The 260,948-nt window shown below is 41.0% G+C and overlaps 11 protein-coding genes and 1 long non-coding RNA gene across 24 annotated transcripts; 4 read left to right on the top strand and 8 right to left on the bottom strand.

Moving 5' to 3' along the window:
• The first annotated feature begins 245 nt into the window (after positions 1–245).
• slc29a3 (solute carrier family 29 member 3) lies at positions 246–11,361 on the top strand. Of its 4 annotated transcripts, XM_082556609.1 has the most exons (8): positions 2,882–2,977; positions 3,203–3,289; positions 4,130–4,272; positions 4,357–4,769; positions 5,224–5,306; positions 6,780–7,006; positions 9,760–9,922; positions 10,261–11,361. In XM_082556609.1, exons 4-8 carry the CDS (start codon positions 4,440–4,442, stop codon positions 10,865–10,867), a joined length of 1,410 nt encoding a protein of 469 aa, XP_082412735.1. In that variant the 5' UTR covers positions 2,882–2,977; positions 3,203–3,289; positions 4,130–4,272; positions 4,357–4,439; the 3' UTR covers positions 10,868–11,361. The 4 variants fall into 4 exon arrangements, with proteins under 4 accessions (XP_082412736.1, XP_082412735.1, XP_082412734.1 ...); XM_082556610.1 differs by lacking the exons at positions 2,882–2,977; positions 3,203–3,289 and adding an exon at positions 246–350; XM_082556608.1 differs by lacking the exon at positions 2,882–2,977 and having other exon boundaries at positions 3,186–3,289.
• Positions 11,362–12,010: 649 nt separating this feature from the next.
• On the bottom strand, positions 12,011–20,278 carry psap (prosaposin). Its single transcript, XM_082556605.1, has 14 exons — positions 20,145–20,278; positions 17,247–17,380; positions 16,987–17,061; positions 16,733–16,858; positions 15,859–16,074; positions 15,303–15,446; positions 15,159–15,215; positions 14,183–14,350; positions 13,949–14,041; positions 13,646–13,829; positions 13,299–13,462; positions 13,131–13,211; positions 12,784–12,891; positions 12,011–12,638 (listed from the first exon to the last, which is right to left on the bottom strand). The coding sequence occupies exons 1-14, from the start codon at positions 20,176–20,178 to the stop codon at positions 12,603–12,605; spliced, it is 1,620 nt and encodes a 539-aa protein (XP_082412731.1). The 5' UTR covers positions 20,179–20,278; the 3' UTR covers positions 12,011–12,602.
• Positions 20,279–23,098: 2,820 nt separating this feature from the next.
• Positions 23,099–28,766, bottom strand: mrps6 (mitochondrial ribosomal protein S6). The gene is made up of 2 exons (XM_082556616.1): positions 28,285–28,766; positions 23,099–23,219 (listed from the first exon to the last, which is right to left on the bottom strand). The coding sequence occupies exon 1, from the start codon at positions 28,621–28,623 to the stop codon at positions 28,291–28,293; it is 333 nt and encodes a 110-aa protein (XP_082412742.1). The 5' UTR covers positions 28,624–28,766; the 3' UTR covers positions 23,099–23,219; positions 28,285–28,290.
• A 364-nt stretch (positions 28,767–29,130) lies between these two features.
• Positions 29,131–36,512, top strand: nolc1 (nucleolar and coiled-body phosphoprotein 1). Its single transcript, XM_082556604.1, has 14 exons — positions 29,131–29,256; positions 29,549–29,604; positions 30,192–30,343; positions 30,454–30,563; positions 30,664–30,778; positions 30,867–30,994; positions 31,118–31,235; positions 31,633–31,764; positions 31,850–31,939; positions 32,034–32,288; positions 32,412–33,569; positions 35,136–35,263; positions 35,337–35,420; positions 35,535–36,512. The coding sequence occupies exons 1-14, from the start codon at positions 29,146–29,148 to the stop codon at positions 35,691–35,693; spliced, it is 2,796 nt and encodes a 931-aa protein (XP_082412730.1). The 5' UTR covers positions 29,131–29,145; the 3' UTR covers positions 35,694–36,512.
• Positions 36,513–39,466: 2,954 nt separating this feature from the next.
• On the bottom strand, positions 39,467–76,838 carry micu1 (mitochondrial calcium uptake 1). The gene is made up of 12 exons (XM_082556606.1): positions 76,710–76,838; positions 70,152–70,316; positions 68,895–69,090; positions 66,973–67,135; positions 61,951–61,994; positions 51,585–51,699; positions 49,966–50,048; positions 49,366–49,566; positions 47,280–47,417; positions 45,797–45,905; positions 40,517–40,606; positions 39,467–40,321 (listed from the first exon to the last, which is right to left on the bottom strand). Coding segments are annotated over exons 1-12 (1,467 nt in total). The 5' UTR covers positions 76,712–76,838; the 3' UTR covers positions 39,467–40,160.
• Positions 76,839–81,436: 4,598 nt separating this feature from the next.
• On the top strand, positions 81,437–144,173 carry mcu (mitochondrial calcium uniporter). Of its 4 annotated transcripts, none has more exons than XM_082556613.1 (9): positions 81,437–81,621; positions 112,874–112,984; positions 136,172–136,235; positions 138,989–139,159; positions 139,266–139,370; positions 139,641–139,801; positions 140,130–140,333; positions 141,202–141,318; positions 141,525–144,173. In XM_082556613.1, the coding sequence occupies exons 1-9, from the start codon at positions 81,505–81,507 to the stop codon at positions 141,603–141,605; spliced, it is 1,131 nt and encodes a 376-aa protein (XP_082412739.1). In that variant the 5' UTR covers positions 81,437–81,504; the 3' UTR covers positions 141,606–144,173. The 4 variants fall into 4 exon arrangements, with proteins under 4 accessions (XP_082412739.1, XP_082412740.1, XP_082412738.1 ...); XM_082556612.1 differs by having other exon boundaries at positions 81,439–81,621; positions 112,871–112,984; XM_082556615.1 differs by lacking the exon at positions 81,437–81,621 and adding an exon at positions 96,120–96,293 and having other exon boundaries at positions 112,871–112,984.
• On the bottom strand, positions 144,008–145,338 carry LOC309720060. Its single transcript, XR_014280404.1, has 2 exons — positions 144,354–145,338; positions 144,008–144,303 (listed from the first exon to the last, which is right to left on the bottom strand). It is a non-coding gene; the product is annotated as an uncharacterized lncRNA (long non-coding RNA).
• Positions 145,339–147,093: 1,755 nt separating this feature from the next.
• On the top strand, positions 147,094–153,806 carry oit3 (oncoprotein induced transcript 3). Its single transcript, XM_082556624.1, has 10 exons — positions 147,094–147,228; positions 147,363–147,434; positions 148,813–149,187; positions 149,276–149,386; positions 150,399–150,521; positions 150,626–150,748; positions 151,843–152,003; positions 152,161–152,573; positions 153,302–153,401; positions 153,572–153,806. Exons 1-10 carry the CDS (start codon positions 147,183–147,185, stop codon positions 153,722–153,724), a joined length of 1,677 nt encoding a protein of 558 aa, XP_082412750.1. The 5' UTR covers positions 147,094–147,182; the 3' UTR covers positions 153,725–153,806.
• Positions 153,807–154,585: 779 nt separating this feature from the next.
• pla2g12b (phospholipase A2, group XIIB) lies at positions 154,586–159,955 on the bottom strand. Of its 3 annotated transcripts, XM_082556745.1 has the most exons (5): positions 159,912–159,955; positions 157,777–158,337; positions 155,905–155,993; positions 155,619–155,784; positions 154,586–155,509 (listed from the first exon to the last, which is right to left on the bottom strand). In XM_082556745.1, exons 1-5 carry the CDS (start codon positions 159,949–159,951, stop codon positions 155,391–155,393), a joined length of 975 nt encoding a protein of 324 aa, XP_082412871.1. In that variant the 5' UTR covers positions 159,952–159,955; the 3' UTR covers positions 154,586–155,390. The 3 variants fall into 3 exon arrangements, with proteins under 3 accessions (XP_082412871.1, XP_082412872.1, XP_082412870.1); XM_082556746.1 differs by lacking the exon at positions 159,912–159,955 and having other exon boundaries at positions 155,917–155,993; positions 157,777–159,134; XM_082556744.1 differs by lacking the exon at positions 159,912–159,955 and having other exon boundaries at positions 157,777–159,134.
• LOC309720143 (uncharacterized protein C6orf118-like) lies at positions 159,276–165,018 on the bottom strand. Of its 2 annotated transcripts, none has more exons than XM_082556743.1 (10): positions 164,931–164,996; positions 163,983–164,612; positions 163,663–163,785; positions 163,164–163,223; positions 162,201–162,307; positions 162,054–162,115; positions 160,484–160,668; positions 160,313–160,366; positions 160,128–160,189; positions 159,276–160,041 (listed from the first exon to the last, which is right to left on the bottom strand). In XM_082556743.1, the coding sequence occupies exons 2-10, from the start codon at positions 164,595–164,597 to the stop codon at positions 159,999–160,001; spliced, it is 1,311 nt and encodes a 436-aa protein (XP_082412869.1). In that variant the 5' UTR covers positions 164,598–164,612; positions 164,931–164,996; the 3' UTR covers positions 159,276–159,998. The 2 variants fall into 2 exon arrangements, with proteins under 2 accessions (XP_082412869.1, XP_082412868.1); XM_082556742.1 differs by having other exon boundaries at positions 159,281–160,041; positions 163,983–164,599; positions 164,931–165,018.
• Positions 165,019–166,627: 1,609 nt separating this feature from the next.
• pde10a (phosphodiesterase 10A) lies at positions 166,628–232,712 on the bottom strand. 3 transcript variants are annotated; one of them, XM_082556617.1, is made up of 23 exons: positions 232,230–232,712; positions 231,951–232,127; positions 201,350–201,481; positions 182,687–182,715; positions 181,581–181,701; positions 180,324–180,373; positions 180,077–180,217; positions 179,007–179,162; positions 177,987–178,037; positions 177,460–177,518; positions 177,165–177,216; positions 176,486–176,628; positions 175,627–175,719; positions 175,194–175,380; positions 174,210–174,352; positions 173,831–173,914; positions 173,558–173,708; positions 173,300–173,455; positions 171,997–172,169; positions 171,731–171,842; positions 171,444–171,524; positions 169,990–170,078; positions 166,628–168,940 (listed from the first exon to the last, which is right to left on the bottom strand). In XM_082556617.1, exons 1-23 carry the CDS (start codon positions 232,249–232,251, stop codon positions 168,841–168,843), a joined length of 2,502 nt encoding a protein of 833 aa, XP_082412743.1. In that variant the 5' UTR covers positions 232,252–232,712; the 3' UTR covers positions 166,628–168,840. The 3 variants fall into 3 exon arrangements, with proteins under 3 accessions (XP_082412743.1, XP_082412744.1, XP_082412745.1); XM_082556618.1 differs by having other exon boundaries at positions 231,951–232,075; positions 232,230–232,289; XM_082556619.1 differs by lacking the exons at positions 231,951–232,127; positions 232,230–232,712 and adding an exon at positions 214,562–214,846.
• A 13,630-nt stretch (positions 232,713–246,342) lies between these two features.
• Positions 246,343–250,759, bottom strand: tbxtb (T-box transcription factor Tb; the record flags this gene model as incomplete). Of its 2 annotated transcripts, XM_082556626.1 has the most annotated exons (9): positions 250,706–250,759; positions 249,218–249,741; positions 248,869–249,133; positions 248,631–248,765; positions 248,244–248,305; positions 248,082–248,143; positions 247,815–247,991; positions 247,361–247,493; positions 246,343–246,613 (listed from the first exon to the last, which is right to left on the bottom strand). In XM_082556626.1, exons 2-9 carry the CDS (start codon positions 249,421–249,423, stop codon positions 246,343–246,345), a joined length of 1,311 nt encoding a protein of 436 aa, XP_082412752.1. In that variant the 5' UTR covers positions 249,424–249,741; positions 250,706–250,759. The 2 variants fall into 2 exon arrangements, with proteins under 2 accessions (XP_082412752.1, XP_082412751.1); XM_082556625.1 differs by lacking the exon at positions 250,706–250,759 and having other exon boundaries at positions 249,218–249,896.
• Positions 250,760–260,948: the final 10,189 nt, after the last annotated feature.

Below are 260,948 nucleotides of genomic sequence, written 5' to 3' on the forward strand. Positions count from 1 at the left end.
TGTCTGCAAAGAAAACTGTTTTTGGGTCACTTGTTAAAATATTTTTTGGTCTATATTAGTAAACAGTGTTGGGACTAACGCGTTATTAAGTAACGCGTTACAGTAACTACGTTATTATTGTGGTAACGAGCACGGTAACTAGTTATTATGCCAAAATCAGGAACGCGTTACTCGTTACTGGGATTTAGATTGGCTCGTTACTCGTTACTTCATGTGGTGGCTATCGCGGAGCTTCCACAGATTCAGTAACATTAGAAAGTGGTGGAGGCAGCAGGTGGATGAAGGAAAAGGGACGCAGAAGGAAAAGAGACCCGAGGCGGCCGCCGGTCCAAGTGTGAACTGAACTTCAGGTAAGAAGTTATGACCTGCAGTCTCTCTGGGTCAGATATAAACCAAGTTTAGGTGGAGTTTATTTTCGTTGTGCTGACTTTTTCCGTACTGCGTGCTAGCTAGCATGACGGAGTTTCTATACAGCTGGATGGTGCTATGAAGTTAATGATGTTGAACTTTATTTTGTTCATAAGTTATTAGAGTTGCCAACCATCCCGTCTGGTATTCAGAGAAAATATTACGCGTTTCTTATTGAGGTGAAAAGGAACAGTTTGTCCCGTAATTCAGCTACAATGGAAAAGGCACAAAGCTGGAGTTATTCTGTCTTTGCTGCACAGCTGCCTCTTCTTCTCTCATTCTCCCCCTCCCTCTCCCGTTTCTACTTCAATCATGAAAACTGATCAATGATCAGCTGATCGGCTCTCTTGTTTGTTTATCGCTCACTTTGCGCCGAAAGAGGAAACCAGCGGATGTCGCGCTAAACAACAGCAGCACTTTTAAGCTTGATCAGCTGTTGTTAGAATTTATTTAATATTAATTTCTAGTATCAGCTGATGTTTGCTGGAGCCACAGCTGCAAAAAAGATGCTGGTCATGATATGGTTTGGTTATCTGGTGAGAGGGAAACATGAAGATGAAACCAGGAGATGTCCTTACTGAATCATCAGAGCTGAACAGGTGATGGAGAAACAGGTTTACCTTTTAGGTGACATGAATGAGTTGAAGTTATGAACTGTTTCTGAGAGACAAATAACACCAGGATCCTTTTCTACGTAGCTGACAGCTGGTAACTGTGCAGGGGTGGGTCTAGCAAAGTGTTGCCAGGGGGCCAGGTAGGGCATTAACAGGGAGAGGGGGGCACAAAGAAATACTTTTCTTTCTTATTCTCATTTAAAATGTCTAGCTTTTAAAAAATAATAATCTGAATCTTACAACAAACGATTGATAGATTGATGCATATATACCATCAAAACAGTGTACATCACTGTCACAACAGTGTTTATTTTCATTCAAAGGCTTTATGATTTTTCCTATAATGGTGGGCCGGTCTCTAGTCAAAATGCCCGGGACAATTTTCTGTCCCAGTCCAGCCCTGTATGCAGCTCATCTGCAGTCTGGTGTTACCTACATCTTCCTATTCAGAAGGCAGAATTTCCGAGTTCTGAGTACAATCAAAGCACCACGACTGCAGTTTTTGTGTTGATGTAAAAGGCGCACATGACACTGTGACGTAGGCTAGAATCATGGCAGCAGTCAATGACGGTCCAGGCGTGGGATTTCTCTAGTGGAAATATGCACATTATCTTTTCCTTTCTATTGGTAGGTGGCACAGTGCACTTGTGGCAAGTAAGCAAGCTAGAAGACTGGCAAAGTTATGGAAGCAATACATTAACAAGAGAATTATGAGTAAAACCAAAGTTACTTTCCCTTGTAACTAGTTACTTTGAAAGTAACGAGTAACTTGAAGTAACTGAGTTACTTTTGAGAGAAGTAACTAGTAATGTAACTAAGTTACTATTTTAAAGTAACTTACCCAACACTGTTAGTAACACACGGCAATGCACGCTCCATATAGAGATGGCTCTACATAGTAAACTCTTCTCTTTTTGCACAATTCAAACATTTTTCACATAGAAATTGTTGCACTTTGTAAAAAACAAAATGAAACCTATTAACAGCAAGGATCACGTAACAGCAGTGTTCACTGTGTCTGAAAATTTGTGAACATGAGACATTTGTTTTCAGTATTTCATTACTTAAACCCGCGCTTTTCATTTAAAAAGGCTGTAGCGGAAAGTGTTTGTCTCTATAGTGACAAGACTTCCGGTTTTTCCTTCCCCACAACCCATTTTAAGATAAGATAAGATAAGATAAGATAAGATAAGATAAGATAAGATAAGATAAGATAAGATAAGATAACCTTTATTAGTCCCATGCTTGGGAAATTTGTTTTGCTACAGCAGTGGACAGTGCAAAGTTGCAAAGAAAAATTAGAGAAAATCACTGGAATAAGATATCAATAAGATACTGTACACAATAGGGTAGAATAAAATAAAATAAAATACTATATACAATAGAATAGAATAGAATAAAATACAAATGCTATATACAATATGAGTATAATACAACGATGCCAGAAAGAGTATTGCACTTAGTGTTATTGCACATGTGTGGATGTGTGTGTTTGATCAGTTGAAGGCTTTGTTGTGGAGTCTGACAGCAGTAGGGAGGAAAGACCTGGGAAAGCTCCAATGCCAGGCTGGTAGGCAAACTGAAGTGGATTCAGTGATGAGCTCACCAGGCGCCGAAGCTGAGTCAGGACCAGCCGCTCCAGGGTCTTCATCAGGTGGGATGTCAGGTCCTTAGGGCGTGAAGTCTTTGCCTTTTCGTTTTGTACATAACTGTTTTGGGGGCAAATAAAATGCAAATAGGGATTAAAACCGCAGAATTAATGATTACCGGTGCTGGAAATACTAGCGCTTGATGCAGTGTTTTGATTTTGTTGCCACTGGTACCCACAAAGCAATGCGCGAAAGTCACGTGGTCTGTCTGAGGTCCTTGGGGCGTGAAGTCTTTGGCACTGGTACAACACAGGAGGTTTTCCAGAGATGTGGGACTCTCCCCAGCCTCAGCCTCAGGTTGAAGAGGTGCTCCATCACCCCACACAGTCGGTCTGCGCAGGAAATCCTTTTCAAACATATTTTGAAATGCCTCCGAGTTTTATACACATAAGCGTAACTCGGCGATATTTTATTTTGCCACTTTGTAAAATAATATGGTTTGAATCAGCTAGTGATTGTTTTAAATATTTACGGCTTTAACTTTGAAGATTTTTTTTTTTTTACCGGAAATGATGTTGTTGTTGTTGTCAGCCCTGGTCAGCTGACCAGAGTTTTTGAGGCGGTCCATTAAGCGCCAAGGAAAGGCAGAAGCAACAGCGAAGGAGTCCACAGAGAAAGGTACATTTAAAATATTTTTACTTGAGCTACAGTTTGTATGGGTCGAGAAGGTTGCTCACGTTTCTTTTTGCACTTAGCTAGCATCTATTGTTAGGTCACGTGTAGGTGTTAACGAATAAAAGACAGCTTTTCGCCATTAACGACCCTTAAAATGAAGAGTGCCAACAAAAGAGCTGAATAATTTTACAATGAACACCGGGAGTCGCAAAAACTGCTGCTAGCAGGATACTTTGTTAAAAGAAGCGGCTCTTTAGTCTGTTTTTACTTACTGTTGCTTTTTCGTGGGTAAGCATCACGTGAATATTTGTTCCTCATCAGCACATCACGATTTTAAGATGCAAAGTCAGCTGTGTGCTTCACGTCAGTCGCCTTTAATGACCCGCTTTTTGACGTGATAAAGCCGTGCTAGTTTGAACCTGCTTTGTTTCGTTTGTCTGTTCCTGCCTGCGGTGTTCAAACACTTCAGGCAGCTTCTGTTCTGGTCTCATGAGCGGTCCTGCTTGCATCACTTGCCGCTTATTTTTAGCGTCTTTCATGTGATACTTTACTTTTAAAAAAGAGTAGAGACGCTTTATAAAATTGCCGAAAGCCAGTATTATGGTTCAACAAGAACATGCCCTAATATGATAATTGACATAAATGCTGACTTTTCCTTCTGATGGAGCATTTAGTTGTGGGTTCAAATCCGTAGTTGCAGTGGCCCATTAAGAAATGGCATTGGTCTCCTTTGACAGTCCACAGCAGGTCACGATTGTCTATTTACTGTGAATGTTTACTGACCATACTGTGGTGACAAACACAGGATACTTATATTTTTTTTATTTCTTACATGTTATAAAGAAACAGATGTGGAAGATGCAAGACTGAATGAAATTGATCATGTCAGGTGGCTGATTCACCGGAATTTCTGTCAGCGTCAGTGACCTCTCCAGACTATGGGCTCCGAGCAAACTTTTCCCATCTGTGGACAAGTTCTAAGAAAAGTAAGCGTTATAATAACAATATAATGTCAGTTCCTCAGTGAATTTGTTTTGTTCTCATATTTTTCTTCTTCTCCTCCTCCACAGCTTTCTGTTTAAAACTTCCTGCATTGGTGCTCTTCACTTTTGCAACCTTCGCTTTGTGAGTGTCCGGCACGCAGTCTGTGGAAATGGACGGTACAGGGCCTGTGCACCCCAGTCTTAACTCATCATATCTTCCTAATGCACTTGGTAACCATGATGAATCTGATGAGGAAGACGAAGAGAGCGAAGACCATAGCCTCTCTGCGTCTCTTCTCCCCCAAAATTCCCCACCACCTTTGGCTGTGCGCTATAGTCCAGAGGACTCGTACTATTTGGTGTACATCATTTTCTTTCTGATGGGCATTGGATCCCTGCTGCCTTGGAACTTTTTCATAACAGCTAAACACTACTGGCTCTATAAACTTAGCAACGACACTCATCACAGCGGCAACGAGGAGCAGCATTCAGACCTCAGTGTGAGTGCTTAACAAAGCGTGATATGCATGTTTTTCACAGGAAGAAACACATCTGGGCAATTCTGCATGCTTGTGACATGAAGCTGTTGCAACCCCGTCTGAGATCATATGACTTGCTGTCTTTTTGCATCTGATTGAATACCATTGCAGCCTGCTCCCAGGCATTGTGGAATTTGTTCATTTGTTCTCACTCATGGTGACACTTGTATGCATTAATGTGTAAGAAAAACATAAAGCAAACTGCCATTAAGTCTTGATTAATTTTTGATTTTGCAAGATAAACTCTTGCTTATACTTGGAGGAAATGGCTATTACAGATTTATTTATTCGTTTCACCCTCCCCTTTCACTTCCTTTTTCTTTTGTGTGTCAGATGCCACATGCATCCATAACTCTCTGCTTTTATTCAAGTGAATACTGATTAAAAATGTTTTCTTTTATCTCTCTGTTCACAGGATTACTTTGAAAGTTATCTGTCCATAGCCTCCACTGTGCCCTCTGTGTTGTGTCTGATCCTCAACTACGTTTTTGTTAACAGGTTAGCTCCCCATACACACACACACACACACACACACACAGAGGTCAGTCCTCTCTGAGAGTTTTCTGTCTTTCACAGTTCAGCCTTGCTGTTCGGTTACTGGATGATTGGACGGTACAATGTCACATTTGTCCTGTCTAGGTTCTTAAAGGACAGGGCAGCGGTGATCTAATTTATGTTGGAACATTTGATCTAGTGTGTCTCTTCACCCTCTCTCTGGATTTTTGTTCAGCTGTGTTTATTATTGGGGTGGATAATTAAAGGCTAGCTGTGTCACATTAGGCCAGACTGCGTGTGTGCGTAATAGTTTATAACATGTTTAAACAACACAACAAAAGGAAAAAAAAAGAAAAAAGTAAATCCATTGTGAATGGTCAAATGAGGATACATGTGACTTTTGCATCACTTTCAGCCTCTACACACATTTCTCAGGGAGATGGGTCACTTGACCAGAGGGTTTTACCATGGTAGCCTTGTGGATGGGTTCTGATGAATGGGGCCTTTTTGAGAGAACCTCAAATTTGGGGTGAAATCTGGTCAAGTGAAGTTGCCTTTCTCCCTTGTTGTCTTTGTTGTTTACTTCCAACTCTGATGGTTTCTCCTGCTCATGAACTTGAAAACAGTTACAGTGCTGTGGAAAAGCATTTTTCCCTTCCTGATTTCTTGGGGGTTTTTGGTAGTTTTTTTTTTTTTTTTTTTTTTTTGTTTTTGGCATATTCATCACATTTACATGTTTCAGATCATCAATATTAGTTTTTACATTCTCATTTCATTTCAACCCCTACACAGTTTCTCAGGGCGATGCATCTCTTGACCAAGGAGGAAACCACTGCTGGCCAAAAACAACACGAAGGCCCGTCTCACATTTTGCCAAAAAACATCTTGAAATCTTTTGTGAACTAACTAGACAAAAGTTGAACTTTTTGGAAGGTTTCAGTCCCGCTACATCTGACATTAAACTAACACAGCATTTCATGAAAATAACAACATATCAACAGTCAAACAGTGTAGTGTGATGGTCTCTGGTTGCTTTAGGACCTGGACAGTTTGTTGTAATTGTTGAGACCATGAATTTTTCTCTCCACCTGTAACTGGAAAATGTCCGGTAACTAGTTCAGTCCTGAAGCTCAGGCTCACTTGAGTTATGTAGCAGGACATTGATCCGAAGCACACTAGCAATTAAGTTTGTTTTTTTTGTTTATGTTATTTTCCTTTAATTAATATAATAATCATTTACAAACTGTATTATGGATCTTCTTTGATTATCTTTGGACTAATATTAAAATTTTGTTGATCTGAAACATATAAGTGTCATATATGCCCCAAAGAGCTAAAAGATTGGGCTGTTAGAGCGCTGTATGAAGGAAAATGTAAAAGCTGATTTGACATCCATGTTTATTTTTGTAAACCCAATTATGTTAACAGAGCTCAAAGATCTTTCTGCCTAATCCCAGTATGTGTTTGTGTGCATAGGGTGTCTTCAAGAATCCGAATCCTATCATCGCTGTTTGTGATCCTGTTTGTGTTCGCGGTGACCACAGCGCTGGTGAAGGTGGACACGTCAAACTACAGGATGGGATTCTTAGTCGTCACTCTGGTCAGTGTGGCCGTAGTCAGCGGAGCCTCCAACATCTTCTATGGTAGCATTTTCGGGATCAGTGGCCACTTTCCCATGAGGATCTCTCAGGCCCTCATATCAGGTAGAGATCTTATTCAAGTCAAGTTAGAGATGTCTTTTGTTGACACTGGTGTCTTTTATTAAAGTGCATGCTCACAAATATTTTCTCATGTTTTCAAATCCTGATTATGTGCTGCTTCATGAAGATGATTTCACTGTATGTAGTAACTTCTTACGTCACATTGTACGAGTATAGTTTCAGTTTTCAGTTTTATTTGTCATATGCAAGTTAGCACAGGGTCAACACTGCAATGAAATGTGTTTGACGAGCAGCAGTCACTCAGCAGCATGGTACAGTAGAAGAAAATATAATAAAATAAATAGAAAAATAGTAAAGAGCAAAATATTAGAGAGATGTGGTAAAAGAGGAAAGATGACTAAATATATATGTATCTATAAATATAAATTAATGTATACTAGTGAATCTTGAAAAGAAATATGACGGGAGGGCAGATGGGATATTGAACAGGAATGAGCAGCAGAAAATTACAGTATTGCACTTTTTAAATATAAATATCAATAACAATAAAGTGGCGTGACCAGTGCAGATTAAACAGAGTACTTGTGAAGCTGCAGGGTAGCTTCTGAGTGCGTCCTGTGGACTGTGTTGTGTGTGTTTAAGTGTTGTGGTTGAGATGTCGTATGGCTTGGTGGTAAAAACTGTTTTTAAGTCTTGTAGTCCGAGCCGACAGACTCCTGTAACGTCTGCCAGATGGTAACAAGGAGAACAGCTGATGTGCTGGGTGGCTGTGGTCCTTGATGATGTTGTGTGCTTGACGGAGGCATCGCTGGAGATAAATGTCCTGAATGGCAGGAAGCCTCGTGCCAGTGATGTGCTCTGCTGCCTTCACCACCCTCTGTACTGATTTACGGCTGCTGGCAGAGCAGCTTCCGTACCAAACTGTGATGCAGCTCGTCAGCAAGCTCTTGATTGCACACCTGTAAAAATTTGAGGTAATGTTGGCATTCATGCTAAACTTCCTCAGCCTCCTCAGGAAGTAAAGCCGCTGGCGAGCTTTCCTGACAGCAGTGTCTGTGTGAAGGGTCCAGGAGAAGTCCTCGGTGATGTTGACTCCAAGGAATTTGAAGCTGCTGACCCTTTCGACCTTGACACCGTTGATGTGGATGGGCTGGTGTTTCCTGACTGGCCGTTTCCGGTAGTCCACTATCATTTATCTAGTTTTGCTGATGTTGAGAGTCAGGTTATTTTCCAGACACCACTCGTACAGTGCCATCACCTCCTCTCTATAGGCCGTCTCGTCGTTGTCTGTGATGAGGCCTATGATGGTTGTGTCATCCGCAAACTTGATGATGATGTTGGACTCGTGTTTAGCAACACAGCCGTGTGTGAACAGGGAATATAGGAGGGGGCTAAGCACACAACCCTGTGGCGTACCTGTGTTCAGGATGAGTGATGAGGAGGTGTGCTTACCAACTCTCACCACCTGGGGCCTGTTTGTGAGGAAGTTTAGAATCCATCTGCAGGTTGGTGTTCCCAGCCCAAGGTCGACGAGCTTCGTGGCAAGTTTTGAGGGGATGATGGTGTTAAATGCCGAGCTGTAGTCGATGAAGAGCATCCTTGCATATGTATTCCCTTTTTCCAGGTGAGTGAGGGTGGTGTGCGTTGCCAGGGCGATGGCATCCTCTGTGGCTCTGTTTGTCCGATAGGCAAACTGAAGAGGGTCCAGTGTGTCAGGAAGGGAGGAGCAGATGTGACCTTTGACCAGCCGCTCCAGGCACTTCATGATGACTGATGTCAGTGCAACAGGACGGTAGTCATTCAGACAGGAGACCACTGTCCTCCTGAGGGTAGAGGATCTGCTCTCTGTTGTCTGCGTCAAAACGAGCATAGAAGTTGTTAAGCTCGTCTGCGAGAGATGCAGTGGGCTGAACACTGCCTGTGTTGTCCTTCTTGTAGTCAGTGATGCAGCGCAGTCCATTCCACAGTCGCCTGGTGTCAAAGCTGTGGTAGCTGGACTCCATTTTTGTTCCTGTAGTCCTTTCTGGCCTTTTTTATGGACTTTCGGAGGTCGTACATGGCTGCTTTATATGCATCAGCATCCCCGGAGTTAAAGGCAGAGGTCTGCACTTTTAGCTTGGCGCGAACGTCTTTATTTACCCAGGGTTTCTGATTTGGATATATGCAGACAGTGGTTTTTGTGATGGTATCATCCATGCACTTTCCAATATATCCAATGACCGAGTCTGTGAGTTCATTGATGTTGCCATCAGCTGCATCCACAAATATCTGCCAGTCAGTTGTCTCAAAGCAGTCCTGCAGGACCTCCTCAGCCTCACTGTCCCATTTGTAAATAACCCTGGAAGCTGTTTTTTCCTGTTTCAGTCTTTGTCTGTATGCAGGCAGCAGCAGAATGGAACAATGGTCTGCCTTACCAAAAGCTGGGCGGGGAAGGGGTTTGTAGCACTCTTTGAATGGAGTGTAACAATGGTCCAATGTTTGATCACCTCTTGTGGGGAAGGAGATGTGCTGATAGTATTTGGGGAGAACCTTCTTCATGTTGGCTCTGTTGAAGTCTCCCAGAACCCTTATAGTAAAGATGGCCCCAATTTTTGACTCCCTTTTTATTATATAACACACTGAATTAAGAATTTGGGATGCTGGATCACTGCCTCTCTTTCTCATTTCCTTTCAGCCTGCTTTCTAATAAAGCTTATAACATTTAAAAAGAAAACAAACAATCAATTTAAAGAGGCAACAATGCAAGACTTTTATCTACTGCACAATACTTAAACCAAGCTCCTTTTCTGCTTCAGGTCAGGCTATGGGAGGTACACTGAGTGCTTTAGCCTCAATAGCGGACCTAGCCATAGCTAAAGATGTGACAAACAGCGCTCTGGTCTATTTCCTCACGGCGGATGTCTTCATTCTGCTTTGCATCATCACATATTTGCTGTTGCCCAGGCTGGCATATTCAAGGTCAGTAGTTCTGGTTTCCATGTGGTTAAATACACCACCAACCACATCTGTATTTTGAATGTACAAATGTGCTCTTGTGTAGTTTATATCATTATTTGTGATTTCACCTGAACCAGTGTTCGTGTCATACACAGGGTGGGTTTAAAAACCCCTCAAAACCATTATAATAAATTAAGATCTGGAATGGGTTCTAAATTAACCTGTGCCAGTCATTTTCTGCATATTGTATATTTAGTTAATGCATTAAATGCATGTGAAATAAATGTATTTAATGATGAAGCAACTATAAATCAATAATAATAATGAACCTGTTCCAATTCACCATTTTTATTCTTTAGACACTACATGGCATGCAGTAGTCCAGGTGGGATGAGCGAGGATGAAGGTGCTGGAAACAAAACCCCACCTTTGCGACCCATCCTTAAGAAGATTTGGCTGCTCGGACTGAGTGTCTTCTATGTCTTTTCTGTCTCCATCATGGTATTCCCTGCTGTATCCTCAGGAATACAGTCTGTTAACAAGGATAGTGGCAGCCCCTGGACAACCACTTACTTTGTGCCTCTTAGCTGTTTCCTCCTGTACAACGTAGCAGATTTATGTGGCAGGATGGCCACAGCCTGGCTGCAGGTCCCTGGTCCCACAAGTAAAGTCCTGCCTGTGCTGGTGCTGTGTCGCTCCGTTATGGTACCACTCCTCATGCTCTGTAACTACCAGCCAAGGGATCACCTCCTTACAGTAGTGTTCAATCATGATGCGTATCCGGTGCTCTTTAACTGCCTGCTGGGTCTCTCTAATGGCTACTTAGGCACACTGCCAATGATCTACGGCCCAAAGGTGGTACATCGAGAGCTGGCAGAGGCCACAGGAGTGATCATGTCTTTCTTTCTCGCTCTGGGACTGGCTGTTGGATCTGCATTGTCTGTGCTCATCGTGCACTATATCTGATCAGGCTGGTACACAGTAACCTGGTCATGTTCAGGTGAATCAGAACTGCAGCATGCACCAGTAAAGTCAGGTATCTGCTCAGGGGGAGTTGCCAATAAGCTTTTCACTTGACCAACATGCCTTAATTTCTTTATACCTCGCATTAATATGTTTACATTTATGAAGTGATTTGTAATCACTGCTGTCTATAAGAAACAGATTTTAAAATTTTTAAAAATCAGATGACAATTTTGGGGTACTCGGTAAATTGTAAAAATGATATTTACTTTTTTTTTTTTTTTTTTTAAATAAGGCTTTGGGTGAAAATACTTGGTTAAAGGATTTCGAACATGTGGCTTGATCCTGTCTACCTGCTATGAACCTCGACACATCTTGATGAACAGTTTAAAAAAACAAATCTACATGCTGTGGTTTGCCTTACTTCTCAATGCGTTTTGCTGTACTACATTACTACTGGCTGTATTGATGGACAACAAATAAAACTCTGGAAGAGGTTTTGTGTGAGGATCATTAGTTTTTAATACAAGTACACCATTGTCTTGTCAGAGACAGTTCCATACTTTCCTCGCAGCTTCTTTAATCTGAGTCTCTAGCATTTTCTTCAGGTTGCAGCAGACAGCACACAAAGCTTTAGAGCAGAGCTGATCGAGTGCAGCAGCAAAGAATAGGCCCAGCAAAGACTCAAACACCCACTGGATGGTGTGTATATTGGACTTTATTTGTATTGCTATGACGTTTTACACATTTTCCTACTAATAAATACTATTTTTTATCATGTAGAAAAACAGACTGAAATTGGACTCTTAAAGATATCGCAGCAATTAAATGTGTGAGCATCTTTTTACAGGTTCAGTCCACACAACACCATCTAATAATCAGAAGGTTGGTGTTTTCATCCGTAGCTGCTCCAGTCTGCATGCCAAATTTCCTTGGGCAAGATACTAAATGTCACTTTGATGGGTGGATCCACTGGAGTGTGAACATTAGAAAGCATTAAAAGTAAAGGACTTGTATAAATGAGGAATGCTGTGTGAAGATTTGGGTGCTAAGGCTGAGTAGAAAAGCGTTATACAAGAACCAGTCCTTTCACCATAGTAAGTTTGAGGGAAATTCCAGTCACAATACAAGGAAAAAACCAAACAATAGATTGGGAATCGCTTTATTTGTTAAAAAGTTTGCACTGTAACAATTACCTCAGCGTTTCAAGCAGACATTTAATTCTGAGAAGTTTAGTGCATTAGAAGCACACAGATTTACAAACAGTTAAAGAGTGAACTCAAATTACACTCTGATTAACCTCCTGTGTTAGCTCATAAAAACAAATCTCTACAAAATATGTTTCAGAGAAATTTATTACTGCAGATTTACAGATCAACTAATGAACTGAATCATTTGTATTTGCAAAGAGTACTACCATAGAGAAGAAAGCAAATGTGAAAATTGTGTTCTTATTTTCACCTCTCCCAGTAAAAGAAAAACCAAGTGCAACTCAAACGATGCCAATTTTGAAAAGCAGACAGTGAAGCAATTGTGTGCCACTATACATGTAATTACTCCCCCCTGCCCAATAATCCAATACTTTGTTGGAGGGGGAAAAGAAGAAAACACTAGTCCCTTTCCACCATAACATCATTTAAAATATCAAAGTTAATTTAAACACAAAAATGAACAGTGGGATGCAGCACTAGAGTATTTCTGTTTAATTCCCTACAGGTCAGTTTGTATGGGTCGTCCTCTATACCCACACATGGCGTTGGCAATGAGCCACGGCCTGAAAGACAAAAACAAGTGGTTGTAGAGACGTATTAGAGTAAGGTTGAGCTTAAACAGTTTACAATCAGTTCCAGTGGCATTTTGACACCAAATGGTTAATAAGATACCCAAAAATATGTTCAATCAAATTTCAAACTACTCACATTGCACTGTTGTGCGGTCTCCATGTTCTTGCACCAGAATGAAGGTCCCCAGCTGCACCGCTCTGTCCCCAGCAGTCTGTGTGCAGCACCAGGGCAAGCTCCCAATTTCTAGAACACACGCAAAAAAAACCTCAGACGTTAAAAACTAAGCTGCAGGTATGCAGTTTAAGCCATAACAATCTCATTTACTGCTAATGACCAAAAATGTATACATTTCAGCATTCGATGTAAGCTGTATGGTTTTTGGAGTTAAAAACATTCCTATTTCAGTGTTTAATCATTTAAAGTCCAGTGAAACATACTACCAGTTAACTTTATTATCATTTTGAAATAAGTAATCCTTTTACCATGCACACAAAGTCTGGGTCAAGCATCTCGAGCAGCAACTGGACAAGAATTGGCTCATACTGTTGGACCAACTGGTCACACTGTTGACAAACCACAGTTAAAATGTAAGGGTGTCACATGAGGACAGGTAAAAGAGTTCCACAAGATTAATTAGCACATCTACTCACCTCAGTCTTGTAAGAGTCAGGCAGAAAGTTGCATACTTTTCTCACAGCTTCCTCAATCTCAGCCTCTGTTGCATTCTTCTCCAGGATGCCGTCGATGTAACTGACTACAGCTTTACACACCTCACAGTAGCCTCCGACCTTAAAGCGGGGCTTGTCAAGTGCAACTGTGAAACAGTTTTAGGAGTGATTATCCATCCATGTATTTAAATGCTTAAATGTTTAGCCCTGCAACAGCCTGGCAATCTGTCCAGCGATGCCTCTTGCCTTAGGGTAGCTAGGATAGGCTCCAGCTAGCTAAAGCACAATGTACATCTGCATAGAGCGTGCTCTGAAGACTAAGAACTTACCAACATATGCACGTCCTTGACCATTGCAAAGTCCCAGCACTGTGCAGACAGTTTTGGGATCAGCCTCCTGCACAAGCAGATCAATGATAGCCTGACCATATGTCTCAATCAGATCCTTGCACTGGGAACTCAAAGAGGAGGGCAGGATTGAGCACACTTGCTCCACAGCGTGAATAATCTCCTCCTGCACAGGACAGACAGGTTAGTCGGTCAGCAGAGCAAACCACACCAGTATTATGTTGGCAGCAGTTTGTAGCTTATTTTTATGATCATACTGGACATATTAAGTGTTACACAGCCCACCTCTGTAGAATGTTGCTGCACCATGCTCTCCAACTGTTTCATCACATACTCGCAGATGGTACAGGTTGGGGAATCACGGACACGGACCATGGGCTGGAAACAGGGTATGGCTCATTAGCATGTGCAATACACTGCTATACGACCAGTCTTTAATTATCTTTTTTTTTAAAAATAAAATAAATATCAAATACAAAAATCACGATTAACCACTGTACACTATCCAACATACTATACCTTGCCAGACGTTTCTGCAGCAGAGTCTACCTTAGTGGCAGGGAAAAGCTTGGCGGCAGGGAAAAGCTTGGCGGCGGGCACAGTCTTAGCGGCCTGAAGTGTCATCATGGGAATGGATTTCTTCGTTCCAGCACAAAAGCCAGCAAAGGCACAGATTTCTCTGGGTTGCTGAGGAAGGAAGCAACACAATTACTCAGGATTAAAAGCCAAAGTTTTTGTTTTGGTAAGTAATTTAAAGTAAAGTTTCATGCTTATAGCATAAAAATTCCACATTGCCACCCATGCAATATGCAGGAGTTTTTATGCACATACACCTACTACATCTTTGTTTTACCAGCACACACACTGCAATACACACACACACTCATGGTGGCACAAACTGTCATTTCAGGTGCAGCATGAAGAACCAGGAAAGACCGGTGCACCTCATAGCTGACTTGATTCTTTAAACTAACATAACCTAGGCACATATCACAAGAACCAAGTAAAGTGCATGCTCTGACTGTGGCCCTACTCCATAGTGTTCAAACAGGCACCAAAGTGTCAGGTCATTAACCAAACAAGCCCAGTGTTCAAAAAAAAAGTATAATTAGACCATCATTCGCACGTGTCTCAAGAGCTAAGGGTTAAAAGGCTACAGGCTGAACACAGAATGACCTACCTGTTCCTGGGGAGCAGCATACAAAACCCAGAGTAGGAGAAAACAGAGCAAAAAGACATGAATGGAGAGGAGAAAAGTAACAAAGGAACACAGGCGAAAACAAACAAAGTAAGAAGATAAAATTTGAAAGGAGAACAAGCAAACATGACCAAGTTTAAGTCAGCAGGCCAGGTGGTGCTGTTCTACAAAAATGTATTGCTGCATTTGCTTCTAAGCTTAAGTACTACAATGAAATAACTATTAAAGCCACATTGTAGCTTCAAAAAGTCAAACAGAAGGTTAAAGCACATCATCAAAAGGAACCAGAAGACTCACCATAGACATGAGCTGCTGAACAACCAGGGTTCCATACTGGCTAACATATTGCTTACACTGCAAAGACAGAAGTATAGGTATTAGAAAAGCTTTGTTTTTCTCCCTCCTGGGTGTGGTGAAGAAACCCACACATGGGATATTTACCTGGTCAGCCAAGCCTGGCCCCAGCATATCACACTGCTTCTCAATATTCTCAATGAGAGAGTCGATAAATGAAGAATTGGCTTTGGCCTCTGCCTGAGCATCAGTCAGCAGTTTGATGCAGTCCTCGCACACCGTATCACTTTCCTACAAAGAAGACAGGCAAGTTTCAGTGCCAAATAAAGAGTACACTTAACAGCAGGTAAATGGCCTGCATTTGTATAGCGCTTTTCTAGTCCATAGGACCCCAAAGCGCTTTACACTACATTCAGTCATTCACCCATTCACACACACATTCACACACTGGCGATGGCAAGCTACATTGTAGCCACAGCTGCCCTGGGGCGCACTGACAGAGGCGAGGCTGCCGGACACAGGCGCCACCAGGCCCTCTGACCACCACCAGTAGGCAAACATGGGGTTAGTATCTTGCCCAAGGATATTTGACATGCAGCCAGGATGCAGCCTGGGATCGAACCACCGACCTTATGATTAGTGGCTGACCTGCTCTGCCACCTGAGCTACAGCCACCCTGTTGTTGAGGACATTTCAAGCTTACCTGCTTTGGAGACTCTTGTTTGGAAGCCTCCTCTTTGTGGTTCTCCAGAGGATAAAGGAGCCCGGGCACATTGAAGAGGAAGGGAGACACTTGCTGGGAAAGGTCAACTTGAGGTATTTCATTGGACAAGAGCTGCTGCTGGGCCTGAACCTTAGCCAGGGCTGCCTGCTGTGACTGACAGAGTCCCATGGCTGCGCACACCACGCCAGGATCATCCTAATAAACACAACTTCATATTACTTTCAATACCTTCCCCATTTTAAACTCCCTTTGACCAAAACACTTTGCTTCCACACACATTAGCCTAAAGAGAAGTGAAATCCTTTAATTCGACTGTGCTTAAAAAATAAAAAATAAAAAAAAATAAAAAAAGCCTGCATTTCCTGTGCGAACAAACTGGTTTAGTAAATACTAAATGGATTCTCCTTTCTCTCCCCCCCCCCCAAGAATGCTGTAGCAGGTGTGCGTTAAGACAACTATACTAAATGCTCCTAGTCATGGGTTTAGTATTGCACAATGACTACTCTGTTCCCATTTTGAGTTAAAACTCATTTCCCCATCAATAGCCCTTTTTAAGCTGGGTGCACTCTGGTCACACAACCACTTGTGTTTCCCTTTAGAAAGAAAGAACTAACAGATGGGGTATTTACTTACAGTCCTAATAAGAGCAGAATGATAAATGCACAGACAAAGCAAACGATGTTTAAAAGAATCTATGGGTTATATTTGAAAGCATTCAATATGGTTCAAAATGTAAACCTTATGACAGTATAACTCTAAGGCAAACTCAATAATGAATGTTTTTTTTGTCCAAATGCTAATGGCCGCCTATATTTAAAGTGAAAGCTTGCACAAACAGATTCAAGAAGCTCACCAGTTCTCCCTCGATGATTCCCATGAGAATGGGGAAGTAGTCATCCACCCTCTCTTTGCACTCTTTACTCAAATCTTGATCAGGGATGAGTTGGCAGGCCTTCTCCAGGTACCCTAGGACCTCAGCCTGCAGTCACAGAAATATGCAAATACCAATGTTTAAATCTTAGTGTGGTTGCAGGAAACTCTTATTTAAAAAAAAAAAACAAAAAAAACAAAAAAAAAAAACCCAAGTTGTGGATCTTTTGGCCTTACCTCAGTGGCATTCTCCTTCAGTACTTGCCCAACCACAGTCAGAACCTCTTTACACAGCTCACATGGCACAGATTTCTGAAACCAGAGTATTGAGTGTGTAAATAAAAAGCTGCTAAAAATGTTTTAAGTAAACCAAAGATCCCAATACAAAAAAAATTAATTCATGTTTGCCTAACTACACATTTCAATGTAGGAGAAAGCAGAACAGAACAGTTTGCCATTTGGGGAATTAAAAAAATATATATACACAGGTCACTCACCATCTGGGGCTTGTTCCACACATTCTGCTGGCAGTGAGTCACAGCTCCACACAGAGATGCAGTTTTCACATTGTTACACCAGTAGGGGGGGCCACGAGCACACTGCTCAGTGCCCAGCAGAGGAGTTGCCACCGCTGTGAAGAGGACAACGAGTCATGCTTTGACAGACAATTTATACTTTTGTGTTAAATCATCACCTCAAACCAAGGAATACTGATGATAGTAGCAACATGAGTGCTCACGAATGTAAGCAAATTCCTGGACGGAGATAACTTTAGCTATCAGAATGGACGTGAGGGAATGTACAAAGAAGTGGAAGAACTTGAGGGACAAATATATTTGCCTCTGTGGTGAAAGGATAAAAATAGGACTACAATAAAGAGTGGGGACTCTGGGGCAAAAAAAAAAAAAAAAAAAAAAAATATTATAATATAAATATATATTTGGTGTCAGCCATGACACCAAATATAAGATTAGGACAACCTCTGACAGGCAACAGTGTCAGACACCACTTACATAGGTTACATCTTAAACCTTTACAGAGATTCACTGCAGAAATCTAAAGCAGCAGTTACAGAGAGATCAAAAAGCAATCTCATAACAAAATCATATTCCTCGGCAAGTTCACCACTGCTTTATATGACAGCAATGGAAACCGATACATTTGTTTTTCAGGGTTGTCATTTTCTTCTTTTAGGTTATACTTCAACTATGTTTAAAGTTTTAAAATAGGCTAAACTAGCTCGATTAGACCAAAAATACAAAGTATGACTTTATCAAGCAGGACTTCATACCACAGAAAGGAAATTCAAGGCCAACTTCCTCAACTGAAAGTATGATTTCAATAAGACACTGCCCTGCAGGTTGAATTTTAAACAACTCTGTAAAGATGACTGACAAAAGGTCAGCTGTTAACCATGTCGGCTGAGTTCTAAGAGGTTTTTCAGAAAGTAGTGAGGGGTTTTTTGTTGTCGTTTTTTGTCGTGCGTTTCTATGTTTTGTCTGTGTTTCAGCACCCTTATCTCTCCATACTAATGAGGCTCACTTAAAACCAAGATAATTTACAAATCACTGAGGACTGTGGGTACCCAGCTATACTTTGCTAAGGTTTATGACCATTAATGGGGGGGGGGGGGGGGGGGGGGGGGGGGGGCTAAAACCCTATTAGCATGTCTATCTCTGGCATGACCACATCAGGGGAATTTAATTGCTCACTCATGCATCACAATTGCAGAAGTAGGAATCGGGGAGGTGGGTGAGGGGTTGTGTGTATAGCTCAATGCAAAAAAGAAGCCTTTACTGTTCTTCATGTTTGCTGAAGTGAAAAAGTGATGCAGGAAGGCATGTTTTGCATGCAGTGTTTCCTGTTTTGCCCATTAATGGTTTTGAAATGAAGATCCAAACTATCTGCATGTCACAAAACCTACATTTGAAAAATTGTGACAAACTAAAAGTAAGCTTACACTCACTGATTATTGGATTTCAAGGCCAGTGAGCAGACTTGAGTGATAACGGCCAAGAATGAGCAACGAAGGACAGGCTGAACCAGCAAACCTTCAATCACCAGCTACAGTGTATGCAGGGTCACATGCTTTTTATACAAAATGACAAGCTGTTCTGACGCAGACAACAATAGAAACTGCCTGTTCTGCATTTTATGGCAAGAAAAAGTTTTACAGTAAGTCAACAAATTCTGTGTGACCTAAAAGCCTACATTTGGGTTTCTATAAAGTCAAGAAAAGAAAGAAAGAAAGAAAACAACAGAAAAACACTTGAGGTGAGTAATCACGATCACATGACCCAGTAAAGCACAACAGGCTTTAAGCAGGATTCAGATTGGATTTTGCAATATCAGCATGTAACCTGTGGTATAAACCTGTTTAATGAGACAGGCTACACTGTTTTTGTGATCCAAACCACCAACTATCAGCAGAAAGTACACGACACATGTTAAACAATATGACTAAGCCCAAAACATGCGGGAGCAGGAATGCCAATGCAGGAATGTGGATGTAAAACACTGAAGTTAGGTTTCACCCAGAAATTCAGGTGAAACTAAGCAGTAACTAAAGCAAAGAAGTCTGTGTGTGAATAAAACAGCCCTGCCAATGGTCAGTAAGGAAACCAGGCTTCTGTCATGATAGTCCATAGTCCAAATGGCACATTTGGTTTCATTGCAGAAATAAACGGTTGGTATTGGTGACACAGTTTTATCACAATATAAGGATAAACCCATGAACACGACTCAAAGTGAAGCACAAGTATAGGTCCCGTTCCAAAATCCCCTAAAAGAAACAAAGACTGAAAAGAAAGTTTCAAATTCAACATTTCGGTGTGGGTGAAACGAAAGTGTTGCTTTAGTAGATCAAACGTAAACTTCCCCTTCAACATTACCAGTAGTCAACAAAGCACCAGATACTGTACATAGCCTGGGCTAAACAGGGGTCTACAACAGTTAACTGACTGATCGGTTTTCTATTGTAGTGTTCTACCATATTTATACACGTAAACGCTATTTTTAGGTAACTGATGTAGCAACGTTAGTTAGCTGAAATAGCTAGTTAGCATTAGCTGAAAAGCTTGAGTTAGCACAGCTAAGGCCAACGGTAAAACAATAAACTTCAAAGTCACGCGGTTAAAGATTCACTTGACATCGCTTTAAATATGTCTATAAAACTTGTAGAATATTATTTATATATTATATACTGAAAACAAAATCCCAGGTTACTTTATTAACAAATAAATAAAAAATAATTCCCGGTATACGCTTCCGCCTATTGATGTTAAAACGCACATAGTTACACAACCAAAATCTGTCGAAATCAGGTCACCTATAGTGTTAAAAAAAAAACGCGCACACACACACACACATTATTTGTCTACTTCTGTTAATACTACCTGAGGACACCAAAAGAAGAGTTAGGAGCAGCATGACTGCGCTGTTTTCCGAGCCCTGTGTTTGTGTTGGTTGTCGGGGAGGATTGACTGGAGAAGGGCGAGCACTGCAATGCAGAGCGCGAGGGTGTTGATGCCTTTATGGTTCACGGTCAGCTGATCGAAACATGTGACTCTCAGCCTACCGTCATAGTACCTCGAAACGCCGATTGGGGGGTTGTTTTGTTTTGTTGTTGTTTTTAATTCAAACACACTTGTGAGCAACCAGAACTTTTGACTAAACAGATTTTTAAGTAGTTGTAATATTTGTACAGATATCTAGGGGAAATGCATAGTTTCTACAGTGAGGGCTCCGTGGTGGGCCAAGAAAGTAGTCAACAATTTTTAGTTAATAAAGAATTTGAAGTTGAAAGTTAATCAAATAAATACATTTAGTTTTGATTGTTGAAATGTGGACAGAATATCGAGTAATCAAAATGTATGCATTTAAATTCTACATATAAATTCCCCTCTTACCCCTATGGGCGGGCCTATCGTTCAAGCTTTGGTCCTCTAGCAAAGGTCTGGGAGCTTGAGGGTCTTGCGCTCTTCTGGACGGAGATCTTGGATGTTGTTCCTGGAATCTGCTGGAGCCACTCGCCTAGCTTGCGTGTCACTGCACCGAGCACTCCGATGCTGTCATTAGGTAAAACTACATCTATCACTGTAGCCATCTTCTTCTGCTTGTCTAACACTACAATGTCTGGTTGGTTAGCCATCACCAGTTTGTATCTGGAAGTCCCACAGCATCTTGGCTTGGTCATTCTCAACCACCCTAGTGGGTGTGTCCCATCTTGACCTCAGCACTTCCACGCCATACTCGCCACAGATGTTCCTGTATACAATGGTTATGGTGTTCCATGTATGCCCAGCCTGCTAGCATCTTACAGTCTATAATTATGTGCTATTACTTTTTTGTTTATTATATTTATATTATACAGTTGGATGCAAAAGTTTGGGCAACCTTGTTAATAGTCATTAATTTGCTGTATAAATCGTTGGTTGTTACAATAAAAATGTCAGTTAAATATATCATATAGGAGACACACACAGTGATATCTTATTAGTGAAATGACGTTTATTGGATTTATAGAAAGTGTGAAATAATTGTTTAAACAAAATCAGGCAGGTGCATAAATTTGGGCACTGTTGTCATTTTATTGATTCCAAAACCTTTAGAACTAATCATTGGAACTCAAATTGCCTTGGTAAGCTCAGTGACCCCTGACCTAAATACACAGGTGAATCCAATAATGAGAACGAGTATTTAAGGAGGTCAATTTTAAGTTTCCCTCCTCTTTTAATTTTCTCTGAAGAGTAGCAACATGGGGGTCTCAAAACAACTCTCAAATGACCTGAAGACAAAGCTTGTTCACCATCATGGTTCAGGGTAAGGATACAGAAAGCTGTCTCAGAGATTTAAGCTGTCTGTTTCAACAGTTTGGAACATATTGAGAAAATGGAAGACCACAGGCTCAGTTCAAGTTAAGGCTCGAAGTGGCAGACCAAGAAAAATCTCGGATAGACAGAAGCAACGAATGGTGAGAACAGTCAGTCAACCCACAGACCAGCACCAAAGACCTACAACAGCATCTTGCAGCAGATGGAGTCACTGTGCATCATTTAACCATTCGGCGTACTTTACACAAGAAGATGCTGTATGCTAGTGTGATGCAGAGGAAGCCTTTTCTCTGCCCACAGCACAAACAGAGCCGCTTGAGGTTTGCTAAAGCAAATTTGAACAAGCCAGCTTCATTCTGGAATAAGGTGCTGTGGACTGATGAAAGTAAAATTGAGTTATTTGGGCATAACAAGGGGCGTTATGCATGGAGGAAAAAGAACTCAGCATTCAAAGTAAAACACCTGCTACCTACAGTAAAATACGGTGGTGGTTCCATCATGCTGTGGGGCTGTGTGGCCAGTGCAGAAACTGGGAATCTTGTCAAAGTTGAGAGACGCATGGATTCCACTCAGTATCAGCAGATTCTAGAGACCAATGTCCAGGAATCAGTGACAAAGCTGAAGCTGCGCCGGGGCTGGATCTTTCAACAAGACAACGACCCGAAACTCTTCTCAAAATCTACTAAGGCATTCATGCAGAGGAACAAGTACAATGTTCTAGAATGGCCATTTCAGTCCCCAGACCTGAATATTATTGAAAATCTGTGGTGTGAGTTAAAAAGAGCTGTCCATGTTCGAAAGCCATCGGACCTGAATTAACTAGCAATGTTTTATAAAGAGGAATGGTTCAAAATACCTTCTACCACAACCCAGACTCTCATTGGAACCTACAGGAAGCGTTTAGAGGTTGTAATTTCTGCAAAAGGCGAATCTACTAAATATTGATTTCATTTCTTCTTTTTGTGGTTCCCAAATTTATGTACCTGCCTGATTTTGTTTAAACAATTATTGCACACTCTCTGTAAGTCCAATAAACTTCATTTCACTTCTCAAATATCACTGTGTGTCTCTTATATGATATATTTAACTGACATTTTCTTTTATTGCAACAACCAACGATTTATACAGGAAAATAATGACCATTAAGAAGGTTGCCCAAACTTTTGCATCCACTGTATATACATAAAGACATCAGTTAAGTTGGCTGGCTCTTTTGTTAGTAACCTGGTTAATTCAATGTTGTCTTACACAAAATAAATACCATGATTGTGTACTTATACTTTAATTGAGATTTAGGCAACAAATACTGCTCAAAGAACCAAGAAAGTCCAGAGAGAAAACGGAAGCAACAACAAGCGGCTTTTTCCCCAGAGACAGTTGATCAAGTTTTAATGGCTTAAAAAAACCCTGCATAAACCACACCTACAATAAAAGAACTGAAACTTCCATCACATGACTAACCATCATGTGAAGCAGTGTCTCAAATGCTTGACAAAAAAGGAAAAGTGCAAAATGGATAGAAAAAATTATTTTATTATCACATATGATATTACATCCAAGTCGATGCATGCAGCTAATGAAATAGGTGAAAGAAGGAAGTGTCACATGAGTCATCTTCTGCATGTGATCTGTTGGAACCTGCGAAAGACAGAACAAACATTATGTAGGGCTAAACGTTACAGCAGAGTCAGCATGAACCTGAGATAACACACTTAAAAATGTGCAGTGAGAGAATACTGAGCATACTAATCGATGACTGACTTTGTGTTTGTCTACTGCGTGTAGACGTGTTCAGAAATATTGTCACTGATCAATAAAAGCTGCTCATGGAATTCTTTAAGTTTCATGTGATCTTGTATAGATTTCTATTTCTGTGGCTTCTGTTAGTGCAGTTAAAGTTCACTCATGTGAGCCTGCGGTGAAGGTTTTTTTCCATGAGATTTCTGTTTTACTGTCCGTTTCTCAATCAACAAGTCAGTTCGTTTAACATCAGTAGTATTTCATTGAGAAATACTAAGAAATACTTTAGTCTTGAGCTATCAGAAATATTCAGAAGAGAAAAAAGGCAAGTCTTTTGACAGTTGAGCAGCATGCAATATTTGTCAAAAGAACCAAACCTTTTTAAGTGTATTTGCGTGCCACATAAAAGTCAGATTTTAAACTTCTTTTAACAATGTTAAAATCAAAACAATATTAACAAATGCAGTAATTCGTCCATCTGTCCAACCATTTTCTTTCACTTATCCACTTATGTATCTTCTTGGAAGGTGTTCTGACAGTATTGCGTCTCCTGGATGAGGTAGATTTGGTGTGTGTGTTTAAGTGTGGTAGTGTAGCAGTGAGTGTGTGTCTGTAAAAAAGCATGTGATGGCTGCAAAGAAGAAAAGCGAGCTAATCGGGATTCTCTGAACTGAGGTTTGGCCTGTTATTTGATGCGACGTTTCCTGCGGCATAACACAGAAGTTCTGATAGCGTGGACGTAAATAATTAATGTTAATTACTAATGTTAGAATAATTCAGGGGCCAGTCGAACAGCACTGGGTAAGTGGTTCAAGTTTTATTGGCCCAATAAGACTGCTTTATATTTTAAAACATTAATAGAATGTAATTAGTAGACTTGAAATAAGCCTTGAAATAAATAGGGTGTAGTACACCCCATGCCCCCCCTTTAGACTCACCCCTGCTTACTGTTGGCATCAGTGTGACAGAAAGGATGGCTGTAGTCAACCTCCATTAGGCTGTCTTATTTAAACATTGTATGAGACTAAGTTAAAAGTTCGGTTGCATAAATATAATTTTATTGTAATTTCTATAGCTTTATTGTAGATGTGTTGCTGTGTTAAGCAAACTGCGGTGGGTGGGAGCAGCTAGAAAGTTCACTTTTCTTCCTGTTTGCACTTGTTGATCAATGGTTTTGATGAAGGACAGTTTTTCCCAGTAAAGGCCTTTGTGGTGATTACACGAACAAGCACTGCTATTTTGAACGTTCGAAACATGTTTTCGTTCACGCCACCTGATTGCACCATCTCTGCAACAGCTCCGCCCCGTGGCTTTTCTGTCTTATTTAAAAAGATATTTTTAATTGTCATTCTTTTTATTCACACATGTGATCCTAGATATGTTTCTAATGCAGGTCTGTTTTTAAATCACAAATGTGGGAGAAACAGCTCTTCTTACATGGATTAAATGAAACATTGGAGAAAATAATTTCTCCTGGGGAAGATTTTTAATGGAATTATCCAAGTTACAGCCCTAGTCAATATTAACGTGTTGTGACAGGAGCAATTTTTCACCTTTGTTAACTGAAGGGAAGTGCTCACCTTTAATGACAACTAAGAGCTAATCAGCACAGGAAGTGTACTTATTTCTTCCTAAATGTATCAGAGAACCCAAACAATAGTGTCTTTTGTTCTCTACAGTTTAAACAAAAGCACTCTGAAATAAAAACAACACCGGCCTCTGATAAGCAACCACTAGGGCTGTTCGATATAACGATATATATCGATGACGATATAAAAACATCTTCATTTTACGCCATTGTTTGTTTCGTGGTGTCGCAAAATAAACTGTTTGCGGCAATATTTTTTCATCGTTCTGATGGTCACTGTAGTGGCTATATTAATTTCTTAAAGTTCTCTCTTTCTCTTATATTTAATATAACCACACTACTGACGGACAAGCGCCTGTTTTTATGCGTTGTCGCTACAACAGCGACAGTAACACCTTCGCGTGTCCGCTTGTTTATGTTCCACATAAACCTTTCACAATAAAGCTCAAGATCCTGTTGAGACTTTTCAAAAATAAACCGAATCACGTGAAAGAGCAGATTATTTACGGATGAGAATTAAAAAAGAGCCGCCAGGTGCTAAAAAAATAAACCTTAGACTCAAACGTTAGAACAGGCTTTTCCCCGCAGCACGCCGTGTAATAAATACTAAGAAAACAGCGGCTGTTACAACTTCTCTCTAAAAATGTATCGTTTCATGCATCTGTTAAAACACTCGACTCCGGGTAAAGGACGCGCAGCTGGAAACACTTCGCAAGTCGAGCTGCCCGAGATTCACAGAATTTACAGAAAATGTTACATTTTTGTGATTTACATCGGGATATGAGATTCTGGTCATATCGCACAGCCCTAGCAACCACCACTGTCGATCAACACAAATACTGATGCATAGTATTGTGGTTATATTAGAGCACCACAACGACTGTATTAAAAGGTCAGTTCAGACTTAACAGTAAAATCCCCTACTCCCAGTTCCTGTTGATTATAGCATTTTAACTAATAGTTTAATTAATCACTTCATGGCGAAAGAATACAGACACTTATTAGTAGAGGCTGAAAGATTTATCAGTCAACTGTAATTATCAGGCATTATTGTCCTATCACACATATTTCTGTTGGAATATATGTAGTGAAGCTATTATAATATCATTGTGTATGCGTACACGTCTAGTTAAATCCATTTCAGACAAACAGATGGAGGGAGGAGAAGGGGGGGTGCTTATCTGTTTTCAAGAGGCACGAGGGAGCTCAATATTTTTACTTTAATGGTTTTGTGGAAAGAATCAATCATTTAAATCCTGATTAAATTGCTTCAACAATGACACCTGCAGGCAAGGCGAGAGATGACAGGGCTGTATCTGTAGGTAGGGGGTAGATGAGGAGGACAGTACAAACTCAGGGTAGGACCTCTTATTAGAGCTTAATACACATCTATGTTTGTCTGGAGGATCTCATGTGGATCTGCTGTTGTTGCAGACATGCAAAATGATCCTCCCTTACAAATCAGCAAGCAAACAAAGTAAATACAGACACTGTGTTTGTGCAAACTAATCTTATATGAACCAAATGTATGAACTTGTAGTCAAGTAATACACTCACATATTACAGGGATGGTGACTAATGAACTGATCATTTATTTAGAGGATTATCTTTGTGTTTGGCTACTTCATGTGTGATGGTCATGTCCACAAACACACAACTGAAATACTTTTGTAATATTCATTCACATTTTTACACTCCTGTCTCATTTTCACAATAAGTTAGTTTGCAGTCACTAAAGCTATAAAGCAAACAACTGGTTTAATGAATTTGGTTAATTTGTTTTAATACATTATCACACTATATCATATTCCTTTCTGGTATGAGCAAGCGAGGAGGCTGAGGGTGGAGCTGGTTTAGGTACAGAGTTTACAACCAAATGGACTTAACCATCTGTTGTAACCACATGGGGGAGTTTGTTTTTTCTAATTATTGTCCCTGTGCAGCAATGATGCACAGAAAAGAAGGTCAGACACCAACTAGGGAGAATCAGAGGGACAAACGGAACAATACTGTCATCCCTTATGTAGCAGGTTTATCAGAGAAACTCAGGAGTCTTCTCCAAGCACGAGATCCCAGTGCACTTCAGACCCAGCCACGCACTCAGACAAAAACTGGTTCATCTCAAAGACAAAACTACCAAACAGAAACTTAACAACGTGGTGTATGCTGTACAGTGCAGCGAGGAATGCTTTGGACAGAGAAGACAGATGGTTTGAAAGAGGAGTGAAAGAAGCCATCTATGTCCACTGTGAACATGAGCAGGGCTTACAAAACTAACTGTCTGCCATCTATAATCCAGTTTTGAGGTTGGTATGTCTGTGAAGGTTCTCAGTCATCCAGGTTATCGTAGTCTAAGGAGCTTGGATAGAACAGCGTCTGGACTTCTTAAAGTTGCTTGAAAACGTTTCACCTCTCATTCAAGAAGCTTTTTCACTTCTAATGTCAAATGGTGGAAAGTCCCATATTTAAGTCCTATGGGAGTGTCCCCCTAAGAGTGACATGGATCCCCTAATGTCCACTGTGAATGACCCTCTTTGAACAGAGCCCATGGCTTACAACACCAACTGTCTGCCATCCAGTTTTGAGATCCCTTTCCAGACGCCTTAAAGCCCACTCACATCCTGGGCCTTTTGACCTCAGAAAATCACATGATAGGGTGAAGCCTTGGCTGATTGTTACCTACACCCGTTTTCACACCTTGGCTCATGCGATTAGGTAGAGGATCATTAGGGGTTCCATGACACTCTTGGGGACACTCCCATAGGGCTTAAAATCCAAGACTCTCCACCAATTGCACTTAGAACTGAAGAAGCTTCTCAGATGAAGGGCGAAACATCTTCAAGAAAACTTAAAGAAGTCCAGACGGATGACTGAGAACCTTCACGGACACATTGTCTGTTTTTTTTCTTTTCTTATGTGTTTAAAATGCTTTAAATCAGTTACTAGAGGTTGTATTCGGTTGCTTGTTCCCTGATATCCAGGATCACAGAAGTGACTTTCCCCCGCAAATAAACAGCGGTATTCCTTTCTGTCTGGGCTATTTAAAGGTCGAATTAATCATCAGTGCTAAAACACTTTATTACATGCATGAGGTTTGTTCTCATCCACTGTGTGTGTGTGTGTGTGTGTGTGTGTGTGTGTAAGCGATTTTCTTCAATAAACCGCTGATAAGTTTTCACTACTGTAACTACTCAACTGTGCTTCTGATTGCCATTTCTCTAATGGAGTTAAGTGGCTGATAAAGCAGAGTATTTCATATTTTACTACAGCCCAAAAATACACGCATGTAACAGACAGCTGTGGTGATAAAACAGCACTTTGTTTCACTCTGAGCACCAGTGATTTTAAACACCTCCGCCATTCATTAAGCCTTACATTTAATCACTTCTGGGGTCCGCAGCAGTTACTGTTGGGGACCTGGGCGTCTTTCTTCAGCACAGTGGGCCTCACAACGTCCACATCACGGTGCAGGTGATCCAGTACGCCAGCGAGCATGCTGGGAGCTGCGTAGAAATCCACCAGAAAGTAAGTCCCTCGGCTGTGCCTCTGGTTGTGTTTGGTCATTCTGTAGGGCAGCTGTCTTTCTCCCAAGTTCTCCAGGTCTCTCACCAAGGCGCCCCGCTCCATTAACGTCTCCACCGTCCTTCGCAGAGCTGCCGCCGTCTCCGGCCGCTGCATCTGTTTCAGGATCAGGGCCAGCTCGTACCGAGGCATGGCTGCAGCGAAGTAATACCCGACTCACACGTTTAATTCAGCTAGAACTGGGCTATCATTGCCACACTGCTCAGTTGAAAGGCGACATGTTATGACACGAGGGGCAGACACGAAAGGTCTTTAGTGATGACGCATAAAGCGTGCGCCTTCGTGGCCAACAAAGCCTACTAAATATAAAAAATAGGAGTCATTTATTTTTTTTAAATATGGCGTTAAATCTATAAATAAGTGTATTTCAATAATAAAAAAATTGCGTCTTATTTAGCATACCCACATATTTTACTCGTATTGTTTTAGGAAATTAGTCACGTGAGAGCAACCCGAAATATTTGTAAAGTTTTCTAAAGGATTTTTAAAATCACAATTAGTCAGTGGAATTGTGTTTTATTTAGTTTTCTGACATTTGGAAATCTCTAGAAACTGGTATTTATTTTTTTACTGAAGCGTGGATACGTCGACACCAAGCGTCTGCTCACAAGTGCCTGATTCCGTCACTTCCTTTTCCAGAAGAACGTGTTGAAGATGGCGGCGGAGAAGTCGGTACCGAGTGATCTTTTCAAATGCGTGTACTCGTTTCTGGTGGAGAACAAGTTCACCAAAGCGGCTCAGGAGTTCTTGAAAAAGACTAAAGTGGTGAGTAGCCTACGCTGTGTGGCGGTGTTTGACGGACACGTCCTGTCGTCGGGTATTAGACGTTAGGTCCAGGCGGCACGAGGGGTAAATACGTGCAGGTTACCGAGCCGGTGAAGTTAGCACGTGTATCAGCTGCAACCTGCCTTTGGGCTAATTAACGGTCTCAGTGCGTTAAAGTGTAAATACTGCAGCGTGTTTATACTTTTTAAATTATGATTTGTGGAGTTTTAGTCACAAATTCAAAGTGCTGCAAGGGAATTATTAACTTACTACTTCACGTGTTTCTCTACAGGCTCCGCAAGATCAGAATGAGGAGAGACTCGTCAATATCTACAACTTCTGGGTGAAGTGAGTTGCTTATTAATATTTATTTATTTTTATCCGAGAGGGGTTTTTCAAATAAAAATATGAAACGCATGACCAAGCTGACTTTGTGTCGATAAGTATGTTCCTTTAAAAATGTATTGGTACAATAGAAATTCCACTGCTGCTCTCCTAGTGTCCAAGGGTCTGTTGAGTTGAGGATTATCAGAGAAAAATCTAATACAATATAAACACAACCCTTTTGTTGTTTTACAAATTTGAAGCGCTTTTTGTTTAGACAAATGGGAAATGAAATGGTTCTTATATAGCACTGTACTACTCTACTTGAATGTTCAAAGCATTTTATTCAACATGCCAAAGAATAGTTTACCATGCAGAGTGGAGGGATTCAACCAGTCTCTCACTAACTCAGTGTTCAGTTTTTTGCCCAAGGACACTTTGGTATGCAGGCTAACGAATAAAGCATTATTATTTGCATATCTTTCTACTCTGGGAAAGGGAGTGCCTTTTATCCCGTTGAAGTTTTCTTTTTAACATTAATATAGGGTGGTGTTGCATACTGTGTATTAATATAATTATGGGCTGTATCATTGAAACTCTATTTTAAATAGATCTCCCGAAGCCAAAAAACGAAAGGTGCCTCCGAACTGGACGGGACCGTCAGCCAAGAAGGCAAAACCCAGCACTGAGAGCTCCAGCAGTGAAGAGTCAAGCAGTGAGGATGAAGAGGCTGGCGCAAAACAAACTAAAGTAGCTCCTGCAGGTATAACCTTCATATTTGATATGGATAACTGAAAGGGTTGGCTGAATTCTGCTAGTAATGTGCATTCTGAAACGCTGTGATATTACATTTTTCCTCATTCTACATTTTAGCAGCCAAAAAGGGGCCTGCTAAAGCAGCAGCTACTAAAGCTGCATCCAGCAGCAGTGAAGACTCTAGTGACTCTGAGGAGGACAAAGCTCCTGCAAAGCCTGCTGCAAAGGTAGAAGGAAGCATCAGAATCAGACATTCTCATGATAGCCTGTTATTGCTACATTACCTTGCCCGTTATCCTTTTATTAAAATGTAGTGTCTGTTTGTAGGCACCTGTGAAACAACCTCCTGCTGCTGCAGGTAGCACAAGGAAAAAGGATAGCAGCTCCAGCAGTGAAGAGTCTGACTCTGAGGAAGAACAAACCGCCAAAGCTCCTGCACAAAGTAAGTCTATATTGAGTAATTTGTTTAAGTTAAGATTGGGGAAAAATCTTGGGTTATTTAATTTACTGTATGCGTTTCTGAATAACAGAACCCAAGGCTGGTGCAGTCACAACACCCAAAGCAGCTGTTGCTGCCAAAGGTGCAGCTCAAAAGAAGAAGGAGAGCAGCAGCAGCGAAGACAGCTCCTCAGATTCTGAAGATGAGAAGCCAGCCAAGGTACACAAGGCCTTCTTTATGTTGTTATGTGTTGTTGATTGTCTCACACTCAGCCAAGTGTGGTGTGTAGCGGATAAATGCATGCAGCAGATATTAACAGCATATTTCCATGTGTTCTGTCAGGCTCCAGTCAAACCAGCTCCAGTCAAACCAGCCCCAGTAAATAAAGCTGGTGCTGAGTCAAGTAGTGAAGACTCTTCATCAGAGGATGAGGCTCCTCCCAGCAAAAAACCCAAAGCAGGTGTGTTTTCATGCTTTCTTACAACTATACAAGCTACACAGTAACAAAAGTCTGGTTTGGAAAGATGTGAGGCACACTTGCATCAGCGGCAAACCTGAGAAGTGAATCCCAATCAAGTCTTTTTAGCCTATTACTGATGTGCGTAAGTTCGACAGCTATATGAAAAAATAAGTGAGATTGAGTTCACATTAATTACAACAGTCCAGTTTTGTCCATATCATGATCATAACACCAGTCTGCTCTGACTGAATTATACCCAGAGCTGTTCACTTGGTCATCTCTGGAATGATCTGTGATTATCAGAATCAGATTACTTTATTGATCCCTAAGGGAAATTATTTATTAAAATATGTTTGTATTTGTTTTTGATGCTGACGATCTACATTTGTCTTTCTAGGAGCATACAGTGCTGTACCACCTCCTGCTTCAATCCACAAAGCTCCTGCTGCACCAGTAGCAAGCAAGGCCAAGGACAGCGACTCTTCAGACAGCAGTGATGACAGCAGTGATAACGACAAAAAGGTGGCAGGTAAGTGGGTTCCTTTTTATTTTTTCCCCACCTTGACTTCTTGGTGTTTATTGTTAAATGTCTAACAGCATTTTAACTTGCACAGCAAAACCAGCCCCCGTAAAGTCACCTGCAGCCAAACCTGGAGCGTCCAAACCTGCTGCAAAGAAGCAGGAGTCCAGCTCAGAGAGCTCTGGTATGGATCACAAACGTCACTCGCCCATTTCCCATCTTAAAATGATGATCAGTTTGTGACAGTGAATGTTTGTAAATGTCTCTCATCTTTCTAGATTCCAGCTCAGAAGAGGAGACGGCCAAGAAGCCTGCAGGTAAAGGAGCCCCAGTCAAAACTTCTCCAGCTAAAGAGGTGAAGAAACCTGCAACAAAGGTGACTCCTGCTAAAGCGGCTCCAGCTAAGTCCGCTAAAGATGAATCCTCCGAGGAGGACTCCAGTTCAGAGGAGGAGGAGGCAGCAAAGAAACCCCCAACCAAAGCTGCACCTGCCAAGACTACGCCAGCTCAGAAAGACGAGTCCTCGAGCTCAGGTAGGAGATGCACATTTTGGGTATTTGAGCTTCAGAAGTTGTTAAATATGACCTAATATAATTTCTGTTATTAACCCTATATTGTTTGCAAACCTTCATGACAACATTGATCTTGCTTTCCAGATTCAGATAGCAGCTCTGAAGATGAGGCCCCAGCAAAGCCTCCCACAAAAACCGCAACCCCATCCGCAGCTTCTGGAGCTTCTAAACCCCAAGCCAAGGCAGCAGAGACCAGCTCTGACTCGGAGGACTCCTCTGAGGATGAGGAAGAGCCAGTGAAAGCCAAGCCTGCTAAAACGGCTACACCAACTTCAAAGCCTGCAGCAAAGCCCCCTGCAGCAAAGCCCCCTGCAGCAAAGCCCCCTGCAGCAAAGCCCCCTGCAGCAGCAGAGAGCAGTTCAGAGTCTGACTCTTCGTCTGAAGATGAAGAAGAGCCTGCTAAGACTAAACCAGCAGCAGCTAAGCCAGCTTCAAAGAGTTCCACCCCTGCAGCTAAGCCTGCTGCTGCAGCAGAAAGCAGCTCTGACTCCGACTCCTCATCAGAAGATGAAGAACCGGCCAAGGCCAAGCCAACAGCAGCTAAGCCTGCAACACCAGCTTCAAAGAAGGCTACTCCGGTAGCAAAGGCTACTCCTGCAGCAGAGAGCAGCTCCGACTCCTCCTCTGAAGATGAAGAGCAGCCAGCCAAGGCTAAACCTGCAGCAGCTAAAGCTGCTACTTCAGCCTCAAAGCATGCTAAATCTGCAGGAAAGGCCGCTAAACCTGCAGGAAAGCCTGCCCCGAAAGAGAGTAGCTCAGAGTCCTCTTCTGAGGATGATGAAGAGCCAGCTAAGACCAAGCCAGCAGCAGCTAAGCCTCCTACGCCCGCTTCAAAGCCTGCTACTCCTGCAGCTAAGACTGCTGCTGCAGAAGAAAGCAGCTCTGACAGCTCAGACTCAGAGGATGAGGCAGCTAAGAAACAAGCTCCAGTTGCTTCCAAGAAGCCCGCCCCTGCAGCTGAGAGAACAACAAAGGCAGCGCCTGCAGTCAAAAAGGCAAAAAAAGCAGAGGAGAGCAGCTCTGATTCCTCAGATAGCTCTGATTCAGAGACGGAGACCCCCGTGACTAAGTCTACAGTTGCCAACGGCAAGGCAGCAACTCCCAAGACGGCAGCAGCATCAGCGAAGGTTGCAGCAAAGCCAGCAGAGTCATCATCCAGTGACAGCAGCTCTGAGGAGAGTTCATCAGATGAGGCTAAAGTGCCACGTAAAGCAGCCACTGCACCCAACACCCCAAAAAACAGTAAGTCTCAAACATCTGGTCATTAAATGGGGAAAAAAAAAAACTATCACTTAACTGTCGGTCCTTAAGTGTTTAATATTTATAGAAGTGTAGTGTTTACTAGAGCAGGGCGATATGGCCAAAAATATTTATCACGATATATATTTGAAAATTTGCGATAACGATATAACCGACGATATAATTGATGCGAGACAAAATACAACTCCACAACATTACTAGCGCAAAAAGACAACCTTCCATTTATTTTCACTTAAACAAGAAGCTGGTTTTTATGTACATTAAAGCTTTATAAAAATGCAACAGTGCAAATGCAAATTCCTTGCTGAAAGTTTAACCAAAAGGCATTTCCAGTACAAATGGGCTGACATATACTGAGCATAACCATGTATAATATCCACTGAAGTTAAAAAGAGGTGCTTTGCAACATTAAACTGCAGTGTGCAGTACGTATGTTTCGGACCATAAGGTGCACGGGATTATAAGGCACATTAAGCGAAACAAAGCAGTCAGATAAATCAAACTTTATTAAACTCATTCTTCTTGCTTCCTTAATGTTGAATTCTCTGGCAGCTGCTCTATTCCCATGTTGTTGCAGTATATTAATGACTAACCTCGTATTGTGGATGGATTATCTCAGTTGTTCTCCTGACTGAAGTTTGGTCCGTTTACAGCATCCTGCCATGTGATTGCATTTGTCTCTAACCATGAGGAACCTTCCCCTTAACTTTTATAAGTGGAAAAAAGTTAGCGTTCATCCTCCAGCTTCACTGTTTATGTTATGCTAACATAGCTGTGTCGCTAGCGATCACGTAGCACATCATTATATACCAGCTAGCCCAACTTCAGTAACCCTACAAACGTCACTGCTGTTTAGTTTCCTGTCTTCATTTATGTTGGAAGTGATAGCAGAGCTGTACGTTTGATTTTTTTTTTTTCAGAAATCTCTCAGTCAGAACATGCAATATCATGCTTAGGTAACTAGCGAGACTAGCGAGCTAACTTCCGCTAGCTTCCTGCTAACTTCTAACTCTGTTAAATGTAATAACTTTTGTTTTCATGGATGCCTGGAAGTTAAACTTTATAGTTACACCTCGTAAAGCAGCAATGCTGATCGTTTTATTAAAGATGAAAGAATTTAGACAGGTTTTAACTCTCAGTGATGCTGCAGTGTTGTTTGACCTGAAGCATCACTTAGAGTTTAGGACCCAGATTACTCCCAGATTTAAGAGCATCTTAGTCCGACAAATACGACAATAACAACGGCCGCTTGCATGTTCTGCAAAAAAATGTGCTTTGTTGTGTATCTGACGGACAAACACCAAACCAGTTCCACATCACTGAAGTTGCACCATTTTTACAAACCAATTCTGGTTCATCTGTTTCACTCAACAATCGGCCATGTGCGTATGAAAACAAAGGCACTGCGCATGCGCGTTTTACTCCCATTCTATCGCGATATTTCATTTTCCTATCATTGCCTAACATTATACCGGTATTACCGTGAACGGTATAATATGGCCCAGCCCTAGTGTTTACTAAGTATGAGCCCCTTTTCATCTGATACAGGTACTAATGGAAAAAGAAAAAAGGATGAAGAATCATCAGAAAGCGAAGAGGAAGAAACGGATTTAAAAACACCAAAAAATAAGAAGGCCACAACCACACCACAGACTTTCCCTAAAGCCAATAAGAAGGTAAGACCTGCACAAAGCTAGAATTGAATTAAAGTGAACTGAAATAAGCTGACTGAAACATTTTGTTTTCCAGTCTACCAACGTACCCTTCCGTAGAATAAAAGACGACGAAGTAAATGTGGACCCGCGCCTTGCAGACAATTCGTTTGATGCAAAGGTGAATTATTTAATCATAATAATCATTTTTACAGGATTACTGAGCATTATAGTTGTTGAGGTGGCAGATAAACAAACTTTTTTTTTTTTCTCTCTTTATAATGTTCTATTTCAGATGGGAGCCAATGGAGACTGGGGCCAGAAAGCTAACGATGTGCTCAAGTTCACAAAAGGTAAATCATTCCGCCACGAAAAGACAAAGAAGAAAAGAGGAAGCTACCGTGGGGGAGCCATCTCCACTTCAGTCAACTCCATTAAGTTTGACAGCGACTGAGAAAGTCCACAACCTCCCATTTCAACTGTACTGTACCGGACAGATCAGGAATACAAGTTGTCTGCTCAAACCACCCTCCTGTAAACAGTCTCTCCAGCAGTAGCAGCAGCACACTAACAGAAGATGGTCCATCACACTGAACTGGCCCTTTGATTCGACTTTGCTTTAGTCTGTAATGGAGTTTACATTTAGCAGAGCTGTGGCAGCAGGGAAATGTGCTCCCAACTGTGACATCACTTATAGCCACTAGGTGGCTGCAGCCACTGGCTAATGGAGAAAATGTTTGGCTCTTTCTGCTTGTTTTCACAACCTCCTTTCTTCTTAAATGGTGAATGTTTGTAACATTAAGCAATCTTCTTGTCTAGGTATGATCGAAATTAATCCATCTATACATGTTCTTCATTTTCAAATTTGTTTTTTGTTTAATAGACTACATGGATTCTTGATGTTTGTCCCTTTTTCTTTTTTTCTTCTTCTTTGTCCACATTTAAATGTGAAGAGGTTTGGGGCTTTTTCTTAACATCACAAGAAAACCTATCAAGTAGAAATTTTATACTGTATTTATTATGTTTTATTCCACTTCAATCTTTAAGGGCCTCTCAAGGTCTTTTCTCTGTTCAAGGATTTTTTTTCTTTGGATCCGTTCCCTTTGTTAGGAAGTCCTTTCAGTCCCTCCCTGTACTGTTCAGTGGTATTAAGTATGTAATTCGAACATAGCCATGCTCGTTTCAGTTATTTGATTATCATATGAGATCCTGTGTACCGCTGTCATTTTTTTTTTCTTTTACACCTCAATCTGTAAATAAAGACTAAACAATATACTGGTGATGATTTCATGGACAGTTCACTCACTGTTTGCTCAGCTGACAGTTTTACATGTGCACAATTGGAGAGGAACTCCAATTTTTAGTATCTGCACATACCAAGTTGTTGCGTGTGTGCTGATATTGTTGTTGGCAAATTAACGGTCTAGAAAGTACATATTTTTAAACTTTGTTAACCCTTTAAACCCTGAACTGTGGAATAACAGCCAGAAAAAAATATTTTCTTTTTAAATTGAGTGCTTATTAAACCTTAATGAAATAAATTAATTTGCATGTGTTTACATTTGTATCATATTTGCTACATCAGGCTTTATTTTTTGCAACTTATTCTTTAGAAATCTACTTTGCAATTGCCACTAGGTGGCAGTGGAGTAGCACTGCCCTCAGCATGACGTTTAGTCAACGTATGTAAACTGTCACCCGATTCCTCGGGGCAGTTTGTGTCCAGACAGCTCATTTCCTGTTTGTTTTTTTCATCTGTTGAACACAGATGCATAAGTCTGTCATCTCAAATGAACTGAGGCCTGTTAGATCAGCATGTGCGGCTAAAGGGATATTCCAGCAATTTAGCACCACTCTGAAAACAGAGATAAAGACTCAGTTCTACACACTATGTACTGTCCATGCTTAGATTTCAGGTTTTATACCAGATGATCAGGGATTTTTTTTCTCAATTTAAAAAAAACAACCAGTGGAGATGTTGGGGTTTTTTTTGTGTGTTTATTTTTCTTTTCTTTCTTTTTTAAGCACTTATCTAGATTGTAGGCAAGGGTGGGGACAAGCCTATCCCAGCTGTCATAAAGTGAAAAGGTGCGCTACACCCAGGACAGGTCACCAGTGTCACAGTGCTTTGGGAGGAAACCAGAACAGGCACAAACTCCACACAGAGAAGCTTGAAACTACCAGGTTTCAACCAGAAAATTCCTTGCTGTGAGGCTAACCACTGCTCCACTACACCACCTAAATTTTCCCTGATAGGGTAGCATGAATAAGTTCAGTATTACTGTACTTCATCTGGGTTGGTATGCATGAAAAATTCTCAACTGAAATGTTTATCAATATATTGTTACAATGTAATCACATTTTCCTGTTAAAGAAACTCAGACATGACCTCACCTGCACACAAGCAGGTTTCCCTCTGGGACATTAAACTATACATTTATCTGTATTTTACAGTGAACTTTACATGAACAGCTGGGTGGCCGTGGCAGTAAAAACTTGTTCTTGACAGCAGTGGCTGTAAAAAATGTCTGGTTTGTATCAGAAAATGACTGAATATTTAATCTTTCCCCGTAAAACTCTACAAACAGCCTTTGGTGAAAAGTGGATTCATCGCAGTGGATTGGATTGGCAGATATTACTGTAGTCAGTGACTGTTTAAATTATTTTTACATTTTATCCTCTTAACTCCTTATGCTCAAGTGGGAAAAGTGATTGCGAGACTAAATAATTTGCAGCCGACTAGCTGATCTCTTATTCTTATTGCAGAGTATATTTTTTCATTAACTCATAATAATATCTGGCAGATAGGAAACCGCATATGACCAAATAAATAATATACTCTCTGGTTTCAGTGCAAAAAGCTTCAGGCTTAGACTGAATGAACAGCGCACACCCCGTGCATAAAGCTCATATGTACGCACAAGGAGGAAATACTACATGAACTCAATGCACAAAAAGAGCTGTTGACTTATGATTGAGGTCTGTAGTCACTCCAAATATAGCCTCCTTTGCAAGCCTGGCAACTGCTAACCACTGAGCAATGCTCCAGCGCTCATCAAGCAGAGAAATCTGACAGAGCGTGCTTGCTCGAGGTTTTACATGGATGAACTGTTGAGAAGTGGTTACTGTAGAACGGTTACTGGGCAGTTTTTGAGCACGGATGTAGCTGCTGTTGCACTTGGAGGCTCTGTGCAGCAGCAGTGGGTCAGGAGGTCCTTCAGGGAGTTTTAGAAAGTAAAAGGAAATAGTGTTTTGCTTTGCAGGTTTTAAAGCTCATCATTTGTTGATTTGGGATAAGTGCTTTGAAATTGAATAATTAGGAAAAGGCAGGCCGGCCACAGCTTTTAAAATGTCTTATTTAGAATTTCAACATTTCTTCGGACTGTTGGGCAAACATGATCTTCAGCTGTATGGGGAAGGAATTACCACAGGCCTTCTTATGGGGAAGGAAGTGCTGCAGAGCAAAACAGCACAGAAGACAGAATCTGTACATTTCTTTTTGGGTCTACTTTGCAAGCCCAGCAAATCAATAAATAATTTGATTAAATGAAAAAAAAAAAAAAGTTTCACAAAGCTGGATATGAGACTCTCCTAGTTAATGTTAAAAGCTGGCATAATGGAGATGCATGACTTTCACTGGACAGCCATTCTATGATTAAAGCAGAATGTAAGTGATGCAATGTTAAAAGAAAAATAATTTTCCACTTCTGAGCTATTGAAATGCCAGACAGAAACTCTGAAAAGACCATTGGTGAGGAATACTGATGAGAGGTCCACGTACCTGATCTCCTGCCTAGCAATCACTCCCGAGCACCACTTCCGTCTGTCAGTCGTATTACGTGCGGCAGAGCGAGCCAGCTCGTTCGGGTAAATTGCAGCAGTGTGTGTGCACGAAGGGCTGCAGGACAATCTTTTAATGGGCAGCGGAGGCTGAGGACTGCCCATTTCAATTAGACAAAAATGCTGACTACTCTTGCGCATAGACACACACAGACACACAATAATTTTCTCCGTCTGGAATGAAGTCAAAGCCAGGGGTTACAATCAGCCATGCGTTTTTGCTTGAAAAATCATTACACTTGACAAATGACTTCCCAGGTGCTCCAACAAATAGTCGTGCTAATCCCCCCCACTGTGCTGTCAAAGAGGGAAAATGGGAACGTGGCAGGACAACAACTTACAAGTCAAGCAGAACTCTGTTATAAAAAATAAAAAGCTTCATCACCATTACATTATTGTAGCATCTTTAATAGAGTTCTTCTTTTAACATCTGTCGTATATAAAGTGTTTCCATGGGGAATAATAATGCTAAGAACACAGGGTAAGACGGCATACTTAATCTTTTATGGGACATTATAGGAATAAAGATGCAGACTGAGTGAAGAGGTGCTAACGACATTACAGACTTCTGCTTTGTCCCACCAAAGAAATATCCAGGCTATGTTAACAGCGTAGAACAGATATACTGCAGCCTTTATAGAGCTGAAGGTCAAACTAGATTGATTCATCTTTTAGTCTTGCCCTTTTGCTGTAAAATGCATTAAATACAGAAGAGCAAAGTGGTGTTTTTAGCATTTGACAAACAGATGCACCGTTCTGCATTCCTTTATAAAACATGAAAAAAAAAATCAAACATACAAACTTTGTATATTTTCAAACATACAAATACCCATGATGCCTCAGGCAGGCACACTAGAGAAGCCTTTCAGGACACAGTGCACTGCGTCAGGATGCTTCAGCCACAATACTGATAGCTGGAACTACAGCAACATACGTTAATGATTGATGATGAGCTGCAGTCTTAATTGTCTATTAAACTTCTTAAAACCCGTCCAAGCAAGACTGCCTTTGATGATATTGGTAATGTTGCCCTATACACCTGCTGTCTTCCGCTCTCAATTGCAACTGGTCTCCTGTGACATTATGTCTTCGGTGTGGCAAAATCCCAGGCGGTATCCTGGGCACACTTCCACATGGCACGCACAAGCCGAGTGAAGCCCATGTCTTTGGGTTTCTCCAGCCCACGCATGAGCCGCTGCTTCATGATGGCTATGAACTCCTTATTACTAAGCTCCCCATTCCCTAAGGAAGACAGACAGAGAAGGAGAGAAGGGGGAGAGGGGTGATGGACAGGGGAGCGGGATGATGAAATAATAAAGGAAGAGTAAGTAAGACGAAGGAGCTGACTTCCATTTATTGATGATTTCTACCTCCGGAGGCTTTGTGTTTCATAAATATTTAGAGCAGAGAGATATGATGAGACTGTCAGCTACTTACCATCACAATCAAAGAGCGCGAACACCACGTCGCAGACGTGATCCGACAGCTCCACTTTTGCTACGGTGCGTGCCACCTGCTTCATGGTGACTGAGAGACAGAGGGAGGAAAGATACACAGATAAAAAGATTCACTGTGAGAGCAACACAGGCACAGACTCACACATGTCAGCACATCAGCGGTGCAAGTGGAGAACAGTGTGTGCAAATCAGACTGCTCGGATCAACAAAAAGGGTTTCAATTCGCTGGGGAGGCTATCGGATGGACACATGAGAGAAAGAAGGGGCTGAGAGGAGAAGAAAGAGCGGACCGCTACAGGAAATCCAGCTGGGAATGGAACTGGACTGAGGAAAATATGGAGGATGTAAGTTTAATCAGGATTTACCAATAGTCACAAATGGAGGAGGGCAGGTATGAAAGACGAGTGGGGGTGAACAAATAAAACGTGACAAAAATTTCCCTGCAAATGGTGAGAGAAAAAGATGAGCCAGCACGCCATCAAGAACCTCATTACTGGCCTTCTTTTATATATTCAACAAAGCCATTGTGCAGATCCAGATCACACACCCACACATGAGAAACTGTTCTGAAAGGGTGTGAAATCAGTGGACTTGAGTGCAAGATGAAAGCAAAGGAAAAGAGAGTAACAAAGACATTAAAAAGCTCAGCTGAGACACGAGCTGCTTCGGGCTCGAAGAGGAGAAAAACGGTTTCAGTTCATGGACGGCAGCAGGGAGCAGAGAGTTCGCAGACATGTGTCTGCCAGCTCGCTGTGAACCCACAGCATCCTCCCAAAGCCGCTTTACGCAAAGTCAAAAACACACTGATACACATACGCGGTTTGTTACTGTGCAGAAATGCCACTGAAACCAAATGCCTGAAAAAGCACCTCGGGGTAGACCCTTCGCTCCCTTAACACAGCAGCTGCTTCATAAATGAATCAGAACAAATGGATGCACAGACCGAAAACATATGGAGGTCTATTGATGGACTGAATCACTGCAACAAATGAAGGAAACAGACTCCTCAAACAACTGCCACAGGTCTCATCTGCCGCTTTTGTTCTCACATTAAAAAGATTTTCATTGTCAGCTTCTGACAAATGAATTGAGTAGTAATGAAAGTGCTGAGCCACATAAAGACAGTACGAGTGATTTAATTAATTTAAACTTTGTAATTAGTTTTCACCAGTAAGCACTGAAAATAAATTCTTCAGCACTGAGAACAGCATAACCACAGTGAACTCTGTGGGCGATTTTTAAAGTCTTAATATGTGAGATCTTTCAGGGTTTTTTCCTAACTAAACCCCTTTGTGACGCTTTTTATGTGGATGAGTTAACCAACTTTTCAAAGTGAAGAACTACTACTGTGCGGTGTGCAATACACTGCAGGTGTTCATGGTATAATGGGGGGGAAAAAAGGCCAGTTAGTAACTGGAGTTTGGCTCCACTGTAAAAAGTTACACCAATCGCTCTTCAAAAATATTTACCGAAGTTTTATGTCTGTTTGTGCCCCCACTGTCACGGTCCGCAGTGGCTGACCGTGTGGAGAGTGTTTGGAGGACCCAGGTGCGGACACAGATAAGCAGACCAAATTAACTTTAAACAAAAAGCGAGCCTTTATTTGAGGCTGGAGTACATGAACTAAACTAAACGAGAACTGAACAGGGACCTAAACTGGGAAGAAACTACTAACAGTGAGACTATGAACAAGATTGTGCCAGAACATGAGGGAACTGTGAAATATAAGAATAAGCATCATGAGCCATGACCTGCACAGAGACTTGAAACCTGACATGACATAAGGCGTGGAACACAGACGACGCGACACAGACTGAATGAAACACAGAGACTAAATACACACAAGGGATGATCAAGGGAAGTGGAAACACATGAGGGGGAACAGCTGATACACATGAACTTAATGACAGGACAGGGAAAGTGAAACTACATACACTGACATTAGACGGACTTTCAAAGTAAAACAGGAAACATGGGGATTAGACGCGACCTGAACTGAACATAACCACACAGACAGGACGCATGCCAGGTAGGTGCACAGACAAGGGAGACTGAATACAGGAGGAGATGACATAAACACCTAAGAAACAAAGGACTAAACAGCAACCTTGAAATTAACTAGATGAACTAAACTAGGGCACAAATGAATACCAAAATATATAAAAACTCAAACACTGGGTCACAGACCCAGCCCATGACACCCATTTCTCAATGCAGGAACTCCAGCAACACTTAAGGAAAGAGGAACAACTTTACTGACTGACCAACGGGTTTCGGCTTGTGGATGACCCTGATGAAGGCCACAAGCCGCAGTCAGTAAAGTTGTTCCTCTTTCCTTAAGTGTTGCTGGAGTTCCTGCATTGTGAATTGTTTCATCCTCTCCATGCACCTTGAAAGTAGGTGAAGTTGTGCCAAAAAAGTTTGCTGTGATTTGTGCCCCCACTTCTGATGAACTATGATCTTAGGGATTACAGTGCTAATAGCCCTATAACAGTCTCCACCCTAATGCCTAAGCTCTCTACAGACTTAATTGTTGTTGCGTGTAAAGTGACTGAGGCTGCAAGGCCTCAAAAAGTACATTAGTATTTGTATCAAGTACTGAAAGAAAGATCATAGTTTACCCATGCTACACTTTAAAATACTGACACACAGAACCCTGAATGATCTCCCCCAGTGAATCTCAAACACCTCAGAGTACAATATTATCCAGAAATAGCACTTACCTTTTAAACCGCACTCTAATTTGTGAATCCCAGAGCCTTCAGCTATCAGGGTTGCACCTTGGATTCAGAAAGTAGACACCCTCTCTACTTTTAAGAAAGACCCCAACTTTCCTTTTTCATATACAGTGGGGCAAAAAAGTATTTAGTCAGCCACCGATTGTGCAAGTTCCCCCACTTAAAATGATGACAGAGGTCAGTAATTTGCACCAGAGGTACACTTCAACTGTGAGACACAGAATGTGAAAAAAAAAATCCATGAATTCACATGGTAGGATTTGTAAAGAATTTATTCGTAAATTAGGGTGGAAAATAAGTATTTGGTCACCTCAAACAAGGAAAATCTCTGGCTCTCACAGACCTGTAACGTCTTCTGTAAGAAGCTTTTCTGTCCCCCACTCGTTACCTGTATGAATGGAACCTGTTTGAACTCATCATCTGTATAAAAGACACCTGTCCACAGCCTCAAACAGTCAGACTCCAAACTCCGCCATGGCCAAGACCAAAGAGCTTTTGAAGGACACCAGGAAAAGTATTGTAGACCTGCACCAGACTGGGAAGAGTGAATCTACAATAGGCAAGCAGCTTGGTGTGAAAAAATCAACTGTGGGAGCAATCATCAGAAAATGGAAGACATACAAGACCACTGATAATCTCCCTCGATCTGGGGCTCCACGCAAGATCTCATCCCGTGGGGTCAAAATGATCATGAGAACGGTGAGCAAAGATCCCAGAACCACACGGGGGGACCTGGTGAATGACCTGCAGAGAGCTGGGACCAAAGTAACAAAGGTCACCATCAGTAACACACTACAACGGCAGGGAATCAAATCCCGCAGTGCCAGACGTGTTCCGCTGCTGAAGCCAGTGCATGTCCAGGCCCGTCTGAAGTTTGCCAGAGAGCACATGGATGATACAGCAGAGGATTGGGAGAATGTCATGTGGTCAGATGAAACCAAAGTAGAACTTTTTGGTATAAACTCAACTCGTCGTGTTTGGAGGAAGAAGAATACTGAGTTGCATCCCAAGAACACCATACCTACTGTGAAGCATGGGGGTGGAAACATCATGCTATGGGGCCGTTTTTCTGCCAAGGGGACAGGACGACTGATCCGTGTTAAGGACAGAATGAATGGGGCCATGTATCGTGAGATTTTGAGCCAAAACCTCCTTCCATCAGTGAGAACTTTGAAGATGAAACGAGGCTGGGTCTTCCAACATGACAATGATCCAAAACACACCGCCCGGGCAACAAAGGAATGGCTCCGTAAGAAGCATTTGAAAGTCCTGGAGTGGCCTAGCCAGTCTCCAGACCTCAACCCCATAGAAAATCTGTGGCGGGAGTTGAAAGTCCGTGTTGCTCGGCGACAGCCCCAAAACATCACTGCTCTCGAGAAGATCTGCATGGAGGAATGGGCCAAAATACCAGCTACTGTGTGTGCAAACCTGGTAAAGACCTATAGTAAACGTTTGACCTCTGTTATTGCCAACAAAGGTTATGTTACAAAGTATTGAGTTGTATTTTTGTTATTGACCAAATACTTATTTTCCACCCTAATTTACAAATAAATTCTTTACAAATCCTACCATGTGGATTCATGGATTTTTTTTTTTCACATTCTGTGTCTCACAGTTGAAGTGTACCTCTGGTGCAAATTACTGACCTCTGTCATCATTTTAAGTGGGGGAACTTGCACAATCGGTGGCTGACTAAATACTTTTTTGCCCCACTGTAAATTATAGTTCAGGCTAGTTCGGGTGCCCCTAGAACCAGATGTTCACAGAGGGCCAGTGTGCTCCCTGATGCACTGAGCCCATCTAATCTTTTCTCTTTCACACTCTATATCCCTGTGATTTTGTGCCACATCATTATTCCTTTCACATCTTACGTAGTTTATGCTCTTCCTTCTTTCTCCATGCAACTTTGTGCAGGTATCTTTGGAGCAGCAGGTTTCTTTATGAGTGACTGGCCCCACCAGCCGGTTGAGTGTTTACTGTTCTACTGTAAGCTCTTTTCTCTTTGCTCATCCAAGCCAGTGATGGCTGCAGAGCCTCCCCAGGCCTGTTTGTCCCAGAGGTTATCGTCCAGTTTTTTGTATTCAACTGCTGTTGCACACCACCCTGCAGTAACGGACTTATGGAGAAAGAAACCATTTAATGGTGGGTTAACTCAACCCTAATCATCCATTCACTTGCCCGGTGATAATGCTGGCATGTTTTAGGGGACATCAGCAGCCTGTAGTAGGAGCACAAAGCGATCTGTCATGTGTGCATAAGCAGTTTTTGTGTTTGAATTTGCACAATTCTTCAGGCCCAGGGGAAGAAGTGGTGGATAAATGGATGGACTGATAAAAAGATGACAAATAGCTGAGCTTGGTTTGGGAGAAAAGCCAGGAAAAAAAAGATGTGGGAAGCAGATCTGGCTGTCAGAGTGTTAACAGCCATGAGATGCAGACGATGAAACGGAGAACAGTTAAGTCTAAAGGGGGATAATTAGGGAAGGGAGAGAATGTCAAAGTAAAGGGTGACTGTGGGTGTACCTTTATCTATGGAGGCTCCAGCCATATGGTAGAAACTCAGAGCTGTGTCCACGTCATTTACGTTCTTCAAGAAAGTAAAGAAGTTCTCCACCTCCTCAAATGTGATGCCCTGTGCGACAAAGAAAAATGGACAAATTTGTTACAAATCCTTCCTGCATTTGTATTTGGGCTATTAGAGCATTCCAAACCTGCGAAAAACAGCCAACTATTGTTAAGACAAGAGCTGCCACTGTAGAATACCACATTTGGAGGACCTTAGGAGTGTGACACAAATGACAAGAGGAAGTCTGCATAAGCTTTTGACACACATGGTTAAACATTGTGCCACAGACCAACAAGGGGACAGACAGCCTAAAGCAAACATGCGCACATACACATATAAACAGACACATAGTCACACAGCTGCTGCACTGCTGATGAGCTTATTTGCAAAGAAAAGTGAACAGCTGGTCTTGGGCTGTAAATAATACTTGAGTCATTTACATTACAGGTTCTGCCAATACTGACAGACTGACAGCAGGATTGAGGAAGACAGGGTAAACAGTAAAAGAAGTGAAGACAGACAGGGAGCGATGCTTGCTGCTGTTTAATTCCTTAGGGAGACAACTCTGGCAGCAGCATCTTTTCCCTCATGACTTGGAGGAACAGTCACTTCCCTGCTTTCTGTTCCTTTTCTCTCCTAATCGCTGTATTTAACCATCAGACGTGCCTTATCGTAGCTAAGTCTGACATCTGTGGTGCTTTAATGTATAACAAACAGCTCTGTGACAGTCCACATCGTTACATTCCAAAAAATTGAAATGGGACATATTTCGCTGCAACACCCCTGGGAATACGATATGCATGGGTGTAACTTCAGTCAGTTGACTGATGGGGCTCGTTACCGTGAAACCGATCCAGCATAAAAACGGGGTTCATGCAAAGAACTTGAAGTAGGAAGGAGATATAAGCATGTACTAAATTTAGAAATTATGATTTTTACATTACCACGAATGTCTGTGGAGAATTTTTATGCTTAAAGCAATGTGGCTGTAAAGCAATAGTCTTGTCTTTTTTTTTTCTTTCAAAGACTACTCAACTGAGGATAATGTCTAAAAAAAAAAAACACAGTGCAATTTTGTGAAGACTCTGAGACGACCAGAGAGGAATGAAGAGAGCTAACTGCACCAATATGAGGTCATCCCAAAATAGAGCTAGAGGTGGCTGGAGAGACTGAGTTGGTAAGGTGGATAAGATCAGACACTGTATGTGCTGCCCACTCCCAGTGATGTATTACCTCTCATCCAGACTCTCACAAAGACTCTCAATGCCCCTGCACAGTCTCTTTTTCCCTTACGCATGCACCGTCTGTCATACATCCTCCCATGTAGGCTAATTAATTAAAACACTCAGAACACCTCATCAAGCGCTGCATCTTACCTCTGGAGTGGCTAAGACTTTCAGAGCTACATTTAAGGATGGACGAAAGGACATATTTATTTACCTGTGCATCCTTAAACATTTTCTTCAACCCCTTCTGCATCTGCTTGAGTTTACGAGACTGGACGCCGCTGTAGGCCAGCAGCATACCCCCGAACTGCCTCTCAGTGATTCTGCCGTCCACAGGATCGTTCCTCTCAAACTAGGGAGGGAAAAAGAGAGAAAAACAGATCAAGTGCTATGTGGAGGAAACAACATTTTTAGTAAGGGAGCGCACAGGGAGATGGGAAACAGTAAATACTGATGTCAGGCTTCAAGCTGAGTCACGTCTGGAGCTGGCATTGGTGACATTAAATGTGCATGTGCATTTTTGCAATGTTTCACTGCAACAACAGCATGCCTCTGCTGTGTCAGGTCAACACACTTGATTTATGACTGAGGATGTTTGACATTTCTCTCTTAACTTGTTAACCTCTAGAAATGTTGCATTTCTGGCAGGCAGGATGTGACTAAGCCCCCCACATTATAATAATGAGAATGGCACGTATTCTTTGACCTGTAAGTTTGTAAGCATAAGAGTTACAACTATAAAGAGTCGTCATGCATCACTTTGAAGCTGACAGTTGGTCCCTAGCAGACATTCCAGGCTCCAGTTTCCTAGGTAACCCTGTAATGTAACCTGATGATTACAGTATAGCATAAAGTCAGTTAAACCTCAGGGATATCAGTCTGTTCATTTAGGAAGCATAAACCATTGTGAAACCATTTCATGTGCTTTGATATAAAGGAAAGAAACAAAAGATGCATTGGAGAAGCAACACAACAACACCACCTGCGAAACCATCCTCATCATTTTTGTTTTTACTTTGTGTGTAAAACCACCTGTCACTACCTCCTTCCTTCCCCCCTCACAGAAACATTTTTTTATTTAATTGTTAGGGTAATTTGGGACTACATATAATAGTAAGATTTGTTTCCTCAGCATGAAAATCCTTCCAGACTGATTTGTTTTTTCTAGTTTTTCCATTTGCTATTGTCCTTGTCACTACTTGTAGCAAAAGATGTTACCTGCAGCCATTTCAGGTTGCACATGTAGTCCAGCGCCTCCAGTATGGCAGAACAATATGATCAGTGTCTGTAAGGTTTGTTGTTTCCCTAGCACAATTTAAATTGTGTGAAGGAGATACTAGGAGATAGGCTGTGACCTGCGGCGTGCTGGACAGGGGAGTAAAAGGGGATCAACCTTAGCAGCAGGACTAGTATCTGCTCTTTTGTGAAAGGAGGACCAACATGACCACTGTTAAGAGTTGTACAATGTAGCTACAAACTGGTCACTGTGCTCATAGGCCAGAGCTGTTGGGTTTGCCTGGCAGCACCAGAACGGGCTTGTCCGCCACTGGTGCGCCGTTCTCTACAGAGATGGAGAGCACCTTCACACTGAACATAAGAGCAACATCAAAAAGTCTCGAGACACTGTTGAAAACGCTATGAAATGCTAGCCACTTCAATCGCTTTTCTTAAATTCAAGAAGAGTTAAAACTCAGGAACCACTCATTTCATGTTGGCTGCAGTTATTTAATCTGCTTTCACATGAAGTTGCTGAATGTTAAAATAAATTCAAACTTATCTGTTGTGTTATGATTTCCCCGAATGACTACTGAGGTATCATTAAGGCCTGACACATAATGCTTCCTTTTCTTGCAGATGCTCAGATCTGAGTCCTGTTCTCTGAGCCTCTGATAATGCCACTCATTATGGTTTGGAGCATCATTTAGGCACTAGGCATGGTAAACACCAGCTCAACCATATGCTCAGCAGCACTGATCAGCTGTTGCTACTGACTTCCTCATCGTTTTTGTTTTTAATTTATGTGTAAAACCACCTGTCACTAGCTCCTTCCTTCTCCCCTGATAGAAACTTTTTTTTTTTTTTATTTAACTGGACTCTGGAACTACATGTAATACAGACAGTGAGATTGTTTTTGGCTCTGTGAAAAAGCTATTCATTTTCCTCTGCAGCTCCTAATAAGTACAGAGACTTAATATGCATTTAAATTCAAATGGACTGTAACTGTACACAAACTGCAGTAAACCAGTAGATGGAAAATTGAAGTTGAATCATCTCCTCATTAATTTTTCCATTTTTGTTACCTCTAGTTTGAGCACGTCGTGCTGCAGTTTCCTTTGAAACTCCAGGAAACTGCCAATGGTGAGTTTGCCCTTCAGATCCCCTCCAAAGAAGTATGTGGTGAGAGCAGAGCTGCAGCCACCTGTCTTCAGGGTATTTCCTGTGGTAGAGCGATCGCGGTGTCGCATACCCATGCTGGTCTGGGAACGAATGATGCTCTGGACCTACACATACAGAGAGCCAAGTGTCAACCAGAGTGTCCGTGCAGACTAAGTTTTAGAGGTAGTTATAAACTACATATATATTCACTACAATATATACTATATAGACTGTATAAGACAAACTGAGCTGCATATATGTTGATGTTAGCACAGACTGCTGAGCACAGCATCTATCTGTCTCTTTGAGAAAGGGTCACACTGGTGGACAGCAGTGTGGGAGCCTACCTTCATTGCTAGTCAGTGTGTGTCACTGTAAAACAATCAAAGCTACTCTGGTTATTCAATCTCAATATAAATATGTGGGCTAGCTCTTTCAAGCTTCTGTCACGTTTAATATGTTGATTTTGCGCAGGTTTGCGTGCATCTGCTGCACGTAGGACATCCTGCTGATGTCAGTCTAACCTGTTCAAACTCCTCCAGGTCCACCTCTCCATCGCCGTTCAGATCAAACATCTTGAAAGCGATCTCAAAGTTCCTCTGGGGAGCTGGACACAAGAGCAACACACAAAGCCACATGAAGAGATACTCTCAATTACACACAGTATATTACAAATATTACACAAAACACATAATTGTACAATATATTCAGTCTTCTCCTCATTCAAGGTGGCGCAAAGTTCTCACACAGGGAAATCAACCCTCTAACTACACAGCAAAAATTGGCCCCGCCTTCCACCAACACTGAAGCTGCTAAAAAAAACACTGCACACTCTGTTATTTTCTTTTGCTTTAATACATTAGTAACTTAAACTTTACTGTCTACTTTTGGAACCTGATCTAAACTGTAATATTTTGTGAGACTATGTATATAAGATCTATATACCCTGATGTGACAAAATGTTACGAACACGCTCACTTAATATGCTGTTGGTCCTGACGAGACAGCTTAAAGCCATCGAGGCACGGACTTAAAACGAACTCTGAAGGTGCCTGTTGGTAGCTTGTGCCAGGCCCTATTAGCAACCCCGTTAGTCGAATGATGTGTTTCAAACCCCATCCCTCATTAACTGTTTGACCTGCTGCAGAGCAGCACGAGCAGGGATTCACCACTGCTGACCCCACAAGACTGCTAGTTTTAGACATGCTCTTTATCAACTGGCTTCTGTCTGTCCATCCACCAGCACAGGAAAAAAAACAAATACATAAAAATCACCGTTACCAGATGTGACAATCAAAATTTATGTGTTCATCTGTGAGTGGTCATATTTGGACCGATCCATGTATTTCATACACCAAAACAATAACATGCAATATAAAATATTATACAGTCTCTCCTTAATTTTTAATTCTTTTCATGGCTTCACATTGTTATTGTACAGTTAACTACTATGAATATTTATTGCTTCAAATATTCTTCAGTGCCTTTTATGGAAGATTAATCTTTATTAAAAAGGCACTATGAGGTGTAAATCTAAATCTGGTAGGCAAAATACATCTACTTTGCTGTTTTTTGTGGCTGTGTTAAACAGATTGAAACCAACCATAATGCATCCTGCTTCGTCTGCTTTAAAAAAAGGCTTGTCCTTGAAAACTTCCCTTAAGGTTTTCTCCCTATGAACGGATTATAATAAAAGGTCTAGCAGAGTTGGGGATAAAAGTTTACTAGCCTTTGGAGAGGAACGAGTTGAGCTTCATTTTCATTTTATTACCAAACACTACGGCCCGTTGGGAGTGGAGGCATTAATGTGCGATTTATTTCCTGTATGAACCACCAATACTAGATCAAGGTAAGACTGATTCTGTGTAAGCAGACTTGGTCAGCTCACATTAACATTTAAAATCCACGTCTTATACATGTCCTGTCCTCCCTAATAACGTCGTATCAAAAGACATCCATTCTTTTACTTTCTGTCCTAACTGACAAGTAGAAATGTAGAGAGCAGAGAAGACATAAAAGAGACTCTCATGAGATCTGATCTGTGAACTATGCAGACGATTTAAAAGATGTTATACTTAATGAGACAGGTCATGTGAACCACTTCAATTCTAGGAAGTCTTGCACATTTCAACAATGTACTTACTTGACAGCACAGTGGTGAGAAAGATGTAGTCAGAGAAGGAGATAAGGCCACATTCCCCCAGTGTGTAAAATATGCTGTCCTCATCTGCAAACTTCTCCCTCTCCTGGGCAATCTTCTGCTCATCCAGGTCAGGACACACACACACACACACACACACACACACACACACACACACACACACACACACACACACACAAAAAGGTAAAAGCTATATTAAAAAACCTTCCACATGATCCAGCACTAGCCTTACAGCCTCTATAGCTGTGCAGTTGTGTGTGTGCAAGCAAGTACGTGTGTGTACGTGTGTGTAGGACCAAGGCTCAATTAAAGACTTGCTCAAACACAAAAATCTAAACACATTCTGGTCTTTCACACACATACACACACAATAAAAAGTTCACTTCATATAGCTGGGTTATCACATGAACAGTCATGCAAGTGCTGCATACACATGAAGCCAAACAGGTGAGGATGATGATGGTTAGTCAGCAGTCAGCTCGAGTATAAAACATTGTCCACCAGAGACCGTACTCACAGTGAGAAACTGACACAAAGAGAGGGAAAACATCACGAGAGACTGCAGCACAAACGCACACACCATTTGTTAAACATAGCTGTAATGTAACCCAGAGCATTAATCATTAAAAACAGGGCGAATTAAACTCTCTCTCACACACACAAACACACAGTTAACGACATGTTTTCCATGTGTATATCCACAGCACTGCATGAAAGTGCGACTTAATCACATGCACACTACACACTCAGTGACAGACTTGAAAGACAGTGTCCCACTAGTAGGGCTCTCCACCAAACAGACGGACAGAGCATGCCTAGAGAAGGAAGAAGGGGTGGAGGAGGGAGCTCGGCAACGCTGAGCCCGTGTGGAGTTACCTCCGTCTGTAAAGGGGTCCATTTCAGAGGAGTATGAGGAGGGAGGAAAAACAACTGTTAGAAAAACAAAATCATGGCCTCTGCTGTTTTTTTGCTTTGTTTATAGCAGGGCTTTAATGGCAAAGACACAGATTTGCATTCATATAGCTGCACACACACACACACACACTGAAACAATCTTGCTCAAAACAAGATAATTGGTCGATGCCACTCAAAGTTAAGAATTCAATTATGCTTTGCAATCTTCACGGTGTGCAACTACAATTAGTGTACAATGAATAATCACACTAGGACTATGATTTGCTGTGCTACATATTATCACATTTTGTGTACACAGAGCATATCTAAACTGAAGTGAATCAAAGTCATGTTGCAGTATAATCACAAACGCAGGCTGAGTACACTACAAATCAAAGCTAATCTCATGTTATCACTTGCAAGGGTCACAGACATATACTAACTACATGAACCAAAACATGTATAAATATAAACATTTGGTGGCACCCCCTTCATATCAAATCTTTCAAATCATTACCCCTTTGACCGACTCCCTTCTCATTGCATACAAACAAAAGACAATTAGTATGAGGGCATAAAGTTTATCTCTATCTCCAGTTCATGTCTATCCTCAGTTTTAAAAGTCAGAGATACAAAGACAACAACAGTTTCTACTAGTACTTAAGATATATTCATTCTCCAAGGAGAAGGGAGTGAGGGAGAAAGGGGAAATCAGAGGGAGAGAAATTTATTTTTTAATCATACAGGTTTACAAGAAGTGACAGAATAAGAAAGACAGCAAAGGGCAATGTTTTAATTCCAGGTGCTTTGCAAGCTTTTCTGGTGTAACTGTGTGTATAAATGCAAGAAGGAAGAAGAAGAAGAAGAAGAAGAAAGAGCAAAACAAGATAAAGTGAGAGGTGCGAGAGTGAAAGAGGTTGGTACTGTCCCCTAAGTTGGGTACAATAACACATGGAACAAGTCCTCTGGGTCCAAGGTGAGAAGCAGCTGTAATGCCAGTCTACAAAACAGAAAAGACAAACACTTCTGCACGAGTGTGTATGCCAGTAGGCACAATGGGACAGCTACAAGGCCGTACACCAAGACTCATAAAAACACTGGGCCTCATTATAAAGATCAGAGCAGAGGCACCAAGCACATTAGGGGTAGTATCACATTTTTCACTCGTCTGAGTCAAGGATAACAGCATCCTCACAGAAAAGCCTGGAGTGAAACAAATCCAATTACAATCCAGCTTCCCACAAACTGAGATGCTATTTAAAATTAATCAAAAAGACAATGCTAAATTAGCAAACTAATTTTTTACGCTATTTAATATAAAACAGTATAAAGATGACATATTCAAATAAGAAATTCTACGGTTTGTTTTTTCAAATTTTTTTTCGATTTGCTGTTATCGTCTACAAATCTGATGAAACTACTTGATGAAGATGATTTGGTATAAAAAGAGCCTCCCTGCGGTGGTTGGGGATTCATAAGTCTGTAACAGACTAATGAAGAAAAATATTGTTTTTTATTGTAAGATTGTGACTAATTTAGGCATTTTTGACATACACTTCATTAAATCATTAAAGGATTCAGAGAATTATACATAAAGTCCAATTCAGAGAGTCAGTACTGAATGGACATGTGCAAAAAAAGAAGGCATGCCACTGTAGTTTCAAGCTTTATCTACAACTGTCCTACACAAAACACACAAAAAATATAACTATACAGCCAGAATCCTCTACAGAAATCATGGAGCCACGTATAACAGGGTAAAGAGGAGAGGACCATCATCTCACACTTCAAATGACCCAAACTTATGAAATCCCACATTAAGCAAAACATGTTTTCCTTTTACAGTAATACAGTAATTCCCTCAGATCCCAAATGCTTACAGCGTTTGGGATCTCTCTTTGTTTGTTTTTTTCTATTCGCTCTATGCTATAACAATGTGCACGCTGTTAAGAAGAAGAGGAGGTATGGCACTGTGAATATCAACCTATGCTCCATGTTTCATACTCCCCATCCTGTGGCTCTGTTGTAAGGATCATGCCTGGACTTACACTTTATCCTCCATCTTTCTGTCACTAGTGCAAGCCTCGGCTTCCGACTTGAGACACACAATACTGGGTTCTCCAGCAAAAAGCCAGTGAACAGTACAGAAATGCACACAGAGTACAACATCAGATAAAAGGCAGAAAGTCTTATCTACAAAATGCAGCTACTAGGTTACTTGATTCCTTAGACAGACTTCGTCTCTGTGTCTAATTAGTTAGTAATTCATTAGTTTTGATAGCTCAACAGGGAGGACATTATGCCTATAAAACACCAACTACATTTAAATCAGTATTTAACACTGGTAGATTTTTCCCAAAGCACTTAAATGACTGTAAACGTGATTGCTGCAGCAATCAAGTAAATTAAAACCTATCTCTTAATCAGTACCAACTTCATATCTGTCTGTATACATGTGAGTGTGGCTGCTTTTCAGACTTCTGGCTTGAGCCTGGACATGTCTACATACTTGTCCTTGTGTTTCAGCTAGAGATGACAATCCGACTAGCCTGTTAGGTGAGGCAGAAACACAGGACTGACAGAGCTGCTGTCTGGGCGTCACTGGTAGCAAGGAGAAATGGACAAACAGAGTTAAAGGTCTGGTCAGGGCTAATCTCTCTAGTGCACTAGAGCTAAGGAATAGCCCATGGCTACTCTGACCAAATTTAAACTAGCTTTAAGAAAACTAAGCATGAGACCCGTACAACCAGGCACAGCTGAAGGGATGCATGCAGAAGGCCAAATTATTCATTCATTATTCATTTCACGCAAATACTAAGGAAACATTTTCTAAACACTTAAAAGTGATATACTTAAAAACTTGCCATAGAAACATTTTAGATCCTAATTTCTTTGATAAAACCAAAACAGCTTGCAGCAATGCAGTCTTATATCGACACCCTATATCAATCATCAAATGACAGATGCTTCAATGCATTACCTTCATTATTTAGTGTTTTGTTACTTTTACAAATAACAAACTGTATATAACATGATTATCTGGACAGTAATTTCATTTTCACAGTTTTGCATGTGTACACGACTATAAAAAATTAGAGATCAGCAATCAAGATGTCAAAAGGTGAAAAAAAAGGGGGAAGAAAAGCTCATTATGAAACTAAAAGTCACTTCACCCTATCTTGTGTCAGTGACAGAGAAAATACAAAAAAAAGGGGGGCATGCTCCAAATACTTAAGGATGTGACAATGAACACATCTGTGCTAATGAGACTGATCAAATCTCCTGACATCCAGTGTCATAACAAAAGCAAACAGACAACTGCTGAAGCAACTGACTGATATGAGACACAATTCACATAATTCTGTAATCCGCTTGTACACACATTTGGATACCAAAAATACATAATTTGTCATCCATGTATTTTCTGCTCTTTCACTCTTTTTCCTCCATGACTGCCATAATAAAAACACAAATTTATGAGTCTAGGGTTTGATGAAAGGCTCAGGCAGCAACAGGGAGAATTTGCTCTCATTCTGCTGTTTATGTGTTTATTGAGTGACGCCTGTCCTCAAGTGACCTCGCATCTGAATGCAAAGGTGAGTTTCAAAATAACGTGGTTTACTGGAGCGTGTTGATGAACTGGCTGGGAAAAAAAAGAAAGAAAGAAAAAAAGGTCAGTGACATGTAAAGCCTGACCGACAGTGCAGAAAGAGTGAAAGACGGGAGGAGTGTGACAAAAGATGCATTAAAAATGAATCAGGACCGTTGTGTCCTTTGCACCGCAGTATGTGATGTGGTAGCTCTGAGGTTACTGTCGCTTTTGTGGGTACAATAAATGATTTGAGTATCAGGGAAAACTGAATTCAGGATGACCTGCTTGAGGGTAAAAGTCAATCCAGGTCTCAGCTTGATATTTCTGAATGGTCTGACAGCCTACAAGCCCACTTGCACTGCATCTTCAACACAGCATGGCGCCCCATTCACAAACTACGCACCCCAACAAACACAAAGACGATGTGATTTTTCATCTTTTACTGAGCTGCAGACGATAATTTCTCCCTGTATATGATCGCATCATTGGACCAAAACACTGCATTCTGTAGGTGGGTCGGCAGGTGTGTGGGAGGAGAGAAAATTAATGCATTAGCCACCTCTGGTCTCAGGGGTAACCACAAAGCAGGTTTGCCATTAATAACTTATGCAGTGAGCACATTCAGTATAATGCTTCCTGATGTGGAACGCTCAATAAACAAATTTTGTTCGTTGAGGACTGGCAGCTGTCTTATAAACGACAGGTTGAACTGAATTAAAGGACCAGCTTTTGAGACAAACCAACCTCTAACTGAGTGGAAGAGAGAGAAATAGAGAAGGATCAGGAGTATTCAGTGTATTTTTGTGTATGATCTTTCAGTGTCAACAAAACAGAGAACAAAGAAAGCATGTAGAAAATTACACACAGCGGAAGAATACACACACACACACACACACACACACACACACACACACACATATATATATATATATATATATAAATAACAGCACCATTAGGATTTTATATATATATATAAAAAGTGGTCTGTATCAGTCCAAGCAGCAGGCCCTGGGAGCGTCCTGTGAGATCAGAAAGGGTAAACATGACAACAGTTGGTGTGACAAGTGGCGTGTTTTCCATTGGAGCAGCACTCCCTCTGAGTGACAGGTTTCGACTCTCCGTCGGTGGAGGTCATCCGGAAGACAGCGTTGCTTTACAAACACAGTGAGCCAGAACATGTAGGAACAGTTTGCATACATTTAAATGTACAAACCAAGTCCTGCCTCCAGTAACTCTAAACCATGCTCTACAGAGATCATGCAGCACTGACACCCGGACAGTCCAGAGGATGGATTTGTGCAGACTATCAAGCATACCAATTCAGCCTTGACATCAGCTAACAGAGCCTTTATGGCTTTTTTCTGGGCCCAAAACCACCCTGTGATGACATCATGCACAGAGAGGGGGCGCCGCCACCAGCTACTTTCTCTGTGAGACACAGGCATCAGAGCAGTGCATGCTGGGAAACAGCTCAAGTGCCAAAGCATTTGGAAAGCTACAGCTGTTATTAGAAGAAATGAAAGATGAGAAGAGAGAGGTGTGCGTGTAAAGCAAGACAGTGAGAGTGCAGGGGAACAGCACCATTAGCATGTCTTACTGACCAGTACTCTTAACAAAGAAATCATTTCAGCGAGCCTTTTTATTCTACCTTTGCAAAACTTAAAACAACTATTTATGTATGAAAGTAGGTGGACTTTACTTTGGGGTCCGATTAGTATATATAAATGATATAGGATTGCTGCAGTCTTTAATAATCGCTGTCAAGGCAAACTATAGCCTGCACTTTCAATAATTCAGCAGGGAAGGCATGGTATATAGCTGCCTCTAACAAAGCTTTACAAAGGGCACTGGGAAGGTCTCCAACACAACGTCCAATAACAATGTGGAGTTGGAGTTTGCATATTTGATACAGGATCACAGACAATGGGGCGTGTGTGCCTACTTCACATTATTGCACCACCAGTCATGATATGGTGAACAGGCTGTAACTTGCCCTTTGCTATGACTAGCTTATCTTCATGCAGTGCTGACTGACAGAAGCATTCAACCTGCTTAAAGACCAAATCTCTTTGACATTTAAACAATACTACAAGTATTAGGTATCTTACTGCAGCGGATCAAATAAAGAGACATGGCAGGGGTGGAGAAAGCTATAACAACCAAGTAAGTTATTTGCCAAGATAAATCTCAAAGTGCATAAGGCAGATAAGCATTTATATTACCAAGCTTTTTGGAGTCTGTTTAAAGGTGGTTAACAATTAAACAGACCAATTTCCTGATTACTAAAGCAGCTACTTGTGCAGGTTACTGTCCAGCTGCACTGTCTTTAAAGCGGTTACCAGCCAATCAGTAACAAGTACTTTGCATGGCCATATTCTGCTTACTATAAAAAAATAAAGCACTAAAGTACTACAGTACTGCTTTATTCTACTTCCATCCCACCTGCAGCAGCTTGAAGCTATGAGGGAAAAACCAGTATGGAATTTTAGGAATTGTTATTGGCAATCTAGTTAAGATGTAAATATTAAAAAGCACACTTTGGCTGCTGTCCTAGTCAAAGTGCATGTAAGTCGTGGTAAACACTGGAGAATAAAAGTGTCTGAATAGCCGTTCCCCTGAACTAACAATGGTGAACACCTATGCCCTCCATATTACTGCAGAGAAAGAGCCAGTAGTCAAAAGAAAGTAGAGAAATCAGAGGGAGAGGAGGAAAGAGTATAAAGGAGATAGAGGGAGTAGCAAGTGGCTACAGAGTGCATTTTTTCATTCAGGTGCACACATGCTGCTCGGCACACACCCCATACCTGCCAGAAGTCCTGCAGAGAGGGAGGGGCAGAATGAGAAGGAGGGAGCGAGACAGAGGAGATGAAGAGGAGGTGAAGGGGGAAGGGGAGTTGGTTGGTGGAGAGTGGGGATCAGCAGATGTAATGATTGGGAAAATGAGGCAGAGAAAAAAAGAGGGGATGTTGGGAGACGGGGAGTTGACAATGATGGTTATTCAAGAGGAAGAGAAGAGAGAACATGGGGGGAGGGGTGTTATTTGTTACATGAATGAGAGAGAATGGTTGATAAGAGCATGAGAGAATAATCAACAGTTAACAACGTCAGGTCACATCAACATTGGATTACTGCAGCTGAAAAGCATACCAACATGATGAGGACAGAAAGAATAACCAGAGCGAGGCAGGGAAATAACAGCAGAAGGAGAGGTGCGCTTAAACGATTTGTCGAGCAAAGACAAGCAGTTAAAGATTTTTAAAACAATCGCGATACTGCACACATGGATGGAAAACAACACAATGAGCAGGTTGAGTCAATATGAACCACAACTGGTAAACAACCATACAAGTTTGTCTTACATAAAGACTGAACCTGGAACAAATTTAGTGTCAGCGGGAGATGGTGGACAGAAGGACGTACACCTACACATATTCCCACTTAACTATGCCCAAACATTGCAGTTGGCTTAGCTATTTTTAAATAAAACCATGGGAAGTGAGATACAGAGGCCTTTAGGAGACCTTTCATGGCATTCTCACACATGGTGTGGGCTTTAGCTTTGGTTTAGCTGAAATGCTCCCTTCGTACTTAACTATATTTCCATTCACTTCATGATTTAAACAGATATTGCACCATTACACTTCTCTGGGCATTTCATGTAGGTCTTACTCATTGTACTTTTCAGGTTTGTGTTAACCTAAATAGTAAAATGGAAAAAGTAATAGTTTACTCCTCTAAATTGCTAGAGGTGAGAAGAAGGTGTGTCTCTCTGGGCAAATGAGGAGTTAAGAAGATGGGAATCTCTCGGGCCACTCTAGCCATGGCAGTAAAATTGCCAGGGAAAATCCAAAGCTAAACATGCCTGGCAAATGCAAGAAACATGAGGACTGAAGCATCGGATCATTTACATAAACAGACAAGGGCCAGACAGGACGAGTGCTCCACTTTAATTTTGGTCTGCCACACAATTTCATAAGCCCCTTTGATTACTATATATCCCATACTTTTAACAGATTTTTAAAATATGGGTGAGTAAAAGTACTCTAGGTCTCACAAAACATAAGGTAAGGTAAAGCAAAAGAGCAGGAGCAGAGAAAGGAGTACAGGAAGAAACCTATGACAAAAAAGTAGACTGCAATCCCTCGCTACCTGTTCATCTGACTTCAATATGGAGATCAGGCAGAGACTCGTAGCAACCTGAGGCCTGATGAATTTTGTAATGAGGTTAGAAGCTACAATCGCCACACTGATGATTAGCTAATATTAAATGAACGCTTAGCTGTTGGGTGTTGAGAGGTGCTGTCCGAAATCTATGGAAGGGCAGTAATGGTCACTAATCAATATCAATAAATGTACTTATGCAATATGATCTTGGTGATTTATATTCATGGAAATGTCAGCATTTAGAGCACTGGCACTAGCTCCCTGAAGTCAATCAGTGTCCATAAGGGGCCAGCCTATAATGCTTGCATGCTGCCATTGTCTTTGAAGAGGTCATTATACAGTGGGCGGGCCTTCTTTGTGCATGTCCCTATTATAGTTACTCTTAAGTGCTTTGTTAAAGGCACCTTCACACTAAATGGCTTTTCTGGCCTTTAATCCTTTTTCTGAATTTTAGAGCTCAAACAATAGTCAGAAAACAACACATTCGGGTTGGAAGCAGACAGCAAACGCAGGACCAAAAGCAAAGACACGAGCAAAGAAGTATATAAGATACTGTTCCTCTTCAATATTTAAGATGGCGGAGGCAAAAACATTTTTTGACTGTTATTCTAATCTAATATTTTGTTTTGACAAAACTGACTTACACACAACAGCTTAACAACAGAAACAAGGAAAATACAAAAAAATACAAGTTAAACATGTTATTCAGACAGCAGCATTAGATATTTGCTACTAATTTCTGGATTGTTTGCTGGATGTAATGATGTTTTCTATTTCTTTGCTTTCTCTTTGCCACTTTTGAAATGCTGCAATCCAACTTCCTGCGATAAGTATTTAATGTTTGTTCAACACAGTTATAGATTCCTTTCATGCAAAGCTCTCCAGCATTACCAATTCATCCAGAAAAATGAACAAATGTAGTTCTGTCTCTATGCAAGATTTAATTCACAGTTTTCACACAAAGTTGCTAATATTTTACGAGTTAACCTGTGATTTGGCTCTAGTTATTTTTCTTTCAGAGGGGATAATACTGACTTTTATACTCACTTAATTTCAGTAAGACCAAACCTTATAAAACCTCACTCATAATTCCCTCTCTCTGTTTGCATATTTTTTTAAGTCATGAACAGATAAAAACCTTACTATAATCTGATGATTAAAAGGCTAATTATCAAGTGCAGACTTCATTTGCTTCATCTTTTCTGCATGAAGATACAATTCTAAATATTTTTAAATACATTTTTAAAAAAGGCATTTTTCTAAATGTCGACTTCACTTTGGTCTATTTCTGCTCAAGAAAAAAAAACACATCTTTTTTAGATTTGTGGATTATTCAGAGTAACTAGGCTGCTGATTAAGTTTTCAATGTTTTCAGTCTTTTAAAGCTAAAAACTAAAACAATCAACAATTTGTGTGACTGAAAAAATTCTTTTTCTTTTTTTTTATTTGTTTTTTATTTGATGAACTGATTCTTAAATCTGGGTAATAAACCCCTCTGTTGGACTAGTAAGATGTAACAAGCTTTGCAATAGGAAAGATATAAACCTTCTTCTCTTGGTTTACATTACACTCACAAAAATCCCACAACAGCTACTCTAAGCTGAATTTAAGAATTAAAAATTAAGCTATGACACAATTAAACTCCTGGTGACCTGCATGATGACCAAATAGACCAAGACCTAGACACCTGTTCCTTACCTTGCCATCATACCGCTTCACGATGAACTGGTCGAGGCCTAGATCTATGAAAAAAAGAGAGAGATACAAGGAGATTATAGATTTGGGCAGAAAAATTCTAACAAACGAAGACAGACTTATTAAGAGCATGAACCAGAGCAATTACATTTACTTGGTGTCACTGTTGAACCTCTGGTAACAAAAGACATGTGCTGGAGAATAATAATAGTCATTAACAAACCCATTTGCATTTTGCCAAACAATGATCAGCATTCAGCGTTTGCTGGCCTGATCATCAGTTACGACTCAGTTCTCAAACAAGGATTCATTTTATAGATCCAGATGAGCAACACAAACCAAGATCCACACCATGCAGGAATTGTATTTACACACAGATTATCTTGACACGAGTACTTTCAGGCATTTGGTTTAATTAGAAATCAGTGTTATTTCATGCCAACACAACAAACAATCACTTCGGTTACACACATACACATATTGGATCAGGTGAAAATCAGTCTCGATGCTTATTATTATGGTTCTGTTGCTTCTCCCTGAAAGGAGGACAGAAAATGTGATTTTTACTAAACTATTAATTATCCCTGAAAAATAAGTTCTTCGTTTTGCATAAAAGAGAGCCGCACCTTTTAATAAAGCTAAATCTAACTAACTTTGGTGTGAGGCGGCAATTTTCATCCATTATATGATAATTCATGCAGAACCTGCAGTCCTTTTAAATTCCAAAAGTCACACTCAAGCTTCTTTGGATCACACAGAGAGTAAGTTCAGACTGACCTCATTAAATCTAACTCTAACACAATAAAAAGACTTAAAAGTCTGTTTCATCTAAATTACAGGAAACCACAAATTAGTTCACTGGAGTATGAAAAAGCTACTTTTTTTCAGTAGTTGGTTCCCATGGAGAAGAATATAATATAAAATAATGTGGGCTGTGAGGATGTATAGACATTGATAAGCTTGATATTTAAAAACTCATTCTTTTTAATCTATATTGAGTATTACTCAGAAAGAGCAGACAGCTGTTGCACATCATCTACAACTTACATGCATCACTGCTATTAGAATTCAGCAGTTTTAATGGTGGAGGAAATTTGAAGCTCGTTGTGTAATATCAATATATTGTAAATAATCTAGCTTGAATAAAATGACAGTTTCCTATCCACCTTTGCACTGCATGTATGCACTGATACAATATTAGAACACTACAAGCATACACATGCTTGTAGTGTTCTAGTATTGTATCAGTATCATAAATCCCTCTGCTCATGAACATCGTGTAGTGAAAATGTGGCAAACTTGGACGGATCATATAGACGTAACAGAAAAGAGGGTGAAACCATGCTGCTGTTGGTTGCTTGTCTAATGGGGTCAGTTCTGGAAAAGCGGTGAGCAAAAGTAAAACACTTGAATTCCTCAATTTAAAACAAGCAAACTGTTTTGTCATAAGATGACAGACTAACTAAAGCAAATTGCTGCGAAAATCTCAGCCTCACCTTTAACCCCTAAAGTTCTTGACCTTCCAGAAAGTACGAACCCTGGAAGTTAAGAAATAGTAACAAGTTTTTAAGTTGTACTAGACTTAGGTCCAAAAGGGTCCCAGAAAAATTTCTGCAGGGGGGGAAACTTATGAACAAAATCCTTTCTTTTGGCTTTGTTATCTGCTTGTCCATCAGAGCACAGTTTATCATTATTTTAATGCCAGTTTAGCAAAAGACAGTAACCTTAAATAAATGAATAGCTTTAAAATTGACACATGAGCGAAAGGTGAATCTAAGAATAAAAGGTTTGGGGACCAAGCTAAGCCAAGTCTTAAACATTATTAACAGATGGAATAGCTGAGAATCAACACAAATGTGAGACATCCAGACTAATCCTTATTGAGTGTTAAGCACGCTTGAGTCCTTTACTGTGAATGAAACGTTCTTTAACAATAAACCAAGAATACGACTGTGAATCTAACTGAATTTTGGAGTTGAATAGTAATGACAGATAGAGACGAAGGAGGTGATAAAACAAATCTATGCCAAGTTAAGCTTCCTAACTTCACAACTCTCCCATGGCTGTAGATCAAATATCTCTCACTGGCTCCATATTCGACGCCTGAGATCTGCTCTTGTTTGAACTTGTTAATTGATACACCAACTGCTGTGTCGTGACTTCTAAACACAGCATGACGGGACTACCCACCCCCTCCCTTCTTGTACTAGTATCCTTATAGCACGAACTTTCACAAGTCCAGAGCCATGTGTGTTGAGTGTCCCTGAACGGAGCACAGGGGAGGGGGGATGTGTTGGGTAAGGCGCTGCCATTTAAGTGACATGATCTCAGCATTTCTTAATGGAAACATCTTACCCTGTTTATTAATGACCATAAACAACCTGCATAGAAGTTGTGTAACTATATATCTCAGATCTCCAGGTTGTATTTGGGGCTACACTTCTACTGCAGGAGAGGAATCAGACTTGACATTTACTTATATCCACTGTGACAGACCAAAGAAGCTAAAGAGGGAGTACAATCATATGAAAGAGGAGGGTATGTCAGTGGGTGAAAGTATTGCCCTTTTCACACATGGGACACGTAACATTTCCAGCTCCATCAATCTGTTAAAGCAAGCAAATTTTGCCATTTACATCACTGTCATGCTAATGTTTCTCCTGAAATACCCAAAACGCTGATGGGACAAGCCATCACGAACATGATATGATCTACACAGGCCAGATTTGGCAGAACATCAAGTGAAATATAATACATGTGGTTAGAGTTTTGCCCACCAGGCATATATATTTTAGTAGCTACTTTGATCATTAGAGATGCATGTATGTATGTATGCAGATATCAAGGGAATGCATCCATAAACATATGAGCAAAAAAATGGGAAAATTATTAACCTCTAGCTTACAACCAACAACTCATCTGTCTGGAGTGAACTATACCATGTCATGTGCTCTTAGCTCCTAAATGATCCTTTCTCTGTGCTCTTGATAACTTCCTGTTATTACTGAAGCTACAGATGTTGCCATGTGAGTAAATATGTGGAATTAACTTGTTTTGGAAAAGCTTTTATCTTACTAGTATCTGATACTAGCAAGTATCTGCTCTGAGGCATTGACATTTCCATTTTGGCTTTAGCCACATTGGTGTTTTTGAGCCAAAGTTAACACACTACCCTGTCATCTAAATGTGGTTAATTCATCAGCTAATGATAGCAAGCTTTGCTAGCATTAGCATTTGGCTTTAGTCGTAATCCTTTAACCAAAACTATTTTAAGTTTTAGTCATAATTTAGGAATCTAAATTCTTATAATTTTAATCAATTTTTTAGTTAACTAAACATCTAAAGTTGATACACTTGACTATAATATGCATTGATGCATTGAGAGCATCCTCACTGGATGCATCACCACCTGGAACGGCAGCAGCACCGCTTACAACCGCAAAGCTCTCCAGAGAGTAGTGCGGTGTTCTGAACGGATAATTGGAGGTGAGCTTCCCTCCCTCCAAGACATCTACAGGAAGCGGTGCCTGAGGAAAGCGGGGAGGATCATCAAGGACTCCAGTCACCCCAGCCATAAACTGTTCAGACTACTTCCATCAGGAAGGAGGTTCTGCAGCATCCGGTCCCGTACCAGCAGACTGAGAGACAGCTTTTTCCACCAGGCCATCAGACTGCTGAACACTTCATAGACACCTCAGCTTCACTACTGGAACTTCAACATTATGCACTCCATACTGTACATTAATGCCACTGTTTTGCACATGTCCAACTACCAACCTCTGTATATTTTATATATTTTATTTTATTGTTTACTCTATTTAATTTGTAAAATATGTATACATACCCACACCCACACACACACGTAGAGAAACATATTTAGTATACACATCCAGTAATGCATATACTCTTATATATTGTACATATATTTATTACTTTCAGATTTAGCCATTCTTATATTTTGCTTGTTTTACGTTATTGTATTTTTGCACAACTCTGTTACTTGTGAAGCTCGCACACAAGAATTCCACTCGCATGTACTGTACCAGAGTACCTGCACATGTGATGTAACAATAAAAGTGATTTGATTTGATTTGATTTGACACGTCTTACTCATCTTACTCTCAAGCATTGAGATGTTGTCGTATTTTCATGGGAGCTAGCTGTGCTATCATTCAAAGCTTTCAACAGTCCTAAAAGGTTGTTACAAAGAGATAAATCAGTTGGAGAGACCAAACCCTTGTTGCACAACAATGTAAACAAAATTATTTCTGCTGTATAGTATACAGTTCAACATGGGAGTCTAAACAGGACTCCCATTTAGAACCAGCTTCAAGTGGCCACTTGAGAAACTGCAGTTTTTAGCACTTTTGCGCTGACTTCATTTTTTTAAAACTGGAGGCTGCCTTTGGTTACACGAAACCAATTTCAGCTTTCATTTATGTTTTTCAAAACAATGGACTGAAATCATTACTGGATCAATTTGATCTATTCCAGCCTCTGACTTGTTATAAAGAAGATAAGTAAATATTTATTTTAGAGTCATTTCAATCTGTAATAGATGTGAAATTGTAAAGTGAATGCAGGAATACTAAACATAATTTTGTAGAGGTCTGGCAACGAAAGGCCGGTAAACAGTGTCTTTACTCCTCTGATGTTTTAAACCAATGTCAGTGCTGGAATGTGTTTAGAAAAACTCCCATAAAAAAGCAGCTTGGAAACTTCGGTGAAATTAGTTAGAGCATCTCACACTGAGATGTTACTGCCATTTAAGGCATTCTCCAAAACAATCCTGCATTCTATTCAGCTGAACTAAATAAAATGAACTCCACAGTCTTCATCTTGTTTATACCATACCTATATCTGGTAATGTGAAGGCATGCATGCTGAAAGTGTTAGATAAATGTGTTACAGAAAACATGCTCACTCTCACATTAAGTCAGTGTGCAGATGCCATTAATGGAAAGAAGAGCATGCACAGAAAGAGCTAAAAGAATATAAGCAAAAGTGGTGAAATTAAGAACTTACTCTCAGGCTGCTTCTCATTAGGTGTGATGGAGCGTATGAAGTCCTGAGGCGTCATGTAAACCTCAGCATCTCCATGCTCATTGATGACCTTCAGAGTGGCAAAGTAGCGGAAAATCTTGTCTGGAGTTGAGTAGGCTCGTATCCTGTTCTCATACTCCATCACCTGCCAACCAGCCAGAAAGCAAAATTAATATCACAAGATTCCCACTTTAGGCAAAAGCTTTAATGTAATATACATAAAAATCAACAAGATCAAATCAAAGAACCAGCAATATTTCAACCATGTGTGTAGACAGAAAATAACGTGAGTTAAGTGAGAGTAGATTGAGTGAAGGGGAGCCCAGAGCAGCAGGAAACCAATTTGTCATCCTTGATCGGGAGGTATATTAACCTCCTGACTCAACTGCCACAAATTCAAATCAGGAACACAGAGTGTTTTCCTATTCGGGGTCAGTCTGCCTGCTAGGTTAATATGAAGGGAGAGTTACCAAAACTACATAAATCTGTAGACAACACAAATAACAGCTACAGACCATCAGCATGGCGTGACACATTAGCCCCTGTCAACTGTTATTTGCTGCAATGCCATCCACTTTTCAGGAGAAAGTTTCAAACAGATGTGGAGTAGCTGGGAAACATACAGGGCAGTGTGTGTTTAGAATCTGTGTTGGGCTGGAACCCAAACAGGTGGTTATTTTGTGTGACATTGATTGATTGCATTCACTACAGAAACTTCTTTTGGCAAAAGAAAAAACATTTCAGAGCTTCAACTTTTTGTTATCAAACTCAGTTTTATGATAAATATCTGTGGGGAACAGTCACACAGTCACACTACATTCACTTCAATTTCATATTTATGATTACATGTGTCAGTGTCGGTACTCTCACTTTAGGAGACCTTAATAGTCTTTGGGGAAATCACCATGAGCATGTCTCCAGCAGAGGCAACCAACTGTGTATGGATGAAGGTCTATTAGACAGTTGTGTGGAAATGGCAGAGAACTGAGTGACTGACAGAAAGACTGGGTTGCACTCTTCTTTCTCTCTAGCTTTCATCTGATTGTGTTTACAGATTATGGATCTCAGCATTTTCAACACTGATGAAGACATGAGCTGTCTTTCAATTTAAATAAAAAATTCAAAAACCCAAACAAAACCAGGAAGGTAAAATTCAAGTCACACGAGGAACTTATTATTTTGTGTTTCGCATTTTCACTCAGTGTTGTGAAACATCTAAGACAGCGGTAGCACTCAGTTTAAAAAAGTGACACCACTGAATTTCAAACACAAACATTGGAGTAAAAATGTCTTCCTGCTGCATGATTTTGCATTATTATTATTTTTATTATTATTATTATTAAGCATCTCCTGATCTGATCACCTAATGAATAAAACACAAAGAAAGCCAAAATCTGTGGATATGCTCAACATACACTTAAAATTCCAACACTGGACCACTTCAAAGACAGTCAGCCCTTAGACATCTATTTGCTTTTTACAGACTGTGGCTGCTCCTCAGAGTGACTGCGCAATTTTTACATCATTCAAAAAAAAAAAAAAGGCTTGAATTGTTTAAAAGTTCTTCCTCCTTTTTTTTGTTTTTATCCTCACATCCTCCAACAAGCAGTGCAACAAACACTGCGTATTTGGCATCAAATCAAAGATCCTTTGTTCTTTATCTCCACATCCTTTGTCATCTTCTGCCTAATTAACAGCAATAAAATCATAGGAGTGGGACATTCCTGTTCTTTATGCATGCTGATTACCCCATTACATTTCTTAGTCTCAGCAAATATTCTGTCAAAATATACTAGCTCTGGCATACTGGAAATTGCTTGCTGGGGGTTTCAAAACACCATTGTGGAGATGAATTAAATAGGAAGACTGACTGCATGGCTGAATGGTTATTGTTTATTGATCACCTTGCGGTCACGGAATCCAGAGCGTTGCTTCTTTTTTTTCCCCTCTCCACCTTCGTCTTTTTCATCCTCATCTCCACTGCTGGCCTCCACCGATTTCTCTGACTCCGTTTCGGAGTCTGGGTGTCTCCCAAAATCCGGTTCCTCTCCACTTACTTGCTCAGAGTGTCGAACAGAAGACCCAGCATCTGCATATGCTCTGGTTTTGTAAATAAATTTAACAAAAAGAGAGATCAGATTACAAAACAGATCAATACCTGGGGGACAGATCGATGTTATCTGAATAGATGAATAGATAGTTCAGCAATATGTCTTTGTGCTTTGCTCTAGTACCAAGTAGATCTCGGGAGGTATGTAGCAGACTGTGTTTTGCAGCTAGGTGTGTACTGTCGCTATGATGCTAAACAGATTGAAAAACAGAGAGGCAAAAGGGCCAGGAGATTATGTGCTCTGCTGTGTTTTGCTCATCGGTGCAGTGCGGGGAGGTTTTACTATGGCAGACTCCCACGTTACCATTTTTCTGACTAAACTGAAATTGGAATAATAATAATAAATAGCTGGGACTGTCTGGAGCAGGCTGAATAATTCAGTTTAATGACACGCGTTGAAAATGAAGCCCAGGGTGAAGGCCTGGAACAGTCTCGTTCCATCAGTCTCAAATGCCCTGAGTCGCCATCCATCACTCTGCCTCCTGCAGCACAGTCAGTGTGTCCCCATAGAGCTCTAACCTCAACACCTTCTCCAGCACATTGTCTTAACTAAACAACAGGCTTTAAGGCAATGGATAGCCATAAAAACACAACAAGCAGGAGAATGAAATGTAACATGTGCTCTAAAGTCTAGCTGCTTTTGAGTACTGAGCCAAAAGCAATTCCTAATTTGCTCAATGAACCTCAAGTCCTGTTCACTGAATGCTGTCCCATAGAACAGTGCTGAAGTTTAAACACATGATGGAAAACCCACTTCAAAAAATGGCGTGTCATTCAAGTGACAAAAAATCAATAAAAATTAAACTCAACAAACATGTTTAAATTGAATTCCCAGTCATGCCACATTGTATTAAGCAACACTAGACAGGCCTTCAGCCGAGAAGCAATCTGCACCTTGAGCAGGCTGCTTGTAAATCACTGAGTTGTTTACACATCAGCTTGCTTCAAATTGCTTCTTAAGGAACAAATGCAGTATTTTTTTAAGACCACTATTATTTTAAGAGCAATAAAATGAGGCACAAGGGTGTAAAAAAACAAAACAAAAAACTACCTCTTCCACAGCAGTCCAGCACTAGCAGACACACCGGTTACCCCAGCTAGGGCTGCCAGCATCAGCCTTCTCCGGCCAGACTCTCGCACTGCCCCGCTGTGATAACGCCGGGACAGCTGCGCGAGCCCCACTGAAACTGCGGACAATGCCCGCAAGTGGAACATCCTGCAGAGGGACGAGAGTAAAGGTGAGACAAAGACAGATGACACTCTTGCAGTATCGGTATGTACAATGACAGAAAAAAGCAACACACACCTATTAAATTGTGTTTCTGTTTTGTATTCTACTACTGTATGCCAAAACTGAATAAATAAAAACTATGAAATAATTTCATGTTAAGTATGTGAATACAAAGGATATGAAAATTCTGAGCTGAGTACATAGTTTCATAACTTTTATCTGTCTTAGAAATCACCAGTTAAAGCTACCTCAGATTAGAGCCCACATCAGTGCTTTGCAGAGTTTAAGTCACAGACAGATCTCAACCGTGGTAAAGAAAGTTTAGAAGCCTCGTAAGGAAATCAAAGAAGACCAAATTCATCTTGTCTTGTTAACGTCTGAAGAGGAGCAATGAAAGCATCCTGACTGGAAACATCACAATCTGGTATGAGATGTGCACAGCAGAGACTGGATGGGTGCTGTGGGCGAATTAAACCCCCCTCAAGAGTATCCCAACCACCCATCTACACATCATAAGTGGTATTAGGGAGTTGAGCCCAATATCCACCTTGCTATCACCTGGCAAGCAAAACGGGAGTATCTGCTGCTGTAATATCAGCAGTTTCTTTCCTCATGCTGTGAACTTACTGCATACTTTAGTGCAGTTTTTTATTCAGTTTATTCAGTCATTCTTTTACATTTTTGTTAGCACCATAGCAGATTACATGTAGACTATATGTGCCATCATTTGATCATCTTGCACAATTATAATAAATGTTGAAACAACTTTCTGATAAGTCCGTGTGAATCAGCCCTTCATAGTCAATCTGCTGCAAAGATTATTAACCAAACAAACCTGGTCAAAGACCACACAGGTGAAGGTCTGCCCTCTGTGCTTCCTGCTCAGCACCTATTAACACCCATCCCTGTATATTTAGTGACTAATTTAAGCATTTTTTTTTTTGTTTTAAAGTTATTACTTTGTAAACTCTTTGATTAAACGTATTGGACAATTGAATCATTATATATGTGTGCACACCTATATTTCATTAACTCCCTTAGTTAGGATAATAAAAACAGAAACCTGTACTTTGGCCTTAAGATTTGTAGCCACAGTTGTAGTATTTTTATTTGCTTTGATTTTGATTCCAACAAACAGCATGTCAGGCAGTCGGATTTCCACTGTGAAGTAAGGATGCCTGATTATAGCAGAAATCAAAACTAGGATTATTTAGCTGAGATTTAACACATTTACTTAAAAAAAACATACATAAAAAAAAAATGATTAGTGGATTAGAATGGCAGTGTGCTATCCCTTTAAACTGGCTGTAGGTGGGGATGTAAGAGTGATTGGTTGTTTGCTTTTTCTACGCACTTTGTCCGCTGATATGGACTCCAATCCCAGCCAATCCTGATCAGATACGAATGTAAGATAACAAAGGAACAGACAGATAGATGGATGAACTACACATGTGGATTCATACCACAAGATCCTCTAAACACTGTAAAGCTAGCACATAGCTACCACAGTACTAAACACCTACCTTGTCCAATTATAAACCATGGAAGTCATAGGTAAGGATTTGCAGATTTTAACCCCCCCAAAAAAGTAATTAACAGTCACCTCAAGAGACAAAGCTTAGAACAATGGGAGTTCACCATTGGGATCTGCCTTCACATGGCACTGTAGACAAAATGGTTCCCTAAAAAGTCAATGTAGAAGGTCCTGGTTTTCCCACATACCTCAATTAATAAACAACGGAAAATCAGGGATAAAACTAATTGCCACCAGTGCACCTAAGCTCCAGAACTTCATTTTCAGCTATACTGTTGCTTAATTCTTCAGTGTCACGGAAAGATGATTAACAATTAGGAAAGGGGCTACTGGTGTGTATCTGTAGCTCCCATGTGTGCACTTTTCAAACTACATGATGGAGGAGTTAACCCCACTGAGGCTCAAAGCTACCACCTGTCAATATCCTATTAACAATTCAGGCACCAACTGTCAAGCAGACTCAGCAGAAAGAACAGTGAAACATGGCATATGCTAATTGGAGTGTTCAGTAGCCCATGACAATAAGGACTACAGGGAACAGTGAGCATGCATCCACACTATTATACTTTTTGGGACTGGGGGAAAGCCTAATGGTAAAGGAACGACACCAAAACTTTATAGAAACAGACCAAAACTCACATGATGCAACAAGAAAGCCCAAAAATGCAAGTCGTTGGTGTTGCAGAAATCTTTAGTATTAATAAACTTCTTTATATTTTAATGCCTTTCCAAAATTCACCAAGGTACATGTACAGTAAACAAAGATTTTCAAAATGCAAACTAACTAACATATTTATGACACTGGTATATCCCCACAGTTGTGTGAGAGCCAGTGAGTGTCTGCACATATGCCCACACATTCATCCCCTGAATGTCTTTCCAGCAGTTTGAAATTAGTTGGCTCCCAGAACAGCAGCTGACCAAATGTTATTTGCAACTCTGTGTTATCTAACTCATAATTACTGAGTTCACTGATGAGTGCTTTCATTTTCACTAGAATGCACTCATTTTGTCTGAGTTTTTGAATCCAGCACATTTTCATCGCAGCACTTTGCTTTCACACCTCCCCAAAAACTTCGATGCCTAGTTCAACTGGAGCTAAGACGATAGAAAGCGGTTTAAAAACTTGAATGAAGGTCTCCAAAGGTGAACTGTTAAATGCAAAGTTTGCTGAGGCGTGAGTGCTGCTGGTTTGGAAATCCAAACCAGACAGCCACCTATTCCCCGCAACCTCCACTACATTTTGATATTACGATATTTACGATATTTACGATATTTAAATTAAAATAAAGCCATTGTTCAAAATAAAGTTTTTAAAATATAATGCACCAGTTTTTGCATAGAAATGATATGATATCAATATTAACCAACCGTTTGCCATTTTATGCAAATATAATTACCTACATTTTCACAAAGAAGTTAGATAACAGGTCCTAAGTACAGTCAGTTAGATTTCTTTGGCATTAACTAATACTCTGTAGCTAGCACAGCAGCTCAATGGCTACATCATTTTGCTAGAATAACAGATTTAGGTTTGGAAACCTTTTACAGCACTTAAAGTAACAAAACTACATGTTATCAACTTCAGCAATGTTATCTATAATTCAGCTGTCTTCGGCAGCCTGTCTCTCCCAAACAACATCTCCAGCCCTACACAAAGCCAAGTGGAAAGCTAGTAATTTGTTTATTAGTCTAAAACCAAAGATGAACAGATGCTGAGTGATCTCAAACATATGTAAGTCTCATAGCAGGTTAGTGAGTCCTGGCTATAGCACTATTTGCTCTGCTGCTGAGTTACAGCTACACCACCAAACAAAGAGTATGGGCTTTTACTCTCACTGTTTTTGCCTTTTCACAGCAGAGGCAGCAACACAGTTATTGACACTCTGAAATGCTCCTCTGTACAGAGTAACAGAACAAAACAAAGACTAAGAAAAAGTGAGATGGCAGGGAAACCACCCCAGGGGTGGTGTTGCAGCAATGTGATGTCTGGACACTGCTCCTGACTGTAACAACTATGGCAGCTACGGTGATTACTGTACTGCAGCTGAAAGAATTTGTAATGATTTTAGCTCTCAGCAGTACCTTGGGTTTTATTTGATTTTGGGAAGTAAGGCAGTAAGGTGCATTACTTAACTTTACTACACTGCAAAATATGGAGCAATGACACTTTATGTACTACAAAACTGAAGAACTAATGTCATATTTTTTGTATATTTTTTCAAATTCTGACTTGACACAATCTCGTGAATCCTTTCCTCCAACCGCCAGACAAGAAGACAAGCACACACATGCGCCAGATTCAATTTAAAAAGAAAAAGAAAAAGGGATGAACATAAAATATGGATTTAAATTTCTTGATCTTTTTGATTCCTAGCTACTAGTTGAGGGTCACTCATTTAAACTAGTTAATAATGTTTGCTTAAATCTTTGAAATACATCTACCAAGTGAAATTAAACATTTTCAAAGGGGAAGTTATACACGCTCTGTGTAATCTCTAAATGGGAAGCCTAAAGCTTGTTCAGATAATAACTTTGTGAAAGGACACTGGAAACTAACTTGCATAAAAGCCAGTGAGCCACACTACAACAAAAACCTGCCCATTCGTTATGTCTAACTATGTAAAGAAATGAAGCAGTCAGTCCAAAATTTGCTTCTCATTCATATCTATGTGGCATATATACATTTATTCGGTTTCTACTCTGCTCTATTTTACCGTGTGCACGTTCTGTATAATGAAAAACATACATCTTTCATCTGAACAAAACAGCAAAGCTGTAAAAGAGAGAATATCATAAGGAAAACAGCATTTCATCATCCTTTCAGTCTGATCACAAACCAACAAAGAGTCCTTCAATGTACTCTTTTGAAAACCTTACATTAAAAAAGTTTTAAAAGCGTGCATATTTTGATTACAAACTAAAGGTAATTGTAAGCTGTTAGAGTTCCTGATATATATTTTTAATTAGGTTATAATGGAGTAACATCTGATAAATTTTTTTCTTTCTTTGCACCTGTACTTAACCATGCAGGAATGCTTTGTCTTGGCACGTTTTTGGAGAAATTTGAGTGCGAGACTTCATTCCTTTGGCATGCTCAAACTTTGAGTGCTGTTTTTGATTGCAATGCTTGTCTCCTCATCAACTCCATCAACGCAAGCTAAATCTGGAACACAGCAGCCACAACAAAGGGGGTGGCTGTGTTAAAGTTAAATGCTCATTATTATCAAAGTACATGTAAAAATATCCTAAACCTTGCAGAGCATGACTTAGCTACTTATTAAACTCCATCCTGTTATTACAGCTTTATAAATCCAGTGCCGCCCTCACGATATCAGGCAACTTTTTTCATGTATTTATGAGTGTTTAAAAATGATTAATTTACATCATATTTCAAGAATTCAGTCTAATTTTTTGAATCCAGCACATTTTTAATTAGAGAGTTTTGCTTTTACACTTTCCCAGAAGCTCAATGCTAAGTTCAGCTGAAGCTACAATGATAGAAAACTATCATCGTAAGTCTAGTTACAAGGCACACTGGACCTGGACTTGAAGAAGGAGCAGGTAAATCAATGTCCTCAACAATTATTCTTCACTACCTAAAAGCAAACCTTTTGTGTGTGTGTGTGTGTGTGTGTGTGTGTGTGTGTGTGTGTGTGTTTGGGGGGGGGGGGGGGGTGTAATCTAAATAGCCTATGGCATTAAAAATTACATTTTATGATCTCAGGTGAGACCACAGATTCATTCCAGTTAAACAACAGCAAATATAGCAGTTCTTTTTGCTGCTTGGGGATCTTTTTTTCCCACCCTAGGGGTACACATACACAGAGAGATGGGGTTATTTTCAGAAGTATCAAGAGCATTCAGAATTTTAAAAAGAACAGTTTGGATATATGGACCAGTACCTCATTAAAAAGAAATAACTAAAGCTTTCAGAAACTGCATATCGTTGTCAAGTGTATCTGGGTCAGGACTTTCTCACCTTTGTTACAATACACTGGCTGCCTGGTAGCTGATTTTAAACTTACAGAAATTACTTCTAAAGCCTTACATGGCCTCTTACATACATGCATTATACATTTACTCATACTTGTGCTCCTCAATTCAATCCAAGCTTTTAAAAATCATATACATAACATAAAAGACAAACATGCAGACCTGAATTTTTAATGGGTGTTTTGCGACACCCAACCCAAAAAAGCTATGTATTGTTCCCAAATAAATTAGGAAATGTTTTCTTTGGGTAAGAGCTAGCATTGCACTATCCTTTGAAGCATAATCATTTTAGTCTCTGGGTGTTTCGTGTAAACATGCAATAATAATAATCTTAGACAAACAACTGAAAGATACACCTTCCTGTGTTTGTGTTCAATATGACATGGCCCACTGTTAACACAACACCAAAAACACACACAAAAACAGCTAGCTGTCAACAACTGGCTCAAAAACACTGGTTAAGGTGATGTTAGTGTTGCGTTTGGCATGTTGAAACGGAAACACGAACAGCTAGAGCTGTTCATTTGATAGTGATCCCAGTGTTTTGTTTTTAGCCGCAAGTTAACTTCGTTGACAACAGCATGACGGGCTACAAGGTTAGCAGCTACCCGTCTAACCAATAATAAACTAAATGCTTCTATCGTCAGTCACTTGTTAATGTCAATATTTAGCTGGTTAGTTCGGCAGTCAAGTAATTGTTTCGTGGGGTAACTCACGCTGGCGAGCTAGCTAGTTAACGTTAGATTTAATGGCAAGTGCTAGCTCTACTAGCAGCTATTTCATCGTTTTGTTACACACTGCGTCATTACGGAGCTTTCTTATAGCTCATAGGAGGCACGGTTACTTACATAAGCAGCGATAAAAACACCACTCAGTCCAAAGTAATAACGTCTTCACCGATTCAGAGTACGTCTTTGCTCAGTGTGTCTGCAGTGATGGAGTACTGCGCTAATAGTTCCGTGTTTCAGAGAGGGTGGGACAACATCTCCGTACCAGCCCCATGCATTTCACACAGGCACCCTCCCATCATCCCTCCGTCCAGGTTTAGGCGGAATTACAGTGTAAGTAAAGGAAAATCAAAAGTCTTGTGGGGACTTTAAGTTGTCTAATCGAATAGGTACATTATGGTCAGCACAGCACAACTGTTTTACTTTTTTTTTTTTATAGGGCTTACAGAGAAGGGTCCAAAAAGAGAAAATATTCAGAGAGTGGCAGTTCTCTTTGTGAACAGACAGACTGCTTCAAGGGAAGGCAATGCACTCAACTCACTCAAATAACCACTCTTTACAAGGAAGGCATGCAGAAGAGCATCTGTGAACACACAACACACTGCTACAGCTGCATAGGACCTCACCAAGTGGGACTCTTATTAGCTCAGAACAGGAAAGAGGCTGCAATTGACACAAACTCACCAAAACTGGACAATAGAAGACTGGGGAAACATCGCCTGGTCGGACAAGTCTCGGTGTCTGTTCTAACAGTTGGCTGGTAGGTTCAGAATTTAGTGTAAAGACCATGAAGGCGTGGATCCATCCTGCCTCACAGCAGTAGTTTAGGCTGCTGCTGCTGGTGGTGTAATGTTGTGAGGGATTGTTTTTTTAACCAACTGAGCCTCATTTAAACACCACAGCATAGCATACCATCCTTTTATGACCACAATGTACCAATCTTCTGATGAGTACATTTAGCAAGATAACGCACCATGTTGTACAGCTGAAATAATCTCGAACTGGTTTCTTGAGCATGACAATGAGTGCACTTTACTCCACAGTAATAAGATCTTAATGCAATAGAGCATCTCTGGAATGCAGAAGAACAGGAGGGTCGCTTCATGGGTTTGCAGCCCAAAAATCTGAATCAACTGTGTGATGCTGTCATTCCAGTACCTTATTGAATCAATACCATGAAGAATTCTGAGGGGAAAAGGGCTCCTACCCAGTACAAGTAAGGTGTACCTACTAATGTTAGGCCTAAATACAGATTCAACAATTCTATTTCAGGTTTAAAATTTTAGAATAAAATAAATTTCATTTGGTATTATGTAACAATATTAAACTGAACTGAAAGAGAGTGTCTGATTTCAGTCATATGTCTTTATAGAGTTCCAGATTAAATAACGAGCCTCTCCACAGTGTGCCAGTTATAATTGTTGCCTTGAAGAGCCAACATATCTGGTGGTTTGCATGCAAAATGTGAAAGGAAAAACTGGAGAGCGGCTGAGCTTGCCTTGGGACGTTTCATGACTGCAGGCTTTTGTCACATCCACTAACAATGTCACCCAAATTTCACAATGATGCACAACCTAGGCCTTTAGAAATGCCAGAAATGTCAGAAGAGTTCTAATAATATTAATTATTCTCATTAGTCAGACTTAGATTGATAACATTTATCCCTTAGCTACTAAGTGAAATGAATGAACACGCAAGATATATCTGAAATTGAACACACAAGCCTTAAAGACGTTATATGTCCACCTAACAGCCTCAGGTCATACAATCTTTGCATTACATGCAGTAGGATGCAATACTTATGCAACCAGGTGTCATGGCTTAAACTATAAATTTATAATAACTCAGTGAAATGCTTCATTGAGTCAGCTCTCTATGATTGTTTGTGTCTCTGTCTGTGTGTGTTGTCTCAAACAGGTGATACAAACTTGAAGTGATTATCAACAGTATAATAATATCACATGCTCACACACCGCAACTAATATTGCTGCCTTCCTCCTTTGCAAATTGTCACCCATTCCCCTTCCTTTTATCTTTTCATAAAATCTTTGTTAGAACAAATTGTATCTGTGCTGTCTTTTAGTCTACAGTTGTTTGTTTTTTCTTAAATAAGGGACACTGTTTAAATATGCCTGCAGCTCCTCAGCATAGAGTTCATTAGGACTCACAATGTATCACCAGAATGCCACAATAGAAACCTGTCAAATACTGAAATTTCAAATTGGATGTTATTAGTTTTACTACAATAACCTCAGCGTCACCTAGAACTCCACAGCAGTGCTCTTATTCATATTGACTCCTTTATTGACCCATAAACATGTATAACATGAAAGTTGGTTTATAACATTTTGTACAAAATTAATGGGCTACAGTTCAGAGAATGGAAATGGAGTTTCTATGAAACTTGTGAGACAAGAAAAAAAAAGAATGCATGCAGTGCAAATGTCAGCCTACATATAAATAAATATGAACATCCAGGCCAAAAATGTTTCTGTAGGCATGGAAGCATATTCAGAAACATGTCTTCCTTCCACTACTGATCAAAGCCATCCTGCAAATGTGGCAGTGCAAAGGTGGAGCAGGAGATAAGACCAAACCTCAACTGTTTTTAGAAGGATGTTTAGACACTGTTGTTAACTCTTTTAATTTTGGTTGGTTTAAGAGGGTGTCACACTGTTGAGAACCACACTGAGGAACACCTTTGTAAATCCATGAAGGTGTGTTGTTCGTCTGCAACAACAACAACACCTTCTTTTTTATTCTTTTTTTGACATGAGAACAAAAGCTGGCTCCACTAACATCAGTCTTATTTCTCTGACGTATTCCACGTCTGCACACCCATGCATGCTGTCTTTGAGTGTTACTTCTTTCATAAAACCACGGGTGGAGCTCTTTTGTATTTTCACGCTGGGCGACATTTCATTCAAGTACAGACATGTGTGAACACTCATATTTACGTGGCAACCAAACACACCTCATTTTGTACTCTCCTCAAATCACTCATCATGACCTTGAGAAATGGTGGCAGAGGGTGTTTCAAATCTGTACCGTCTCTATTAAAATTAAATTAAAAATTCAATCATATGAGGATAACTGGGGGAAAAAAAAGATTACTGTCAGCAGTGGTTTTATTTGAGTCGCACAAATTTAGTGCTGTAGAGACTTGTCATGTCCAATTTATATCAGTAATTTAATTTTTATTTTAATTTGTGTATTAACACGAGTGTCTTAGTGAAATTAACTGGGGTATCATTGAGATTTTCCATAAAGTGGTTTTTTTTTCCCACTTTGGTTTGGATATATCTAAATACTTAGTTACTTTCAAAAGGAATGGTGTCACCTGGTCTTATTTTCTTGCACCTGCAGTGTTAGTGTCTTTACGTTGGTGATAACTCACCCGAAGTATCATAACTGTAGATTTTGAGGAAGATAAGAAGTTGTGCTGTTACAATAATGTGGCATGTAGGGCATTTTAGGTTACACTGAGATCAAACACCACGGTCTGATATGTATAGCTTCTCTTTATTAGCTGATTTAATGCTGTGGACACAGTTTGGAGTACAAACAAATCATACACGTCTTAGCTCTAATGAAATCTAATACATGCAGGTAGCTTTTCTTTGCTGCAAGCTCTTTAGTTTACACTGCTGACGCATCATGTGCAAATGCACCACCGCCGTGACACAGTTAGAGCAGACGTCTAAAGGTTTATTTGAGCCAGTGCACGGTAGTGTTTGGCACCACACAAAAGATCCGCCCTGTGAATCGATGCAGGCTTGAGGCCTTGAGCAGATCCTTGTCCATGACTGGGAATTTGCATTTAAATTGCATCACCCACACAGCCTGATGCAGTGCACCTGAGGAAGTACAGAAGGAATTGGGATGAGTTCAGGAGCAATGACATACTGCTACTGTATTTGAAATAAATACATTATAAAAAACATAAGACAAGCAACAAAACAACGAATTTGACTCATTCCTTATCTTTCTGCTCCTTACTTTGGATCTAAAGTTGTGATAAGAAACCATGTGATCACATAAATCACTGCGGTGAATTACACAAAATGTGTTTGTTTTTGTCTTTTAAGAGTTGCCTATCTGGACTCACCCTTGACCAACACAGGTGTGGTAGGTGGTATTATATGATGGGCTTGGTCAAAGATTACAGACAAAAACAGGTTGCATTCCACGGTGGGGAGTCTCCTTGACATTCATTGACCAAACAGACCCATTAGCACTCCCATTAGCTGAATTTGCAGTGGATGGATGATTCTCCAGAAAACAGTGCACCTCATAAACTGCTTGCCCCATTGAACGGCCACAGAAGCTCTGAAATGTAATGAAAGCCTACCTGTTTAAAAGCCGATGAAGACCAGTTCACTTATATTTGATCCAGGAACACAAGTGTGACTGAAGGACAGGTTATATTTGATATTTGGCTATAGATGGATAGAGTGACGAGTGACAGAAAGACATTCAGACAGGTTGCACTGTGCACTGTGTTAAGTGTGAAGCTTTAAGAATGAAACCCTCTTTTTAAAAAACAACAAAAACATAGTACACATGTTTTCTTATTTGGTTAAACACATTAGACATAAAAACAATGATTTTCACCGAGATGTGTGTATATAGTTCCTTCACCCATGCCACTATCACCAGACTTCTTTTTTTTTTTGAATTGCAGTAGGGTATATTGTCACTGGAGACAGGTGTACTGCAGTCTTCGCATAACATACATTTTTTTGAACTAGTGCGCACAGAAGTGCATTATCTTAGCACACTGGTGCAACACTGGGCATGTGTATATCATAGTCCAGCCCCGCAAACCCGCCCACCCCTCCCTCTGTGCTTCTTCGGTGCCTCTCCGTCCGCCCGCCCGCAGCAGTCTCCTTCACGGCGAGCTTTCACTACAGAGATGGCTGTGAAAGTGTGTAGATCAGTACTCCTCTTGTCCCGGAGCAGCGGAGCGGTGGCCAGCAGCCGCCCCGCACTTGTTGTCTCTTCACAGCGGCATCATCAGCATATAAGACCGGTAAGTCCCAGGACGTCTGAGACAGCTCCGAGAGAGAGAAACAGAGAGAGAGAGAGAGAGGGGTAGGGACCGAGCTGGCGAGGCTGGACCGGAGAGAAGGCAAGCGGGGCTGGCTAAGGAAGTGAAGCTAACTAGCGTCAATATCTCCCCCACTTCATTTATTTCTTTGAGGTCGAGCTTCACGTAAAGGTGAGGCACACGACGAGTCATGATACGTATCCCAACCTGGTGTCGCGTGGATATTTTAATCCACGGTGGGACGTAGAGGTTTGACAGAGAGGCAATGCAGCTTTTTGGAGCACTTGAAACCCATCGACACCCCGCTGCTGCTGCCCCGCCGTTTACTGTAACTAGCCTTCAAACATTCGCCTCTCAAAAGCTTCATAACCCGTGATTTAAAAAAACAACAACAAACCCAAAACCCAGAAGAAATCCTTCAACTTTGCAGGCATATGTTAATCCCAGTATCATTCTGATCAGCGAATATGAATTAGAATAAGACCCAGTTTGAGCTTCTAGGTTGCAGTACCTGCTAGGGTTGGTTTGACTGTGGAAGGGTATGCCTTATTTTTTGTGCTTTTGCAGTAAAGGTGTGATTGAGAGCCCGTGGCTGATGGTTAGCCCCATCTCTCTGCTATTACCTGGTGTGTGTTTGTGCAGCAGCAGAAACTCAGAACAATGAACATCTGTCCAGACCTGAGGAGGAAGTTGTGCTTGTGTGTGTGTGTGTGTGTGTGTGTGTGTGTGTGTGTGTGTGTCTGCAAGAGAGCTGAAGAGAGTTATCCATAGATGCACTCAGTGTTGACACATGAGGCTTCACAGAAACATGGAAGTCTGTACTTGGATGATGTCAGACTCTCCAGCCAGCCTGCTGTTTCTCCCCTCCCTGTGGGTGTTTCCCCATTCATCAGGGAAATCCTAGGTATTCCTACAAGCTGATGCAGGTCTTTTCTTTACATGGTCACTGTAGTAATGGATGCACCCTCAACAATGCTCACAATAACAGGAAGGCAATTGCGTTTACAGAGCTGTCACTACCATGCAATAGTTGCACAGCGTTTTCCTGCCTCTGTCACCCCCGCCCCTCCCCCCTTGTCAGAAGGGGGGGTGTCACAGAGGCAGAGGAAACTGTGAGTCTTTCCAGCAGCAGCCTGAGGAGGGAGGAGAAGCCCAGGATGGGGTTCTGGGAATGTGGAAGTCTTTGCAGTAGTTAGAAGTACTGATGTAATGTTTTGAGAGTTTTGTTGTCTTTCTCTCTATCTCTGACACCATCTTCAGGCACACTTTCCACAGGCCTTATGAAATTAAATGAGGCTTTCCTTCTCAGCGAAGCAGGCCAGCCCGGAGGTTAAGGAGCTGTCAGAAGAGACACACACACTCCATATCTCCACACTAGACCCACTGTGAACTATCACCCACTGTGAACTATTACAGTGAAAAAATTTGAGTCTGAATTGATATTCTTGGCCTCTTCCATCTCTAAGAAAGCCTTAACTGTTTTAAGCACGTTACTACTCACTGTCTCTTGCCAGAGTTGGCCGCTAATAAGTTTTCATTTTATTTCAGGCTGCCCAGGTTTGTAGTGTTGTTTGTCTGTCATATTGTGTCTCCGTCCAGTGAAGCGTTGCTGCGGCGGCCCCTAACGCGGGCCTGTCACTTTGTGACAGCCAAGCCTCTGTATTCATTTGTGAGTCTTCCAGTGGAAACTCTGTTTCGGCACTAGTGTTGATTAAAGCTGCAGTGGGATGCATACAGTTTCCATGCAGGCTGTATGCACACGTGTTTCAAAGAAGACCTAAATATGGTTTCTAGAGCCTAACTTGAAATGTAGAGCTGTGTAATGGCTCTGATGATGGGGCTGCAAAGGAGACAGTGTACTCCATATGCTTGCATTTAACCTGCACTAGATTAATATTGAGCCAGCTGTCATATATGATGCTGCTTTCCTGATGTGTAGTAGGAGTGGCGAGTCACTGGGAATACTCCTTGTAAAAGGGTTATAAATCAGTCAGGAGTTTCTGTACTGCGAGATAGTCAATATGTTCATATCTTGCATCTAAAATATGTGATTTAATGGAAAATGTGGCAATAAAAGGCATTAAATATTGTTTTTTGTAGTCATTTACTTACATTAAAGCTCCTATGTTCATTAAAGCTGAACAGCTGGAGACTAGAGCAGCTGGGGCCGGGGGGCCGAGGCCCGCTCCTGGCTTTTAATCCAATCAGTAAAGGAGTAAACTAATTTATCCGTGCTGCCTTCACAGACTCAGCTCTGAACTTGTCCGGATTAGTGTGATAAGAGAGTGACTCTAAGCTTGTGGCTGTGCTAAGGGTGATAAGATAGCTGAATGACTGATAGACGTGTCCGCAATGGCAGTTCCATCAATGTTATTCTACCATTCACGGACAAACTGGTTTCAGACTCAGCGATCCAACATTTACAGACTGAGGGGGGAAACAGGTATATGGTATGAAGTGATGGGGGAAATGTCCATTCGGCTGCCATTTATCTGCTACTTAATGAGTCCAGTCTTCAGTTTGCAGTCAGATGATTGGCAGGTGTATGACGCCATGTTGTGTGAAAAATAACTGATGGCAATTCAGAGACCGTTTGTTTATGACATTTGGGTTTTACAACGATGACCTTCGTTTCTGTTCTCAGATGTTATCACATCATGGCCAGTAGCTCAGCAGGAGAGAAGTGATAATAATGTGTGGTAGCTGATATTGGATTACTATCTATACACAGGGGCGTTTTTAGTGGGATGAGTTTTTCTTGGGTGAGTGGGTGAGAAAGCTGATCTGAGTTTTCTCGCAGGGCTTTCATTGTCTTTGTAAGTGACGGTTATCGTGACGCTAAGTGATTTCACTTTTATAAAGTCCTGTTTTAGTTTTATCATAGATGACCCAAAACCCTAAAAACCTGAAGTGAAACCATGTCAGAAAGATACATGAAAGCAATTCATGCAACGCATCCCATATGAAGAATCTGAAAGAACCGTCAGCAGTGCTCTTATTGTTTGGCTATATTCAGACTGTTTTAAAAGTTTGCAGTGTGACTCGACTTTTAGTCTAAGCCATATCTGTTCCTATAATGAGCTTGAAAAACTGATTAGCCAAGATCACTAGCACCAGTGTTTATGAGTTTGAGATAGTGAGCTTCAGAGTAATGAACAGGAAATAACAACGAGGCAACCAATCTTGTTTTGCCAGACGGGCATGTTAGTTTACCCCGATTCACTGGGAACCTATCTTAGTCAAACGGGTGTCTTGAGACACTGTGACTGGATTCACTACCCACTAATGTATAGACATTGCTCCAAGCTGTGACCCGCATGCATTTGTTTTTTTGGTTTTGTTTGCATAAAATCTGTCCAAAAATCATCTGGTTATTAACAGAGCAACACTGTGTGAAAGGTCGAAACAGGTAAACCAGATAATAACATGCCGGTTGTGCCAGTTGTTATGTCGTGCCATCCACTCTTCCTGCCAATCCTGATTTAAACGAACAAATAAAGCGGGGAAGAAGTAAATGTTGTTAAAATACACAGCATGCCACATTGACAGAAAAGGATTTCCTCTAAATAGATTTTCCTCATTCCCAAAAAGATATTTACCAAGTTCGTAGTTACTTCCTGAAATCTCTTGATTGTTTTTTTTTTTTTTTTTTTTTAGAGCAAAAGTGGCTTCTGGGTATATATCATGCGTCTTTATCAAAACAAATCCAGCAATCAGGCCAAGCCGAGCACCCGCAGCAGTTTAATTTGTTGGGCCAGCATAAAATCAAAATAGTTCATTTACTCAAGGTTGAGGTAAAAGTGCATGTAGCCTAATAAAAGATAAAGAGTTAATTTAGAGATGAGCTGAAAATAAAGAGGTGCACTTCCTCATTTAGTTGAAGTAAAACGTATCTAGGGTGTTAATTATTAAGCTGACGTGACAGTAAACTGGTACCACTGTGGGTTATATTCTGCCAGGGACATGAACTAGTCTGGCTGGGTCTAAATGCGTCTCAGTAACTCATAACACCAGAATGTGGACGCATACTCGCTCTGAAGCTTCAGGCAGTACAGACTTATGTCTCTTTCCTGTCTGTAAGGCTCATGCTGCAGCACCTTTCCTGGCATTTCGTGGCAGTGTCGTGAAAAGATCATGGATTATCTTAACACCAGACAAAATGACAAGTGTGTGTTGTCATCTTATTACGGTGATGAAAAGCTGATAGCTTTAGCGGCCGTAGTAATGACAGAGCTCCTGTCAGCTCTGGTGGCGGTCACCATGTCGAGTGGTAGCCAGAGTAATTTCCAGGGTCTGCTGTGGTTCAGGAGTTATGTGGCGGATGGGCCTTTTTTCCATCTACAGATTTCGGCAGGGTGACTCACTGTGTCTGTTACAGTTAGGTCGACAAGTTTGTGAAACAGTTCAGCTAAAACAGGAGTGTCAAACATAAGGCCCAGGGGCCAGAATCAACCAGCCAAAGACTCCACTCTGGTCAGCTTAGCAGCTTTGGAAAATGTGAGGGATGATATACATTTTAGACTTTTAACTGTGTTTTTCAGCTTTTCCTACTGAACCAAAGTAAATAAGTAATAGATAAACAACTAAATAACAAAAGCTAACGAAACATTTTCTGAGATTTTCCAGATATTTTTCCTACAGTTTCAACCCAAAGCAGCATTTCTTCATCAGATTGATGAAGAAATGCTACATCAACATCAGTACGTCTCAGTTTTTCTGAGACGTACTGATGTTGACGTAGCATTTCTTCATCAATTTGAACTTGCACTTGTTGTTTTTATATCAAAATCTTTCATAGATTAAATGTGTAGTTAAGCTTATTTACACTGACAGGAGAGTTTGACTGGTCAAAATTTGCTGAGAATTTCATGTCAAAAGCACCTTTAGAAATGTGTTCACTTACAAGAAAATTTGTGACGTGTCCAATACTTATTTTGTGTGTGAGTGAGTGCACGTGTACCTGTGTGCACGTGTGTGGACGTGCTAGGAGGCGAAGCTTCTCACCCGCTGTGTTCATTCACACTGCTTCATATCTTTTAGCAAACTTGCTTTCTAGTTGACGCTCACTGGCCCTTAATGATCCGTGAGCTGCTGAGAGCACAGGCACACGGCCCATAGCAAGAAGCGTGTTTGACTTTTTTTTTTCTTCTTTCTGAGGTTTGTGTGCGCCCCAGAGAAATCACCCAGTGCTCTCTTTTTGGCTGCTGTCTCTGCCTTGTTAACCCACTGTGGGCTGCCCCACATGGGATTTTTTTCTGTTCCTACTGCTCTATTTACACACATACACTCACAAATGAACATGTAGTAAAATTTGTGTAACATTACATATGTATGTCATTGTTTGTAGTATAATAAGTACAATTCTGTAAATATAAAAAAAGAAACTTAACATATTCTTTTCATTTCTCTACAGTTTACTGGCTTCATTTTGGAGAGTATTGCTTTAAAATACAGTTGTAGGTTAGTCCTGTTAGAAGGATGCCGTAGAAGCGTGTGTGCCTAATGTTCTAAATACTCCAGCTGTGAATTTTCTAACTACTACATTCTGCATTACTGCCTTTAAAAAAACAAGGTGAACTTTAGCAAATTCATCGGCATAAAGAGGGAAAAAACAAAACAGTTTTTAGGCTCTGAGGAGCTCCAATCATTTGCAGCCTGTTTGCTGTCTGCCGTGTTATGTATTTAGCGAGTGTGGTCGCTACTGTAGCACTCGATCTGTTTCCTGTTTTGCATTTACCGTGCAGTTATTATTTTAATGATCCAGCACCTTACTGTAGCGAGGATCTGCATGCTTCAGTTATCGCCTCATTATGGTGACGTTTGGCATTGCAATGGGTGAGACTGTCGTGATGGACAAAGTCCTCATTAGTAATCCGGATGGCATTTCATCCTTGAAGTGAAAAAAGACTGGCGAACCTCTGCTGTTGGCGTAGACTAATTAGCTGCTTTCCATGTTTCTGTGTGGCCCAGCGTGTCTGCAGTCAGGTCTGAAAAGGACATTAAATTAGGCCAACTTGCGTAATGTGATGATGGATGGAGGCATCGCTTGGTTACCCTCTCTCATCTCAGATCGGGGGGCTTGTGGCATCCTCTGCCAGGAGGGCAGGTTGCTACTAGAGCCCGAAGGTCATCAGCTGCCCTGCCTTTCAGGCCATTAGTTATGAGATTGGTCTCATTATTGTGACAAATCAGTGGGAATGCTGGGTCCAAATGAGCAGTGTAAATTAGACCGGGCAGATTTAGCTTGTGTGAAGGTCGGCTTTACCCGAATTCGTCAAAAATATGTGACAGTTATGGGAAACGGTTTCCAGACTCACGTGTTGTCCCGTCACTTTGTTAACCTATACTTCACTTTTGCTGCGCTGAAATCATTGCTTTGTCCACAGTCATTTTCATGGCATCGTCATGCGTAACCGGGGTAAATTCTTACCTGGATCTTACCTGGACATTTGCAACCTGTCACAAACCAGTTCAGAAGAACTATGAAGAGTCTGGAAAATACAGCTTGGGTTGACCTTTCCTTCTGGAAATATTGATTGGGTATAGCATCGTTTATTCAAGTTCATGGTGAATTAAGAGCAGCTGCAGAGTTGGATGGATGCTGTGTAGACACATTGACAGTCTGGGGTGACAATTAAATAAAAAAAGAAAAGAGTGGGTGCTTTCATTTCATTAGGATGTAAATTGCACCTCATGAGTGCAGTCTTTCTCCTCCTTTTGCAAGACTTTTGTTTAGAGCAGGGCGATATGGCCAAAAATATTTATCACGATATATATTTGAAAATTTGCGATAATGATATAACCGACGATATAATTGATGCGAGACAAAATACAACTCCACAACATTACTAGCGCAAAAAGACAACCTTCCATTTATTTTCACTTAAACAAGAAGCTGGTTTTTATGTACATTAAAGCTTTATAAAAATGTAACAGTGCAAATGCAAATTCCTTGCTGAAAGTTTAACCAAAAGGCATTTCCAGTAGAAATGGGCTGACATATCCTGAGCATAACCATGTATAATATCCACTGAAGTTAAAAAGAGGAGCTTTGCAACATTAAACTGCAGTGTGCAGTACGCATTTTTCGGACCATAAGGTGCACGGGATTATAAGGCACATTAAGCGAAACAAAGCAGTCAGATAAATCAAACTTTATTAAACTCATTCTTCTTGCTTCCTCCACTTCTGTACCATTGATTCATTAATGTTGAATTCTCTGGCAGCTGCTCTATTCCCATGTTGTTGCAGTATATTAATGACTAACCTCGTATTGTGGATGGATTATCTCAGTTGTTCTCCTGACTGAAGTTTGGTCCGTTTACAGTATCCTGCCATGCGATTGCATTTGTCTCTAACCATGAAGAACCTTCACGTTAACTTTTATAAGTGGAAAAGTGTTAGTGTTCGTCCTCCAGCTTCACTGTTTATGTTATGCTAACATAGCTGTGTCGCTAGCGATCACGTAGCACATCATTATATACCAGCTAGCCCAACTTCAGTAACCCTACAAACGTCACTGCTGTTTAGTTTCCTGTCTTCATTTATGTTGGAAGTGATAGCAGAGCTGTACGTTTGATTTTTTTCAGAAATCTCTCAGTCAGAACATGCAATATCATGCTTAGGTAACTAGCGAAACTAGCGAGCTAACTTCCGCTAGCTTCCTGCTAACTTCTAACTCCGTTAAATGTAATAACTTTTGTTTTCATGGATGCCTGGAAGTTAAACTTTATAGTTACACCTGGTAAAGCAGCAATGCTGATCGTTTTATTAAAGATGAAAGAATTTAGACAGTTTTTAACTCTAAGTGATGCTGCAGTGTTGTTTGACCTGAAGCATACGGAGTTTAGGACCCAGATTACTCCCAGATTTAAGAGCATCTTAGTCCGACAAATACGACAATAACAACGGCCGCTTGCATGTTCTGCAAAAAAATGTGCTTTGTTGTGTATCTGACGGACAAACACCAAACCAGTTCCACATCACTGAAGTTGCACCATTTTTACAAACCAATTCTGGTTCATCTGTTTCACTCAACAATCGGCCATGTGCGTATGAAAACAAAGGCACTGCGCATGCGCGTTTTACTCCCATTCTATCGCGATATTTCATTTTCCTATCGTTGCCTAACATTATACCGGTATTACCGTGAACGGTATAATATGGCCCAGCCCTACTTTTGTTTGCATATGACCATGGAGTATAAACGTCTCAAAGCTTCCTGTATCTTGAATTTCTCATATCAGTCCAGTCATTGTTGGATTCCCTGAGCTGAGCCTGCCCAGTATTACTTTCTAGAGTTTATAAATGACAGGTTTAGAAATTACAGTTTTTCAGTGAAACGCAGAAAATAACCAGGGTGGTGTGAGGAGAATCGCGACTGCTCGACAGGCAGCAGGAAAGAAGAAACTGGGATATCGGTCAACTGTGAGGCAGTTCTTAATTACAAATGGAAGCATGTGCGAATGAGCCCCGCTTTGCTGATGGAGTAATGTTTGGAAAGTGGTTCAGAGGAACGTTGGGAATCTATGATGTGAGGATTCCCTTGGCCTCAGGCTCACCTTTATTTCACAGAACAGAAACTAGCTGCTTCCCTTTACAACTTTCCCATTACTTTGACAGCAGAATTGGAAAGATTCCTGCATGTGTCTAACTCTGGAACCGTCTTTGCTTCGAAATTGGAGTTTTACTCAGAAGATCATTATCCAGTTTCCAGGAAACTAGTAGATGTATAAATAAAACAAAAAATATTGTTGCTTGGAAGCACTTTTGTGACTTCCAGGGTACCTTTTCAGAATTTATTTTGCATAGCTTTAGATGCACACTTCCACACGGACTCTTTCATGCATTGGTAAAGTAGCACATTTTACATGCCTGACAAAGCATAGTAACTTTGTAAATTATTTATGTATATATTAGAGTCTCTTGGAGGAATAGGTAGTACATTACTGGCCATTCACTGCACAGTTGTGCTCCTTTAAGTTATAGTTTAACCAAAATAGAATAAAACATGTGTTGCAGATTTTGGAGGCAGCCCTTGAAAGCCAACTAAGGCGTACAAATGACTCAGTGGATTCACTTTCCAAGCGGAATCCCGACAAACTTAAACAAGGCTAATAGCACTCTTAATTACTCGGGCCCCTCACAACGGCACACACAACGGCACACTCGCACAAGCTCATAAGCTGTCCTTTTGTTCCTGCTGGATCGATGCTCGGGGTTAATGGCACGAGAGCTTGACATTTTCGAGCTGGCTGCACGTCTTTTGTCCCGGTGATTTTTAGCGTGTGAGCCAATGTCTCCTCTGATAAAGCCAGCTGATCTCTGAGAGGCACAGGACCTAGAACTGCTGGGGGGAAATTTGCATGTGTTTCAGAGTTTATCTGTATGACAAAACCTGCTCGTGCTGTGTTACTAGTGAAGCGAGGCCTTCACCAGTCATGGCTAAACAGGATACGAGGGCCACTGTGACATCATCCTTGTGTCGAGGTCATTGCGGGTAGTGGTAGCGCGTGTCGACCTAAGAGAAATTGTCTCCTCATGGTGGCTCAGTGTGGCGTGATGTCTGCTGGTTGTTGTTTCTTTTCAGCATTGCCTCTATTTGCTCCTTTTACCCTCACGGTCGCCATGCATTAGCCACAGCTGTCAGAACAGAGTTTTGTAGACTTCCGCTCATGTACTGATACTTCATGCTTTGGGCCAAAAGCAAATTAAAGAAGCGCTCAGATTTGATGTGCGTCGTCCTCAAGAATATTCTAGCAGGGAAGATTATGTAAAAAGTCTATTTGTTTACACAAATACAACTATTTTTAGAGGAGTGCTTTAAAAGCACACTTCAAGATTCACATGATTTTAAACAAACAAATAAAGACGACCAAGAATGTTGTATTATTTTATTATATAATAAATCAATCCTTATCTCATATTAAATCAATTGTACTGTGGACTCCAATAGATTTGGAGGCTGCGGAAGTCCTTACTTTTCAGAATAATCTCATCTTCCTCTCGTGTCCTCAGCTTGTGTGTTTCTTGAGCTTCATTTGTGCTTGCTCTTCTTTTGTAGCACTCGCTAGATAGTTGCTGGAATAAATACCATGATGGCAACTTTATCGCCATCTGCATGCGTGACCACGTGACGGGAATGAGAAGAAGGAAAAAGGATGTGTAGAGTGTGAGAGCAGAACTGTGGGGTGCCATAACGTTCATAATGATCTGTTTCTGCGAGGCACGAGCAGGAAAGAAGTCTGCAGCAAATGAAAAATTAGCTTGCTTTATGTTATTATGCATTAAATTGCCAAATCTGATTTAATTATTCAACAATTTAGCACTTGATCCCCCAGAGCTCCAAAGGGCTGACTCGCAAACTTCAGTTCTGGCCCCGTTTGCTTTTGCACCACCAGCCCGCTCTCTGTCTGAAATCAGCCGCCTGTGTTTTGTGAAGGATGCTTATGACATCCCCATTACACCACTAGAAGTCAAGATGTGAGCTTCAGCTGAGATTGATCAGAGTCTGAGCACATCCGGGGAGTCAATGAGCCCCATAAAACAAGACACTCTGTTCGGCCTGGCGCCCAGTTTGTTTGCACTGTGATTACCCATATTGTACCGGTGCCATGGTAGACACAAGCGCACACATGGGGGTTTCACCATGGAGAAGACAAACAAAGATGCACACCTCTGTCCAACAATGGACTCCAAGCCCTCAAGTCCCATTGTTATATTTATAATAGGCTGGAACAGATAGAGACAAATATATCTTCACCAGGACACAGCAAGGGCAGCTTAGTAACCTAAGCTCATATTTTATTATTTTTTTGTGTTACTTTTTGTGTCCGCGCATGGCTTCACAAGCCCTAATTCTAACAGTTTTCCTGCCGATAGAAGCCCCTCTCCTCTGAATTCTCAATTGCTTGTTTTAAATGAATCGGGAGTCTGAGCTTTGAGCCTTGTCTCTTTTAATTAACTCCTATATCAGCACTAGTGGGTCAATGACTGGAGACGCGTGTGGATTAAACATAACTGATCCAGAGAGCTGAACTGAGGTATTGGACATGAGACAAAGCACGGAGGGGTTATGTGGTACACTATGGGTGGGGTTTTAGAGGCTCGTTCAAACCAACAGGGTCACTGTAATGGTGCTCTATACTTCTGCGTGATCATGAGGTTTTGACCTGATAATCTCATTATGATGATATTGTGCCAAGCGTCACGGGGCCTGTGAGATATGGCCAAATTATAATATCACACTATATATGAGTCAGAGAAGTGTTAATGTATTGCTGCTGTTGATAAACTGTGCATTAAACACTGTTGAGTGTTTTTGATTTATTCTTGTACCCTCACTGCTGACCACATCCCGTTCAGATTAATCCATCTAGTCTCCTTTTCGCTGGATGAACGTCTCTTTTGAGGGATTGGCGTATTATAAGCTCAGCAATAGTGTTTGTAGTAATATGGATGACACACTGTCAATATCTGCATTTCAAGTATTTATTTTCAGGTGAATGCAAGAGCACGACTGGAAACCAGATCTGTGTGCCGGTAACACGAGATTGTTCTTTGTCGAAAACTTTGTATTATGCAATGATTTACAAGCTCGATGGCCCGGGTGGCTCAAGTTGATATCCCACTGGGCTGAAAAACACTAGGTAATTTTTTTGAGATGGAAACCTTTTAGATAGAAACATAAAAAGCATATAACAGGAATACAGAACCAGGCAAATGTTGTAATTTAATACTTCACCTGTTTAGCCGCTGTCTATGTTCCTGCTAGATCAATATTTAACACATGAGAACAGTGTTAACAGTGATTTTGTGCTTTCTAGCTGGTACAGAAAGAACTAAACCCCTACTGTGCGTGCAGAGATGCACCTAAACCAATACAGCTCCATTATGCTGTCTGTGCCGCACACTTAGTGTTATAGCGGCTGAAACATTAATTGAATGCAGCATTAACACCCCCCCCCCCCAAAATCGCCTGCTGGTTGAAGTCGCTGGGGTTAACAACATTTCCAGCAGAAGCTCTAATAATATATAATGTTATATTACACATTCTTATTGCCCTGTCTAGAATTTTTCATTTAATGTGTGCATAAACTATACAAAACTTTGTAAATTTAAAAGCACTATAAAGCAGTCCTGGCCATTAGCTTGAAACAATGACCATAATGAATCAATACATTCAAAAATTACTCTTAGTTGGCAGATGCCTTGCATGTATATTGTCACCTGATTCAGATTCATTGGCCAGTGCATCACGGCCTACTCGCCAATCCTTTAGAAAACTGTGTTCTGTCCTCTTCTTCTATGGGAAATGTCAGAGAGGACTTAGAGGAGACGACGTGTGAGAGATACAATCTTCTCTCTTCTCAAAGGCACCTCTGGGAAGCAGGGCACTGAGTGAATTGCTTATGTAAATAGCTCTGCTGCTATAATCCATTGTTGATGATGCCTTTGACTGCAAGGCTGATTTTTAGAAATGCTTTAGTTCTTTGGATCAAAAGAGCGCTTTACCTTTTGACTCTTGACAGCAGTATCAGGCCGTCAGTTCAAGACGGAGCATTTAATAGTAGATCAGCACCTTGGATCAGTGGAATAAAAGAATTGCAACTCAACAAGTCTTGTTAGCTGTCGCTGAGTAACTGTGTTTGCCAATGAAAACCGACATCCGTAATTGTTGTTTTCAGTCATTAAGTTAATGCAATGCTGTTTGCAGGAACGTGTCTTCTTTATAGCGCAGCTGCGCTGTGATAATAATATGTGTGATGTTCATGCGGGCTAATGCTAATTAGCAATAGCTGCACGATTCAAGAAGACCTTTCCCTCGAGCTGTGAGAGTGTGTTCAGGCTGTGGCTGTTAAAGGCAGAGATGCAGAGGCCCGTGAGATGCTCAGATGATGGGATCAGGCTGTGCATTGTGTCTGCTACAGCAATGCAATGCTAGTCCAGCACTTTGTTCTGTGACAGGCATGGAAGGGAATGTTTATTAATTTATACACATGTAACTGTGCAACCCCCCCCCCCCCCCCCCCCCACACACACACACACACACACACACACACACTCTCACACACACACACACACACACACACTCACACACACATATATATGTACATTGTGGTAGAAGCTGCTGACCTTAAAAAAACATTCATGGCGTTTTCATCGTTATTCCACACACGGAGGTCAAAAAGCAGCAGACTGTGAGTCCCATGACCTTCTGTCAGAGGAGGTTAGCGATGACCCTCGCTGCCTTCTGTCTGCACTCTGCTGTCTGCCGTCGTGCATGTGTGCACATCCTGCCTGCCTCGCATCAGTTCTGAACACAGAAGCGAGCGTCTTCCAACTTCACTCACATAAAACCTGCTTTCCTCTTGTGAGGCTGGAGAGTGTTAGTCAGCTGTTTGTGTGAACGCTCGTTTAAAGACTTTGTTTTGAAATGAGGCTGTGAGGGGGGAAAAAAAAACAAGCAGCATAGAGAAGTGGAGATACGAGACATTTCCATTCTCACTACACTGTTACTCATCTTTTGTCGGCTAGCTAGTGGTCATTCTATAAATAGTATTGAGGAGATGGCGGCCAGGAGACTTTGTTGGAAAATGTATTTCCATGGAGACAGTTTTCATTGCACTTTGTGATTAGAGGCTCTTTATGAAGGGATTGTAGATGATGTAAGGTTAAAGTATGTATTGTTGCCGGTACAGTTACAGCAGAAAAAGGAAGCCTGTTTTACACAAGCTCGTTACTCAGCTGAAGCACTATCCCCATTTTAATTTGGAAACGACATGTGGACATTGCAAAGTCTGCAACACTATGACTCGGCTACCACAGACACATCCACAAACGGCGTGCAAAGCAAATACTGCTTTGCTTCTTTTTTTTCCCTGCATGCAAAATGTGTGGGAAGACAAACACAGATAAAAATCGTATTTTCATAGACCAGACTCTGAGAGCAGCGCCGGAAAGCGCTGGAATCTCAGGACTCACAAAGTGCCTGTATAAGGAACATGAATGTGCTCCTTGATCACATGCTCCATGATCTTGTTGTTAAGGTATTTAAATGTGGCCACATGTCCAGCATGTGGCAGCTACATTGAATTATCCCAATCTTTTTTTCTCTGCAACTGTTTCCTTGTTCAGCCATTGAGTGTAGCTGTTGTCTCTGGGGCATTGATCTAAGTGTGGGTGGGGCACTTCCTAGTATGGAAAAAAACTCAGCTCATACACTGCCCTCTGTGTCTTCTCTGGTGTTTTCCTGCTTTGCAGCCCATCTGCTGAAGAGCCCTCAGATGTTCCTATTATAAGCAATAAGACGGCAATTGCCCATCAAAGACAGGTTAAATCTTCATTTATTCCTCTACATAGGCACTGCTTACCAACAAGACCAAACGCTTATTGTGCAACCAGACGATTTCCTGGTATCAGCCTAGTTGTTTTTCCAAGGAAAATAGCTATAAAAAAAGGAGGCAGAAAAGCTGAGATTGGCATCGTAGTGGATCAGTATGTACCTCCAGCAGAGCTTTCATCTCACACTGTCAGAGCCTTTACCGACCTGGGTCCTAAGGGGAACCCTGGGGAAATCCCAACCTGGACATGAACTGCATGTAAGGAAGAGGGATTGGAGGGAGAAGAAAGAAGAAGGAAACAAAGAAGTGAGAGTGAGAGTTATATGTGTCTCTTTTTTTCGATATTTAACACAAGCAGTTTCACTTTTTTTTTTTTTTCTCTTTTGTTTTCAGCCGCGGGCAGTGTTTCTAATGTTACAGTGTATTGAGCCGCCTGCAGATACTGCTATTTTACGATGGATATGGGATTACAAGAGATTTTAATCTTTTAAAAAAAACACACACACTGATTTTGTGTGTGAGAAGGGTATATACCGTTTCCTGGAGATGTTTGAAAATCCTGGTGCTGCTGTTGCCTCGGTAACCCTTTGCACCATGATAATGTCCTTTTTCTAACAGAGGATTGAAGGTTATCCACGTCACAGTCTTCTGTTCCCTCCTACCTGTGAATAATAGCTTCTCTATTTTTGATATCTCATCCAGCAAGATGCAGTGCAACACTGTCAGTGAAGACATGTACTCAAAATGAAAAGCCATCTGTACAACTCGATTACTTGGCTCTTTTCATTTTCATTTTTCCTTTTTAACACTTTTTTAAATAAAAAAAGCTACAGAGGAAAAAAAGAAGAAAAAATCAAATCTTTTGAGTCACAATTTCTTTGGGGTTTTTTTGGTTCATGACTCCTGTCTTATTTAGCTGACATGTTGTTGCACACCAAAATGCTTTTTGTGTATCTAAGCCAGTGAGCGTGTCAGAGTCGGTCAGCTTCAGCAGTGTGCTTCCTCAGAAGTAGGGCTGGGCCATATTATACCGTTCACGGTAATACCGGTATAATGTTAGGCAACGATAGGAAAATGAAATATCGCGATAGAATGGGAGTAAAACGCGCAGTGCCTTTGTTTTCATACGCACATGGCCGATTGTTGAGTGAAACAGATGAACCAGAATTGGTTTGTAAAAATGGTGCAACTTCCGTGATGTGGAACTGGTTTGGTGTTTGTCCGTCAGATACACAACAAAGCACATTTTTTTGCAGAACATGCAAGCGGCCGTTGTTATTGTCATATTTGTCGGACTAAGATGCTCTTAAATCTGGGAGTAATCTGGGTCCTAAACTCCGTATGCTTCAGGTCAAACAACACTGCAGCATCACTGAGAGTTAAAAACTGTCTAAATTCTTTCATCTTTAATAAAACGATCAGCATTGCTGCTTTACCAGGTGTAACTATAAAGTTTAACTTCCAGGCATCCATGAAAACAAAAGTTATTACATTTAACGGAGTTAGAAGTTAGCAGGAAGCTAGCGGAAGTTAGCTCGCTAGTTTCGCTAGTTACCTAAGCATGATATTGCATGTTCTGACTGAGAGATTTCTGAAAAAAATCAAACGTACACCTCTGCTATCACTTGCAACATAAATGAAGACAGGAAAATAAACAGCAGTGACGTTTGTAGGGTTACTGAAGTTGGGCTAGCTGGTATATAATGATGTGCTACGTGATCGCTAGCGACACAGCTATGTTAGCATAACATAAACAGTGAAGCTGGAGGACGAACACTAACACTTTTCCACTTATAAAAGTTAACGTGAAGGTTCTTCATGGTTAGAGACAAATGCAATCGCATGGCAGGATGCTGTAAACGGACCAAACTTCAGTCAGGAGAACAACTGAGATAATCCATCCACAATACGAGGTTAGTCATTAATATACTGCAACAACATGGGAATAGAGCAGCTGCCAGAGAATTCAACATTAAGGAATCAATGGTACAGAAGTGGAGGAAGCAAGAAGAATGAGTTTAATAAAGTTTGATTTATCTGACTGCTTTGTTTCGCTTAATGTGCCTTATAATCCCGTGCACCTTATGGTCCGAAAAATGCGTACTGCACACTGCAGTTTAATGTTGCAAAGCACCTCTTTTTAACTTCAGTGGATATTATACATGGTTATGTTCAGGATATGTCAGCCCATTTCTAGTGGAAATGCCTTTTGGTTAAACTTTCAGCAAGCAATTTGCATTTGTACTGTTACATTTTTATAAAGCTTTAATGTACATAAAAACCAGCTTCTTGTTTAAGTGAATTTTTTTTTTTTTTTTTTTTTTTTTTTTTTTTGGCCTGTCCCGTTTGGCTCTTTTGCCATCAGAATTGTTGTCTAAAGGCAAAGAAAGATGCCCAACGGATTTACTTTACCAAACTGACCATCCCAGCCTTGCCGTTATGGTCCATTTGATTCACCTTTTATTGTTTATTTTATTTTCACTTACTGAATACGGGACAGACTTGACTGGGGGAAAGAAGGGGAGAAAGAAAGAGGGAAAGAGAAACAGCTGAGAAGAGGGACGGGGGAGAAGGGCAAAAGACAAAAACCAACAGAACGGGCAGAGAAAAAAAAATGCATATATCAATCACCTGGATCACCTGCTGAGAAAGAAAAAAGAAAGCAAGCAGAAGAGAACAAGAGTAATAGAATAAACAACATCACAATGATATATGGGAATATGACAGTAAATACTAAATGTTAAACATTATTGTGCAGCACATAAGATCAACAGAACACAGTGTGCTTTGAGGTAGGAGCCAAAAAGGGTGTAGTTTGTGGGTGTGATCACCCGTGTGTACACCTGTGAGCATGGACGCGCTTGTTTTTTGTTTTTTTAAAAGGTTCCTTCATGTAATAATCTGCTAGAGGGTGTGGGGGGGCCACAGCCCCGTCCTCCAGGGCTTGAAGCAGGTGTGGAGGAGATCAAAACTCCAGACATCCAGAGGCCCCCAGAACACAAGAGACCAAGGAAGACCAACAGAGGGGCAGCTGCGCCACTGTCCCGGAAAGAGCTGAGGAGAGTCCCAGATGAGGGCTCACTCAGCAGCCGCGGAGCAGAAGCCAGGGGGAGTTGCAGTGACGCGCCCGTGAGCTCCGCCGGCAGCCAGCTGCGCCTGAGTGACCGAGCCCCAGGCCGAGAGGCCGGGGGCACCCCACCTCCGAAGTGGCCCGAGCGAGCCCCAGGCTCCAGGCCCCGATAAGCGGCCGCCAAGGAGTGAGCCGGTGTGTACCTGGACACCCATCCCCGGACACAAAGAACCACCAACGCACCGATGTCTGAGGGGGTCCGCCACTGGCAGGGGAAGTGGTGGTAGGGGGAGATAGGCCTCCAAACCTTGGAGGGCCTGAGATGTCCCCAGAGAGGTGGCGCCTGACACCCAACCTGACATATAGACACAGACATACAGGCACACACAGATACAAACATCCATTCCCACCCTCATGCTCTCATATGCACTTACTCCACACTCAACCAACGTGGAGACAGACATAAAGAGACGTTGTACACACGATCACACTCCCCAAGCGTACTCTACAAACCGGGTCTAGGTGCCCCTGCCCCTGGAGGGGGGAACTGCACCCAGACCCAGGTGGTGTTTCCCTTTTCCCTGCGGTGGGGGGAGGCAGACCGCCCCGACTCCGCAGCAGCAGGAAGGCTCCACACTCCAGACCGCAGTCGGACGGCCAACTCCTCCTCCTAGCCCCCCTGCTCCAGCAGGTCGCAGAGAACGGGGGTGAGAGAAGACTCCAAACCTCCCTCCACCCGCTCATTGTAATGTTGATGCATGTGTGTTCTAAGGTGCATTTAAAACCCAGGAGGGCTTGGAGCTACCTGCCAGAGAGCAGCAGGTAAGCGCATGGTCCCTCCTGCTAGCCCTCAATGTCTACGTGTATTTAAAATTGAGAGGTGGGCAACGATGCCAGGGGTGGGGTGTACACCCTGATGGTACTTTGGACTCCGTGTATCGTGCCCACCCCCAAGATCCTATATGTATGTGTAATGAGAGTGTGAGTAATGTGAATGTCTAAGTTGTGGGATAAAATTGAGGCAGAGGCAGCCAGAAGGGGACAGAGGGGGGGGTAGCCTCCTCTGCACCCTGGTGACATACCCCTACTCCAAGGCCCTGCATGTGTGGGTGGTTGTGGTGGAGCGGGAAGAGGGAGGCAGCTGGAGATGGGGAGGGAAGGAAGGGAGGGGCAAGTGACCCCTCCCTGGGGCCAGCTCCCCCGCTGACCCCAGTAGGCACCCCCATACTCCGCGACCCGCCAGGGAAAGGGGGCCCAGGCCCATCCAGACCGGGCCCAGTGCAGCAGCGCCGCCCGGCCCCACAGAGCCCGGGACAGTCCACCCAACCCCACCACAGAGAAAACTGCACCCACCCCACCATCCACTCATCTTCCAGACTACATAAGACAATAAACACCCAGGCTGAGATCTTCCTCCACCTCTCCTGTATCTCCCCCTCCTGCAGAGGGAGCTCCTGAGGAGAGGAAAGCTCCTGCAAGATGTGACAATCTCCCCCACCAGTTGAAGAGCCCCCCAGGTGGCTCGACGCACCGGCGGCACCCTGCTCCAGGGCTGGGCCCCCATGCACCCACCCGCCCACAACCCCGGCAACACACCAACCAGGACCCAAGCCCCCGAGGCCCGGTCCGGGTCCCAGCCCAGAGACGGAGCGCCCCCAGAACCTCACGCCCATCCCGGACCCACCCAGGGCCAGCCAGGCTACCAGGTCAGTAACCCACGTCCGTCAGCACAGACCCTCCCCTAGCCCCGCTGCACGCAGCCGCGAGGAAACAGTCACCGGAGAGCCAACAGAGCCCCTAACCGGACATGACCGCTACCCCGGGTTGAGCCCCCCAAGGAAGATGCCTCCGGGGAACCCCCCGACGCCCTAAGCCTGTCCCTACCCCCACACCAATCACAACAGTGAAGGCGGGACCAAACTATGATCCCCCACCCCCACTAGGTGATGGAGCTGATCAAAGGAGCCCAGAGCAATTGATCTGATGTGGTGGCAGAGGCTGTATCAAGACTAATGTAATCTAATAGATAATTTCTATATTGGTTAGAATTAAGATTATTTTTATTTTTCCAGTTCATGAGGACTGTTTTCTTGGCTATGCATAGGGCAGTGAAAACCATATGGGCGATATTCTTTTCTGAAGTGACATTATCTAAGCTGCCCAACAAACACACTAAGGGGGAAGTTGGAATGTTACATTTCAGACACTTCGATAAGTCTTCACATATCTCGCGCCAAAACTTCTGAACTGGTGGACAGAACCAAAGAGCGTGGATATAATTGTCCGGTGAATTGGTTTGGCAGTGTGAGCAGTTGTTGGTAGACGTAAAGCCCATCTTGAACATCCGATGACCTGTATAGTGTACTCTATGTAATATTTTGTATTGAATTAATTGAAGACTGGGATTTCTAATTAGATGAAAGGTTTTTAAGCAAATCTGAGACCAGAAGTTTAGGTCTAAGTTAACTGATAAATCCGCTTCCCATTTTGCAATAGGAAGTGATATTGATTCATCTGTTTTAGAAAGCATTCTGTATATTTTGGATAGTAATTTGGGGGGTTTAAGAGTAAGAAATTGAACCACACTTGGTGGTGTTTGTAGTTCAACTTGACCCGGTTTAAATTTCTTTTTTACTATGGATTTAATTTGTTGATATTCTAAAAATCTTTTCTTGTTGATCCCATATTGTGTAACTAGTCCGTCAAATGAAATAAATTCTGTTCCTTCTAGTATATGTTCTAAATATTTGATTCCTTTATCACTCCAATCTGAAAAGTTTATCATATTGTTGTTTTGTAATATGTTAGGGTTGTTCCAGATAGGTGTACGTTTGCATGGGATTAATGAAGACGCTGTCAATTTTAGAAACTCCCACCATGCTGTCAGAGGAGAGCTGATGTTGATTCTTTTAAAGCATTCATGTCGTTGGATGTTTGAGCTGATAAATGGTAGGTCTGAGATCTCTAGATTATTGCAGAGTGCTTGTTCTACATCTAGCCAAGGTTCAACTAAGAGGGTGTGTTTTAGCCATCCTGAGATAAACTGAAGCCTGTTGGCTAAGAAGTAGTGCTGAAAGTTAGGCAGTTCTAGTCCTCCTTTATCCTTGGTCTTTTGTAGTGTTTTTAAGCTTATACGTGGGGGTTTATTTTTCCAAAGGAATTTGGACATACATTGTTTAAGTGAATATAAATGGAAGGTTGTCTTTTTGCGCTAGTAATGTTGTGGAGTTGTATTTTGTCTCGCATCAATTATATCGTCGGTTATATCGTTATCGCAAATTTTCAAATATATATCGTGATACATAATTTTGGCCATATCGCCCTGCTCTACTCAGAAGTACTTCAAACAGACTGGAATTCATTGATTAGAATAATGGCTTATATGCTTATTATATGCTTATAGTATTAAATACAAAAGGGCACGATAAAAGCTGTGGTTTTAGGCTCAGCTGACCCTTAACCTTTTTATAAAAAAATATCCCTGTATCTTTTTATTTATATCAATCATGACTCCAGGTGCTGAAACATGCAAAGCTGAATCTAGTTTGATGAAATGCCATAGGAAAAACCCTTATATTATCTCTTTCAAAATAAATGCTTGGCAGTAATTTGCTGATGGCAAATATTTGATGTCAAGGAGCAGCACAAAGCATTGAATTGGCATGAATGATATCTAATACCCGCTGCAGGAAATGTCCCTGTAGGTATTGGCAGCACTAAATTTCTATTTTACAGTGCACCTGTTACAACAGTTTCTTTAAAAAAATCAACAACCCAAAACTATGGTCTGTTCTGTACAATAACTTTCCAATATAATACTGTATTCTCAGCCGACAGCATTTATGATGTTAAAATAATTTTCTTCCTATAATTTCCATAAGCAGTGAAATATAGTTGCTTGTACTAGCCTGTGTACCCTGGATTCAGTTTATTCTTGTTCTTGAACATAACAAGATATTTATTGCTTTGTAAAAAAAAAAATCTTTGGGAATGCCATGACATTAAACATTTTAATAGCTATCCTGAAAGTGAACATTGGCCAGTTCTGATTAATTCCCTTTGGAGTATCAGTCACTGTGAGCCATTTAAATCTTTTTAAATGTTCAGAACTTGTGCACAAAAGTCAAAATCTAAACACAAATTAACTGAACTAAACAATCACAAATCTTCTAAATTAATGATTTCAACTCATACATTTACATTATGATGAAGAAAAAAAATAGTCTTATACTGTAGAAATGTAATGTGTGTTACTATTTGTTTTTCATCAAATGCACCAGCCTTGTATTCACAAAGAGGAGTATGTCCTTGTACAGAAAGTATTTTCACAGCTATTTATTACAGTGTGAATCGCTCACCAGGGCCAAAATATTGCAGTGCGCTGTTAATGTACAGTAATGGCTGCAGTGCAAATGATATACAAGCTCATAATTCCACATTTAATTCTGGTTTAATGAGTTGAAGTGTGTAGCGCGAAGGGAAGGTCCTTCAATCAAGTGGTGTGGGTGGTCCTGCAGATGTAAAGGATTTACACAGTTTCTAATGCCATTTTAACCATGTGATTGAAAAATATCTATGTGGCCTTAAACATAGCATTTTGAATTTCATAGTAGATATAAAACCAGTCATTACAAGGTTATTCATTCTGAATTTACTGTAGGTGTGCATAACTAGGCACGATATGTGAAATGGGGAAAATTTGCTGAACAATTTTTTTTCAGACTCTAGTCATCCTGTGTAAGTATAAATTTGTCCCACGAGGAACCAACCAAACCTGTCTTATGTAAGCCTCAGGTTAAACAAATGACAAGCCCTTAAATATGTGATTCATATGACTGACTAGAGTTACAGCACAGGCTCAACTTGGAGTCACGCCTGAGCTGCTTCAGCTGCAGTGTTGTGCTGCCGTTCCCCAGACTCTTCTTTGGGAGGCTGAAATAAGTGGTGGTACAGGCAGAAGTTCAAAGGTTATTTGAGAGAATTAACCTGCAAAGCCACAGTGTGCAGTTAGCCTGTGTTCCTTTACTACATCAGCTCTGGTAAGCAGCTACTTTCTGCAGTACTCTGTGAACCCGCCTTCGAATGTAAGCCATATTTTACTCCTTGTAAGCTAAATTTTGCTTTGTAACTTCTTGTGCAAACAGTAAGTGTTGGTGTTGATTGATGGATTTCAAGAAACTGTAAAATGTGGCCTCCTTTGTACTGATGTTATAATTTGCCGCAGCTATTCAGTGCCAGTAGGTTCTTGCTATTTGTGGATTTCACTGATGCTAAGAATGAGTTCTTTTGTTGTGATTACTCAGACGCACACAACCACACATTAAAAGACATGCAGAGCAGAAACACACACAGAATCTTCCCTCTCCTCTCTGATGCTTGTTCGACCCGTCTCACTCTCGCTGGGGCATGTGCTTCCTCCCCCTCACGCCCACATTGCTACTCTCTGCTGATCATAAGCTTCATGATCATAAGTAGAAGGATGTGCATGTATCTTGTATGACATAATACAAACATTACAGTCTATTTCCATGTGTGGTTTCCCACTATCCATTGGCTGCACCCTATTTCTAAATCCTTCCTGTGTCATCTTCAAATCATTTGTCTTTAAAGCTTAAAGACCTCCTTTTTAAAAGCTAGAATGACTAGTAAGGGCTTTAACAGTGTGATAAAGTCAGCAGCGTATGTCCTGACATTTCCGGGCCGTTCCAGCTCTCCAACAAGACCAACGTTAAGGTGTTGCGTTCTCTGCCCTTCTAAGCTTTATTTAGGTAACACCTGGGGCGATAAATCAGGAATATATTTTGTGTTGGATATTCTGTCTCACAGGCTCTCCTGCGCTCCGTTCTTTAGTTTGCTCTTATAGTTCCCGAGACACCTGGGGCTGAAGCTGCTTTGTTGCCGTATTCCATTATGAATGAAGGCAGTTTTGAGGCCCACCCATTCATCTCTGCTGCAGCTGGAGAAGCTGAGCTGTCAGCCTCGCTCTCTTGCACACACTGCCTTCATGAACCAGATGTGTAAATCCCACACAAACTGTGTGATATTAAATGACAGAGGGGGGGTAGTGCATGTTTGCATCCCATACATTTGCAGGTGAGCGTCCGCATTTGTCAGTTAGGCCAGACACTGACCTTGGAGCCTTCTCCTTGTCTGTTTGGTTCATATTACTTTAGAACAACCTTGCGGCGTGCTTCTGGTAATTTCTTTGTCCAACCACACGTGCGCGCACACACACACACGTTCATCTACACAAAAAAGTCTACCTGCCCTTGAGACCACAGGCCTAGTCAGATTCACTCTGAGTGTACCTGCTATTACCCAGTGGAATGATCTTATATCACTGACAAACACATTGTTGACTGCATCAACTGTGCTGTTCAAACTTTCACACCACATAGAAACTAAGCAAGTGTTTAGGGTGACGCTCACTGGACGGCGGCTTCCTTCTTCTGTTGTTATTTAACACAAAGCAAGGATGGACAGATGACAATGACTTGTTGCCAGATACCTTGTTTAGAAATGGCTTTTCCACATCAGAGCTTTGGCAAATGAATGTTATCTGGAACGCACAGACTTCTTCAGCCGCTTAAATGGAAACATCCCAAAGAAAATGGAAAGTGTTTACCTTTGAAACCCATGGCTCACACTTCATAGTGTGCAAAAGGACGCAAATAAATCACAATAAGCTTAGTGTCAGAGAGAATGATAAAGACAAGTCGAGTATTAAAAACTCAAAGGAGCTATTGTTTGTCAGTTTGCTTTAACTTCATTAAGAGGTCAGCTGGTATTTTAATACTGGGTTAGTCATGCTGTGTTGTCTTTAATTAAGTACAGATGGACAAATTAAAATAGTTTGGATGTGATTAGTCCTTATTTTAAAACTATGTTTATGTATGTATGTTATGTTTTTGTGTAAAGTCTTGGAAAATAAATTGAAGCCTACTAATTTTGTTTTAGTCAAATTTTGCATGAAAAAAATTGTTGGCTTACTAAGCAGTTTAGTAGACGTTAGTGGTTTGCAGCACAGTTTGGACTTGTACACATCAGGCACGGTGTTCATGGCCAGCGTTAAGTTACATCAGTTTATATTGATGTCGATTCAATTCAGTCACTGAATTCCGCCTTTATACTAGCTTCACGGTGTCTAGGAAAGCTGGTTATAAAATTTGTGAATTATCTGCTTACATCATGTTGAATTCGCTGTGCTGAACCCAAAAAGAGCAGTGAATACAGGCAACACAGGCCAGCTGATTGTATCCTCATAAAAATAATTATGGGAATTATTTCTAGGTTATTATTTTCTTTATGCTATAACGCTGCACCCAATCTTAGGGCTCCCCCAACCGCCAAATCTCACTTTAACTTAAACCCCCGGCTACATCACCCACTCCTAAATGTTCCCATGTCTGTGATGGGATTTCTTGAGTCATTAGTATCCTCTCTTCTTTCCTGGATACAGTGACCGTCTATCCTTCAGCATCTTCCTGTTGCTGTGTATCATTACAGATCATCCAGGGAACCCCTGTAACTCAATCAATTCTTAGCTATAAACTACTTTCACCATCCAGCGGTCGCTCAGCAGCCCCTACCTCACTTTACCCTGCATGTGCAAGTACTGGGTTACAGGGTGTGCTTAATGTGTTGGAAATTTCATTTAAGCCTCCTCCTCTCGTCTCCTATCTCGCTCACTTCATCTTTCCTTTCGGTGCCCAGTTATTGCTTGTAGCCAGCGCAACCCACCACCGCCCTCCATCCTCCCTAAGGCTGGCTGGCTTTCTCTCGCTGGTGCTGGAGAACTAGAGAGGCTCACTGAACCACGCAGGAGAGGAAGGCAAGGAAACGAGGAGAGATGGGACAGATCAGATTGATTCCTTTAAATTGTACAAAATATTGTAGTGCAGAGTCATTAAAAAGGTGCACATGTGGATTGCACGCTGACAGCAGAATTGCAAACGAATGCAGAGAGACAACAGACTCTGCATGTCAGTCTCTTTATGTACCCAGTTTACTATATTAAATAGCTGTGTGCAAATGAGGACTGGAGGATATTATAGCTCACTAGGAATAAATAGTATACACAAGTTATCCCCAAAGAGTCTTTGAGCATCCTTTGGGCACATTTTGTTAGGACACAAGTCTGCTTGTGTTGTTGTTACTGTAATTGTCCTGTTTGTTAAAGCCATGGGGAAGGGCCATTGTTTATTAAAAGCTATACGTGACATGTCACTGAGTACTAAATGGGTAATTTGCAGGTTGTATGTAAGGAAGTGATTTTTTTAAATAGACTATTAGATCAGTTGGTTGTTTTGTAAAGTATCAGGTACGAGTCTGAATCATTTTTTCTATGCCAGTATTATGAAATGTTTCCATGCAGGTTGTGTTTTGTGTGTATTTCTAGTAGTAGTATTTCTAGTTGTTGAGGTGTATTGGCTCTTAGGTAGACTGTTTTGAAAGCACAACGTCTGATGCGTCCTTTGAAGAACACAATCAAAGTGTTGCCTTTGCAAAAAATGTTTGAGGAATGAAATTGTTGGGTTGGAGCCAATGACTGTGCAGACATATTTTGCAGCATATTGCGATGGTTTTCAGTCTAAAAGCTATTTGTGCTTGGATGTGCATACACGTTCTCTTTTTTGCCCCTACAGTACATACCCACACACTTATTTCACTGCACAGTCTTACAATGAGGCTCACTTAACTGAGCATCTATGGTATCTTAATGGTTAGCTACTCTGAACTGTGAGACACGCAAGCCTTCTGGATGCTTGCTGATGAGCCGATCCCAGTAATTATAGAACTGGAGTTGCTGGGAATCACCTCAGTTCATGCATGGGGGAATGCGCAGAGGTGACAGATTTCTGGAGTCTCGCCCTGGATCAGAATTCATGTAAACACTCCGGTGGGAGTTGCTGCAGATCAGGCAGCACTCGGGTGTCATAGCATGGGAGACTGACAACATGCAAAGCTAATAATAACTCCAGTTTCGACTGTTGTGACTGAAGTTACCTGCAGAAACGGAGAGCTGAGCTGCTCGCCAGAGTTTAGGTTTGATGTGCACATCTGTGATCAGTGCAGGTTGGTCCCTCAGCAGCTCCAAGCTCATAACACACCGTGCCATAAATCAATCAGTAAATCAATACGCAGCAGCCGCTGAGTTTCACGCTGGGACAAAATGTGTGAAGCAAGTCTCGAATGTGTCACATATGATGTGGTGCAGAGATGCTATTTTATATCTAAAATCGCTCCCCAAAAAAGAGCGCTGAGCCTATGGTTTGAACTCTAAATACATCTATCCGTTTTTAGCAGCGTCTTATGCTAGTCTCGTGCTACTGCTGGGCAATACTGCTGTGTTTTGTTTTTGTTTTTAAAAAAAGGAGATCCATAAAATCTATAAGTACTTACCTTGTTTTTCATTATTAGGGAAGACATCATTTCTCCATTGATATATTGGATATTTTAATGCAACAGCTCTCACCCTAATTGAGACAAAATATAGTGTTTAGTATCGTTTCACAGCATAAGCAAGTCAGAGCTACATACGCCTCATTGTAGTTTGGAGTGAATGGTTGAAAATCTGCTTTTCTGCTCGCTGGGTAACAAGATGCACTTCCTTTTTTTCTGTTTTTTTTTTTGTCACAGTGAAATTGCTCCCTTGTAAGCAGAAAATAGGCCTTTCCTCTCACTTGTTTGTAGCTTGTTGTGTTTTATCTACGAGTAAAAGTGTTGGGATTTAACCAGCTTGGGGACGTTTGTGTCAGGAGACAAAGTGATGTGTTTTGAGTGTGCGTGCCTCCTCGGTTTGTCGTAGGTAGTATCTAGAGAGAGCAGCTGTCGTCCTCAGTGGCAATCTAATCAACAGAAATAGATGGACCCCCCCCCTCGACCCACCCCTTCCCTTTCTGTGGGTGGCAGGCCGGGTAGTGCAGAGAGGTCACAGCAACCTCATTGAGAAACGCCTCATATATCGTGCCGCATTAATGAGAAGAAACATTTGTCATAGTTTCAGTTGCAGTAATATCTGTCTGTGGAAATTAATATGGTGTGGTTTTGGCCTTACATTGGGGCTATCATTGTTTTTTTTTTGGATTTGTGTCCTCTTTTATATTGATTTATGTGCAGCACGTCTGAAACCTTGGTGGGTTAATGAGTCATCTGGCCCCAAACAAATAGAAGGGAGTTAATTGTTCAAGCAATAGCCTGCACTTTGTTTCCCGCAGCTGATTTTTGGCGAGGGCTGGACTTGTTATTTTGTTTAGTATTTTGTTTAAGTGTTAATATACAGTGTAATTCTTGCAAAAAAAAAGAAGGTCGGGGGATTGAGCAATATAAGCGTATTATTCTGTAACTGTATTACTGCAGTTTGAATTCGCTGCCAGGGTGAGTCAGTTTGGTTGCTTGGCAGAGAACTTGCTTCATTGAAAATCACACATCACAGCACCAACAGTTCAACAAATACGCTTCCTCCTCCACACTAACAGACCAGAGGAGACTCTCTTGGCAGTTCATGGACACTTTTTATAGGCACTGGAGTCATGAATATAGGCTCCTCCTATGAGTTAATGTGGTGTGCCTGACCTGTCACAGATAAGGAAGAGGCAATAATCCCTCTGCAGCATGCTATCTTGGTACCAAGGTCCATTCCTATCTTCATGTTGAGGACACTGTGTTTGCAGCTGTGATATTGCTCTTTGCTAAATGTTTTTAGTGGTCGTTCCTACAAGTGTGACCACTTGCAGACATTGGGCTCCTAAGTGGTAATAATACTCAGTTGCGATTTATGTTGAAAAGACTTGTGTCAAACACGGTTATGAACAGTGGAGAGTTTCTTTCATTAACTGTCCTCCGCAGCCCTTTCTATAATTAAATCTGCTTGTTTACTGCCGTAGAAGCTGAGAGCTGGAGGGGAGGAAAAAAAATGGGATCGGTGCTGGTTATCATAGCAGCTTGGCAAGGATGCGTTATGCTTGAGCTTGACTAGTCCTGATACTCTGCAAGTGTGCGCAAGCTGACTTTTTCGTTCTTCTTTCATAGGATGTATTCATCGAAGAGACACTACAGATTTAATTTCCTAAAGTTTTCCTTGTGTAACGATATATGATGCACAACTGTACGTATGTCATTAAAGAATTACTGCAATACAGAGGTGTCTAGGTATTGCAGTATTAGGGAAGTAGATTACTGTGGGTAAGGTGTTGATGAGTTAATGTTGCATTTACTGGGCTGTTGGTTGGCAGATTGGTTAGTTGTGTCAGCGCACACTGCCAGGTACACGGGTGTTCCCTGTGTGCAGCTGGCATGCTGTCCTTCTGACTCTGTGTGTTTCCTTCCTCTGTCCAGAAACACACAGGTTGGGTAAAATGCGCTGTGATTATTGTGTGAATGTGATGGCTGTGTTTTAAGGTGTCACCTGTCCTACAAAATCCTTAGAAATGGTCGAACTTTGTGCGGCTCCGAGCAAGAGTGCGTTAAGAGGTTAAGGGATGTGAAAATACTGATGCCACTCTCAGGTGGTAAACAACATTATGTCGTTTTCACACTTTGGTTTGTGTACAATTGTTAGATGCTAGTGGGCGGATTTTGTTAGCTTTAGTGAGAGCCAGGTTCCCATATAGTTACAGAAAAATTGCAAGTTTTGGCTCTTTGTAACAGATCAGGTGTTTAAGGTAAAGACATTAGAAGCACTCATTGACGTTTTTTATTTTGGTTTTTATTATGTGCATGCACTTTTTTTCATTTTCAGTACAGTTTAGCACATCATCTTTGGTTCCTGTTTTATTTTGAACGGCTCTACATTTCAAACGTAACGGTGACAGTGGGTGCATTTCACACCTGACCTTTTTCTGTTGTTACTGCTTAGTGTGGAAGTCTTAGAGCTGGTTGGAGCTGCCAATATGTAACGTGTCCGCATCTGTGGGTAAAAAACGCGTAGTTAATATTTGTTGTGGGCAAAGTCGGTGCACTCTCAGTGTTTTTTGTACAATTTTATCTCCACCTAATCGTTCCTTAGTGCTGGGAGGCACAAAATATTGGAGTGCGCATTTTGAAGGTGAAAGTATTTTAGTCATTGCAGTCTACTGTGACTCTTTCATACACTTGCCCACACACACACTTCTGCTGCTATTTTCTGCTTTCCAAAAACGTCCTCACACTCCTGTTTAGTAACTCACAAAGCTAAGATATGTATTTGTGTGTATACAGTGTAGTGTATACAGTAATGTGGAGAGAAAATACGTGTTCTCAGCACTCCTCCTGCAGTTTTGTGGTAACTTTTTGCCTCAATAAGTTGAAGTAATCGTTTCCTATATATGTTTATCAGTCACATCGTTGTTGTGGCCCATTCTTGTCTACAGCTTTGCTTCAATTCATTGAGCTCTCTTGAAGTCCCAACACAGCATTTCAACCAGTTTCAGCTGGCCATTGTAACACCTTGAGTCTTTTCTCTTTCAGTCATTCTGTTTTCGATCTGCTGGGGATCATTGTCCTTATTTCAAACATACTTTAGCTGTCAGACAGATGGCCTCAATTTTCACTATAGAATATAGAGGAGCTTTGAGCTGTTGAGCAGTCCTGTGACTGCAAAACAAGCCCAAATCATCATGTGTCCACCACACTTAGCATTTCAACACAAAAGCCTCACACATACTGTTTCGTTTTCACTCATCATGGTGCTGTGCGTTGTCCAAACATCTCCTCTTTTGCCTCGTTTGTCTGAAGGACATCGTTCCAGACCTTGTGTGGTTTGTTCAGATGTAACTTTGCAAAAATAAGCTGTGCCGCCATGTTCATTTTAGAGGAAAGAGGCATTCTTTTGGCAACATGTTCTGTTTTTTCTAATTGTACTGTCATGAGCTTTAAGATTTAACATGCTAACTGAAGCCTGTAGACTCTGACATGTAGCTCCTAGGTTTATTTTTATTTTTATTTTTTACAATTTATAAAGCATTACATGATCTGACCTTGGGGTAAATCTGCTGGGATGTCCCCCTTTGGGAAGATTTTGGCATCGTGTAACACACACTTGAATGCTACAGACTAGCAAACTGCTAAAATGTCTCATGTTCTCACTTGCTAATGATGAGTTACCCCTGCAAAGCATGAAACATAAAATAACTGCCAGAAAATTCAAATGACTTCATTTGTATAGTTTTTGCTACAGCCAGCATTTTCCCAAATATGGTACACTTGGGGTTACAGGTTTAATCAGTTGCATTTGATTATTAGCACCTGGGTGCTACTTACCCTCTTAATTGGAGAAGCAGTAAGATTGTGCTTCTTTTTTGACTTGCCTGTGTTTACCAATATGTGCACTGAAAACCTGCCTTTTCCCTCCCAACCATCGCACAGAGATCACATTCCCAAATATCAAATCTAGCGTATTTTACACTTTTCCTCAAATATAATAATAGTCAACTTGTGCACAACCTAAGAAGTAGAAAACTAACTCGCTGCTAATGCTGGTTTAGATTTGGTAAGCGCGTTTACCTCTAGGTGTCAGCAACAGCAGCAGAGACTTTCTCACACACATGCAGTCTATATGCATACAGTAAGTGCAACACAAAGTTTCACATCATGTTTCTTGCACACGTAACCGCCTCATTTCACCGTGTGTTTGAATGTTTGCCACAAAGAGGAAATATCCCCCACATTTCAACGAGCAGAAAATAAAACCTGCTCCTTCAAAACCTCATTGTAGCTCACAGTAATGCACTACTGATCACGACGGTGGATGTTTTCGTGGGGGGTTGGATTTTGATCATCCCCGCTCTGATGATGATGTCTCCTATTTTGACATTTGTGTCTGTTTGTGGCTTTTCTTCAGCAGGACGTACTGTCTGTTCCTTTCCCCCATCAGACTGTCAGGAGAGCACATGGCCTACGGTCAGCAACCCACTCCACACTCTTCACCCAGCCTACCAATGCCCTGTCTCCACAGGTTAGTGTGTCCGCGTGCATGTGCATCTGTATTATAAAGGAAATGAAAACAATAGATTGTCTTATTGATTTCTGGGCCACTTGGCCTCAAGAGGAAATCCATAGTTAGTTGTGTCTGGCTCATTGATGTGGGCAGCCTTTGACAGCAGCTGGGTTTAGCGTTGTCAGCACTTCCTGACACATTCATCACCTATTGCACTTGTCATTTGTAAAGGTCGGTCAGGGAATGGTTGTATTATTATGCAACTGAGACCTCAGATTGTTGTAGGTATTGAATCGATATTGGCTGGCTGAATATTGCCAGTCATTGTAACTTGCGTCACCCAACCTTGAGAAACTACTAGCTCTCCTTTAGTAAAACTTTAATATCAGCTCTTAGTTTCGTTTTTAGTGACCATGTAAATGCTGATAGAATAAAATCTTGTGCTAAACACCTGATTTAGCACAGCATCCTTTTTTTTTTTTTTTAGTCTAGATCGACATGCATGATAATTACTGTTCCCATCAAGTCTCAGTCGTTCACTGCTCGTTACTCTCTGGATTAGGAGTTATCAGTTCTTTCATTTTACCTGCGTCTCCTTGATGTCAAGACTAAACAACCCTCTTCATCTTTCAAAGGCTTCTCCATTAAAAAGCTCTTATTTTGGGAGAAGCCTTTGAAGGCTGATTAGATCATTGGACATCAGGTTTTCTAAAAACGGTCACCAAAAAAAAAATATTCAAATGGTTTCACCAGTGGAAGCCCACCATTCAAAACAACCTCCCCACAGTGGTTTTTACCCTCTGATTCAGTGTTGTTGACAGCAGCAGCGTGAGCTGCCGCACGAAGCCGGTTTTCCTATCAAACCTTATTACGCCCTGCATATCATTATCCTGACAAGTATGCATTTAGATTATAAACAGCACCGAGACTTTTCCAAATGGGGAGTGCCACATCAAAGAGGAGAACGGGCAAACAATGTCGGTGACATTTGACTTTGATGTGAAATCATCAAAAAACTTTTCACCAGTTTCGTGCTACAACTACGGAAACTTAAACTCGATGGTTATGTTTGTGTGCACGGTAATACTGCAAACAGTGGTTAGAGCTTCACTGCAGATGGAGATTTTACTTGAAAACTTCAGTCACTACTACCCAACTTGCCTGTCCTCTCATGTTTTCCTACCTGAAGGCTGCTCGGGTCGTTGTTGTGGCAGTCCTCTATGCGATTCAATCTCCTCTGTAGAGAATCTTTTGTTCTTCAGGCGCAGTTCAACTCCATCATCTGGGACTGCAGCTGGTGACAGTTTTCCTTGTTCTGCTCTGCTGCCTCTGTGTTTCAGTGACCCTCCTGCTCAGAGCAGAGAACAGAACAAGGACTAAAGTTGCCAGCTGATGTCCAAGTTGGTGGACATGGAGTCCATCTATGGCACGAGGCTCAATGCAGACGAGGGATTGAGATGTCAAGCAACAATACTATACAGTATTTACTGGGGGGAACTGTTCACATTTCCTTTGAAGATTGCTGTCTGCTTTCAAACATCATAGTTGTGCTCGGCTTGTGATATACTATCATGACCTGGAAGTTTGAGCGGTATCTTGTTTTCGCTTTCAGTCCATTGTCCGTTGTAGTTTTTGGCTTTGCCTGTTTTTCCTGTGCAGTTCCTTTTAATTTCCCCACATCACACACGTTCTACCAGAGTGTGGGAATCATGGTGTTAACTGTTGATAGGAAAACTTGTGTCGGCTTTACCAGCTAATCAGGAAATGAACATTCTGAATACTTTGTCTGTAAAATAGCATTGGTGCATAGCTCTTTAGTCATAATGAGGAATGGGTCTATTGTCATTCAGAGTCGTTTTTAGAGAAAAATAACAGCACTGTCCAAATATCTCAACTTCACACAACACAAATGCAGGATGTAGATATTTAATCAGCTGGGACTTTGGTCATTAAGTTAAAGTGACAGGATTTGTATCCAGGCAACCATATGCCGTATGTGTTCAGTTAAGTCCGTTGGGAAAATTATGATTCACATCTCAGATTGTGATCCCACACAGATTTAAAGTTAAGTTCTCAAAATGTCTAATACTCCTGTGGAGGCCTTTTCTTTTCTTTTCTTTTCTTTTCTTTTCTTTTCTTTTCTTTTCTTTTCTTTTCTTTTCTTTTCTTTTCTTTTCTTTTCTTCAGCACAGTTCAATAGTCCTAAACTTTACTTGCTTATGTTTGAATCAGCTAAGCTGTCTGGTATTTTGAGCGTTGCAAGATAACAAACTTAATCTGAAAGAAATTGAATGAGTCTGTTATAGTTTATGTCTGTTGCTGGGCTCAGTAGCGTGATATCAATACCAGATGAATTTCTTCCTCAGTTACAAATTTGATAGACTGTTTGCTATCCGTTTATTGAACCATACTGCAGGGGGGAAAAAGACACAATGATACAAGTGAAACTTTTGTTGGATAGCTCGAACTCTGCGGCATTTAAAGTCAGAGGTTTTGGATGTAATCTGCAGCACTTCAGTGAGTTGTTGTCTGAAAAGTGCAAATGCTAAATCTAAAATCTGCCCAAGATAATTATTCATCAGTTCATGTTGTAACGATTTGGTGTATTCAATGTGGCTATGTACACATGGATCTCTCTCTGGGGGCTTCCCATGATGCACTGAGTGTTTCTTCTTCACTCACAGTGTTTATTCAGCTCTCTGCATGTAATCATTATTATTGTTATTAATCTCTGGCTCTCTTCCACAGTGTGTCTTTTGTCCCGTCTTCCTCCCCTCACTCCCATCTGGTCATGGCAGATGGCTGCCTCTCCCTGACCCTGCTTCTGCTGCGGGTTTCTTCCTGTTAAAAGGGTGTTTTTCTTTCCCACTGTTGCCAAGTGCTTGCACAATAGGCGGGAGGGGAGGGGGGGTCACCTGATTGTTGAGGTTTTCCCTGTATTGTTATAGGGTCTTTATCTTACAATATAAACCTCCTTGAGGTGACTGCTGTTGTGATTTGGAGCTATATAAATAAATTACAATTAAATTGAATTGAATTAAAATATAACAGTCCTTAGATCTGACAGAGTGACCTTTCAACTTTGCTATTTTGTCCTTCGACTCATCTCCAACTCCTTGCACTTGGTCTTCCTGTGACTAAGATCCAGGAAGAATCCAATAAAACAGATACATTATGGAAAAATGATCATTTCAAAGTTAAGCGTCCGTTTTTTTTTTCACCAGGAAATACTCTTGACCCTGCGACGTTATCCTTGCATGGAATAAAACTTTTATGATGAGAACACGATATTTATCCCTTGAGTGCTTGTAATCCTTGTGCAACAAATAGCAGCGCATTAGCTCGTCTCCCCCTCTTTTCTGCGTGTGTTTATGCTGTTACTTGGAGCAAATGTATGTTCAGTGTGCTTTGTTTGTGCTCTGTGCTTATGTGTCACTGGTCTTTATGAAATGAAGAAGGGTGGGCATGGATTTGCACAAGGTGGGGGTGGCTGTACAATGAAAACCGAGCCGAGGCTTTCTCTTGGAGTCCTGTTTACATTTTGCTGCAATGGGCCACTTGAAAAGGCATCGGGTGGAGTGATGTTAAATGAGAGCAGTGCACAGTACACACAACTTGCCTTGCCTGAAAGTAACAGCTTTAGCAGCGGGCTGTATTAGCAAGTTCACTGTAGAATGACGCAACAGAGCTCACAGGAAGCCCGTTCCCAAGCGTCCCTTTCCCTGCCATGTACCCTCAAGAGAGACAGCTGTTTGTTCAGAGGGCAGGGGAGGGAGGAGACATGGACGGCCCAGCAGGGAGTGTTTGCCTTGCTACGGCCTGTTGTCTCTGCGAGGTAGAGCCGGGGATGATACTGCCTGAGCCGTAGTAAAACAAGGAAACATCAGCAAAACAGAGATGCTGTAAAGAAGCACAAGAAATCAGGCTGCATAAACTTGTTAGCTTTGATAACACTGGCTCTAAAAGTGCCTGCTTGCACTGTCTGCCGTTTGTATATAGCACTGTTATCAGTCAACACCCCCCCCTTTCATCTCATTGACACCCTTCTCCCTCGCTCCTGCATTGCTGCAGTACAGGCACTTGTCTCCTCCTTGGCTAAGCCAGCCCTCTCTCTCTCTTTCCCTCCCCTTGTCTCCAACCTTTCCTCCCTCCCCTCCTCGCTCTGCCGTTCTTTGGCATCCTTCAGTTTAGCTGCAGCTTCCCACAAGGCCCTGATGGGTCAAAGCTACACAGACGCGCACACACAAAGCAGTTTACAGCAGCGCCATTCACGCACGGACCTCTCGATCCATCTGCGACTCGGCTCCTGCGGAAGGCAGCCGTGATAGTTTTAACAAAGTTGTCAAATGTCAAGCAGACACGTGAAGAGAGAAATCTAAAAGGGCGGGTGTCGTGGAGGGGGGCACAACAAGTTGCTGTCTCCTCACTTGAGCCTTGCCAGTTCAGCTCATGAGTTCAAAACTGCAGGGCACGCGAGTGGATGGATAAAAGATGGAAGCAGAAAAGGTTCGGGGGGTGGGAGGAAGGCAGCAATCATCAGGATGGCAGCTGGTAAAGGTGTAGCATACGGCAAGGGCAGTGAAGGTGTCGCTGTGACTGCAGTCTGCAGAGCTCTTAAGCAAGTCACATTCATCATTCACTTTGAATCATGTCTATAGCAAAGCTGTGTCGAATAGATGTGTCCTTTTCAGGTTTTGACCAGTTTTTTTTTTTTTTAAAAAAACAACAAAAAAAACATTTGTTCAGTTCAAGGATTTATTGCCTTTTCCAATCCTTTTGTAAGAGGGTGTAATCAGTAATCTTCACCTTCCTCTCTGACAGGTGGGTGTAGTTCAAGAGCCTTTTACAGAGAGAGCTCAATGTACAGGCTTGCATCAGAGAGACGAGGGGTTGAGAAACTATGGCTGTGCTTTTTGGAGGGAGGCAGGTGTATTTTAAAGTGAGCCATAAAACCTATTTGTTGCTGTATTTATATGATGCACTGAACTCCCTCAGCAGATGTGGCCAACCGCCTTTATCCTTGAAGCATAATGTTTCATTCTGAAGCAGAGGCTCGAAACTCGCTCTGTCTCTATGTTTGCGTCACTTTCTCGCCTTGAACGGCGCTGATTTAATGGACTTTATGGAATACCTGCGTTATGAGCCCGATTATTACACATCTGCCACTTTAAGCCAGAAATGAATTTTGTTTGAATGTCGTCACAGAGCATTAAAACGTTAAACCCGTTTCCCTCTTTTCAGTCATTTTAAACCATGTCTTTTATAAAGCTAAGCAATAAGTAGCCTTGAATTTAAGTTATATGATTAACAACATTGATGACAGCATGGACATTTATCAGAAAACACAAAGCTCTCTATTTTAACCCTCTCATCACCAATAGTGTCCTGCAAAATAAAGATTAATGGCCTGTTTCAAAGGATATGCACAGTTTACCTCAAATGCTCAAGGAGACAGCAATAATCAACGGTAATAAAGTGCACTGAGTTTTTTTGTTTTCATTATCTTTTATTGTTTGAAAGCACCGGCAGACTTGTTCGGCTTTAATTAAGTCAGCAGGTAATTAGGATGTCTGTATGCTTGTTTTCATATGACTGTTTTGAGTGACGGCACGCAGCGAGGAGAGACACCGAACCAGCGTTTCGTCAAGCGTCATCTGTGCGTAGCTCTTTTTGTTGACTTCTAGTCAAATGGATTATTCCCGAATGACACGCAGATACTGATCGGCCTAGCGAGCCTTAAGCCTACTTTAAAGTCACAGATGCCATCGCCGGGTCTAATTGCATTATTGATCAGTTTGTGTCTGTTGGAGCGTTTTGCACACGTAGCTGCAAAAATGAGATTATTTTTTACTGCTTACGTTTCCAGGCAGCGCGCATTTGAATATTTATCAGGTAAACAGAGCACTGAATTGAAGTGAGGATAAAAAGGATATTGTTGTGAAAAGGAGTGCGTCTGTTTTATGTCCCGAATGAAATGCCACCACCATCAAAGTTATGCTTCAGAGCGCCTGTAACTGTCGAGAAATAATTCTCTGCCGATGCGTCTGATTATTTATTTTCCACTCTGGTTTTAAACATTGGTGTAAAATAACTCTTGTGTCTGCGTGTTTATCCGAACTGAAGTCCTTGGGCGCACTCCTGTAACCGATAACAAACTCGGTATGAAGAATTTCAAAAAGGAAATCAATTTGCTTTCAGGATGGTAACTGACATTTTTCCGTCAGAGTATCAGTTATCCAGTTGAATAAATCTATTGATCTTCGCATCTCAAACTCCCATTGATTTGTAACCTGCCCGCTGCTCAGCAAGCCGTCATTACATCATTAGAGAAACTGCTGCATACTTGAATTTTGTGATTAGTTTGGGATCTCCTCAAACTAATAGTAGTGACTTAAATCTTGCTCATCTGACTGGCCAGTCATGGCTGATGATTAATGCTGTTTGTAAATCGTCATCGTCATGATGTCGTCTAATAATAACGCGTTTAATTAATACAGCCGACACACGTGGTTAAATCTCAGTCAACTCTATGTCGAGGCAACCTGATGATTAAGCAAAGAAAAAGCGTGCTTATAAACTATGTGCTGATATTCGGAAATGCAGATGCCTTGCAGATGTATTTTATAAAATCCTATTAAACACAACTTTATGAGCGCCCATTAAAAGCATAAATCTCATAAATATCATTACTGTTGTACAAAACGTTGCTTGTCGTGCAAAATTTCTTGTATGATCATCAAAAACATAATTTAAAAACACTGTCAGGTTAATTTTGAAACTTTTTTCTTTCCTCCCTCTTTTTATTTTATCTCAGAAAGCCTCAGATCAGCTGAAACACTCAGTTTATTTAAATCCAGGTTGAAGACTCACCTGTTCTCAGCTGCATTTGAATAAAGCACCAAATCCACACTTTAAGCTTAAATTTCAAAACTTACATTTAACTACTGATTTTATCTACTGTTCTGATTTTATCTGTTTTGATTTTATATACTGTTGTTTGTTTGTTTGTTTGTTTGTTTGTTAATTAGTTAGTTAGTTTATTTGCTTGTTTTAATCAATTTTAAATCATGCTTTTTATTTGTTCTTGTTTCTAATGTCTCTGTAAAGCACTTTGAATCACCTTGTTGTTGAATTGTGCTATACAAATAAACTTGCCTTGCCTTGCCTTGCCTTGCCTTGCCTTATCATCTTCAATTCAAGAAATTAACCAGGTTGATGATTCGTTCCATTTAATGGCTTTTGAAAGGTATTGATACTCAATACTGTCTATTTGATGTTTACTTATATTCTAATTGGGAAATGTAGTTATTATCTTTAGTAGTTGTCTTCAAGGCATTTTGTTGTCTGTAAGCTCTGTTTAAATATATTTTAATGAAATATAAACTCTCAACAAGCACTTTATTAGGTGCACCTTCTCAACTGCTTGTATTAGCCAGTATTAGCCAATCATGTGGCAGCAATTTGATGGTTGAGACTACCCGCTGAAGCTCAAACTGAACATCAGGAAGTAGAAAAGATATGTTGATTTGTTGGAGTATTTCGGAAAATGCTGATCTGCTGGGATTTTTTCCCAGACAACCATCTCTGGGGTTTACAGAGAACAGATAGGAAAAGAGGAAATATCTGGTGAGCAGCAGTTTTCTGGGCAAAAATGCCTCGTTGATGCTAAAGGTCAAACTGCTTCAACCTGATAAGAAGGCATCTGTAACTCGAATAACCAGCGCTAGAGTTGGTAGAGTTAGAATTTGACTGAAACAACGTGAAGTCATGATGCCCTATACAGTTTGGGCTTGTGGTGGTGGTGTAATGGTGTAATGGAGATATTTTTTAGCATACTTTGGGCCCCTCAATATCAACTAAGCATTGTTCAGACACCACAACCCAGCTGACTGTTGTTGCTGACCATGTCTGGTGACTATTTATGACCACAGCTTGCCCATCATCCGGTGGCTGCTTCCAGTAGCATGCCATGTCTGTAGACTCAAATTCCTTCCACAGTCACCAGATCTTAATCCAACAGAGCACATTTGGGATGTGGTAATATGGGTGATTCATTACGCATGTGCAATTGACAAATCTGCAGCAACTGTGCGATGCTGTCATGTCATCATGCACCAGAATCTCTGAGGAATGTTTCCAGCATCTTGTGGTTGTGCCATAAAGAATTAAGGCAGTGCCAAAGGAAAGGGGTCCAAGCCAGTACTATCAAGGCATGCCTAATATAGTGGCATGTGAGTGTATTTATTAACCAGCTTCTGTGTAATCTAGTAGTCTTCTTTCTTACAAGCAGGTGTTCCTTATAATGTAAACACGATGTTGGCATCCATGTAACAGAAGTCTGAATAGGAATAATTTTTCTTGAGGATCTTTTGATGTTAGCTGAAATGTGCATAATCCCACAGCCACAGCCTAAATACTGTGTTTATAGGGGCTCCACTTTGCTGTTTTTTTTTAACCTACATAATCGCATTAAGACTAGATTATTTCAGTGTATTAATTTCACTGCACTTCCTGTGATGGTATAGGGTGACTTGCAGCAACATTTTAATTATATGAAATATGAAATACAATAAAAAAAAAAAACACAAAATAATTGGCCTAAGGAAAAAAAAGTCTAAACCCCTGTGAACTGTGTTAAAAGGTGGGTTGTGCTATTATTGAAGGGCTGTCTTTGTTCCACTTAACACCAGTGATCAAACTGGGGTCATGCTATGTCGGTCAGCTTGCCAGAGGTTGATTGAAGCTGAAGCTGTTAAACCTCTAATATGTAGTAATAACAGCTCTAGGTGATTAACTCCACATACGCATTATTAACACGTTATAAAAAATAAATAAAAGGAAGGTGTTTAACGTCATGGTTCACTTGGATTATTTCAGAGCTGCAAAAATTAGTTGCCAGCAGGAGGCAACTTGCCCAAACACCACCTCTAACATCTGATGATACAGAATTGAGAGAGGGAGAGTTGCAAACAGGTAGAAACAGTGCTGGGGGTTCGAACAGTGAAGTAGGCCCTTGAGGAGGGTCGAGAATCAAATCGCATTGAAACAGGATTTAGTAGAAGAGCAGAGGAGGCAGGATGAGCAGCATACTGATGATGAGGATTAAGATTGTGGATAGGAGCGTGAGGGCAGAGAGATATGGAGACAGGTTTTTGTTTTTTCCTTTTTCCCGAGCATCAGTGATGTTGACTAGCTCACTTTGATTTTAGGTCACGATGTCATTTGGGAGGATAAAAGGGCAGAGATGAGAGGAGGAGCAGGAGGTGATATGAGGGGAAAAGTGACAAGCTTTAACTAAGGAGTCGCCGGCAATGCGGTCTGATCCGTCATTCATTTCAGCGTACTCTACTAGATGCCGCTTATTATCGTCAGCCTTGCTTGGTCGGTGAGTCAGCACAACGTGTGATTTCAGTAGCTTGTAAAGCAGAGGCCATCACATCGCCCGCATCGCATTGCTGCCCAGAAACCCTTTGAGATTTGAAAACTGGGCTGTCTGCTTATTTGACTGCTGTGACTTCGATTCCTCTACTCTGCAGGTGGGTGACATGACAGTAGCTTCACAGAAACCGGCCCAGTTTCTGCTGTCCAAAGTCTGTATGAGGGTAAGCTGCTTCTCCACATGGCCCCACGGCACAGAGCCTGTGAATATTTGATGCTAGTTGTGAAAGGCCTGGAGTGAAGCGTTTGTTGTTATTAAAAATCTGACAAATAGGACCCAAATGTAAAATCCTGGACGTACCATGTCAGAAAACACGATTTTATCTGAAAAAAAAAATCCTACTGTAGACTGCCAATCACAAACAGTCAGCATTATTTATTCTAACACTTATTTTATTCCGTGTTAACACACAAGGTGCACCTACTGCGTCATTTCCTGACGTGCTCAGTACTAACAGTCTGCCTGAGTCACTCATTTTGTAATGCAGAGTGAGAATGTGGCTGCTTCTTATCTCATCACTGGTGAGTATTTAAAAACGAGGTCTTAACCCTTAATTTCCCACGGGAATGCTGGCAGGCCAGTTTTACACGTGGTTTTTAAATGACCGTAACGCCATTAGATACAAACTTTAAATGGTTTTGGAAAGAGGAGCAGACAAGCTTGACAGGGGCATTCGGTGTATCGCGCTAGCATGAAGCATTCACAAAGCCCTGCTGTCTGAACACAGACAGAGAAATGAGCTCCACCTAGTTTTTTCAGTGTCCACGTCACCGTAACTCCTCAGCCATTTTGAGCTAAAGAGAAAAGTCCAATGGTTCTTGAATGATGAGAATTATTTTATAACCCCAAACAGTAAGTCCAGGTGATGGCCATGGGTCATGCTATGCTGTAAGTTCGAAAAGTATAGTTTTTAGCCCAGGGTATTGTCATTATGCTGTCAGGAAGGGGGCAGCTCGGACGCCTAACTTCATGAACACGATAACTAATCTACTAGTAGACGGAGGGTTCGCACTGGCAGCCGACATTATTTTACTGCTGTGTGACACAAATTTGTTAAAACTCACTTCTTGAAATGTACTTCAAAACGTACCTTTTCCGGAAGTGGAAGTGCTGCTTCACTTCTGTGTATTATACTCTCAGTGAGAGGAGTGTAATAACCATTATTCTTTTACCATTCATGCATGTAAAAAGGTAAGCAGTACACAGGGTTGTTCCTGGTTCAGGAGGGGGTGACTGCACATATAAGGCTTATATGAAAAAAAATCTGTGCATTTTATGTTTGAGGTATTGAAACCTCATCAAAACCTCATCAGATTGTAATTCAAAGATTTCACTGCAGATTTTCTTTAATTTTTAAGCCTTTTCTCAAACTTAGATATCTGTCACCTCAAGTCTTAGCAGTGATACCCCCGTCTGGGTCATTCAGACAGAGAGCATTAAACTCCTCGTTGTCTGATTTTAAGGAGAAGCTAGGGAAGGCACAGAAGAGGCATATGGTGTTACACACCCTCTCTTGGCCTAGCAGAAGGCCGTGGTGAAAGTGGAAACTGGCACCAAACACGTTGGCCAGAGGGCCAGTCAGGCACACGGGCTGTAAAGATAACCCGCCTTGATTACGCTTACGCTTGGAAAAACAGCATCGCAGTTAGAAAACACTGAGGCCAAAAAATGAAAGGACTTGTAACAGCAAATGCCCACATGAGGTGAGCTGTGTGTTTCTGTGCCGCAGCTCCTTCAGAAGTGTCTCCTCCAATCTGTGTCTGATTGGCATTCGTGAGCTCAGTTCGCTGGCTTATGTGCATGCAATATGTCCACGCGGACCACGGCTAAATAAAACCTCAGGCAGACTTGCTGACCGATCCAAGAAGCAAAAATATTTCTGTGAATTCTGTTGTCCAGACTTTTGTGGACTATTCCCCTGATAATACAAGATGGTTAACAGTACTAGCTGAACAGTGAGATGACTAAGACCAAGTATTGATATTCTTGGCATTTTTAGAGAACCCTGTTTTTGCCGGGTGAACTTTAATCTTTTGGCATCTAAGTCATATTCAAGGCATGGGCACAGTCACAGAGGGGAGAGCCTGTCAAAGTTCCTGAAAAGAAGCATTCCCAGTCTCGGCTCCATAAATAACTGATGCTGCTTGAGGAGGAGTTCACATTGGTCTGTGACAGACCGGCCGCTGCCCTCAGTGTGACCTTGCATGATCGCAGAGAGCAGAGTCACAGGACTCTCAGGTCAACTCTAAACTACGGCTGCCACGATTAGTCGACTAGTCACGATTACGTCGACTATCAAAATCGTCGACGACTAATTTAATAGTTGACGCGTCGTTTGAAGCTTTGTAAGATCCCAAAAGACACAGGAATAAGTAGTAGGATTTAAGAGTGTAATAACGGGCTGAAACAGAAGATGGCAGCACTGCATGTACAAGGATGCCAGCTGCCGTTAAACCCCGAAGAAGAAGAAGCTGTGTCCCAGAATTCATAGCGCAGCCCAGCTCAGTTTCCAACAATGGCGGCAGCTAGTTAGTTTTAATATTACTCCTATTATCTTTCTGGGTCCCAAAATAAACGGTTAACATATTTTCAGGCGAGAATGTAGCTGTGTAAAGCTCAAATATCTGCTCAGTTTATCAAGACACCACATATTTTCAAAAAGCGCTCTGACGTTTTCGGAGACGTCTGTTACCCACTAGCTCGTTGGCTAGCCGGGGGCAAGGCTCACTAGAGCCGCTGAGAACATCGGATTCCCGGCAAATCGTTTTCAAACCCACTGCCTCAGGTTAAACATATATATAAGTCACTTAGACAACTTAAAAATGTTATTGTTTGGCTTTTTTCAGTATTTTATTTGTTCCTGAGTAAATCGGTTTGGCTGAGATTAAAGTTATAGTTTTTACACAGCTGAATAAAGCAGACAGCTGATCATCAGAAGTGTGAGATGCTCGAGAATATACTCTGGTGTCCCGTTATATTTTAGATAGCAAGGAGCAGACGGCTGAGATTGTTTCGGTGGAGTTTAATAATCTGCAAATGTCAATAAAATTTAATAAACATCTTGTCATCATCATCATCTTGTCTTTATTTTTAGTTAGCACATACCTTAAACACTTAAAGCTGTAAGCTAATGATAGTTATATAAGAGCAGATGCACGCTGTTGCAATAAGCTGTACGTTGTACATCCAATGAATGCAAGATCTGATTAGTCGACTAATCGCAAAAATAATCTGTCACTAGTCGACTATCAAAATAATCGTTTGTGGCAGCCCTACTCTAAACCCAGGAAATATTGGTGAAACAGGCACAGCTCTAGTTGTTTCTTAACCATTTATGGTAATCGCGCCTCTCTAATAATGTGTTGCAAATCCTTCAATGGGTCACCAAATGAAGAAAGAAACTGCATTGTTTATATAACGGGAGATAAATTATATAATTTGTTGTGGTATATCCTGTAAATTCTATAATTACCCTCCTCTTTCATCTTTGGACCCTGCATTCTGGCCAGGTGGATGGTTTCAGTGTGAGCAGGCTAGCTCACTGGTCTGCCCTATTAATCAAACAATGATGCAAATTTCTCTGAGAAGAAAGACCAGAAACTCCCCAATGCACCCAGTCAGGATTAATAGCCACCTGGCTGCCTTGGAAATTAAAATTTGACATTTTCATTGTTGAGCTTTACTTCATGTTTTGTCTCAGCTGACGTTTTTAATTAGTCCCTCAACTGAAAAGCTTGATGAAAGCGTTGCATTTCCTTTACCCTTTTAAATACTCACATCTTTGGAGTTGAGGATGGATGCTGCTAAAAAGCATTCATATAACAGGAGTATGGATCAGCTTAGATTTAGGGAGGAAGAACCGCGCCTACGTGTTTCACGGTTCAACATTTTCTGCTTTTGTGCCGAGCTGTGCTGCTCATTCACTTTGAACGTGTTGCTGTGATCTGCTGCTTACGTTTAAAGTCGAGGACTTTTTGAGCACCAGTCCTGACAAAACGAGACGGTTGCGTGTGCAGTCCAGCATGTTGTGAGACGTCTCACAACGCAATGCAATGCAAACAGGACGTTTGGCTAATGTAAATATGGGAAAAGAAAGCTAGCTTAGGTTAGCCTGGTTAGCTTCCCCTGTAAGTGAAAGGTTGTTGTTATGACAATCGCACCAGCAAAGATACCCATGCCCGTCTCAGACATACCCTCATGCATCTTCAAGGCCACCTGTACATTTGAATCCTCCCCAAGGACAGTTACCAACAGTTATTTTCATTTCTGATAAATCTAATGATTAGTTAGGCACCTACTCGAGTGCACAGGACAGTTGGGAGAAAGAGACATAAGACAAAGATACAGATAGTGAATGTCATGGTCTGATATTTTACATGTATTAACAATAGAAAGCCTACAATAGTGGTGCTATGCGAATCAATGGTCAGCGACTAGTGCTGCAGCTGTCTATATGTCACCTATGTCTTGGAGGATAATAAGATGTTGCCTTTATGCCTGTCAAAATTTCTTTTGCAGAAGTGTCATGTATTTTTAGATTCAGTTATAACTCCAAAGAATTAACTATCAGGACTCCATTGTGAATAAATGTCCCTAAATACACTTTGATATCATGGAAAGAAAATGCTGCTCTTAATTTTCTGCAGGATCAAAGTGATCCAAACTTCCTGTTTGAATAATACATCAATGGGTACAATGCGAACAGGACGTTTGGCTAATGTAAATATAGGCCAAAAATGATCTCAAGCTGTAGGCCATGGTGTAGCTCACTACATTCACTTAACTGCTGGACAATCCCTTACAGCATTATTGTAACTCTTTCATTTAGTCTGAAAAACAGTACTGTTACTGTGTGTGTGCAAGATGTTCAGAAAGGCGTAACAACCTGGAATATAAAGCTTTATGACCTTAATGTTCAACCAAGTAAACATGTTTACGGGTATTATGAGTCTCAAGGTAGAAAGTTTGCGTATTTCACCGTTAGCGGAAACCGAACTTGACGGTCAGATTTTGGAAGCCAGGCAAAAGATAAAACAGCAGAAGGGTAAAGTGGAGCATCTTGTGCCTCTAAGCATCAGTGATGAGAGATAAATTGGTGGTGACCTAGTACTAATGCGTGCTCTGAACATGATATATTATTCAGTGTGGGTTTTGATATATGTGATCATGAACTCTGAAACCTAGAGGGGAATGTTTTTGCCACAGAAAATTGTGTCTGTGCCTCCTTATTGGACCATTTACAGTCACATAAAAGTGCATCCCATGGAAACTGCCTTTTGGCACATGTGGACACGCAAACACTTTAAAACATACTGTGAAAAGTATTTTGCACTCGTCTCTTTGACGTTGCCCTACTGCAAATTTTAAACACTCTCTCATCTAGATTTCCTTCAGTTGTTTCAAGGTGTTTTACAGTTTCTTTGCATGTACTGCCCATTTTAAACTCGCCAAATATGAGCCATAACATAAGCCTCCATTTCATCCTTCATTAGCTATAGTGTGGTCATTTGCTCAGATCATTGTCCTTTTAAAACATCTGCCTTACGCTCAACTTCAAGACTGATGCAGATTCGTAGTGAAGTCATTTACTGCAAGCTGCTCAGTCACTGAGACAGGGACATGGGAGCAGCTCCAAAATAAAAACACTCGACTTCACTGCACCACACATTTCTGCTGTTACATCTCTGTCTTTGATTTGTCTGTACAGAGATGAATAAAGGCTTTGCGTGTTCCTGCCTGCTCATTGGCAAAAGGCACTCTTACTCTGTTTGTTTGGAGATCAAATTGCACAATCCCTTTCTGATCACTGATCAACAAATCCACGCGTTACCTGCAGATCCTGTGATGACACGTTGGGATTTTTGGCTTTTTTTTTTGGAATCAGCTTTACTAAGTTCCCTAATACTTTAAGTGATGCTGGAGTCTTTACATCATCAGATCTTTGTCTTCTCCACCTTGGAAGTAGGTGCCAGAAAAATCTGTTGCCATCTTTTTTTTGTTTGGTGTCAGACAGCGCTGCTGTAGGGTTAAATAGTCTGTGGCAAATTGGTAGTTAATTGAAAACAAGGGCGATTTTAGGTGATTGTAAATGTATTTAAATGTGCTTTTATTATACGGAAAAATCTTTTCGCATCCCTTCCTCGATGCATGGGCATCCAGAACCTTTTCTTTTCTTAGAGAGTAGGTTTCATCTGTCACTCTGTAAAGACAGTCTAATATTTGGGCTCTAATCTGGAACCCCTGATTGAAGTTTTATGAATTTGAAGGTTTGATAAATGCTGTGCTATTCTTAGCTCATCCACGGATTGAGCCCCCCCCCCCCCCCCCCCCCCTTTGTGTCAGCTTTGCTATTTGAACACTTTGGAAACTAATGAATGCTTAGATATGATATAATACAAAAAAATATGATAAAAGTTCCACATATTCCATAAAGAAGTCCTTTATGACAGACTATTTAATAGATAGGCTATGGCACAAACTTGGGGACGATGTCGCAGTTTCTTCTGTGCCCAAAGCAGCAGCCGTAGGAACAATTAGTGTGGTAGCCACAGAGGAGCATTGTGCAGTCTTGGAGAGAGCAAATGGGAGCTACTTTATTTCTCAATTCAAAACAACTGTTTTACCCATCTATAATTAATGCGCCTAGAAACTGGGTAATGCCAGTGCAAAGTGTAGCTCTGCTCGCAGAGGGGTCCTATAACGGTGGAAAGTGTGTACGGATAAGAAAAATACTCCCAACGCCGCTGGTGATTGGAGGAGGAAATTTGGGAAGATAATAAGAACTGAGCATTGCTTACTCAGCGGCATCGATCGGAGCGTGTGGTACGTGTAACGTGAAGGAGCTACAGACCTCCACCTTTTCACACTCTTGAGGTTTAATCGATGCTGTTAAGGTCACCGGTGAGATCAGGGCCAGTGTGTAAACTGTGTGTAGGCAAAACTGGATTTTCATACTCTCAATTATTTCTAAGAGAAGAAAAATAAAGCTGGAGGGGCGAGATAAAAAAGATAAAAACAACAAAGAAAAAAGTTCCACCTACTAGTCTGAAATGGCATATTGAGAGGAAAAGTATTGCATGACTAAAATTAAAACACTGACACAAGCAGCTAGTGCCATCTGGTGCATGAACCATCAAAGAGGGTCTCGGTGTGCCGTCGCGCTGACCACACGCACATGAATGTGTGTGCAAGCACTAATTTCTGCATACTCTCAAATGTGAGCCCAAGAACAGTGCCGGTCCTTCTCGTCGGGATCGAATCCTTTGAGGAGCAGCGCTGTGGAGCACAATAACCGAAAGCTGTTGTCTTCCAAGTAGAGGCGTGAAAGCCTGCACTGCTGTTTAATAATGCATTAGGTTCTAGTGTTGTTGGTCTCAGGGAGGGGAGGATGGGTGGGGGGTGATAGGGGTATGACGGTCAAACTGGGCCCGCACGTCAACAGTCTGATTCATTCACTTCTGAGATGTTATCTCGTGGATTAAGCGGGCTATGAGCTGGAATTAATTATCCAAAGCATGTTCAAGTCCTTTAAGGCAGTTTATTGAAATGGAATGAGCAATTAAGCCGGAATTATTTATGTCTTGCTGTAACTATCTTGGAGGGGTTTGGTGTTTGGATATCCTAATCAGGGGAGGGTTGCTTTCACTACGCTGCATTGCAGTGCAGGGATCTGATCGGCACGGGCTTTTGTGGGGCACACTCTGCTCTGACACGGTTTCCCTGTCGGCGTGCGAGTCGCGATTACTTAATATCGAGGCGTTCAAGAATGCGACTGCCGATTTCATATCTGTTAATGGCTTTCACCGGGCGAGGAACACTGCCGAGAGAAAAGGCAGCGTTTTCCTTTGTTGCATAAGCTCGTCTGTGCTGAGGCTGGAAAAAATGACGGTGATTGCTGTCACACTGTTCTCAAATCCGCTTTCTTCTGTAGCAATTGCTGAGTGGCCACCTTATCGAGGTGTATTTCTGAGGGGTGGGACGATTCGCTTGTGTGCCTACAGTGATTTGTGAGAGCCTTGGAAGGGGCACAGCTGTGCTTTTCAACTTGTTAGGCTCAAAGTGGAGAAATCTGGGCTTCAAGGGGCCGAGCTGACGAGATCTTGCCCTTAAGGCAGAATATAGAAAGTAGACGTAGCATGAGATGGCTTTTTTTTTCTGTCCTATTTACTGTTGTTCACTTCAAGAATAAATCAATAATTTGATAATAAACTGATGAGGATTTTTCTGGATTTGCTACGTTAACGATGCCTCTGGGCTCTGCAAAAGACATTCTCGTTAGTAGACACTCCGTAATTAATGAGTTGTTAAATTAAAGACTCATTCATGTCAGTTCACCTTAAGTTTAACTTTATGGCTCATTGTGTGGAAAAATGCTTTATTTTATCACTTTAAATGGCTTCATTTTGTTTGTTTTGACTAAAAATGCTTTTATCTAAACAGTGAATATAGAAATTCATAGAAAAATTGTCCTTTTACATAATTGTCGATATTTAATTACTTGTTTGAGAATATAAGGCATTCTTCACATTCCTGGGATTGAGCGGAAGAAAGGGTTTTCAGCTGTTCCAGTCAGCAGTCTCTTAATATGCTATAAAAGAGTAATAAAACCAGAAACACGAGGTTCAGGAAAGACTCGGAAATCTTAACGGCGATCGTTGTGCACAGACATTCCTTCTAGCAGGTGATAAGGTGGTAGAAGTGGTGGATTTTCAATTTAATACCTCGTAAACCTCATTTGCCTTCTCTGGGATTCCACCTGGGAGCGGCCCTGTAAGGCTGAATCAGTATGGGTGACGCTGCTTTTTGTTTGTGATATATTGCAAACTGGTGGCACATTCGTCCCTGTTTTAAGTGTTGAACATTTCGGGTGCACCTCTTAGACACGATGCGTTCACTGCCAACCCCCTGCGTGCCCTGTCCTGTCTCTTCAATGTGCAATGTGCACATTTAGCAAACAATAGTGCAAAAGTCTTGAGCCACCCTTCATTTCTTGATATTTTACTTCCAAGGAGCCAGACTTTCCTGTCAGTGTTCTTGAACAATAGTTCTGAAGGTATTCAAACTTTTTCTTTGGACAACATGTTTTATTTTTTGTTTTTGCACTCATTTTTAATTCAGTTCTTGTACCTGACCATCTTTATTTTTCTTTCTAACTCCATCAAATAACTTTTTTTTTCAATTTCTTTAGCAAATCTGCCAAAAAATGGCATAGTTTGACGGGAATTAAATAATATTTTTGCACCAGCAAAATGATTTCTGAAGAACTATTAGCTGAAAACTTGGCATATCTAAGGATGTTAAACATTTTGGGGAAACTGGACAAGTGGAGGACAAATGAAGTGACAGGCTTAAAAACTGTCTACAGCACATGAACCCAAAGTCCTTTATTTAAGCAATAGAATAAAAATCCAGCAAAGACCTGACACAGGGCCTGAGAGATGCATCTGGCCCTTCAATCGATCCATCTACTGCTCACCAAAGCCTCATCAGAAATGGTCACTGATCACTGTTTGGAAGAGCGGTTTTTAAGAAGCCATTCTTAAGGGAAACTGTGAGGAACGATATACCGAACACACTGCCAAGAAAAACACAATCGGTGGAAGACAGTCGGTCCTGGATTGGCCTGTCCAGATCCTAGACTTCAACATTTTTTAAGCAGTGTTAGATCATCATCACCAAGGAATGAAACAAAAGGAAACCAAAGTCCAAAGAAGACCTTTGAATGTACTCCAGGAAGCCTGGAGAACTATTAATGACGACTACTTAAAGAAATTACAAGCAAGCTTTGCTAAGAGAGTGCAGACTGCTGAAAAGTAAGGGTGGTCATACCAAATGCTGACTTTCAAGCTTGTAAGAGTTTCAAGCTTGTATGCTTACACATTTCAGTGAATCCCGGCATCTTTTTCCCGTTTTCCTAACAGAATATAAAGAAATAAGGAGTGGCGTAAGACTCTTGCACAGCACTGTGCAGTGACCTCCTACAAACTTCAGCTTCTCGGGAATCAGATCTTCTCGTCTATCAGAATGATAGAATGATTACTGCAAAATTGATCTGTGTGTTCTGATTCTGTACTGGTAGAAATGGACATAAATAAGGATTTAAACATGTCTGATATGCAGGCATGAAATTAAAAAACAAAACAAAAGATCATTTCAGTGTGTATGCTCAATGAAGCCCAGGATGAATCTATTCTTTATACTGAATCAACATGGGTGCTACGAATGTGCCCACGTTATCTGCTCTGTAGCCACAACCCAGGACAGCACATTACCACATAGATGGATGCAGTCATTGTGCAGATAAATGGCAGAGGTTTCCACTCCTCCAGAAGGGCACCGTGAAATGGGAATTATGTCACCAACATTATTCCTCAGCGCCGGTGTCTGTAACACATTTGCATGCAGGCTCACACAGGCACACTTTGCAGCCGTGCTCGGGAGCCGGTGATTTCCCCGCGGTGTGTCTGGAGTTAAAATGATGTGTTTGCAAGGATGAAGAGGTTTTTAAAATGCAGTGTCATCTTGGGTTTAGATTCAGTTGCAATAGCAATGCTTAAACAAAAGAAGTGCTGCCCACACATCTAAGCTACTGCTGTGGTTTTCCAACCGGGGTTGAAGTAGCTGAGTTCATCTGATGGGGCTGTGGGTAAAAATGTCGAGTACTGCCACAGAAGTAGCACGCTGTGTACACAGTAGTCGGTTACCAAATGTAGCATAACCAGATTTCTTTATATCAAACTAAAAATAGCCCTGTTTCTTAATTTTTTTTCCCCCTGGCATGAACAAAACCATCAGTGAGTAGTGTGAACCCACCCTCAGAGCAGCTCTGCTAGCAGCTTATGAATTTGTATAGCTGCGCCAGAGGAGGAGGAAGCTAATAAATCTTGCAAATTTCTCCAAATGCATCACCTGACCTGAACTAAAAACAAGAGCATCATTATGCTGCTGGAATTAAACACAACTAACATAGCGGAGGGATGATGTCGATGTAGCAGCGATGCATGTAGTAACCCGTGCACCCGCCCTCCTCCATCCTGAAGCCTGGCGCTTGTATGTGAAGTTGTTCTCAGTGAGGATGATTTATCTTCGCTGCAGATCGGTTTCATGCCTCTTCACTGTTGCTGTGTAATACGAGAGCTGGGAAAGACACAGCTGTTTCCTGTTATCAACATTTTTTTTAATCTTCTACAGGAATTTATTATGTAATCTTCTGGGTCTCTGTTTGCTTGCTGTGAATTTAGTACACTCAAAATGTAGACGTGCACATATGGACTGTGGTAAAAAGCAGCAGTGGTTATAGAGCACGGTGCTGATGAGAGTTGAAGGAGATCAGAACCTGCACATCACGATTCTGTGTGAGTCGGACAGAGATGGAGGCGGTTAGGGAGGGAGGGTGAATTCGAGGGGCAACCCCCCTTTCTAGACGAGGGATTCCTTTACTGCAGTGATCAGCAGTACTCCCCCCATCCCTCCCCTCTCGTGCTCCTCTCACTCATAGCTTTTCTCTTTCCGTCTCCCTCCCTCCCTCGTCTTCCTTCTCTTTCTTACCGCCATCCCTGCCAAACATACACACTCCACAGTCACGTTTCGGGTGGGGAGGGACTGTCTGCTGCAGGGTACAGTGTATGCAGCACATGGTCAGAAACGCAAGCGCGCTTGTGACTCGCACGTTTTTACTCCAGACTCCATTTATCTCCATCGCTCCCCCGCCACCCCTCCATTTATCCTCACGTTCATTCTCCCCGTCTCTCCACACCTCTTTCCCCCTCTCTCGTGGCCCGTCTGCCCATCTCCTCAGCCCGTTTTTCTTTGTCTCTCCCCCTTTCCCTTCGCCGTGTGTGACATTGATTCCAAGGTTGCTGTGCTGTTGACTGCTGCTACGCTGTTAAATATTGCAGGCAGCGTTTCAGTGGCTGCGTGCCGAGGGGAGTGGAGGCGCGGGAGCTTTGCTCAGTCGCTGCAACTGCAACTACCGCTGACAAACAGGCTGGTGAACAGACGGGTTGGACACACACACACACACACACACACACACACACACACACGGCCACCTGCAAGCACACAGAGGTATATCCACGCATACATGTCACTCCACAGATCGACGTGCACGTGTGCCCGTGCCATATTTGCATATGTTTGTGATGGCGCTTTGTGCCAGCGGGTGCGTGGGCTGGTGATGACGCTGTTGTGGGTATCTCCGTGAAATCTTCCTGGCTTTCGAATAGCTGAAGTTAATGAATGAGCAAAGCAGTGCTGGAGTGCTCTCTGCAGACTGTGCAGTTATTCCAGATGAGCCAAAAGCCCTTTCTCAGCATGTCATCTGATCAGAAACCTAATCACTGTTTGGGCTCTACTTGGTGCTTGGCAATTGGTATTCTCATTTAGGACACACACACACACACACACACACACACACACACACACACACACACACACACACACAGAGAGAGAGAGGAGGTGCTGCAGTGCTGGCATTTACTCTCACACCTTCTCCATCCTTTATCCAGATCAACATCATTCTGTGCATTTGATTGATTGGCAGTCCCAGTCACTGATTGACAGCAAGCCTGGGTTTGAGTTTCTGTGTCTCAGTTTGGTGGTCGGATTACAGCCAGCTTCCTTTGAAGAGGCCCAACTGCTCACAGAATTATTTTTATATACGAGTTTATTTTCTGTCAGTCACAGGAAACCTTTTGACACAGGCCGTCTGTGTCAAACATGAACAACAGTGTAAAGCTTTGTAAATACTTAAAGAATCTGTGGGAAAGCCTTATTGCAGACAGACCTGGGATAATTGTGTTGCTGACTAATAATAAAATCAGGCTTTATTATCCGGACCGTTGACTTCTTTTTGCTGCCGTCTTGCTTTTGTCCAGGATTAAAAATGATGTTGGTAAATGGAGCATGTTTATCTCGGCTGTACAGAATTAGAAAGGATCTGTTTGCAGTGAAAGTATACGCACACAGATGCACAGATGCACAGATACACGTCTCCTGTGAGATATCTTTTCACTCTGTGACTATCAGTGCAGTTGAGAGAGCTTTGAAGCTCTGCTGTTGTGGTTTGGATCAGTAAGGGTCAGAGAGTGTGGGTGTATCGTAGATCTGATGTTACAACGGTTGTACACAGATTAAGCGCATCAGTACATTGTATACTTGTACACATTGTATACAATTATATGCAACCCTAAAAGTTGCACAGATCTGGGCCCCAGATGTCAGGGACAGTGCAGAAAACTGAGCATTTTTGTGGTACAGTCACAATTGGTTTATCCAGAAGTTATGAGTCCCCAGAGGTGTTTTTTTTTTGGTTTTGTTTTTTTCCTGATGTCTCATCTTCATCTGTTCATTTGTTTTGTTGTTTTTGTTTTTTAAGAATGAGAAGAGCAGCCCGCCTGCCATTTGCCCTGGGCTGGATGATGTCCCGCCAGTAATTTGAAACATATGAACACTCAGAAGTATTTTTGTGACAAGAAAGCCGCAGTTAAATCGGTTAATTCGTCCTACTCGGGCGTGGCTCTTGTCTGCAAATGGGAGCATTTCTTGAAAATGGGAAAGCGGTCCCTGTTGTGTAACACAACACTCTCGGAAATAAACAATTAGAGAAGTAAGTGGCATTGATTAGGGCAGTTTCATATTGCTGGGTGCTGCACGCCGATCTACAGCAGCAGCAGCTGTGGCTGGGTGAAAGAAGCATGCCAGGTGAGAACAAACAGTGAAAAGGCAAAAAGTAATGAGTTTGGTCCACTTTCTCCTCCTATCTGCAGGTTTGGAGGGGCGCCCCCTCATGGCACGGCCAGAGACTGTTGTGTTCCTCTGCAGCTCCAGAGGGTAAGTATTCCCTTCCTACTGCATCGTTAACTTGACACTCTCACCAGCAAAAATCCAGATGCAGCACTCGTAGCTGTATGAGAGGTTTCCCTTCCTTTTTTTTTTTTTTTTCTCAAACGAAGGAGAAAACCCCAAACAACAATGCGAGAAATTCTGCATCAATCGGAGAGTAGAGGCTCATTTGGAGTTAACAGGCAGAAGTCATTAATGTGGAATCAGTCTCGGGGTAGCATCTGCTTGTCTGTGTGAGAGGCGGGAGTGATGGAGAGTGTGAACAGAGGGTGGAAGAGAAAGGGAGCAGCACTGCAGAACAGGCTGAATTCATTTAAAAGCGTGCCTTAATAGCTGTAGGATTGTAGTAAAGATAGACACGGGGTCTTTGCGCTTTTAACAATGCTCCTGCGATGACAGGATAAACGAGGACAAAGGGAACGTGTGCGGCAGAGGGGGGCACTCGGGGCAACGTTTCAAAGTATCACTGTAATGAAGAAACGGTCTTAAAATGAAACGTCTGAACCTTTGGTGTCTTTTAAACGTGACACCTGGAAAAGAAGCCCGGCTGGCGCTGCCTGTGCCAGCTGAGCGTCCTTCATTTCTTGGTGTGGACCTGGGCAGATATCTGCTGATTCACTGCAGTGGGCCTGTGCAGGAGGCGGAGGTTTTTGGGTGCAGCAGCAACAAGGAGGCTCGGATCATATCTCCTATGGGCTTGCAGCCCCCTGCCTTGATTCATGTGTCTGTCTTTAGAGGCCACTCAGCATGATAATGGTATAAGCTGCACAGGCTCATTACAACAGTAGTTTGGTTATGGACCAATAGAGCCATATTACAGGCTTATATTAGCAGAGAGTGCCAGTGAGCCGAGCGTGGGCTCAGCTGTTTGGGACAAAAGTGATGGAAGAAAAAAGCAGGGTGTACAGATGGCACCGAAAACGCACAGAATCCTAAACTTGAACTCAGTCCCAAGTACACTAAGTGATTCCATCTTTTTCTCGGCTATGAAAAGTTAAAAAATTTCAAAGAATGAATAAACTACGGTGTTTACCTCGAGGCCTTTTAATTCAGCCTCACCACACGCGCATGATTTAGAAGTCTTTCAGGCTTTTATGTGGGAATAAGAAACATCAATAGTTGGCTTCAAAGAATCATCGGCAGTCCTGTGAGGAACAGGTTCGCAATGTTAAGGCTGTATCGATTCTCCAGAACAGATGGCCTGAATAGGGCTTATTTTGGCAAACCGCAGCGAGCAGTGTATGTCTTTTAGTAGCTATTAGTCCTGTGTTGATTACTGACAAATATTAGATGTGCTAAACCAAAAATTAGGTACTGAGAGTAATAAGAATTTTTTGACAGCAATGTGCATAGACTCAATTATTAATGCAGCTCTCAGTACAACTATTTTACTATCTTATTAAAAAAAGATTTTCATTGACATGCCGTCATTGTTGATGGTTACAACCAAGCTTGGATGCATGCATTTACAATAACTTGGAAATGATCGTTAATTGGAACCAGTTATCGAATACCATTCCTAATCACAACTTGGTCAATGCACACGTCCAGTCAAAGCATCCTGTCTGTGGGAACCCACCCCTACACTGCCTCCGAATTTGTACCAGATAATTTCAGCCAATAAATAACTGTTGATGAATTACATTGACTGCAGCGTCTTATTGGATAAGTTAAATGGAGCCAGTGTTCCAATATGGCAAGATCTGTTAACGTTTAATGAACGATCACTGAGTTTTATGTTTAGTGTTGTGATGCGCCCAGTTAGGGCTACTGTGACGCCCTGAACCACAGTCCAGTGAGCAGTTAGACAAAATGCTCTTGTTAGATAACCTTTTTTTTCCAAGGTTTCTGTGTCCATGTGTTGGACCAGTTGTTTAAGTTTTATAGCAGTGCACTTAAGTTAATTAGATACTTAGTATCAGAACTCTGACTCCATACCACTACTTTGCTGGGCAAACTGTTTAATGCCAATATATCAATCAGGCCACAGATGGTATCATCTAGATGTTTTGTAGTGAGCCATGCAAAGTAAACCAAGAATAACTAGACTCCTGCTTCTCATTAACGCTTCTTAGCCTTTCTGTAACCTCATTTTATAACCACAGTTCCAAAGGAGTTGGGACAAAGATGCAAATCTCATGAAACCATATTTTTATTCACAATACGTCATAGAAACATATCAAATGTCTTGAAAAAATTTCGAATGGGAGCAACAAAACCCATGAAAGGTAAGTAGTACTAAAAAAAACAACTGGAGGAGCATTCTTCAGCTAATTAGCAACAGGTCAGTAACATGATTGGGCATAAAAAGAGCATCTCAGAGAGGCTGAGTTTCTCAGAAGAGGTTAATGAGTCCTTAAAAGAACTGCACCTACAAATTTCAGAATAATTTTCCTCAGCGTGAAATTGCGATATCTCATCATCTGCAGTATATAATATCATGCAGAGATTCATCCTGCATTTCTGATGGTATGTGGGAGTTAGTGCTTGCGCATCTGGAAATGCACTATGAATGCTCAAAGGTATACACAGGTTTTAGAGGAGCATGTGCTCCAATCCGGGGAAGTTGTTGTTTACTTCAGCAAGATGATGCTAAACTGCACACATACTGTAAATCATTGCATTCTGTATGTACTTCCATTTTACTCAGCATCCTAATTTTTTGGGCATTGAGGTTGTGCAAGATTACTGCTTTTGTGACGTTCGACCCGTCCCTGTTTTCTTACTCGCGACCCCTACAGAGGTGACGGTGGTGTATCAGAACGGGCTGCCGGTGATCTCAGTCAGTTTGCCGTCCAGACGAGAGCGCTGTCAGTTCACCCTCAAACCTCTCAGCAACTGTGTGGGAGTTTTCCTCCAACAGCTCCAGGCAGAGGACAGAGGCATCGACCGGGTCGCCATCTACTCTATGGGTATGCTCACACACACAAGTGAACAAAACCTCATAACCTTTAGTTCCAGTACCTTTTTGTTGCGTAAGCCCTCTCTTATTTTCTCCCCGTTTCTCTTTCTCTTCAGATGGGGCGAGGGTTGCCTCCTCCACAGGAATAGACATCCTGCTGCTGGATGATTTCAAGCTCGTTATTAACGACACCACACACCTCGTGCGGCCACCGAGGAGAGGTGAGAACCGGCGAAGCCTTTGCTGTTCGTTGTTAGGCAGATTTCAATCATGGCGTGTACCGCTGCGACTGTGGGTGTGACAGGTGTTTTGGGGGTTGCAGTGATCATGGTGATAGGTGCTTTAGCATAATAAGAAGCACAACCACTGAAGCCTGAAATTCTTGTCTGAATTCTGCCTTAGGGGGCGTCGCCAATAAGAGGAAGTCAGGATTTTATTGCCAGCATGTGGGAAGCCTGTTTATTTATTTGCATTTGTGTGTTTAACTTCAGAGCTGTTGCCCCACGAGGAGGCGGAAAAGTTGAACGATGTCAAGTTTCTGGTGCAGCAGCTCTATACCACGCTGCGCATCGACGAGCACCAACTTAGCAAAGAGCGTGAGCTAATTGGACGACTGGAGGACCTGAACTCACAACTCCGCCCCCTAGAGAAGGTCTAACTCTCTTAACGTGTTTTGGAGTGCTGTAATATTGAAATTTGTGCTGCTACAAGACGATTAACCTTCACCACAACATCAGGGAACTTGAAATTAAGTGACCTGCATGCTTTTATTAAATTTTTTCATGGGAGACAAGAAGCTGTTATGTAACTAGTATAGCATATCACCCCAGTCACAATTCACACGACATGGCTAATATAACTAAAATGTTGTTATTCAGTTGTTACTTGTGTACTGAAGGGAATTACTGACCTAATGGAAAATAGTTTTATGTGCTCCGCTTGTGAACGCATGTGCGGTTTCTGTATTATCTCCTGTGCAGGTGAAGGAGGAGCTGAATAAGAAGGCAGAGCGACGCACCACTTGGGTGTTGTGGGGTGGCATGGCGTATATGGCAACCCAGTTTGGTATCTTGGCCAGGCTAACCTGGTGGGAGTACTCCTGGGATATCATGGAGCCGGTCACCTACTTCATCACTTACGGCACTGCAATGGCCATGTATGCCTACTTCGTTCTAACACGTCAGGTAAGACCACAGTCTTCAAACTTGGATAAAGATGTAAAGGCCTTAGCTTTCATGTTTACACCTTGTTATCACATGATCTAAGCATCCATGTTTGAAGATTCATACTGGTGGAAAACCAGGAGAAATCTGTATACCTAATAATTCAAACCTAATAATGGTTTGAATGCTGCAAAGCAGTGGATTAAATCTGAGAACCTGTATCATGAGAGTGAAGGCATGAAGCGAATGGAGTGCCTTGGATGTGTTTCTCTTTTTTCTCGATCTATGGAAATGCCATCCAAAGACAAGCTCAAACGGATGTAATATGCATTCAGGCAGTGTTCCTGTTAAATATTTTTACATTCTGATAACCACTGAAGTCACTTATAATAGAAAAAAGTTCAGCTTTGATAGAACCTAATCAAATATGTGGATTTACTCCTTTTCCCTGCTGATTTGTTTTGTTAATTAACAATCGTGCACTGTTGCCTGACAAAAAGCATGGAAATAGAATCGATCTATTCATATTATCGTATTGAAAGCCTTTTTTCTAGTCTCCACACTTGTGTTTTGGGTGCTTTCGCTGTACCAAAAAGTGTGACTCATTGTAGGCCAGTTATGCCGAAAATCTGTTAAGAACCCACCCAGGAAATCATCACACTTGGGAAATTTAATGGATTTTTAAAAAACTTTTTAAAGCCTGGTGACATCGTCGCCCTTCAGAAATGTGTTCAGCGTTTATACAATTACCATAAATTTTTAAATCCAAGGACATGGAGCCAATTTGATGTTGGCTTTCTCACTCCTATAGAAATGAGTAGATGGAAGGTTTCTGATAAACTGGGTCCTCTTACACACAGCTCTGACTGCGTGTCTCTGTAACCTGCAGGAGTACGTTTATCCCGACGCCAGAGACAGGCAGTATCTGCTGTTCTTCCACAAGGGGGTGAAAAGGACACGCTTCGACATTGAGAAGTACAACAAGCTGAAGGATGATATCGCTGAGGTATAGTTGCTCGGTTGAAAGCTGGGTGTTTTGTAATGTAAAACCAGCGCTGCAGTCGCACTGGGGATTCACGCATTTTGCAGTTCAGCTCTCGGATTTGTTGTGCCAGTGGATACATGCGGATTTGTACCACCCCGCCACATTTTATTTATTTATTTGAATTTTCACTTCCCTCATTTTCCTCTCTCACTTTACATCCTCTTCAGGTGGAGTTAGATCTGAAGCGTCTACGGGACCCGCTCCAGCTCCAGCTCCCGATTCAGCAACTCACCGACGGCAAAAATTGATGGGAAGAGTGACCTCCCCCTCGCTCAGCTCCTGCAACCCACTTTTTTCCTCTTCTCTTCTGCTGTCCTACTCCCTCCTCCCTCTTTCCCATCCATTTCTCTTAGAGTCCCCTATCCCTGCATCCCTCCCGCACCCGATAATCCCATCCCTTTATTCTCTGACGGAGGTTTTTTTCTCCTTTTTTTTTCCTTTTCTTTTTTGGGTTCTTCTTTTTCTTTTCCCGACTGGAACCTCGAGTCGGAATTGCAAGCAAAAACTGCTAAAAGGCGAAAAAAACAGGATGGTGAGAACATCAAGAACTGAAAACGTCTCACAGCTGATGGATGCTGGGGATGATGGAAAAGGAAGACGATGACGATAGCATTAAATTGGCCACAATGGATATGCCTCAAGTCTCCAGAGGGACAGCCGGCAGGTAACTCCAGGGATGAAACGGGAATTACTACACCTGTAGAACACTCCACGACAAGGAACACGCAGCGGGGGCAGCTGTGTGTGTGTCTGTGTGTGTTGGCAGGACTTTCAGGCTACCTTGGGACACTGACCTTGGCTGCCCTGCGGGTTACCACGGCGGCGCAGTCCTTCTATCTCTAGTGGTCAAACTGTCAACACACACGCCTCCTCTTGGACGGGGCAGGCTGCGAGGACACGTTTACAAGAAATCCCGACCGCAGTCACACCATCGGGAAGACCTTCGTTTTTCCTGTGGCCGACTCCTGCTGCCTCTCCCTCTCGGAGCCGCGCCTCCTCCAGGCGACGGACAGCTGTCACAGATTGACCTTCCTTCGTCAGGAGTCCGTCTCCACTCGCAGGATGCAGGATTGAAAACGCCTCATATCCTCTTCCTGTTTTAACGCCCTGTAGCGGCCCAGCCTGCGCAAGTATGACAGTACTACCGACAACAACATCACTGTGTGTTCTTTTATTCCAAAAAAACGAAAAAACAAAAAGAAAAAAAAATGATAAAAATATTTTGGCACTTTTTATTTTGAAAGCCATAGTATATTTGTTATGGAAAAATATGAATATATATGTATACAATCAAATAAACCAGATGACCAGAGGCTAGTTTTTTCAGTGGGGGGAGGAGCTCTCATACAACAAACCTCTTTTTTTTTCTTCTTTTTTTTGGCATCAAACAGCTCATCTTACACCCTCTATAAAGATCTCCTGCCATGAAGGAAGCCCACTAACAGTCCAACACACACTTAGTCGCATACGCACACACACAAAAAGCATCGCCCTATATGCAGTACATACATAAAGCTAGTTTTTATGCATTTTCATGGCAAATGCACACTGTATGTGCCACAATAACAGCATTCAAGGTGGATGTAAGGCTCGTCTGCATGGCTGCCAAGGGGATTGGGGGGAATCCAAATACAAGGGTGCTGTTTGACTTCTTTAATTATCTGAATGCAGCAATTGCTGTAGAAACGCTTAACATAATGGCAAGGTTGAAATCTTTACCGATCATTGCCTCAGACAAACTTACAAGCATGGTAATACACTTGATGAGCTGGCTTCTACAAAAACTTTCTTAATAGCTAGAGGTTTTTAGTAAACTCCCCGCAGCTCAGTAACCATTGTCTTGCCATCTTGTGTTTTTTTTTCTTTCTCTTACCAAATGAAATCACAAAATAAAAGCTCAATCCAACAACAAAACAAGTGTCATGGCATTGAAGTCATAGAGGTTTTCTCATTCAGAAACAAATCCAGAGTGTTCTCCTCCCACTGCTGCTGTAATGCCCCTCCCTCCCTGCTCCCTTGATGGCAAGGCGGGGTAGACTGCATGCTGTGGTATGCCCTCAGTAGAAATCTGTGAATGTGTAGGAGCATTATTGCAATTTTGTACTTAATTGGACACCTTTCTTTTGCACATTTGCTAAAGAGTCATCCACATCAAGCTGAAGTCTTATTCAGAGGTTGTACAAGCCATATATTTATGTTGTCCATTTTTATTTAGGGGGGATGGTCATGGAATAAACCTTTGCCAGGTTCACATATAAATTTATGTTCAGGCCGAGGATTGGTGGCCTTTTCTTCCCCCCATAATCATCTCTATAGCTTCTCAAAGCCAGTTATCTTCACTTCTGCAGAGGGGAGGCACACGTGGACTTCAGCTCCAGATCATCCTGTGCCTGTGTGTGAACAGTTGGCAAAATCCTACTGATGAGATGCTTGTGTTAAAATACAGATTTTATATTAAAATGCATGATTTTAGGGTCAAATCAAAGGTTAGACCTGCAGATCTCAAGGCAGGATTTTTAGTCGAAACTGTTACCGTGTGTGTGTGTGTGTGTGTGTGTGTGTGTGTGTGTTACCTCCCAGGGAAAAGGTGCCTTTTGGATCATTAATTATTTAAACTTTTTTGACAATGTAGCAATTTGGTGAACGGCAACATGATACATGATAGGAAAAACTATAAGAAGAGAAAGTTAATCTGTCTTTTTTTTTTTTTCCCACAAAGAAGGGTTAAATTTCACTCTGTGGAAGTGGAAATCAATTTTTTGCTGTGTGTGTGTCTGTGTACATGAGTGTTTGTTTGAACCTGCATGTCTAGTGCACAGAGAGCAAAAGTGCACATCACCATATTCATGAGTCCTTTGCTCCTAATTGCCGCTTGTCAATAGCGCTAAAAATCAATTTGGCTCTCATCCCGTTTTACGGCTGTCATCAGCTTTAAATTTGTCTGTCCTGAACACACACACACACACACACACACACACACACACACACACACACACACACACACACACACACACACACACACACAGAGAGAGAGAGAAAATGGTGTTTCCTTGGAGATGTTCTGCAGAAGGTGAGTCCTCCCCTCTGCTGTTTCTACACAACAACTCCATCATCATCATCATCATCGTCACAGCCTCCTTTTTCTTTTTTCATGCCATCCACCGTTTATTGCCTTTTTTTTAAAAACTTTTTTTTAAAACAATATATCAAATATAGGGAAACTTTATTCTAAAGAGGGTGTTGCATGAATGTATGTTTACATGGGAAATATGTTAAAAAAATAAATAAAAAAACGATGATTTATCAAAATAACTGCAAAGATAATTTAAGAACGTTGTTTGTAGAGATTCCTAGTTATAAAGGGCAGCGGGGCGGGGTTGCGTCTTTAGAATCTGCCCTGCCAAATCTGATTTAAATCCAGGCCAACCAAATGCTCAAAGCCCATCTTCACCTTGTTTACTCCCTTAAATCCCTTCCCTCAGCTCCCCAATAAATGGAAAAAAAGCCACCTATAAAAGAGGTTTTATGACCTCTCGTCTTGGAGTCCAAAGTAAAAGTGGCAGGTGCATTTTCTTAGCTTATTGGGGGCTATCTCCGGTTCGTATCCCTCCTGTTATTCTTTTTCATCAACCCCCAGCCTTTTTTCTTCTCCAAAGTCACATTATTACAATGTTTTGAATTTGTTATGTTCTGAATTTCTTGTTTTGTTTCTTTGTTGCGTGGGTGTGAGCACTTACAATAAGATTTGTTTAAAATGCCTGAAGAATGAAGCAGATTATTGGGTTGAAAATGATCTCGTACTTCATTCTGACCTCTTATTTACTTTTTCTTTTCTCCTGTTGACATGATGCTGTAATGTTGGCAAAAAAAAAAAAAAAACAAAAGGAAAAAAAAGGAAAGAAAATGTAAAATCCTGTATCATTTATGAAATATGTATAAAAGAGAAATGTAATTCAATTATCAATAAAATCCTTATCCAGTTTTTGGAACCAGTGGTCCGGTTGAAATTTGTGATTAATGTGTAACGCTGCCGATGTTTACAAGAAGCTTTCCAAGGTCTCGATGACTTCCCCAGACTTTCCTTGGCCTTCAGCCCTTCCTGCACAGGACATCCTATGAGATAGATCTGAGAATCAACACACTCTTGTTTTTATTTTTGGTGCTTTTTCAATCTTATTTTGATCATTAGAGCAGAAAAGGAATCATTTCCCTTGAATAACCCGAGAAAAGCCATGAGCCATATCGCTGTGTGGTTACACTTGGGTGCATCACTGCTTTAAGCTAAATGCTAATGACAGCAGTAAAACACTCACAGTGACCAATGTGAGTGTGAGGTCAGTTGTTGACATTTGACATATAACTTCCTGTCTGCTCACAAGTAAAATACAGCTAAGGTCATGGTCTCAATAGTTTTGCAAAACATCTTGATAAGAAAAAAAATTCATCCAAATGAATCATTAGAGCTGTCACAATTGTCTTGAGAGCAAACTAAATGTGATCTCTAATCTTCATGACCTTTCTGGTTAGTACCTAGCTGCTCATTTAGTTAAAAATCCAACAGGTCAATCTCAGCTAAAGGATCATAAATGGGATTTAGTGTCAGGAACTGGATCCGGCAGTGCAGCTTTAACAAAACTGACCAACTCACAGAGGTGTGTGGTTCCTTATCATCATCTTCTGCTTATTCGTTTTACAGTCGTAGGGAGGTTTTGAGACTATCCCAACTGTCATAGGGTAAGAGGGAGGGTACACCCTCGACGAGTCACCAATCTCCTCATCTGCATCCATGGATGGAGTTCATCCATTCATCATCAGTTACTCAGCTTGCTTCATCCATCCTACGGTGAATTTAGAATCGCCAGTTAACCTAACGTCATGCATGTCTTTGGACTGTGGGAAGAAGCCAATGTACCTTGAAAGAATTACACAAACGGGGAGAAAATTCAAACTCAACATAGAAAGCCCAGCCTGGAGTTGAGCCCCGGACCTTCTTGCTGTGAAATGACCGTGCTAACCACCATCATGTCACCCTCTTTAACGCCATAATATTAAAAATCAAGCCTAAAAGAAAGCATTGATCCTTAAGGCAAAAGCAATCCTTTTAAGCAAAGTCATGAAGAAGTCAAACTATAGTAACTTATTCAGATTATGACTCAGTTGTCCACATATAAGCCTAAAAATCTGGCCTTTAAATAGAAAAAATTAAGAGCATTACATAAAGGAGCAAATAAGGTTTTATAATACATATAAACATATAATTTATGAAACTCCTGCACTGTTCTAAAATACAATGCTGATTCAGTCTATTTGTTCCCCAGAGACTTGCAGCCAGGAGGACTAACGACATCTTACTTACAGAGCTAAGTGTTCTGACTCATTTCTTCTAACTACCTCATGGATTAATGTCTCCACTGACTTAATTACATAATGAGACACAAAAACTGCAAGCCTCAGGTTGGCTTCTGCAGGTTTTAAATGAAAAGGGCGAAGCTGTAGATACCTCCGCTGGCGGCCTGAAAAACCTACGAGCACACGTCGACTCTGCTGGATCAGTTTGTCCTCATCAAAGGTCTTGCTGCGCTAAAATTTGAGTGTGCAAACCTCGCCGTCACCATCTTGAAGTGAAAGATGCTTCAGCGCGACGCTAAGCAGTTTAATCAGATTGGTTAAACCGAGATTAGATCATCACTCGTTTTTTCAACGAGCTTTAAATCAGGAAGAAAGGAAGGACAGACGTGTCTCAAGCTCCAGTCAGAAAACATGTGTTGGATATTTTAAAGGCATGTGCAGTGTAAAAATAGTTTTCTGATGGAAACAATGGGAGGATGGTCCTGTTACTGGATTTGGGGAGCAGAAGGTCAGGGATTCAAGGTGAGAGAGGGACATGACAATTTGACAAAGATAAGAGGTGACTATTAAAAACAGACTTCCTCAAAAAGATGAATCAGAAGTGCCGCACATACACAAACACACTCAGGCTTGAGCTTGGATCTTCTAACCAACAGCGAGAAAGCAGATCATGATTTTTTTGGTAATTACCGGTCTGGCGCTGGAGATTCTTGCAGTTGCAGGTGTAGGTAAGTGGATTATGCAATTTTTTATACTTACGTCCAAAATAAGCAGGTATGTCTACTATAAAAACGTTTTTACTGTGATTAAAAGCAACGTGAAATTTAATGGTCAAGCTGCCAAAAGCATTACTGTAGTTTTTACATAAATCTAAAGAAAAGCTCAGATAAGTGCAGTTTTTGGGTACTATGTGGATTTATACACATTTAATGCTCTGGTGAGTTTTTAAGCAGATTAGCAGTGTTACTGGAAAACCAGGCACAGAGCAATAAACAATGTCGGGCTTTGGCCACACAAGAAGTTGTTAGAGTGATCAGGTCATTCTTGTTTTGTCCACATTAATAAAATATCACTAGCTGTAACCTTTAACAAAAAAAAAGTGATATGAAAGAGAGTAAGTTTGTGCACTGTTGCTCTTCATCTTCATTTGTACAGACAAGATCAGGTCAGACATGGCTCCATATTCTCCCCAAAGCCTTATTAAGTTATTCATGCCCCATCTGGAAGATTTAATGCTCCCATTAGCATACATCCGCATGAGTCAGCTATGTCCTTTGCCCCTTCTGTGCTGTTGGAGCCGGGCACATTTGGTCAGTCGTACGTCTCTCAGAAATGGCCATTAATGCTGTCAGAAGACTCAGACTGCGGATTGATCTGTCTGCTTTTACTTGAGCAGCGTGGTGACAAGATGTACTGTCCATTAGTTGGCGGAGGCCTATATAGTCACAAAATTAGACAAATAGCACAGTCTGCACTGTACTGTATGTGTTTGCCTTCACGTCTCTGGTGAGCTTCGTTCTGTCAGGTGTCACACACAAAGCACTTCCATGATCTGTCTGCTTATTCAGCCCTGCGAATACTGTCTGTTAAACCCTTCTTTTCCTCTCATTGCCCACTCCCTCATGCTGTCACCTTTTGTTTTATGTCTGCCCCTTAATTACACTGTTAAAAAGGGCATGAAGAAGGGAAATACTATTGATCGTTTTTCCTGCACTTTGTTTATTCTCCCTGTTCAGTCGCTCTCTCTTGATTCTGCTGGCAGTAGTGAAAAGAGTCACCACTGACAGAACTCATTGGCTAAAGAGGCCTTTGAGGACAGCTTGTTGGCTTTTAGTCCAATTAAGCTGTTTCCATCTATCTGGCCAATCCAAAGCTTTCATGGTAACAAATGGTCAAGTGGGCAAAGTACCTAATGGTGTTAACTTGAATTCAAATATACAATAGAGCGCGCACCAAAGCCTCTTTCTGAGCCTTTATATGCCAAACTTCTTTCTCAATGATTCATCATTTACAGTTTAAATGATTTATATTAAACACATTTATCTTACTTTTTAAGGATCTAATCATGTGGTGCTTATTTTCTCCCTTCCCACCACCCCGCCTCAGTCTTGGACCCCTGCTCTGCGTACATCAGCTTGAACGAACCGTGGAGGAACACAGACTACCACGTCAACCAGTCATCCGGCGTGCCCCTGTGTGACAGCCACGTCTCCGGTGAATGGTATCGCTTCACAGGCATGGCCGGGGATGCCATGCCCACCTTCTGCATCTCCGAGAATCACTGTGGCACACACGCCCCCATTTGGCTCAATGGCAGCCACCCAAAGCTCCATGAGGGCATCATCACCCTGCCTGTCTGCGCCAGCTTCAGCAACAACTGCTGCCAGTGGAACGCCAGCGTGGATGTGAAGGCCTGTCCTGGAGGATACTTTGTGTACCGCCTGCCAAGGCCGTCAGTCTGCTTCCATGTGTACTGTGGCCGTGAGTGAGCACGTCGGATGTGACATCTGTTGGTTCGTGAGATGCTTTTTTCAGTAGCCTGACTTTGTTGTTTTTGTGTGTTGCAAAGATTTCTACGATATTTGCGATGAGGCCGACTGCACGGGTCCCACGTGTCCGCAGTCTGACTGCCGCTGCGCCCCTGGAAATGTCCTGGGACCAGACGGACAAACATGCCTGGGTGAGACATGCAGAGAGGGAGGAAGTGGAGGAGACAGATAAGTTGTGCAACAGACAGAGATAAGCGAGGGAACACGGAAGACAGATAGGCTGGAAACGTTTCGTGGAAAACAACAAGAAAAATCAATCCAGCTGGATTTGCAGTCGGTTCACGCAACTGTTTTATTTTCTAATTAAGCTGTTCCTATGTTATTCCTCATTTACCCAACGTAATATCCAGTGGCAAGTAGGGTGACGATTGCTGCTCTATGTATTTATATCACCTATAGCACGATCATTTGTACAAGACATTCATTCACAAAGAGATTGGTATACCAAGGTATAAAGTATACAAATATGAATATATTAATATTTAAGTCTTGTCTTGTGTGTTGGTTCACTCATATCCCCAAATCGTTCAACTGGTAATCTTTCTCTTAACTATTTTCACTGTTCATTACTTATTTTTAATGAGCCTATCACAACGTCTTTAGAATATTAATATTAAAATAAAGCTTATTTTATTTTAAGGAGCAGAGCCTGATTTAAAAAAGCAACAGAAGCAATCAAACATTTTAAAATACTGATTTATGGTATACGCTCAAGGTGAGCATCTGCAGGTGTACGTGTGTGTGTTTGTGTGTGGCATACCGGGGCTTAATGATGGTTGACAGGCATGCTAGGGCAGCCTGGCCAGTTTGAAATTTACCATAATCTCATTATTCATCCATCTACCAAATCTGCCAGTCCTCACCTCGGTAATTACGTTCTCATTTCTTCATTTTGGCTCACTCTTTCTTCGCTCTTTTGCACTCTCACTTTTGTTTCACCGCACACTTTTATTTCATCCATCATTATTTCTTTACTGGGCCTCTCAGGATTATAAATGCAGGTTTAAAGTCCTTTAAAGTTGATGTATCATTCCTAAGTGGATGGCCTCAAGGTGATACACTCCACTCTACCCATCTGCTGCTCAGTTATTTAAAACGAAACTCATCTGATATTAATATCTGAACCTGTGTGTGTGTGCTCAGATGTGAACGAATGCGATCAGGGCAACGGTGGCTGTGCAGAGGTATGCGTGAACACCAAAGGCTCTTGGCGCTGTGAGTGCGGACGAGGCCGTGTGCTGGATGAGGATGGACGCACCTGTAGAGGTACAAGCACAGGCGTGCACTTATGTGTATTTGTTGTACAGAGATGAGTAAACTGGACACACACACACACACCTCCAAATACTCTCCTGTTCTCTGTGTTGAAGAGATAGCAGGCTGTCATGTTAACAATGGAGGCTGCAGTCATGGCTGCTCCGCTCTGCTGGACTCCTATCAGTGCCACTGTCCCAGAGGGCTGGAGCTGGGAGAGGACAAGCGCACGTGTCAAGGTGGGTGTGTAAGTGAGAAAAAAAGGTAGATATCAGTGATAGGTAATCAATCGGGCAAAAAAAGAAGCAGCCGTGAAGATAAATGTTTGGATTTATCTCATCTGATTTTTCAGCAGAGATATGAGGTGAGTGCATTTCTTCAGGTTTATTATTACTGTTGTCAGGGACGACCTATAATCATATTTGAAGAGAATAACATGATTGGCCTTTTCTAGAGAGCCTTTTTTGAGAATCAAGAAAAATTGTCTGTTGTCTGTTTGTTTTTTTTGTTTTTTTGTCATTTATGAAAGAAGACTCCAAAGAAAAAAACATTTTTATTATGGTTTATTGAGCAGATTAAGTTTTTGATTAACAGTTCACTAGATAATAAATCAAGAAAAAAATGTTCTTTTAAGTCAGAATGCAAAAACATTCACCTGTAAACATTATTTTATTCTTGATTTATTTCTCAGTGATCAAGCACTAATGTTGTCAAAAGAGTACAAACAAAATCAAGGCTTTTGGATTTAAATCCCTTGAACAACAGTTTGCCAAAACATAAAAGGAATGATGCTGATATTCACAGTGGGGGAGCTGGAGCCAGCAATACTTTGTTTATGGAAATAAGATGTAATTGCCAAAACTGACAATTTGTTTCTTTTCCTTGCGCAACACATAAAAAACAACAGCACGGCATCACATGTTCAGAAATTTCCAGCAAGAAAGTGATAAATCAGTAGAAACTACTTAGAAAAGTTAAGCGGCCACTAGTGGTAGAATGAAGCAGTGTCTTGGGGCGGCTGTGGCTCAGGAGATAGAGCTGGTCGTCTACGTATTGGAAGGTCAGTAGTTCGATGGCTCATCCTGGCTCCTGTAGTTGCTCCTTGTTTTTCTGCTGATAGAACTCGGCAGCTTGCTTTTACTGGTTTCTGTATCATTACTTCTCGCCACAGGGCATCATACTGTGTGATGTGGCATATGTTGTTGTATAATGATCACACAACTGTGAGATCATTTTAAGCAGCTTTTTGTTGTTTTATCCATGTAATAGTTGGCGATTTCTGTTTTATAGTGTTATAAAGAATCTGTGATATCTTTGACTCCCCCCTCTGCAGTTCCTGTCCAGTGTGATTCCAGCTCTATTACAGTATCAGTTCCTAAGGACCTTGTAGGCGGCCTGGAGCTCTTTCTCTCCAACTCATCTTGTCGGGGTGTCTCCAATGGCACACACATCAACCTCAACTTCAGCCTCAAGACATGTGGCACAGTAGTTGAGGTCAGAGGAACTGGGGTGGAATTTTTGATAGAATGTGCCCTGGGTTAAATATGTAAGCCGAAGGCTTTGAAAAATGAGCAGTGCACTTTAATATGGGTTGCTCAAGCTTGTTACTAACTGAAAAACCCATTAATGTAATATAAATGTTCGCTCTCAGGTGACAGCTAATAAGATTGTAGGGACCAACCTGGTGACAGGTCTCCCAAGGAGCAGCCCAGGAAGCAGCGGGGACTTAATAGTCCGCACCGGCAAGTTGGTGCTCCCAGTTACCTGTGAGTTCCCCAGGGAATATCAGGTTTCAGATGGATACCAGGCAAGCCAGCGCAACTCAGCCCTAGAGCTGGAGGGCCACAGTGAGGGGGTCTTCACTTTCTCCTTAGAGCTTTTTAAGGATGCCCAGTTTTCAGAGGCCTACCGCACCCCACCCCAGCTCCGCCTGCATGACTCCCTCTTCTTTGGGGTTGAGCCTAAGGAGAGAGTGGATGGTCTCTCTTCCCTGGTGGAGAGCTGCTTTGCTACACCGGGGCCCAAAGCTGACCAGGCCCTCAAGTACTACCTCATCAGAGATGGGTGAGTGTAGGTTTCATGTTATTTCATTTCATATATAATGTATATATTTATGTGCCTTATTTGTTTCTTCAATTAATCACTGTCTGTTTTGCAGCCCTCTACTGGCCAAAGATATAATGCAATAATCTACTTTAAATTAAAAATTGTCTTTACATTTGCAGGCGACAGATAGACAGATAGATGTCTGAAGAAATAATCAAAACAATCAGTCTGGTGTAAATAGCCACGCAAACAGATTTTACTTTATTTATTTATCAGAAAAGACGTTTCTGCCTTGCTAACAATAGAAGTGCATTGAGTTCCAGTTATTGTAGTAAATGTCATCAGTATGAGATCCCACTGCTGTGTCTTATAAAGGTCTTCTTGGCATCAGGTGCTCAACAGTTATCCAACCGGAAATCACTCTTTCAGCTGAAAAATGTCACTCTGTCTTGTACTCTGACTAGTTCAGAAAAAATACAACACATAGTTTTGGGTAGAAAAATGGAAACAAAATTTTTAAAATGTATGAAACACGCTTTTTTCCAGTGAATGCAGTTTTCCTCTGCAGACACAATAGGTCATCACTAAATCTATATTCATGCTTGCCAACAAATGCGGCAGGCTGTCAGGACCTTGAAGCATCTAATCTCTTAATAAAGTGCCTTGTTAGAAACATTTATGGATCTCTTTTTACTGCATTAAGATGCATGTGTGACTCTAGTTTCTCTCTTTGGCTTCCTACGCAGATGTATTGCTGATGAAACAATGACACAGTACTCGTCAAAGGACCAGCTCTCTAAGCACTACCAGGTCCCCGTCTTCAAGTTCATTGGCAAGGACAACCGAGTGAGTAAAAGGAGCATGCTGGGAGCCAGCTGGCGAATGTGTGTGGACTTATGCCTGCATAGCTCTATACTGCAAAGACTGTATTAATAGACCATGTGAATTAGAAGAATCCTTTACACTGTGAAGGCAGTCTCAAAATATCAAAACAAGCTTGCTTCCTCTGTTTACAGCAAGTGTTCCTGCACTGCCAGGTGCTAGTGTGCCAGGCAGGAGACTCCCGCTGTGCTCAGCGCTGTCGGGGACGCGTCCGACGGGAGGTTCAGACGGATGAACCTCAGGAGCAGCACGCATTGAGCGCAGGCCCCATCATTATCCTGCCTTAATCATGGCAATTATACAATGCTATCAACACAAACATCAACAAAAAAGCCATGAAATTAAACAATCAGCACAGTTGCATTTAAACTGAAGTGAACACTTTATGGTTTTTCTCACTTTCTGTCATTCGTACACTATTTGAGTGGTGCTTTTCCAGATTAAACATGCGTAGAGTTTGAGATAATAAAGTCAGCGTGTCAGTGTTTGTGCACGTAATCCTTATGAGCCAAAAGCTCAGATCTTAGACTGTGCTGAACATTCAGTTTCAGACTTGTTTTGTACTCTTGTAATTTGTAAGATGTCAAAGAAAGGGATACCCAGCTCTGGCTATAAGAAAACCTCACCCACCTTCTACACCCACCTTTTTTTTTTTTTTTTTTTTGAGAAGAAGCCAAGCAGAAAAAAGATGGTTTAAAGAAAGAGGAGTTAAAACAGCTTGAACTGACAATTGGCACCAAGGCCAGTTGTAAGATGAATAAGGATAATTTTGAGCAGCTTTAGTAGAGTCCAAAAATAAAAATATAGAGATGGACATAAGCATGATGGAACCCCTTTAAAAAGGAATTGTCCAGTTCAGTTGATCTGGTAATCCGGAGAGTAAATAAATGTAGACATAGACACAAAGAAGCCAAGCGCACTGTATATATGTGTATACAGTATATCCTCCTTCTGCTGTTATTTATATTGTTGGAGATAACTTTTATTCTCATTAACACATCATAACAAGTTTGCGTCTGTTGGACTTGCAGCACATTATGCTGACCTTAAAGTGAATGACATTTCGATTAAAAAGCGAGAAAGGCGCCACACATCACTCATAACAGCTACAACATGAGAGATGATTTTCTGGGTCACACTTTCAGGCATTTCCCAGGCTTGATTACAGCTTAGAGACTTAGTGGATTTATGGAAGTGGTTTATTTCTCACCCCATCTCCAACTTAAAAAACCCCCCACCCCATCTAAAACATCTATAAGATGCGTTCTGACTCATTTGCTTGGTGTAATCGATGAGGAGCACGCCACACATCACAGTGTGCTGGGAAAGAAATATCAGAACCCCGCGTCTGGAAATTATGCATAAGCTTCATCACTCCGACAATTAATCTGGAGTTAATCGTGTCAGTTTAGCTGCAATTAGTCTTTAATGTGTTCATAAACATAACAAATAACTGGCAAATAACTTACATCAAGCATTAACATAGTAGGCATTAGATTTACATGACACTGACTTAAGGTTTGAGCAGCTTGACAAATTTAAGATAGCAGCACACAAGGAGCCTTGAGCACCACAGTAATTATCTGGTGTCTTTCTGTCTAGAGGAAATTAATCCGGTGACAGTATCCTTTCTATCTTCCCGTCACACACTTTGTTTGGAGTCATCAAGTAATTTATGGTAATGGAGTCATAGAGTCAATTGGCCTAAAATGAGGAGCATGGCGAGTGAATATGCACGAACAATTGTGAATAAATCCAAAGAAATTGTTCACTTAAATTCCTCTTTTATGTCTTTTTCAATCTCTGGCCTCTGAATCTTGAGAGGGCTCTTGTGAGGCATCTCGTCTATGAAGGAAAAAAAAAAGAAGCCTATAAATGCACGCTATGCGTGTGAAAATATGACTCTGTTAGTTGTCTTCAAAAGCACACAGATGATGTCCATAGTGTTCTGTGTCACAGTTCATCCCTCTCCTCTCCCTCGCAGACACACGCTGCCCTCTGGCTGTTCATGTAAGGTCTGCAACCAAGAGTCCAAACTGTGTTGTAGAGAGCGTCTGCCATCGATTCACAGGCTAGGAGAAAAAAATATGAGAGAGGAGGGACGCTGATTAATTTATTTTTTCTTCTTTGACAACTTGTGGCTATGCACAGGCAGGAAGAGGGGAAAGTTAAATATCTCACCTTGCACTTTCGAAACAAACCCCAGACTCTTCTTAAGGTCAGAGCAGATGCCATGCAGGCACGAGCGAAACCTGGAGTCACAGTCGTACTTGCTCGTACCGCAGTTTTCGTAGCACATGTCAAGCTGGTTGCAGCACTTTGTCATAGCAGGGATCCCCAGGTCAAGCTGTCAGAGATAGATTGTGTCAGCACAGTCTGCTCAAACCGAACATGTGGCTTTTACAGCCATTAAGGTTGTTAATGATATTGCTTTGAAAGCTGTTGGTGCTATGAACAGGCAACCTACAGCAGCATTCACCTGGAATCCCACCAGAGAGGTGCTGCAGCCGTTGGGCTCTGAGAGCTGGAAGCCAGGACGAGGTTGAGGAAGTTCTCCTGAGAAAACATGGAAGCTTCATTTAGGTCTTGAACTTGACTGCGTTAGCAAACAAATTTCATGAGTTGCTCCTGTTCATCCTCAGGTGTGTATCATTTCACAGATAAGATATACCTTCTGTTTGAGAACATGTATATGGATGATTGAGACGAGGGAAAGCTAAACTCCCACTGATAAACAGATGCATTCAGGTTTCGGTATAAGAAGCCTGAGGCCCAGGCATGTTATCTTGGATCAATAAAGAAGTACTTTAGCCCTGATCGTCGGTCCTGAGGCTCAGAGAGAGAAACTCTTGTCTAAATTAGAGGCATTTTCACTATGTCCTTCGCTACAAGTGAAAAACCTGGGTGTTATTTTTGACTCTGAGCTTGGTTTTATCCCACATATTAAACATGTGACCAAAATTGGATTTTATCATCTAAAAAATATAGCCAGAGTCCACCCTATTCTCTCTCGGGCCAACACAGAGATGCTGATGCATGCTTTTATTACCAGTCGCATTGATTACTGTAATGCCCTGCTCTCTGGTCTTCCTAAGAAGAATATTTCAACTTTACAACTTTTACAAAACTCTGCAGCTCGTGTGCTGACGAAGACCAGAGGGCGGGCCCACATTACACCGGTTTTAGAATTGCTGCATTGGCTCCCCGTGTGTTTCAGGATCGATTTTAAAGTTCTTTTATTGGTTTTTAAATGTCTTAATGGTCTTGGGCCTTCTTATCTCTCAGATCTGCTTTTACCATATGAACCCTCGCGGACCCTGAGGTCCTCTGGTACTGGCCTTTTGATTGTCCCTAAAGTCAGGACACATACTCACAGAGAGGCAGCGTTTCAGTGGTATGGTCCTCGTCTGTGGAACAGCCTGCCGGAGGAGCTCAGGGCCGCAGAGAACGTACATGTTTTTAAGAACAGGCTCAAGACCCACCTTTTTAATTTAGCTTTTACTTAACGTTTATTTATTTTATGCTTATTTATTCTATCCTGTTATTTTATTATTAATTCAGGCTTTACCTAATATTTATTGATTTTATTCTTATCCATTTTTTAATCTTCTTACTCTATTTATATTTATATTTATATTGTAACCCGTTCTTATTTATTTTATCATTTTACCCTGTATATAGCCTATTGTGGCATATCTCCAGTGTTTCCTCGGAGGGGGCTCTCTGCACCGGGGCTGTGATTGACCGTGGCTGCTGGGTCTCTGGGGGTCCTCTCAGCCTGGCTGGGGGGCTCCTTTGCCTCCCTCCTGCTGTGTGCCTGGAGGCTGCGGTCTGTGACCGGCTCTTGGTGCAGACGGCTCCCTGTTATAGTGTTTCCTCACTTGGCTCATGTGAACCCAGCCCAATTTTTACTCTACATTAAGTGTGCGTGTGGGTGGGCGGGGGGGGAAGATATGTATGTATTCACATCATTTATGTTAATGAGAGTGTGGGGAGTGAGTTGGAGGGTGGAGTGGGCTGCTTTTAACTATGTAAAGCACTTTGTGCTACATTTTTTGTATGAAAAGTGCTTTATAAATAAAGATTGATTGATTGATTGATTGATTGATTGATTGATTGATTGATAGCAGTGGAATCGGATCTAAAAGTTGAACTAACCAAAAAATATCTAGTTAAGGAAGCATATTGGAAGTGGAAAACACAGTAATCATTTGAAAATCTGCTGAGGGTCAGAAACATTTTTTGGGGGGAAGCTAAAAACAACAATGTGTAAAAACTCTTCTCAAAATCCCTTAAAGACCGGTGAACTTGAACAGAGAATTTTAAGATGGATTCTTACCATATCTTCTGCAGCGGTACTCACAAACACCATTGTGTCCACCGACCAGTTCCACCAGGGAGTCGAAGTATCCGTGCGCAGTCTGGAAATGATTTCTAATAGAGTTGAGGCCCCAGCTGCTGTCTTCTTGTTCCTGTGCTGTTTTCTGGGACTTGTTTGTCTGAACTGGTCTGATCTCATTCGCCTCTTCCCCAGAAGAAGGTTGTTCCAGGCTCTTAGCTTCTTTAGTAAAAGCTTTCAGAGCAGGGCTGTCTCCAGGAGGCCCATCACTGCCTGGCACTGATTCTTTGACTGTAGCACCTTCTGCTACCACCTGGACATCTTCTTCATGTTTGTCACCTGATTGGCTACCCTTCACACCTATTTCACGCAGCGGTTTGTCACCAAAAACGCTGTTACCTGCGTTTGCCTCAGCTGAAGATGAATCACCTACTTCAACAGCAGTGACACCTTCTTTGGCTACGTCAACAGAGGCATCTTTGGCAGCGACAACTGACTCAGCAGCAGGGCCTCCGTCCTCCTTTGCGTCAGTCTGGTAGTAGCCTAAAGTGGCACACGTCCCTGTGGACAGGCAGAGGAGGAGCAGGACAACAGTCCGAAGCAGCATGGTGTCGAAGTGGCAACAATCCAAGCAGAAGTGAGCCGTCAGTAACAGGATGGGAAGAGCTTAGACTGTGAGGGACAAAAACACACTTTGCCCCGACTGACTCTGTCATCCAGAGTGAAGACTTTGACCTCTGATTAGATTCCGGCAGACAGCAAAGCATTCCCTCATGTCAGGGGCAAAGGTCACCCTCTATCAATCCAAAGAAAAGCTTCAGTGATTACACTAATTCTCTGTGATTATTTATCAAATGAGTACTGTCATCAAGGCTTTCTGCACACAGTTATAATTGGATTTCTTTTTCTTTTTTGCTAAGTCATGTGGAATTGAACCTAGAGGAAAATCTCTTTAGGATTCCCGTTAACGCAACATATTTAATACCCCGTTAAAGGAAATACAGCATTAAATAGAAATCCTATCCATGCTGACATTTCTCAAGACATTACAAACCCCTAGACTATCTTCACTGTTTTTGATAAAGGTTACACACAGACACTTCAGCCCTGAATAAGAACAGAGGCAAACTACTGTTAATGTGACATAAGAGAGTGGAAGCATAACAGCATGAACGTTTATGTTATGTTATGATTTCAAGAGTAAAAAAGTTCCGCGGCTCAGCTGGAACATCACTATGTGAAGAATACTAAGCAAATCTTTTCAGTTACACAGTAAAAGCAATATGGGAATTTTGCTTTAGTGCAGGCGTCTTAATTTCCTGCTGACACAATTTTCTCAAAAGTCTCTGCTGCCCTCTAGTGTTTGAAGAGTAGGTTGCTCCCAGTTATTCCATTACTTTATGTTTATATTTTAGATGGATGCTACACTGCTAGTTTATTTATGCAACGCATGACTAACTCTTATACACTCACATAGCATTATATATACAGTATACGTGTTATGTTATTGTATCTTATTTAACACTTAAGCTTTAAAAATTACTGCTAGACTAAAGCATCAGTAAATATAACAAAACAATACTCATAAGGAGGATTTTAAATATCACTGTGTTAATATTTTTGTGCTTTTTCTTAGAATGCAGGATTGGAGTGAAGCATTTTAAAATGGTGTCATTGTTTGCTTTCCGATACTAGTAGTTTGTTTACCCACAGTAGCATTTGCAGCACGCTACAGCTGGGAACAAATATTTTCTAACTAATAACGCTGCACTGTTTTGTTGTCGACAGTTCCCAGATGTGATCTGATTAACATCTCTGATTATGAGTCAGCTATATCGACAGCATGGTGCATGATGAGGGTGAGTGTAGTTGAACTAAGTCTGTTAAAGAACAAAAAAAAATCTGCATTTTGCTTGAGTCAGAGCTCAGGCCTTAACAGAATACAGGTAGAATGAAATGACCACAAGGTGAAGGTTACTGCCAAAAACGAGGTTCAACTATTAACCAAATCTGAGAGTTCACTTAATTTTGTCACACAGCACAGTGAATGTATTATAGGTCTATTCAATAACACAATAACACACGAAAGATTTGTTTCTAAGTTATTAACTTTAGCGCGCTATGATTTTCCATACTTGAAACTGGGGCGACCAGATGATTTTTTAACAAGTTCATGCACACAAACACTTCTGCCACCGCCTTATGGCGACTGGTGACGCCATTCACTCTGCTTGTAGATCTTGGTGTATTTCATCCCACAAAATCCTGTGGTAAAACACAGCATAGCAAGAAGAAGTAAGTAAAAATGGTCACAAACTAATCAAGTGCCACATATTCACTGTTCCACATACCGTCTTATGGCCTTGCTTGCTTTCTCCTTGTTCAGCACTGCGCTGATGTTGTTTTCAAGATCCTTAAAAGACAGCACATCTGACTCTCACATAGTAAACATACATTTGAAATATCTAATACCTGCAATTAAAAACAAACAAACAGACAAACAAAAAACATGCTAAAAAAGACCCCCCTCTCATACCTTGCTAATGACCCTTAGATGCTCATTTGAGGCTATCAGCTTCAATATTTCAGTCTGGAAACAAACAGGCAAAAAGCACATTTCTTGCTAAACTCTTAACTTTGCTCAGTGTGATTTACAAGTTGAGCTATGCCTTTATAAGCCAGTGTGAAATGAGGCCAAATGTAGCACCTGTTGGTCTCTGATATGTCCTTTAGTAGCTGTGGTTGTAACAGTGGACACCAACTTCTCTTCTAGCTCTTCCTCCAGCTGTTTGATTTCCTTCCAAACATTCATTACTTGAAGCCTCTTGAACTGGATGCTGTCAGAATAGCCAGAGACACTCACAGTATCCTGCAGCCCTGACCGACATGTATCTGTTCAAACACAGATGAGGTGAACATGAATGCAATGCATAGAGAACTGATAAGAATTGATGCGTACTCATCATGGGCATGAATGCCATGGTAACTTTGGGCTTAATTTCTTTGAATTGTTGTTTACAGATGGGAGATGCTTTACAATTCCACCAGGGTGGCGTGATTGTAAAGCATACATCTTTAATGACTTAAAAAAACAAGAATTTGGTGCAGAAGTTTGGATTTTCTCTAATCTACACAGGGTCAAAAGCACACATACAGACTCAAAAATATACAAACATTCACTTAAATCTTTTAATATGTGGTGCTAAAAGTTCTACAATGTCTTTTAACTTGACATGGTCCATTAACTTCTTGCTAGTGATGATTGACTACAACTGGTAATTTCTCTTTGCCAGCATAGAAAAAATCCTTTGACAGTAGTCAATGGATTGACCAACACTGAGAAGAATGAGAAAAAGCACAAGTAATGCAGATGTGGCACCATGTTGTCAAGGTCTGGAAGAAGAGCCAAACTGTCACCCTCAGATGGGAAGAAATTAGGATGTTCAGAGACAACCAAACAACTGCCAAGACTAAAGCTTGTCATACGCTGGGAAATGCTGGAATAGCGTCATTACTATGGACTAAGAGGGTGCTCAACAAGAAAGAAGCCTTTGCACCAAAATGAAGTTCTTCAGGCTTGACTAAAATGTGCAGCGGTCTACATGAACAAGTCAAAAATCTTCTGGAGAAAAGTTTTATGGTCAGAGAAGGCAAAGATTGAGCTATTTGGCCATGGTGACAAGAGGTATGTTCGGAGGAGTAAAGGAGGCTTTCAAAGCTAAAAACACGTATCAGCTGCCAAGCATGGTGGCGGTAGGATCTGGCTCTGGGGCTGATTTACTGCCAGGGGTACTGACACATTAAACAAAGTGGAAGGAATCCAAATTCTTCAACTTCACCTCAAATCAACAGCTAGATGACTGAAACTTGGAGACAACTGGGTGTTCCAACAGGACAATGATCTCAAAGACACATAAAAACTGGTTTTGGAGTGGATAAAGCAGGTTAACATTAAAACATTCTGGAACGGCATTCCCAAAACGCTGACCTCAACCTAATTAAAATTATGGTCTAAAAGCTTCATTCATTAAAAGGTCTGAATTACTATGACATTCATAACGATAGTGATCCTAACTGCATATGAAGACATCCCTGCTGGGATTAGAAAGTGACCACTGACACTACAACGTTGTTTGTTATGACTGTTGGCACCAAAAAGTGATTATTTGTTCACTCTTAAAGACCGCAGATATATCTAAAACTTAGCATGCTGTATAGAAAATTAACTGTTTACTAACAATAAGGTACAAAAAATATGTTAAGGTCTTAAGACTTACTTTTCTTGTAACTGTCCTTCGGGTGCATGGCAGCTGAAATGTTCTGTAACTCATTTTGGACCCTGAGGTTTGAAAGGACAAACACACTTCAACTAAAGAGAATGTACATAAGTACAAGCCTGCTGTTGATACTTTGTTTTGTGGTACCGTTTCTTCTCCTCTAGAGCTCTTCTAGCCTCATGCTCCAGCCTGCAAACCTCCTTTTCAGCATCGTCCAACTTGGTTTCGCTTACTTTGAGTGAAGTATTCGGTGACTGAAGCAAGAACAAAACATTAGGACCTAAATTATTTTCCAAAAAAGCAAAAGATGCTTGAGATTAATGCTGCTAGTAGCTAGTAGCTGCTGTTATTGTGTATATATTTATTTATATTTAGATTTCTTCATACATTCTTATATAGTTCTATATTGTGTATTTTGTTGTACAGTTATTTTATTTTCAACTTTAATTTATATATTTTATCTTATTCCTTCCCAGTTAAATTTACCCTTCATTCTAATTTGTGTTGTACAGTTATTTCATTTTTAACCTTAATTTATATTTTATTCCTTCTTAGTTAAATTTACCCTTTTTAATTTTTCATATTTATTTCCTATCTTATTCATAGTCTTTTCCTTTTTTGTTCTCTTTAGGTCACGAGCAGTTGTCCAAGCATTTCACTACATATCGTACTGTGTATGACTGTGTACGTGACAAATAAAATTTGAATTTGAATTTGGCTACTGCTGAAGAACTAAAGGTTTTATCCTTCTCTGTGGGAAGTTTAAATATTTACTGTTTAAACCTTGTTTAGAAATACGTGTAGGCTTTTTTTTTTAAAGAAACATTAACTGTAGACAAGGGACTGAAAATACCCACAAAATCAAATAACGAACTCTGTGACAAGCGGCATCTTTGACTCTTTGTACTGTGAGGAAATCTACGAATATCAGCACTGTTGTTTTCCTTTTTTATGTAAAACAATTTCCATTCTTTAAAGGCAAAATGAGCATGAGAATATATTGTATAGGAACACTATGAATGAATGTCTTTGACACAAAAATGTCTGAATATCACAGTCATTTCTCAGGTTATATCTTCAGTATGTGTGTCTTTGGGCAGTGTTCCTTACCAGGCTGCGTGGTGAGGACTGCAAACTCATCAGGTGGTTGACGTATAAATCATATTCTGTCTGGAAGAGAAAAGAAAGCTTTATTACAGACTGAGAATTATGTTGATTTAAAAAAATGTCCTTGTAGAAAATCCTTCAGAAAAAGATTTTAGAAATTGTATGCACTGCAGCTTACTACCATGTTTAATAATAACAAAAAAAGGATTTCAGCTGCATGAAAAGTAAAATTGTGCACTTTGCAAACTGCAGCATGGGAAGTCTTTTTACTGACAGTCTAAGCAAAACTATCATGTGCAAAAGAAACTTGAGGCATTCGTTATGAATGAGCAGTAATGGAACCATCGCCCTCTGATGACCTCCTCTCTGATGCATCGCGACCAGGTTCCAGTGGCTGCTCTACTTGTACTTGCTACTCCAGGGACTCACTCTCTCTTGGCTCTAATACATCTGTCGGTACATGCTAAAAATGAGCTGGTGGGTACAGAGGAAATGGAAAAACCTTAATTTCCCTCAGGATGCGTCCAAACACTGGCGAGTCTTCACATACATCATCAAAGACGTCACTGAACACCGCAAGGCGGTCTCTGCTGGGCCAGCTCTGCGCAGACAACTTAATCAACCCCTGCGCACAAGACCACACACACAATATTAGCAGGTTAAAAGTGTGTTAGAGTGTATGCATGTTGAAGTCTGTGCATGTCTTTACCCTGTGTTCAGAGAGCCCTTTAGGTTTACTATATCATGCAAAATGCAAAAAAAGAAAGAAAAAAGCAATTACAGACAGTTTATTGATGTCATGGTTTGTGTCACAATCCTCACCTCTTGCAGTTTCCTTGCATGCATTTCAGCAACATTTTTTACAGCCCAGAGGTCCGGTTTGGCCATGACTTGCCAGCCAAAGCATTTTTTCTTCTCTTGCTGGTTTTGGTTGTTCAGGCTGTCCTGGTCAGAATGGCTCAATGTGAAATGATGATTTACCCCCAGATCAGATGGAGATTTAGTTTTTTTCTGAGAACAAGCTTTCTGCTGGACAGGCAAAGTCCTTGAGGGACGGTAAACTATATGAGATAGACTTATATGTTCTCTTCTTTCAGGATGTGATGTATGATCTTGTGTGTACCCCAAGACTCTAGGCTCTACTAAAGCTGTGCCAGAAGTGAGCTCAGGGGGGAACTCTTTCATTTCATTCTTTTTTGCCTTTGTCTGTATCTGCTGGAGAGATAGTGGGTTTCGACTTTCTTCTTGGCTCTGAGACATCCTCCAAAAAACCGACTTTGTCTCCTCTTGAGGCTGACTCTGGTTCAGGCTGCGAGGCCCCAGATGACCCGAGGAGTAGGCCAGGATATCAGCCTTCTGCCCGGCTTCAGCCGCCAGCAGCAGTCTGTGGATATCACTCCCATAGCGCCCAGGCTTTGGCTTCACACTGCTGGACATGGCTGTGAAGGCCAACTTATTGTTGTATAGTTGTTTTAAAGACATACGAGTAATAATATCTAATTATCTCAAGAGGTGTACAATTTCTTAAAATATTAAAAACATTCGTTATTCTTTCTGGTGAATAGAAATGCACCCTAAAAAGGAATTTTTCTCTCAAACGAAATCAAAATGACTTAAATTTTATGGTAAATCCAGACACTGCACAAATAATTCAGAGAGTTTACGCTTATAGCAAAACTACTAGTGCCTCACATTCACGTGATTAATTTATTTACTAAAGATCGTGCTGCAGGATAACAGAATGAAATAAACTCTCATTAATGACCTCACCTGTTAGCTAACTGTAATTTGGACAGGCTCAGGACAGAAAACAAACTTTCTTCATGGCCGCAGCAGTCTGTGCTTCACTCGGTTGCCAAGGTGATCGAAGTGCGTAATGTTTGTGCTGCGTTCAGTGTCCCGATAATAATCGTACCCGTGAGCTTTCAGGCGCTAGTCCTCACCTGGACCTGACGAAGAAAACAGCTGGAGTGAGATTGTAGAGTACTCTATGCGTTAAGTAAGTTTGTGTTCATAGATATCTAAACATTAACGCAATTATGGGATCAGCTTACTTATATTCAAAGAAGGAAACTATTAAAAACATTTACATCTATAAAAAAAAAATTGTTTCATTATTTGATAAGAACTCCAGTGCTCTTCAATAAATACTACATATGTTCCTGCACAGAACGAAAAATTAATACAAATCTTTGTGAAATGGGGAAATGTTGTTACTTGTAAAAACTTTATTCAAACTCTTCACTTCATCTTCACCTGGTTCTTTGTAATAAGTGGGTTATTATGTGCATTAAACACAGGGTCCTGAGGGAGTAGGAGAAAAACAGTGAAACATGGACTCAGGGTTCAAGTCACCAGAATACACAGATGGCAAAATTGAACATGAATAAAAAAACTGTAATGTATTTTATTGTACATTAATATGGTTGTGTTGCAACAACGTTTTGCATTCATTTGCATTCTTATTTTGTCCACTACCTCAACATGTAAAATGTTATCATTAGAGGTTTATTTAATGACTATTCACATATGAAATGCCACAGTCCATCTCTAGTCTGAGCAATGACTTAATTTAAGTAATTTAAGTTCCCTTAGTCAAAATGTAAATTTAAATTGATCATCTCTGTGGGAAGAATGCAGTCAGATTAAATATTGTTCATATTGTTTACTGAGAATTTGTAAAGAAATGTTTTTTAATAGTCAGTAGGCAATGGCACCAAAAAGATACTACATAATTATATGAAAAAATATGAAAGTAAGACAGAATTGTACAGTGAGTCATCTTTTTGTCTTTTTACTCCATCAATCCAAATGTGCTTAAACTTTCCCTCCCTCCATAGCACCAGCTGCCAACTGTTTAACACAGTGATGGATCTGTAGTTTTGGGCAGCCATCTTGTAGAAATTCGATTGTTAACATGAATGATAACGGCAGCGGATGAGGCTTTATTACAAAACTAGTTCAGTCAGCTGCAAGCCTTTGTCGTGCAAGCACAATAAGACAACTATACACACTCCCAGAATTCCAAGAGGAGATCTCAGGAACTCATCTTCTTAAAAGAAACATTTATGACATTCAGATTTTGCCGACTTTCGTATTCTTTCACTACATTTGTTTGACCAGCTCAAAGGGCAAAAGTGATATTACAGAGTGAATTAAATACAGTAATTATTACAGAGTTACCATAAAGTGTTGATACTGAAATGCTATAGATGCTATAAATGATAAACACTCTACTTTTCAGTTTATTTATAGCTGCAAACAAGAGGCCATTTCACAAATTTCCTGAAATTTCTAATAACTCAAAAGTATTAAAAAGTATTCTTTTCTTTTTTCATTTTTTTTTTTAGAACAATTAAAAAGTAGGGTGATGCTACTGACCATTCAGGGGTGATGCATTGTTACTGATCATTGAAACAGGCCCAAGAAAGAAAGGTATGTAGGTAATGAATAAACTGGCACAAAGGTGTATTTTCAGGTATTTATTAAAAGTCATTTGGGCTACTGCTCTTACATGTACAGTTAAGACATTCCTCAGTTATTCTTGGTAACAGTAACATGTCTAGACTGTTTAATTTATCTTAATGTTTACTTTGTACAAAACAAAAAAAGGCCAACATTATTTTTCTTTGTATAAAAAATATAAGTTAATTTAAATTTAACTCTAATTAAGAAAATAACAATAGTAATAATAGCAATAATAATAATAATAATAATAATAATAATGATAAGCTAAACATAGTGCAGACAATAGGATATAACTGGTGCTGAAAAGTAGAAGGGACAGTGCAGTGACTTTATCATGTTGTCAGGTGGGGTTGGAGTGGGGAAAAGACAAAGCTTTCTTTCATGCTCGTGCTCTCTCTCTGTGTCTCTCACATACACACACACATGCGCACACACACACTCACACACACAGTCAGAAAGTGCGCGACTGCCATTCAGAGTAGCACCATCAGAGCATACATCTCAGTCTGTACAAACTAAATCCTAGATTGTACACAGTATACACCTATATGCAAAAAGTTTGAATATAAAGTTCGGTTTAGGTGCATGCTAATTGTTGCTCTTGGTTGAAGCTTACTGGAAGCAATTCTGAAAAGTAAGACAGAGCACATGGTGGTAACTGATGGCGCGCTTACCCACGTGCCACCACCGAGCGTCTACAACCAACGAAACATTCATCGAAATGTACATTCACAACACCGGGGGCCGCAGTATCAGTCGCATAACAAATTACTGGAGCAATAGTGTCAGTCTCTGAGGGACACTGTCCACTGGAATGACAGTTTCAGACAAATAAATTTGTCTTTTGGAAGATCTCGGAAACTCATGTGAAAGCGTCCAAATGTGTGTGCGCCCCCCCCCCCCCCCCCAACCCCCAGCATGAGGTTGGAGAATCAGTGTAAAAGTGTAAAATGATTGATTTCCTTCGAGGGAAACTTCAGTCACACACCGGCAAACGGTCAAACTACATTCTTCACTTGCAATCCCAGAGTTGGACATATTTCACTTTAGCTTAACAGGTTTGACATTATGGGAGAATATGAAGCAGATGACTGTTTGCCGTTAACTTCAGCCTCTATGAAACTTTCTTGTAAAAAAAAAAAGAGAAGATAAAACATCCCAAACTATGCAGTCCACTTCCTACAGTCATTCTTTAGTTAACTTGTTGTGCAAAGTAATTGATGATGTGATAGTGGCTTCAAAAATGAGAGAGGAAATTAAGCAGTATGCAGTCTTGGCTTAATATAAACATCTGGAACGGGAAACTTGCTCATTCCTTTTTCCTGATCTCCGTACTACAAACAGTGACTGCTGATCTGGGGTCAGATCCTGTTAATCCGAAGGATGTTGATGTACTGTGCAGCAGGTTTCTACACGCTTGGGGCTAAAAGGCTGCGGGGTCCACTTCAGGAAACATTGTGACTCTCTTGTGACTGTATTCACAAATGTCGGCATTATGTAACTCATCACAGTTCATTCACGCTTGTAGCATACACTGCAGGGGATTTCTGCCATCTCCTCGCAGAATAGGCTGTATGTCTTTATTCAAGTACTGCAAAGGATTTTTGCTGAAAAAGTAATAAAAAAAAATCTAGTGTCCACCTTCTCAATGAGATGGCATTACACCCCTACATCTGCTCCACACATTCCTTCTGTCTCTGGGAATACCTTGCTGAAGTAGTGCGCATACGGCAAACACAGAAGGCAAACAGTACCGTTTTAAAAAAAGAAAGGAAAAAAAAAGCCTGAACTGACAACAAGATTTCACATATCCTAGCCTGTGAAAGGTTCAGAATAAGGCCTCTGCAAATACAAGACCATAATGGAATCAGCTCATATGAAGAAAAATAATAAAATAACATAATACAGCCAAAATAAAGCAACCAAGTCTGTTCTACCAAGTGAATTCCCAAGCTGAGTGGACGTAGGGCGATGGATTGAATTCCCTCACCAACAACTGTCTGTCACTCTCTGGGATCGGTGAAACCGTCAGTGTTGACACCTCCGTCACCCGATGAGGTAACTGTGTGTGTGTGTTTTGAAAGTCAAGTCGCCTTTATCTAATCCGTCTCCTGCCAACACAGATTGCGGGTTCATTCCCCTTCAATGGTCTGGGTCAACGGCAGGATTCAGGCTGTGTTCCTTTGGTGAGCAAGCAACCCTCCTTTGTCTGTCAGTTGTCCACCTTAACAGGGCCCGAATCACAAGGCCGGCTGGGCACGATGTCCTCCACCTCTCCCCTTGCTATTTTCTCCCACTGGCCCAGGTTCTCTCTGCAAATACAAACCACCTCGATCAGATGCACAGTGGAAAAGATTTCATTTACAAGTGCAGAGGCATGGCTTTGAGTCTGAAATAAGAGAATTAAGAATCACACCAGTACACAAAATTTTCAAATCATGCAAAAATTGCAAAACTACAAAACACACACACACACAAAAAGGACGAAGTTGATTTGCAAAACAAAACAGTAGCTACAACAGTGGCCAGGCAACACAATCAGTTCTTGTTGTCATGAAGGTGATCTCTCACCCATGTGCTGTGATTGACACAAGAGTGCAAAAAACCAAAACAAAGCAAAACCTTCCCTTTGCTGCTATTCTATTCAATTAGACAGCCTGATGCAGTTTACACGTCTTTGGCAGATCCCACAACATGCAGCAGGGCTCCACAGGGTCTAGGCCTGTTGCCCACCCGGAGCTCGGTGCTGACGTACAGCTGGGGCTTAAGTATTACACTGCTCACTTTGTTTGCATTCCCCACAGATCAAGGACACATTTTATAAAGCAGCAGAAGGGCAGACGAATGTGCAACACAATCCCGTTCAAAAACCAGAAATAACAACTGTAAATACCTTCTTTACACTCTTATCTATTGTGCACGCAGACATGCCCGATGCACAATGTCACACCACACACAGTGACGCACAAAGTTAGCACACTGTAGTCTATATTTATTTTTCATTTAATCCAAATACTTTTTAAAAAAACTCATAACAAAAGTGGGGTCAAACATTAATAGCAGAACATGCCATTTTTTTGTATTTTTCACTGGAATGCTTAAAAACGTGTGCCTGTGCACACACACCTTATCACCTCTGATCTTACTGGATTAGTACTGTATTAAGGACGGCGCATGCATTACTGGTTACCCTTCAAGCTGCTGTCAGCTCATTTATCGATCACAGCAGAGCAGAAATAAGCATGACAATAATGTGTAAAGCAACATTTAGACTTTGGCGTTTTAGACATTTTTCACAAAAAAAACCAAGAATTATTCATTCACTCAATTTCTTTGTCAACTCTAGCTTTGAATAACTTACTTGCAGGCCTTTAGCAGAGGACCTGATGGAGGAAAAAGCTCAGCAAGTGTCGTGTAACATGGAACTGCAACACCATTGTAGAATCCCACCTTTAAAAAAATGAGAAAGCAAATGTAAAATGGACTTAATAATAGCAAAACATGTAGCATGTGCTAATATTTGTATATTTGCATTTTTGCCTTTGTACACCACCACAGAGGATTTTAAATCAAGTGTGACTGAAGTGCAGACACGTTGGAAAACTGTTTCATAAACTTGTATAGGAATAAAATACATTTTTATATGTAATCCTCCATTTTTAGAGGCTCAAAGTTATTTGGAGAAACTAACATCATTTTAAATACAAGGACTGTTTTTAGTGCAGTCTAGGACCCATGGACATCATCAAATGCTGTGTTTCCTCCACTGAAATGCTCTGCCTGGCCAGGCCTGTATTCAGTCTTATCTTCAGGAAACTGAAAAGCATGGTCCATTGGATAGAGATTGCTTACTGACTTACCCACTGAGGGATATCCAGTATCTTTGCCTTGAGAAACTTTTGGGCTGCTTTTGCAGTAATCCTGAGGTCATTAGTCATTTGCACAGTGAAGTGCTAGAAAGTATAGCCTCGTACACTTCACAATTCATCCTGCTTTTTCTATCAGCAGTCACATCATCAATAAACAGTCGCAACCTGGTTCCACTCAGAGCCATACACACCCATGCTGTGACATATTCTATACCGTGTTTAACTGAAGATTAGGTCTGCTTTGGCTCATGAGATTTCTTTCCTTCCGCATATTTTCTGTTCCCATCATTCTGGTGCAAGTTCATCTTGGGAATCTCTTGATTGTAGACTTGAGAGTGTTAATCTTGTTAGATGTTATTAACTTGTTTCTCTAAACCATGGAAATAATTCTGCAATCATGCACTTTAGTTGTCGTTTGTGGTCTTTCATATTTTTTGGATTTGCTGATCCCTCCAAACTATTTTTTCCTTTTAAGAATGAACCAGATTTTTGATTTGGCTAAATGTTTTTTGTCTTGTTTTGTTTTTTCAGTCTAATGATGGCGTCCCTCGCTTGCAATGACATTTCTTTAGACTTTATATTTCAAATTATAGTGAAAAGCCAAAAAATGCAAATTCAGCTACAGATATTGTGGCCATTAAACTGTTTAGTTTACAGAAGCCGTGAATTTAATGGAGACTGTTCATAAAAATGGTTGTAATTGCTAAATAGTTTTTAGCAAAAGGTTTCGAAAGCCCCTTGAATTAAAGCTTAAAGTCAACACTTCAATCAACTATTTATTGTTTGATTTAAAATCCACTGCTGTGGTGTACAGAAGCAAAACTACAAAAGCATTGATTCAACAGTTCCTATGCTGTTCTTTTAAAATATATTTCCCATCAGAAGGCCGAACATTCATTAAATATTTAAAGCAGTTAAAACACACGAGTAAATGTCTTGCTCTTACTTGGCCTTGGGGAACCTCGTCCTTCTTGTCTCTGTCCATCATAGGGATCGGCTGGATCCCAATCTTCTTCATCTCATCTCCCTGTGGAGTAACAAAATAACAAATAACATGGCTTTTATTTTTGCACACTGTGGTTAAGTCTCCTGACCACTAGACAACACGATGTTGTGCCTTACAAATTGTAAGTTGAAGCAGCATTTATGAGCAATAATAGAGGCCAGACTGTTACACTGGAGGCATAATCATGACACTGAAACTGTTTAAAGTCTAACAGTATCCCACTGTACCTCAGCCCAAAACTCAGCATAGATGTCGTTGGCTGTGAGTCGTGTGATTTGCCACTGCTTGGTAACAGAACACAGGTCACATGCTGTCATCATCAGACCAATCACACGGTCCCTGGAGGGGAGCAAAGCCTTGTTATATCCATGCGGGGGGGAAGGACTCAATGTGCTGTTTATGTGCGCCAGGTCTAACATTTCACAGCGTGATACTGATGAGACCTGGTGTGGTCCTGACCTGACCTGTGCCCCAGTGTGAGTCGTAGCCTGACCTGTGGGAATGGTTGTTCAAATCCAGCGCACATGAGGTCAGCATCTCCGACAGCTGGTGGTGGTTGTTGAAGTAGAGGGCGAGGTCTGTGGCGATGATGGCCTTTCGAATGATCTCCAGCACCTGCTCGTACTCGCTGGAAGTCAGGTTGGAGAAAATATTGTGCCCTTCCAGCTATGAGAAACAAAGAGATCAATAAAAAAGCAAAAGCTCCACTTATGAGGCATTCAGCTAGACTACAACATCTTGCAAACATAAGTTCATCACAAGGCTACAGCCCAAACTAGCAGATCCTGCATGTTACAAAAGACACCTTGTAAGACGCTAATCAGAACTAAGTCATATGATCCTTTGAATGCATATGTAACTGACAGTTCGTATAAGGATTCGTTATCTAATATAGTAAAATATTTTTTGTTTGTTCTAAGCTGATGACATTGTTGCAGAACCCGATGGAACATTTTTTATGGGTATTTTTTAAATTGTGATCCTTTTTCTGTTTTGCTGATCAAGTTGTTTTCATTTCTTTGTCCAGTGAAGTATACTATTTAGGCTACAGTCACACTAGGGGAAATGGTGCCTGGAAACCGTAGCACTAACCCAAATTATTGTAACCACGTGCAATGAACTCTTGTTCCCTTTGACCTGCCTCGAAGACAGACACGAAATCTCGCAGTCAGTAGCCATCTTCAAAGTGACTCGTATCCATCAAGAAGTCGATAAAACGGGAATAAGACGGAGTGAGTCTGCTGTCATTCTGCTGTCTTATGAATGGAATCACGGTGGCGATCTCATACAATCTGTTTGGGATAATTTGACTATTAGCTGTCATCTGGACCGGTTGAGTCCACAGATGTGTCACAGACAAGTTATTGGCGCATACTGACTCCAATTTATTGCAGCGTGTTGGCAATTTGTCCACATTAATAAATTAGGAGGCAATTATTGTTTGCAGTCAGTCCAAAATGGAGCGCAGTTGTTTGCCTCCCACCAGGCAACGTGTGCACTCACCTTGTGATCAAACATAGTTGCCCAGAGGATAAGAGTGTAATGGTAGTTACACTCAAGCTGTGTAATTACCATTGAAACTGGTTGCAGAATTTGAAACAAATTCGTTGCAATAACTTGGCAACCACTGATCTTTTTTCCTAGTCACTGCGAGGTGCTTTCATATTTTTACTCTAGTGTGACTGAGCCATTGAGTAATAGGTTCTTTATTTCCTATTAAACACTTGTGGAAATAAGATTAAAGGTTAACATGTTGATTTTCAAGGTACCCTAAATTCTGTATTGTGGATCTCTACCTGCAAGATAGAAACAGTCTGAGAGAAGTGGTGCTGCTCCATGGTGGAGGTTGAGTACAGAGCAGCCAGTGGATGGTCAAACTTCTGGAGGTAGGCATTGCTATACCCCCGATGGTCCAGATCATGGCAAAGACAGGCTATTAGCAAACCCTTCTTCTGTAAAATGGTGGGCAAATAAAAACACATTTTCTTGAAAGCACACAGTGACAGCAGATGTTGATCCAGTTATTTTCCTAGCAGACCCAACAAGAAGCAAACCTCTAGCTCTGTGAAGATCCCAGAGGTTTTCTGTAGGATGGCGTACATACAGTGTGCCACCGTCACTGCGTGCTTCCAGTTGTGGTAGGGCACACGGCGGTAGTTCTTCTTTACGGACATGGTGAACCGGCACAGCTTCTCCAGCTCAAAGCTGTATTAAGGGGAAAAAAGGCAAAGAAACTGGTAGTGTATGTTTGTTTATTTACTATTTATTCCATTTAGTTTCTTGTTGTTTGAGTCGTAGTCTTGTGTAAACAATATTGCTGACGCTACCTGGTCTTTCCACAGGAGTTATGAACCATGTAGATAAAAATGGCAGGCCAGATCTCCTCAAAGGGACTGATGTCAAAGTGGAACCTGGAGGAGGGAGCAAAAGGTTTAAATTAACATGATCAGCAGATCTGGGAAAAGGAGACAACATGCAGATTAAGGGACTTCTGAGATCTGAGAGTTTTAAACTGACAGGTTGACATCTATAGGACACGGTCCTTCCTGCACTGTGTTTGTGTTTGCACTCTTCTTGCAGGGCGACACAGTCCAGGTCTGCGCTGTGTCATTGTGCCTTTCACAGACATGTGGCTGTACACTCATGTCTACTACACTCAAGGTCAAAACATGAGTTCCCTAGAAGGCCGCCAGAGGAGGCACTCACATTTCAATCTCTTTATAAATAGGTGCAGGGAGGTTGAGCTGGGTGAGGGTCTTCCATTCTTCTGATGTGCAGATGCTGTGATAAGACAGTTTCTCCATCGTCACTCTGTAAATGCATTCAGAGTGTCGGATCCTGTGGTACATCTGCAGGGAAATCACAGACCTGGAATAAGTCTTTAAAATGCCAAGTGAGAACTTGAACACTGCTATACATACCACAGAAATGTTGTTTATAATATCAATGTAAAATTCTATCAGTCTCTCCGGTGAAAGTTAAAGTTGTAGTCGTAGTGTACGCCTCCAAATAGCATTTCCACATCTGGTTTGCATCCCTGTCCTCAAGCTAGATGTTCATGTAAAGGCCCCAGGCATCACACCTTCACCCGTAAATCACTTTGAGTCAGAAGCAAGCCAAAGTTAGCGTCCCAGAGACACGAGGCATAAATTACAACTAAACACAAATCTTGTCACTGGACGGATGCAGACCTCGCATCTTAAATATTAACATCTCGCATCAATTTTAAAAGCAAGTTTGTGACGCTGCTCATGCGTAAGTTTGTCGCAAGCGATGACAGTGAGTCAGGCCCCACAGCGAGGACACGCTCTGACAGACAGGCCACACAATGCAGGCTCTGAGAGTTAGCATGATTCATGAAATGTTTGTGTTACATGTAAGGGATAATCACCCGGTGATTATGCATTTTTACAGCACTGCACACTTTAAATAGAAACTGCACTTTATTCGTTTGACTGTGATTTTTGGTTGCCGATGAAGCCGCCACGTCAAAGTTGGAGTTATGTCAAAATAAGATGGTTAAAATTGAGCACTTGTGGCCTGAAGGTACGCCATATATACAATGTTCTTATAATGTATGTAGATTGAAAAGTGTGTGCAGGAAGATATCAAGTCAGTGGGGTATGCATTTGCAGTTAGACAACACTAGTTAGTCTTTTAAGAAGTGTAAGACTAATTTGGTGTACTCACATTTGCACAGTGTAAGGCCAGAGCACAAAAGACAGCAAACATCTTAAAGTTGTTCTCATCTGTTTTAGTGAAGGCACTTCCGCTTAACTTGTTCACCATCTGCACCACACCTATAACGGTCCCCCTGCTCACAATGGGCATGCACAGAATGTTCCGCGTGGTGTAGCCAGTTTTCAAGTCCACCTCTCTGTTCAAAAAGACATAGTTATGTTGATTTTGTCAGCTTATCTTGTGACTCATACATTGTAGCATGTTTGTGTTTTAACTGCTTTTGCATACTGAAAGGCTCCATTAAAAGTAGTAGTATCTTAGCGCCGGTGTTATGCATACAACTGAATAAGCAAAAGTAACTGAAGCAGAACTCTTCAGTAGCATTATTTAAGATATTTATTTAATGTAAAAGTAAGTAAAAATGGCTTAGAGCCTGTTTTACCTGTTGAACCGTGGGTCTGCATAGGCATCTGGGATATTTAAGACTTCCCCTGTCCGAGCCACTTGGCCAGCTATTCCCTTGTCTATAGAAAACCTACACACAAAAACAAGGAGAGAGATAATCTGCATTTAAACTCAGTAATAAATCACCAATACGGAAATTAATTTAGGACATTTGCAGTCCAAATTGTAAACCATTGCAGATTTGAGAACAACAAAAAATCTGTGGCAGTGATACACAATGTGTTACTGAACATGCCAAAAATAATTAAAATAGCTTTCATTTTTTTATGTGATTTCACTGTGTATTTATTTACTAATTTCTTTTCCTATTTACTGTTTTATTTATTAAAATAAATGTTAAAATAAATGAAAATTTAAATAAGACAAGTATTATGAATTGTAAAAAGATACAGATATAAAAATGTTATTTAAAAATGAAAAAAATAAATTGGAAAAAAAAATGCAAACAAATATATGCATGTAAACATACAAATGAAAAAATAAGCTATATGAATAAATATAGGTTTATGAAGTTTAAAACTTAAAGATGAAAATTCAAACAATTCTGCTTTTAACAGAATATAAACTCATTTATGTAATTAATGTTTCTTCTTTATTTTTTTTTTTCAATTTAGCAGCTTAGATGCTGCAAAATAATACTCTACTATGCCATTGCTATTTTTCTACTGCATATACTTTTTATTACTTTAGCAGATTTTGTCACAGGAGGCCAGTAGAATATTTTAAACGGTGCACTCTGAACATAGGATCAAAAAGTGAGTCATGTCTAAAAATAATAAAATCATCACACTGAGCACACTAAAGCAAAAAAAGAAAAAAAGAAAAAGTGTACATACCTAATTTCTTTGGTTTTCCTAAAGACAGGTTTGCCTTCTTTCTCTTCCCCAATGTCGAACAGGTCAGAGTATAGTTCTTTGTTATTGTGATCTACCTGGAAGAGTGCACACCTGTCTGCATTCACCAGGTTTTTTGCATATATCTGTAAAAAAAACAAAAACATCAGGGACAGAATCTTATTAACAACACTGGGGACTGACAAGAACTTGGGAGTTACATCTATCAAAGCAGATAAAACACTGCTGGTTTAAGTGATTCGGGACTGAACAGTTAAATGAGGAGAATTATAAAAAAGCAAAAACTACAAGTCATCCCCTCTTATTTTAGTGCTCGAACCAGATGACTTGAGTTAAGACCACAGTCACAAGGCAACCAAAAACATACAAAAAAAGAAGCAGGTTTTAGTAAAAGAAGCAGGAAAACCACATTTTACACTTGCCTGTTTTAGATGTACAAAGTACCGTATTGATTACTATGTATCTAAAACTAATGTAACCACTTAATTAGTTAAGAATAATCATTATGAGCACGCTATTATTTTTAGAAAGTAATAGGAGTGAATCTGTGTTACTGCGGCATTGCTAGTCTTTTTAACAGACATGATTTAACACACACTCCCAGGATGTGTAGCCTTGAGGACAATGTGAATGAACACGTACTTGCAGAAATCACACTCACCATAATATGTTCAAGTAGAGAATCTATTGCCACAATGTTATCAAAGTATGTTCTGTGCGAAAAGAAGAAATGGCGCATTGAGATGTTTGACAAATGGGAAGCTCTGATGACGTTCACATTCAAGACATGAAAGCTAGGTTGCCTAAAATGTAGTAATCTCTTTTATCGTGTGGGCTACAAGTTTTATGTTATCACAGCCGTGCTGTGAGGACAAGATACTTATTAGACCAAACAATATTCACTTTGTGCATCAGTTATTTGGTGTTAGGGAAACTGTAACAGGAGCAGCTCTTACTTTGATACGTCTAGTAGGAAGTCGTTGAGCTCAGTCTGTTTGGCGAGGCCTCTGCACACCTAGCAACAAGGAAAAAGACGTCACGAGTGAGTACACAAACGTATCAAAAATTTCCCAGAGAATAGAGAGCAGCTAACCCAGGAGTGCAGGGCTGCACTGCTCACACAGGCTCAGAGGTCCATTGTGGCCAGAGCTGCAGTGGGACGCTGCTTCTCTGAGGTGTTATGCTATCTGTTCATATAAAAACAGGACTGGGGCATAATGACGTCCCTGGGGAGCTATTTGTTGAAACTACGGCTCAGTTGATTGGACTGGTGTCGGTGACAACTCAGTTCTTGTACACAGTGGATTTAACCATTAAAAACACAGGTGCAGAACCAGAACAAACAAAATCATTCGAGAACATACAGTAATAAGTGGAGCAGGTAGGATTCGCCTTTTCCCCTGACAAGTCTTCAGTGAGTTACTGTATACTGTATCTGTTACACACTCAGTTTTCAGTTCTGCTTCTCCAGAGGTTTGCTCACCTGCACTTGATGAATAGCAACTGATGCCCATGCTAAATTAGCTGTAGCAACCTGGAAAAGAAAGCAAGGCTTAGCTCCAAAGAACTGCAGTACAAATACTATTGCAATTTACACATTAAGTCACACCGTGCAGGTTTAATCTGTGCTTATCACATTTTCTCACTACGACACAATCTCAACGTAATTATCTGTTCTGCACATCAGGCAGTCTCATAATCACAGAAGAGCTAGTTACCCCACAAACTCAGCGCAACTCTGGGAACTCAGGCTCAAACCTGCTGCATCTCTATTGTATATTTGCATTTAAGCAATGAAATGAAAAATAAAAGCTGCAAGACAAGTTACGGAAAAGACCTTCACTGTCCACATGTGATTAAAAAGAGGACAACAACTTCTAAAAATAACAGCAGGACTTTGCAGGTTTAAAAAGCATGTCAGCGTTCAGCTCATTATTATGAGGTTTTGACTTGCACCTTCAGTGTTTTGCAGTAGTTTACACTGTACATTAATTCAATATGGCAAACCACTAAACACAATAAAACAATTAAAAATTTAAAAATGCCAAAAAAGAGCGTTATTAATGTGTAATAAGCAAATAGCTACCTGTTGAGCCCCTTTAAAGTAGATAAAAACAAACTGATGCAGGTTTAAACTATACTGACTTTTACAAGCTGTTCACATATCGATTATATCTACACGATGACCAGAAATGAAAAGAGCATTTTAAATGCTCTGCATTTTAAATTTGATCTTTAAAGCTTATACACCCTGCCTACACCTGCTTCAACATTCTCTATATGTAAAGCCATTTTCCAGCTCAATGCACTGTTGTTCACAGAAAGACTTTCATCTGGAGACAAATATACCCCTTTATATATTTTTGACAATAAAAATGAAGCCCACAAAGCTAACAGAGATCTCAAACAGATCCAGATTAAGGGTAATACCAGGCTAACTGTAGTTCTGTGAGCCTTGCTTCAGCCTCCCACTCTTGGTGTGTTTTGTCTGGGTCAGACTGACCTCCTGGTGGCTGAGGTTGAAGGGCTCCTTGCCCCAGTGCCGGTGAAGCTCCACGATGGCAATGAGGTCCCCGATGGCAGTGATGATGGGGAGGCACAGGACAGAGTGAACATGGATCCCTGAGTCCTGCCCTGTGCCGTCGGGGAATCTCTCGTCCTGCAACACAAAGACCAGCGAAGAACATTATCACCTGAACTGCACAGGGCGTATTAACTGATGAAGATTACAAAGAAACTCCTGTTTCTAAATCTGTTGCTATGAAAAGTACGCCACGTGTCTCATGCGCTTGTTTTCTTAAGAATTTCACTTTGACACACACTCACAGAGACACACACACACACCTTATAATAAAGTTAAGGCTTCTTTAAAGCTGAACCTGATTTGTTTTGACTTTTAAACTTGAAGAGTTTCCACTACAGTGTGCCTGTGCTGATATTTCCCTGAATTCTGAAGCTTCTTCTTATACCTCCTTTGAAATCTGCTCCCGTTCAAAGTGTGAAGTGTAAATCAAAAGAGGGATAATTTATTATGTGTAACTAAATGAAAATACTGGCAAAAGCATAACTGGATAACAAACTAAATGGCCCAATACATAAATACTCATCATTTGCCTAATGAAGCAGAAATATTGAAGGAAATGAGAAAAGAAAATGACGACAAATGAGGGAAAATAAACTGAGGCAACACAAAAGAAACATTTGCAAAAATTGCGCTAGACTAATTAAACATATTAAAAAAGGAGAATTAATGCAAAAGTACATTCACACAACAGCAACATCCAAATAAATCATAATAATTACTTAAAGAATGCCTACAATAAATTTAATATATTTGATCACTTAACAAAATATTAATTCATTAATTAGTATTGACTAATTTACCTTTTGTTTCATATATTTACTCCTATTATGATTATTTTTTAATATCTTTAGTTTGACAGTGTTGAGCACATTAACCCAATGAGACCAATAAGAAAGAATTATTTCATTATATGTTTATAGCTACATAAAGTAGTCAAACACTAGATGCACTGAAATGTTACACTGTTGATGGATGACAGCCACACATACCCCCATGACGTCCTCTACTAGCAGTGTTTTGCGAGTCTTGGCAACATGAGCGGCAATGGTTGTCCCAAATGCGATGGGGCCAGAGGGGATGAGGGATGGAGGCCCATCCTTGGCCGCCGTTGGAGTGAATAAACATAAACTCTGTTGAGAAGAACAGACAAGAACAGGAAGTGAAGCACAACTGGAGAAAAAAGGAACATATACACAGAGATGCATCAGTAAAAAAACAGAAGAAGTCAGAACTCACATTGTTGCATTCTCCCAAGAAGTAAAGTGCAAATCCATCAGCTTTAGTTGCTGCAGGAAAAAAAAAATGAGACACAGATGTGCAGAGCAAGTGACTAAAATACAATCTGGCCAAATGCTGCGAATGTGTGTGTAATCAATCAATCAATCAATCAATCAATCAATCTATCTATCTATCTATCTATCTATCTATCTATCTATCTATCTATCTATCTATCTATCTATCTATCTATCTATCTATCGTTATTCTGTTACTGGAGTATTATATATTCCTACTGCTGTAATACCTCTAATAAAGGCTATCTTATCTTATCTTATCTTTTTAAGTTTAAATATTTGCTTTAAAAACTCCTACCTTACCTACCTGAAATTATTCATAATTATGAAATACTGCTTTCTTTGTTGACTAAATACTGTATTAGTTGGTGCTTCTGCCTGAACCCTATCTGACTACCTGAAATAAAATTTTAAAAATGAAATAAAATAAAATAAATGGCAGATATCAGCGAGAAAAATAAAGACAACAGAGAGACACCCCCCCCCCCCCCGTTGTAATCTAATACCAATCTATTAACAATGTCCTAGATAACTACAAGGGTACTCTGACCGACAGCTTTGACTGCCATCCAGTGCATCTCATTCCCAGTTCTCCTTTCCAGTCCTACTTCACACAGATATATAGGTCATGTTATCATACAATGTGGAGTCAGAGAGCCTGGTGGTGCAGTCAGTGCACAAGTGATCAAGCAGTTAATGAGAAATGAGGTTTGGATAAAGTGAACCTTTATACTCAGATTCATTATAAAAGTATAACTTTGAATCACTGCTTATGAAATTCTCCCAGTCATTAAGATGGAGTCATAATATGAAACAGGAACAAATAATCCATCAATACTTTATGAACTGAATCAATAAAATAAAAAAGAGTGATTGTTTTTAACCTTTTACATAACTCAATTTTCTGGTTTATTGGCCTGTAAGTGACAAACATGATTTGGTTTGCTTTGCTAATTTGCAAGTAATTCTTATCCTTACTTTTGTTTATTGGATCAGCATGTGGGTGGGGTTTACTAAAGTGGGTGTTAGAAAAGTACATGTGCACCAAATTTGATTTTAAACGGACAAAACTTCCTGCTGCATCTGAGCTTATCCTGCTCCTCCACTATTACGGTGCTGAAATTACACCCAGAGTATCTGAAGCCGTGCTCATCGCGAGAGGTTTTGCAAAAATCCACTTTTGGTTGATGTTTACTTTTACCTGTTTTGATGATGTTGCACAACTCATAGAGCAGGAGTTTATTGTCTCCTCCAGTGTCCAGGCGCTGCTCTATGTAGCTGTTGAGTTCGTACACCACACCCTGCACATTTGTGTCCTGGTACTGTTGGACACAAGACACAAAGAAATTGGATCTGTGCAGTCTTGCACAAACACTGAGATTGAATATCAAAATTCAGCAAGTGCAACGAGGCAGAAAAACCTGACAACAACCTTCATTCTCTACTGCATTCAGTCTAATGTTACTGCAGATTACTCCAGGTCAAATGACTTTTTTTTTCTGTTTCTCAGTGAAAGGGGATTAATGCCATTCACAAAGACAAAGCCATTCATCATAACATTACTCCCCGCCCCACCCTTAGACTCTAGCTCAGGGATCCCCCTGCAGTTTTGCAAGGAGGCCACCAGATCCCCACAGTTCTGATTAGAGCTCTGGCAAGCTGTGCTGGTCAGCCTCAGCTTAAAACTGCGGTTATGTAAGAGGCAAACCTCCCGGCTAGTACGGGGCAAGAGAGCGGTCTAGTTCTGCTCCTGCCGTGAGTGTGAGGACAGGACGGCAAGGAGAGTGGCGTACTAGAAACCCTTCCCCATGGGACGCCTTCTATCCTCCCACATCCTGTTTGCACAGACGTATGGGTGACGCACTGAGGGGCCAAGTGGACCTAATTTTTTCCCCCTTTTTTTCCCTGTGTGTGCATGTGTTAGTTCCTTCTCCTCAGCGTCATGGCCTCGCTGTGGGTGCTGACACCCGGTCTTCTGATGGTGTGAATGACAAAGGTGTGAACATGCAGTATGTGTAACAATAGCCATTGAACCTTTCTAACTTTCCCAACAACTGTGACACACATGATGCGTTTATGGTCCAACCATATGTTTTCTTATTCTTTATATTGATGTTATCCCTTTGACAAAGTCATACAAAGGCACTAGACTAAATAAAGTAAGGACAAGGACAAACACAACTGTTTCAGTGTGTGCAGTTCTTAAATAGCATCAAGCCATTTTTACAGTTACTGAAGGACAATATTATGTTATAATATACAGAATGTAATATATAAAATAAGATGATAAATAAAGTAAACACCTACCCTGCTGACTTCTTTAGAGGATGTGTCATCTGTAAAGAGAGAAAGTTAAAAATAAAGTTTAAAATAAATGACATGAATTTCAGTTCAATTCTATATTTACATAGCAACAACAACAGCTGCCTCAAGCAGTTTTATATTACAAGGTAAAGACCCTACGATAGACAGAAAACCTCAACAATCACAGGACCCCCTATGAGCGAGTACCTGGTGACAGCGGGAAGGAAAAACTCCCTTTTAGGGATGAATCGAAAGTAGATTAAGATCTGGCCACTAACTAAGACATGAATAATCACATTCTGTGAAAACTTTTGCAAATTATTTTTAAGTTTATTAGTTTAGTTTTAGTTTATTAAAATCCACATTAACTAAAACAATTTGCTTCTAATGATTAAATAAAACAAAACTGAAAAATGTAAAAAGAAAATAGCTAAATGCAGATGTAAGTAGGTAAGTAAGTAATTACCTATTTCACAGATAAAAAAAAAATCACAAAGCGCTTTACAACACAAGAAATTGAAATATAAAACAATGTAACAGTAAATAAAACAGCAATGTAAAACAATAAAAACAATGTAAGAACAAATTAATCAAAAGCAGGAAGCAGTTGGTGATGAAGCATGTGGTGAAGCGTTTCAGTTAAACAAAAGAAAACAAAATGAAAATAAAAATAGACTTTTGTTAAAAAAAGAAGAAGAAGAAGAAAAAAAACTAACCAAAATTAATTAAACTAATGTCCTTAGTTTTAGTCTTGTCAGTTTGGTAAAGTTTGTCAGCATAAATGCCCAGGATAAGATGAAAAATGAAAAACCAATTAGAAAATACAAAATTACAACACTTTAACCAGCATCACCACCTTTTCTGTTAGGGAATGCCCAGGCAATGCATTCAGCAGGCAGCGGCCTCCACACACTTGACCCTTGTGTTGTGATTATTCACACAGCAACAACATGATCGCTGATAAACCTGCCAAATCTCAGCCTAAGGAAGAATCGCTACAGAAATTCAAGCTTTGCTCATAAAATCCAAAGCTCCTAAAACATTAAAGGACTCTTGTACATTTGCTGTTGTTACATTGTGATACTGAAAATTTTGGTATCAATCCAATATCAAGTAAAATCACTTTATATATTGTAAAGTAAAGACCCTACAATCATACAGAGAAATCAGGGAAAACCCCAACAATTGAATGACCCCCTATGAGCAAGCGCTTTGGTGATAGTGGGAAGGAAAAACTATTAACAGGAAGAAATCCCTGGCAGAACCAGGCGGCCATCTGCCGCGAATGGTTGAGAGTGAGGGGAGGAAGACAGGACAAAGACATGCTGTGAAGAAGAGCCACGGATTAAGTCAGATGATGCTACTTCTGTAAGAGGAACTTCAAAATGCTTTTAATTGTTACAAAGTCTGAGTAATGTGAAGGCAGTCATTGTTTTTTTATATTAAAACCTTGAAAATCAAGAGTCAGAGAGTCATAAATCTTCCCTGGCTGTTTAAACACTGCATGGATGGATACTCAGCTGTGGACTGATGGATCACGACAGGCCAACATCACGAGCAGCAAATAAGAAAAACCATATGCTGTCCTCAGAATAGTCGTCAGGTGAACAAATACGAACGATGGCGTATTTAAAGCATCAATACTCATTATCTATAAGTAATGGATGAATATTTTATCTACTTAATGCAGGGAGGTATTTATTTAAATGGCGTTCCTTTAAAAACAAAATTAAGAGAGATATTCATTTAAGTTGACGAGTCCAAAACTTTGCGGCTTCAAGTGCAGATTCCTTGTGTAATTTACGGCTGCTGGGGAGACATATGACTATTGTCTTTGGATGTAGACACTGAAGTATGTGATAATTATGAAAGCTTCAGCCAATCATAACAGTTTCTGGACTCATAATCTGGGAGTGTGTCTGGGAGTGCTACTTGGGCTGAAAATAAAACCATTCACACAGCTCAAGTGATTCTTCGGTACACGTGGGTCAACAGCACACGAGAACATAAACCGCTGAGATCTCTTTGATAACTTTTCATGTGATCAAAACCACGCAAAGAGCTGGGCAAATTTTAGAAACATCCACTGAAGTGCTGACTCGAGCTGGCCATCCTTTGAAACGAGCCTCTTTGAACATGTGAAGAAAGGAATTGCAGCCGTCTACATTGTTTGTTGTTTTAAACATTCCTGCAGTATGCTATGAGTTTCCTAACTTAGCCATGAGACCTATTTTAGAGTGAACCGCTGGCCGCTGACGTCAATCAGACGACAGAAAGTTGCACTTGAAAAAGACTTCAAGCCCCACTGAAAAAAATTTTCTTTTTTAAAAATGACTTGTTGAGGCCTAAAATAATCAGACACTAATCCCTTTAAAGGGCAGCTATGACAGTATTACTGGTTTAAAAAGTGGTCTACATTTTTTACAGCAGTTCAGAGCAGCCATATTAACACAAACACTGATGCGTGACAGTTTTCTTTCTGACTTTGATTCCACTTCCCTCATAGAGAGACGGGTCACCGCACAAAAAACAGTGTCACTCTTTAAAATCTTATCTGAAGGGCACCAAGGCTCTCTAAACCAATGAAAATTATTAGAATCATTTGAATTGCATGCAATATGATTCAGTGTGGGACAGGATCTGTGTGGTATGCAAAAATTCTAACGTAATTAAAGATGCTTGAGAAAGAGGGCTGTGTAAATAAACCTAAATTAATTACAAAAAACAAACAAAGAAAAAACCCATCTATGCAAATACAACTCAGGAAATTGCAATTCTCACTGCTATTTGGCTCGTAACTTATGTCATTTTTCGCCTTGTCGTTTGTTCAGCACATGAGCAGCAGCTTTTTCTTTCTCCGTGACCCCCCTCACAGTGCTGCCCCTTGCATCACCTCTCTCTCCTCACCCACGGCAACAAGGTTCACTAGAGGGTGGTGAGGCGTGGGAAACGGCACTTTAGAAAAGGCTCTGTTTGACGGGTGATGCTGCTCCAGGAGACGCGTGGATTATTTTATCCTGCTCCCACTGCGGTGGATTTATGTGCTCAGTGATATTTATCTCTTTGTCTGTCTGTCAGTAAGAGTATAAAAAAACCAAAACAAAATGCATATTGCATATTTAGATCGCTTTATTCAAAATAGAAACGCAGAGCATTGGCCTTGGTGGAGGATCCCCATAAAGTCAGTTGCGCCACTTATCCAGCAATGCCAAAAACATAAGAATGAACCAGAAAAAAAAGTCATATCAGGAAAATATTACACTGATGGGAAGATTTTATAATGGTATTTACAACAAACAAACAAAAATACTTCTTAAACCAACAAAACTAATTGACCAGGTTCTTCTACATAAAAATATAAGTCATTCTGTCAGCTTCACAGGAACACATCCTAAATGTCCCTCCTAAAAAAGTAAAACTGTGACCAGACAATGTTCATTACAGGTCTAGTTACTGTACAGACACAAAATCTCAGTTAGCATTTTATTAGCAGAACTCTGAACCCTGTGTGTCTGCACACCACAAAATGTCTAAGGGGCTAAAAATGAACAGGAATAAGTTGTAGTTGTGGGATAAACACTGTTGAGGTGAAAAGTAGAACCGTTCTATGCCTGGAAACTATAGAGTTACAAAAGCCCTTTAAATCTGTTGCGCTGAACCAGTTTTGCCCAGCTGGAACAGTTCCAGCAGCTTCTTTTAAAGTTTGCATGCAGGGTCATGCACACATTCAGCAGGTGCAGGTGCAGGTCCAGCATGGCTCTCACATAACTGTCTTTCCTAGAAACCAGAAAATATCTTGTCTTACCTCCTAGCTTAGCTCTTTGGCTTTTTGTGTGTGTGTATGAGAAGACATATGCTGCTTTGTTCTGCATGACCACCAGCACCAAAAACAAAAGACTAAACTGAAATGTTACAGATATAAGATCTTTGTTTCATCACACATGTGTCATGGGATTATAACAGAGCTATCCCTGGGGTAGACATTCGCTTTAGTCGTGTTTGCGCGTGTGTAACTGTGATTTTTATCACCGGGCCAGCCATCAACGCTGGGACAAAAACCAGCCGCCTGTTAATACCTTCCCTTATTTTCAGGAACCTGCTGTGATTTCAGTAAACACACCAGGAGAGTGCTGACATGTTCTTAGAAAATATACTGCCAGCACAGTCGACAGTGAACACTAAACACAACTGTCGAGCAACTCCTGAACGCTGCAGAGGCTGAACTGACTTCTTTTAGAAACTTCATCACACCATTTAAACCCCCCCCCCAAAACCTGCTGCACAGTAGCTTTGGTTCATCAGGTACAGTAAATACAGTATGTACTAGTTTTGTTTGGAAACCACTGCTGAGTGGGTAAGGCTGACTATTTGACTATTTCATTACACTGTGTCGCCCTATGTCCCGATACAATTTATTGTCCACAGTCGTACTCTTGCAAACACTGCTGAAAGCACTGTAAACAAAACAGTGGGAGTGACTCTGATAGAACAACTATGTGATGACAGCAAGGAAAATAGAATAGGATAGATAGATAGATAGATAGATAGATAGATAGATAGATAGATAGATAGATAGATAGATAGATAGATAGATAGATAGATAGATAGATATGAAGAAGCATCTAGAAGATATCAGTAGCCCTGGTCGAAGGTCTTGCACAAGAAAAATGTCTCAGTCAGACAGGTCTAATGCGTACGATACTTTATGGGCTCTTTATTGATCCACCACTACAGATACACAGTCTCCCACAGGACGGTCAGCTAGCAGTGACTCAGCGGTCAATATGTGTCGACCTAGTGGTTGTCCTGCATCGACCTGCTGCATGGAGGATTTGGAGCTGCCAAAAAAAGCAGTCTTCTTCTTCTTCTTCTTCAGTGCCATGCTCTCTATTTAACAACAAGCAACAAGCGAGTCCTCCTTCTTTCTTTTACTTTTCATTAACCTGCTCTACATTTCTGGCAAAAGGCTTTAAAAGAGCCAGCATGTTAATTAAAACGTCTACTTATGTTTACCAAATGTTTTTTACCATTTGAAACTCAAAGTGTCTCATGAGCGCTGCGTAGGGAGAGGTGAGGGGCATCCACCTCCCCTCCCTGGAAAGCCCTGCAGGTGAGCTTGCTCTCTTATCACAGTGGTGGGGTATGAGGTACTGCTACACAAGCACATCTTTGTCTGCTTGTGCCTGGCCTCTAAACACATCTGAGAAACAGTATCAGCTGCTTAACTTGGCCTAACTCTCTTGCCGCTGGAGACCAGGCCAGTAAGGATAGAGACTCCCTTTTCCACATGCTTCTCCAGTAGAATAGAAGAGGATGTCTACTTTATTGTAGCTATTCAGAACATACACCAGTTTTTGCACGGCAGAACTGAATTTCTGGGTATTTACAGGGTGGGCCATTTATATGGACAAACAGTAATAAAATGGGAATGGTTGGTGATATTAAAGTCCTGTTTGTGGCACATTAGTATATGTGAGGGGGCAAACTCCTCAAGATGGGTGGTGACCATGGTGGCCATTTAGAAGTCGGCCACCTTGGATACAACTTTTGTTTTTTCAAAAGGAAGGGGGCCATGTGACACATCACACTTATTGGTAATGTCACAAGAAAAACAATGGTGTGCTTGGTTTCAACATCTTTATTCTTTCATGAGTTATTTACAAGTTTCTCTTTGTTCACAGCCATTGACATGTCGAAGAGGTTAACACGTGAGGAGTGAATCGAAATTGTGTTGATATCTGGTCAACGTAGTAACCGGGTCATTGCAGCAGATTTCAACGCAAGACACCCTACGAGACCACCCATCTCCCATGCTACAGTTAGCAAACTGCTTGCTAAGTTTTGTGAAACTGGTTCAGTGTTGGATTTGCCAAAATGTGGATGCAAGAAAACTGTCACTAACGAAGAAACATCAGTGGCTGTCCTAGCTTCATTCAGCAAGAGCCCACAGCGTAGCACTCGCCGCATGTCACTGGAGAGTGGTCAGTCGAACATCCCTTCGGCGGATATTAGCTACTCACAAATGGCACCCTTACAAACTCCAGCTACTGCAGCATCTCAACGAGGATGACCCAGATCGGCGCACAGAATTTGCAGAATGGGCAAAACAAAAATTGGAACAGGACCCTGTGGTAGGGCGTGGTCTGCGGTGCTGTGCGGACGCACCTGCACCGCAGACCACGCCCCACCACAGACCCTCAGTTCACGCAGAAGATTTTGTTCAGTGATGAGGTAACCTTTTATGTGAATGGTGAAGTTAACAAACAAAACCACCACTATTGGTCTGACACTAACCCACATTGGATGGATCCCTCCAAGACTGTTGGAACAACAAAAGTGATGGTTTGGTGTGGTATATGGGGTACAACGATAGTGGGTCCATTCTTCATCAATGGAAACCTCAAGGCCACTGGATATTTGAAATTGCTACATGATGATGTGTTTCCCTCTTTATGCACTGAAGCTGGCACGTTCCCTGAGTTTTTCCAGCAAGATGGTGCACCACCACATTATGGGTGCCAGGTCCGAGCATTCCTAGATGAACAGTTTCCTGGAAAGTGGATTGGTCGTCGTGGGCCTGTTGAATGGCCCCCAAGGTCTCCCGATCTGACCCCCTTAGACTTTTATCTTTGGGGTCATCTGAAGGCAATTGTCTATGGTGTGAAGATACGAGATGTGCAGCACCTGAAACTACGGATACTGGATGCCTGTGCTGGCATTTCTCCTGCGGTGTTGCTATCAGTGTGTGAAGAGTGGGAGAAGAGGGTTACATTGACAATCCAACACAATGGGCAGCACATTGAACACATTTTATAAGTGGTCAGAAACTTGTAAATAACTCATGAAAGAATAAAGTTACGTTGAAACCAAGCACACCATTGTTTTTCTTGTGACATTACCAATAAGTTTGATGTGTCACATGGCCCTCTTCCTATTGAAAAAACAAAAGTAGTATCCAAGATGGCCGACTTCTAAATGGCCACCATGGTCACCACCCATCTTGAGGAGTTTGCCGCCTCACATATACTAATGTGCCACAAACAGGACTTTAATATCACCAACCATTCCCATTTTATTACGGTGTGTCCATATAAATGGCCCACCCTGTATTTTCCATCGAACCAATATAATACGAATAAATAAATTTAAAGTATAAAATAAAAGTATAAATCTAAATTGTTACACATATACAGTTAAGAATATAAGAAAAAAATGTCTATATACTTATATTAGTAAAATAAAAACTATACAGGATTATTGATCAAGCAGGGAACCTAGCCTGACAGGGACATGTTACTTCAATTACTCAAGTAGTCAATTTATCCTTGTAAAACTCTGATAACTTATTATTCGGATAAGGTAAAAAACAAACAAACAAAACCCTAAATCTTTTCCTAAACCTAAATGGACACCCATGCCATGATGCTCCTTTGATGCAGTTTTGGTGCTGATGTTAATGCCAGAGGAGGTTTGGAAATCAGCAATCAGCTGAGCGTTTGTGGCTTTTACCCTCTCTGCAACTCAGCACTTGGTGCCACCCACTCAGCAACTTTACACGGCCGGACACTTGGTGGTTGAGTTGTTGTGGTTACTAAACGCTTCCTCTTTAAAATAACACCACTTACAGTTAATGGTGGATTATCTAGAAGGGAAGAAATTTCACAAACTGACTAGTTTCGGTGGTGGCATCTTATTACAGTACCACACTCAAATTCAAAAAGCTCTGTAAAAAGAACCATTCTTTCACAAATGCTTGTAAAGGCAGGCTGCACGGCTAGGTGCTTGATCTAATGCACCTGTGGCAAAGGGAATGAAAACACCAATTGTTGAGATAAAGAACTTTGGCCCAAAACTTTTGTCAATGTAGCGCCCTTGAAACTTGGTGTTGAAAGAGGAAGTGCAGTGCAGAGTTTGGGGTTGTTTGGATGAGCAACGGTCTTATTTTGAGGTCTTCCTGTTCTGTAGGTAATAAACTAAGTTGCAACACGTACTGTTGAGGACCTGCCCACAGATTATTTCAGAGTTCTTGAGGTTTGCAGTTTTGCTGCAAGATATGTGAATTCAGAGATGATGTCATCCTCCTCTATGAATGACCTCATAGTTTAGGTTTGCAAAATGCTAATGCTGCACTGATTACTTAAATGATTAATTAAAAAAAAATCAGTAATGAAAACAGCTGTTCTTGTTCTAGTTCAAACATAATCCAATTCTGACTGATTTAACGGAACAACTTTTCCTTGTTTAAAAGACCTTACATGGATGAGCAGGAGTTTCAGAGCTAAAAAGCCTTGCATGGTCTGACAAACAGACACATTGATATACATTGTGTGTCTGTCTGTGAGTGTGTGTGCATTGCAGAAGGCACAGATGAGTAACGAGGGGCCTCTGAATGGGTGCAGCAGAGAATTTGGGATTTATTAATTGTCCCGTGTCGAGTGAAGTAAACATTGCCAGTGGGACCCTGGTCAAAGGAGGTGTGATGGTCAAATGACATCAGCAGGATTCTGGGAAACAGCGTTTCTGTGTTCTGGCGGCTTTAAGGCAGCACAGCAGTGTAATGCGCTGTTGAGAGCAATCAGCTTTGAATGTTGAAGCCTCATCTTGATAAATAAACGACACAGTATGAAGTAAGAAAGTAATAAACAATGATTAAAAAAACACATTACAGAAAGACTATAATTTGATTATTATGACAAGAAATATTTGTAATATAACTGCACAGCAGATTCAACTCAATAAAGAAAGCGTGCAAATGTGAATCCTTTTTCCGGAGTTGCAGGGTGCAACACAACTTCTGCACAAAGACACATACACACTTGCGTGTGCAGACCAACTGATTTATGTAATCCAGTGTTGTCCATCACATGATAAGTGAGAACAAGACTGGCTGCAGGGACTGCTTCCAGGAAGCAGTGGTTATCTCAATGACGGTCACATGATGACAAATCCTGCTGTTGCTGCACTCATAAAAAATATAAAATCAATTGCATCTATTACAAGTGCGAATAAAAGATGAGTTAAGTAATATGTCATTAGAGAGAACTATTTTACCTTCATCAGTACCACAGGAAGTACTTCATTACTTCGTTAACACACAGGGGAAAAATGTGTAAAATACTAGCTAGAAGTCAGATACACACTCTTAGCCATCAATCTAACACAGTGACCCATTCATCCTGTGTGATCAACCAGAAATTAGACAGTGTTTGTCATTTGAGTGGATACAGCCACTGAGAGGAAGTTACAGAGAGGCTTCAGAGTGGTGCCAAAGCGTCTACTTGCAGTGGTCTAACAGAGGAAGTGGACTTAGTAATATTACTCATGATGTGATGTAAAGATCAAGTCAAAGAGAGATGTGGCTGAATTAGATAGCTGATTGCTGACGTTTTCACTCTGGTCTCCTCCCACTCAGTTTAAGAGTAATACAAACAGTAGCTGAATGAAGTATTCTAACTACCACAGATCAGAAATAGCGTATCGAAATTATTCTAGTGTAGCAAAGTAATGCTACATGAGTTTCCTTTGAACCTTGCAATAAACACACCTAAATATGAAATGGTTTTTATCGCTGTTCTGATGAATTTACACAATATACAGAAAGAAATGCTTGAGTTGAGATATTGTGTACATGAAGAAAAAATCCACTCTGTTATGTATTTTCTTCTGGCTTTTACTTCTTCTTTTGCTGTGTCAGCACTGATGTAGCAGCATTGTCTGTGTGTGGCTACACCTATCGTTTGGGAGAATACTGCAGCGGCTCCCTGCTCCTTAACAGTAAGCATACATAGAAGTGACTGTATTGCAGCAGTGCTTTAAGTGACCAATGAGGAGGGTACACTGGCACCTTTACACCCTCACTTCGAGTGCATAATCCTAGCGACAGTGGCCGGTGTAGGACAAACAACTCTGCCTCCTATTCATCTGTGGGGAGTGTAACCCTTTCATCTCAGCTGTCAAAATATATCCACGTCTGTGTACTCTGAAGGACGTTGTAAAACTTTGAGAGGTCAGTGAGCCAGTGAAGCTCACTTCTGTACAATGACTGAGACACTGAGTTGAGTTGCTGAGGATATTCTGAAGTTTTCTGTTGGTAACGGCTACTGTTAGCCTCTGTTAGCTGCTATTAGCCTCTGTTAGCTTCTGTCTGTCATTGGTAGTGAAACTTTCTTTGAAGCGAATCTAACATTGTTGGACTCTCAAATGACACGAGAATGTAATGAAACTGTTTATCAGAGGGAAACTGTGATTTATGGGCCATTCAAGCCTAACATTAGCTGGCATAATGTTAGCTTACAACCAGCTGATGTTTTTTTTTTTTTTTTATTTTTTTTTATTGAAAAAGCACAAAATACAGATATACAAATACAAAATAGCAAACACAATGTCAGGGGGTTCGTATAAAAAAGCAAAATAGACACAGTCTATTATAGAATCACATGATATTGAACAGGGAACATAGGTTTATGGTTTTGACAGCTTTTTGATTTTGAGAATGTTGTATGGTTTTAACATATTGTTTGGTTTCATTTAAAAAGCACCGAAAGGATGGTTTTGCGTTAGAAAATTTCGACTTATGTATATGAAATTTGGCCAATAATATCAATAAGTTAATCAAATAAAATTCGTTTGCCCTGTGCATGGGGTACTTAAAGAAACCAAACAATATTTTCTCGTAACAAAGAGAGAACTCAGAAAGGATAAAGGAAACAACAAAAACACAAAATTCTTGCCAGAAAAGATTCGTGTATAAGCATGACCAAAATAAATGAGAAATATCTTCCTTCACACAACTACAAAATGTACAGTTAACATCAATGTCCTTTTTATAACGTACAAGAAAAGACCTAGTTGGGTAAAAACGATGAATAACTTTAAAAGATATTTCCTTTACTTTGTTATTTAATAGAAATTTCGACGGTAAGGTCCAAATCTTCTCCCATTCCAAGTCCTGGTATAAGTTATTCCAGTAGGCGACAGCCGTTGGGACACAAGTTCTGTCTTTTTGAAACAGAGTTCGTATTTCACGGTTGTTTTTCCTCCTTACAGAAGGGAAACACACCTGACCGACATAAGTAACAGCAGGATCCAGTGGTAAAGGGGTCAAATCACTAACAACAAGATTTCTAAACAACATTAAGACCCCAGCAGGGATAGCATCAAACACTATGGCATATTCCTTTGGTGGAACAGGAAGACCATATGTATTCAAAAATTCTGAGTAAGAGAGTAAACCTCCAGCTGGATTTATAAGTTGTGCAACACGATGAATCCCATTATCAAACCAATTACTTAAAAACACAGATTTATGTTTGTATAAAATGTCTCTATTGTTCCAAATATAGTATCTATGTGGAGAAAAATTGTGTTTATAAATCAATGACCAGGAAAGAAGCATTTGTTTATGAAAGTTGGATAGTTTTAAAGGGATTTTATCGATATTGTAATTACAAAGCAAAAGAAAGTTAAGACCACCAATTTTTGAGAAAATATAATTGGGAATAAAGTTCCAAATTGAGGTTGGGTTCCTGAAAAATTGTTTAATCCAGTTTATTTTAAACACATTGTTTAATGAGGAGAAGTCAAGAAAGTTTACTCCACCATGTTGGTATGAGTTGGATAAAACTGATCTTTTAATATAATGAATTCTATTCTTCCATATGAAATTATAAATAAGTCTGTCAATATCTGCCAGGGTTTCTTTATTTACATCAAGAGACAAAGCAGCATAAGTTAGACGAGATAAACCCTCTGCTTTCGTGAGTAAAACTCTCCCTTTAATGGATAAATCCCGCTGCAGCCAAGCATTTAGCTTTTTTTGTGTTTTGTCCAAAATTGGAGTGAAATTAAGGGAGCACCTGGTGGATTGATTTTTATTAATGACTATACCAAGGTAAGTGACAGACTCTTTCACTGGGATGCCAGCAATAGATAGACTGGTACAATTTCTAAGGGCAAGCAGTTCACATTTGCCAATGTTTAGGTGGAGTCCTGAAGCTAAAGAAAATGCATTAATTGTGTTAATAGCCATCTGCACCTGTGAAGCATCTTTTAAAAAGAGAGTGGTATCATCAGCAAGTTGACTAATGAATATTTCTTCATCCGCAATTGTTATACCTTTCAGAGGACTGCGTTTAATATAATCAGAGAGGAGTTGAGCACAGATGAGAAATAAGTATGGGGAGATGGGGCAGCCTTGCCTGATACCGCGGTTTAAGTTAAACCTAGGTGATGTACCTGCTTGTAGTTTGATGGAGCAATTCACATTTTTGTACATTGTTTTAATTGCATTCTGAAAATAAGGGCCAAAGCCAAATTTGTCCAAAGCCTGAAAAATAAAACCATGTTCAATCGTGTCAAACGCTTTGCAGAAATCTACAAATAAGATAAAGCTATCATCCCTACACAAATCTGCATAATCAATTAGGTCAAAAACAAGTCTGATGTTGTTGGATATGTGTCTGTTAGCCATAAAGCCAGACTGAGTTTCATCAATAATATCATTCAAAACAGCTTTCAGTCCTTTGGCAAAGATCTGAGCTAGGATCTTATAATCATTATTAAGGAGGCAAATTGGCCTCCAATTACCAGCTGATGTTGTTATTAATGTCTGTCACTACCCGATCCGTACCGGAAACCCGATCGGTACCCTGCATGCGCGAAAGGTGTCTACTTCCGGTCAAAGCGTTTTACGATAGTTACAGGTCAGAGTATCTGTTAAGATGTTAAGAATAACAAGTATCTCTTAAAATGTTTCCGATAATGAAACATTTAATATAATGTAGACAAAAACAAAAAAAATAAAAAGATAGTGACAGATCGGGACTCCCGATCCTTACTGCGCATGTGCAAAGTCGGACTGAACAAATCGGGTCTACCCGATCCGTACCATGCATGTGCAGGGGTTTTCTTCTTCTTCTTTTCGTTTAATGGCAGTGTACTCCCCAGTGTACGAGGATACCGCCACCTGCTGACTGAGCGAATGAACCCTATTGTAAACTGAATTAGCGTCATTACAAACGTGTGTTAAATTTGATTTAGTGATAATCGAGTGTGTTTATGCTTGTCTGTGTGGAGAGGATTGTTGGAATAGTGATGATGATGTCCGCTATCACTGTCAATTGCCAGCAAACACTTCATCTGGCTGATGAATCTTCACGTGACATATTACAAAGTCTGTATTATTAACTCTGTCATTAGGCGCCATTCTTCTGTTGTTCAATCAGGGGACGCTCTCTGTTGAGGAGAAAAGCAAAAATTTGTTGCGGATACGGATTATTCATTGTTTAAATGTCCCGGGCAGTCGAAAAGGAGGCAGAGCTGCTGAGAAATGCTAGGAGCTAACTGGGCGCTAACCGTATCATTCAAATATATTGAATGTCGCAATGTTGGCAAAGAGAGGAAGTGATGTAAGATTTGCGCATGCGGGGTACCGATTGGGTTTCCGGTACGGATCGGGTAGTGACACGTATCATTCAAATATATTGAATGTCGCAATGTTGGCAAAAAGAGGAAGTGACGTAAGATTTGCGCATGCAACAATGTCACTACCCGATCCGTACCGGAAACCTGATCGGTACCCCGCATGCGCGAAAGGTGTCTACTTCCGGTCAAAGCGTTTTACGATAGTTACGGGTCAGAGTATCTGTTAAGATGTTAAGAATAACAAGTATCTCTTAAAATGTTTCCAATAATGAAACATTTCAATATAATGTAGACAAAAACGAAAAACAAAAAGATAGTTACAGATCAGGACTCCTCGATCCTTACTGCGCATGTGCAAAGTCTACCTGATCCGTACCACGCATGTGCAGGGGTTTTCTTCTTCTTCTGTTTGTTTAATGGCAGTTTACTCCCCAGTGTACGAGGATACCGCCACCTGCTGACTGAGCAAATGAACCCTATTGTAAACTGAATTAGCGTCATTAAGTGTGTTTATCGAGTGTGTTTATGCTTGTCTGTGTGGAGAGGATTGATTAGAATAGTGATGATGATGTCCGCTATCACTGTCAATTGTCAGTAAACACTTCATCTGGCTGATGAATCTTCACGTGACATATTACAAAGTCTGTATTAGGCGCCATTCTTCTTATTTTACAGCGCTGTTGTTCAATCGGGGAACGCTCTCTGTTGAGGAGAAAAGCATGAATTTGTTTGTATACGGATTATCCATTGTTCAAATGTCCCGGTAGTCAAAAAGGAGGCAGAACTGTTGAGAAATGCTAGGAGCTAACCGGGCGCTAACTGTGGCTGTATCCCAATTCAGGGTCTGCAGCCTTAAAGGCCGCATTTTAAGGCCGATTACGTCACAGCGATGCGACGAAGGCTGTCCCAATTCGAAGGCTGCTCAAAATGCGGCCCTCAAATGCATCCTTCATTTCCCTGAATTTTAAGGACGTGGCACTGTATACTTCATGGCCCAACATATCCCAGAATGCATAGCGCGGCAGTGGGTGTGGATAATTTTGCCGGAAAAAAACGGCGGATGAGGGGCGCCCGAAGAGTAAACTTTAAGTAAGTACTGAATATTATGTCACTTATTTATGTGCAAATTTTTAATAACGAAGAGCATTAAAACATTACTGTTGGCCACATGTCGGCAAAGTTATGTGACATTAGTGACGTTTGTACTAACTTGGTTTTAAAGCCTTTACTTTAAAATATACGCCGTTCAATAGCAGACCTTAATTAGAGAATGATCAAAGCTCATGTTGAAACAAACAAACAAATAAACAAAAGATTTTCTCCTTCATTTCTGTCTAACTAAGCTGTATGAAACGTTTCCAGCTGTTAGTATCATGGTTGCTAGACAACCTGGGCAACGCAACGGAGGCTAGACCGTCCCATTTCACAAGCCTCGCACTTCCGGCCTTAGCGGTCTTTAAGTACGCGGCCCTTGAGGATCGTTGAGGCTGCGTACTTTAAGGCTGCAGACCCTGCCAGTATCATTCAAATATATTGAATGTCGCAATGTTGGCAAAGAGAGGAAGTGATGTAAGATTTGCGCATGCGGGGTACCGATCGGGTTTCCGGTACGGCTTGGGTAGCAACAATTAAGTTAGCTCGTTGTCAGCTGTCTGGGGACAAGAGGGTCGTTGGTCTAATCTACTGACACTAAGCAATTGTGACAAAAAGGGATAAATAAGCATGTTTATGTATTTTTGAGGGTTACATCAGGAGATGGCACACAAAGACCTACGACTTCTCTACTTCTCCACCTTTGGCATGCTACATATGTGTCTCTAGCTACTTATATAAAACATAATTAGGCAGAACTGCAACTCCAATCTCAGCCACTGTATTCAAGATTGCAGGTAAACATGGTGACTTAGAACAAATTGATACCTCCTAATATGTATTTTTAATGTATTAACTCTAAGTTTATGTAAGCTTATGTACACAGATATTTGTATCTTTATTACCATGCATTTATGTATAGTGCTACAATAACTTTTTGATACTGTATTGTTCCTGGTTCTCAACTATGTTTCTCTATCAAAAAACTACATTCTTTTTTTCCCCAATGAATAAACTAAAAAAAGACTGAGTGTGCCTTTAACGTACAACAATATTAGCTAAGAACAAAAAAGAAACAGCTTAAAAAAAATCAAAGAAAAGCGGCCAATATGGATTGGTGATCCCATGCTCCCTTTCTGCTTATTTTCTGTTCTCTTTTTACTTTCTACTTTTTGAAAAAAAATGCAAAAATTAATAGAAAAAAAACATACCCACTATATGTTAACTTGATTTAGACTGCAAATAATATGGCCACTCCACTGGCCACTCAGTGAGAGCAGATGTACTTGCAGAATAGTTTCATTATGCATTTAAATAATAAATTATTAATTTAAAATATGTTTCAACATGATTAATATAAATATATTCAATGTTCTCCCTGTGTTTATGTGGGTTCTTTCCAGGTACTCCTGCTTCCTCCCACAAAGACATGCAGTTAGTTGGGTTAGGTTAATTGGTGATTCTAAATTGGCCATAGAAGTGAGAATGGGAAAGTGTAAATGTAAGTGTGAATGGTTGTCTGTCTCTCTGTGTTAGCCCTGTATCAGATTGGTGACCTTATGCAGGGTGTACCCCGCCTCTTGCCCAATGGTGGCTGGGATAGGCTCCAGCCCCCCACCGTCTCCAGTGACCCTGATAAGGATAAGCGGAAAAGAGTGGATGGATGATTCTAAATCTGTTATTTACTTTAATACCAATAATTTTGTGTTGCTGTATTGTTCCTGGTCCTCAGCTATGTCTCTCCATCCAAAAGCTGCTTTACTAGGGTCTTTAGCTGCACACTAACATCGTTTGCATTACTGATAACATTACTTTTCAAAGCACTTTAAAAAGAAAGCAGTCAGTATGCATTTCTAGACGGCAGCATAATCAAATTTGAAATTTGAAACTTGCTTGAAACATGTAATTCATCATAATGAACATCAAGTATGCTTTTTTATGGCCAAATCTCTGATACGGCCATGTGGTAATGGATCGTAGCATTTTCAAATCAATCAGTTTCCACACAGTGATAACCCTACCTGGCTCAAGTGAGTTTCAAGTAGTTGCAAATCGATTTCCCTACTCTACTGAAATAAACTGTAGAGAGTGGCTGAATAAAAGGGAAGTAGTACGACATCCTTGACATCTTAAGTGCACAAAGATGAAGTAGTCATATTAAGTATACGCAATACGTAGTAAACAAAACTGTTTGTGTTGTTCTTTAAATTAGAACAACTGGAGTTGTCAATTAAGCATAATGTTAGTTTAGTTAGGCCACTAAATTAATATCAGCTTCCATCCCAGAAGATCTGCTGAACCCTTGACAACAGATACACATATCGATTTGCCTGGCACCAGAATTACCCAAATTCCAGTGTTCTTGGCCCTGGGTGGTTAGCGTACCATATGTCCGATTATGAATCGGTCCATCTCATGCCTGTGTGCAACACACACACAGCTGTCGAGACTGATATGTCCTTAGCGTGGAAGCATTTCACTGAGGGTGAAGACAGTCCCCCAAGCTAAACGGTGGAGGGATGACGATGAAAACATAAGAAGCTAACAAAAAGTTAAAACGGCTAAAGCTATCCGGAGCTCAAAGCTAGCCACAAGGCAGCAGCCTTGGTATGAGCAAAGGATTGAAACAGTTATGAGAAAAATATTGAAAAAAAGTATCAAAATCTTGTTATCTGTAACGGGACTGAAGTTGTAAGCATACTAAAAAAATTATGTAAGTACTTGACATTTGTTTTGTTATATAAATCTGTTGCACCTGCTTTTTGTTTGATTAGGTAAAGTATGTCAGGTAGCTCTTGTACCCCTTTCCAGTGACAGAGCAATTAATTTTTAGCTGATTTAATGTGAGAAGATCCTGTAATTTACCACAGTTTGGACAAAAATGGAGCATTTAATAATTTATTTTATTATGAAAGTATTTTGAATTTGCTGTCAGTTAAAGTTCTTAAAAAAATCTGAATCAGCAGACCATGCTTAGAAAATAATCGTAAATGGGAATCAGCCAAGAAAACTGCAGTCGGTACATCTCTGCCTTTTATACATCCAACTGTTAAATCTTAAAGGGGACCGTTTATGTGGCTTTAGTCTGCCTACATCTGCTGCTCATCTGCAAGCCGCTTCGCAACCCGCCCCAGCTTCTCTTTTTTATGTCATGACTCTGGTTTTCACATATTTCACATATTTATTGTGGGACCTTGTGGGAAGGTCCCACAATAAAGCCAAAAAGCCAAATATAAATTACTGCAGATGGCTAAAGTGGTCCTGACTGAACTGTGAACATTGAAACAAAGAAGATTTCAGTTAAAAAGCCTTTCTTTTATTTAGTTTTGTGAATCAGCGATCTGGTTTACACAGGTTCCATCTGCCCTGAACTGAACTATCTGGATGAAATTAGTTATTCCTACTTGGCGCCAGGAAGAGTTATTAGCATGACAGCCTCTATTTGATATTTGTCAAGCTAAACACACACATACTGTATATATACAACATACAGGAAATTGTTTCAAACACTGGCTCAGACTTGAGAAATTAACAACTCTGCACGGCAGCAACAAACACTACTGTCTGCATTCCTCGCGTGGAAAGCAGCTCCAAAATGTGACAAATCTATCCTCTGCCAGCTTCCTCCTTCAACACACCCACACCCTGAGCCAGCACAGCCCCCCCCCCAAGCACCACCAGCGCTACCACCAACATCCACACCCCTCCCTTGGGCCCCCTTCAGCCGGCTGCATGTCTCTGGAGGTCGCCTCTGACGTCAGCAGCTCAACTGGGCACTGTGCCAACCCTGTGGGCCCTTGATGGATGCAGTCGGTCTGAGAAACAGTTCGCTGTGAGTAGAGTGCACGGCACAAACTCAGCCCAGCCGGCTCAAACACATCTAATGACCCGTAAAAACCGGACAGGTCCATTCCTTCTCCTTTTCTTTTGTGTATCACAAACATGGAAGATTAAAGGAGACACATGTGATGATGAGTGATATGCACTGCTAATGGCCAGGATAATAAACAGAGCCTGCAAATGCACTGTTGTTCCCCAGACTTACAAAAACTGCAATTCTTAAATCCAAGCATTTTGTCTTAGTGATCCAGAGAGATGCAGCTGACTCTGTAGGGTTTTTTTTCTGTATATGTGTGTGGTAGGGGGGTATACCTGCAGGCCTGCTGCTGGTTTTCCTCTTCAGCCATCTGTCCAACGTCTCTGCACTCACACTCTCCAACACAAAGTCATCCAGAATCTGCGGGTGCAGCGAGAGGTAGGCCTTCACTTTCTCATCTGTCAAGCCTGAAACACAAAAACAAAACACTTTAAAAAACTTTATTTAAGACTAATGAAACTGTGAGAAAAAACAACAACAAAAACACCAAAACAATACTGATGTGAGATAATGAACAGAATCATTGATGCTAGAAAGGAGAAGTGTAGCACGTGAGAGGAATGAAATAACATCTCACTTGAACCCACAATGATCCCGAAGGTCACCCAAACAAATGCAAAGGATGAAAACAGCTGAAGGTCACTTCATTCTCTTCACGGTGAGGTGAGAGCGGTGGCAGCCGAGCCGAGGCTCGAGTTAAAGCTCTTTGATAGCCGGGCTAGCTCACTTATGTTTACTGTAAATCTGTATCTCCAGGGATAGGAGCCCCCAACAGAGGCAACAGGATAAAGGAGGACTCGATTGTGCTTAATAGGCAATTAGGATCTTGAGAGCTTGCTAAGTGCTGCTGTTTACTGTCTTTGTTGTCAGGGAAAAAAGCCATTTGCCAGACCATCGTTGAGGGAAAGTTGTTTTTAATACCCCCACTGGCGTCTGTGAAGCAGTCATGATGCACTAGGACGCCATCATGTTTAGGTCACTCAAACAAATGGAGTATATGTCTAAAACAAAGACTTCTAACTGTATACATTTAGACGTGAAGTGTCATCTCATAATGAGAAGAAATGCATTCTTACAAAAGACAAACAGAGGTGAATTTACATTTTATGGCATGGTAAACTATAACTATACGTTTTCAGATAATAGTAGAGAGAAGAGTGTTGACAGCCCTGAAAGTTTTTATAACGCTTTCTCACGAAATGTCTGGTTATCAGGAGCATCTGTGTAGACTCCCTCTGTAGATGCACAAACACACACACATGTGGCATGAAAACATTAGTAAGTGGGGTGTCAGTCAGGAAAGCTGCATGAATATCAGTGTTGTGAATCGCTACAGATCCCTGTAGACAACACAACAGTAAGCCGGGTGTGTGTGTGTGTGTGGGTTGGAGGGGGTGGGGGGTGAGTGTTGTGCCAGATGACAAAGTAAAACCAGATGCAGAGATAGAAAGACTAAATTCTGCTTCAGCTGCAGGTAACCTGTTATGAGCCCATAAAAGGTTGTGGTTAAAGAATATCTTTCACTTTTAATTTAATTTTAGGATCATAGTGCTCCTGATTCAGACTCTGAGCTATCCACGACCTTTGATCTATCCCTGCAGAACAAATCATTTGATGTTCAGTTACGATCATCTGCCCAGAGTGTGTGTGTGTGTGTATAGATAGAGCAGGCTTTTGGTTACAGGCAAATAAGGCAAACAGAGGTGGGGGTAAGTTTGGGGGGTGGAGGACGCTACAGTCTGATGCTGTCCAGACACGAGACACAGCTCCTCAGGAGCGGAACGCCTCACGAGACTCCTGGCCAGCTCTGACGCACATCGGCAGAATACAGCTTAATAAATCAGGAAAAGTTAAAGAGGGGTTGGGGTGGGACGGAGAGAGCTGCGGAGGACAGAAAGACACACGGAGAGGAGCTAAATGGGAGCGCTGCAAATAACCCCTACAACTTTGTCCTATTTGAAACACAAAGAAGGCACTGTGATTGGTGACATTACAAAAGATGAAAAACAAGGATGCTGTATAAATTTATGAATACAAGTTTTGTGTGAAAGGAGTCTGAAAATTGTTTAGCAATCATATGTGTGCACATGAACAAAATAGTCAAATGTTCTATTTCCATGGGGCAAGAACAGCAGTGATAAGAGCTTTGCAATGGCTAATAAAATGGTGTTAATTAAAATTTCTAGGGCTACACAAGTGGGGAAAAGTGGGCATTTGTAAGACCTAAATGACAACGACGGGTCAAAACTGCGGCGCAAGCCCAATGCATGTGCCACATTCTGTAGCTTAAAGGAATCAACTAATAGTGCTGTAGCAACTTCACTGGTGACAGATACACACATTATATTCATTCATGTGTGTGTTTAGAAGAAACATTGTTTATAGATAAAGTAAAAAATGTCAATATCATCAATCTATTCTTTTACAAGAATCCAGAGAAATGACTGACTTGACCTAATGTGACTATATTTTACCTTGATTGTGATTAATAATTCCCTTTTTGAACATTCCTGCTACGTCACGTTGACCTTATAGGCTTTCCTTCTGAAATCTTTCGAACCACAGCGCACATTAATGTGACTGCAGTGAGACTCAGAGCTGTGGGATATGCGTCAGTGTCCTGGTCCTGAGACTATAGAGGCTAATCAAAGGTGCAGCCCAATCTGTCCCACATGCTGCGGTCCAGAATGGCTAACCCCACTGGGAACTATATGTGCTCACTCAATCAGGACAGTGAGAGACTGCTGTTGCAGATGTAACAGCTTGGTGACTGGTTTAACCAGGTTTTTAATTGTTTCCCCCCTTTATTTTGTCAATGCTAAGAAAAAGTTGAACTTGAACATAAAAGAAAAATAAATAATAAATAATAAAATAAATAATAATAAATGAACATAGAAGCACACACTCTCATCATTTTAGGGTCTGTAACATTTAACTGAATTACATTTAGTTTAATAAATAAATAAATATTTTTTTAATGAACTTTGTACATGAGAGGTTAATTCTTCCAGTGTTTATGACAATAAACTGTTTGGATACTGCAGGTTGTGCAAAGAATGCCGATAAAAATAAATGCTCTGCTTAGGTAAAAGCAAACATTAACCTAACAAAACAACAGATATATTAAAATGAAACTATATATTAACAAAATGGATCATAAGTATTAAAATAAAAATACTTGCACTGCAGATAAAATTACGTTTTCATTAAGATATACAATTCTGATTCATGAACGCACAACTGGGAATTTACTGTTTACTGATGTTGCCGTGGGAGAATGTGCTTGTTTATTTACTTCATGTTCTCAGCACAGAGGTTCAAAGGTGAAAGGTAAATACCTGAAAACAAGAGAAATGCAAAGGAGTCTCACAAATCTGAATTTCTAATTAGATTGTTATTCGAATGAAAAACATCTACAAACTGGTTTAAAGTCAGATTAGGTACAATCAACAGTGATCTGAACCCTGCATGTGATCATTTTAAACAGCCTTGTGGTGCTCTGTTTAAGAAAAAATCTGGACAGAGTGTTGCATGATGTATTATTATGGCAATATTTGGAGTAACTCCCCAAGATGTAAATTTAAGTATGGCCCAAGCTGACATCATTACCTTTTTGCTCACTTTTGGCCAGAAGGTCTGTGCAAAACAGAAGGACTCCTCAACTGGAATTAAGTTTGTCATCTGCTACTTACAACTAGAAAAGGTCTGTTGTTTTAACAAAGACTCAAATGAATTTTTCTTTGCAACCTGGCAGCCATCCTTTTCTTTTGTGGCAAATATGGAGACATGAGTGCAATAATGTTTTTGTTTTAGGTTTTTTTTTTTGTTTTCACTTATCACAGCATGTTTATGAGCTGGCAGGACTTTTTTAATTATGTGTCTTTATATATACATTTATACATATATACATATATCTCTTTTTCAAAAACTCTTAATGGTAATGGTAAATGGCCTATATTTGTATAGCGCTTTACTATCCCTAAGGACCCCAAAGCGCTTTACACATTCAGTCATCCACCCATTCACACACTGGTGATGGCAAGCTACATTGTAGCTACAGCCACCCTGGAGCGCACTGACAGAGGCGAGGCTGCCGAACACTGGCGCCACCGGGCCCTCTGACCACCACCATATATTAATAAATATACATTGTTTAATAAAATAAAATAAAATAAAATAAAATAAAATAAAGACTGTGACCTGTCCGCTTTAACGAAGAGAAGTACCTTTTAAAAAAAAACCTTTAAGTCAACTGAAGTCACTCCTTCAGCCAAAAAACCTATAGGTGGGAATCAGTTGGTTGTGTAGCATGCTCGTGAGTGGCTGAAGCCAAGTTGGCAGAAATGTTTGTAACTGACTCAGACTTGGGCTTCCTGTATAAAAAAAGCGAAGCCTGAGTTCATGCAGTGAGGTATTGTTGCATAACACTTATCTTGACACCACACCCCAGGATTTGGAAGGGAAAAGGCCAAACCAGTCAGAGTTTGTCTGGGTCTTTGCACTCTCACACCCAAGTTTGTGAGAACATGCTTCTGTTTGACAAAAAATATATTAACATATAGCATAGGCTATATACTGGTGGTTCTATTTCCAACATCAAAAACGCCCTGAAACAGCTTAAAAACAGTCAATTCTTGTGAGTTAGCGTTCAAGTTTATGAGCGTTTTTATGAAGGAAATCAATTCAGTATGCTCTGATTTTATATGGAAAATTTAATGGCTTGTAAACTGCAAGTCCTCCGTCTTATAACAAAATCTACTAGTATATCTGTAGTATGCCAATGTGAATGTATGTCAATAAGTTGGACACAGAGCGAGATACCATATGTGCGATACATTTGCAGGCCAAAATGTATCAGTGGCACACAAGAGGAAACACTTCAGAGTATTTCTGATGGTACACCATTAAAGAGGAGGGTGCTTTATTGACTATGAAAAAACAAAACAAAACATGTGAAGCAAGGCTGCAATTCTCTGTATTCAAAAGGGTGCTTTTATTTTAACATTCACATTTATTTATCCAGCCTCAAAAAAAGAGAGAAACAGAAATCAGTTTCCTGTTTTTCTTTTTTAACTTTAAATATTCTCTCTATATATTTTAAATCTGAATTTCTCATTGTGTCTTTGACTACAGAAAACTCATCCATGTTGTACTTAACGTAACCCTATAAACATCACTGTAATGATTTGGCAGAGTGGAATCTTTACAGGGAATTGGCCAATTCCGATTTTTTTCTAAGTAGGAGCTTTTCCAAGTAAGATCTGATTTTGCTGAATCAGGTTTTCTTTCTAAGAACTACAACTGACAGCGTATACAAAAAATTCCCCTATTCTTTAAAGCAAAATTTTACATTCTTAATAAAAGAAAAGACCAAATTTTACAATCTTCCCCAAACTGCGATAAAGTTAATTACAGGATGTTCACTGACTGAAACCATTACTGACTGCTGCTGGCAAGAGGTTCAAATAAGTAACAAAAAAATGAGTTGCTGTACACCCATCTTTAGCTAACATGTTTTACATTACCAAACAAAAGCATGTGCAATAGATTTATGGAACAAAACAAATGTCAGTTACTTGCATAATTTTCCAGCACATTTATAAATTCTTTGATTCTCTGCTTTGATCCTTTCCTCACACGGAGCCTGCAGAGCTCTGGATAGCTTTAGCTTTAGATGCCTTCCCTTTGCTCAGAAAGGTGAAGGTGATTTAAGATGATTAGATGTTGTTATGAATGTTTTTGTCATTTAATTTTTTGGTGGTTTACCTTGATGAACTTCATGTATTTACTCACAGCTCATAGAGCTATGATCTCATAGCTCACAAGCTAGAGCTGTCACAAGCTAATGACATGTTAGTGTGCGACTGTGAGTGTGCGTGCGACGACTCAAATGGACTGTGCATGTGTTGTGCACGCATGAAAAGCACCAGCTCATAATCAGCAGTGTTGGGTGGAAGTAACATGTTACTGTAACTGCATTACATTTTCAACAATACAGTAATGTAAGATGTTACTGTACTACACTGTATTTACACTAATTCCATTACAGTTACAATTATGTTTTTACTAAGAGTCTTCAGTTATCTGCACACTTGGCGGATAGAAAGAAAAAAAACACCAAACAAATGTGGTTTTCTCTTCCTGCACATTTGTGCTACAGTGAGCTATTTTCATTTTGAGTGCAGAAGGAGGAAAATGTTGCAGCAGTACAGCAATACAGCTTTTGAGGAGTGGCGATATGGACGTTACTTTTAATTAATGTACACAAGGCGAAGAGCACGTTAGTAAAGCGGAAACTACATCCAAGACCGAAACAACTGTACTACGCCGCTAACCCAACTTTGCCTCTTTGCAAACATCTGCACAGGTAGGATGTTAGCAAAAAGCTAGAACCCAAAGTGATTTTGTTATGGCTGTGGAGCACCCCAGCCCAGCAGCCAGATCCTGATCTTCTCCTCTGTCGCCTCTGTCAGTGCGCCCCAGGGTGGCTCTGGCTACAATGTAGCTTACCATCACCAGTGCGTGAATGTGTGTGTGAATGGGTGGATGACTGGTTGTGTAAAGCGTTTTGGGGTCCTTAGGGACTAGTAAAGCGCTATACAAATACAGGCCATTTACCATGTTCAATAGGTAACAAAAGCAGTGATGAGCAGTCAGGGCCGAAACCTCCGTTCACCTGTTCGTGTTTCTACTGTAGAATCAATGTAGCGATTCTTTTGAATTCTCTTTGTGCTGGTTTTCATCTATTGTGTTGTTGGCATTGTGTTGACACCTAAAAACTTCAAGAAAGATCATCTGTCTGTCCTTATTAGGATTGGTTTATACTGTTAACTGGTTGTTGTAAGAATGCATTTCAAGTCATCTTCCGGCGTAACAAGAACGTATTGAGTAGTGTAACAAATTACTTTCTCTGGCAAGTACTTTAAAAATATACTGCAATACTTTTAAGAAATGTAACAAGTAACGTGTAATACATACAATGCAATAATTTTCTTGAACAATGACCCCAATAATCAGATATACACAAGGCCAACCAACCAGTAACCGGTCTGGTGTGTGCTGGAAATCAGCAGATTCCTGGTTGGTCGATCAGTGACACCAATATTTTTAGCTGAATTATTATCATTATAAAGATTTTAATTTTTATTTATCTATTTTTGCTGCCCGGAGCCATGCCCACACATTGGTACAGCACCCTGGTGATGTGGGTGTGGTCTAACTGATGTTAAGTGGAAGAAACCATAACCATAATTTTTCTGTTGGAGAATAAGAATTAAAATGAATTTACCCAAATCAACACAAACACTCCAACTAGAGCAGGGCGATATGACCAAAAATATTTATCACGATATACATTTGAAAATTTGCGATAACGATATAACTGACGATATAACTTACACTAGACAAAATACTTTACAACTCCACAACTATATTAGTGCAAAAAAAAAAACCCCATCAATACATTTTCACTTAAACAAGCAGGTGTTTTATGTGAATTAAAGTTATATAAAAATTTAACAGTGCAAATGCAAATTCCTTGCTGACAGTTTAACCAAAAGGCATTTCCAGGGGAAATTGGCCGACATATCCTGAGCATAATATCCACAAAACTTAAAAAGAAGTTATACACACAATACGGTAATATTATGTTGAAGCACAGTACGTATCGCTCCGCCAGGCTCCTGACTACGATAGCTGTAATGCTCCGACAATCCATCAAGCAGTCCGGGTTCGTAGCTTAGCAAAGTTGTACTTAAACACGAACCATCCATCCATCCATTTGCTTCCGCTTATCCTTTTCAGGGTCGCGGAGGGCGCTGGAGCCTATCCCAGCTGTAATGGGGCGAGAGGTGGGGTACACCCTGGACAGGTCGCCAGTCTGTCGCAGGGCCAACACAGGGACAGACAACCATTCGCACTCACATTCACTCGCACATTGACACCTAGTGGCAATTTGGATTATCCAATCAACCTATCCCCACAAGCTGCATGTCTTTGGACGGTGGGAGGAAGCCAGAGTACCCGGAGAGAACCCACGCAAACACGGGGAGAACATGCAAACTCCACACAGAAAGACCCCGGCCTGATGGTGGAATTGAACTCAGGACCTTCTTGCTGTGTGGCAACAGTGCTAACCACCTTTTCGAGCGCCGTGTACCACATAAAGTCGTTTCGAGGTCAGTAAACACAACCAGAATACATACATAAGGCCCATTGGATTATAAGGGGCGTTGTCGATTTTCAGAAAAATCAAAGGATTGATTTTAAGTGTCCCGTATTTTCCAAAAAACACGGTAATAACGACGGCCCGCTAGCATGCTCTACTAAAAATAGTGCTTTGGTGTGTGTCTGACGGACGAAAGCTAAACCAGTTCCACACCACTGAAGTTGCAGCATTTTTACAAACCAATTCTGGTTCATCCGTTTCATTTAACGATTTGCTTTCGCCGCCATGCTTTTTCCGACGTGTGCGTATGAAAACAAAGGCACTGCGCATGCGCGTTTTACCCATATCCTATCGCGATATTTCATTTTTCTATCGTTGCCCAAAATTATACCGGTATTACCGTGAAGGGTATGATATGGCCCAGCCCTAACTCCAACTATAAGAGGCAGCAGGAAACTAACCAATGACTGTTCTCTGAAAAGTCTATAAAATGATTTTTTTAAATGTTTTGTTCTTTCGGCAAAGTCTCTTGGCTTTCACCAAGTTAGTGAAGCTCAGACAGCACGTGTAGTTGTTAATTATTTTCTTCATATTAAGAAGAATTCTTACTGCTTGTAAAGCTGAGAAGCGAGCTTGTTATCGGTGACTGAAGGAATGCCGGCAGTACACCTTGATGTTTATAAAATGCTCATAGCACAATATCATTATATGGTACCTTTAAAAAAATACATTAATGATCAGAGTTGCTCAATTGTATTAAACTGGATCTGAAAATGACAATTTTTCAGAATCTATAAAAATATTTGCTACGATGTACATGATTTTTACTGTGGGTTAAAATGTGTTAAAATATGCGTTTGGGTTCGAAACTTTTAATCTGTCAAATAAAATCATTATAATGATAAAATGAAATGACCATTAACAGGTTATCTTAATTTTTTTTTGACATTTCATTCATTTCTTTTCCAAAAAGTTTCCATAAACAGGAGAGCTAATTTGAGGTGTGAGGGTAAGGATGAGTCAATCTATCTATCTAACAAAGCTTTTCAGTTAAGACATCACTCATGTTTACTTTTATTTCTTCTTGATTATTATTTGGGTTGATCTGTATTTTATACAAAGGAAGGTGGTTACTTTTGGGTGAAATTGTTTCTTCTGGATTAATATTATCACCTCTTTTCACTCTCTGTTATTACTGTTATTATTACTGGCTCTCTTCCACAGTGTGCCTTACATCCTGTCTCCCTTTCCTCACCCTCAACTGGTTATTACCCATGGTTGACTGTCCTTTTATCAGGAAAAAGTGTGTGTTTGTAGGGGGTTTCTTCCTGTTAAAAGGGAGTTTTTCCTTTTCGCTATCACCAAGTGTTTTGCTCACACGGGGTCATCTGGTTGTTGGGGTTTTATTTCTATTATTGTAGGATCTTTACCTTCAATATAAAGTGGCACTATATAAACAAAACTGAATTGAGGTTTATTTGTATTTTATGCAAATATGAGGATATATATTTTGAAAAGTGCAAAATATAGGAATGATTGATTTAAAAACAAATCTTGTGAGACGCTGCTTTTTTTAAAAACTTAATAAAGAAACTGACATATAAAGAACAGAGGATCATTTGCAGAGCTGTTAAAAACAACATTCAGCTGCACTCTGTCTTATCACTCATCTTCATTTCCCCACGATTAAGCAGCAAGCTCTGGGTGTGACAGAGCCTGAACTGTGTGCCTTCAGCACTCCCGGTCAGATGATGTTGAGCAGCGGAGCCAATGCTGATGTTTAGTGAGCAAGATGCTCCTCCTTCCCAACACATAGATGAAAAACGCACATGAGAGAAAAAGGGAAAAGACCACTTCTCTTCAAGTGCACTCCTTCTGGCAGAGAGTCAAGGGCAAGCTGCCAAGGTAGTACTTTTCACTTTCCTGACATGAGGCTGAGGCAGGAAAGAGGGGATGGGGGGTGGGGGCTGCTGGGTGCGTGCGTCAGCAGGTCCGCCTGGGACTCCCTTGCCAGGAGGTACGAAGAGCATGTGGTTCTTATCTTATCTATGGGAGGGCTGGAGCACAGCATCTAACACTGACATTCAGTGAGCAAGTAAAAAGAGCGAACACTGAGAATGAAAACACTTTGACTCATCTCCCACTGTTCACCTCATTTATTCATTGAGCCTGAGCTGCCGAATCTGGGTATGTGTGTGTGTGTGTGTACTTATGCAGGTGGACGCACGCAAATTTCACCGCAGCCAAGGGTGAGGTGACTAGTGAAGTTAAATCAATACACCATTCAGAGAAAAGGTGTCACATAAAGAAAATGCTGTTTCACGGTGGACTTTAACTGCTGCTCCATCAACTCCACAGACACGCCCCCAACGGCTGCACAAGCATGCAAGCGACTGAGAGACAGAGAGGGAGATTTCCATGGAAATGTGATTTGCACTTTTTCCATTACCATGGTCCAGATCATTAGACAAAAAAGGGGCGATAAATGGCAAATTAAGATGCAGATAAGGCGTGGGGCCCTTGATCTACAGCCTAGCAGAGTGATAACAGGCAAGCCCTCAAACCACTGTTACAGAAACGCAGCTGAGCAGCCTTCACATTCAAGTTTGAAACTAAAACCTTTCTGGTGTATTCACTTTTTTTTAAATAATAACTAAATGTGAACAAGAGGCAGCGTCACAGTTTCATAATGAGCTGGAGTTGCTTTCTTAGTCCCACCATCTTGCCTGAAGTAGTGGTTTGATTTAGCAATGCCCTCCCCAATCCCCAAAACTCCCCCTCAGAGAGCCACATCAGTAATCAAGGGTCATGTTCCCCACTCCACATCTGGTCGATGCTGAACTCTGCAGCCGTTCTACAGAGGGGCCAGTGGGGACCCGGTAATGAGAACCACAGATTCTTGCATCTTCTCCAGCGCTGTGCTCTTTTATGAGCCTTGACACAAAGACAAGCTGTAAAGAAATCTACACGCATGTGGCCTTTTCCCATCCTCTCAGATACCAACCCATGACAAGATGACAAGGGGTCAATGGACGCCTTGAGGAGAATGTCATCTGTTTCACTGCTCAAGCGGTGCACTGTGCCCTGGCACCGATCCAGTCCTGCACAAATCGCGTTATAAAAAAAGGGTTCAAACGCCATAACAAGCTAATTTTCTTTGGCTTGAATTTCCAGAGAGTTTAAATCAACAGTGGAGACAAATCACAAAGAGAAACTATTTGGCATGTGCTCGATCCAAGTCTGGAATTATTTAGTCATTCAAATTTAAATGCTATGTTCATATTCCAGTCATACCAAGCACTACATGCATTTATAGATTTAGCAACTTTGCTGGGAGAAGTCCTCACCGTGAAAGAGTAGGCATGTGGTGGAATAGGAAATGTCTGGTGTGAACACTTCCTGCCTGACAATATGTCCTTCTTCACTAAGTTAAGCAATTTGTCAACAGCCAATTGGGTTTAAAAAAATGCCTGAGAGATCATATTAGTGCTAGCCCAGTTTGACCTTGATGCACTGACCACAGCTATCTGCAGCCAAAGAAACACACATCTGCGCACACTATAGCAGATTTCCTCCAAGTCAGCTTACAAACAACTATAGGAGTCAAAGGGCAGTGAACAAGCCAACGTGTTGTCTTGACAAACTGAGTCTATCCCTTCAGGACGGACTGGTTTTGCTGGATGGTCCAGCAACAGGTACCATATCAGTAATGACAAATGATAGGTGGACAAACATACCATTGGCTTCTAGAGAACAAAAGAACACTTTTTCTTCCACGCAGAAAAACATACAATGTGCAGGAGCCATTTAAAATGATCTATCACATGCTTAACATTTGTAGAAAGCGCTTCATGTAAACAGTGGTAGAAACACAAGCTGGGAAATTATATGTGTCTGCATCAGTGGAAAGGAAAACATGCAGGGAGAACATAAACGGAACATCAAGTTAATCCCGGATTAAACCCAGATTAATCGACGGTATTTGAAGAAATGAGTTATATACCCACATGGGCGTCTAAGCCGGACACAGAACTGGTTGGCTGATAACTTTTTCTCATGTTTTGTTTTCTATGAGAATGACTTGTTTATTAAATTATAATATACAGTACACATTAGAGCAGTCAAGCTCTATAGCAGATATTACTTTAAGATACTCTGACACCCGCAGCCACCCTCATATGCTGTTGTTTTGTAAATCCAAAAAGGGCAGAAGCTTTGTTAAATCTGAAATTCTCGAGTATGAGGGCAAGATACCTACATACTGTACCTCAATGCATTCCACAGATGCTCACTGCTGTGTCTACACTTCAAGCATCAACCTGGCTTCAAACTGCGAACTTCTTATTACAGGTCTTCACTGAAGGTCCCTGAAGGCGCATAAACTGAAGTTATCCATGGGTCACACAAACAGTGTAAACCCCAATCAGCAGAGAAACAAATGACAAGAAGTTCCCACTGTAGAATTTAAAAGATAAGCAGAGAGAGACTGAAAAACAGCATGCACAAAGGATGTAAACTCAGCCCTGAGACGCATGGACATGCTAAGGAAACAAATATAGGGGATGAAAACTGTAGTGACAGAAAAGCAAACAAAACTAAACGAATCCATTCACTGATCTTACACCTTGTTTTGCTAATCCTGCCATCTTTTTCAGTGACAGTAATATGAAATTGTGAGCATACCTGACTCTGGTGTTTACCATCACACCGCACTTAAAACAAATTCAAAACAAGTGAAAAGAAAACGATAATAAATGTTAGAATGGGAAAATGATTTACCACAGCACTGGTATAAAACCATCGATGACTACATAAATGCTAACTACATGCGTGCGATAACTTAAACAGCAATCGTTTTTATATTTTTATAATTAATTTGCAAAATATTTATTCCGAAACCACATTTTAGTGCCCTACTCGCACTTTCTTTTTTCGCTTCATCTCATGCTGTAGACTTCGCTTTTTTCGATGCCATGTCTTACCGGACAACTGCTGACTGTCCCCTCTACAGACCAGCTTAATCTTTATTTAAAGTCCCTGCAGAGACAGAAGTGATATTTTCCAAGTTCGGTTCTGCTTGACCCTCCAGCGGAGTCCCCACCCATCTAATTCATCTGCCATTCATAAAGTTAGGAAGACAAATGGGCAAATCACACAGCCTACGCCTGCAGCACCAGAACAAATAATAGATGCCAAAACTAGCCCGTGTTTTCTTTCTTTTTTTGGCCGTCTACTGCACAGTTTGGTCAGGTCAAAGCGGTTTTACTTTTGCGTAAAAATTACTTTACGCACTGGAAATTTCATTAGGAAAAATACCTACTTGCACCCAGGAAACAGTCCGTTAACCTTCTGAAACAGCTTGTGGAAGTCGGACCATCTTCCATGTCGGATTGTGAGCCCAAAAGGAGAGAGGAGCCACGGGGAAAAGTGCGCCTCTGCAGCTGCAACTTGGTGCGTCTGAGCGAAAAAAAAAAAAAAATTCCCCAAACCCCGAAACTATTCCAGGACGCCTTGATGTGATGATGCCTTCAATGCTTGAGATTGTGCGCGATTTAGGAAGGGCAAGGAGAGCAGTGTGGTGCCACCCCCTCCACGCTCCTCCACCGGCGCTATGACCCAGCACCGCTGGCCAAGGTGTAGCTACAGTCGATCCGCCTCCTCAGCGTGGTGGCTCCGCTGTGGATGTGCTGCAGCAGCAGACTGAAGGGAGCAGAGACGTCGACGCATAGACACAGAGAAATGGGAGTAGGCACACACACACACACACACACACACACACACACACACACACACACACACACACACGGGGAGAGATGGTGGCGCGATGCTGTCAATTCATACACAGTTTTCCTGTTTGATTTTCAAAATAAAACGGCAAGCGACGACTACAGGATTTGCCTAGGGAGAAAAAATATCTTTATGTATAATGTTCAAGATTTTAATACAAGTCTGCGGCATATTCACGAAGAATAAGCGAGCATCAATACTTCCGAAGACTATTCATCCAGGAAATCTCTACAAAGTAGTATTTTGAAGGGTCAATAAAGCTGTTTCCGGTATTTTTGTACCCATTTGACACATTTGGGAGGCACTGCTGTTCTTTTTCCTGAATTTGGCTGCGTAAAAGGGGCCGAACCATATGCCCCGCGCTCTCCAGGGACACGCTGCTGTTTCCTGATCCACTATTCAGTGGTCAAGGAGGAGACAGTGACAACCTCGAAATTACAGCAGGCAGGACAAAGCAACAGAGGGTTTACTTTAGAATACTGTGAATGAAAAGATGTAGCATGGTTTTTAAAGCACTCGGATTTACGCAGTCTGAAGTGTCTTGCCAACGTGCCCTTTAGCAAGGCAATGAATCCCTTCCAGCCCTTAGTCTTTAGGACTGTGAACTAATTAGCCATGAGTGTTAAAAACAAGGAAGTAGAAGGAGAAAACAAGGAAATTACTTTGGGTGTTACCAAACCAAATTTATGAATGGCTTTGTCCAGAAATCGCCTTAGTTCAGATCAGCCTGAATGAGTAAAAAGCAGACAGTGTGTTTATTTTAAAAACTAAAAAAATCATTTCAGGACATTCTTTCCTCCTGGTGCATCAGTCAAGACTTTTATTCAACTTAATGAAAAGTTGCACACAAATCAAATCGTTTTTTGCCTGAATGAGAGAGAAGTGCAGTCTAAACATTGATCGCTCCAAGGTCTAATTCATGCCGTATCTCACTTTAAGGTTTTACACAAGGTTCTTTCAGTTTTTGTGTGGATCACTGTTCATACTTTGGCTCCTGACTTCAAATATCCGCACAGTCTTGCATTTAATAAAGGCTTGTATTCAACCGATTTATTTCTCCAGTCTATCTCTGTTGTACATTTACATAAATTATAATTGTAAATATTGCCTTCAACTGGAACAGTAAAATAAATCAATGTAGTACATTCCTTTCGGAAAGGCCCAACTGCAAATATCTGCAAAGATCGCACATCTGCAGTCACACAGAAATATTTAGACCTGCTCACTACAGCCTTTTAGTAGAGATATAATCTTCTAACTATAATGACCAAAACCAAATAACAGGATTAAAAGTAATCAAATTAACCTCAAATTCAGTTTAACCAGATGAACGTTTTTCATCTCATCTGATGACGAGAGAGAGAGAGAGAGAGGGAAAAAAAGAGCAATGGAAGTTTAATACACAAACACATCATAAGAACTGTGAAAAATATTTTTGCCTTTCAGTGTTAAAGGTTATAATTGTCTCAGTTCATGCTGGCAAACTTACAACAGTAGAACATTTAAATCAAAATCAAGTGTTAAAATCGAGTCAGAGAATTTCATGTATTATTTTCTCTGATATCTTTAAGGACACCAATTGTTCGTTTTAATTTGCACTTCTTGCCTTCTTTATATGTCCTCTAGCAATATCCTTGTAGCAAATATGGCTTCAAAACCTCAATTTTAGGATTGCGTTAAAGCAAAACGGTCCTGTAATCTAAATCAATAAACTACACTATCCACAAATATACTGATTCATATTAAATGCACAGAACATTCCAACACTTAACAGCTTATATGTTTATTAATAATGCTTAAATAGCTAATCTGTCTTTCTCCCTGTGTGAATAGTTGCGGTGAAGTTACCAGAGCAATTCCCAAATGAAGTGAGCCTCCTATCTCTATAACCTTTGCATATGTGTGCTTGTGCTATCAGCACTCGGAGCACCTAAACAGCTTTGACTCGGCAACATGATCCAGCATAAAGTGTGCCAGACTCCCTCATGGCCACAGCGTCACATACTGATCATATCAAGTGAGAGAGAGAAAGAGAAAGAGAGCTTGCAAGCTGTGGCAGGTTACGTCAGCACCTGCTCTATCAATCACAAGCATTCCTACACTCTCAAGCAGCTGGTCCATTCAGAGGTCACGTATAACATAATGAGTTCATTCCGATACACTCCTTCTGATGACAAAAATCCTCAAATGTGGAAAAAATGAGAAAACTGACGGTGCCTTTAATTCTTTTTGCAGAAAAAAAATATTTTTTTCATTTAAAAAAATCCAAATCCAACATTATTATTTAAGGAATTTTAGAAAATCCACAAAAATGAAGGGAAACAATTAACATTCAACACATTGCTAAATTCTTATTTAATAATACATGAATATATTTAAAATACTGTTTCACTCAGGGAAGACCACACAGAACACGTTTCCATGCATAATCTTTTGTATTTAGAGTTTTTATTATCAAAGTTTTCTGGAAATGTTCAAAAATGTGTCGGATGTTACAAGCAAACAAACAAATGAACAAAATCAAACCAGAGGAAGCTAAAAGAGCTTTTTAAGCTCCTTTAGGGCTAACTCTGCACATCCTCTATGGCCTTAAAGAAGCTTACATAGAAATGTAGGTATTAAACAGATACTTGAAAATGTTCGCTGTGAAGTTCATGACTGGAGGGTTTATGAGCTTTTGTGTGATGGTTACAGATTTACTCGCAGTAAATCACAAAGGATGCAGCAGGTCCGTCTGTGACCCAGCAGTGAACCCTTCTGATCCGCAGCTCTCCAAAGTGGCGGAGAAACCGTTTTCACATGTGATGAACTATTGCATAACAGGAAGTAACCGACCAGCTTGACCTGTCGAAGCAAACGGATATTTTACCTGGATTAAGATTAGTTCTCTCAGGATGAAATACACCTAAACCACAGCCTTTAAAAATAGCTAAAGGCAGGAGCTCAAAGGTGAGTTGTCTTAAAGAAAGATGTATTTTTTTTGCATATGATTAAAAACTGTTAGAATTCTCAAAGTTTGAGAAAGACCCAAAAGACACAGAAAGATCTGGGGGGAAAAAATCTTGAGCTATCAGATGTTTCTTTTTACTGCTTTAAGTATTTAAGGTAATCTGTATTTCATTAGGGACACATGGTTGGTTGTGCCACCTCAGATTTGTCGTGGTTAAGTAAAAACTAGAAAAGTACACCCATTAATCTACAACTACAGTAATATTGTAGCATCGCGTGTACCTGTACAGATTCTACGTTGGTGTTAACACATTTTAATACATAATTCCTGATAACGTCTGTGTAATGGAGGAATTCATTTATTAATATCCTTTACTCTTAGCAACACCATGTTTAAAAATCCTGTATTAGTGCTTAAGTAATACTATATAGGTATTACAATTAAAAATGTACTATTGACCTTATTATTTATTAGAGGAATATTAAAAGAAGCATAAAGTACACATTATGATTTTATACCTTTAACTAAAACATTTAATTTGTTTTTGAATTTTATTTTATATAAACTGCAATTTAGTGATTATAAGTATAACATTGCATGTTTAAATTATTTTCTTTCTTCTACCGGTGTAGTCATATACTGTCATATTAACAAGATATTATCTATGCAAAATTGTAATTTCTGAAATATTAGTCAGCATTTAGTCACTATTTTTGCACCTGCCAAATAGTTGGTGTCTATTTATTTCCATTCAATAGATAGTCATGTAAAGTCAGTTGAAATTGGTGGAAACAAGAACTAATGTACCTGAAATTGAAGCGATGTAGTTGAGTTACAACATAGTGTTAGTCTGGAGCATGTAAAAAAAAAAAGAGAAAGAAAGAAAGAAAATTAAGGAGGTAGGAGAGACTGATCAAGTTTTTTTTTCTTGTTTGTTTTTTTGTTGTGGTGAAGAACACAGATGAACACACAAAATGTCAGTGAGCTTTCTCTCTTTCCTGATGTCTATCATTCTGAACAGTGAGTGCACATTTTTCTCACTGTCAACATCTCCTGTCCTGCAACCACCAAATCCCAAAAGCTCGTGTGAATGGATAACATGTGTGTAAAACAAAAAAAAAAACAAAAAAACAAAAAAAGAGGAAATCTGAAAGGTGATGATGAAAGAGGTTGAAATCTGATCTGTCCTAATATGAGACTTGTGTGTCACACGCATAAGATAAGACTGGCTTTACTATTGTCATCCTGGGGTGGGGGGGAATCAACAGCTGACTGAAGGGTGAGTGAGTGGCCCACAGCCATGCTCAACTGTTCTCCCCTCTCGGCTGTTTTTAGCAAACATCCTCTTGATGACTTCGGCCTGTCTCCCAGCATAAGAGCTGCACATCTTCAGACGTGTGTGCGTGTGTGTTCTCGTTCACACACAACCTTACACCCCTACACCCACATTACAGACCTCATCCACTTAAAGCACATTTCTAATTCAAGGCCCTGTACAAGCTTTTCCCCACTGCACGCACACACACACACACACACACACACACACACACACACACACACACACACACACACACACGAGATTTAAGTGAAACATTTACAGATCGCATGCAAACATGAGCAAACACACACACACACACACACACACACACACACACACACACACACACACACACACACACACACACCATCATCATCATCATCATCATCATCACATGCGGCAGGCACACACCACAGAGACTTCCAGTCCCCTCCCCCCGACTGAATAGTCTGTTCTGACAATCCACAGGACAGCCGGAGCATTGACGTCAGAGCCAGGCCCATGAAAATACAGGGTCCCTGGGGGGGCTGAGGGAGTTATGCACATCTTCACAGCTTGGCTTGCAACTAGTTCAACAACCAAAGAGCATATAACTGCCTCTGTTTGCTCTTATTTGCTGGAAAATGCAATAACAGAAATAAAAGCTCCACGTTTACACAAAGCCTGGCATGCACAAATTTGCATGCGACTGCAATGCGGCTCATCTCAAATGTGACGTCAGTGGACATCATGGCACGGTGATCCATTAGGACAAGTGTGAGATGTGCATAATTTAGGTTAATGAAAATACAAATCACAGCACATCATTACCCGCCCTCTGTCGTCTTAATCATTGCCATTTATGAATAACTGCTGTCAGATAGCAGTATATTACACGTACCCAGAGGAAAGGTTTGTTGCTCGCTCAGACATCCTCACTGTCCCAAGAGAAAAGATGACATCTTTGTTTATCGCTCAATGTTCTGAAACTCGGTTCTGTTTTTTTCTTTTCCTAAGGCATCATTAGGACATCGAGGCCATTAATCTCATTGTTCCCTCTTATTCTAACCTCTCCTTCAGTTTTTCTGAGACTCTCATAGGCGTAGTTAATGTCAGCGTGTGTGCAAATACAAGTTTGTGTTGCTTGTGATCTTAGTTATGTTTTTGCCTTTAAAGAAAGTAAAAGGATTCTGTGCATATGAAGAAAATACGCTACAATACACTAAAAACCTTAACAAATTCTTGTTCAACTTTATGGTAAAATAACAGCAGTAGAAAAACACCACTAGACCACATTCAGTATATAAAATTACCAGTATGGTTACAGCACTATAAATTTAGATTAACAATAAAGGCCTTTATCTCCTACAATAGCGTCCACTAAATAATAAAAAATGAAAAGTGTTTGTTATTGTTTAGATGCACATTGTTTAGCTTGTAGCTTGTCAGAAATCAGCCCATTGTCACTTTTTCTTTTCCCCAAGAAAAATGGCAACCACGATCCACAATAGAGAGTACAAAGAGGAATGGGTATAGTAGTGGGAACGCTTTTCAAAGCATTACATGTTGGTTAATTATTCCTCACTTAGCCTGACTACATGTATATCAAGTGTGAAACTAGTGAAAATAGTATATATATCTATCCACATCCACAAGGGTGGTGATGTGTAGGGAAGGAACAGACTTTTGCACTGTGCTGATCTACTGGCCGGTCACAGGTGAGTGGCTTCACAGTGCAGTGGTTTACACATTTGTGTAACAAGTACAAGATCATCAGTTCCCCGGGGGACATAAATCCCATTGTGGTTGCATTTTGTGTAATTAAAAAAAAATTTGCCACATCAAGCATGCTGGGCTACCTGTGGTGGTGACCCACTAACTACTGTCTGACAAAAGTTTAACCTTTTTATCTGATTTAAAAAAAACAAAAAAAAAAACACTGATGGACAAACATCAGTGCTGCTGAATACATTCAAATCCTGGAAAACATACTAAGCAGCGGGTTCCCATACCAACACTGTCATAATTTGCCCATCTAGTTGCAAGCACGTATGAGTTCTGTGAAAACTGCCACATGGATCGGACTTGGGCATTTAGAATTAGTAAGGACTCTTTAAAGATTAGAGCAGAAAGTGAATACAGCAAGTACAGGCTGCCTGCATGTGATATCTCATCTGTGTGTTGGAAGGATCCTGCCCATGTGGAGATCATATTGACAGGAAATTGCACTGGAACCATTAAAGGCAGGCAGATTTCTCTGTCAGCGTCGTTGTATTAGTGGAAGAATGTGTAGAAAGGACAGCAGTAATTACATGTTGTGTTCACAAGTGTCCACTTATAAAACTTGGCTCTTAAGCTCCTTGCAAGTCCCTCCCAAAGAGGAAAAGTACTGTCTTGTCAGCAGCAAAGAGGAAGAAGTGGTGAAAGATGCCTTTATGGAATCACTGTTTTTAAATATATGTCCACAGGAAGCTAAGAAGGACGATGCTCCAGTCTTCATTTTGTGTGGTGCTGATTAAATACAGTCCCGTTCTTTCCTTTAAAGCATTCAGTTGCATTCTATTTTGGTTACTCTCTACATGCCAAAGGTGTTTTAAATTTAAAGAATAATAAAACTATGCAACTGAATTGATTAACTGAAAACTCCATTTCAGTGTGGGCGTGCCATAGTGCTTCAGTGAGGCCCTTTCTTCCAAATACGCTGACATCTAAGTGTCACCTGCAGCACGGTGAACTTTCCTGTCTGAATTGTCGTAACCAATCTCCTTTGTGAGGAATTCTCTTGTCCGATTTTCTTAGTCATCTGCTTTTTCTTCAACTCATTCAATGGATAAAATCAATTTTTTGTATGCAGACACTCATTTGCATATTGTGACTTCTCAAATTTAACAGTTATCTGGTCAATACCCAATCACTCCAGCTCTTGCAGACAACAACAGTTGCAATACATCAGTAGTAAAATCATTTTTTCTTTCTTTTTTCTTGAACCCAGTTTTACTAAATCAAATTTATAGACCAAAGCAGCTGATCACAAGCCCGCATACCCAGCCTAAAAGATTTATGTTTATAAATCAGATCATTGGATCAACACACCATGTGATCTGACTGTCACTCCTGGCATCCCTGCAACTTTGTAGCTTTAGTTATTGTTATTAACATTACAATGTTGTTATTAGCATAACATTGCAATCACTGAAATAAATGCCAAGATCCGGGAATGCAGTAGAAAAGATAAGCAGTTAGACAATCAACGAGGGTTTATACAGACTGGGAATGCAGTCAAATCTAAACCACCACAGAGGTTAACATAACATGAGTGCACCTAAAATGTCAGCAGTAGTTTGCAATTACACACAAAGTTCTGTGAATCCTTTTTAGCAAGCAGGTCAAAGCAAAAATCGGAACACTGTGAAAAATATTTAGAAGAGACAACTGAGGCAAATATTTAACCATTTGCCATGTTTTCTCTTTTTATACAATTTTAGCTAAACTGTGCAGAGTTTTTTCCCCCACATTTTGCCATGTGGAAACCAGAGAGTACATTCTTATCACATCCAAGAGAATCAATAGTCAGTGCTGGAAGACACAAACAAAATACCAAGAAAAGAAAAAAAGAGCATTGTTTTAGTTTATATGATTTCCTTATCTACATGTAGGCCAGAGGTTAGGCTCCCCTGGAAGCTGATGAGTATTCTCGTGCATCGATACAACCAGTGTAGACAGTTAAAAAAAAGCATTGAGACATTAGAGATGCTGGTTTGTAAGGCAGCAGTCCGAGCAGCAGAGTGTACTCAGACTGCAAAATGAAGTATTTCTAAATTCAGAGCAGTGCCAGAATTCCTCTGCCTAAATTCAGAACGTCACAGACGATGTGGGGCAGACCTCTGAAATGTACAAATTTGCTGTAACTGGCCACGCAGCATTACTGCTCTGCTCATTTCTTTTTACTTCAGTAAAGAAATTCTTAAGACCAAACTTGCGATGTCTTAATAATTGACACATTAAAGAGATGAGTGCAGTGTGCCACTTTTTCCACCATCTCTTCTCCCTTTACAATTTTAGAACTTTTGACTCTTGATTTAATTTGCTAAAATTATTATTTGTTTTAACTTTATGTGTTCATTTGCAGAAGGAACCGTAATTCAGACATTTTTTTTTTTGTCAAATGAACAAAAGACTTGCAAAAATGCAGCGAGTATGTTGAATCTTTCTCCAGTCTTTTGTTTATTTAAAGAGTACTTGATGGATAAAATGCAATGATGTGAATACATAATGAACATGTTCCACTGGACATTTCAACAGTCTTATAGCAGACTCTAACAGTGGAAGCTTGTTTCTGCTGCCGTGCCTCATGCTGACAAATTTAATGTGACCGTATAACACCTCCTATGCTCTCAGTAGCACACTGTGATCCAGGCCTCGCACTGCATAATTAAATTTGTAAAAAAAAGAAAAAGAAAAAAGAAAAAAAAGGTTAATATAAGACAATTTGCCCAAAAAATAAATATTGATAAGGCTTGCACCAGTTCGTCAGGGAAAAACAGATTGCACGTTCGAGGCGCTCGGAATTGGGCAGGTGGAGCAGATATGTGATGTCGAGCGCTGCAGTGGAGAGAACTGCAGAAGGCACATAAATCAAAAAAAGAAAAAAAAATTAAATGGGTGAAAAAAACGTGATGAAAGAAGTGTGCAGGGGTGGTGGGTTGAAGGAGGGGTGGGGGCTGAGGGGGGTATTTGCGTCAGAGCTGGAGCCAATGAAGTCAGAGACGGGGCAGGCTCAAGCAGGAGATGCTGTTACTGCCACTCACAGCACTCGCCTGGGCCTCATGTCCTCTACGTCACAGAGCTGGCACAAATTATGCCTGCTTCAGTGTTCGACACACACATGTGCACGCATCCGCGCTATAAAATGAAATTTATGTGTATCACACACACATATCCTGCACCGTTCAATGACATTCAGAGTAGCTACCCAGCAGGGGTGTATTTTTTTTCACTACAAAGTGTAGCTCACAGTAAAAGATTTTCCTTTGGATTCAGGCAATAGATGAAATAGAAATGCTGACAGAAGAAGATTTTATATTTTCTCATAATGCGTTTGTCTTTGCTGTTCAAGGCTGTTCAGCACTCAGCTCATATTTATATATGCAGTATACAGCTTGATAGCTGCTCCAGAATTAAAAAGGATGAATTGCTGAGACAGCAGTGAGGCAAAATATGCTATTATGATGCCATTAAATACCATATAGAAGTGTTTTACAAACTGTTTTTCAAAAATGGACACACACCTTTCCTTCCACCCTATCAGCACCCTCATCTGTGACAGTGCCACAGACACACACTCATTCATTCATGCATATCTCACTCATGCAAATCCTGCTTATTTAGATTAGCGGGCAGTGTTTCTGTTGTTGCGCCACTTCTGACCTAGATTATCACAACCATAATTCTGGAGGATAACTACGATGATGAGCATGTGGTCAGGAGTCTGTGGAGGAGGAGGGAGGAAGGGGGAAAAATAAAAACAAACAGCGCTCATTTTCCATGCAAAATGCTTCACTGTGCAATCTTGCAATACTGCGGGCAAAACAGGTCAAATGTGGGTCTTCGGATGTGCACAGGCGGACAGATGGGATCCTATGCAAGCTATGGAAAACACACACCTGCGATTATTGCCCAGTTAGTTAAAAATATTCAATTTATTGTTTCAGCTTAATAAACTGGCACACAATTGTCTTTTTAATCATAAATGTTCAATATGAGGGAGAAAACATAATCCATTTTCCCCCCTTGCACTGTTACAGCAACCAGAACAGCAGCTGCAGCTCTGCTGGCAAAAAGCCACATCCTATAGGCAATGACGCAAGCAGGAGACATTAGCCATGACCTCATCAGCCCGCCATCATAGCACCACTCTGCTCTGTACCTCACACTCACACACAAACACAAACACATATAAGTTACTACTGGCATTACAAAAGGCAAACTCTATCCCTTAGTGTTATACAATGCTACCACTCTACTTGAACACACATACACTAACATCCTGACATCGTAACAATGACCTGACCAAAAGGAGGCCCTTTTAAAACACACACACACACACACACACACACACACACACACACACACACACACACACACACACACACACACAGATCATTACTTACAGCCTGTCAGTGTGTGTTCTTGCGACAGTATAAGGTGTGTGTACAGTGAGGCGCCGTCTGCTCTTTGTGTAAGCATTACACGCAGACACACCAAGGAGAAATTATGTTAAACCTAACAAGAAGCATTTACAAAATATGATGTAAAAATACTATGATTTTAATGAAACAGAGTCGGTGAAGTGTGGCTGGTTTTGTTTACTTGATATAAATTAATTCGATGTCTCAGACAACAAGAACAACAACAAAAAGCAAAGAAAACACATTAAAAAATAAAAGAAATGGAAGAATTAGTAGAAGTAGTGACTGGGTAGGTGGGTGGGGGTGAATGAGCAGTAGCTGGCTGCCTGCGTTCCTCATCACAACCCAAACAAAGTCACTATGAATCATAGGTGAGAAATATGGGTGCTGACGTAGGGGGCTGGAGATCTCGCTGCACAGCAGACATCAGAACAGGCCAAGACGGCCAAGCAGCCAGACATCAAGTCTGCCTGTTTACTGATAACACATTCATTCATGAACTAAACATGCTTATACACACACACACACACGCACACACACACACACACACACACACACACACACTACGCTTGTCACTTATTCACTAAATATTATTTTACTAGTACTTGCAAGACGTCAGGAGTTTCAAATATTATTTTCAATTCTTCTTTGTTTGAAATTATTTGCTTTGACTTTTAACCTGGGTGTAATGTTACAGCAGTGATTTCACTCAATAAGACTAATTTTTTCCCCTTCTGCCAGTCCACATAAACTGTGATTCGGAAAATTCCTTTCAAAAGAAATCTGCTATTTTCAGGATTTTTTTGGTATTCATTGCCAAGTTTGCAAACAGCAGCAGAAACAAAAATAACCATACAACAACATTTTTTTAAAACCAGAATTTGTTTTGTCTTCTCCGTGGTGGATTTGTGTCATTCATCTCCATGCATCTTATCTTTATACATTAGCCCCACCTAGTGTTCGCTTATCAGAGGACACCGATAAAAGCAAGCAACAATTATTAAATTAAAGAGAGAGCAAAGCACATAACTGCAAAAAAACAACAACCCAAAAACAAAAAACCCAAACGACTTTCATTACAAAGTTGCAATGTAAAGCACTTAAGACAGTTAGGATTATTTTCTTGTGTAAATGTTTGCCGTTGCGAGCTGCAATACACATTTACACCACCAGGAGGTGTTCTTACACTAGCTGTTCTTGTTCCAAACTGTCTGCAGCGGAGTCATCAGAGTGAACCTGTGAGCTGCTGCACAACTTTATCTTAAGAGAAGAACACAAATAGGAACCTCGGCTGCACTTCCTGTCTTACAGCACAAACAGCATCGCTAGCACAAAGCCAAGGTAGAGACACACAACCATCCTTACATCTAATCCACAAACCTCAAACAAACAAATCTATCAAGCTACTCACTTAGCATGCTAAATTAACAAAAGAAAGGGAGAAAAAGACTGAGATTCTAAGTGGCCTCGTCTGCACTTGTTTCATAAGATCAGGGTCTTTTTACTGCTGTGACTGGAGGCCATTTTGTTCTTCATGACATATTGTTATTGAAGTGGCAGCAACATCATTGCTACATCATAGATTATATATGGCAAGCACTTTCTTTAATTGCCAATGACACATTTAAAATATTATCCTCTCATCTAACATGTAAACTTCCATGAAAAAAGTCTGCTTAAAGAAAAAATGATTGGAATGAAGTTCGTGATGTGGGTTGCTTAAACTTGGGAGAAACATCTTGTGTTCATCATCTCACTATAGCACACAAATATCTATGTATTTGTTTGTTTCTTTGACGGTCATCCAAACTTGGCTCAAGGGTACATCTTATGTACCTGAAGGTTCTTATCTATATCAGACGTTGTCACATTGCCTAGCAACGACCTGGCAACAAGCTAAAATGACTCTTGTAATACCTTATAAAAACATTGTTTCATTTTTATTTTATTTTATTTTATTTAAAATCATAAAACCATAATCATTCATGGTACTTTATGCCATCGGTTTACCTGCCAACCACCTAGCAATGGGCTAAAATGTGGCTAAAATTTGTAACAGCTAATGAAAAATTTAAATGGTTTTTATTTCATGGATATAACATCTCATTTATATCAACAAAAGCTGAATCATACATAATAAATCATAACTTCATCATTTTACCTGGAAACCATCTAGCAATGGGCTAAAATGTCCCATGCATATAGCATTTTATAAAAGAATCATGTCATATTAATTTAATGCCCATCAGCATGAACAGGCCAAACATGTGGACCTTTACTAGTGTATATAATGTTCTTATTTATAACAAATTGACTGATATTAGAAAAAAAAAAATTTGGCCAAAATGTGCAACAAACCTGTGATTGCGAGGTGATTGCACAGGTCACTTTATGGGAGACAGCCTCTCTCCAAACAATCACACACACATTTGAACAGATAGTATTCACTCTCAGACATATTGGAGAAGGTTTGCAAATAACTGGCATCTAATTTATATGGTGTTTAATTTTACGGAGTACGAGCAAGTCTCGTTGCTTTTCTGTTTTCACTGGACTCTGAATGCTAGTAATTAAAAGGAAATGTCTGTGAATGTGTTTAAGCAACAGATTTCTACAGATTTGTCACACTTAATCCCCGAATTATTAAAACAGAATACATGTAATTGCCAACTTGACCCCATTTGATTGAAAACTGATAGCAGACTGACTGCAAGTGGTTGCAAACCTGGTTCCTATCTGGGAAGTAACCAGATTCCAAGTTCATTACACACTGTTGCACTAATTTTGGTTGTGCCATAGTCTCCAGCCACTGTTTTCCCTAGTGTGACGTTACCATTAGGATTCAAGGAAAACAAAATAAAAAAAATGATTGAATACTGAGTCAGTCTCCGTTTGTTGGTAAGATACATGAATGAAAAAGACCGAGACTATTTTGTGTGTGCTAGATTTTCAAATGGACAACTGTTTGACACTTTACATCTTAATATGAAAATGTTGTGTTTATATTCCACTGCTCCCAGTAATGGTGTATGAAATTAGATATCCAGTGGAAAGAAAGGATATAGATTATCTCATATCCTTTCTTTCTTTCTTTTTTTTTTTCTGTTTCCTCATTTGCCTTTTTTTTTCTTATTTTGACTTAATCAAAGCATGGTAGGAAAAAGAAATCACAGGATCAAAGCAACACATTCATTAACTTTTTAGCAAAGGTTTTACTGGCATCACCCTGTAACTGTAAGAGCTGTTGTTTTGTACAGATAAAGGCTTTTAACCAGTTGCGACGGTGGTTGTTGGTGGTTGGGTGGGGGGGCTGCAGAGGGCAGTTGACAGGTCTAGGCTGTACACCAAGAGGCAAGACAAAAAAATGCTTTGTGGTCCTGATATGAATTTCAGTACCCCTGTTTCTACACCTCCTCTCTTGGCCCACTGTGGCTCGGAGAGTGAACAAAAACGATCTCCATGAGAAAACACAAGCTTGAGCACTCAGAGGCGACAGTGAATGGAGCACCGACAGGAGCAGCACACACTGACCAGTGCTAGTTATGTGGTTCTGTTGTCTGCTTATTGTAATGGCAACCATTTAGTTTGAGCAAACCAAAACTTTTTTTGTGCTGAAGTACTGCGTGCATTTGTTTTAAAATCTAGATTTGCTTAAACAGTGTGTCTGCATTTGTGTATCATAGTGTACCAAACCTGCCTCAAAGCATCCAGAATGGCGAGATCTTGAGTGGGTGGGGTTCACTGTGTGTCCACCCCCTAAGTAGTGACAGATGCCAGGCACAGTTGGGGAAGGAAGCGCCAGGGTCTCCTTCCGTATTAGCCAAGGGAAATTCTCATTTGGGCACGGGACCAACGAGATTCAGAGCCAAGCCTGAAATCTGAAGATGTGATCTGCTTGCATTTATGCTAAGTCCTGCAGTACATTTGTATGTGGATGCCAAGAAGCATTGGTTTACTCATCATACCCTACTGCAGTGGATGTAAATGCATTTTTATTGTTGTGCCCAGTCTTTTGTTACTTTTAAGAGACAATATCGCTCTTGTAATAATTCACAGACTTCACTGCTTTTAATTTTTTTTTTATTGTAACTACTTTCTGAGAAATATTACTCATGAAAACTGTGCACTGTATGCTGTTTTGCGCCAAGGTGTCTTGATGAAATTTCAAGTTGTGGTTTTTCTTTCAGCGCATTTGAAAAACTGAGATGCAACACAAGCATGGCCGTACATAAATAAATATGTGTTGTTTTTTTAACTGATACTTTTAAGGGTTGTATTTCAAAGGCGTTACGTGGCGCAAAACTCAATATGTTTCAGGCGTACAATAAATGTGATTTAAAAGGTAAACCACAGAGAGGAATTCATGTTTGTGTATGTGACAAAAACAGCTTAATGCTTATATGGTTAATAATTTTTAACTTGACAAGTAGTATGCAAAGGAAACACCACACAAATCTAGTCCTTGTGCAAAATATTTTCATTCCTACAGCCCTATTCATGCAAGCAGGCACGACTATCAGCTTGAAGGTGATGGTGTTCTTGGCCTTGAACTCACAACTTCTTTTTATGTTTTTGCCAGCATAATAGCAGCCACGCTGAGGATTGAGACACTTTAAAAGCCACCTTTTGATAGGGGGGGATGCTTGAATATTGAACTGAACGATGAACGGAAACCAGTGTTTTTAAATAACTGGGGACACAATAGATTTCAGCTCTATTTGGCCATGTAAATCATTAATATGCAAACTCTGGGTTTACTTCCCAGGCAGTAATGTCAGACTGACAGCAGTCGCACGATATCATAGACACTTTGAGGAAAGCAAACCATAACAATGGGACTGATTTTACTTAGAACTGGTTTTTGTTTGACAGTCGTCACGGACCACATGTTTACAAAGTGGGTTAAGACTCTGGGGCTGGGAGGAGCCAAAGGCGTGGTCAAAAAGTAGTTGGCTTTTAACATTATTGATAGACCATTAAGTCGGCCAGGTATCTGCTAGGTATGGATTAATTGTATATGGCTTATAACCAGCGTGGATCTCAGCCATACAAGTAACCACTTATAGAGAAGGAGCATTTACCAGAATTACCAGACACAGTTGCTAACCAGCTTTGAAATGAAAGTTGTTTGTTTGGGTCGATCAATGTCAGGCAACCTGAAGAAAGTGAGAATGATGGTGTTTTCACACATGCACTGCAGCCCTGAATTTTTTAGGTATTACCTGATGGAGGCATAAGTAAGAATAGGAATGTTAGATCAGACCTTAATTCACCTTCAGCCAACCAGCTTCCTAAAAAAAATGTCAGTGTGATGGAAAGCAGAGGTAATGTGTATAAAGCAGAGGTCACTGTCTGGTGAATTCACACTGTGTTTCCTGCCTTGTGCATGCCCTTTTTATGCAGCTTCCACGCCTAAACCAAAGGGAGTATTTCCAGTAGTGATAATGTGTTTGAAGTGAACTATCTCATGCTACATGTGGGAAAAGGGAAAATCTGGTCAATGTCCTGCCCTGATTATCGATTAGCTCAACATTCTCCAAAGTTCATGGCTTAAGTTGAACAGTAGAGGCCTTCTGGGTACATGCCCAGGAACATTATTATGACGTTAAGTCAAAATATTGAAAATTTATTAAATTAAATTACTATAAAGAAGTGCAAAATTACTCAAAGACACTTAAAACAGACCACAAGGTGAATCAGAACAACTAAAAAGGGAAAAATAATACTGATGCTAATAATGGAGATAACGAAAAAAGAGCTGAAACTTCTCTGTTTTTTGTATTCTTTTGGATTTATCAGTGGAAATGTCCCCTCTGAGTATCAAACAAAATACGTCATCTCATTTGGATCCACAATATTTAACAGCAGCTTACTCTCGTTTTCCCAGGGTATATGGCCAGGCCCATTAGCACACAAGGACTCTGCATCTACACCACACTGATAGAAGATTTAGACATGATCTGAAATAAATCGGCTCAGCATTATAGTTTACCGGCGTATAATCCATTTTCTTAAGCAACTGCTCTTTCTTTGCTTGAGTGGTTATTTCCAAGCCACCAGCCAGTCAGAGTTCACACAGACTCTGATACCAAAGTTGGCATTTCCTATATTTTCCTAAGAATTAAAGTCCCTCCTGCAAAACCTAATATCTCACAAAAACCCACCGGGGATTGATAAGAGATTATAAAAAGTAATCTGTGGACACACACATTGTTTTTAGGGATAAAGATACTGATTTAAGTGCATGGCATCATGGCCATCCCACTGCACAGCCTCTGTAGCGCTAGCACGGCAGCTACAGCAGCTGTGCGTCCTCAGAGTATCAGCAGGTCTCGATGCCTTTTTTGCCTACAATAAACTATTTGTAATGATCCGTTTGAATATCTGAATGTAAAGAAATACACCAACGAATCCCTGAGGAGCTCACATAGCTGCACTCTGACAACAGTTCAACTTTCACACTCTCATTTGTGACCATCACTCCTACCTTGGTCGCTGGTTCCTGCAGGCGGATAGTCCTCAAAGTCCTGGTCATCAGGACTTTTCCGTTTCTTCGACATTTGCTGCTCACTGTTCGGGTGATTGATATATCCACCGCCGAATTGATATCTGCTGACAACGTGAGACACCTTCAACCGGCAGGGTATAATACACATACAACAGTCTGGGGGTGGCGATAAGAGAAATGCGAATAAATCTCAGTCCCGTTCATTCAGATTCCTTCTCTATATGTGCCCTTTGCAGCGTGCTGTGTGCGCAAAGTTACCATGTGGCGGCCAGTCGAGCATCTGGAGACTCAGCGAAACAAGAGGCCCGTCAGCTCTTGATTCCCGCCGTAATCACACAAGATGCGTCTCCACGTCCGTCCGGGGTTTATTTCTCTTGACAAATGAGAAATATTTGCAGCTGGAGTGATTTGTCGATCACGTGTGTCGCGGATTACGCTTCAGACCTGCTCAGATGGAAATTACGCACTGGAGGCAACTTGTTGATCCACCTCTATATAAGAAAGAAAAAAAAGTGGTTTTCGTCATCCCGGATGCGTTAAAAAATCATTTTAGACTTTCAACATTGTGTGAGGTATTTTGCTTGAATGGTGCTCGGCGACGTCAGACTACAAGTCTAATCAGGCATCGATGACGCACAGCCGACACAACGGGAACTCTTGGGTATCTTCAAGAGTAAAGGCCAATGTAAACGGAGATTAGCTGGACGTGCTCTGCCCGATAAAGTACACCGAAGCATACGTTCCTCTGGCAACATCTGCGCTACACACTATGTTGCGAGTAGAAAACACTCTCCGGCAACATCTGTTAAGGAGGGGAGGATTCCTTTCCAGCGTAAAATTGGAGACAGTGTTTTACAGAAGTAGTGTAGGGGGAGTACAGTACCTTCTTTTTCACAATACCATCAGTCCAGCGACGAGTGGAGAACAATGTTTTTGTCTGTAATACGTCTCGCACAAAACCTCCTAATCCGTGTGCGAGACTAACATAAATCGAACAAACACGCATGATGTTGTGAAGACCAGTCTTGAACGAATAGGTTTGGTTTGACTTCAGTGTTCGGGAGCCACAGAGCAACTTGAGAATGAGCTGTGAATAAATGAGGCAGAAGAATCGTGGTATTACGCACAGTATATACAGCAGCAGCCAATGACGCCACTGGTCTGGCTTTTACAAATTGCTTGATGGTAGTTTTTCCCTCTCCGCTCGACTCGCCTAGGAATGCCAGAGAATAGTGAAATCAGCGCCCTTCTTTTGCTACAGCGACAAAGGACTGTGCGTGCTTGGAGATTTTGAGGAGATATCCAGCTGGATAGAACTGCACAGACAGTATCAGATTATCAGTGACTACTACACATTCATTTTGCTTTTTTGGAGAGTCACAGAGGTGTGCCTGACACCAGTTGAGCAAATACTCTCCCTCCCGCTCGCCCTTCATTCTCTCATAGTTGATTTATTTATGAGCACTCCCGGGTCAGAGGATCTTATTCCATTTACTACATCTGGTTTAGATTTCAAGCGCCGCGCGCATATCGTTTCTACAAAATGTGCATACTCTGATGTCAAAGCGAGTAGTTTGGAAATCAAACATAGGTTTGTTGCTACAGTTGCATTCGTGCCAGTGACGCTGGCATTTCGTGGTATTTTCTGAAGGCAAAGACGCATCTCCCTCGCTCGCTCTCTCTCTCTCTCTCTCCCCCCCCCCTCCCATTCCTCACTCACTGCAGCTACTGACGTCAAGACATGCTTGCGTCAATGCTCCCTGCTTTGACAGAGAGCTTTTTTTTCATTGGGATCATAATGGGATTATTAAGCTTAGAGAAATACCCTGCCTTCGTGGCTTTTTCAGATTTTTGATAGATGTTTCTATTATTATTATGATGATGATGATGATGATTCTTTTGCTTTAAATATAATTCCTTATAATAAGCAAAGGACACGGGCTATAATTGACTCTTGCAAGAAGGACTGGTTGTATATCATTCCACAGTCTGATGATTATGCCTTCCCTTTGGATTTTTTTTATTGCACTTGTAATAGTCTATAAAAGCCATGAGCACAGAACAAGAGAGAACCTACACGGATAAGTCTGTTTGTTTACACACCAATGCCAAAGACAAATATGTGTCTTTAGATGTGAATCTCTATAAAAATCAAGCAGTCACATTTTTTTTTGGTGTGTGTTACCCCCAGTTAGAGTCAATCCACCTTTGCAGTGAGGATTTATTTAACACTGATGTGTAATCACATCCAGTTTAACATCTCTGTAGTACACAGGCTGAGACCATTTCAGCTGCTCAGATAGGTTTACAGTGAGATGCTTAGAGACATGAGTCAGTTGTGTATTTGATTTAGCAGATTAGATGTCCGTTCCTTCCTGTCAGTGTGCGGTTGCGGTTCGTACAAAGGAGAGGATGTCTTGATGTCCTTATAGACTGACCTTGATCTTCTGGACTGAATGGGCTTTTGTGCCTCTTGGCTAGCCTTCTGTCGCTTCAGTCATAATGTCCTTTTCCCCCTGCAGTTTAGTGAATTTCTGCACTTTTTGTTACTTGATGGCTTAATCTTCAAACATGATAGTTTTGCATATATCAGTACAGAATTCTTTAAGTGTCTGTATTTTGCAGTTATAGAAATGTTTTGTTGAGGTGTGAGTACAAAGAGTGAATAGAAAAAAATGTGACATTGATCATAATGTAACACAATTGTAGTAATAAAAATCTCCTGTTGCAAAATGGGAAGATAATCAGGTTTGAGTTGAAAAAATACAGTCATGTGAAAAGGAAAGCTTGGCGGCACTTTCTATTACAGCTTGGTAATAAAGTAGTAACAGTGCGGTAATAAGATGCAAATGAGACAGTAATCATATATAATTGGTGAGATATTGCCATGTAATTACCAAAGTAATGCACAAGTAATGACCAAGTTCTACTTTGTATCAACAATGGTTTTAGCTGAGTAATATTACACTGGAATTTATGCAACTGGGTAATCAGAGGCCAAAACCTGGGGGTGATAATGTGGAAACTAATAAATCTCTATGAGGGAAAAAAACAGGTAATAATAGTATAGTAATATATTGGTCACAATGCCAAACTGCGGGATAACAGCTTGGTTGGCATAGTTGTAACTGCCCAGCAGGGCTTGGAAGGAGAAAGAGTGCCACCAACTCATTCAGTAGAAACTGCGTGCTAAATAGGAGGAAACCTGTGATGCTGGACAAACAAGGACCCTGAACAAGTGGGAGAATGCTGCAGGTAAAATCACTTCAGCAGAGCTCTAAAAGATGGAAGCTCTCTGCTTCAAGTTTCTGGGGAAGCTGGTATACAATCTTCTTCTGAGCACCTCCAACCTGTACAGTTGAGGCCTGGCTGTCTCACCTTTCTGTCACCAGAAGGTCACACTGGACCACATTCTCAGCAGCTGCCAAGGAGTTTGGGAGGGTGGGGGCGTTACCACTGGCACCACAAGCATCTTCTTTGGGTGTTAGCAGATACCATCTGTGCTGTCATAAACCACAGCAAGAAGCAACAGCAACTGCAAATTTTCCTGCCCTTCAGGGCCAGACTTGTTTACACCAGTATTTCAACATCTTTCTTGGGCCCACACTGCCCCAACAAAGGGTGCAGGGAAAGCTCCTGGCAATAACAAGAGACTGGCAGCTTCTGGGTGATCTTGGGAGACAGCTGAGGTTCCCAGACAGTCACCACACGTAGGCCTGATACAGGCCTGCTGTCTGAAGAGTTGAAGCAAGTCATCCTGCTGGAGTTGACTGTCCAATGGGAAGATTAGTTGGAGGAAATGCAGGAAAGAAAGAAGGTAAAACATGCAGAACTGGTTGCCGACTTTCGGCAGGTGTGCTGAGAAGGTGTGCTGCAAGCCTGTGGAGGTGGGGTGTAGGGCCTTTGCAGGTCAGTCTCTAAAGTTCTAGGGCTCGTGGGGATGTATGGACTGCAGAATAGTATCAAAAACATCCTGGAAGCTGCAGATAAGTCCTCCTGAAGGCTTTGCTGAAGAGGGCTGATACATGGAGGAGCATGCTACCTGGACAGAAGCGGGGCCTAATCACCCGTGGCTGGGTTACCAGGGAGAGGGTGTCTGATGTTAAGACTCTGTGTGCATCACTGACTATTTGTCCAGGTTACATCACAAGAGACATTCACATTTGTGACTGCCAGAGGTCATTTTGTAGTGCTCATCCTGTTCCTCCTTTCATAAAGAAGCTGACCTTCTGGCAATGGTAAGTATTGATTTGCTATCCTGGAGGTGAGGAACTGGACTACCTGTGCAACCTCTGTAGGATCCAGGTGTTGGTTCATGCTGCAAGTAGCTCCTTGAGGTGACTGCTCTTGTGATTTGGTGCTATATAAATAAAATGGAATCGAATTGAAAATAGTGACACATGACACCTGCAAAACTCTTGAAAAAAGCAGTCAGAAAAAACAACCTCCACCATTCTTTTTAAGGGGGTTGTCTTATTGTTGCTGCTCTAGTGGGCCTGTTGTTGATTTCATTAACACCGAAGCAGCTAAAACTGATTAACAACCCCCTCTGCTACTTAACTGACCAGGTCAATATCCCAGAAATGTAACTGATTTGATGCTACACTTGGATTAAAACGTTTTCATGTAATTCTTGGTTAAACAATACTCCTTTCTTCAAGCTTACAAGATGAACTTCCTCACAGAACGATAACTGTAATAGAAAGTGCTGTCAAAATCTTCTGTTACACAATTGGAACATAATTAAATCTTAAATGAAAGTCCAGTTGGGTTTAAATATATACAGTGACAGATTTATTATTTCTTTTTCAAAACCAAGTAAACAAGACTTAAAAGACTAGCCTAACCTCAAGAGTGACATTATTAGTTAATTCTCATGATTGTTTGCAGTCCACTGTAAAATCACTACCAGTGTCTGTATTTAATAAAGATATTTATTCAGGACATAAATGCCTAAAAGGTTTGTCTTTCAAAGAGACACTGATACACAGATACATTTATACATCATACAGCCTGTGATTTTCAGGACTTAAAATGTGTGCCCGTGTGTACAACAAGGAAGTAACAACTGTGGGGATAAAGGGGAAAAAAGACACAAGTTATACTGTAAGTACAGTGGGAGAAATATTTATTTGATCCCTTGCTGAATCTGTAAGTTGGCTCACCTACAAAGAAATGAACACTTTTTAATTTTTATCTGCTTTTTTCTAAAAACATAAAAGTTACAAATTTATTTGCATGTCATTTAGTAAAACAATTCATCCCCTACAAACCAGCCAGAATTCTGGTTCACAGATTGACTGTATGTCCATGTCCACTTCAGGAAGCACACAGCCCCACTCCCCCCCATCATCCTGACTGACACCCCCATCACCTCTGTGGACTCATTCCGCTTCCTGGGTACCACCATCACCCAGGACCTGAAGTGGGAGCCCACCATCACCTCCGTCATCAAGAAAGCCCAGCAGAGGATGTACTTCCTGAGGCAGCTGAAGAAATTCAACCTGCCAACACGGACGATGATGCAATTCTACACCGCAATCATCGAGTCCATCCTCACCTCCTCCATCACCGTGTGGTACGCTGGAGCCACTGTCAGGGACAAACAGAGACTGCAGCGTGTTGTGCGCTCTGCTGAGAAGGTGATTGGCTGCAGACTCCCATCTCTGCAGGACCTGTACACCTCCAGGACACTGGGGCGTGCAGCCCGGATCAGCGCTGACCCTTCCCACCCTGGACACAGTCTGTTTGACCTGCTCCCCTCAGGCAGGAGGCTCCGGTCCATTCGCACCAGAACCTCTCGCCACAAGAACAGTTTCTTCCCCTCTGCTGTTGGACACATGAACAATAACCACATGACTGTCCCCGCCACTCACACATGACCCTACGCTGTGTCACTGCATCATTTCATGTCTGGCACTGATCACCACCTGCACTCATGTATATATCCTTCTACGTAGCACTCTTAATTCTTATTCTCATGTATATATCTAATGTATATCTCATGCACATATCTTTCTTCTACATAGCACTTTAATTCTTATTGTTTGCACTGAAGCACCGCAGCAAATTCCTAATGTTGTAAACCTCAACATCTGGCAATAAACCCATTCTGATTCTGATTCTGATTCTGATTCTGATTCTGATGTGACACATCAGTCAACTACAGATACTCCTGATGTCCTTAGAATCAGTTTCCTCCAATTCCCACCTTTCCACCACCACGGGGCAAGACCAAAGAGCTGTCAAAGGACGTCAGGGACAAGGCAGTTGATACCACAGTCACCACTAAATAACTGAAATCTTGCCACACCCTCAAGGTCCCTCTGCTCAAGAAGGCTCATGTACAGACTAGAGATGGCACGATATCACTTTTTTATGTCCGATACCGATATCATAAATTTGAATATCTGCCAATACCGATATGAAACCAATATGAATCCGATATAGTGTTTTTGAATCAATAAAACTGTTTTTTAAAAAAAAATATTGCTGCATTTTGTATAAGTTCATACTCAAGTTTAAATAAACAACAACACTAAAGCTATTCTGTTATACCTGTATGTAAAAAATGCACTGCACCCAAAATATTTCATAGTTCAGCAACACTGATCAATCTAATAAACTTAAACCTACTCAATCCTTCCTATTCTGGTATTTTAAAGAGTACTTAGCAGAAATATTAAGCAACCCAACTAATAGGGTTGCAAACTCCCAGCAAAAAAAAAAAAAAAAGGGAACCACCCCCCTACCCTCCACCTCATGATGCTTTATCGACATAATCAACTTTAATTTGATGCAGTGTGAAAAAAATGCACAGAAATAAATTACTTTTCAAGAATAATTAAATAGATTCAACATCTTTCTTCAACAGAATTGCAGACTGCACAGATGGTACCTTCCCAAAGGAAAAAGTACTATAGCTTACTAGGGTATATTAGACTTAACAGTTACTATACACAGTAATGGACTTCTATATATTTTACATCAGATTAAAACTTTGGGTGTAAGATTCAGATAAGTATTTATTAAAAGCTAGACATTTTAAATGAGAATAAGAAAGAAAAGTATGTCTTTGTGCCCCCTTTTCCCTGTTCATGCCCTATGGGCCCCCTGGCTAAACTTTGCTAGATCCGCCCCTGCACAGTTACCAGCCGTCAGCTAGAAAAAGATCCTGGTGTAGAAATTAATATTAAATACATTCTAACAACAGCTTATCAAGGTTAAACGAGCTGCTGTTGTTCAGCCGCTGGTTTCCTCTTTCTGGTGCAAAGTGGGCCAAAAACAAACAAGAGAGACGGACTCGCGACAGAAAAGCCGATCAGCTGATCATTAAGCAGTTTCATGATTGAAGTAGCAACAGGAGAGGGAGGGAGAGAGAAGAGCCAGTTGCTCCATATATTGGTTGTTAAGTTTAATGTGGGAATGCTTTACAAACATTCAGAGATGAACTTACACATTTGCTTTACTTCTCTCTGGGATAACTTCATCAGAGATGAAATGCTGGTTTGGTAGCGAGGCTACAAATACACACAGCCACTCTATCACGTGATGCACACTGCTCCGATGTGCTAAGGTTATGAGCTGAGTTATGCCATGTCGCAAGTTTTGTGAGGAGCTTTTTTTTTGATATCTAATGGATCGATTACATTTTTTATTTCTGGCAGATATCCGATCCAGTAATTTACGTCAGTATCGGACCGATACCGATACGTAATATCGGATCGGTCCATCTCTAGTACAGACTCATCTTAAGTTTGGCAGTAAAAATCTAAATGCTTCAGAGAAGGCTTGGGAGAAAGTGCTGTGGTCAGATGAAACCAAAATCGAGCTCTTTGGCATCAAGTAGACCTGCTGTGTTTGGAGGAAGAGAAATACTGAGCATGACCCAAAGGACATCATCCCCACACCCAAGCACAGAGGTGGATACATTATGCTTTGAGGCTGTGTACCGGGCGAGTTCACCACTTTGCCTTCAACCAAGAAACCGGAAGGATTTAGAAAGTTTCGTTCTCAGTCATATTTTGCTCGGAGATCCAATACTCATGTCACTCAGTAACATCCGTTCATAACTTTTATGTGATGTGCTTTTCCTGGATTTTTGGTTGATATTCTGTCTCTCTCTATTAAAATGAAACTGCCATAAACATGAGAGACTGCTCATCTCTATGTAAGCGAGCAAACGTACAAATTCAGCACGGGATCAAATAATTATTTCTGCCACTAAAAAATGAGTACCTTATGAGTATTTTATTTACATACAAGTTTATTTGCAATCAGCACTTTGAGGCAGTGACACAAATTAAACCACTGAAGTTCACTCCATCTAGGTCACGTGATCTGGCGCTTCAGAACATTTACTGGTAGCATGTCAGATGAGAAGGTGTTTTTTTTCTGTTCTGGACATTTTTAGTTGTTTTTCCAGGTCTGCCTGTAGATTAACACTGTGCTCCTTTCTGATGGGGGGTTGTTTGCAAACCCAAAGAGATTCTTACAGAAGCCTGTTCTAGTCCACTTCTAGACTCCTGTAACTTCTGCCTCTGTAAGCTGGCTCCTCACTCCTCAGAAGCTTGCTCCAGATGTCTGCATCAGGTCTGCCTCTCCTCTCCTCCTCTCTGAGTTTCCTCTGTTCTTTGTTGAGTTCTCTCACTATATGATTGGTTTCCTTCTGCCTCCTGTATCTACTGGGGTCATTGACATAGTTTACTTTCTGCTTCTTCAAAACTTTTTGCTGCAGAGCAGTAGATTAATTCCTGCAGTCTCTTCAACTTTATCATGGTGGTGCCTCTGAGTGTTTCTTAGATTTTGTGGAAGTAAAAACACCGACCTCCTCCCACAATGTGATTTGTGGGATTTTGGGTACTTGATTGTCACCCAGAGGCTGGGTTTGGCCTTCTGTGCTGCAAACTGTGGGTTTTTATCTTGGTACCGAAATGACTTAATCTGCCTCATAAAGGGTGTTATTGCACAGTCGCCTCTGCCTCCAAGAAGGGCCTTCTTCAAGTATGCTTTTCAAGCCTGTAGTAAGAGCATATACAGAATATACAGCAAATGTAACAGCAATGGCTTCATTGTTAGGAAAACTGACTCTGCGAACAATATAAATAGAAGAGAAATAAAAAATGACCTCACATCATGGAAAGAAGACATTTGGAAACATTCACTTCTCTGAAAAGTGAAGTCATTGAGGAAGTGCCTTAAACAAACATTGTTTTTAATGACCAGCAGGGGGCAAGTCCTCTGGTTGTAGACGTAAGTATGATTGGTCTGAATTCTATTAGAAGATGATCCCACTTTAAACTCTGTGTAAGAATATTTTTTATAATGAGTTTATGGTCTCAGTGGTTAGTTTGGAATCTCATTTAATCCAGATGTTGTTAATGTTGGAAACCCATTTGGTGTAAAACAGCTGAAAAAATAGGGTATGATTTAGAGTGGGTACTTCCTTATATGATACCACACTGTTTTCACTTTGACCAAAAAGAAGTTGAACTTACATAAAACGCGAGAGGAGCCGCTGTTCTTGCACACGACTATAGAGACACCAGAATTATTAAAGCTTCCCATGTGATATCACATATCACAGATCCACATTAGATCTGGTGACCCAGATCTAATGTGGCATATGACCAGCGGATACGGTGCTGGTGTGAACAAAGACTGAGTTGATATCCAGTCTGAAGGAAAAAGGCAAAATAAGAAATAAAAAAATAAAAATGAAAAATTAGAACTTCAGAAGAAACCAAATATTGTTGTGAAATTATTTCATTTAAAAACTACAGAAAAAAATACCTTTTTATTAAGTTGCAATTCCGCAGCGTTTCAGGTCAATAACACGGGACAAAAACAAAAACAACACTGTTGTAAGTCCTGAGGTTATTTACATGTCATGCCTGCACTGACACGACTTAATATTTTCTAACTTAATTAACAAGAAACACGCCTGGGCGTGCACTCTGACGTCAGGGTGCTAAAAAGCTTTTTGCATAATAACGGGGAGCCGAACAGGCTATAGTTTGTGCATTTAATGAGAATATTATTTAAATACCAAACCAAAAAGATTCAAAACTACAATACTACTTTGAAAATCTTTCAGCATATAGAAAACATCAAGGTTTAAGAAGTGAAACTGAGCAGGGTGTAAGTTATTCTTTTCATAATGACAACCCACACAATGTTCCAGACACAGTCCAAGAAAACGTCCCAGAGAGATATAAAAGGAAACGGGGTGTGAGCACAAAAGCTGTGTGGTTCTCTGAGATTTGTCACCCTGACGTTCACACTCAAGCACTTCAGCCTCCAGTGGTTTAGCTTGCCTTCCTCAAATCTACGTACAGTCATGTGAAAAGGAAAGTTTTCAAGGATCCTACAGGTCTATGAAAAACTAAGCACACCCTTACTGCTTCCATAGGAATTAAAGCCCTGCTGATTATATGTACTTTAATTGATCATCAGGAAGCGTGACCACCTCTATAAAAGCAGAAGTTTTGGCAGTTTGTCCCAGCAAATCCCAGCAAATTCACCCAAAGGTCAGACTAGGCGACAGCTGCGTCCCGGACTCTACGGGCCCCAGTTCACATGTCAAATGTTACGTTTTACAACAGTACAATTAGAAAAAGACTGAACCAGTATGACTTGTTTGGAAGGGTTGACAGGAGTAAACATCTCTATCTAAAGGTTTGCAAAGTTGCAGCTGAACAAACCACAAATCTTCTGCAACAATGTCCTTGGATGGACACGGCGGCAGTGTAGGGTTAATAATTTGTGCTTGTTGGTCATAAAGAAGAGTGAGCTATAATTCCTCCACAATGATGCGAGAGACTGACAAATTCACCCAGAACTTGACCCTACTTCAAGTTGTTGCTAAAGGTGCTTCTGCTAGCTATTGAAGCATGAGGTGGACTTATATTTTTATTTTTTTTTTTGGCCTGTCCCGTTTGGCTCTTTTGCCATCAGAATTGTTGTCTAAAGGCAAAGAAAGATGCCCAACGGATTTACTTTACCAAACTGACCATCCCAGCCTTGCCGTAATGGTCCATTTGATTCACCTTTTATTGTTTATTTTATTTTCACTTACTGAATACGGGACAGACTTGACTGGGGGAAAGAAGGGGAGAAAGAAAGAGGGAAAGAGAAACAGCTGAGAAGAGGGACGGGGGAGAAGGGCAAAAGACAAAAACCAACAGAACGGGCAGAGAAAAAAACAATGCATATATCAATCACCTGGATCACCTGCTGAGAAAGAAAACAGAAAGCAAGCAGAAGAGAACAAGAGTAATAGAATAAACAACATCACAATGATATATGGGAATATGACAGTAAATACTAAATGTTAAACATTATTGTGCAGCACATAAGATCAACAGAACACAGTGTGCTTTGAGGTAGGAGCCAAAAAGGGTGTAGTTTGTGGGTGTGATCACCCGTGTGTACACCTGTGAGCATGGACGCGCTTGTTTTTTGTTTTTTTAAAAAGGTTCCTTCATGTAATAATCTGCTAGAGGGTGTGGGGGGGGCCACAGCCCCGTCCTCCAGGGCGTGAAGCAGGTGTGGAGGAGATCAAAACTCCAGACATCCAGAGGCCCCCAGAACACAAGAGACCAAGGAAGACCAACAGAGGGGCAGCTGCGCCACTGTCCCGGAAAGAGCTGAGGAGAGTCCCAGATGAGGGCTCACTCAGCAGCCGCGGAGCAGAAGCCAGGGGGAGTTGCAGTGACGCGCCCGTGAGCTCCGCCGGCAGCCAGCTGCGCCTGAGTGACCGAGCCCCAGGCCGAGAGGCCGGGGGCACCCCACCTCCGAAGTGGCCCGAGCGAGCCCCAGGCTCCAGGCCCCGATAAGCGGCCGCCAAGGAGTGAGCCGGTGTGTACCTGGACGCCCATCCCCGGACACAAAGAACCACCAACGCACCGATGTCTGAGGGGGTCCGCCACTGGCAGGGGAAGTGGTGGTAGGGGGAGATAGGCCTCCAAACCTTGGAGGGCCTGAGATGTCCCCAGAGAGGTGGCGCCTGACACCCAACCTGACATATAGACACAGAAATACAGGCACACACAGATACAAACATCCATTCCCACCCTCATGCTCTCATATGCACTTACTCCACACTCAACCAACGTGGAGACAGACATAAAGAGACGTTGTACACACGATCACACTCCCCAAGCGTACTCTACAAACCGGGTCTAGGTGCCCCCGCCCCTGGAGGGGGGAACTGCACCCAGACCCAGGTGGTGTTTCCCTTTTCCCTGCGGTGGGGGGAGGCAGACCGCCCCGACTCCGCAGCAGCAGGAAGGCTCCACACTCCAGACCGCAGTCGGACGGTCAACTCCTCCTCCTAGTCCTAGCCCCCCTGCTCCAGCAGGTCGCAGAGAACGGGGGTGAGAGAAGACTCCAAACCTCCCTCCACCCGCTCATTGTAATGTTGATGCATGTGTGTTCTAAGGTGCATTTAAAACCCAGGAGGGCTTGGAGCTACCTGCCAGAGAGCAGCAGGTAAGCGCATGGTCCCTCCTGCTAGCCCTCAATGTCTACGTGTATTTAAAATTGAGAGGTGGGCAACGATGCCAGGGGTGGGGTGTACACCCTGATGGTACTTTGGACTCCGTGTATCGTGCCCACCCCCAAGATCCTATATGTATGTGTAATGAGAGTGTGAGTAATGTGAATGTCTAAGTTGTGGGATAAAATTGAGGCAGAGGCAGCCAGAAGGGGACAGAGGGGGGGGGGGGGGGGGGGGGGGGGGGGTAGCCTCCTCTGCACCCTGGTGACATACCTCTACTCCAAGGCCCTGCATGTGTGGGTGGTTGTGGTGGAGCGGGAAGAGGGAGGCAGCTGGAGATGGGGAGGGAAGGAAGGGAGGGGCAAGTGACCCCTCCCTGGGGCCAGCTCCCCCGCTGACCCCAGTAGGCACCCCCATACTCCGCGACCCGCCAGGGAAAGGGGGCCCAGGCCCATCCAGACCGGGCCCAGTGCAGCAGCGCCGCCCGGCCCCACAGAGCCCGGGACAGTCCACCCAACCCCACCACAGAGAAAACTGCACCCACCCCACCATCCACTCATCTTCCAGACTACATAAGACAATAAACACCCAGGCTGAGATCTTCCTCCACCTCTCCTGTATCTCCCCCTCCTGCAGAGGCAGCTCCTGAGGAGAGGAAAGCTCCTGCAAGATGTGACAATCTCCCCCACCAGTTGAAGAGCCCCCCAGGTGGCTCGACGCACCGGCGGCACCCTGCTCCAGGGCTGGGCCCCCATGCACCCACCCGCCCACAACCCCGGCAACACACCAACCAGGACCCAAGCCCCCGAGGCCCGGTCCGGGTCCCAGCCCAGAGACGGAGCGCCCCCAGAACCTCACGCCCATCCCGGACCCACCCAGGGGCAGCCAGGCTACCAGGTCAGTAACCCACGTCCGTCAGCACAGACCCTCCCCTAGCCCAGCTGCACGCAGCCGCGAGGAAACAGTCACCGGAGAGCCAACAGAGCCCCTAACCGGACATGACCGCTACCCCGGACTTATATTTTTTTACAGGACTGCAGAGAGTCCTGTGAAAACTTTTTCAAAGTGCAGACACAATTATGTGTAAAATTATTCTTCTTTGCTCATTGGAACAAGAAGCAGAAAGACATACTGCACATGCTGAAGTCAGTGTGAATAGTGTACACAAGTAAATAAAGTTAAATGATTTAAAATAAAATAGCTCAATCCTAATGAAATGTTTCAGCTTAAAAAAAATCAGTAAACCTTTTGTCCCTTATTTTTATTGTTGAATCAATATGACTAAATGATTAAAACCACACAGACAATGAAAGGACAATGGGAGAATGTAAAAGAGACGATATGAGAAACATGATCTTTAATGTCAGATTGCAGAATATTGACAATGGATTCCACTTTTCATTTAAAAACCTTGAAAAACCCTCATTTAGCTATTTACAGTTTGCTGGATTCCTTTCTCATTTACACTATAAACAATGTATTAGCGATTTAACATTTTTCAACTGTACATCTTTGTTGCTTACTGCAGTGAATGTTATGCAAGTTATGCTTAATGTAAGCAGATTAACATTTTAAAATTCCTGCTTTTTTGAATAAATACTTTGAATGAATTCAAGCAAAAGTAAACCAAAAGAAAATCCCCCCCAGCTATTTCAGTAGTCCTCTGAAGGCTGAATTTAAGCCTTTGCTGCTTTTCATTAGCACCAGTTTAAATGTCTTAGAAACTGACCGAACATTATCAGTGATGTTTAAAGGACCAAATTGTGTTTTTGAGAACTAATTTCACCTTTCAAACCAACATCAGGTAAAGCACGAGGTCAACGTTTCATGGCGATCTCTCTCTTCTTCTCTCAGCTTGAAGAGAATTTTTCATCACAGGGACGGAGGCGTAACTGGGGTCCAGGCGGATGGCAGTCGGCCAAGTGGCGAGAGGTCATACTGAGCCGTATCATGCACTTCTGTGGCCGTGCTGTTGTCGTACATGGGAGAGCCAGAGGAGGGCACTGTTGCTGAATGAGACAGGGTGGGATAGTGGCTGCTGGACCCTCGAAGAAACTGGGAGCTCAGACAGTTGTTTATCCCCCCATTGTGGGACACCGGAGTGAGTGACGAGTTGCTCACAGACCACAGGCTGGTGTACTGACTGGACAGAGATGGACAGAAAACTTCTCATTCGTCTCTTCTTTGGATGTTTTAAAAGTGCTTCTCATTCAAATGTTCAGACATGGCATCGATAAAGTTTTTTTGTTTTTTTTTAAATGTGTTGTATTTGTTCAATGTGTTTTTTAGTTTAAATACATAAAGATCATTAAGTTTTTGCAAAGTGAAAAAGACAAAATGAAAAGCTAAATTTGAGAGAAATGAAGGAGAGCTATTCAACGTCTCTGATGATGCTACTTTTTGTATGGATTTTGTATCTAACGGTTGTTTGTGAGAACAAACAAACAATCTCAAGTCAGTGCCTCACACTCTTTAAAGCTTCAGTGTTAGAGTCAGTTTAAGTATTTTAACTTCTAATGACGTAATTCTTTTTGTACATGATCTATTTCAAAATGCATAAAAATGGACCTTTGCTACAAATAACTGATTTATAATCTAGTTTAGCTGAAATCTTTGCCTTATATATGTGTTTTTCCTTTCTCGCCAGTATTATTAATGCACTATTTGCATCTTGTATAATTATTTGTATGTTTAAATTATCATTTTGACCAAACGTGAACCAAACTCTTGTTCCTCCTAATGCTTTACTAATACTGGACTAAAAAAGATAATAATTGAGAGAAGATTTGTGATCTTGCACATCCAAGGACTGAATTTTCATTGTCTTTTGTGATTATCCTATCATTTCTGACTAGAGTCAGAAAAATAAGCAAAAGAAAACAGCACAAACCTAGAACTGGTACCAGAGGTGGAGTTATGGGCCATGGGAATCATGCTCGAGTGTGTTGGCATCTGAAGACTGGACCAGTTATCATGGCTTGAAAGCATCGACAGACAGGTTGAAGAGTTGTCTGAGAAACTGGCTGCAACACAAAGACATCTGTGTTCAGTGGTTTTGGATATATCTGTCAAAAGTCAAATTATATATCTTTATTATAAAGTTTATCACCTTTTGTTTTGTCTGTATGTTTCAGGACTAGTCCCCCTGACAGTGACAGGGGTGAATCTCATACATCCTTGTGCAAAGCCACGCTGTTTACAGCTCTTAGGCTCCGCTCGCACAAAAGCCAAAGGAATGCAAAACATTCCCAGCTCAGTAACGTTTGTTTGAGTTTCTTGTTAATAGTTGGGGAAGGAAGTGGTGTGATTCTATAAAAAGGTAACTGGTGGAGAGAGATACTCACTGGGTGAGTTGGTCCGATGGGTATACGGGCTGGAGTAAGGGGCAGAGCGGTGGGTCCTCAGAGTTGAGTAGCGCTCGCAACCATGGGATGGCGAGAGGGAGATTGGACTCCCAAACTGGCTGTGAGGACTGGCTGAAGGGCAGAGAGGAGCTGCCCCTGGAATAAACCAGCTACCCACTGTCTCCATGAGAGGAGAAAATAAAGGAAAAGATTAGCACCACTTGCTTATTACAATGAAAAAAGAAAGAAAAAAGAAGATATACTTACACTGAGAGTAACCAGATTGCTGGTTTTCACTGGCATCTTCTCGTATGTCTTTATTATCAGTCCTGCGAGAATGAAGACTGGTTTATTTCTACTGATTGTGTTGTTTGAGATAACCCTTTCACACGCTTTAATGCAAAATTTAAACTTCACATGTATCCTTACCTCTCCTTTGCGTCTAGAAAGGCCTTGGCAAAAGGGTTGTACTTTATTTTCAGGGCAGTTATCTAAAATCCAAATATTAAAAAAAATGTATAAATAACGTGGATATGGTTTGTTAAAATTAAACAAACAAACGAGCAAAATCAAAACCCCAAATTAAAAAAAACCCGAATAAACTAAATCGTGCGCAAAAGCTGTGCGTAAATTACGCACACATTAAACTTTATTTGTATTCTATTTCTGTTAACCATATTTCTTGCTAAACTCATTTTATTCTAAAACACACACACACACACACACACACACACACACACACACACACACACACACACACACACACACACACACACACACACACACACACACACACACAATCGGTGCATTGCCTACCTCTTCATTTTGGTACGCCGTTACTGCAATAAACTGTGTCTCTGGGAAAGAGTGGCTGGTGATCATCCTCCGTGGGCCTCCAACCCGAACTATATGAATGCGTGGCTCATACTTGTGCAAAGAATTTAACATGATCTGGAAAAACGACAACGCAGATGTAGCTATGTTGTGTCTCTGAAACGCATTTTCATTGTGTATTTCATTTTAAAAACACGGCACGAACTTGCCTTGCACTTACCTGACCTCCTCCGTTGAGCTTATTTGTGAGTTTGACTTTACTAAACGAGACGGGAGCCTTCATCCAGTGCGCGCCGAAGTTTGGGGAGTCTGGGTGGATGTACACACAGCTGGGAGTTTGAGGTTCGGGTTTTCCACCAGGCACCCACTCTCCGTTGACGTATTTCCACCTGTGGTTGTCTGCAGACGCGAAATCCAGCAAAAAGGAATACATGGCGTTCGGGTCCAGTCCAGACACGCTCACTTTCAGCACCGGAAACATGCGCCTTAAAAAAAAAAGTCACACATTTTAAAAAACGGAAGAAACTTAGAACTGTGTTTTACATCAGTCTATCCGTCCATGCGCTCACCTGCCATTCTTTGTAACTATCATTTCATTTGTGAGGTTTTTAAACTTTTGCCACAGCTCGCTCTCATCCAAGGACACTTTCAGCTCCCTCTCCGTGGGGTCACCCTTCTCGCTCCCGGCCTGCAGCTCACTCTCCACCGCACTGAGGAGGTGATCTACCCGGTACTGAACGGCCTTGCTCGGACACTCGCCAGCGCCTGTCGCCATTCTGTCCAGTACCTCCAGGGCTGAAACACGTAGCTTACTGAAGAACCTTAAAGCTGCTCCAGAATCTCTTTCGTCTCCTTGTGCAATTGGAAAAACAACTTCTGTCCGAGGAAGCTGAACGTCACTCACAGCTCCTGCATATAAAGGCTAAAGAGAAGCTCCAGCTGAGGATGGGTGTTTGGAGGAGAGGTGGTTGGCTCATCTCCTCTTTGATCTTCGCAGACTTGTTGCAGATTGGCTGAAAGCGGCCATATCATTGAGGCCCACAGGATGACAGCGTTTTGAATAAAGCAGTTTGACCTTCTTTATTACATCAACCTGTAAACATTGACACTTTGATCAAAGCCACACCTGCAGAAAGCAAATCGCTGAGCTGGCCTTCACAAGATCCACGCTGCAGTTTGAGTAATTCTTTCACTTTTATTGTAAACTGATGGCAGCCCGATTTTATGAGAATTATTTCTGAGCTACAGCTTGAAACCTTTTCAGTTCTGTGTTGTTGTTGGGTTTTTTTTTTCAACATAAACAAATCAACAAAAAAGGAAGGAACAAAGATAAAAGTTCACAAATCCACATAAATTAAAAATTAATAACTCCAATTATTTTTGACTGAACTAGTCCAAGTTTCACAACTCTAAATCTCTTATGGAGAGTTTTTTTTTTCTTTGAGGAAATGTAATACACATTTTCTCAAAGAAAAAAGGTCTGAAGTGATGTTTCGTTATAGTCAAAACTTTAGTGTATATTTTGTTGTGTATGTGTATGTTTTGCTTGTGGGACAATGTCTTACTCATTCACTTTTATGACATTTATTTTTTATTATTATTTATAATGTAGAGTGCATGTGGAAAGTGTTCACAGCACTTCACTTGTTCTACAGTTTGTACAGCCTTATTCAAAACCTTCATATAATAGACCATAATGACAAACAGAAAAAAATTTGACTGAAAATCTTAAAAATGTATTTAAAAAAACATGTAGCATGTAAGTATTCAACACTGTGAATGCTTTCCAAGCTGTACTGTATATAGTGTAATCATCTCAGGCACATCTTGACCTTTAGAGCCCCAGCTCACTTCTATCCAATCAAATTTAATTTAAGTGATGAATGAATGAGAGATCTAGACAAACGCACACAAAGTGCAACAACAACATCCTTGATCATTTTACTAAAACTTAAAAAAGCCGGTGAGCGTAGATGAATGTTTTTATTAAAACAAACTGACACAAAAGTAAAGAATCTTGAATCCTGAAGAAAACAGTTCACTTTGAGAACCTTTACCTTTTGAAAAGTGAATCACTGAAGGCTCCTGTGTCACAGACCCAAGTCTCAAACTCTGCTGGCTGCATAGAAAACACTCACACATGAACATCGGTCTAAATAGTTTTTGTTTTTCATATTTGCTTTCATGCACCTGACACCCTGCTCAGGTGTTGGGGATGCGAGGGTCTGTGAGTCTGAACACTTTCCCGTTGTTTCGATAGGCTGGGCTGGCTCCCCCTCCTGCTTGGAGCCGATGCCTGGAAGGACCTACGGTAGAACAAGAAAGAAAAAACACAGTCACTGATAACTCACTAAATGAAAAAGTGATTTACATCCATTTAGTACAGCAGTGTCACCCTCACAAATAACTACTATATACTGCCGTTGCCATGGTGGCATCCAAGAAATAACAAATAAGATAAAAACAAATGATAAAAGCAGATAGTTTGTGGCACCCACGTGTTAGCTTCCAGTATAGCTCTGTGGTGTTGTGTTGCGGTTGGCTTGTGTTACTAACCAAATCTTGGGCGCCTCATTCCTCCTGCCAGCACAGTGAGTCTGACTCTGTGTCCAGCAGTCTGGACCAGAGTTCACAGCAAGCAGAGAAAAACAAATCCCACTCAGGTTAAAGAGAAGCTGAAAGACTCCTTCAGATTGTGTCGCCTCAATGAATATGAATGTTACTAAAAAACAAAAAAGATCTCACAGACAAAGGTTAAACTTTCCATGTCACTTACCAACTTTTATGTGGAAACCATGTTGGTTAAAGAAAGGGCGTATCTTTGCCTCAGAAGACTGACGTAAATATCTGCTTTCCTGCTCTTCTCAGGGATCTCAGGGATTGTCTGTTTAATAGAAAAGTTGAAGACGCAGCATTAAATTCTAATCAAGTCAATCAGCTCGGTCTGGAAGGTCCTCATAAAGTCAAGCTTCTGGCTGTGAATGTGGTCTCTTTTATCTACAAGTGCAGAGCATTTCATTCAGTTATAACTTCCTTTTCTATTAGTTATTTAGTCATTTAAAAAGAGGAACCCCTTTGTATATTAGCCGAGGTAGAAATGGTTTAAAAGTCAGAGGTGTCATTTCCCACAGTCCTAGTGTCCCATTTGGCGCCTGTCTCTTCTCCTCCAACACCCCACCTGGTGCTAACTGTCACACCAGGCCATTTCCTGGTGTGGGTCAGCAGGACTGTGAATTAACATTGATCTCTATTGCGCTTTAGATCCCCTCCCAGACCACCCCACCCCCCCCTCAATCCTCAAAGGATGAAATGCAGGTGCAATTCAAGCAAACCTGAGAAAAAAGATTTAAACTTGTATTGTCTCAGCTTTGAATCTCGAGAAAAAAAGAGAAGCGTTTCGCATATTTTAACCTATTTGCTTATCGTATAATAAGCTGTTCACTGGCTTTTTGATTTCATTTTCTCGCCATCATTGGCACAACTCGTGAAAATCAACTGAGAGATGATCAACCTCAATATCTGTTTGAACTGCACTTTTGAATGTTTTTCATTATAGAAATTTCTTCTGCTCAAAAATGACTTCAGGGCTGTACATATATTCTTCATTTTGGTTTGTTGATTAGGTTAGCTGACTTCTGTATTAAGATAGACAGAAGCAATGGAACTTTCCAACTGTGAAAAACACACTATAGAGTCTAATGCTGCCATAAATAGTCATAGTTGTCGTGTCCTCCTCCCCTCACACCCAGCTGATTGTGGCAGATGGCCGCCCCTCCCTGAGCCTGAGTTTTCTTCCTGTTAAAAGAGAGTTTTTCCTTCCCACTGTTGCCAAACCACTTACTCACTAGGGGTCATATAATTGTTGGGGTTTTCTCAGTCTTCTTTGTAGGTTCTTCCACCTTATAATATAAAGTGTTTTGAGGGAACTGTTGTTATTAATTAGCACTTTGAAATGAACTGAATATAAGCTTTGTATGCTTTATGTAGACACGTGTGATAAGGATGAAATGTATTCAGATAAAAAAATAAAAAATAAAACATAAAGTACCTAATGATTATCATGGAGAGGGAGGTTTTTGGAGAGTAAATTAATTGTTTTAGTCAATATGTAAAACACATTTATACACCAGTACTTCCAGTGCAGGGCTTCAGTTAAAGCACTGACAGCCTGTGGATGTCTATAGGGTGGGGAGTTTTCTCCAGAGCTAGTGGATCTAAGATTTCAGCACTGAGGCGACCTTAACGCTCCCACATGCCTCCTGGCTTTGACCAGTCACTGTTTGCCTTCTCTTGCTTTCCCTCCAGTCAGGCTCATCCTCTGTTTGCTTAGGCCCACTTTGACACAGAGGTGAGAGAAAAAATGAATCCTGCATGCTTGTCCATATATGCTCATCTCAGCACTTGAGCATAACCTCTTCTCTGGTTTTCTCACTTTTTTGAGTCTCTTCACCATCCTCCGCCACCGTTCCCTTACATTACTGTAAATATTTTAAATAATGCTCTCTATCCTTAATAATAACTGTTAGGATACTATTTATAAAGTTTTCTAAATTTAATATTGGATCAGGAAACTTCAACAAGTCTATGGGTAAATGCGGCTTTTCCTTGGCACATTTCTTTCTAATTTTAAAGGAAACAGTTGCATTTTGGGAAATAACACTTTTTTCAATTTTATCAAGTACTTGAGGTCAGGCCATAAAATATATAGCTGGTAGGTAGTTTCAGCCGCTCCCTTATTTTCCAAGGAGTCACCACAGCAGATCTGCTTGTTTGATGTGGCACAGATGATACACTGCACATCCATCCTGATGTAACCCTCCCAATAATCCGGGCTGGAGATGGACACTCGGCTTGTCCCCCCCAATCGCTGGGTTTGTGTCTCGTCACAGTCTAAAGCCAGAAAGCTTTTGCTTTTTGTGTTAACCACCACACCACAGAGCCACCGCATTTAGCATGAAGCAATGGCAAGGAAATGTGATGAAGACTAAAAACTTCTCCCTGACAAATGCTTTTAAATTGATGTTCATATACGCATATGAACATTTTTATAACCAACAGAGTGATTCAGGAATCTTTCCGCTTCTATCGAGTTGTTTCGGCCTGTCTGTTTGAAGTAACTGTTAGACGCACACAGAGCTGCCTCTTATCTTCTTCTCTGTTTTGTCCTTATTCCAGCATGTAAGTATAACCGCATGACAATGTCCGAAATAGACTAAAATTCAATTTAATTCCAGAGGAATTATATATTAAAGTGCTTTCATCTGTGCAAAAGAAAAGTGTAAAAATTATGAATTGTAGTTTTTCCATCATGCTCAGTTTGCCAGACAGCCCCAAATAAGACTAAAAATGCACATTTAGACCTTTTCTGGTATAGAAACAGCGTTTACGCTATAGTTTGGGACAGGCTGATGTATAGCACATATGCTAATCAGCTGATTGCTCTCAGTAGAGTTATATTTGTTGTTGAGTGCTAAAGTGCTAAAAGTCTTCTTACTGAAGTTTTTGCAAACATTTTTCAAAATGCACTGTAAACTATCTTACTTGATAAACCTGTGATGTTATTTATAATTATTGGAGGAAAGACAAATGCATGTAGCATGTTATACTGGGTGTATGTTGTCAGTGTGGGCCTATGCATGTGTGCCTGACGATGCAGTCAGGGATCATTGCCACAGGTGTATTTACCTCTCATTGTCCTTTTTAAGTGGAATTACTGCCCCTGTGGTTTTCACACTAACCTTGAGAAACATTTACTTCGTTTTGTCCTTCCCCCGGCTGCTGTCGAAGATCAGCTTCTCTGAACTCTTCTTTGATCTGGACTTATTAACCGGCACACACAGACATCGAAAGAGAGTCAGTTTTACATTTGAGCTGGAGAGCCAATAAGCCAGCGAAAGGAAATCACACAATTTCCAAACAAGTTGGGAAACTGCTGAATGCAAATAAAAAAAGAACACAGTGATTTGTAAACCATTCAAACCCCAAATGTAATAGAAATCATTAGAAAGACAACAAATGTTTAGAATAGGAATATTATTGATATTCTTATTTGCATTAAAAAATCAGGGTTGAACTTTAATCAAAAAAGAAAAACTACGATTTCTTGTGACCTGCACACAAAGTGTTGTGTACAGGGCCGCCTCCACAATTTTCCCATTGGGTTGGCCATACGGGGGCCACTAAAAATATCGGCGTGGAACACGCCAACATAGAACAGTCTTGCTGGGGGGCACTGGGATGGCCAGTGCCCTCCCCCTTGGTGGAGCCCCTTGTTGTGTAATATATTCCTAATGGAGTGCTACTTCTCAAGCATAGCCATAATGTGGTGCCGCTCACACCCGATAACACTGCACACTCGGGTGACAACACACTTTGGAAGCTGGGTGCAAACTGTGTGCGGGGAGGACTCCTGAGCAAGGCAGCGTTTACTCACAGAACAGTGCAGCAGGTAACAGATCTACACAAACCCTATGAGCTTTAGAGGATGAAGACTGGAGAAGGACAGTGTGGACTTGTGGACTTACATGTATTAAAAAAATAGTATTACTCAATGACACTGTAAGCATGAATATAAAAAACTCTGAAAAATTACACATGTGTTGCAGCAGGATGCTGCAAGTTAAGAGCTAACTTTTCCACTTCCATCCTATGTGTATTTTCCACTCACTGAGGTGAGTTTGTAGTAACAGACATGGCATTTTTTGGTCAAACTAATTTTGTAGACCTGTAATGCACACTTGTGAAATTCAACATGTTGAAGTGACTATGACCAGATGGCCACAAAGATAGAAAATTACTGCATGAACTGTCCAATAAATCATAGCAGCTAATAATAAACACATAAATAGCCACAAAGTACGACAGATTGGACGAAGTGGCTCATTACGTAAAAACATAACCAAGGATTGGCTTCAGCTCTAATTGCTTTTAATTTGGAGTTTTCTCGTGGATGTGGGGAATGTGCATATGGCAGAGCTGTGCAGCAGGGGCAGGAGGAGCTGCTGTCTCATTGTGTTTGTGTGTTGTGCGATGAGATTTCACACTGATGGAGAACTTGCCAGTTCGGCCCTTCATTTGCTTTCTTACCAAGCTCCTAATGTCCTCAAAGCCAGTGTGCTGCTTGAGGGTGACAGCCTCGTACTAACATCGTACATGCTCCAACTAAACACAGTTCATAGATAATTAACAACAAGAGTGAAACCAGCTGACACCGTTCTGTCAGATATTCACAACGTGCAAACAGCAAGTGCACCAAAGGTGAGAAAAGTGGGTAAAAGAACTGAAATCTGGCTTAAGATTAAAAATAAAATCAATAAATGGCTCTTTAAATCGTAGTTTTTATTTCCAGGTATTGTGAGTTAGAGAGAGAATGGCAGAAAAGTCCGAATCCATAAGAGTTTTCTTATGTAAAACATGAATGTTTTTCAATGTAATGAGGCCCAAGAATATGTCGGTGTAGATGAAGGACGCCGTTAGTATGCTGAAACACCAAAATAAACCTATCAAAGACACAGTAAAAACTTTAGGACGGACGAAAATCAATGATATGGTTCATTGTTAAAAAAAATGAAATGCACTGGCCAGCTCAGCAACACCAAAAGTCTGAAAGACCAAACACCACAGCTAAAGTGCAACGATGACAGAATTATTCCATGATTAAGAAAAACAACTTCACAATATCTAACCAAGTGAAAACCATCTAACCAGTGGAAATGCTGAGTGTCTACAACAAGGTGTAAAAACATTCCCTTCTAAATGTTTCTTAGTCTATCCTATTAATGTTGAGCATCTGAAAAAAAGGGGAGGCTGTGTATACAAACTGTGATTCCTAAAAGGCACATGCACATCATGCAAGCTAAAATCCACACTTCAGTCACACCTTGATTGTTTGATTTAAAATCCACTGTCGTTGTGTACAGAGGAAAAACTACAAAAATTGTGTTTTTGCCTGACAAGCTGTGAATCCAACAGTATACACTTAATGGGTATTCCCTGAAGTGTAACATAAAATCTCTGGTAAAGTTTCTTAAAACTACAGCACATGTTGTTACATCATATGAGTGAGTGTGCTTGCATAACTAATAATGAGTGGAACCACAACTCGTGCAACTCACAGTCTCGCTGCCTCTTGCATTACCCCTGCCATTTCTGTTAAACGGAGTTTTATTTGCCTGAAGACCCATAAAGCTTTAAAGCAAAAGAAACTCTCCAAACACTCCGACATCTGCTCGCAGTGCTGGCATGAAGCGACACCGCTGGCCCAATTGCTGCGTCTTTTTTGCAGTGGACATAATTACAACATTTCCCTCTTGGATGATGTTTGCAAGAGTCCGAGGCGCTGCCAGGGCAGTTGAGTTTCCACAGCAGAGGGTTCAGATTGTGTTTGGTCATCTCACTTCTGTGTGAGTAATCAGCTCTCTCCTACAGGCGGGTCCATGCTAAACAAGACACTGACTATTTGTTCTTGATTGCAGTGCAAACAAAGGCCCAGGGGGCTCTCTGCAGCTGAGTAGCATCTCCCTCCACCACAGCAGCGAGTAGATGTCGGAAAGTTAAAACTCCAGTCATACTGCCGGTCCTGAGATTTTGGGAATCTACTGTAAGCCTATAGGAATAATAGACAAACATTTGATGCTACATTCAAAAAATATTTATGCTCAAAATGCTAACTTTAAATAATTTGTTTGCATATACATATTCCATGTAATTTTGTTACATAAGCACAATGTCAAAAAATTACATTTAATGGAATTTGATTAAGTGAAACTGACTTGATTCAAGGATTCAAAAGCATAAAGCCCACTTTGGTCTTACGTGCGCCACATCAGTGAAACACCCTTTTCTGTCAGTGAAAAGAAGTGAGTGAGTGTCCCTTGTTTTAGCGGCCGGGAAACAGAGCGCAGAAAACAAATGAGAAGTAAACAAGCAGCCACAGGAAGCCATTAACAGTAGCCGGGACCAATTAGGCCCCAGCAGGTGTTCTGGCCTTTGCTGCCTCACCTCCATGTCTTACAGAGCCCCGATATTCTGAGGAAACAAAGGGTAGTTTTATTTGCTCAGCAATTTGAAGCAAAAGATTCCTCCAAAGGGCCTCTGAAGTAATTTATTGCATTCTCTTTTGTCTCCTCCTGCTACTTAAGCGGAAGTCATTACAGAGGACACTTAGATCCCCTTCAAGAAGCCTGACTTTTACAGGATAGGAAGATAAGACAGGATCTCTCTACCATTAGACCCCCTCTATCCAGGCACCCTGTGAAGAGTATAGCTCTCTTTACACCCAGTCAGAAGACACATGTGGAAGTCAAAATCAAAGTCACTCACAGTACAACTGCAGACAGACATTTTCAAGACTACATAAGCTGCAATATAAATAAAGGAAAACAATAATGAATATTCACATCAATATTATAAACCAAGAAACACGCATACCTAATTATGAAATGCTAAAAAAAATTTATTTTCCAAACTTTTTAATTTTCCATTGAATCAACTTTAAAAGATCTGATCATCATCTGCACTTTGACTAAACCGTGCTCACGCTACAGTAGCTACGGATTAGTTTTAGTCTAGCGAACCACCCATACTGTGCACTACATTTATAGGATCCATTTATTCACTGCTGCTGTGAGTATATTAACTATGTGAGTGCAAATTTAGGGGAAAAAAGAGAGAATGTGAAGTTGATGTTGTTAAAACAAGCTGAAAGTGAAACCTTGAGTTTTTGCTTTACATCTGCAACTTTTCTAGTCTACAAATGGTAAAATACAAGGCTCGTGTGAATCTCAGTAAGCAGAACTTTGTCACATTTAATGTCGTCGCCACATTACAGGAAGCGGTGTCTGAAAAGGGCTGGGAAAATCATCAAAGACCCCAGTCACCCATCACATGGACTCTTCACCCTCCTGCCCTCTGGGAGGCGCTACAGGAGCCTCCGGACTAAGACCACCAGGTACCGGAACAGCTTCTTCCCCACAGCTGTCAGACTCCTGAACTCTGCCTCCTGACATCTGACCCACGTTAACACATGGACTGAACATACACACACCTACAATGGACAACCGTACCCTCAAACACACAATAATAACATGGACTGAACCACCACTCACAACCACCAGCTCTTTATATAGCCTAGGAATTATATCTCACTTATCTTAACTGCACTACTGTATAGCTCTGTGTAAATAATCATTCTGTACATTCGATAATTTTTAACCCTACAACTGTTTACAACTTGCATAGTTCCCATTTCTGTATAGCTGTATATCTCAGATTCTGTAAAGTTATTTATTTCATATTCTGTATAGTTTTTCATATTTATATCCTGTTCATAGCCTGTACATAGCTTGTACTCACTACAGCCTGTACATACTTATAGTTATAGAATATTCACAACATACTTCATACCGTGTACATTATAACATACCATAATAGACCCATTTCTGTAATATACTCACATATCTATATTATTGCTAATATATATTGTAATATATCTATATCACTAAAGCACTTCTGGATGGATGCAAACTGCATTTCGTTGCCTTGTACCTGTGCATGTGCAATGACAATAAAGTTGAATTCTATTCTATTCTATTCTATTCTATTCTATTAAAAGAGGCCCACAAACCAGAACAGCACAGGCTCTCTTAAAAGAGCAACGTGCTAAAACAAAGTCCAATTCACTAGACAAATAAGAGGAATCAATAATACCTCATTGAATTCAGCCATAAATGAACACAGCCACTGTTTACTGAGTGCAGCCAATTCTAAAATTTACACCTTGACTGTCACAAAGTGCACTGTAATATATCCAGTTTCATACAATTTATTTAATTAATTGTTTTTTCATTTTCCTCGGTGCATCAAGCTTCTGTAGGACTGGTGGTCACTTATGGACCAAAAAAACAAATCATTTCAAGTACGGAAGCCGGTGCTGCTGAGCTCAGACCTGATTCTTATTCTTTTTAAACTGCAAAGTTCAGCTGAGGATTTTCCTGAATTACTGCCAGATTCACAGTCGTGGAGAAACTCAGAAATTTAAATTTCACACGGTCACATTATTTATATATATATTTTTATATATTTTATTCTCTGACTTTGCTCCGGGTGTCTCATTTCTCTGCTGAAGCTATGACCTCTGTGAGTGGACCTTCCAGTAGCTTAGCACAGCGGCAATGCAGAGCATCGCAGAGGCGCTCATGTAGGCCTCTAGATGGCGCTGTAGGATAAACAAATAAAAAGACACCAAGCGGATGGAAACCGTTTAAAAAACATAAAACGGAGACAAGTGTTTTAGTACCGACCAAAGATGTGGACATGCTAAAGTGACTGCTGTGATTATCGTGATCAAAGAACTTTCACTGTTTTGTTTTTTCTGCAGATGCAGAATGAGTAACTAAATGATTACAAACTGTCTTAAACATTATAGCGTAATTACATCATTTTATAACTTGTTCCAGCTGTGCTTGATGTGGAGGTCCTGGCCTTTTTCTCTGGGAATTGGCTGCTGCCACGAACTGCCTTCCTCCTCCGGAGCATTGACTTTATTCCCTGCCTATCAACAGTAAAGACCTACTTTAGATGCTGTGGGAGCCTGAGGATTAAAAAAGAATGTTTTTTTGTTTTTTGTAATCCCATCGTTTGCCAAGAGCATCTTCCCACACAACATCCTGACATTGTGTTCTTGCAATGCGCAGCCAATAAGTAAATAAAAAGAAACAAGACCATATGCTGCAGGAATATGCCCACCTTCACTCCCACTAAGCCTTCATCCTATTCCCTGATCTTCAGTGTGGCTCTAGATAACTCTGAGCATATCATCAGGCAGCAGTGTCCTTTCCTTAATCCAGATAATGAATGGTTCCTAGTAGATGCTGCACAGGGAAGGTTTGTGGACAGATTTCTAATAATACACCTTAATTCAAATGCACTAAATCTGGTAAAAGTGCAAAAAGAAAATGTGAAACCAAAAAAGGAGCGCAGGATGTGGTAGGTGTTATAAAAAGCAAAAAAGGAACGCAAACCTTATGGGAGTGATAGCATGCATGCTGCTCTGTATTGACAGCTTAGGTTTGTGCCTTTTTATACAACGTTTATGTTCCCCCTTTGTGTTGCATGTATTTGTCATTGTAACTCTGTCCTGAGGTGGGAAAAACCATGAAAACATGCCCACATATATTCTTCATTCCCCTGGTGTCCTCATTATTAGTTATACAACACATGCCAAAGGAGATTACTCTCACTCATATAATCCCTAAACGAAGAAAAAAACATCTTTTAGCTTTTGTGGGAGGACAGCACTCT

This window comes from Aulonocara stuartgranti (genome assembly GCF_965226115.1).
Source record: "Aulonocara stuartgranti genome assembly, chromosome: 13".
Classification (NCBI taxonomy): Eukaryota; Metazoa; Chordata; class Actinopteri; order Cichliformes; family Cichlidae; genus Aulonocara; species Aulonocara stuartgranti.

Bases quoted from the DNA above. Each gene is read 5' to 3' on its own strand.
- slc29a3 (XM_082556610.1), top strand. From the start codon at position 4,440: ATGGACGGTACAGGGCCTGTGCACCCCAGTCTTAACTCATCATATCTT. The intron at 4,770-5,223 runs GTGAGTGCTTAA...CTCTGTTCACAG, and splicing joins AGCAGCATTCAGACCTCAGT to GATTACTTTGAAAGTTATCT. The intron at 7,007-9,759 runs GTAGAGATCTTA...TTTCTGCTTCAG, and splicing joins CTCTCAGGCCCTCATATCAG to GTCAGGCTATGGGAGGTACA.
- psap (XM_082556605.1), bottom strand. From the start codon at position 20,178: ATGCTGCTCCTAACTCTTCTTTTGGTGTCCTCAG. The intron at 14,042-14,182 runs GTATAGTATGTT...CCCTGTTTCCAG, and splicing joins CTGCAGAAACGTCTGGCAAG to CCCATGGTCCGTGTCCGTGA. The intron at 13,463-13,645 runs GTAAGTTCTTAG...ACTGTTTCACAG, and splicing joins TCAAGGACGTGCATATGTTG to TTGCACTTGACAAGCCCCGC.
- mrps6 (XM_082556616.1), bottom strand. From the start codon at position 28,623: ATGCCTCGGTACGAGCTGGCCCTGATCCTGAAACAGATGCAGCGGCCG.
- nolc1 (XM_082556604.1), top strand. From the start codon at position 29,146: ATGGCGGCGGAGAAGTCGGTACCGAGTGATCTTTTCAAATGCGTGTAC. The intron at 31,765-31,849 runs GTAAGTGGGTTC...TAACTTGCACAG, and splicing joins TAACGACAAAAAGGTGGCAG to CAAAACCAGCCCCCGTAAAG. The intron at 31,940-32,033 runs GTATGGATCACA...TCATCTTTCTAG, and splicing joins GTCCAGCTCAGAGAGCTCTG to ATTCCAGCTCAGAAGAGGAG.
- micu1 (XM_082556606.1), bottom strand. The intron at 67,136-68,894 runs GTGATCAATAAA...GCTGGTTGGCAG, and splicing joins CTGGATTCCGTGACCGCAAG to GTGATGGAGTATGAGAACAG. The intron at 47,418-49,365 runs GTAACAAAAATG...TTCCCTCCCTAG, and splicing joins ACGACGTGCTCAAACTAGAG to TTTGAGAGGAACGATCCTGT.
- mcu (XM_082556615.1), top strand. From the start codon at position 96,138: ATGTACCTCCAGCAGAGCTTTCATCTCACACTGTCAGAGCCTTTACCG. The intron at 136,236-138,988 runs GTAAGTATTCCC...CGACCCCTACAG, and splicing joins TTCCTCTGCAGCTCCAGAGG to AGGTGACGGTGGTGTATCAG. The intron at 140,334-141,201 runs GTAAGACCACAG...TGTAACCTGCAG, and splicing joins ACTTCGTTCTAACACGTCAG to GAGTACGTTTATCCCGACGC.
- oit3 (XM_082556624.1), top strand. From the start codon at position 147,183: ATGGTCCTGTTACTGGATTTGGGGAGCAGAAGGTCAGGGATTCAAG. The intron at 152,574-153,301 runs GTGAGTGTAGGT...CTTCCTACGCAG, and splicing joins TACTACCTCATCAGAGATGG to ATGTATTGCTGATGAAACAA. The intron at 153,402-153,571 runs GTGAGTAAAAGG...CTCTGTTTACAG, and splicing joins TCATTGGCAAGGACAACCGA to CAAGTGTTCCTGCACTGCCA.
- pla2g12b (XM_082556744.1), bottom strand. From the start codon at position 158,383: ATGCTGCTTCGGACTGTTGTCCTGCTCCTCCTCTGCCTGTCCACAGGG. The intron at 155,994-157,776 runs GTAAGAATCCAT...ATGTTTTCTCAG, and splicing joins GTACCGCTGCAGAAGATATG to GAGAACTTCCTCAACCTCGT. The intron at 155,785-155,904 runs GTAGGTTGCCTG...TATCTCTGACAG, and splicing joins GATTCCAGGTGAATGCTGCT to CTTGACCTGGGGATCCCTGC.
- LOC309720143 (XM_082556743.1), bottom strand. From the start codon at position 164,597: ATGTCCAGCAGTGTGAAGCCAAAGCCTGGGCGCTATGGGAGTGATATC. The intron at 162,116-162,200 runs GTACCACAAAAC...TTCAAACCTCAG, and splicing joins GCTCTAGAGGAGAAGAAACG to GGTCCAAAATGAGTTACAGA. The intron at 160,190-160,312 runs GTATGAGAGGGG...CTGTCTTTTAAG, and splicing joins ATCTAAGGGTCATTAGCAAG to GATCTTGAAAACAACATCAG.
- pde10a (XM_082556617.1), bottom strand. From the start codon at position 232,251: ATGCTCGACTGGCCGCCACATG. The intron at 180,218-180,323 runs GTGAGTTCTGAC...TCTTCTCAACAG, and splicing joins TCTTGGGAGAATGCAACAAT to AGTTTATGTTTATTCACTCC. The intron at 171,525-171,730 runs GTACAGTGGGAT...GTTACTCCACAG, and splicing joins ATGCTGAGTTTTGGGCTGAG to GGAGATGAGATGAAGAAGAT.